This window comes from Mauremys mutica, chromosome 2, assembly GCF_020497125.1.
Source record: "Mauremys mutica isolate MM-2020 ecotype Southern chromosome 2, ASM2049712v1, whole genome shotgun sequence".
NCBI lineage: Eukaryota > Metazoa > Chordata > Testudines > Geoemydidae > Mauremys > Mauremys mutica.
The window spans coordinates 242209118-242497475 of record NC_059073.1 but is presented as its reverse complement, the minus strand read 5'-3'; the positions used below and the strand labels follow the sequence as shown (position 1 = coordinate 242497475).

General features: G+C 42.0%; 1 long non-coding RNA gene and 1 pseudogene across 2 annotated transcripts; one reads left to right on the top strand and one right to left on the bottom strand.

The window, feature by feature from the left end:
• Window positions 1-81618: 81618 nt before the first annotated feature.
• Window positions 81619-81719, bottom strand: LOC123365461 (annotated as a pseudogene).
• Window positions 81720-81992: 273 nt separating this feature from the next.
• LOC123365038 lies at window positions 81993-287896 on the top strand. 2 transcript variants are annotated; one of them, XR_006577402.1, is made up of 5 exons: window positions 81993-82035; window positions 197195-197325; window positions 262205-262339; window positions 270844-270903; window positions 286842-287896. It is a non-coding gene; the product is annotated as an uncharacterized LOC123365038 (long non-coding RNA). The 2 variants fall into 2 exon arrangements; XR_006577403.1 differs by lacking the exons at window positions 81993-82035; window positions 197195-197325 and adding exons at window positions 261055-261274; window positions 261615-261655.
• The last annotated feature ends 462 nt before the right edge of the window (window positions 287897-288358 follow it).

Here is a 288358-nt window from a genome sequence, read left to right as displayed (position 1 = left end):
ATAAGGTCTTGGACCACAGACTGAACAATGTGAAAACAAAGTACTGAACAGTTCCTAATTCATTGACCATTGTCCATCTTGTGCACTGAATGAGGCAGGGGCCCTGTGTAGTTTGTGATCAGATAGCTAAGAACTATACTTGCTCTCTCTCACTCACACACACATATATACATGGCCCATAAGCAATTTCAAGGCCTCCTCTGTGGCATTGTTGATAGCACCCAATTCACTTTTGAATCCATATTTGGAGCACTGCGTTATGATGCGTTTGATGGTTTGGATGTTCTCACAGCAGTTGCACAAAGGGGAGTCTTTGATTTTCCAATTGTGCATCAAGTAGCCGCATCTTCCATGGCTTGTTCGGATATGGTTCAGTGTGGGCCAGATTCTGTGTGGCAGGTCAAAACCAGGAGGACGTCTTGCTGGGTAAGTAACAATGCACTTGTTCGGAACCTCTGATAAGATCCAGATCCTTTGACATTCCCTGGCAGGATATAGAGACATGGGGTGGTTACATGTAATCTGTAGTGGTTGTTAGGGTATAGTGTCTATAACTTGCCGAACAGGAAGTTCTGGGTGGTCTTGGTCCATTTAAGTTCTCGTACTGTGGCTATATCTTGACAGATAGCTGGAGGTTCGATGTTTGCTGATATGGAAAGCCACGGTAGAGGAGTTCATCTTCAAGTTCCTGTGATGATTCACATGGTATGATTCAGCTGCCTACCCAAAAAACAGGTATGGCAGCTTCTTGTCCACACCAGTGCACAGTACTCTGCAACTGAGGACACCAGGTTCCAAGGCCGATATTTGTAGCACCGTAATGCATAGCACAAGAGGTACAAATAAAGGTTGCACAGGGAGCCTTAATACTAGCATTTCCTAACTTTTGAATGCTTGACTTTGCAACCTCAGAAATGTTCTTTTAATGTCGTTTTTTGTATACAATTTTATAGTTCTCCAAACTTGCTGCCAATGTGGCAACTGGCATGCACTGGGAGGCCAGTGTGCCGTGGTGTATCTCAGAGCTACAGCGACCCAAGCTGAGCAGGGAATGACAAACTAATGTTTTACTAAAAAAAAGTGTAGCTTTACTTGGGATTTTTTTTTGAGTTGCAAATAAAAGGGTTTTATATTTGACAGTTATGCTGTAATTTAGCCTAACTAAATAGGGAGATGTTTACTGCTGTTTCTGACAGCATCCTCTCAAAAGCTTGAGTCTCCAATTGCTGACCTTTTGGAAAAAGAACCCCTTGTCCATGTGTCAGCGAGGGGGTTTCATCTATATCTCTATTGAAAATATAGTTGATGGGCCAGATCTGCAGCTGGTGTAAATCACCGTAAATCCATTCACATCATTGTAGCTATGCTGACTGATTGTGGATCTGGCCCTATAGATGTTAAAAAGGAATTAATAATGCTAGGAGGAGTCACCACTGGGTATGTTCTATGTAGGAAAGGGAAAATAAACAAAACCATTGAAGTCAAAGGAGACATTAAGAGGATAGGGGTTGTAGTTTGATTGAAGAATATTTTAAATAATTTAAACCTTTTTAAATTATTCAAAATCATGTGCTCTGCAAACCTATGTAACTGCATGATTTTGTTACTGTTATCCACATCCTCTCTCCTAATTTCACTCCTGTGTTTTTTTATTCATTTATTGCTTCGTGTCTCAGTTAGGCCTCTGATCCTGCAATGAATGTCCACATGGAGTAGATTAACTCTGTTCTGGGTGGTCTGATCCAAAGCCCACTGAAGTCAGTGGAAAGGCACTTACCGATTTCAATGAGCTTGGGATCAGGCCCTGGCTTCTAAAATGAATAAGGGAGTAAGAATGAATAAGAGTGTGTTTTGCCTCCCTTGGGTGGGCTGGGGAAATTGAGTAGTGACCCAATCGCACCTGTAACATGCATCTGCTTCACCGCTGAATTGAACCCAACCCTTCGAGTTTGGGTTTATCAGATGCAATACTGCATTGTTCCAAAGCTGCATCACAAAATCATCATGTTACAGTGACAGGCCATACTGTGTCAGATGATTGGGAATTTATTAAATAGATTAACAATCAGCATCAAAGTAAGTGACTATCTGTTTTACTGAACAAATCTATGCTCAGCAGCTATATGTACTGTGACAAAGCTCCAAGCCTGTATTGGTGGGTCCCGTGCTTCCAGGTGGATTCAGTGGCCTCGGAAGCTTGCTAAGGCGCTACTGTGACCTCCCTTTCTCAGTATAGTGGCAAAGGTCACAGCTTATTGAGCTACTTTCATCACAGGCCAGTACGGGAGGTGGGAAGGTGGAATATCCACAGTCTCTGTTGCTCCTTAGAGCTCAGTAGGCGCAGTTCGGCCTCCTGCCTGGACCAAAGTCTGCTTCCCCTCTCGAGGGGATCTCTGTAGAGCATTGGGGTGGGGGGGGGGAGGAACCCAGGCCCACCCTCTACTCTGGGTTCCAGCCCAGGGATGTTGGCAGCTTCCCCTTCACCATTGATGCTGCTTTGATTCCCTGGAGCACTTCCCCGTGATCCCCTTTTCCCAGCTTCAGCCTTACCTCAGGCTTCAGCAACCCTTCCTCTCCTCCAGCTCCTTTCACCTGGGCTGCTTCAAGGGAACTGGAAGAAGAGCTTTTAAGCAGTATGAGTAGGACCTTGATTAGTTCCAGCTTTCTCCATTAACCTAACAACCTTAACTGACCTTTTGCCAGTTAATTGGAATCAGGGGCCTACATTAGCCCAATGACCTTAACTGGTTTATTTGGTGTCAGGTGACTTGATTGGCTTGGAGTAGCCTTTGTTTGGCTATCCAGGGAACAGGGACTTGCTCATCCTGAGGCTGATATATTTGCCTTCCACTGTTCTCTTATATCCTTCTGGTCGGAGTCCGTCACAGTACACAATATGAGCAGAAACTCCCCAAAGACTCTAGGTCTAGTGTAAAACATGGCATTGAGTGATTGGATGAAATATTTTTTTTTCTGATAATTCCCAACCCTGGTAAGGCCCAGAAGAGCTTAATGTCAAGGAGTGAGGGAGGGAGTTTGGATTCAGTTTAGAACTTGCTGGTGGCAGACTTCGTGGTTCGAATAAAATGTCTTTCGGCTTTTCTGCTCTATAAGCAATAAAGTAGTGGCGGGTTTCTCAACTGCTTTGAATAACTGTTCACTTGATAAAATTTGTGTTTATTTATCTGCCAAATCCCTTCAATTTAAACCAGCAATTAAGAGCCATATGTTCATTTAGGAACATAGCTTTTCTCATTCTACAGCTGCATCTCAAACTAACTACAAAGAGATATATCGGGCAACACACCAAATGTACCTAGGAGAGTGTGGCCTTTCCTGCTTCTGGGATTTCTGTCAAACTGGTATTTCTGAGGTTGCTATTCTATTTTTAGATGTATTTCTGTGGAGATGTAGTTTGGTTCTTTCACAAATAGCATGGCGGTGGGAAATAGCAACAGTTAGCACTACTTACAGGATGTCCTAGGTAACTCTAAATCTGCTTCATTGGTGTGTCTGCAATCACTGGCAGAAGTTAATGATCATGTACGTTAGCTGATATGGGCTCCCAGTCTGAAGAATCCATCCTGCCGTGGGATTTTGTTTTCTAGAAGGAGCATTCATTTACCCACTGGAATGCATGTTGGTGTAGCTTGGCTTGAAGTGAACACTTGGGGTCTGGGTCCAAACTTCTATTAGGTTTGCAAAAGGATGTCCAGATCCAAATTTTTGGTTCAGTCCATTATGGAGATGGGAGTTGACAGTGAAATTTGGTTCCGGATCATTTATTGGACTTTCCCCAAGTTTGGGCTGTTTGGAACCAGAATTCTGGTATGGGTCCATTTTTGATTACTCTTCTAGTGGAAACATTTCCAAAGAACAGTATTCAGTTGTTCTGTGCCACTTGTACCCTTAACTAACCCTTAGCTAAACACCCCCTCCCCACAATGTACCTGGATTGCTCAGAAAATATGTTCCATCTTATATGATTTAAAGTCTGACTTGAATCTTGACATGTTTTTCTTTTGTGAAAACAAACACCCAGAACCATTTGTTCTTGAAATTGTTAGGTAACTGTTCTTGAATCTCTTCCAGCTCTGAAGGGCCATTCTCAGGAATGTGTTCAATGTTTACTTGAATACAGGAATCTTAAAAATATGCTCTTTCAAAATGCTCTCTCATATTCTCATTCTTCCACAACACTTCCAAAGGAGTAAGTCACTGACATACACCGGCAGCTTTGTTACATAAGCCCAAGTTGAGCAGGTGAGCCAAGTGATCCCTTAGAGAGAGAAGAGAGCAGAAAAATATCTTTGATCTTGTTTTTCATTCTGAGAAGACAAGGCACAGAAAAGTCTCAATGTCAATTTCTGCCCGTTGGTACAAAATGTCAATCTTAGCTTTAAAAAAAAAAAAAAAAAAAGCTGAGAAGATACCTTGCATTATGGGAGAACTATATGGCTGCAGCTCTCATTGTCTTTAGTAGGAGTTCTGCCGGTGCATCTTAGGGCAGAGATTAGCCCCATTTGTATAACATTTTAAAAAGAAACATTTACCAGGGTACAGTGAAATGGAGTCTAATTACAGAAATCTCCATGGTAAAGGAAAGACTATTTTACAGACATTGTTCTCCTTTTTGTGTTTTTTTCCCAAACTATAGAAGTAAATGTGAGTGAAAGGATTATTAGCACCTAGTGCCCCCAGCCTAGACCAGAGCCTAATTGCATTGAACATGGTACACACTCATGAGAGACAGACAATCCCTACCCTGAATACCCAACAGTTTAAATAAATAAGACAGATAGAGAATAGAAAGGAAGTATTTTCTCCAATTTTACAGAAAGCACAGAGATTAAGGCCGGGCTAGATCCACAAAGGGGTTAAGACACCTAAGTACAAAATTCAGATCCTCAAACCCCTCAATCAACTTCTGCCTAACCTTGTAGGTCCCTATATTTCCAGCAATACAGTCCCCTAAATATCTGCCAGTGAGCATGCACACAGCTGCCTAAGTCCTGATGTGGGACTCCCTGCTTTTGTCTAGGCCCTGATGGGATCCTCAAAGTAGGTATTCCTCTGCCCGTCTTGCCTGCGGGGCCCTAGCTAGTAGATGTGCTCAGAGCTGACCTATCAGATCAGGCCTCACACAAAGCAGTGGTGGTAGTGGTCCCCGTATAACCTTTAGCCCTAGGGCTAGAGCACTTTCCCAAGGATATGGGTTCAAATCCCCACAGTGCCTGATCTGGAGAAGGATTTGAACCCACATCTCTCACCTTTTGGAAGAGTTCGCTAAACACTGGACCACAGGGTATTCTGAGGTGAGTCTCTGTTGGCAGCCGATATCAAGCAGAGTGCCCCAAAGGTTGGTCCTGGGGCTGGTTTTGTTCAATATCTTCTTTAATGATCTGGAGGATGGCGTGGACTGCGCTCTCAGCAAGTTTGCAGATGACACTAAGCTGAGAGGAGTGGTAGATACGCTGGAGAGTAGGGATAGGATACAGAGGGACCTAGACAAATTAGAGGATTGGCCCACAAGAAACCTGATGAGGTTCAACAAGGACAAGTGCAGAGTCCTGCACTTAGGACGGAAGAATCCCATTCACTGTTACAGACTAGGGACCAAATGGCTAGGAAGCAGTTCTGCAGAAAAGGACGTAGGGGTTACAGTGGACCTTGTTGCCAAGCAGGCTAACAGCATTTTTGGCTGTATAAGTAGGAGTATTGCCCGCAGATCAAGGGACGTGATCATTCCCCTCTATTCAACATTGGTGAGGCCTCATCTGGAGTACTATGTCCAGTTTTAGGCCCCACACTACAAGAAGGATGTGGAAAAATTGGAAAGAGTCCAGCGGAGGGCAACAAAAATGATTAGGGGGCTGGAGTACATGACTTGAGGGGGATTTAATAGCTGCTTTCAACTACCTGAAAGGCGGTTCCAAAGAGGATGTATCTAGACTGTTCTCAGTGGTACCAGATGACAGAACAAGGAGTAATGGTCTCAAGTTGCAGTGGGGGAGGTTTAGGTTGGATATTATGAAAAACTTTTTCACGAGGAGGGTGGTGAAGCACTGGAATGGGTTACCTAGGGAGGTGGTGGAATCTCCTTCCTTAGAGGTTTTTAAGGTCAGGCTTGACAAAGCCCTGGCTGGGATGATTTAGTTGGGAATTTGGTCCTGCTTTGAGCAGGGGGTTGGACTAGATGACCTCCTGAGGTCCCTTCCAACCTTGATAAAAAACCAGCTATCAAATCCCCACCCTCATTCTTCTCTTCTGCAGATTAAACAATCCCAGTTCCCTCAGCCTCTCCACATCAGTCATGTGTTCCAGCCCCCAATCATTTCTGTTGCCCTCCACTGGACTTTTTCCAATTTTTCCACATCCTTCTTGTAGTGTGGGGCTCAAAACTGGACACAGTACTCCAACCGGCTGCCAACTAGACATGGAGCCATTGGTCACTACCCATTGAGCCTGATGATCTAGCCAGCTTTCTATCCACCTTATAGTCCATTCATCCAGACCATACTTCTTTAACTTGCCAGCAAGAATACTGTGGGAGACTGTATTAAAAGCTTTGCTAAAGTCAAGGAATAACACATCCACTGCTTTCCCCTCATCCACAGAGTCAGTTATCTCCTCATAGAAGGCAATTAGGTTAGTCAGGTATGACTTGCCCTTGGTGAATCCATGCTGACTATTCCTGATCACTTTCCTCTCCTCTAAGTGCTTCAGAATTGATTCCTTGAGGACCTACTCCATGATTTTTCCAGGGACTGAAGTGAGGCTGAGTGGCCTGTAGTTCCCTGGATCCTCCTTCCCTTTTTTAAAGATGGGCACTACATTAGCCTTTTTCCAGTCATCCGAGACCTCCCCTGATCACCATGAGTTTTCAAAGATAATGGTCAATGGCTCTGCAATCACATCCGCCAACTCCTTTAGCACCCTTGGATGCAGTGCATCCGGCCCCATGGACTTGTGCTCGTCCAGCTTTTCTAAATAGTCCCGAACCACTTTTTTCTCCACAGAGGGCTGGTCACCTCCTCCCCATGCTGTGCTGCCCAGTGCAGCAGTCTGGGAGCTGACCTTGTTTGTGAAGACAGAAGCAAAAAAAGCATTGAGTACATTAGCTTTCTCCACATCCTGTGTCACTAGGTTGCCTCCCTCATTCAGTAAGGGGCCCACACTTTCTTTGACTTTCTTCTTGTTGCTAACGTACCTGAAGAAACCCTTCTTGTTATTCTTAACATCTCTTGCTAGCTGCAACTCCAAGTGTGTTTTGGCCTTACTGATTTCACTCCTGAATGCCTGAGCAATATTTTTATACTCCGCCCTGGTCATTTGTCCAGTCTTCCACTTCTTGTGAGCTTCTTTTTTGTGTTTAAGATCAGCAAGGATTACACTGTTAAGCCAAGCTGGTCATCTGCCATATTTACTATTCTTTCTACACATCGGGATGGCTTTTTCCTTCAACCTCAATAAGGATTCTTTAAAATACAGCCAGGTCTCTTGGACTCCTTTCCCCCTCATATTATTCTCCCAGGGGATCCTGCCCATCAGTTCCCTGAGGGAGTCAAAGTCTGCTTTTCTGAAGTCCAGGGTCCATATTCTGCTGCTCTCCTTTCTTCCTTGTATCAGGATCCTGAACTTGACCATCTCATGGTCACGGCCTCCCAGGTTCCCATCCACTTTTGCTTCCCCTACTAATTCTTCCCAGTTTGTGAGCAGCAGGTCTAGAAGAGCTCTGCCCCTAGTTGGTTCCTCCAGCACTTGGACCAGGAAATTGTCCCCTACACTTTCCAAAAACTTCCTGGATTGTCTGTGCACCGCTGTATTGCTCTCCCAGAGATATCAGGGTGATTGAAGTCTCCCATGAGAACCAGGGCCTGCAATCTAGTAACTTCTGCTAGTTGCTGGAAGAACACCTCGTCCACCTCATCCCCCTGGTCTGGTGGTCTATATCAGACTCCCACCACGACATCACCCTTCTAAACTTAATCCAGAGACTCCCAGGTTTTTCTGCAGTTTCATACTGGAGCTCTGAGCAGTCATACTCCTCTCTTAGATACAGTGCAACTCCCTGACCTTTTCTGCTCTGCCTGTCCTTCCTGAACAGTTTATATCCATCCATGACAGTACTCCAGTCATGTGAGTTATCCCACCAAGTCTCTGTTATTCCAATCACATCATAGTTCCTTGACTGTGCCAGGACTTCCAGTTCTCCCTGCATTTGTGTATAGGCACTTAAGATAACTCGCTGATTGTCCTGCTTTCTCAGTCTGAGACAGGCGTCCTCCCCTCTTGCACTCTCCTGCTCTTGCTTCCTCCTGGTATCCCATTTCCCCACTTACCTCAGGGCTTTGGTCTCCTTCCCCCGGTGAACCTAGTTTAAAGCCCTCCTCACTAGGTTAGCCAGCCTGCTTGCGAAGATGCTCTTCCCTCCCTTCGTTAGGTGGAGCCCATCTCTGCCTAACGAAGAGAGGGAAGAGCATCTTCGCAAGCAGGCTGGCTAACCTAGTGTGGAGAGATTTAAACTAGGTTCACCGGGAGAAGGAGACCAAAGCCTTCCCCCCGGTGAACCTAGTTAAAAGATTGTTTTGTAGCTTTTTTTAAACTCAGTTATTGTCACCCCATCAGGAATGCCAGGTGCTAAGTGCTGTTATAGTTCTGAGTATTAATTATGCAACAATTAATGTCTGTGTTGGACTCAGTATTGCAAAAATGTAATACAGCAGTCAGCACACCACAAAAAAGTCTCGTCTTTGTTATTGCATCACAGAATGCAGTAATCAGCAGAGATTATAATATTTCAGCTACAAATGTTTATTACCAGATATATTTTTTTCATTCAGTATCATGTACTCGATGAAAGCATCGGTAGCCACGTTTCCTGCCTTCTTCTGTGAGGGCCTAATAAATAGAACCCTGCATCGATACAAAATTTGTATCCACATCCGATTCACAAACATGGTCCACGGATGCAGGTATCCACGGATATAAAGTGGATATTCACAGATTTGCAGGGGTCTACTAATAAAGAGAAGACTTAGAGTTCTGTGAGTATTGTGTTGGTTACTAGTTTGTATCTGTGGTATGTATTATGAGGATTCTATAGATATTGGCACTTTTCGGTTATTTTTACATGCCAAGGGCAATGTAAGTTACTATATGAAGGGTTTTGAATTCGAATGTGGAGGAACTCTTTTTTAAAAATTTATTTAGCACTGTTACTCTTTTTATCATTGTTGATATTCTTGAACCACCAAGTAATAACAAAACTTTGCAGTTATATGGCTTTCATCTAAAGGCTTTTAAGTGTTTTACAAAGACGCCTGTGTATTATTAGCCCAGTTCTAAAGAATAGGCACAGTGAGATTAATGGACTTGCTCACGGTCACTTAACAATTGAGGGGAAGCAAGTCACTGGCATAGTTGGGAAATAGACCATAGGTCTCCAAAGGCCCTATTCTAACCAATAAACATGTTGCCATTCCAGCAAATCTTCCTCCATACAATCAGCACCGCTGCCATTTCAGGAGAGAAACAAAATAAAGGGATGCCAGCCTCCTCTAGCCATTTGTTAGCTTCTCACATGCATCTCTGTGCTTTCTTCCATGCTACCCATTACCCTGCACTTATTCATAAGGACACTTCTTGCTTCTTAAAACTCACTTCTGCTGTAATACTTACGAGTAATTGGCCAGCTAATGATTTTTGGCTAGAGAGGCTGTGGGGACATCTGGCAATTACTCTATTATATATATATATATATAAAATTGTACATCTGATCATGCACAGTTTAAGTCAATGGACAATTTTTCCTGTTGCTCCCTGCTCAATAGGAGAAGGAGTGGTGCCTTCATATGTATATATATACTTTTGATCCCTCTCCCCCACCCTTTGTATGTTGCCAAGCCTCTTTAGATTTTAAAGTCCTAGGAGTGAAGACCATGCCATGTTAGATTTGAAGAGCCCTTAGAACAATGATCCTAATTAGAACCTTTAGAAGCTACTGTGGTATACGTGTTTAATAGTGGAGGGAAAAATGAGAAAAGATACAAAAAGTAATACTACAGTTAGTTGGATGAAGAAAAGGGGAAAGACTGAGAGGAAAACTGGAAACAAGATGAGAAATAAAATGAATGAACAGAAGAGTAATGAGACAGATGAAAAAATGACATACTATAACTTCCTTACAGAGATGAACAGGCAATTTGGGAAATACTGGGCCAGAACCTCAGCTGGTGTAAATTACATAAGAACATAAGATTGGCCATACTAGGTCAGACCCATGGTCCATATAGCAGTGTATTCTTTCTTGACAGTAGCCAGTGCCAGATACTTCAAGGGAATGAAAGAACAGGGCAATTAAGTGGTCCATCCCCTGTTGTCCAATCCCAGCATTTGGCATAGTTGTCATAGCTCTGTCGAAGTCAATGGAGCTAGAACAACTGAGCATCTACCCACTTCTATCAGCTCCGGGATGGCAAAGGAGCCCTTATTTCTATTCCACCTCCTCCTCTTTTTGTCTTTGTGAGCAGCTCTATTTTCCTGCAGTAGAGTGTGTGTGTGTGTGTGTGTGTGTCTTTTCCAGATTGGTGGGAAAAGAATCAGACGAGCAAAGAGACAATGAGAAGATGGCAATGATCAGGAGAAAGAGCAGAAGAGATAAATTAGGGTGGGAGGGATAAACCAATGTCAAAGCTAAGAAGGTTGAGGGCAAATATAAATATAGGGAAAAACAAGGGGAAAACTGTCAGAAAGAAGTGGGGGGGAACAAAGTTAAGGGTTGGAGGAGGAGTGCTAGGGGAGAAATTTCCAGCAGTTTTTGATGACGGCAACAACCATAAGTGAAACCAAAATTAAAGCAATTTTCCCTTCTGCCTATTCACTTCTCTAGAGTGGCCAATCTTGAAGCACATCATTGAGCTCAGCCAAGAACTGAGATGACACATGTAAAAGACTGACTGGGGTCACACTGTATGTGTTATTTTGTGAACAAATTCTTTAATGGAATTCGACAAAAATTAGGAATCAAAGGTATCTGCTAACTGACTGCCAAAAATCTGCTTAGCGTCTATTTGTGAAAGACAAATGGTCTTAAAACAACAACATTGGTCAAAATGAAAATGCTGTAGTTGAGGTGGGAGAGGGAGAAAGCAAGCAAAGTGCAGTATTTTTTTTTCCAGAATATTGATTGTTTGAGGTGCGAGGGCCTATTTGTTAAGAGTGTTTTTATTAAGTTAGTGCACTGTGGGATCACAAGTACATTAATGCATAGTACACTGCCAAATCCTGTGGCCTTTTGTACAATTATTTCCCAGTCATTTATGTCAGATCTGTTTAAGGTGCTATGTAGTAGTCATACAAACAAGCATGATTGGGGTTAGATCAACTCTGGTCTTGGTAGCAACCATCAGCAGTACTGTCATTGCCTGAAGAGAATTTTAAAAACTAACCATATTGCAGCTTAATTTTCCTGTGAACTTTCTCTGTAGTGGATCTCCAACTACAACATCAGAAAAAATGCAGCAGTCATGTAGATCAATTATAAAGATTTATAGAAATGAGCATATTGGGCAAAGAGGGATAAGATTTGGTATTTCGTATTCTGTCAGCAACAGTCTGATACTAGCAAAGATCATTATAATTGGTGTATATATGTGAAGATGTATAAAGAGATAACAGAGACACGGTCCATTGACAGTTTAAATAGGTCACCTCCACAGTAGTCTCAGGATTTCGGAGCTGCAACTCTTCTGTAGTCAGATGTGGAAATGTTTTTGGTTTTCCCACCACCAATCCATAAGAATGATCTGGTGTTCCATCAGGGGAATAATTCACATCCCTTGTTCTACTTAAGGCTGAGTCAGCTGTTCATTAGTGAGAGAAAAATGTTTTGTTTTTAAAAACTGGATACTTGGAATGATCTATTTTATTATTTAGGCAGCTGTGTATATGCCATCAAATGCTTTGAAAGGACATTGTTTTTCTCATCACTTGCTGCTCAGAATATGCTTGTCAAATCACAGTTAACTTTCAATCCATGGTGTGTTGTGGTTTTGATCTTGAAGGAAAATACAAGTTCTATGGCACTATAGAGTCATAGCTATTTACTTTTTTGGCCTTGTGACAGAAAAGCAAATATTTTATATCATGGGGTGTGTGTGGGGGGGTACTGTTTGTTTATAATTGCACCTGCTCTTACATAATAGGAAATACAGTTTGAGCCATGCTTTCCTGGAATTGTTGTCTGACTGGCACAGTTGTTCAGTTGAATCTGATATCCATGTGTTATCTTTCAAGGGATGTTTTCCTTCTCTCTCTCTTTTTTTTTTAATTCTTTGGCATGTTCCTTTCTGCATGAGAAGCCCTATCTGTGTTTTCTGAGACACCAGTGTGGCCCAAACAGTGACATTCGCTGTCTTTAAATTTATATTTCTAGAGGTAGCTGACCCAGTGGAAAAATACATGTTTGATTATATACATCAAAACTCCAACAGGAAGTTAGTGAAGTTTTGATGTATATAAGGACCTATGAAATGGCAGTGATGATAGTGGGAGAGAGAAATTGGTCCCAGGGGAATAATTAGAGGGTGCGGGGAGGGGAATCTGTGCAACTGTTTCTTTAAGACACCTTGTCGGGTAAGGCGTGTCCTCTCTCCCCAGCCAACCAGGACAAACCCTGGGAAGGAGAGCAACATATGCTGCCTTCTCCCTCCAAAACCAAGTAGAGATTAGCAGTAAGGGAAGAGCTGCCGCCTTCTGACCTGTTGCAGCCTAGGGGAGAAAGGACTGAGCTGGTGAGTCCTGGCTTCCAAGTCACGGAGGAAGGCTGGAAGCAGAGATGGGTGAGGGTAATTTAAAGGGGCCAGTTGGGAGAAGCCAGCCTGAAGTTGAGCAGAACCCCATGAAGGAGGGCTGTGGGGATGACTTGACTAGATGGTAAAGACCCAATAGATTAGACACTGTCCCATCCTCCCTCTATGGAAATGTTGTTCTAAGTATTTTGGACTGTGGAAAGTCACTGGGAGACCTAGGAGGGTACTGAGGGCAGGGTGCCTGGAGGGACATCCCAAACCACCCGGGGGAGAATTGGGGACAATGTCCTGCCACATGATCACAGCTGAAGGAATTAATTTTCTGCTTCTGAAATCAAGATGTGTCACCTCAAGACATTCATGGTAGAGTTGGTGGGAAAACAAAATTTCCACTTTTGAGGAAAATCTGACATTTTGAAGTATGTTTTAATTCCAAATCGGAACAAAAACAATATTTTTTTCAATATTCCTCATGGAACCAACTTTTTGTAAAATTTAAATTTGGAGACGTTGTTTCGATAATGTCAAATCAAATCATTTCGTTTAGATGATGCTGAAATATATTATAATTTAAAACATTGCATCATTATAATAATATAATATAAATATAATATACATATCTTAATAAAGCAACAGGATAAAGTCAAAATGAAACATTTCTATCACATTCAAATGAAACATTTTGACATTATCAAAAGAAAGTCAAAATGGGTTGTGAAACCACAGATTGGACAAGACTCTTTCCCAGAGGGAGGAAAGGGACTGTCTCCAGCCAAACAAGACCTGCTAGTGGATGATGGAGGGAAGCATGGGATGAAGATACCAATTGAATGTATTTATTTCAAATTATTGTAAGGGGGGTGGATTTCACATCCTGGCATGAACTCTCCCAGAGCCCTGGGTGGAATTTTGGCCAAATCAGCCAGAATATGCAGGTTGGCTCCTGTTTCTGTGTTGTCTCATCAGGGGCGGCTCCAGGCCCCAGCATGCCAAGTGCGTGCTTGAGGCAGCAAGCCACGGGGGACACTCTGCCAGCGCTGCGAGGGCGGCAGGCAGGCTGCCTCCGGCGGTTTGCCTGCGGAGGGTCCGCTGGTCCCGTGGCTTCGGTGGATCTCCTGCAGGCAAACCGCCGGAGGCAGCCTGCCTGTTGTGCTTGGGGCGGCAAAATCCCTAGAGCCGCCCCTGTGTCTCATGTACCCTGTTTCCCCCAACAGGGGCTGTGACTTAAACCCACAATACAACCCAGAGTCAGTAGTGAGGCCTCTCATTGTTGGAGTCTTGCTGGGGATCTCAGGACAGCAAGAGTGCACAGAAAAAATAAAACAGAGGGCAGCAAATGGCCAACTCTAGAAAATAAATACTAGAAAAATGAAAAGCAGTTATTTCCCATAATCCCTATGAAGGTCCATAACTTATTGCAGCTACTCCCTTGGTAATTAAGGAGAAAGCAGGAAGATTCTCACCACTCACCATACAAAGATTTTTGCTTTCCTGGATCTTAAAATAGTATAACAACAAACATACTGGAGTTGGAGGTAGTTCTTTTTCAGATGAGCTTGTCTAAGATCCTAGTAAAGAATTCAAACATTAATACTATGTTAATGTGCACTAGGGAACTTTTAGTGCCTATCATCAGGGTCCACATGGACCAGTTAGCGAGTGACACCATAGAGCACAGAGAGTTTACACTCTTCTGATGAGGACTAACACATGAAGTAGACAAGCCTTTAAAGTGTAATCCTAGCCCCACTGAAGTCAATAGGAACCTAGTCACTGACTTTTAGGGGTGAAATCCTGGTTCCCTTAAATGGGCCACTGCAGTAGTTAGATGCTATAAATTATATTGTTTAGCAGGATTATAAATGTATTGTATGAAAAGTGAGAGAAGCTTTTGCAGAAAGATGGCTGCTCTTGTCTCACCTATATATATCATATTTGTTATGTAATCAGAACAGGATTAATTAGCCAAGACACTACAGAGAAGTCTGAACAAAACAGTGCTGCATTAGAAAATGAAGAAAAATATTGTGCAAAGTTAGCAGTTTAAATAACTGAGAAGCGTGAAGCATTTCGCACATGAAGAGGTGTATAATGGCAATACCTGCTTTTGCCAGCCATTGGAAAATTTCTCTGGCAACATAATACTGAGATGAAATTTAGGGATGCAGGAGTAATAACAGTGGTATTGTATAGAGCCGAGACTTGAACAAGATATAAATTAAAAGACTAGACTGTATTGACTGTGAGAACCTGGACATATCTTGTGATGGTGGGGCAAGAGCTATGGGCAAGGACAGCATGGAAGAAATGGAGTCTGAGTGCTAGTGAGAGGAAATTACCTTTCAGCCCAGGGCCAGTTAGAGCAGAAAGAGACTAGATGGGAGCCCCCTGGGTGGGGGTGGGGGTGGGGCTGGGGGGGAAGGAGGGGAGATGGAGTGGGCTGGTTGCCTACAGTACAGAAGATGTCTCCAAAGAATTTAGGAGGAGAAATTGGCCTACTAGTAAAATACCACAAAGAGCCAGGAGCAGGAGAGCGCCATCTCCCTATTGCCTTAATGTTAAGATATAACCACTGGGACCGTTAAGGTGAAAAGGGATGTTTAGGCATGTTCCAGGGTCTCTGATAAGGAAGGGTTATCTCAGCTCAAATCATCCCCTGCTGGACCCTCCAAGGACCTGTGGTGCTAGAGAAGACCAGGGGAAGGATGAGGGTTTGAATCTAAACCAGTGAAACTCCATTTTGATTGAGTTTCACTTTGTGCTGGATCTATGGCTATATTGCTGTGCTCTCATCTGTATTATTGACATCATACCTATTGTGTATTCGAAGTAAATTATTAAATGCAATGTGCTCAGACAAGCTCACCAACTCAAACTCATACTGTGGTGAAGAAAACATATACATGTGGGTTTATCAATTAGATTCACATATAGTACAATACAGTAGCAGGGCTTGCTTCACATGGCTTTTCTACATTCATGTGAATGTGGCTGGAGGGCTAACCATAACAATTCTATGTATTGCGGTAGAAATGATCTCCTTTGTCGTACTGAACTATCGACTCCTCTGTTTTCAAATGACTTTCACATGCTTTGGAAAGTACAGATTTATTTTCCATAACTGCAATATATCCTGCAGGTGACACCTTGTCATTGTAAAGCGAAAGTGATCAGAAACCAGTCGGCTTACTATATGGAACCTTATTAGTGCTGTGTGACCCAGAGTGATGGAGAAAGCATTGGAATAACTCCCATTACATTGTTCAAAAATGATTTCATTTTTAGAATGTCAGCTGTGATGGGGTCATTTGCTGAGCTTGTCAATGCCATATTTATGTATCCTGCTTGCATCTCCATGATCCTAAAATCAAGTGAGGCATGGACTTTTAAAATTAAATTCCCGTTCTTTTCAAAGCTTTCCTCTCCTTTAAGCAATTCCTGGCTTCTGACAGATTTAAAGCAGAAGAATATGTTTAAGTTGATGTTTCTTATAGTTAATGTACTGAGACTGGCAAAGCAGATCAGGAAGCATTTTATCAAGGAAAATGACTGCACGTGACATAACCAGCCATACTGACAGTCTGGATTGATCAGCAGGGGTTTTCATTAAATAGATTCCAAAGGAAGCTTTTGTGAACTGTTCTAAAAGCATTAGGATTGAGAATGAATAAATAATAATTCTTCCAAAATAGTTTAGTAGGACATTTTTATTCTTGAATCATTTTTAAAAAAAATCAAGTTCCTTTACCTGTACCTGTAAACTTGCTTCAGGTCCCACTGAAAACTTGGCTAGCACTAAACTTGTTGGGCTGAAACATCTCATGATGGGTCTAATGCTGGAATAGTATTAGTTCTAGAAAGGCCTCCTGACTCCCAGCGAAGTTCCCTATCTACTGAACCAGTTACAGGTGTGGCCAGAGCACTGCTGTCAATCTATGGCTAGCAGAATGGTACTTGTGGGTCACTGGCAACCAATGTAAGATAGAGCAAGCTGAAGGACTAGGGGGACTAGTGCTAATGGTATCTGCCAGCCGAGGATCAGGGAGTCACAAAGCTGGCTTAGTTGGAGCCACTTTCTCCAGACTTGTGGCTAGCACAGCTCTGCCAGGCCAGAGTATCTGGGCCTAAGAGACTAGTATTTTTCTTTTTGGCCATAGGAACATCACAGGGCATGTGTAAGAAGAAACATTCATTCAGTGGGAGTGGGGGAGGGGAAATCAATTCTAATGCAGATATTTTTATCTCATTTTGATACTCTTTGCAATGACAGAGTAAGTCTGAATTTAGATCAATGACTTGCAAGCATGATAGAATTATGCAGCTACTAAAAGGAAAAGCACAATTTGTAGTATTCCATTCTTTTTCACACTGCTGCTCCGTGTACTGTAATTATACATGAAATACCTCTCTCCATTGCTTCACGGGGCTTTTTACTTATGCAGCATAGCAAGTGAAAGGCCTCTGGAAGAGCTGCAGTTGGGTGCTTATCACACCTCAAATAAAGCATTGACTTGCTGTTTCTAAATGAGTGTGTAGGAGTTATAAATCTTTCAGCGACATTTTTAACAATGAAGCACCATTTTCTGTTCAAGCGAGAGATTTTTTTTACCTGCACTATTCCATGTGACTATGTCAGGATTTGAATACAATGGGTCAGTGGGCTTGCCAGAACTCATTGCAGGGTTTTCTATATTCATTTTAGAAAGTGCTAATCACTGTATTCTGATTTGAGCATGTGTAATGTTATGTTCCTTGAGTCTGTGACTGATAGTGAATGTTAGAGTCCTGTCTTGGGGTTGATCACTCCGTTCATGGAAATATTCAGAAGACGAAAGTATCCCACATGGAGGCGGCTTGTTGATTTTATGAAGAAGTACATCAAGGAGCGGGGGAGGGAGGGAAGAGAACCTCGGAGTTCCTCCTCTGCATAGAGTTAGCACAAGTTCTGCCCCCAACTTTCACATACACTCCTGAAATCTCCTTGGATCATTTTAAAACTAGTTCTGGGGTTCCCTTTCCCACCTCCCTTACTTTGCAACTCTATTGCAGCCATATTGCAACAGTTCTTTCTGGCCAGCAATGCCCCTGGAATGCCTCTCTAAATAGCACTATAGTAATTGCTGGAGACACTGGTTTTATGTGTCATCTCTACAGAAGCCCTGTTCTTCACAATCCTTAATCCCTTCCCAGCCCCTTGATAGCATGACTCCATACAAGCGGCTGGCCTTGGGACGCCTGTTACACTGAACAGTTCAGCAAGGTTCTTAGGTATTAGCTTGAAGTATGTGTGTAGTCTCTTTGACTTTAGTGGGATTGCCACATGCTGGAAGTTAAGCTAAGCACTTTGCTGGATGTAACATGTTCAGGCTGGTCCTAGTGAGAGAACAGGAGGGACCAGAAATCAAAGCTGGGTCTCATAAGAATATAAGAACAGCCGTACCGGGTCAGACCAAAAGTCCATCTAGCCCAGTATTTGTCTATCGACAGTGGCCAATGCCAGGTGCCCCAGAGGGAGTGAATAACATAGATCAGCACAGCAGATCATTAGCTAGCATCATTAGAGGCCTATAAGCTGGTGGTCGGGGCTCAACCCTCCAGCTGGCGGGAGGGGAGCCACACCGACTCGTTCCGCGTCCCCTCTAACTGGTGGGCGGCAAGAAGTCAGGGTTAGCAGCCGTCTCAGGAGTCAGGCCCTCTGGGTCAGGGGGCTGAACAACAATCAGTCTCAGCGCCTTCAGGCCCCCTAGATTAGGGGGGTTGAACAACAATCAGTCTCAGATTCTCACAGCGATCAGTCTCGTGAAGGTTCACAGGTTCAGACCCTCAGGCAGGGGCTGAACACAAGGCACACAGTCAATTAGTGTAAGCCCCGGGCCCTCAGTCAGGGTGGGGCAACAGCAGTTCAATATAAACCCCGGCCCTCTGGAGCAGGAGGCGGGGCCACAGCAGTTTATATAAGCCCAGGCCCTCTGGAGCAGGGGGCTGGGTAACAGCAGTTTATATAAGCCCAGGCCCTCTGGAACAGGGGGCTGGGCAACAGCAGTTTATATAAGCCCAGGCCCTCTGGAACAGGGGGCTGGGCAACAGCAATCCAGTTTAGGGCTCAGGTCCTTGCCTCAGGAGCTGAGCAACTACAAAGTCAGTAAGCCCAGATCCTCTGGTCAGGGCGGGGCAACAAACCATAGTCCACAGGACTCAGGTCCTGGTGTCAGGAGCTGGGCAATGACAGCAACTCAGCTTAGTGCAGGCGGCTCTGTCTGCGCTGGGGTGAGGGGAAGACTGCCACCCGTGAGTGGGGTGGCAGGGGGGACACAGGCCCACCCACTCCACTGTGTCCCAGCCCGGGGCCCTATTAGCGGCTAGCACTGCCGCTGGTCAGTGGGGTCCTGACCGAAACACACCGACATGGGCACCTCGGTGCCTATAGCCTGACAGGGGTTGGCTATCCCCGGGCTACATTCCATTTCCCCCTCTACCGGTACCTGCTCCTCGGTCGCCGTGAGTTCGGACCAGTCCATCGGCATGGGGTCTGAAGGACCAGGGCTTGGGGGCAGGTCCGGCAACTCCTGCTGGAAGTCCGGCCAGGCTGCCTCCGATGGTTCCTCCGGATAACAACAGGGCGGAAGCGGCGGCGGCGGCTCCTCCTCGTACCGGGCGGGAGGAAGTCCTAGCGGCTGCTCCGGGTTCCGATCCCGGGGAAGTTCCGCGGGTTCCTCGTCGTACCGGGCGCGGGGCAATGGGGGCCAGTCCTGATCGCCGCCTCGGATCCTGGAGGGTTCCCAGTCTGGAGCTCCCGCCGGCACGTCTGCTCGCGGCGGTGGCTGGCTCCTGACTGAGCTCTGGCGTTCTCCTTTTCTACTTCCTGCCCCGCCCCTTGACTTCTGGGGGGCGGGGACAGGACGTGATGACTCAGCCCACTTGGGCGTCTGGGAGGGAGCTCCCTCTGCTGGGCAGGAGGGGAGCCACACTGACTCGCTACAAGGCCAATAATAATACCTGACATTTCTATGGTTAAATCTATTTTCATTAACAGATTCAGACTGGGTGAACTTTAAAATAAATTCAAAAAAGTGCGTAGGGCTGCCTTTATGTTACATGAGTGTAGAAAAGCCAGCTCCAAAAAATGTGCTGATTTCAGACAGTTTTCAAATAATTCCAGCGTACAAAAGGACATGACCATATGTACACTAGCCCCTTGTGTTTTTAAAATGTATCTTTCCAAAACCACTATTAACACATAAGATTAAATGAGCCCTTTGCTTTTTTGGCTTTGCTTGTAATTGACATTACTATTTCTAAATAGGCTATCCTGGTTACAAGTCACAATGTTTTCAGTTAAACTTTTTTTGGTTCACTTGTTCATTTTAACAGTTCTGTTCTACATGTCCTGCTGCTTGCAGCCATTTCCAAAACGTTACCACTCATCTCTGATTTGTAAAAGGTTTCTTTTGAAAAATTAACAAAAAACCCATTTCATCTTTTTTAGCAGTGAGGACATGAAAGACAAACTCAGAAGGACAAATTGATTTTTACTTTTCAGATTGATTTTAAAGTTCCATTTAAATTTATATTTAAAACATAATCAGAGGCAATGCTGAAAATGTCTCTGTCTGTGGAGAAACTTCTAGCTTTTTTGTCACTTAGCTAATAAATGTATGTAATTTGCCTCCCTTATGAAATGTGAACACAAAATGCTCTTGTGTACAATAGAATATTGTAAGCCTTTGCATAACCATTCTAAACTAAATCGGTTTCATCACTTGGTTGGAGCTGATGCAAGGGTTTTTCTCTTGTAATTAATGCCAAAATTACTGTCCATTCTTATTTGGAACTAGTGATAAAATACTCACTTTTAGCTAAATCTAATTGCTATAATAACCTGAAAAAAAATTATATATGTTACAATGCTACCAAGAGTTGCATTTGAGCAATCCTGTTGAGTTCAAAGGTACTTACATGTGTAAGGGCAGGTCTATACTTACGTGCCAGGTCGATGGGTTGCGTTCGACTTCTCGGAGTTCGAACTATCGCGTCTAATCTAGACGCGATAGTTCGAACTCCGAACGCGCTCCCGTCGACTCCGGAACTCCACCACTGCGAACGGCGGTGGCGGAGTCGACGGGGGAGCCACGGACTTCGATCCCACGGCGTCAGGACGGGTAAGTCAGTCGAACTAAGGTACCTTAGTTCGACCCCCCCCCCCCACAGTGTAGACCAGGCCTCAGTGTTTGCATGGATTGGAGCCTGATGGGTAATTCAATGCTATCTGTTAAATTAACTCCTGAATTAAATATCTTCATCTTTAGTACACATTTTGTTACATTTCAAGTATTTTTTTAACACTCCATAATGTAATAATGGGCTAATTAGTAACAAATTACTCACAAGACTGCAACACTTTAATTAGTAGCAGGAAAATATTTATCACTTGTTTTTCTTCTTGGATCCTGTCAAAGGACCTAATCCTGAACTTCTTATTTAGGGACTTCTTGCCTGAGTAAGAAATGCAGGATCAGAATTTGTTACCTTTATTGGCAATGTGTCCTGCTGCACTGTCCCTTTAACCTCTTAACCTGTTCTCAATCAGGAGCTGAGGTATTACTCTCAAAACTTTGGGTTCATACCAAAAAGTAAGTGAGGTCAAGCTGCCCTTGAAGATGCCAGAGGGGGTCAAAAGCTACTAGACTGCTGTGAGCTCTTGATGCCAACTGTCAGAAGAGGTGCATAAATGTTACAAGAAGCCCCGGACTAGTATGTTCATTCTTGTTCATTTACAGGAGATAATGCTGCCCACTTCTTAATTACGATGTCACTGAAAAGTGAGAACAGACATTTGCATGGCAATGCCGTAGCTGGCACTGCAAGATATTTATGTACCAGATGCACTAAAGATTCATATGCCACTTCATGCTTCGGCCATGATTCCAGAGAACAGGCTTCCATGCTGATGACTCACGTTAAAATAATAATGCGTTAATTAAATTTCTGACTGAACTCCTTGGGGGAGAATTGTTTGCCTCCTGCTCTGTTTTACCCACATTCTGCCATATATTCCATGTTATAGCAGTCTCAGAGGATGACCCAGCACGTTGTTCATTTTAAGAACTCTTTCACTGCAAATTTGACAAAATGCAAAGAAGATACCAATGTGAAATTTCTGAAGATACCTACAGCACTTGACCCAAGATCTCAGAATCTGAAGTGCTTTCCAGAATCTGAGAGGGACGAGGTGTGGCACATGCTTTCAGAAGTCTTAAAAGAGCAGCACTTTGATGCGGAAACTACAGAACCCAAACCACCTGTAACCGGGTGCAGACTCACCCGGTGGCGCCTCCTGCTGGTCGCTCAGGGAATTAAATCGTCCAGCTTCCAGAGTGCCCTCTGTAGGCTGGTGTCCCACTGTCGCTGGCCTCTGTGTCCCTCCCGGACCCCAAGGGACCCTTTCAGTGGGTGCTGCCCCCTGGCAGTACCCCCACTGTTTCACTGAGTCTCCCCACTCAGGGGAACCCCCACCCACTACCCCCACCTCGCCTCAGTCATAGGCTACTGCCAGTCACCAACTCGCCCCCATGCCCTGGGGCAGACTGCAGTGTAAGCCTCTCATCATAGGCAAGGTTGGGTCTGGACCTGCTACCTCCACCTATTGCTGGGCTGCCCCTTTGCAACCCCAATACTTGTCTTAGGCCCTCAGCTAGGCCCATAGCCTGAGGGGTTTCCAGGCTGCAGCTCCCCAGCTCCTATAGCCTTCCCTCAGCCCTGCTCCACTCCCAGTACCCTGCTCGGCTCCCTAGCAGCCAGGCCCCTCTCTCTCTACAGTCAGAGAGAGACTAGTTGGGCTTCTGGCTAGCAGCCTCTTAGAGAGACCAGCTGGGCCTGATTGGGGCATGGCCCAGTCTTTCCTTCCCAGCCTCAGCCCTCTCCCAGGGCTGGCTTTAACCCTTCCAGGGCTGGAGCGGGTGACCAACCTGCTGCTGATGTTTAAGGGATAACTAATAAGCTGCAGTGTACTGTTCCCTTGGGAACAGGAAGACTGGTAATTCTATGAGTGTTCAGTGGATAGGGAGCTGGACACTGCCGAGAATGCTTAGAGGACTCCAGGGTTGGCGTGCCTATCATAAACCTATACAGGGGCCTGGAAGACAGTGCCTGTATTGCTAAAAGCCTGGGGTTTCAGGAACTGATCCACAGCAGGGACATACCAAGACTTCCTCCCACTAAGGGCAGGTAGTGATAAGATGTTACACAACCTTGGGAAGCATCACAATCTCTCCTTCCTAACTTCAAGAAATCACTACAGTGCACAGCGGGGAGGCCTGGCCAATTGGAGTTGAGGGGTCGTGTGGAGGGGGAGGGTCTGAGGCATCTTTCTGGGAGAGGGATAATGGTTAAACTTCTTCTGTGATGTAGGTAAATGGTCAGAGAAGCAGGCATTTATCTTGCCATTTTCCACTTTTTGACCCCATCTTGCAATGTGCGCCTTGGAGGTGGAATCCTGCATCTGTCCAGAACATGACTGGCTTGAACGGTGGGGTCCACCAGTGCAGAGCAGTTTCGCAAGATTTTCCAGCTAGATTCAAACCAGAGGTGGAAAGTGAAATCCCGCTCCAGTTGGATAGGAGTTGTCAATAGGAGTTGTGCCAGTAGGGTGACCAGATGTCCCGATTTTATAGGGACAGTCCCGATTTTTGGGTCTTTTTCTTATATAGGCTCCTATTCCCCCCACCACCACCCTCTGTTCCGATTTTTCACATTTGCTGTCTGGTCATGCTATGTGCCAGTGATGTCAATGGGGCCAGGATTGCATCAGGAAATCTTAATCAGAAGGCTTCAAAAGCTCAGAGTTTGGGGTTTATAAAAATGGACAAACTGGGGAGTTTTTAGAGCGGTGAGGTGGTGGGAGGTTCTCATTTTAATCAAACTGGCTTTCTAGCCCTAGTGAATAATGTATCTAGACTTTGAATAGGTATTCAACAAGGTTCCATCATGAGGAATGTCACAGAAAACTTGGGACAGTGTTCTTTAGCTAGGAATACTGTTCTCACTTAAAAAAAAAGTCTGTTATTAATAGTAATAGTGTATAATAGTGAGAGATGTAGAATGGGGCTCCACAGGGTTTAGTGTTAATATTTTAGACATCAGTTGTAGGCAGGAGTGCATAGCAGACTGATTAAATATACAGAAGATAGATCACTAGGAGGGAAAGCCAAAAACTATGCAAGACTGTTCCAGTATAGCAGAACTGATAAAAGTTAGAGATGTACAGAAATCAAAAGACCAACACTCAGTCAGAATAACTGGAAGGATAGCTCACTTAGGGGAGAGAGAGAATCCCATGCATATTATGTGTACGTAATGAAACAGTAAAGAAAGAGTCTAACAGAAAAAGTAAAATCTTGACCGTAGAGCAGAAAAAAAATCATATACTGGAGACATCCATGAAATATGAGGCAGACAGATGCCCCCCCCCCCAAAAAAAGCAGTACTATTTTGGCATCTATAAACAAAGATGTTACCCACTGGGACCGGGGAGGCAATTAGTTCTCTCTCTATAACACTGGTAAGCACACATATGGACTAGTGCATCTGTTTGTAGCTCTGTTCTAGACCTTTCTCAACAGACCTTCCTCAACAGAACAGGATTCAGAGGGTAACCAAAATAATACTGATTAAGAAAATGCAAGATATAAAAAGCTAAATCAACATAATTTGTACAGTCTAGCAAAGGCTTTAAAGACTGACTATAAACACATGCAGAGACTTAGAGTGAATTAGCATCAATAATCAACGCTTCAGCTAAAAGAAGTAATGCCCTAAAACTATGAAGGTGAAAATGTACCATAAATATTGTAGTAGGAAGAACTTTATAACAATGTGGCCAATAAGACAGAGTGTAATAAACTTGAAATAGAACCACATTTGAAAATTTTGGGCCCAGATGAATGCTCACATCTGAAAAATGCTCCCATTGACTTTAACAGGAGTTGGATCAGGCCCATTCAAAGTAAAAGAAAGACAAGGAATTAATGGAGACTCTATGGAAATCTGTTATCTGACTATGATTTTAGGCTTTAGGCAAGAAGATCCAGGCAGGCCCTTAGCTTCCAGCACTGATGCAGGTAACTATCCCATTTGAAAATGTGTCTTGGGAACAGAGATGATCCATACTTGCTGATAGTGGAAGCACAATTTAAAGGTTAAGCTGCTTCCAGAAAAACTTGAGTCACACACACACACACCCGGCAAACCCACCACTTAGCCTCAGTCTCCCTGCCTGGAAAGCAGCAGCAGCCCCTCCCTGCAGCTCCAAGCTGTTGCTCCTTCCTCTCCCCATGGGGTGCAGCTCACAGCTCCATGGCTCTGGCAGCTGCCGCACAAGGAGGGGGCACCATATGACTGAACATAGCCAGCAGATCCTGACAGAAATCTCACCTCTCCCCTCCCTGCACGCATCGCCTTTGCTTGGGAACCAAATAGAGTAGTTCACTATGTGAGATTCATTTTCTCTGGATCCTACATGGAACATGCAAAATTACCCTTAACTAAGCATGATCCTTGCACTAAACTTTGAATGATTAATCTTTCTATACCTTTCATTATCCCTGCATAATACTTGCACTTTTGATGATAGAGGGTAACTAGTGGTGTTCCCCAAGGGTCAGTCCTCGGACCAATCCTATTCGATTTATTCATAAACGATCTGGAGAAAGGGGTAAACAGTGAGGTGGCAAAGTTTGCAGATGATACTAAACTGCTCAAGATAGTTAAGACCAAAGCAGATTGTGAAGAACTTCAAAAAGATCTCACAAAACTAAGTGATTGGGCAACAAAATGGCAAATGAAATTTAATGTGGATAAATGTAAAGTAATGCACATTGGAAAAAATAACCCCAACTATACATACAACATGATGGGGGCTAATTTAGCTACAACGAGTCAGGAAAAAGATCTTGGCGTCATCGTGGATAGTTCTCTGAAGATGTCCACGCAGTGTGCAGAGGCGGTCAAAAAAGCAAACAGGATGTTAGGAATCATTAAAAAGGGGATAGAGAATAAGACTGAGAATATATTATTGCCCTTATATAAATCCATGGTATGCCCACATCTCGAATACTGTGTACAGATGTGGTCTCCTCACCTCAAAAAAGATATTCTAGCACTAGAAAAGGGCAACTAAAATGATTAGGGGTTTAGAGAGGGTCCTATACGAGGAAAGATTAAAGAGGCTAGGATTCTTCAGCTTGGAAAAGAGAAGACTAAGGGGGGACATGATAGAGGTATATAAAATCATGAGTGATGTTGAGAAAGTGGATAAGGAAAAGTTATTTACTTATTCCCATAATACAAGAACTAGGGGTCACCAAATGAAATTAATAGGCAGCATGTTTAAAACAAATAAAAGGAAGTTCTTCTTCATGCAGCGCACAGTCAACTTGTGGAACTCCTTACCTGAGGAGGTTGTGAAGGCTAGGACTATAACAATGTTTAAAAGGGGACGGGATAAATTCATGGTGGCTAAGTCCATAAATGGCTATTAGCCAGGATGGGTAAGAATGGTGTCCCTAGCCTCTGTTCGTCAGAGGATGGAGATGGATGGCAGGAGAGAGATCATTTGATCATTGCTTGTTAGGTTCACTCCCTCTGGGGCACCTGGCATTGGCCACTGTCGGTAGACAGATACTGGGCTAGATGGACCTTTGGTCTGACCCGGTACGGCCTTTCTTATGTTCTTATGTTAGGGTAGTTTGGCCTGAATAGATGGAGAGAAAAAGGCTCTGTCTACAGTAAGATTATAAACTGTTAACAGCTTTACCGAGAATATTATTTATACATGGCTCTTGCAGAAAGGTGAGTAACATGGTTTCAGATGGCATTGTACCCAGGGTATAGTCTGAGTTATGCTCTGTTTTGTGTCCATCTGTATATGTTCTATCCACGTGAAATGTCCAAGAGCAAACCAATTCCAGGGGATTAGCCACAGCTATGTACCTTGAATGCTTTTTAAACAGTGTACAAGTCTTCTAATGTGCAGGGGCGGGGGGGGGAGGTAATCACATCACAGTGAAGGTAGGTGTGTAAGAGTTATTTGAAAATATAATTTATATTTTTTCACACTGTCTTGTATCATAAATATTAAGCAAAACTTTATTAATTGTTTTATATTGAGGGTTTTCTTCACAGGAGTGTAATTATAACCTTATATGTAGATTAGATTTGTTTAAAAGAGCTTGGAAAAATCTGTCTGAACAATCTGATGGAAAAACAGAATCTGAAGTTAATGGTAAATTTTCTAAGAGAAGGAAAAAAGCATTTGAATGTTTGGTTTGGTCCAGTCTCACAAAATACCTCTCTTGCTTGCTGCTCTGAATTTCAGATAACACACATTACTCGATATAAACATTAAAAGCTTTTGAGCTTGCTTTTCATTCTGTGAAGCTGCTAATGGGGGGAGGGAGAGAATGAACTTTTTTTGGTCTTTTGAAGCAAGCTTTAAATAAGAATCTATAACAGGTTCAATTTTTTTGTGTGCATTATCATACATTATTCTACAGTCACTGGAACACTTATGGTACATTTTCCCTTCAACATTCATTACATAGCTCATTTTGCGTTGTTTAAAATGCAGTGACACAAAGATCCCTTGCCTCATATTTTTGTCTTCTTAAAACAAATTAGAGAAAAAGATCCTTCCTTCTATGGCACCTTCCATTCCAGGATCACAAATTCTTTTACCAGCCATTAACAAATTCAGCCTCTGAGCATCCCATAGAAATAGGCATGTACTTTTATATCCATCTTACCGATAAAGAAATTGAGGCACAGAGAAACAAGAGGCCAGACTTTTAGAAACTGGGATTTCTTTCTCCCTACCTATAGTTTGTGGGTACAAATAATTCCAGGGACAGAGTAGATCATGTGCCTATTTAAGTACCTGTTTGTATTTACAGTTTTGGGTATGATGGCTAAATGTCAGGTGCAAAAATAGAGGCCAGACTGAAAATTGGGACTGAAGTAACTCATCCAAGGTCAGAGAGGAAGAATGTGGTGGAGCTTAGAAACAGAGCTCTCAGATCATAGAATATCAGGGTTGGGAGGGACCTCAGGAGGTCATCTAGGCTAACCTCCTGCTCAAAGCAGGACCAATCCTCAGACAGATTTTTACCCCAGTTCCCTAAATGGCCCCCCTCAAAGAATTAAACTCACAGCCCTGGGGTTAGCAGGCCAATGCTCAAACCACTGAGCTATCCCTCCCCTCCCACTTCCAAGTGAAACCACAAAACTATTCTCTGGGATAAACTGCACTTGTTTTAAACTGGCCTGCAGTCTGAGTGTTACCTTTCCAATTTATAGCCATACTTTGTGAAATCTGATCACTTTTGTATTTGCACAAGGAAAAGGATCTATCATTAATAGTAACAATGTTATCTACACAAAAGATTCACACTCCCAAAGACCCTATTATTTGGTATGGAAGAGTATAAAAGATCCATAAATGGCTCAGCAATATGACTAGCAATAATGATATCACATTTTAGCAAAATGACTGTCAGTAGCTCTAGGTTCAGATATGTCACTTTCAAATACATTTCACAATGGAGACCTGGTGAGAAGCCCTGCTTGTTATGTGACCTTTCAGAGAACAATGCTGGGCAAAAAGATGTGGCAGTCTTAACAGACTTCATCCATTTGCAGTTGGCTTGCCTGTCAAAAGTTTTTATCATTTTGGATTGTTTCTAGCATCAAAGAATCTCAGTGTTGTTGTTTAAAGAAAAATGTTTTAAATTAAAGGAATTTGCAGTACTGAGGAATCTATATTGTATCGTAATTCTTGCTATTTCTCTGTACTTTCTGTAACTTCATTCTGTTTCTTTCACCAGTGAATAGGATAACCTACATTGCTGCACCAGATTAGATTTATAGCCAAAGCACACATTTATCATAGGTCTCCGACACCTTTGTCAGATATGCTGTAATGAGGATTCTTCCAAGGACAATGATTAGCTGGAGCTCTGAGACTTATAGCTCAGTTGATTCCTACCGTTTAAAATCTTGAAGTTAGGAAAATGTATTTTTCATTCTTGTGCTGCCAGCAGATGAAGTATATGAAATGGCATTGTGGCTTTAAAGACTAGCCATGATCTCAGCTTGTGTGTGTGCTGGTGCAGCAGCAACAGGGACTTTGTGCTTCTGAGAATAAAATTTCAAAGGGGTGCAGGTGCAAAGGAAGGAGGAGGCAAGAGGCGAGTTGCCCTACTTTATCACTGTTCGACGTGAACCATATAAGATATTAATACTTCACCTTCCTCCAAATCCCAGAGCTGAACTAAAAAGCAAATTTCACTGAAATTACTCAGCCTGCAAGAATTATTGATGCTGTGAGACATTAAAAGTAAAGCTGTTAACTTTTGCCTTGTGTGTTTTTTATATACATCAATGAAGGTTCCCTGCTGCCTTCATTCTTTGATATTTTAGGTACTGCAAGGAGGTTGTTACTGAGAGTCTGTAAACAAACCATGCTGATTCATATCCTACAGGGCTGATGTCATCAGAGCTCCTCGGCTAGGTCTGTGTTATTGGCTCTGTTCATTAATTATTGACTTGCGCATTGAAGTGGGAATTGCACATCTGCCACAACAATAATAAAAAAGCGAGCACAGACATGGGATGGGCACCTGTGTTCCATAAAGACCACAAACGCTGTAAGACAAGGAAGATGACAAAAAGAGGATACAGGGAGGGAAAGCTGGCTGTCTTGACATATTACTCAAGTAATATGAGTGAGAGGTACAAGAAGAGGGGCAAAAGCTAGAGTAAATGAAAAAGAACATGGTTTTGGTGAGAAGTGCATTTACAACCTGTCAGTGCTGTGTATTAAGGTGGCACAGGATGTTACAGAGAAATATTGTTTCAAAAGAATGAAAATTTCCCCCTAATTATCTGCATGCTTTAGTGAGTCTTTCACAACACACACATTTTAAGAGGACTTCCAGGACACCATTAAAACTGACAATCTAATTTTCATAGCATGGGACCAATAAAGGAAGAATACTCTTTCTCCACAGCTAGCAAGCCGTGCACTCATGTCATTATTACCACCTTTTTAGGAGTGTTTGGGACTAAATGATTAAGCTAATAAACTGACTCAACCAAAGCAGATCATGAGGGTAACTGGTTGTCGCTTATTTGGCCTTTCAGCTTGATGTTTGTGCCCTTCTGAGACGAGAGTGTGTGTTACTACTGCTGTAATTCTCCTAGGCTCCAGTATTCTTGGTGAACTTGTTAGGGTAGGTCCTAATAGAACATTGAACAATCCACAGCCACATGGGTATTCCTTTTCCCTTTAATGACTGTAGATATTATAGGCCTGACTGTAGCATCACCTACAGCTGAGTTTCCTGACACTTTCCATTGTAAACCCCTGTTTTCAGTTGTTTATAACTTTGCTAAACTTTTTAACCATTTGAGATGCAATTCTTCATGATGGGTGTTCGCCACAGACTGATTTATGATTCAGCCATTTCCAAGAATGAGTCTGTGGGGAAATAGGTTGTTTTGCCTATGTTGTTTTAAATTATTTCATTAAGAAGATTTAGCATCTCCAGGCTAGAGAAAGGACTTTATATGGCAGGAGGTTGCTGGGTATGTGCCTCTGACTACCCACATGAAAATCCACCCAAATTTGACCAAGTTATGAGTATCTGAAAAATCTCAGTTTGCACATGCCCAATAGACAGATGTTAGTTTGGCAACTATACTCTCTGAAGATTACATCTGCACTGAGCATGTTCTACTCCACAGAGCCCCTGCAAGCTGACCAGACTGTGCATTTGCCATCCTCACTGAGAAACTGAACATGCTCCAGCCCAGAGCTGCAGGGACTGAGCAGGACTTTCCCGAAAATTGCTCTTCCCAGGTGTTCTAAGCCAACGTAGCATCAGGCACTGGAACTAAGAGCAGGGTGATGGTCTCTCTTGTGCTCATGTAGAGGAGGAGGAGAAAGCATCATTATTTTAATTATTATTATTATTATTTAATTATTATTAAATTAATTATTTTAATTCTGGTATTTCCTAACTTTGAATGGTTGACTTTGCAACCTTAACCTTCTTTTAAGTTAGTGGGGTTGGTTTGTTTTTTTGCTGAAAGCAATATATAATGTCCACCAATCCAGCAGTTGGGAGGTGCCTTCCTTTTAAGCAGTAAACTTGCTCCCAATGTACCACTAGAGTAGGTCATCAGTATTTCATTTATATCACACTTTTCACTGCCCCTTTGCCACTCTTTGGTTATAAAAACTTAGAGAGAGGCCACCTTCCAAGGACAGTTACATTATTTTATGACAGCCAGAATGAGCAGCCACACCATCTACAACAACTAATAGAGCTAAAATGAATGGCTACTTTTAAAGATGCAAGAATAACTGAGGATGAGATTTGTAACTATCAATGAAGCCACTGAGATCTAACTGAGGGCAGAATTTAGCCCAAGGAGTTGTATGGAAATATGAATCAATTTAGCTATAGCTGAGAAGGGTAGCCTCATTACTCATTTGTGACTACCTTACTTGTGAGTTTTGATTAGGGACACTGAACAATTGTGGATCTAAGAAAACTGACTGGGGATAGAATGTTGTATGTGAGAATGAATGAATTCGAGCCAAATGGTGTCAGCCTTACTCACGCAGAGTAATACCTTGTTTTGAGAGGTTCCATTGCCTTCACTAGGTGTGCTCCCAGATGACCAGATTCTACTGATCTTATATTGAGTAGCATCTTACTCCAGGAGTGGCCTGAGTACAGTGGGGGCTTTTCATAGAGTCAAGTCCTATCCAACAGGAGCAAAGATGTTCTCTGATGCTCATTGTGAGTAAGGGGAGAATTGGATACTATATAAATGCTAGGTAAGAGATAATTGCTTACTTATGCATGAGAGAGATGCTGGTATAATGCCAATTAACTGGTGTCACTTTTTATTGCTTGATTTACTGTATATGTTCAGTTTTCAATGGTCTCCTCTTTGTATTTCAATTAGTATAAAGTTATTCCACACAAATTCTGACACACTATGTATTTTAACTCCATAATTCATTTAGTTCACTGGCCCTGAGACACCTATGACAATAAGTTCAACATTTCTCCTGGGCTTTTGAAGTGCTTTATGATTGGACTTAATTACCTGGGTGTGTTGCTTAATGTGCCAAACTCCAAATTGTGTTTTGTATATATGCAGTGTTGTTGTGGCTATGTTGGTCCCAGGATATTAGAGAGAAAAGGTGGGCAAGGTAAGACCTTGTATTAGACCAGCTTCTGTTGGTGAGAGAGACAAGCTTTTGAGCTTACACAGAGCTCTTCTTCAGGTCTGGGAAATGTACTCAGAGTGTCACAGCTAAATACAAGGTTGAGCAGATTGTTTAGCATAAGTAGTTAACGTGTTTCAAGGGACCATTCAAGGTGAAGCAGTCCATTATGGTTTATTAAAACAATCTGTAATCCACTAACCACCATCCCCAGCTTTCCCCACATGCTATTACTGGAGAGGTGTTAACAGGTCACTTTACCTCGAATGGTCCCTTGAAATATGTGTTAACTGCTTATGCTAAACAATCTGCTCCACCTTGTATTTAGCTGTGGCCATGGCTACCCTACCAGCTTATGTCAACTCAGGTTACTGGCATACAGCCGCCCTAGTCAGTACTTTGCTTGTGCATACTTGGCTTCTTGTATCAGTGGTGCACATACTCACCAGGAGTGCGTGTATTGATGCAGAGTGTGGTGCACCACATGGGCAGGTATCCCACTGTACAACTCACCACCCTCCAGCACACTGTCTTTTTGGGAAGTTTTGCCAGTGCATGATGGGGCCAAAATGAGTTGCACAGGCATGACTGGAAGCATGGGGTCAACTTCCCAGTTTGCAAGTGTCTCCATCTCATAGTATCATCTGTATCCCAAAATTTTTGTGCCTTTTTTTTCAAAATCCCACAAGCCCATGTGGCCCTCCTCCACCATCTCTGACAGAAGCATGGATCCGGCACAGCTCTGCACTATTGTTATGAGCATTACAAGCCCAGGGTGCAACGTGCAGGACATAGTGGAGGGATTTGCAGCAATGGGTTTCTGAAATGCAGTGGAGCAATAGACGGCACACATTTCACTATTTTGGCACCAGACCACTTTGCCTCTGAGTACATCCACAGAAAGGGCTACTTTTCTATGGAATTGCAAGCACTGGTGGATCACTGAGGATGCTTCACCAACATCAGTGTGGGCTAGTTAGGGAAGGAGCATGACACTTGCATCTTTAAGAACACAGAACTGTTCAGAAAGTTTCAAGCAGGGACTTCCTTTCCTAACTGGTGGATTACCATTGGGAATGTTGAAATGCCAGTAGTGATCCTGGGTGACCCAGCCTGCCCCTTGCCATACACCGGCCACCTTGACAGCACCAAGGAATGATTCAGCTATCAGTTCAGCACACCCTCTGGTATGTGTGCCACAGCTCCTGGCCTTTCATGCAGTGTGGCTGCTGGTCTCTGTTGTACCCCCTCTCCTGCACCCCCATAGCAATCTGCTCGTAGATGTCGATGTTTCTGTAGCTGGTTCGGAGCTGTGCCTGCACAGCCTGTTCTCCCCACAGGCCCAGGAGGTCCAAAATCACTTGTCTACTGCAGGCAGAAGTACATCTAGAGAAGGGGTTGGCAACCTGCGGCTGGCAGCCCATCAGGGTAATCTGATTGCAGGCTGTGTTTACACTGACCGTCCGCAGGCACAGCCCCCCACAGCTCCTAGTGGCCACGGTTTGCCATTTCCCCAGGGATGCGCAGAGATGTGCCAGCAGCCGGCCGCTTCTGGAGCCTGCGTGAGCCCTGCTGTGCCTGAGCCCGTACTTCGCACCCTCTCTTGCACCCCAACCCCCTGCACCAAACTCCCTCCCAGAGCCCTCACCCTCTCCTGCACCCCAAGGCTCTGCCCCAGCCTGGAGCCCCCTCCTGCACCCAAACTCCTGCCCAGAAAGAAACGAATAGAACAGCTGTTCTAAGGTAAGAAGTAGGATATTTTGAATTAAATTAACTATAGACTGAAATGTAACCACAGAATGGTTAATTAAAAGGCAAGTTTAGTATAGTGTTAATAGCCTCAATGCCATAATTGTGATTATTGTGTTTTAAATTAGGAAAAAGACTTGTATACAGGGTCCCACACAATCTAATAGCCCCGGGCCCACAGGGGAGTTAAGCTGGCCCTTATGGGCCACATGCCGAAGGTTGCCGAGCCCTGATCTGGAGCATATAGATGGCAGGGTCAGCTGGCCAATTGCACACAACAAGGGAGAGCTGCTAGGTGTGCAAGCTGGGCAATCAGGAAAAGCAATTTCAAAAATTCATGGGGCTTTATTGGGGAGGGGCTCCTGGTTTCTGTGACCCCTGGACAGTGGATCTCACAATGGTGACCAGAGCAGTCAGTGTGGGACATTGTGGGACAGCTGATGGAGCACTGTTAGGGTCAACATAACTAATGCAGTGTCTACACTTGCACTGTGTTGACCTAAGTACATCAACCATGAATCTATGCTGCTCAGGAAGATTGTGTTACTATGGTGGCACAACAGGCGCATACATTGGTAGGAGACAAATTTAAGTGTATACACATGCACAACTAGGTAAGCTGCCGTGCACTGACCTAACATTATAGTATAGACCAGGCCTGTGACACTCTGAGTACATTTCCCAGACCAAAGGAGGAGCTCTGTGAAAGCTTTCATACCCATGAAAGCTTATGCTCCAATACGTCTGTTAGTCTATAGACATGCGTCTGACAAAGTGGGCATTCACCCACGAAAGCTTATGCTCCAATACATCTGTTAGTCTATAAGGTGCCACAGGACTCTTTGTCGCTTCTCATTTTTGTGACTCTGGATTCCTACCTTGCGCAGAGCTCTCCAGTACTCAGCCCAGTTACTGGGCACTAGAGAGTAGATTTCCCATTACATGTTCATTTGTTTAAAACAAAATCTCACGAAACTGGAAAAAACTAAATCAATAGCTTCTGTTTACGCCGCCCTTGTGGGAGAGCTATGGTACATTTCTGCTACCTTATCGACTTATTTAGGTAGAGACCATATAATAAAATGGATCACCATGATTCAATCCATCTTTCAAGATATTTCTTGTAAGATCAATTTATGCCACTATTGATACATGCACATCACAGATCTCAGTTGTACTAAAACAGGGGTGAAATTGCCCTAATAATTTTGAATGTGGCAATTGTTTATGAGAGACTCAAGGTAGGTGAGGTAATATCTTTTATTGGACCGACTTCTGTTGGTGTAAGGTACAAGTGTTAGATCTATGCTGAGCTCTTCTTTGGGTCTGGGGAAGGATGCAGCGGGTCTGAGCTAAATACAAGTTCAGACAGATTGTTGAGCAGAAGCAGTAACACATGTTGGAGGCGGTCACTTGAAATGAAGTGGGAAATTGGGGGTTAGATTATTACGCATAAAAAGTTTGACGTTTCAATACTTATCCTCAGAGGGAAACCTACCCACCTTCAAAAGGTGAGCCAGGGAACTTAGGCTATGGCTACACTTGCACTTCAAAGCGCTGCCGCAGCAACGCTTTGAAGCGCTAAGTGTAATCAAAGCGCCAGTGCTGGGAGAGAGCTCTCCCAGTGCTGTCTGTACTCCACCTCCCTGTGGGGAATAACGTACAGCGCTGGGAGCCATGCTCCCAGCGCTGGGGCTTTGACCACACTGGCGCTTTGCAGCGCCACAATTTGCAGCGCTGGAGAGGGTGTGTTTTCACACCCTGCTGCAGCGCTGCAAATTTGCAAGTGTAGCCATGGCCTTAAATACATAACTCTGCTAGACACCAAATCCATAGACTTAACAGGGACACTGGTTTTATGGCTCATAATGTAATTTGTAAGACACCACAGTGCCAGCTACTCTTAACTGCCCAGTTCAAACTCTTTATGCATAACAATCTAACCCGCTATTGCCCACTTCATTTCAAGTGACTGCCTCGAGCATGTGTTACTTCTTCTGCTTAACAATCTGTCTCACTTGTGTTTAGCTCAGATACTCTGCTTCCTTCCCCAGACCTGAATAAGAGCTCTGTGTAGCTCAAAAACCTTGGAAATGGGTTGGAAATGATTTAATTGTGGGTGATGTCTTGATAGAATAGGCCAGAGAAGCGATGCCAATTTACACCAGAAGAAGAGATTGTTACACTTTCCAGAAGATGATATTTTGGGCCTTATGTTTCCCTGACTTACACCAGTGTAACTTCACAAAGGCAGCTCTCCACTGGTGTAAATGGGGTAGCTCTAGTGACCTTATACTCCTAGTTCACATTGGTGTAAGTTAGAGGTGAATAGGGCCATAGATATTTTGTACCCTATTGAGAAAGATGTGTTGGCGTACTCATGATCTGGTTTGTAGTTCACCTTCAGCCTTCTATTTCCCCTTAATAGGCACATAGTAAATTTAGTTATATTATATAATGTTGATAAAATAGCATTCCAGTAACAGCGTTATCCCCAGATTAAGAACAAAGTGTGCTGGGTAACATCATAAAGCTGAGATGATATAAAACAGATGAGAACCTAAAAGGATCACAGGGCAAAGAGCTTTTGCTGCATAAAAATAAGAGAGAAAGTTGTTCTCATTATGGTAATCCTCACGTTTTCAGGCATGCAAGGAATGTCTACAGGCTTTGTCAGATACACAGGGATGATTTAGTAAATGCCATTTGCGCTGTTGTGTAACTAAAACAAAGCCTAGTGCAGCACCCAGTGATATGTTTGGACAGAAGAATTCGATCCCCTTAGAGCCATTCGGAAATTGTTCTCAGGATAATTGCATTGTCTCACCAGTATTCAGCACCACTGCAACAGTGCAATGAAGGAATGATGATTAAACTGGAGACCAAGACATGATAACCATAGAGCAGGGAATAGAAAATAATTTTTTTCATTTTCTTGTGGCCTCTTTGTCTCTCTCCTGGCTTTCTCAATGGCCTCATCATGCTTTTTTACGAGATCATCCATATCTGTTAGGCAAGCCATGTATTGGGGACTGTAGGGAGCTCCACTGCCTTAGGGAGAACCTCAGGAGGAATTCTGCTTCAGTGAGGTACTCCTGGGCGCACAATGCTCTGAATGTCCCTGGCCTCTGTTTGCCAGAAGCTGGAAATGGGTGACAGGATGGATCACTTGATGATTCCCTGTTCTGTTCATTCCCTCTGAAGCACCTGGCATTGGCTGCTGTTGAAAGACAGGATACTGAGCTAAATGGACCATTAGTCTGACCCAGTATGGCTGTTCTTATGCATCTAGGCACAATCTGATTCTAGGTGTGGAAAAAAACACTCTGATTCCCCCAGCCAGGCAACTGTGTGGGTTTGGCTGGAGTCTGAACACCACAATTAATTCCATAACACTCAGCATCTTCAGAGGAAATCATCTGAAAGCTAGTTGGCTTTTTGTTTTCTTTTCAACTGCTACAACAGCTCTTAGTTTTTAGCCACTCATTCTGCAGGGGAGGAAGGGCCTCAGTGTTCCTAAGTAGCAAACGCTCTGTGCATTTTGTTAAGCTTAGCTGTCAGTAATGACATCATGCTGTTATTCTTGAGAGAAGGGTTGCTACTGTTTTGCCTGTTTCTGGTGACACTGAGAAAATGTTAGATGAAGGGATTGGATGACTCAGGGGATTAGTAATGGGATCGAACTTTTCACTTCTAAGACCCAGGTGCCTACTGACCAAGAGTTCTACCATCTGATGGCTGTTCAGTGGCTGATGTGAATTCGGTTGGTGGTCTCAGTCTAGTTCTAGAGGAGGTGTGTCTAAATCAGAATACTGCCACCACCACTGTTGGCATCCTTATTAACAACCCCAACAGAAAGGCCAACAACTGAACAGGCCTGGAGGCAAACCTTTCCTCTCTGCTGCTAGAAGTTCTCCCTCCACAATAGGGGTAAGGGACATTAATGAGTATGACAGCATGAAGAAGCTTGTGTGGCTGCTATTTGTGCTGTACCTTTACCGTGGCTAAACAGTGGTCTCCAAGCTCTCTTTCAGGCACCATTCAGTAGCATTATACACAGTTTTAAAACAAAACAGCTGAACAACATGATGCATCGTGGCTTTGTCTGATGATAGGTCTATGTTCCAGCTTGTCAAACAGTGAGACTATAGTAGACTGCAAAGGAACCATTGTCATTAGACTTCCTTATTTGTCTGTTTAATTATGTTAATGAAGGATCCCAGGGGGTTGTATCCCCTATTACTTGATTCTGCTAATTTAGATCAACACAGGGAAATCTCTCTATTCATTTGCTAGGCTGATGCATGTGGTTGCATCATGGGTTTGGAGCTACTATATCAGAAAGTGTTTACTTCTACCTGATCCAAGGCCTTCCAGTCAGGGTCAGTTTCCCGGTCTGGTATGCCTAACAAAAATCCACTAAATCAACTGGCAAAACATTTTCTATTGGAGCTTACACTAGAGAGCAAGGATTCATCCCCCTTTCATGCTTCTGGAGAGAATGCAGAAAAATAAAAAATGATGTGGAGAACAAAGATAAACCCTGGGTAGACAAGCTGAGGACCTGGAAAGCATAGTCTCTCGACAAAAGGGTAAATTCCTATGGACACATACAGCTGCATAATATGAAAGGATCCTCAGTATATATCATGGGTTATTTAGTTTCCCATTAAGTGATCTCATGACAGATCAAGGCAAGACAAATTATTTCATTGGGACTCATGTCATAATTCTTCTTCTTCTTATTCACTCCCTGTGGAGCATAAGGCGCCAACCACTCTCCTCCATTCATTTTGTTCTTGAGCGAGACAGCAGAGTTCATCCCACTTCATTCCCATACCTTTTCATTTCCTCTTCAATGGTCCTTCGCCACGTCCCCAATAGTCTACCTCTCCTCCTTCTTCCTTGTGGTGTCCATCGTAGGGCAATACAAGGGTGTCTATCAGCATCCATTCTCAACACATGCCCCAGCCACCTCCATCTTCGTTGTTTGGCTTCATCCACTATATTGTTGATGCCCGTTAATCGACTCACTTCAACATTGGTGATTCGCTGCGGCCAATGTATGTTAAGAATTCACCTAAGACACCTTCCTTCAAAGCCCCGAAGCCGACTTTCTATCTTCTTGTTGGTCCTCCATGTTTCCTCCGCATAGAGCAACACAGAGCGGACGTTCGACCTATAGATCTCTACCTTGGTTTTCATTTGCAAGATGGTTGACCTCCAAATATTCTGAAGTCTATAGAATGCATTTGCTGCAAGACCGATTCTGGTAGATATCTCCTTCTGAATATTGCCATCAGCCGATATGTAACTACCAAGATATTTGAAGTCGTTCACCTCCTCCAATTCTACGTCACATAACACTGTCTTCGTCGAGCTGGCTGTTTTTACTTTCATTATTTTGCTCTTACCGGCATGGTCTTATATTAAGGGAAGTCCTACGCACCTTGCTACTCTACCTACTCTATCAGTCTTCTCTTGGAGGTCCGTCTGAGAGCTCGAAATCAGGGCGATATCATCCGCAAAGTCACAGTCTTCAATATGACCAGAGGGTTCCCCATGCGATCCCTCTTGGCCTATCTTCAGTGGCTTTCCGCATCACCCAATCTATGACCACAAGAAATAGGATGGGCGAAATAACGCACCCTTGTCTAACTCCCGTTCTCACATGGAACCACTTGCTCTGCTGTCCTTCATGGCAAACACAACACTTATTGCCGGCATACATATCTTTGAAGATGTTAATCACTTTCGAAGGGAATCCATATATTTTAAGATATTCCAGAGAGATGGATGTTGGACGCTATCAAATGCCTTCTCAAAGTCGAGGTAATTAATAAACAGTGGTGAGTTCCATTCAAGAGATTGTTCCATTATCGTACGTAGTACAAATATCTGATCAACGCATCCTCTCCCACTCCTAAATCCTGTTTGTTCTTCCCTCAGGATCTCTTCTACTGCTTGTCTTATTCTCTGTAACAGAACTCTGCAGAAAACCTTCCCGAGCACTGATAGCAAGTTTATACCTCTCCAATTACCACACAAAGACAAATCACCCTTCTTTGGTAATTTCACGATGATACCTTTCTTCCTGCTTCAGGTACCTTCTCTTCTTCCCATACCTTGTTGAATAGCTCCTTTAGAATCCCGGCACTCATATTCAGGTCGGCTTTTAGCATTTCTGCGGTTATTCTATCTTCACCTGGTGCCCTGTTTGCTTTTGTCTGTCTAATAGCCTCTTCTATCTCTCGCTCTATGATAGGCCCACATTCTACCTCCATCTGAAAACTCTTTTCCTCTATTTCAGCTACCTCTTCAGGATTTGATCTAAAGTCTCTCTAAAATGCTCTGCCCATCGATTGATTGGTGTCATAATAATGCACCTAATCTTGTGGTAATGATGATGTGTCTAAAATGCATCTCACTACTCCAGGTAATGTGATTCAATAGGATTTGTATCATCATGGATAAGCTGTGCACACAATTTCAGTCTAATCAGTCTCTGGAAGGATGCTTTGAAAGATTCCAATATTGCTCAAATATAGAGTGCTGGGAGGGATTTTTTTTTAAATGTACTGAATGTGAGAATAGCAGGGAATTTTTAATGTAACTTTAGTAACAGCAAACCCTGAGGTAAAGGGGAATCGTTTATAGCATCCAAAATGTTTCCAGACACAAAACATGGAGGGAAGAGCCAGGCCTTAGAAATAAGTAGCTACATCCTGTCTGTGTAGAGAGGCTGCTGGCAAAGTCACCTTGGCTAGTGAAATGGATTGCTCAGCCAACCTTGTGATGGAGTCAGGTAAGACCGCAGCTTATATCACATTTGTATCAGGCAAAGAGTCGTACAAAACCTGATGAAGGCATGAATTCTTAATTATAAAAGACATACATGCTGTGTTAAAAATTGCAATATTTTAAAAGATGAGAAGAATATTACGTAGGAAGAAAAAAAGTGCATGACTTACTGTACTCTGAAGAGATAAGGAAAAAAGTGCATATTACTCTACGAAGATGCTTTAGCTGTCACATATGATATATTATATATTTCCCATGATTTTTTTACCTACCCACAATGGGGACTGATGCCACACAAGATTGACTGAAAAAAATCTCAAAATGCAGATTTGTAACAATGACAATAACTAATGATTTGGAATGGCTTGCTATAGTAGGTAGCTGAAACTCCATTACATAACATCTTTATCCATCCAATAATATGGAGTCTTCCTAAAAGATATGCTCTGGTTCAACCATTGACTTGATGTGGGAGTTATTAGATGAAATTCTGTGGCTGTTATGCAGGTCACACTAGATTGTCATAATGAACCTGTCTACCAGTAAAATATATGAATAAGAATCAATCACATGAGCTTTTTTCTTTCTTTTCTCTACCATGGAACTGACATAACTAGAAAGTGATATTTTATATCACTGTCAGTGATCAGGACACTCTAAAAATGAATAATGATAATTTATATTAAGGGAAATTTTTAGCTTCATCTCCCTACCATTGCATCTTTCATCTCCATATTTTGTGACAGTTACAAGCACAATGAATGCCACGATGAAAGGATCTACACTATGTAAAATACAGGTTGTGAAGTAGGCAAATTATAATATTTTGTTGTATTTACATATAGAAAAATACAACCAGACAGAAATGTTTACAACTGAAAATGTATTAAAGTATCTTTCTTTTGGCCCAAACCTTTATTGCTCTCTGCAAACACAAGGTTTTGCAAAACAATTCTGTGTAGAACATCAAAATGGTAAATCATAAGCTAAGCATTTATTTTTTTCTACCTACATTTCACTTACTTTGCTCAACCTTAGTGCTGAGCCCAACAGAACACAGCCAAGACTGTGGAATACTGCCTGTGCATCAGTTCTGCTGTACAGAATCCAAACGCTGAAGAATCAGAATTGCAATGTGGTACTGCTTGCATGACAACATCATTATGTCATGAAGTCACCCCAGAAGAATCCAGGCCCATCCAGGCCCATTTCTCCTACCCCAGGACATAATTTACTCCAAGTCAAGTCACTGGGAGCTAATCATTTCCCACAGCTGGAGAGTCGGGTCTTATGAGCCCCTGTCCTGTGCCTGTATGGAAGGAGAATGGTGTTGAGTGAAAAAGTAACTGGACAAGATGAGCTCTGTGGTCTAAGAATGAGATGAGAAGGAACCCACTGGCTACTTGCTCATACAGATGACACACTCTTGTCATCTTCCCTGTGTCTTCATTGCTAGGGCTCTACAGGGCTGGCACTATAATGCAACAATGTTTATGTTGACACATCAAGTGCTGCTGGCAAAACACACACGTCCTCATTTTGTGATATAATTTGGGTTCGGGGAAGTTTGGAGCTCTAACTCAAATCAGAAATAGAATTCACAACTCTTCTGGTTTTCTCAGCCCTACTTAGGGTCCCCCAATATTCTGCAGCCCTTCAGGGATATTCTCTCTGGCAAAAGACTTGTTAAAGTCTTTGAATGGATTTCTTAGCACTGGGAATATACAGTTGTATGCATTTCCACATCTGCACTTTCCCATCAAAGCCAAGACATTCCTGAAGCTCTGGCTTTCAGTCAGACACTTCCTGATGAAGTGCTTTAAAAGTCTGCTTAGGGATCATTTTTCTCCGATAGTACTCTTATACCTGTGCCAGCGAAGATAAGGCAATCAAGAGAGGGTGCTGGGGTTTCTCATTAAATAACATTTAAAAGGTTTTTCTGTATTTCTTAAAATCCTTTTGTTAAGCTCTCTCCTTCACCCTCTCTTGACCTCCTACATACACTTACACACCAGACACGGCCAAGGCAGTATTTGACTTGTGTATACTGTTGCTGTTAAAAAAGGCAGCATTATCCAACAATAACCACATGCTGATATGTGAGAGACCAGTTCTGTCCTGTACTTACTATAGGTAATAACTGTGCAACCATGTGGTTGGTATCTAGCAAATGTTGACTTTTAAATGGTGATTCTTGTGCCATAAATCTTCAGCTGGTATAATCTGGCATACTCTCCCTGACTTGGAGAGCTAGGCTGATTTGAATCAACTGACGATCTCGTCCTCTTTGTATGTGTTTTTAGAGTAGGAGGAAGATATTTTTGATTGTTGTTGATGTAGTTTAAAATTATTTGAATCAGTATGGTATAATTCATCAGTGAATGCTTGTAAATTGCATTAAAGTTGTACATTTTTGTGTAAGTGCTAACATTATTTACTATATCTAATGTATCACCCCTTCTGATCTCTCTCCACATACTTAGCAATCTCTGCATTCCTAGATGAAGTCTCCTTGTGGCAATCTGAGTACTTTGGTTTCTAGGTACCAGGCTCTAGGTCAGAGAAAGCATGTCTTCTGCAGATACCACACAGTGATCACAATCTAAATACCTAGAGACAGATACACAGGCATGGTTTGCAAGATACCAGAGTTGGTCTGTGGGGAATAAAAAGTTAAGAAGGTGACTGTAAAGCAGATTCAGACCCTGTTCAGCCTGCTGACCTTCCATTTATAGAATTGTTATATAGAATTATAGAATATCAGGGTTGGAAGGGACCTCAGGAGGTCATCTAGTCCAACCCCCTGCTCAAAGCAGGACCAATTCCCAACTAAATCATCCCAGCCAGGGCTTTGTCAAGCCTGACCTTAAAAACCTCTAAGGAAGGAGATTCCATCACCTCCCTAGGGTAACCCATTCCAGTGCTTCACCACCCTCCTTGTGAAAAAGTTTTTCCTAATATCCAACCTAAACCTCCCACACTGCAACTTGAGACCATTACTCCTTGTTCTGTCATCAGGTACCACTGAGAACAGTCTAGATCCATCCTCTTTGGAACCCCCTTTCAGGTAGTTGAAAGCAGCTATCAAATCCCACCTCATTCTTCTCTTCTGCAGACTAAACAATCCCAGTTCCCTCAGCCTCTCCTCATAAGTCATGTGCTCCATCCCCCTAATCATTTTTGTTGGACTCTTTCCAATTTTTCCACATCCTTCTTGTAGTGTGGGGCCCAAAACTGGACACAGTACTCCAGATGAAGCCTCACCAATGTCAAATAGAGGGGAATGATCACGACCCTCCATCTGCTAGCAATGCTCCTACTTATACAGCCCAAAATTCCATTAGCCTTCTGGCAACAAGGGCACACTGTTGACTCATATCCAGCTTCTTGTCCACTGTAACCCCTAGGTCCTTTTCTGCAGAACTGCTTCCTAGCCATTCGGTCCCTAGTCTGTAACAGTGAATGGGATTCTTCCGTCCTAAGTGCAGGCCTCTGCACTTGTCCTTGTTGAACCTCATCCGGTTTCTTGTGGGCCAATCCTCTAATTTGTCTAGGTCCCTCTGTATCCTATCCCTACCCTCCAGTGTATCTACCACTCCTCCCAGTTTAGTGTCATCTGCAAACTTGCTGAGAGTGCAGTCCACGCCATCCTCCAGATCATTAATGAAGATATTGAAGAAAACCAGCCCCAGGACTGACCCTTGGGGCACTCCGCTTGAAACCGGCTGCCAACTAGACATGGAGCCGTTGATCACTACCCATTGAGCCTGACGATGTAGCCAGCTTTCTATCCACCTTATAGTCCATTCATCCAGCCCATACTTATTTTTTGTGCAAACAAGAATACTGTGGGAGACCGTATCAAAAGCTTTGCTAAAGTCAAGGAATAAATATGCATGACTACAGCTAGGGTCTTCAGAAAACACGACTCTTTGAAAATCCACTCCAGTACGTGGATGACATGAATGTGTGATGCAAGCTCATTCAAAGCTTTAGCAGCATTTCAGCTGGCAGCATGTGAGTGTCCATTGTTTCCACAGACACAATCATTCCATGGGACCTCTGGGGGACTAGTTTGCATGACCGACATAAAAGAGATATCAATTTTCCTCATTGGTCTCTGTTTTGGTGCTCAGAACCCTGTGAGTGTGATGCAGAGAACTGATTGTCAGACTGTTTGTTGTCCATATTGTTAAGATTTCCAGGTCTTTCTGAGTTATGGCATGTGATGGCTTGTATAAACCACATGCAGGCCCAGAAAAGGTTATAGAGATCCTGAGAGTTCTATTAACCTCATCTGATATACCTGGAGGGGGCATGGTCAGGTTGAGGGAGGAACTCAAAAGAAAGGGTAGTCAGGGACAGGGTAGTCAGAGCGAGAGGAAGGTTCTCTCCTGGGAGGAGAGGCTGGACAAGGACCAGCTAAGGGGAGAAGACCAGCTACAGGAGCCAGGATTAGTTCTTGCAGTGGTCTCTGTGAAGGGGCAGGACTTGAGGGAAGCAACTCTGTAAATCAATGTCCTGAGAAAACAATGGACAGTGAGAGTGAAGAGGAAGAGACACTTAAACTTCAAACCCAGCAAGGAAGAGAGAGGTCCAGTGGTATTTATCGTTGGGACTCTATTTGTTGGAGAGTCTGGGACTGAAGGGGGGTCCCATGAGGGGCAGAAGGCTTTTTGTGGGTGGCTATGTTTGCTTTAATGCCGATGGAGGAGATTATTTAGAATTTGAAGGACATTATTGCCCGGGAAGGAGCAGGACTTTAGAGAAGTCTGACTGCATCCAGGTTCTGAATGCAAGAGACTGATGGGAAAAGCAACAAGAGGGTGCTCCAGGATGGTACAGCTGCTACATGGAGATAGTCCAAACCTTTGTCTTTCATGATCACTTATAGTTTCCCATTTCAGAGCCTGGTATCAGATATTGATGGTATTGCTGATTGTTCATCTCATTTTTAAATAGATGTTTGACCAGTCAGCTCCAAGGGTGGGGTCAGAAACAATGCCTTCATACTTGGGGAGGCTGTGGGCTTTCCCAGCGAATCAAGGCTGGAAAGAAATCAAACAGAGATTTTGATCTCTCACTTAACATGCTCAGAGCTTTGCAAGAACAAGTTTAGAGGAGCACACACAGATCTGCTGTGGCGGGAGAGTGCAAGAAAAAGGGTTAGCTATGCATTGAGGAACTTCATACATTCCTTCAGGGGCTAGTGACAGGGGAAACTCCTATAACTGTCCCTGCCTATTTCTTTCCTAATATTCACTTTCCAGACATTGTCTCTGACATCCTTATCTTAGCTCTCTAGTCCTGACTGGAGGAGTGCTTCACAGATACAGTACCATGAGTCTGTGATGCTAAGTAAATAGGTAGGTGGTGTCGGCTAACAAAAGGATTAGCAACCTCTGCAGGTCTGTTAAGTCTCCCAGTTTGCCCTAGAAACTCCCAGCTTTTGGCGTTGCTTGGCTCCTGAGCAACAGCTTCATTTTCTCAAGTGGAAGAGTTGCAGAGCTGAGGAAGAAGTATTGTAGGCAACATCTGTATAATTAGTCTCCAGTAAACACGGTCTCTCTTGTAATGTAGGGTTTCTACCCTTGGGAGGATTTCAACCATAGAGACAAAATCTAGCATAGGCATGGCTAGAGCACCACAACACAGAATAATGAAGGGTGTTGCCTTATCAGTGTCTCTATGGTATAAGCATGTCTGAGACCAGGCTCAAGAGAGGGATGGTGGGACATGGAGAACCAGACGTAAAGTGGATGTAATGTGGAGCCATATGGGGGGAGAAGTAAGAGCACAGAGGTTGATCAGGGTGAAGGGAGAAATTTTGAGCAGGGGAGTAGAGAGAAGAAAGCAATAGGGTGTGTGTGAAGGGGCAATATGGGGAACTGGAGAGAGATTCAGATGATCAGTTCAGGAGTGGGGTATGAATGAATGAAAACTAGAGGGAAGAAAGGATCGCTTTAATGAATAATTTATTGATTGAACAGTGAAGGAGCAAGAAATTGAAAGTTTTGACTGTGGGGGCATTATGGTAAATGAGGTCATGCATATTCACTTGGCATGCAAATTAGAGCATGGCATAATTTACATAACATCTCCAGCTTTCCAAAGGCACAACCTTAAAGGTATGCATTTGTGAAGGGTGGTTCGGGTGGTAGGGATCCAAAGAGCTGCCACAGATGTCTTACTGGTGTGTGTCTCTTTATGCCAAAGTAGCTAGGAAAAGAGGGGCATGTTCTCTCCTGTGGAATATAAAGCAACCAAATCGCCATTTCAAATAATAGAGTTTAATCCAGAGGTGTGCTGCTTCTTCCTAGAGTAGACATTCCTGCAGCTAGTAGTTAGCTACTGAACAGTAAGTCACTCTGCTGTAAATTCAGGCCTCACTTGAATATGTGGTGAAATCCTAACCCCATTTAAGGGTATGTCTACACTTCCAGCTGATGGTTAAGCTAGCGAGCTAAAAATAGAGTGTAGCCACAAGATTTAGACGGGTTAACTTCCCCGAGCACTCACCCATTAGAGACCATAGGCATGTACTTGGGGCCACTAACCCCATCCACTATTTGTGCCACCATGGCTACACTCTATTTTTAGAGCACTAGATTGAATTAGAGCTAGTGCAGGTATGTCTTCTCAAGCTGGGAATCACACCCCCAGCTCAAAGTGTAGATAGACCCTAAGTCAATGGCAAAAGTAACATTGTGTTCAAATAACCAGGGTTCTGTTCTCTTTAATGATTCAGGGTGATCTGGAAGATCTCCCCAACATTTTTATGGTACAAGATAAGAGCAATTGGTACTGCCAAATCTAACACTTTCACAGATACCAGGGATTCTTGCTCCCATTTTCAGATATATTCACCTGTCTTATTTAATAAAGTTGTGGCTTTTCTAACCATTTCAAATTAAACAAATCTGTCATCCCTCTAGCATGCTTTATCCATAATCCTCACAATCATTTCTGGCAGATTCCCAAACTAATATATTCATGCCAAAAAAACCCCAAACCCTACTTTCGTGTCTTTGGCTCTGCTAGATTAAATACCAGGCGTTTAATATGAGACTGAGTCAAGAATCATATTTGCTCAGGGAATTGTGGTATTCTCAAACAAGGAAGCAATGGAACATGCACAATGCTGCCCCAGAAGAAAGGAGAAGATTTAATGTCCCCTATTAACTTGCAAAGAAATGGAGGCATATTTGATTATACTAGTCTGCTGAGTTCCTGGACAAGATTAGAACAAGGAATGGAATATTAATCACCAAATGGTGGTTATTAGACAGAACCAAAGGGCAAAGCTGTAGCTACTGTGCTATATGCAAAAGAGAGACTGTCTGCAGAAGGACCTTTTCATGTGACAATGTATATGGATTGTTAATTATGTTCTGTGCAGTGTTGTAGCACAGTGATTTGCAATCTATTTTTCATTGGACCCCCAAAGAATTTCAAATGCAGGTACAGACTCCTTTGGAAATCTTAGACAGTCTGTGGACCTCCAAGGGTCTGCACACCTCAGGCTGAAAGTCACTGTTCTTTCTAGCAGATTGAGACATTGCTTATGAAAACAAATTTACTACAGTAGACAGCAGTGCTGCATAAACTTTCAAATACAAGCTTTATAAATCACCCTAAACCATTACAATCTGCTCTTAAAGAATTAAAGAAAAATGTCTAAGAGAAATAGTGAGTACATCTCCAGTTCCAAAATAACCTTCTGACTGTGTCTGTTCTCGTTTCTCTACTCTCTAACTCAAGCTGGATTTTAACTACTGTTAACTATGGCCTGATTTTTTTACTCAATATATTTGTTGAACAACTCTTTTAAAATTAGCTTCAAAGACTAGAGATGGTAAATATTATTCAATGGAAACATTCACAAACTTTGCTTTTTTTGGTCAAATAATTGGTTAGACAAACACTCAGGCAGTATTCAACCATATCTATATAGAAAGTAGTTAAATACTATTTATTGAATAGATTATCTGATCAAAACCAGCAAGATATGAGTTCTTTAAAAGGATATCTTTTTCTAGTATGAAACTAGCTCTGATACAAAAGTACACACCAGGTATAAAGCATAGTTGAAGGTAAGCCTCTGGTTTTTTTCTGTCCCTCAGTTTAAAGTTGTAGGGATTTAGTGTCCTTTGGTATCCACTGACTCCACAAATGCCAAGCAATAGCAACCAGCACTTCACTGCAACCTGCTTTCTTCTAGCCTCTGCATGCTAACATCAGAAACTGACCAAAAGTAAAGTTGTCATTACTGCTGATTTATTGCAAGTGACATTCAGTGGTGTCTCAGTATTCTAAATTATACAGATATTGTTACAAGGCAATGTAATGCCCTTCAGTCCTCACCAGGATTCTAATACTAACATCAATACTCTTTGACCAGCCCATTAAAATCTCAAATCTCATGCAAATGTAGGACCCAGCTCCCTAACCAATTGTGTACTTATTATATAAATTGGGGGGAAAAAACACTTTAACCATTTGGGCTAAAATTTTACATGCCCTGTATCTGCCTCAGGTTGATTTATTTTTTTAAAAAAAATATTTCAGCCAAAATGATTCAGATGTTTTCAAGAACAGGTTAGAGAAAATATGTTGTTTGGCCCATGTTAAAACATTCTGGCCACCTTTTCTTTGAGAAATTTGAAATTTCATCTCCAGTGGAGTCTGCCATCTTTGGACAATGTGTGAGTGAAGGGCCTGATTCCAGTGTGAAATTGCACCAACTTCTGTTGAAGTATATCAAGCTACACCTGCATTAAACTGGCATGCAATCAAAATTAGGCCCAGAGTTCACAGTTGTTGGAGAAGCTTTTAAAACCCTGAGTATTTTCTACCTTCTATTTTGATGAGAAAAATGTACACAGAGGAGACTTCAGCCACATTCCAGCTAAGAATCATTGTAAAGCAAAGATCTTTAACATCAGTAGTGCCCCACCACGATGCTCTGCATGATCCTTGGATTTTAACTATATGCTGAACCTGGGTTGTGTTATATCCTTGGGGGCAGCCGGTTTAGGAAGAAATCACTTGAGGCCAGACAGCAGACAACTAACAAAACCACCATTTTATTTACAGAATCAGAGAACTCACCCAGCCGGCTGAAGCTGGCTGAGCTATCCCCTAATAATCTAACTCAGTTACCATAGGAACCAAAAACCATGACAACCAAATACACAACATATTCCTCCCCCCCTAATAAGAACATCCCCTAAATAAAACACACACTAGACTAGAGAAGGAGGGTAGACTGCCTCCATTCCCGGCTAAACCCTGGGGATTATTTTGCCCCATAACCGTGGGTTCGCCCTAGCTAAAGATCCAGCCGATGAGGAGGCCTTCTGTCTCTAGGTGGATTACGGCGAACTTCTGGTGTTGTTGCACCCGAAAGTACCATGGGCTCAGGGTCCGCAGCACGAACGGGTGAGGAGGTGGTATCAGCTCGTGCTGGGCAAAGGGGCATCTCAGCCGCCGGCAGTAATGGAGAAGGACAGTCAGGAATAGGTGATTCGTGATTCGGTGTCTCACCAGAAGAGGTGAAGTCAGACCCCTCAATTGCAGATGTGTCCTGAGGACTGGCATGACCTGGCAACAGCTGATCTACATGTCGCCGCCAGGTAAGATTCTCTGCAGTCCGGACTGTGTAGGAAACAGGTCCTGTTTGAGTGATGACTGTGGCTGGGACCCATTTAGCTCTGGAAGTATAATTCCGAGCCAAAACTGGCTGTCCCGGGCTAAAGGTTCGGTCTTTTGCTCTGGGTGCCCGTCTGATGACTTGATATTGCTGCTGATGTTGCACAGTTTGTCTGGGTTCAGAAGGTTTCAGCAGATCAAAGCAAGTGCGCAGCTGTCGTCCCAACATTAGAAAGGCTGGGGATGCCTGGGTCGTAGCATGAGGTGTGTTTCGGTAGGAAAGTAAGAAGGTATCCAGACGCTTTTGAATGGAGTGTTGTCCCCTTGCTGATTTCAAAGAGTTTTTCATTGTCTGCACAAATCTTTCAGCTAATCCATTGGTGGATGGATGATATGGTGCTGACATGATGTGATGTATCCCATTTGCCTTCATAAAATTTTGAAACTCCTTAGAGACAAACTGTGGTCCGTTGTCGCTCACAAGTTGTTCTGGCAGACCAAAACGACTAAAGAGTCCTCGTAGTTTTTGGATAGTACTCTCTGCAGAAGTGGACTGCATTATAGAGACTTCTGGCCATTTAGAATGGGCATCTATTGCCACCAAGAACATGCTTCCTTCAAGGGGGCCAGCAAAGTCAACGTGAATACGTTGCCACGGGTTTTCAGGCCAGTCCCATGGGTGTAGGGGTGCCCACTGGGGTGCATTCCTCACACCCTGACATGACATACAAGCTTTTGCCTTCTCTTCAATAGCGCTGTCCAATCCAGGCCACCAAAAATAGCTTCGTGCAATTTCCTTCATGCGCACTATTCCACAGTGACCGGAATGTAGCTGTTCTAACATCTGTGATCTCAGTGGTGGTGGAATAATGACACGTCACCCCCACAACAAACAACCAGATTGGACCGATAACTCCGTCCGCTTGGACATGTAGGGAACAAGGTTGGATGAGACCGGAGAGGTTTGTCGAGATTTTCCATGCATCACCAGGTCCATAACTTGGGACAATACTGGATCAACGTGAGTTGCCTTCTTTATCTGAGTAGCAGTGATGGGTGCATTCTGTACCTGTTCAAAGTAGAAGATTTCCTTTTGGGCACTATCTTGATGTTTGACCGGCAAAGGCAACCTTGAGAGGCCATCTGCATTGCCGTGCAGAGTGGATTTCCGATATTTGATTTGATATGTGTGTGCTGAAAGTAACAATGCCCAACGTTGCATACGACTAGCAGCTAATGGGGGAATGCCTGTGTAGGGTCCAAAAATTGATGTCAGAGGTCGATGGTCTGTGAGAAGAGTAAAGATTCGCCCAAACAGGTACTGATGAAACTTCCGAATTCCAAAAACAATTCCTAATGCTTCACATTCGATTTGGGCGTAGTTAGTTTCTGCTTTGCTTAGAGTGCGTGAAGCAAAAGCAATAGGTCTCTCTTCTCCCGAAGGCATAATGTGTGACACGACTGCTCCCACTCCATAAGGGGAGGCATCGCAGTCCAATTGTAGGGGTAAGGATGGATCAAAGTGCGTTAGAACTTCAGAATTTAGCAATGCATCCTTAGCTTTGTTAAATGCAACATCACAGGCTTCAGTCCACTTCCAGGCCTTGTTCTGCCCAAGGAGCTCATGAAGTGGTTTTAGCAGTGTGGCTAACTGTGAGATGAACTTTCCATAGTAGTTCAGTAGTCCTAGAAACGAGTGCAGCTGGCTTACATTTTGAGGTGCGGGAGCCTCCAGAATAGCTTTAACTTTTGCAGGGGCCTTATGAAGACCTGCAGAATCAATGATGTGTCCCAAATATTCAACAGAGGGCTTGAAGAATTCACACTTGTCTTTGCGAACTCGTAGGCCATACTCTTCCAGTCTTTGTAGGGTAGCCTCTAAATTCTTTAAGTGATCCTCTTCATTTCTTCCAGTGACCAGGATATCATCCAGATAGCACTGAACTCCTGACAAGCCACACAAGATCTGGTCCATAGCCCTCTGGAACAGGGCGGGAGCAGATGTTATTCCGAAGGGTAGGCGGCAGTATCGATAAAGCCCCTTATGAGTCACAATAGTCAACAGCTCTTGGGACTTTTCATCGACGTGCATCTGTAAATATGCTTGACTCAGATCAATCTTACTGAACTTTTGTCCCCCAGCCAGGCCTGCGAAGAGGTCATCGATGCGGGGAAGCGGGTATTGCTCTGCACACAACACTGGGTTGACAGTGACTTTAAAATCACCGCAAATCCGGAGAGAGCCATCTTTCTTCACTATTGGAACGATAGGAGTGGCCCATGAGCTATGGGTAACTGGTATTAGGACTCCATTGGTGACCAGGCACTCCAGGTCTGCTTCAACTTTTGGCCTGATGGCATATGGCACAGTTCGGGCTTTCAGATATTTTGGTGGACTGTCAGGTTTAATGTTCAATGTCACAGTGATCCCCTTCATACTTCCCAAATCATCTCCAAAAACAGCAGCATGTTTCCTTAGTATAGGGGTTAGACTGGTTTCTTCTTTAGTCATCCGGTGCACTTCTGCCCAGTTCAGTTGAATCTTCCCAAGCCAAGACCTACCCATTAAGGCTGGGTAGTTACCTCTCACCACAAACAGTGGCAATTTAGCCACCTGTCCATTGAGCTCCCCCTTAACATCAATAGTGCCCAGCATAGGCACAGCTTCTCCCGTATACGTCTTCAGAACAGTTTTTGTTGCCTTAAGCGGAAGATGCTGTAGCTTTTCTTTATACACAGTCTCGGACATCAGTGAGACGGCTGCACCGGTGTCCAGTTCCATGCGTATACGTTTGCCATCCAATAACGGGGTTACCCAGTATTCATGTGAGCCCACTGTCAAAGACAAAACAGGCAGTGGCACTTTCTCTTGCGCTGAGGTGTCACCTTGATCATCCTGGGTCTGCTCTAGGGTATGCAAGGTTCCTCTTTTTGTCGGCCAGACCACAGGCCTCCTTTTCTTTTGTTTACAGGCGCACTCAATGTGTCCTTTTTTGCCACAGTGTCGACACACCAGGTCCTTACACCAGCATTCCGATGCCTGGTGACCCGGCTTACCACAGCGGTAACATTCTTGACTCTGCACCATTTTGTGGGTCAGTTCTTGTGACACTTCTTTGACCCTAGGGGATGCACCGATGTATTGCGCCTCCCTTGTAGCCAGTTCCATGGAGACAGCAATATCAACAGCCTTCTGTAAGGCAAGCTGAGCCTCTGTCAGTAGGCGCTTCCGTATAGCTTCACTGTACAGGCCACACACTAACCTGTCATGCAGGGCATCATTTAACATCTCTTTAAATTCACAGTGTTCTGCTAGCTTTTTTAAAATGGCTACAAATTGTACAACTGTTTCATCTTCCTTTTGGTCTCTTTTGTGGAACCTATATCTTTCAGTAATTACCAGTGGTTTTGGGGAGAAATGGGACCCCAGGATTTCCACAATGTCACTGTAAGATTTAGTCTCAGGCTTAACAGGGTGTAGTAAGCTGTGTAGCAGGGAGTAGGTTTTAGCCCCTACAACACTTAAGAATATTGGCACCTTCTTTGTTTCTGTAATGTCATTTGCAATACCAAAAAGCTCAAAACGCTCAGTATACACATGCCACTGCTCTATATTCTCATCAAAAGGTTCCAGTGCCCTGGTCAGAGTAGCCATGATTTTAGTTTCACTTTCACAGTCAGTGCAAACAAGCAGCTTTTTTTATTTGTTTGTTTTGTACCTTGACTTCTACTTCCTTCTGTTACTGGAGCAGCACCAGGATCCCATCCATCGTCACCACTTGTTATATCCTTGGGGGCAGCCGGTTTAGGAAGAAATCACCTGAGGCCAGACAGCAGACAGCTAACAAAACCACCATTTTATTTACAGACTCAGAGAACTCACCCAGCCGGCTGAAGCTGGCTGAGCTATCCCCTAATAATCTAACTCAGTTACCATAGGAACCAAAAACCATGACAACCAAATACACAACAGGTTGAAATAGATTTTGGTTATTTTTTTCAAGCCACCTCTAAAGCTATTTTCATCTTATGTAAACACTGTTTAGATGTCATGCAGAATTTGTTTTGCTGTCTATATTTGTATATAAACTGATAAACTCTGTCAGCAACAAGCAACAACAACTAATTACAAAATTAGACATTTAGACTCTGTCGGTTAAGATTAGGGCCATGAAATAAAACCATAATCATCACATGTGCAGTGCCTTAGGATGGTGCAAGGACACCTGAGCTGGGGCCCAATCCAACTTCCACTGGAGTCTTCCCATTGAATTAGGAGATTCTCTCAGTATGCTATCATTTACAATGTGTGTGTGTGTGTGGGGGGGGGTGATATAAGAAACTGAACAGAATTTTTAGAAAATACTGAGTTCCAACCCTCTGAAAATCAGATCTCTTTTAAAGGCTCGCAAGTGGGCACCTGAGAGTGGTATCTAAAAATACTAATTTTGATTTTGAAAATTTTGGCGAATAATATTAATATTTTGTATTTCTACATTTCCTGGCATCAGGAGATCTATAAGTGATTTTAGAAACTATGAATTTAGCCTCGCATCACCCCTGTGAAGTATTATTACCATCCCTGTTTTAGAGATTGGGAAACAGCTGTGGAGACACAAAATAACTTTTGGCCGCTATCACACAGTGAGTCTCTGACAGAGCCAGAAGTGGAACCCAAATCTGCCTCCCTCAGTTCCTTGGGCTAACAAATAGATTTATAAAGCATTTATATGGCCCCCATCACTGTAGAATCTAAATGCCTCACAATTGTTAATGTATTTATCCTCACACCATTCTGTGAGGTAGAGAAGTGCTAATATCCCCATTTTACAGATGGGAACTGAGGCACAGAGAGACTCAGTGACTCACCTAGCGTCACACAAGATGTTTTTGTGGTGAAGCAGGAATTGCACCCAAAGTCCCACAGATGAGGAGAGCATCATAAACCACTGGGCCATACTTCATCTCTTATGGAGTACAACAATAATTTGAAATATAAATGGCATTGTTTTTACCTTTGTCTGGACTCTTTCAAAGCCATGCAATAACTTTGAAAGTCTTCATGGGCATTCAAATGGGAGCTAAATTCCTTGTGTCCTCCTCTACAGCATGACAGTTACATACCTGATTGCTAGTCTAGAAAATTACACATAAGGCACCTTTTCTAAAGTGATTTTCTCTTTGTAATTTGCTGTAGTGGGGAATTTTAGAACATTGTTACATTGAGGTTTTCACTTTAATACCTCTTTTTCCTCCATGTTTTGGTGCCTGGCAGATCACTATAATATTAAACATAGGAGAACTCTGTAGTCTCTACCTCTTCTCCTAGGCCTGGTCTACACTATGAGTTTATCTCGAATTTAGCAGTGTTAAACTGAATTAAACCTGCACCCGTCCACACAACGAAGCCCTTTATTTCGATATAAAGGGCTCTTAATATCAATATCTGTACTCCACCCCGACGAGGGGAGTAGTGCTGAAATCAGTATTGCCATTTCGAATTAGGGTTAGTGTGGCCGTAATTCGATGGTATTGGCCTCCGGGAGCTATCCCACAGTGCACCATTGTGACTGCTCTGGACAGCAATCTGAACTCGGATGCACTGGCCAGGTAGACAGGAAAAGCCCCGCAAACTTTTGAATTTCATTTCCTGTTTGCCCAGCATGAAGCGCTAATCAGCACAGGTGAACATGCAGTCCCAGAATCAAAAAAGAGCTCCAGTATGGACCGTACAGGAGATACTGAATCTGATCTCTATATGGGGAGATGAATCTGTTCTATCAGAACTCCGTTCCAATAGACGAAATGGCAAAACATTTGAAAAAATCTCCAAGGCTATGATGGACAGAGGCCACAACAGGGACTCAACACAGTGCTGAAACATAAGGAGCTGAGACAAGCGTACCAGAAAGCCAAAGAATGAAATGGACGCTCACGGAGGGAGGGGCGACTGACGACTGTAGCTATCCCACAGTTCCCGCACTCTCCGAAAACCATTTGAATTCTTGGCTGAGCTCCTAAAGTCTGAAGGGTCAAAAACACTGTCGCCGGTGGTTCAGGGTATATGTCATTGCCCCCGCCCCACCCCACTCCCCATGAAAGCAAAGGGAAAAAAATCCTTTCTCGCCTTTTTTCAATGTCACCGTATGTCTACTGGATGCTGCTGGCAGACGGGGTGCTGCAGCGCTACACAGCAGCATTCCCTTCCCTTCCCTTGCGGATGGCAGATGGTACAGTAGGACTGATAGCCATCATCGTCGTCCCATGAGTGCTCCTGGCTGGCCTCGGTGAGGTCGGCCGGGGGTGCCTGGGCAAAAATGGGAATGACTCCCCAGGTCATTCCCTTCTTTAAGTTTTGTCTCCTGGAGATTCACTCCTGCCTGGAATATCATAGCAGCTGGAGGCTGCCCTCCCCTCCCCCCTTTGATCTCTGCTTGCAGAGGCAATAAAGTCAGTGTTGTTTCTTATTCATGTATTCTTTATGACTTCATCACACAAATGGGGGGATAACTGCCACGGTAGCCCAGGAGGGGTTGGGGAGGCGGGAAGCAACGGGTGGTGTTGTTGCAGGGGCACCCCCTAGAATGGCATTCAGCTCATCATTTCTGAGGGATGTCTGGGGCTCTGACCCAGAGCGGCCATTTGCCTCTCTGGTTCTTTAGTAGGCTTGCCTGATATTCTAGGCAGGACTGACTCTCCATTAGACAAATCTTAAAGAAGAGAATGACCTGGGGAATCATTCCCATTTTTGTCCAGGTGCCCCCAACCGACCTCACCGAGGCCGGCCAGGAGTACCCATGACAGCAGCAGATGGTACAGTATGACTGGTAACCGTCTCTGCTAACTTGCAAAGGCAAGGGGATGCTGCTGTGTAGTGCTGCAGTACCACGTCCATTAGCAACATCCAGTAGACATATGGTGACAGTGAAAAAAGGCTGAATGGGCTCCATGGTTGCCATGCTATGGTGTCTGCCCTGGCAATCCAGGAAAAAGGGCGCGAAATGATTGTCTGCCGTTGCTTTCACGGAGAGAGGATTGACTGATGACATTTACCCATAACCACCCGTGACAAATTTTTGGCCCCATCAGGCATTGGGATCGCTACCCAGAATTCCAATGGGCGGGGGAGACTGTGGGAACTATGGGTTAGCTACCCACAGTGCAACACTCCGGAAGTCGACGCTAGCCTCAGTACATGGACGCACACCGGCGAATTAATGTGCTTAGTGTGGCCGCATGCACTCGACTTTATACAATCTGTTTCCAAATATCAGTTTCTGTAAAATCGGAATAATCCCGTAGTGTAGACATACCCCTAATCACAAATGCTGAATTGACTTTTTGGACAATATCAGAAGCCAGTAGTCAAATTGTCAGTGGCAATTGTGCACAAGGATTTTAGAACTACCAGGTCCAGTGCTTTGGAATGGGGGGGGGACAACTATAGTGCCTTAATTCACATCAGCCATAAGCATAATGATTTTTCCCAGGTTTTAATGCTAGCTCGTTTAAATGGGGCAGCAAACCAATTTTTTTTATGTCTTTCCCCAAACAAAGTGTTTTATCAATAAAAATTTGAGAAGAAGCTAGGGAAAAAATAAATCTTTCTGCTGCGGAAACTTAACTAATAGGATTAGAATTCAGACTGCATAACCTTGTTGGTTCTTTTTTCATTAAGAGTCCATCCATTTTAATTAGTTTTAATTTAATGATTGTAAGTGCCCAGAAGCTAGGATAGGTCTAGTTTGTTGCGGGGGATAAATTTCCCAACAAATTGAATTATCAACTTTGGATAGATAGGCTAAAAGATAATCAATAACCCCCCAGGGATGTAAGCTCAGGTTTAATGGGTTTTACCAAAGAAGCATTTCTAAGTATTTATAGTTGCTCTTCACTGGATTTTTAAGAAAACATATGTGATGGCTGAAGCTTGTGATTTAATTGCAAAACAGTGAAGGACTCCAGCAATTTTATCTGCTAAGCAATGAATGATTGTGGTTTCAGTTCTCTCAAGATAATTTTCTTTTGCAGATTATACATTTTTAACTCTTTATGACATCCCACTGTGTGGTTTAAAACAAGGAGAAAGTAACTCAATCTCATTGGGAATTACTGCATGCAGCTAGGAGGCCTTGAGAATAAGGCCTGTGATCAGGCTGGATCATTCAGAAGAAAATCTGGTCAGTCGTTCTTCTATATGGTGATAATGTTAATAGGTTCCATACACATTCTTTCCACCATGTGATCTCTCCAAAATTTGTACAAGATCTTCCACTATGTGCCATGCATTTTTCCTATAAAAAGACTCTTTGCTGCCAAGAGCTCTCTTGTGAGCACTCTCTGGGTTTGAGGGTGCACCAGACCACACAGGAGTCCTCTGTACCTGACAGGATTGAGGACATACTGTAGAACTTCAGAATTATGAACACGAGAGTTATGAACTGACCGGTCAACCACATACCTCATCTGGAACCGGAAGTATGCAATCAGGCAGTTGCAGAGACAAAAACAAACGAACAAATACAAAAAGTAAATACAGTACAATACTGTGTTAAACGTAAAATACTAAAAAAAAGGGGAAAGCCGGGTTTTTCTTCTGCATAGTAAAGTTTCAAAACAGTATTAAGTCAATGTTCAGTTGTTAACTTTTGAAAGAACAAAAAGTTGAACAAAAAGTTTTGTTCAGAGCTAAGAACATTTCAGAGTTATGAGCAGCCTCCATTGCCAAGGTGTTAATAACTCTGAGGTTCTACTGTAATCACCACTCGTTGTCCATAAATCAGTAACTCTTTTTGTTTTGTTTTTTAAATCAAAGAATAAAATCACTGCAGAGTTGAGTCATAGACTCTGATCTTTCCTGCCTCATGATCCTGTCTTACAAACTCCCTTTTAGAATGTTTATGTATGTTTCATGCTTTCATGTTTTGATGCTTTCCCTTTCTATCTCAGAATCATTGCAATCACCTACAAGCTGTCTTCACTAATGTCCCAGTTTAAAGACATTACCTCTCACTATAACTTTCTGGATGAAACTGTCAGCAACCTTATTTACATCTAGTTCCCTGGTATGGTCCTGATGCACACTAAGGACAGCTACATTATTCAGTTGTGTCTGTCCCATTGATGACTAGAGAAAATTTTTAAGTCTTCTGAAGCTGGACAATGAGTGTTTCACAGTTCAGGATGATACAGACACAGTGACAAGGATTCTTATGAGTTTTCAATACTCACAGTGCTTCCAGAGTACTGCAAATGACTCCAAGATCTTTTTTTTTTTTGGATGGGTAATTTAGACCCCATCAGTTTGTATGTATAGTTGGGATTATATTTTGCCATGTGCATTACTTTGTATTTAACAATAAATTTCATCTGCCATTTTGTTGCCAAGCTACCCAGTTTTGTGAGATCCCATTGTAACGCTTTGCAGTTGGCTTTGGACTTAACTAGCTTGAGTAATTTTGTATCACCAGCAAATTTTGCCACCTTACTGTTTCCCCCTTTTCCAGATCATTTATGAATATGTTGAACAGCATTGGTCCCAGTACAGCCCCCTGGGGGACACCACTGTTTACTTCTCTCCATTCTGAAAATTGACCATTTATTCCTGCCCTTTGTTTCCTATCTTTTAACTGGAGTGCCTGATAATGCTTTCAGGATAATTTAACCATCTTTAATTTGGTTTAACGATAAGCCTTTTGTTATCTTCATCACCCTGCCTCTGTTTATAAACAAACTCCCTGCCCCAAGGGCAGAAACTAGGGTGACCAGATGTCCCGATTTTATAGGGACAGTCCCAATTTTGGGGTCTTTTTCTTATATAGGCTCCTATTACCCCCCACCCCCTGTCCCAATTTTTCACACTTGCTGTCTGGTCACCCTAGCAGAAACTGGAAGCAGCACAGAATTTATCACATTCCATATTCAAGCTCCATCTGGGACTATGGCATGGGATGTGAGCAGACCTCAGGTACGAAACTCAGGGCGGGGAGAGGGGCAGGAACCACTATGGGCTCATGTGTGCTGAGCACTCCCTATTTTATTTTTTTCCATGGGTGTTTGAGCCCTGGGTCACCCATGGAGTTGGCGCCTATATCCAGGCATATACCTGTAGGTAGGCACTTGGGATCAGAGGAGTAAGGAGGGAAAGGCAGAACAAATTCCATTCTCCCGTTTACGTTGTGGAAGCAAGGAAAGAATTAATAAGGATTTGAAGGGGATTTTAATGCATGTTAGTCAGTTAGCAAGAGTCAGGCCATACTGTGACCCTTATCACCCTGCTCAAAGCAGGACCAATCCCCAAATGGCCCCCTCAAGGATTGAACTCACAATCCTGGGTTTAGCAGGCCAATGCTCAAACCACTGAGCTATCCCTCCCCCAATGACGTGAGATTTGTAGAAGCAAGATAATGTAAGACAGAGTGAACTGTGTGAAAGTATTACGACCTTGCACGTGCTAGTGTAGCTGAACCAGCAAGCGGTATATCATAATTTTGCTGCTGATCTATGCTAAATTATTACTGCCTAGAGCCACAAGGAGGCAGCAGGAGGTTGACTGTGACTCAGAGCTGTGTTTCTCAGCTACAGTGCTTCCTGGCTGGCACTGCTTGTTCAAGGCTGTGCCGGACATCACAATCTAATCCTATACTGTTCTCTCAGAGATAAATTGGTACCTGCTAAATTTGTACCTATTCCCATAAATCCCCATAGCTGTGCACAAAAACCAGGTGTTTGTTCCTACAAATGGGTACTTACATTAAATTACCCAGATACTTACCTATGCAAATACAGTGTTGGTGTGCATGAATTTTACGGGCACAACCTAGATAGCCTTTCTCAACTCTCCTCACCCACTCAGAAAGAGTGACTAGTTTTGTAATGAGTGAGTAAAATAGGTGAAAGCCTGACCCTATTGAAATCAATGAGAATCTTGCCATTGATTTCAGCAGGGCCAAGATTTCACCCAATAAGGCTATGTCTACTCGTGGAGCTAGAGGTGTGATTTCCAGAGCAGACAGACCTACATGTGCTAACTCTCATCGAGGTAGCACACTAAACATAAGTGTAGATATAGCCTAAGCCTGTATAGTATCATCTACTATCACGATAAAGCTCAAGCAAGTAGATTTATGTCTGGGCTTGTAAATTTTCAAGAGGATTTTGCAAGACTAGCAGCATGTGACAGTGTGCCTTTCAGTACCCCTTTACCTGCAGTTTCAGCATCCTGTCACTTGCCTTTCAAAATAAAAATGCTGTAGTATTCCAGTAGTTGTGGCTCACAACAGTGAAGTTGCTGTACAGTAAAATAATGTGGTGTTTTAGTCAAGTGCTGTAGAACTTTGTTTATAAGGGTCCCTGTAGCAGGGTGGTTACCCTGCTCCTGCCCTGAAGGTCTTAAAACAGCCCTGGGGGAAGGTTGTGGCTGGAAGCTGCTAAAATGGGCTGATTGGGAAGTGACTGCAGCTGGGCCATGCCCCAATCAGGCCACAACTGGCCTGTATAAAGAGGCTGGGAGCCAGGAGCTCAGTAGTCTCCTTCTGCCTGTAAAGGGAGAAGGGCCTGGCTGCAGGGAGCCAGAGATAGGGTACCTGAGTGGAGCAGGGCTGGGGAAAGGCAGAGGAGCTTCAGCCTGGAAAGCCCCAGGCTGTGGCCTAGCCTAAGGCCATCAGGTACTGGGGGTTGCAGAGGGCAGCCCAGGGGGTAGGCCAAGGCAGCAGGTCCAAACCCAACCTTGCCTGTGATGAGTAGGCTGATACTGCAGTCTGCCCCATGGCATGGTGCTAGATGATGACTGGCAGTAGCCTTATAGTGAGGTGGGACTAGTGGGTGGGGGTTCCCCAGGGAGGGGAGACCCTAAGACTGAGGAGATTACTGCTAGGGAGCAGCACTGGGTCCAGAAGGGACACAGGGTCCAGAGGACAGGCAGATCACTGAAGAGGGCACTCTGGAGCTGGAACAAGCTAATTCCCTGAGAAACTAGCAGGAGGTGCCACAGGGGTGAGTCCACTTGTCTACAGTTCCATATTGGCCCTGAACCCCATCTGATCTCTTTTCCCTGATTACTACTTCACTCCCCTACTGTCCTGACAATTTTCTCTACCAATAGATGGATTCCTTTTTGTTCAGATGTAGCCCAGCCTGCTTGTACAGGACCTAAATATTCCTAAGAGTCCCTAGTGTAAGATGAACCTTTAAACACTCTGGTAGCACTAATTTTTACATGCATGATCATTTTACACCTAACTTCACCCTACTTTTTCAGAGCATAAGGCATTCTGAGAATACTGTCCCATGGTTCTTTTGCTTAAACTGCTCCTTGTCTCTTTTTCTGAATATTGTTCTGGTTAGTCTTGACCAAAGATGGATAGGAAGGTGGCTGGAGCAGAGAAATGGAAGAGGAAGGCAGAAGGTGACAGGAAAAGTTGAAGTTGTTTATTTTTAAATAGTAAAGTACACTGCAGGGCCTGATTCTCTTTTACACTAGGGCTCCTTTACAGCACTCTAACAGTGTAAAGTAGCCTTAATAATAATAAGCATATCTCCTTATCTCATAGAGCTGGAAGGGACCCCGAAAAGTCATCAAGTCCAGCCTCCTGGTTTCACTAACAGGACCAAGTACTGATTTTTGCCCTAGATGCCCAAGTGGCTCCTTCAAGGATTGAACTCTCAACCCTGGGTGTAGTAGACTAATGCTCATGTCAAAACTGCATACCTAAGTCTGAGGCTGTGGGACCTGGGCTTGTGGACTCAGTGTTCCCAAGCATATGCTTGAGCATCCATGTTGCATTTTAAACCTGGGTGTACAATAATAATAAAATCCCCCCTCTCAAATAATAAAGATGATTATGATAATGATAATAATTAATAAAACTCCCCCTCCCTGAATTTTACTACTTTCAATTTTTTTCTTGTTTTGACAGAAAATCCTGATTTATTTCATTTTATTTTTTGCTAACATAAAATTGGGCGAGGGAGAAAGCAAAAAAGGAGAGAGAGGAAAAACTTGAAAACGGCTGAAATTTTTGTTCTCAGTTTTGCAAAAATTCCATTTTTTTTTTTGCAGGAAATCTCTAAAAACAAAATGCAATTTTTTTCAAAATTTACCATGAAAAACAGTTGGCATTTTTGACTGGCTTTATTTATGAATATATATACAATATATACACAATGGAAATATTCACAACTATTGACCAGCTTTATATCAGAATCTGCTGCAGATCTATCAATGCTTAGTCATAGAGTGCACAGGTACAATACATTTATAATAATCAGGAACCATTGCTGTATAACAATCCAGATAAGTTGCATACTGCTAGCAGAACATGGTACTATTCAAAATGTGTATTTAATCACTTTACACACCTCATATCAACATTCCTGTATGAGTCAATCTAATGCAATATGCTTTATCTTTCTTGGTTTTCCAAAACACACCCACCATTATAAGGCACAAAGTATTGTAACCAGAACTGTATTTTATTTTGATGATCTCCGGCACCATCACTGTTCTTAAAATAGAATGGATAAAGCTATTTACAAGAGCGATGCACTTTTCAGTAACAAATTGCAGCATACCTTTGTTCAATCATTTTAATTAAATCTTTTCATAATTACCTCTTCTTATTCACAAACAATGTCTAAGTGCTAAGGGAAATTAACTCTCACATTTGTAGGTAACAGATACTGACTATTGACCTTAAATTATGGTTGAAGTTAAACTAATTTTAAGATTAAGATGGCAAGCTCTCAAAAAGCCACTACAATGTTTGAGAGGAAAAAATTACCATGCAGTTCACCAAATTCATCTATTTTCCTAAATGTAAAGCCATCATCATCTGGAAAAGTTTCAGCTTTTATGCTAACATAATTGAACTTCATATGTCAAGCTAGACTTAAACATGGCATTAGGAACTGGACTTTATCTTAGCAGATTTATCAGATTCTATAGCACTTAAAGTATTTTTAAAAGATAAAATGTGGTTTTAATAAATATTTTGCTCATTAAGTACAAGTTGTCATTTTGGTGATGAATCCATTTAGAGATATTCATGCGGTTAAATTTGAAATAATCCAATCTCCCTTCCAGAAACTTCCTGGTTAATATCTACCAGATGTAGCCCAAATAAAACCATGCAAGGTACATTCATAAAAGCATTTCTATGAGGGTAATGAATTGGGCTCATTTCCCTTGTTAATGCCCTAATCTCTGTTCTCTTTTAGCAACATAGCTGGCTCAGGGCTTGCCTACACTTACTGGAGAATTGACGCTGTGGCAATTGATGCATTGGCAGTCAATTTAGCGGGTCCAGTGAAGACACGCTAAATCGACCGCTGATCACTCTCCCGTCGACTCCTGTACTCTACCTGATCAAGAAGAGTAAGGAGAGTCGATGAGAGAGCATCTCCCCATCGACATCATGTAGTGTGGACCCCGCAGTAAGTAGATCTAAGCTACATCGATTTGAGTTACATTATTCAAGTAACTCAAATTGCATATCTTAGATCAGGGGTCTCAAACATGCGGCCCGCGGAGCTCTTCCCTGCGGCCCACGGAGCTCCCCAGGGCCGCCCAGAGGGGGGGGCAAAGGGGGCAATTTGCCCCGGGCTCCGCAGGGGCCCCCAAGAGAAAAGCGGAGGCTCCCGCCTCCGCCCCTCTCCTGGAGCCTCGGCGCATAGAGCGCCGAGTCTCCGTCCGAGCGCCTGAGCCCCGCCCCGATCCGAACCGTGTGGGGAGGGGGCGGGGCTGGGAGCTCTGGGCTGAGCGCTGCGCTTGGCGTGGAGCTCACAGCCCCGCCCCCTCACCACGCGGCTCTGAGCGGGACGAAGCTCAGGCCTCGCCGGAGACGCGCTCGGGTAAGGGGGGGGGGAAGCGGGAGCCGCCGGGGCCGGGCCGGGGCCTGGGTGGGAAGCGGGACCCGCCGGGGCCGGGGCCGGGCCGTGGGGGGGGGGGAAGGGAAGCGAGACCTGCCGGGCCGGGCCGGGCCGGGGGGGGGGGGAGGGAAGCGAGACCCGCCGGGGCCGGGCCGGGCCGGGGGGGGGAAGGGAAGCGAGACCCGCCGGGCCGGGGGTGGGGAAGGGAAGCGAGACCCGCCGGGGCTGGGCCGGGCCGGGGGGTGGGGGAGGGAAGCGAGACCCGCCGGGGCCGGGCCGGGCCGGGCCGGGGGGGGGGAAGGGAAGCGAGACTCGCCGGGCCGGGCCGGGGGTGGGGAAGGGAAGCGAGACCCGCCGGGGCCGGGCCGGGCCGGGGGGTGGGGGAGGGAAGCGGGACCGGCCGGGGTGGGGAAAAGAGGGACCCGCCGCCGCCGAAGCGCAGCCCGGTCTTCGGCGGTGGGGGGCCCCTTCTGTTCCGGGACCCGCCGCCTAAGTGCCCCGCCGCCTAAGTGCCCCGCCGCCAAGCCACCAAACAGCTGTTGGTGGCGCTTAGCACTTTCCAGGAGGGAGGGGGGAGGAGCGGGGAGCCGCGCGCTTAGGGGAGGAGGTGGAGAAGAGACAGGGCAGGGGCGGGGCCTCATGGAAGGGGTGGATTGGGGGTGGGGCCAGGGGCAGCAAGGGGGCGTGTCAGTGATGCGGCCCTCGGGCCAATGCACTAGTCCTCATGCGGCCCTCGGGGTCATTTGAGTTTGAGACCCCTGTCTTAGATCGACTTGTCCCTTTAGTATAGACAAGGCCTCAGTGAAAAGCAAAGCTAACACTGACGCTAATAACGATATCTTTAATGAATTCTAAGCATTCAATATTTCCACCTTTTTTCCTGTGAATGTTTTGTGTTAATTGAGATGAAATATTGACATGCCACTGTGCAGTATTATTAACCGTGTATGTTATGATGGCTAAGTACGGACCAGTCTAGAATGGGGCCCCACTGTGCTAGGTACTGTACAAACACAAAGTAGTAGATGTTTTTTTCCCTGAAGATCTAACAGTCTAAATAAACGAGACAGACAGCATCTCTGAAATGCTTGTAAATTGCTGCCTACGTTAATCTTACTTGTAATTTCTGTATCCCGTGCTATAAATTAATATGCAAGTTTTTCTTTATAATTGTAAAAATGCCTGCTCTGAACTTGTGAGCCTAGGCAGGAAGAACTGTTCCCTCTCCCAACTCACATCCAGAAGAACTAACAGGACTAAGTGGACCATTGTGGAACATCACAACACAAAGGCTGGATTAATGGCCCTCTTACACCCATGAAGGTGCTACATGAGAGAAAGCACGTCCTATCAGCTTGAATTCTGTAAGAGAGAAATAAGGATAGTGGACATGAAGATTTTTCATCTCTTTTCTGTTTGAACTCTTACAAGGGTTGCAGCTAAGAAACAAAAGCAGAGCTCCCAGAGTCATCCTGGAATTAGCCCTAAAAGACATTCATTGCTGACAGATTACTACATCTCAGTCACCTTTTGGATTCATAGTCTAAACTCATTTGTGTATACATGTTGCCTCCTTTAACTTGTAAATAACTCTCTCATTTCTTTTTCCTAGCTAATACATACTTAATTAGTTTACTATAGGATTGGCTACCAGCTTTGTCTATGGTGTGATCTGCAGTAAGTAACCAGTTTCTTGGGACTGGGAGCAACCTGAATATTTTGTGATTTTTGGTGTAAGTGACCATTTATCAATAAGTCCAGCTTGCCTGGGTGGCAAGATAGACTGGAGTGCCCCAGGGGACTGTCTGTGACTCCATGGTAGGACTGTTACAGTGATCCAAGATTTCACATTTCTTACTGGGTTGGTGAAATCCAGTGATAGAACATACCACCAGCTTGTGGTGTCTGCCCCACTTTTGACAGTCTGCCTTGAGGTTGGCACTCTCAGTCATGAGCCATTACAGACAGCATGACAGTATGGCAGAGAGACAATACCTGGGTTCTAGGGCCCTCAGAGTGTGTGTGTGAGTATAGGGGATCTCCCATGCAAAGTTTTGGGTCTAAGGAGGATGTGTTCTTGAACCCCATTTTACCCCCAGTTCTACATCTGCTATTATTGGCTGGAGTCTCTGGCTGGCTCCTCTCTGTAGTTTTGTTCCCAGGATCACAGAGCTGGAACTGCTTTCTAATCTAAATTCTAATTTGCTCTTAGTGAGATGAAGCCTCTCCCAGTTATGGAAAAAGTGTCTCTCTTTTGCCAATTAATAACCTAGACAGAGATCCTCAAAGGCGTTTAGGCTCCTTTGAGGATCTTGGTGCTAGACATTTTGTGTAATTAGGGCATCAAGTCTTAGATCATTAATAGACAAATTCATTTTTATTCAAGACTATTCAGTTCAGCCATTTTGTATCATTGTGAAGTTGTAACATGGCTGTGCCAGAAAAATCAGAGGCGAACAGTGGCATAGATTTTAAAATAATAGTGCACTATGTGAAAGAGGAATGCAATATATTTTGAAATATCATATTATGGCATTAAAATTCAACCGTTCAAACTCTGCCCTGACTTACACCCCCATACAAGGCTACTGAAGTGAGTAGAAGTGCCCAGGGTACAGGTTAGGCCAAAAATTGGCAGTATATGTCTACTTCAAGTCCTTTAAGCGGGAGAGAGAAGTCATGCTTTTCAACAGGTGAGCTGACTTCATCTATTTACAAACAATATAGAAATATCAGATAGGGGCTACCAGCTCTTGAACATATGAAAGCAATCTGTCTTTTCCTTTGAAATAAATTAATATCCTTATGGAAAACAAATTGGAGGTGGCTTCAATTGATGCATAAGAGAAAAGGGGAAAGTCGCAGTTTTTACAAAACAGCTTGTTGATACTGAAGGTAAAAGGAAAACAATTCACTCCTGTGACCATTGAGCAGATGCTTTATTTATACTAATTATTATTGCAGTGAGGTTGGTAAGTCTCAGTTGGAGTCCCTGAAATTCAGAGTTGTTCAGAATGGGGTTTGGGGTTTAACCCATCTTTCAGCTACTCTACAAGAGGTGCCATATTACACACAGGAGATCCAGAATTGAGCTTCATTCTAGAACATTATACATTTCCATTAATGAGGACATTAAGTGAAACACCCTATCATGGGCCAGACTGTGCTGGTGTGCAAGGGTGGGGAAAAGAAATGGGCCTTCTCCCACCCCTCTCATCCGTTGTAGCACCTACACAAGGGGGTCTGGCCACCTTTACAGTCTGTGTGATCTGAGAACAGGGACTTCTCTCCAGGGCTGCCCGGGGGGCAAGAGGGGCAATTTGTCCCGGGCCCCGCAGGGGCCCCCATGAGAGTTGAGCAGGGTCCTTCACTCTCTTCGGAGGCCCCAGAAGACTCTTGCGGGGCCCGGGCCCCTGGAGCTTCTACTCCGGGTCATCGTCGGCAATTTGGCGGCGGAGGGTCCTGAAGACCCACGGCAGGGGGTCCTTCCGGCACTTTGGCGGTGGGTCCCGGGGTGGGTCTTCGGCAGCGGGGGGTCCTTCCGCCCCGAGACCTGCCACCAAAGTGCCAGGGCTTCGTCAGCGGGAGCCCCGCCACTGAAGACCCCAGGCCCCCTGAATCCTCTGGGCGGCCCTGCTTCTGTCTCCTAGTGCTAAGCATGTGCAAGGAAGTGGAGGTAGTAGGATCATCAGTGCATTCTCCTCTGAACTTGTTGACCATGTGAAGGAGCATACGCTGCATCCCTTGTAGGCAGGCAGTTTTCCAAGTGGACAGGGGGAGCTCTGGAATGTCTTGTGTTTCCTTGAGGCACAAGGCCTCCTAGCACTCCTGCTGGTGCAGTGATCGCTCCATACTATCATCAAAGCAGGGGTGTCGCTGATTGCATCCACAGAGCTCCATATACTGTGCGGCATGTTGGAAGTGACAAAGAAGTCCGAACTCAGATTGTCCCAGAGTTGCTTGACTATGGCCTAGCAGCCATGCTTTTATTTAACCTGAAATGCTCTCAGGAGAGTCACCTATTAGTTGCAGTTACAGGAATACTGTAAGCAAGTCACCATGTGCACTATGATGGGCCAGCACAGCTGGACATGTCAGAATGAAGCATCAGGCCCTGACAATTAAAAAAAAAAACATTGCATTTGACTGAAAAATGCAGAAACAAGAGGTTTTAGCTGACTATTCATTTTTCATTTATTTCCCAGAGCCAGGTAACCCCGGCTGGTATGGCGTCCATGGGCACATATAAACTGTTTTGCTTTGGTAGCCATGGCAGAGGTCTGAAATCTCTATTGCAAAATGTATTAGTACCATGACAATGCAAATTCACTCAAACAGCCCTAGTGGTATGTCTATATTATTGGGCTGGCTCTTCAGCTGGTGTAAATTGGCATGGTTCTGGAGAAGTCAATGAGGATCCAACCCATTACATTTTCATGTATCTTTTCTTTAAGAAAATACCATGCATCTTTTCCTTCTTTCCCCATCTCTAGCAATTACCTTGTATCACTGCTTTTACTTTGCATAATCAAATAATCTGTATTTAATGTCTCATTAACTGAGGCACATTAAATAACAAATCATTAGTTCATTTTTAAATAGCAAAAGAGAATTTTTGCATGATCTTTTCCAAATGTCACAGTAATGCACAAATTACAGAATAAAGGGAAGCCAATAAATTAGCACAATTTCTTTGGAGATAATTAGACACGTTTGAGGTGTTCCTTTTTCCTTCTTATTAGAGACTATGATAAGCCTACCTAGAAACAGTTAAATTATACAGCACTATTATTATTCAATCACTTTACTTAAATTATTTTTCCACTGGCCTTCCATGCATGGTTCTCCTGATTAGCCTCAGTTCTTCTGTACTTTACAAAACCACAGTTGTTTTTGGACACATTCAAGAGTATGTTATTCTTTCTGAAAGTAGGTAAAAATGTCCATTGAAGTCAACTGAAGTTTCACACAGTTATGCCAGGGTTGAATTTGACTCATTATCTGTGAAACAAGTCACTTTAGTGCTTCTGAAAGGGTCATTATTGGCAGTCCTATAGACTAAAGCCACCTAGCTGTACAACAGGAATGGCATGATTCGCAGCTGTACGCACTTCCTCATATTTCCCAGCTATTATGTCTGAAACCTGACCTGTAAGGCTCACATCTAAGGCCTGGTCTACACTGGGTGGGGGCGGTCCATGTAAGATACGCAACTTCAGCTACGGGAATAGCATAGCTGAAGTCAACGTATCTTATTTTGACTTACCTCCCATCCTCATGGCGCGGGATCAACAGTCGTGGCTCCCCTGTTGACTCCGCTTCCGCCTCTCGCCCTGGTGGAGCTCTGGAGTCGACGGGAGTGCGTTCAGGGATCGATTTTTCGCATCTAGATGAGACGCGATAAATCGATCCCCGATAGATTGATCTTTACCCGGTGATCTGGCGGGTAGTGTGGATGTACCCTCAGGCTATGTCTCCACTCCATTCCACTCCACTGGCAGGGGTGTGTAGCATATGTGTAAATACACGCTGCTACATCCACACTGGAATGTGAAGCTACCCGTGTCATTGAAAAGCTCTGGCAGGGCTCCGGCAGCTCTGTGTGGCAGGGATAAGCTCCAGCAGCAAAGAGTTTCCAGAGCCTTTCCCCACTGCCTTCTCTGCCAAAGCCTTTCCCCACTGCTGGGCCTTTCCCTGAGGTGGAGAAAGATTCCAGCAGCAGGTAGGCAGCAGGACATTGCACTGCTGTAAATAGCAGTGTAGACGGGGGAGACGCTGCTTGGTCGTATAGAGAGCTGTGTCGAGTTCAGGCATGTCTTTACTTGCCTATCTGAGGCTGTTAACATATATTAGCTAACACTCTCCAATTCCTAGTCTTGACAAGGCCTGTGAGTCAGAGTGACAGAATCAGGACCTCAGATGTGGTTTTGTGATGTGAACATCTGTTTTTAACGAACTAATCTGAAATCACCTAGTCATTATACATAGGTCACCAAAAACTCATTAGATGGAAAATCTTTCAGTCTATACTGACCTAGGCTGAATTTGAACCAGTGGCCTATAAAGCTAGTATCTTGAACCATCCGGTCTCTGTTTCTTTTCAAATTTTGCCTGTTCTTCCATTTAAGTAGAAAATCATATTTTCTCTCTTGTGATATATAATACAAAATATTCTAAAACATATACTGTGGCTAATCAAACTGATGTACGCAAATGCCATATAATTTATATACTGAAGTCAATGGGGCTTCACACAGGTGGACCAAGTTGTCAGTTGCCCATGTAGGCTGCTGGTGTGTTGACACCACAGCCTATCATGCTGAACAATTCTGTCCTCTTGTTTCCTTGCAGTCTCCCATCAATCTGTCTGTTGTCTGTTTTACAATCTGTTTTAGATTGTAAGCCCCTTGGGGCAAGGACTGTCTTTTTGTTTTGTGTCTATACAGTGCCTTGTACAATGGATCCTGGTCCATGGTGGGCTCGCAGGTGCTATGTTGATACAAATAAATAATACATGACTGGCACTAAATTTTTCCATGTTGTTAGTGTGGGAGACAAAAGCATTTTAAAAATAGAGAAATGTCATTGAAAAAGAATAACAATTGCCAGGGAGCCTCCAGGGCAGGTGTAGTACCAGAAATTACTTTAAAATTCTTTGTTTGAAGGGCACTACATTTCTAGCTGACACTGTCCCTTTAATTTATACATAAAGATAACCTGTTGTTGACTAAATACGGACCTATTTAAAATATCTGACATCTTGCATTGTGTAGGGAACCTGCTGAAAACATTATGCTGACAACCTCCTGCCCTCAATATTTTCTTTGATTAATATCAGAATCCAAATTTCTTGTTTACAAAAATCTTATTTATACCTCAAAGTATCCTAACTTTCTTTTTAATAACCTGAGACTATTTTGGGTGCTTTTCACTCCAATTGAAGTGAACTATTTGTCAGAGAGAAGAACTACATGTACGAGCCCCTGAAAAAATTATCTAGGCCCTCCTATCTCTTTTTTGCTTGTCAGACACATTACACTTGGTTAGCAGTGGGGGAAAAATCAATCTTTCCTGTGTGATTTCTTATTAATGGTATTTATCAGGCCCCCGAGCCTTGAAACGGCTACCAGTGAAGAAAACAATATACACAGGTAATGCACAGAACCACTGCATTGTGTTCTCATTCTCAACAACAGAACGAAAGATGGAGGAAACAGGGAAAGCATATGTATTTGCTACTGAGACAAAATTAAACTGTATTATATGCCTTGATCCCGCAATGAGCTGCATGCAAGCAGACAACTGCACAGACCCTCTGTGACTTAGTTGAGGCTCCAGATGAATGCATGGGGTGCCATCGGTGTGGAGTTCACGGCAGGCTTGCGGCCATATGTTGCTATAAAGCTGTTCATGGAACACCTGTTGTCCATGTCAGATCAAGGACAACATATTGCATGGCCCTTAGGTATGTTACTTTGCCACTGAATCAGAGTATTTTCAACCTTTTGCATTTTGAGGATGTTGTTTGAGTTCTTCAATAAATGAGAATTTTTAAGGGTTTTTTTGTTTTATGTTCTTTTTAACATTTGTTCAGGTGAGAAAGAAGTTAGAGGATTTGCATCATTTTTCTGAGATAACGGATTATAAAACAAGTTGTAATGGTTACTTGCCCACACACCGGTATTTTACATCCTAAATATTTAATAAAGTTTTGTTTTAGGTTTCTTGGGCTATTGCCCCTCTCCCCCTTTTGGAATAACAACACAGTGTGTTTCAGTATTCATCTTAAAAGTTACCACTGTGGCACCAGTGCCTAGCCATATTTTCCAGTTTGAACCAAGACTGGCATTTGCTCTACAGTTGCTGCATATACAAGGAAATCTGCATCACTGCTTTACTGATCGCTGAGCAAGACTTCTTGAAAATCACATCCACGTGGAAATGTACATCCAGGTGGACATCCTGATGCCTTTGAAGTCAAGGGGAGACTTCAGTGGAGCAAGGATTTCACCTCTAGTCCACATGAATTTTGCCTTTCAGAAAACCTTTTATTTTGAGCGCTGTTTCATTTTCAGTTTTTTTTTTTTAATATCATGCAGCACCAGGCCCCGATCTTGCAATGGCTTAACTTCAAGCCCTTGAGTAGTCCCAATCTGTAGCCTGAATCTGCATCTCACTGATTCTACAAGGGCTTGATCCAAAGCCCAGTGTAATCAGTGGGCAACATTCCAATGATTTTAAATCAAGGTCCAAATGTTCAGTGGTGGAACCCAGTGGGAAATTTTAAGGACAAAGACTAGCACAGACAAGGTCTAAGGGAACATCTATACTGCGATGAATAGTAGTGAAGATGTAGTGACATGGACTTCCACATGAGCTAACAACCCAGGGTTACCAGATGGATCATAGTGGGTCAGTCAACTCATGCTGAAGTTCATGCTGCTATGTCTTCACGACTGTTTTTACCTATGCCAGTTAGATTAAAGCTAGTGCAGAGATGCATATGTGCACCACCATCACGTCTTCATTTGCAATGTAGATGTACCCTAATCAAGGTGTTAACCTAAGCCCATTCTGAAATTTTTTTCTAGTACAGGAAACTTCAGATCAACTGGGGACTGTTATTTTCTTTAAGAGACATCCTTTGCTGGGTCCCAAGGTAATCCAGACAACCAGCAAAAGTAATTTGATTCTCCTCCCCTTGTTAAACTTTCTGGGGACTGACAGATATGTAAATTACAATTGTGGGTTTGTGGCCATTTTTATTTCTTTTAGGGCTGTCAAGCAATTAAAAAAAATTAATTGTAATTAATCACACTGTTAATAATAGAATATCATTTATTTAAATATTTTTGGCTGTTTTCTACATTTTCAAATATATTGATTACAATTACAACACAGAATACAGTGTACAGTGCTCACTTTATATTTATTTTTATTACAAATATTTGCACTGTAAAAAACAAAAGAAATAGTATTTTTCAATTCACCTAATACAAATAGTGTAGTGCAATCTCTTTATCATATAAGTTGAACTTTCAAATGTAGATTTTTTTTGTTACATAACTGCATCCCATAACAAAACAATGTGAAACTTTAGAGCCTATAAGTCCTACTTCTTGTTCAGCCAATCGCTCAAACTAACAAGTTTTTTTTACATTTGCAGGAGATAATGCTGCTCACTTCCTCTTTACAATGTCATCTGAAAGTGAGAACAGGCATTTGCATGGCATTGTTGTAGCCGACGTCACAAGATATTTACATGCCAGATGCGCTAAAGATTCATATGTCCCTTCATGCTTCAACCACCATTCAAGAGGACATGCGTCCATGCTGATGACGGGTTCTGCTCGATAATGATCCAAAGCAGTGTGGACCAATGCATGTTCATTTTCATCATCTGAATCAGATGCCACCAACAGAAGGTTAATTTTCTTTTTTGGTGGTTCGGGTTCTGTAGTTTCCACATAGAAGTGTTGCTCTTTTAAGGCTTCTGAAAGCATGCTCCACACCTCGTCCCTCTCAGATTTTGGAAGGCACTTCAGATTCTTAAACCTTGGGTGGAGCGCTGTAGCTATTTTTAGAAATCTGATATTGGAACCTTCTTTGTGTTTTGTCAAATCTGCAATGAAAGTGTTCTTAAATCAAACAACATCATAACACAAAATATATAGCAGAATGTGGGTAAAACCATGGAACAGGAGACATACAATTCTCCTGCAAGGAGTTCAGTCACCAATTTAATTAATGCATTTTTTTAAACAAGTATCATCAGCATGGAAACATGTCCTTGGGAATGTTGGTCGAAGCATGAAGAGGCATATGAATGTTTAGCATATCTGGCACATATATACCTTGCACTGCTGGCTACAAAAGTGCCATGCGAATGCCTGTTCTCACTTTCAGGTGACATTGTAAATAAGAAGTGGGCAGCATTATCTCCTGTAAATGTAAACAAACTTGTTTCTCTTAGCAATTGGCTGACTAAGAAGTAAGACTGAGTGGAGTTGTAGGCTCTAAAGTTTCAAATTGTTTTGCTATGGAGTGCAGTTATATAACCAAAAAAAATCTACATTTGTAGGTTTCACTTTCATGATAAAGACATTGCACCACAGCATTAGTAAGAGGTGAATTGAAAAATACTATTTTTCGTCATTTTTACAGTGCAAATAGTTGCAATCAAAAGTAATATAAAGTGAGTACTGTACACTTTGTATTCTGTGTTGTAACTGAAATTAATATATTTGAAAATGTAGGAGAACATCCAAAGTATCTAATACATTTTGATTGGTATTCTGTTGTTTTACAGTGTGATTAAAACTGCGATTAATCAACAACCCTAATTTCTTTATAAAGAAAGAAGCTCTGAAAGTTTGTTGTTGTTTCTTAACATTAGAAATATCAAGTCTTGGGCATCATTAAGATGACCAGAGAGTTTTGGACCATTTTTGGCTGATTTTCTGCTGTTCTGAGCATTAAAAAAACAGTGAGACAGAAGGACTTCATATTCATCAATGTTTTTAACATTAATACTTGCAGCATCACTTTGATGCAAACTGCTAGCCTAATACATTTCCCAGCTGCATGTACTGACAATTATGGATTTTATTAGCACACTTGGAGAAAATAATTGCAAGCAATGATAACAAGAGCTCTTTCCCCCTTTGCCAGATGCACTGAATGACGTGCATTCCTTTTCACAGCGTATCAGCAATTTTTATTACTGACTTCATTTAGTGGCTCTCATTCACCAAACCCTTTGTGCATAGAACAGGAAGTACAGAGTTTAAAGTGTTGCTGACAGCTCATGGATCCCATATAAAAGCCAATTCTGCTGTCAGACAGCATATTTTCTGTGTATCATCCTGATGATTTTAGGGACACTTGCATAAAAGAGTGTTCTTTGTTGCTTCAGAGTTCAGCTCTTCTTGCTTCTTATTTATCATCTGATGACAAACTTCTGATAATGGCATCATAATAATCTCCACTTCAAACAATTGTGATATAACTAAAAGTGAGTTATGGGGCTTCATTCTTCAAAACTTGCATTGACTTAGTTGGAAATGGGATTGGGACCTATGTCTTCAGCAGGAGTTTCTAAACAAGCAGGGTCTGGTTTTTCCTGTAAATGTGCTAGGGTCTAGCTTTGGGAACTCTTTACTCCTCTTGGTGATCAATTATTCACACAAGAAGTCCCACTGAAGTCACCTACCTGTGTGGACAACTAACCACCAATGGGAGTAAGAGGTTAACAATCTAGCCTTTAGTAATTCAAAATAAAAGAGCAGATTGGAGGACAAAGGGCATTGCTATTGTAAACCAATGGGCACCTGCAGCTTCATGTTTCTCACTGTGCTACAACTCAGAAAGTTGTTGGGAGAACATATAGAACTCGGATCTGCTTGCTTCAGGTGTCTCCCTCTAGAGTTGCTGTCATCAGTAAGGGGTCTATGATGAGTTCTGATTTCAATCAGTGAAAGACTATGGCACATACATACTGACCAGTTCATTATACTAGTGCATAAACAAAATCAGATATGAGGAATTACAGCTATGTTCTGAGTCCAGCCAGCACCGGTGACTATAAAATTGACACACCTTGAATTGCAACTATATTCTGAGCAGCCCGGCATAAAGATTGTAGGCTCGAGGACCTAGCACCTGTGACATTAGACACTCTTTCTCCCCCAGTCCTGCAACAATTTCTCTCTTTCTCTGGTTTTTAAGTTTGGGCAACAGATCAAACCAGAGAACAACTTGAGATTAATGATCATCCACTGATCTAATGTTTTCCATCTCAAAGTACATACAAATAATACACTGATACTTCATCCAAGAAGGAAACACAACCAGCTCTGCACAGCAGTATTGAATACCTTTTCTTATAATGATTCTGAATGTTCCCTGTGTCTGACCTGGGGCAGGGGAGTATCATGTTAGAGTACCCTGAGGCCTACTCTAACTTCTGACATTTTGCCAGTGGAGGATCAGGCAAACTACCAAGCCCCTGGAACACACATAACATGCCCCTTCGCTCCCCATAAAGGGCTGGCGGGGGGTGGCAGGGGTGAGCAGCTGACAGCAAGTGGCAAAGCTGCTTTCTACTGGCAAAGTCCCCCTACACTGGACTTTCAGCTGCTTTGAAGCCACTTTGGCCTTAGTGGACTGTCAAATCTGGCCCATAATATTTATTTGCTTTTGTTTTGCTGTGAACCCCATTTGATTTAATTGTATCTTCACTGATTTGGTGTATATAAAAATCACAACAAAAAGTGCTCACAAGTTACATAAGATGACATTTGGGAACCTTTCTCAAAAAGGAAAATGAACACACACAAGCCAAAATGCAACAGAGAAGAGTATTTCACAGCATCATTTTATTTCTAATTATCTTGAGTCTGAGCAAGAACGAAAGGAAAAAAGAGACAGGAAATGTATTGAAGCTATATTGTTAGGCTCTGAAGTAGCTCAACCATTTTTAACACTTTAGATTGGGTGTGCTTGCAGAGAGCGCAAGCTCAGCAGTAGCCGTCAGCCTCCTAATTCAAAAGAGACAATTGCAAATATAAAGCAAGCATGAAAGAGATGAACATATTTCTGTAACAAAATTGTCCAGATGTGGCTAGGATAGCATCTAAATGACAGCTTTAAACAAAACCCCACGACCTAGCCAAAACCAGAGGGCTATATTTTGGCTCCAGTTGAGCACTGCGGGAGGGGAACATACTATTTGTCGCGTCATGTCATCTTCTAGTGACCAACCCATAATGGTTCCATGATGCTACATTAGCTGAAGTGGTAGAAGCCTGTCTGTGCCAAGGTTCTAGGCCCAGCTTCATCCAGTATGTGTGAGTATTCTAATAACTGTGCCTGTTGCCTGTAGCATGTCATGTTAGAGCTATGATGGAGGGAGTTAAAGTATAATACCTCCAGGAGCATGTTCAGCTACGCAGGTATAAAAAGTGCAGCATGTGCTCTCCCATTACTACCCTTCTGCCACATGCTGGTGTCTAATTGTGGGTTAGACCATTGTCACTCAGACCTGTTTCCTTGCGAACGTGCAATACTGCACTCCTGCAATCTAGGAGCACAAGCGGCCGCATGATAGGTGCTTCCTAGGGTTTACATTAGTTGAGGGGAGCAGTGGGGGCAAAAGACATAACTGGCTTCAAGATTAAGCTTGATAAGTTTATGGAGGGGATGATATGATGGGATAGCCTAATTTTGGCAATTAATTGGTCTTTGACAATTAGCGGTAAATATGCCCAATGGCCTGTGATGGGATGTTAGATGGGGTAGGATCTGAGTTACTACAGAGAATTATTTCCTTGGTGCTGGCTGGTGAGTCTTGCCTACATGCTCAGGTTTTAGCTGATCACAATATTTGGGGTCGGGAAGGAATTTTCCTCCAGGGCAGATTGGCAGAGGCCCTAGGAGGTTTTCGCCTTCCTTCGCAGCATGGGGCACGGGTCACTTGCTGGAAGATTCTCTGCACCCTGAAGTCTTTAAACCATGATTTGAAGACTTCAATGGCTCAGACATAGGTTTGTTACAGAAGTGGGTGGGTGAGATTCTGTGGCCTGCATTGTGCAGGAGGTCAGACTAGATGATCATAATGGTCCCTTCTGACCTTAAAGTCTATGAGTCTATGAGTTGGGTGAATTCCTGGAGGTTTCATTACATCACACTATCTTTAATTAAAGATTAATCTTTAATTCCTGGAGACTCCAGGACAGTCCTGGAGGACTGACAACCCAAGTGCTTCCTGGTGTGGATATTCTGGGGGAACCTCCCCTGCACACTGACTTGGGGGTAGCTTGAATCTAGCCTTTTGTGATACTTTTGGTCCATCCAATGTGCTCCTACAGCAGTGACTTCTGCCCTGTCTGGGGCTTAGAGAATAAAGCTTAGTTTGAGTCTCTCCTCCCCTGGGTAAGGCGGGATCTGTCAAAGTGCACACTGAGGTCAAAGAAAACTGAAGCCGCTCAACACCTCTCCCAGGATCAGGACCAGTCCATCTACAGGAAAACAAGGATATGACTCTTAATTATTTCAAACCACAGGGCTCCACGCAGGTGCCGGTATCTGCCCACACAGTCTGTTGCAAGATCGAGGCCTATGTGTTTTGCCATTGAGTTCAATGCGAGCAGGAACAGGCCTTAAATGGTTAGGTGGTAGCCTCAAGGGTGGTTTTACCCTTTTCCTCCCTTGCTGATTTTCTTGACCTCATTACTCTCTATTTTGTAGAAACAACAAATGTGCAAATTGGCTCATTCAGCTATAATACATAATGGGAACTAATGACCGGGCGGTCTTTCTCCACCCCCTCTCTTGAAAAGAGAACAGGCAGCTGGAAACTAGGTGAATGTTCCTCAGGGTGTGTATAATTACACAGCTGAGAAGCACTGCTAGCCCTCATGTCACTCTAACTGTCACAGCTGCATGAGCCACTAATGAAAAAAACCAAGCATACTCTCTTTCCACCATTCCCCTCTGGAATAGGAGAAGGATGTAGGATTTACTGTGAAAAATGACGACGGTGCCTTTAAAACTTTTGTTACCGTGAAACACTGATGAGCATTTGTGATCTCAAAATAGGTTCTGAAACAGAGATTTTTAATTCCATGGTTAGCATGCAAGGCCCGCCCAAGTAATTGAGTTCTTTTTACAGCATTCCTGAAATGGTTACAATCTGTGTGGCAAGAGGGGGTGGGCAGTTGCAAAAAAATTTTTTTTTGTTACAGCTCAGCCTACTTTATAGTCTGTTTGAAGTGTGCTTTACCACAAACAGACACTGCTCTGGGAGCTAATACAAAGAGATTAATTTTCGTAGTATTAAATTCAGCAGCAGATGGTGGCTATGACATGTTGTGATAGAATGCACCCCTGTATTCACACCCTACACATCGTTTAATAATCTTTGTACAAAATATGCCTTGTGAGGTATCATTGAAAATTGATAACTTGCTGGTCAATAATATCATGATAAAAAGCTTTACCTAGGAGGTGACTCTCAGGAAAATGTAATTCAAAGGGTAACTGAACTATAGAAGTGAGGGGCAAAAGCACCCCAAATTCTCTCTCCCTACCCATCTCTCTTTTCACCTAAGACGACAACAGAAACAGAAATTTGAAAGCAGATCCTGGCCCGAGACTATGTTACTGGAAACGTGGTATGGGACTTCACCTTGACCCAAGTCTATTTAGTTAAGTTTAGAAAAGGTTTTGTTTTTATTTTTCTTGTCACCATTTCTGACCTCAATGCCTCATTACTTGTATTCCCTTAAAACCTCTCTTTGTAGTTAAATAAACGTATTTTATTCTTTAATTCAAACTAATCCAGTGTTGTGAATTGTTTAGGTTACCCCATTTAAGGTAGCAGACTTTGTATGTCGATCCCCTTAGAGGGGCAATGGACCTGATATATCTGGACTGTCCAGGAAAGGGCTGGCCACTGCAAAACATGTGTTTTGCGGGGAAAATCCAGGACTGGGAGTGTGTGTGAGTGTGTGGAGGGGGTCACCCTGCAAGTAGTAACCAAGGCTGCTGGAAGTTAGGGTGTGGCTGGTGTTTGCTGACAGACTGCTGGGGTCAGAGTTGCTGGACCAGGGCTGCAGCTATACACAGACACTCAGGGTGGGGCCTGCATACTGTTTGTGAGGAGCCCAGGTTGGGAGCTACAGCAGCAAAACATTGTGAAGCACCCCAGATTGCAGGGCAGGTGGTGACACATCCCCTCACTGGTCCGGATTGCACCCCAGAGTGTCATACGTGTGCATAGGGATTTTTGCTGGTTAAGAGTTAAATGCTTAAATAGTGCAGTGGGGTATAAAATCCTAGACAGAAATTTGTATAGAAACCCACACTAGAAAAATATGCATCTTTGTCCCCCTCTTGCTCTACAGGTGAGGTTAATGAGACTCACATGGTAGAGAATAATGCTTTTAGTGCTGAATATCCTGGGCTTCAACCCCCCGGGACTGGATACCCATACGCACAAACTTGACAATCATTGTCCTGATCCACAGCCCACACCTAAAATGTTCAAGTACAGCTGCCATTTCAGAGAGCCTGTAGAACAGCCTCTCTGCAGGTTTGCAGGGAACCCAGGCTATGCGTGGCCAGCTCCTGCTGCAAATGTTGGGTTTTCTATGGGATGTATGTGCACTATGCTTCATAAGATTTGGCCTTTCATGAACTAATGAAAACAAAGCAGAGGGGGAGCAGATAGTATTCCCAAGTGCATCTGCACAATGGTTTCACCAACACTCCATGATTTGTGAAAATAATTAGCCAGCTTGAGAGAACTCCCCTCCCCGCAACTGCAAAATAACGTTATTAATCCATACACCCAATCCTGCAAAGTGCTGCTGAGTGACCTCAGCTCCCATTGCTTTCAGTGGAAATTGGGGATGCTCAGCACCTTGCCGGGCTATGCCACATATCACCATGCAACGCTTCACAAATTTGCGTGTCATTCTTGCGCAGGGGCCATGCTAATCTCTGTATCATTCCAATTTTAAGCATAGAATGCAATGGAAGTCAAAGGGCAATCTAGATTTTTATTATAAAATTATAATAGCAAAGACAAACACATTATCTCTCACACACACACCAGCTATGAAAACCCAGGATATTTGCCACTGTGGTTTCTATCCCTTGAAACCACTAGCTTAAGAACTACATACTCTGATTGCCTGATCCTCTCTGAATTTTCTACTTTAGGGTCATCCATATATAGGAACCTTTCCCAGAATGCTTTTCTGATAGACCATTTAAATTTGGGAGAGGCAAGCACCTGCAGCCCTAAGGTAGCCATTTTACATCTGACTGTTGTAGACTGCACCTTCCTCTCACCCAGTAGGTATTCTTAACTTTTATAGTCTGTTCTTGTGGTTTCTATTTATTTTGTATCTGAGGAGATATGATTCATCCTGACTTTGGTGAACTGATTCTAGATATGTGCTGTATATAGTTGGATATATTGAATGGAGAAATCTTGCTAGTTAAGTTGTTCTAATATTTGTGTAGCACCTTCAGCTGAAGCCTGGGAGATTTTGGTTGCTTCCAAACTAGGAAACAGTCTCTGGTATGGAACTCATTAGTACTGAAAGTATAAAACTATCTGAAGATTCAGCTCTGAACCCAAGGAATCTCAGAGGATTTTAATTTAAGGCTTCAGTGTTGGCTTCTCTCTCTTTTCTTCATATAGATTGCACTGCCATTTTCCTTGCTCTGATTTGCTGGAATATTTTGTCATTGTTTAAGTTTTTGTTATGATTTTTTATGCTGCTGGGTTGTCTTTATTATGTGGTTGTATAATTACTTGCCTTGACTGCTAGAGCTATTTCTATAGGTGGCTTTTTTTGTGTGTGCTATTTTTAAAATGTAAATAAGCTCACTTTTGCCAACAGTTAAAACATAGTGGTGTCTGAGATCACATTCTTCCTTAACTGTACATAGAATAGGCAATATCAGAGGTAAGAAATGGTATATGTTATCTTCTGTTGACTGTCTGTGTAGATGCAGAGAGAGGAAGATAATGGAACTGTGTATTTTTATGAAAAGTAAAAGCTGCAAAAGGATTTGAAAATTTTGACTGACAACAGGAAGAATATTTAACCAAAAGTAGAATCCCATTTAAATACTTCAAACTGTGTGATATCTTGTCATAATTCTCTGTATTCATACTGGGAAGTGTAGTCTCAGGTTACTTAAGGACACCCTTAATATCACATGTCCTCAGCTGTTCTTTAAATGGGATAAAGTGAGTCAGATTCAGACAGTTGTGTTATTGAACAAAAGAGATTTTAGCACCCAACTAGGTTGTTGGCTTTCAGCTTTATACTATAATTTTGAATCTAGGTTTCAAACAATCACTATAAATATTGCTGCACAATTTAGTCTACCTTGCAATCTTAGCAGAGAACAATTACACTACATGTGAAATTGGCCCTACGTAACTACTGATGAGTGGAATTACACCAGGGATGAATTTGGCCCAGCACTTTTCAATATAAAATGAGATGCCAATAATCCCATCATGAACTGGAGGAAAATATTCAGCCACTTTGCAACTATTTCTAAATATTCTAGGAAGGACAATCAGTTAAAAGACATACAAATGGATCAGGGGTGACAATCTATGGGACAAGTTATCCTTAGGCTTTTTGGACCCAGACATGCACCATCCCAAGGTGATATGAGGTGGGGGTTCATGAAGTACCCCCGGGAGCCAGTGGGAATTTGCTGTGCCCCTTACTCTCAGGTGTGGCTAAAGGTCACAATCTGAACATTGAGTGTTCAGCACTACTTACAATACCACACATCCTCGTTTGAGTCCATGTTTAGCTCTAAACATTGGCTGTCACATGATATACAAAATCCTGTATCTCATTCAGTTCCATCTGTTATGACAGGTCCAGGGTCTATTTTGCTTCAATCTCTTGTTCATCTCTGCAAAAATCATTGAAAAATCCAAAACCTTGTTTCTGCCCTTTACTGCTCCTAAATTGCCTCATACAACATGTGGTTTAAAAATTGCCTCATACAACATGTGGTTTCCCTGCATTTGCTTTTTTTTATTATAAATCTCAGAGCCTTAATCCCCAGTTTCTCCTGGAACATTTCAGCAACATCATCAGACTGGGACCTGAACTGCTTCTCTCCTAGCCTTCATTTGAGGGAGCAGGAGATGCTGCTCCTTTCAGACTATCTGGCATCTTTCACGCATAAATGATTTTCTAAAATAAATTAATGGTTGGGTCCACCTGTAGCAATGCTAAACCTTACCGAAACTGGAAATGAAATGAGTGTTAAGGTCAGCTGCTTGCTAATAAGAACATCCACCCTGTCCCACCTTGAATTGCCTCCTGCAATGGATAGTATAGACCTAAGTAAACTGGGACTCAGAATAGTGCTTCCCTTCAGATTGGTACAGTACTACTTCAATTTAGGGCTAACATCACTTTGCACTCTTAACTCATTGTGCTGTCTGTACAATCGAATTCCATCATTACTTTTCAGTGGGGGTGGGGGGAAGCACAAGAACATCAATTATCTGTTGACTATTGTATAATTTGACACTACTCTCAATGCTGTAATCCGAGGGAATTGTTATCCTAAAACATTGTAAACCCATTTCTAATGGGTGCTCCTGAATTTCACTAGAAATTCTATTAAAGTAGGTAGATTGAAGTGGAGAAGATGGATGGCCTAGTGGTTAGGACACTGGCCCAGGATTTAGGAATCATAGGTTTAAGTCTCTGCTCTGCTTCAGGCTTCCTATGCTGCTTTGGGGGAGTCATTAAGCCTCTCTATGCCTCAGTTTTCTTTCTGTGAAATGGAAACAATAGCACTTCCCAACCTCACAGGGACATTGTGAGGATAAAAATTGTGATGTGCTCAGATAGTATGGGCAGGGGATGGGGAGGGTAAATATAAATGCTAAGATTGATTTCCAGTATCATGACATTGCTCACCCAAAAGAGCATTGCACCAGATTGAAATCAGAGATATTACAGAGTTGAAAAGAATGTAGGTAAAGATATCCCTTGCTTTATTGGAATACTTGGTACTTTTTGTATAGTCTCCTGATGCTTAAAATGAATGGGTTGATAGGTGCCATTTAAATCTTATTTAAGCTGCTGTACCTTATTACAAAGGGATGCACATTTATACCTGATTGAAACTTTAACTTGGTCATCTGCTATGCCATCCTGTTTAGCTGAGCCTCATGGACTTTTTTGAATTATAACTTGAAACTATTCCTTTTGACTGAAGAAGGTTTCACTATCTTTAAGAACCAGGAACATTATGGAAAGAATGTATAATTAAAGTTACATTTAAAAAAAGATCCTAATTATTTCAGGCATGGAAATGAACAGTAAGGAAAGGTAGATAATTTTCAAAATATGTTTCCAGTTCATGAAATTTGTTAAATGTACATATGTAAGAATTTATTGCATAGACCAAATACCAATCTTAACTCTGCCCACTTAATCCCTCCTTGATTCAGTCTATAAACCAGAAACCTTTCATTCCAACCACTCTACATGATGTACATTTCGAATAAGATTTACAAACTCTCAGAAACAGATGATCATCAAGGCATGAATATATTACTTTACAAACTGGCTTGGAATATAGCTTGTATGACCACAGTGTTTAGTTTCATTCTAAGCTTTACCTCTAAATGCTGATAATTTAAGTCTACTATCTATTAGTGAAGGCAAAGATGTCAAGTCTCCAGTCCATTTTAAAATTAATCATCCCATTAATATATAATATAAAACTACTGGCAAGGGATGATCACACTCCTTGTGACATTTCCCTCTGAGGAAAAGATGCAAGTCTAGCAAATACAATATTTCTAGAAGTACGGTATGCTCTCTAATTAGACTTATAATAGAACTGTTTTATCCCAGTAATTCCTATCAAGCTACCCTTCTCATTTATAACAGCCTTTGTTAATTGTTCACTACAATTAGTCTTTCCTACACAATGTGTAATACCGATTTTAACATCTCAGTAGACATAATTGCTCTACCACCAGGAAAGAATTAGAGTTTGAAAATTAAAAACATGCATAGAATGAAAGTATAAACCACATTAAGTGTTCTCCTAGAGCTGTGAAACCCAAAAGAATCTAATAAAACACATTACCTTGTTGCTATTGGTCACTCATGAATAGCTCCTATAATTTATTCAACCAGCTGATTCCCATGTGTGTCCACTCTCGATATGCTTTGTCCCCCAAGTCACAAATGGCAACATTTGCAATTAGTTCTTTACCTGCATATGTGATGGGGTGTACTCCCCAGGCTGGCCCTGCAATAGCTAAATTAAGCCAAATGGGCCCAATCAGCCAAATAGATGGCAAAGGAGGGGAGAATGAGGCAGCTAATTAGAGGCATGCTCATCCGTGAGAGACAAGTGAGGCTTCTACAAAACCAGGAGTCTGGCAACAGGGTAAGGGGCTGTAGGGAACAGGGACGGCTCTAGCCATTTCTCCGCCCCAACCACAGCGGCACACCGCAGGGGGTGCTCTGCCGGTCACCAGTCCCGCAGCTCCGGTGGACCTCCCACAGGCGTGCCTGCGGATGCTCCAACGAAGCCGCAGGGAGCAGCGGACCCTCCGCACGCACACCTGCAGGAGGTCCACCGGAGCTGCCTGCCACCCTCCCAGTGACCGGCAGAGCGCTCCCCGCGGCATGCCGCCCCAAGCACGTGCTTGGCGTGCTGGGGCCTGGAGCCGCCCCTGATAGGGAAGTAGGCTGCAGTCACTTCCTGAGAGAAGAGAGGGGTGGTTGGGACAAGAGAACCAAAGTTGCCTGTGGTTGCTCCCTGGGAGGAGGGATTTGGGAGGCTGACAAACCTAGAGTGAAGGAATCCAGACAGGTAGGAAAGGCAGCAGTGTTCAGGAAGGAATAGACCTGGGCTGCTGATTAGAGGGTCCCTGAGCTGGAGTAGAGGGTGGGCCTGGGTTCCCTTACTAGCCACTGAGAGAAAGGCACCACGGGGCGGGGCAGTGAAAAGGAAGATTGCCTGAGTCTGCTGGTATGATGCACACCACACCTAAGGGGAAGCCATGTAGTGACCTGACTGGAAGACTGAGTCACGAACAGGAGGCTGCAGTTCCTGCAATGAGAGAGAGGCTGCAGGGAGAGAAAGTGAGAGAGACAGTGCTGTTGTTCTGTGCAGCGCTAATCCCTCGAGTGGCCAGGAGGGGGTACCATCCAGCGGTGAGTAGAGCACCCTGTCACAGTTGGCATCAAACCTACTGCCAGCACCACATCTGCAGCACTAGATGATTGGCTTGCAGGTGTAGGAAAGTACTTACACCGCAGCAGCATTTTTATGAGAGAGAGAAATAAACAAACTGGGTCAGTGATTCAAGCAATTGTTTGGCAAACAAAACAACTTTATTTCCCAGCATGGGTTGCTAGCTTCCAGCTATGGGCTATTAGACTGATCAGTGGATATAATTTTTAGTAACTGACAGTGTTTGTAGAGAAGACCTTACAGTGTTGGTTAGAACAGTGATTGATCAACAATGTACCAACATACTTAAAAATAGTAGTAAGCATCTAAAACACACATAAAATAGTAACAAGCTGTCATAGGGCAACCTTGCTTGGATCACCCTCTTGCGGCAAGTCACAGCACAGCAAGTGTTCCTTCCTCAATTTCCCCTCTCAGGCAATCCAGAAACTGTGTGTGCAAGGTTTATCCTTTAGTTCATCAATGTGGTTTATTAGCAGAGCATAGTTACACAGTTCAAAACAATCTATAATAAGTCTCAAAAATATAGTCAATTTCTCACCCCAGGGCAAGTAGTGACTGGAATTTAAGGTATCTCATGCCTGCTGCCCCACATACCACATGGCAGTGCCTTCAATCACACACAGACACTTTGTCAGTCCTCTCCTGTCCTTGTACAAGGACAGCAACCCCAGCCCTTTCAACGGGGGTGGCACCATGCTCTTTCCAGCAGAACCCCACACTGTCTCTCTGCTGGGGAACATCCCTACCCCGCCCTTCCCCAGGTCTCTCACAGTTCCTCTGGGTCTAGTTTTCTAGCTGTGAGAGGTCAGTGGGTGAGCCCCTTTGCTGCGCTCTGGCTTTCAACCCTCTCTTGCCCGTGGCTGCAATTTTTGGGTTTAGAACTAGCGGGCAACTCCATCTGCTACTGGTGCTGCTCCCTTCATGTCTCTCCAGCTCTTGTTGAGGGACATCAGTCAGCAAACCTCTCTTGCTGCTCTTCAGCCTTGTCCCAGGAAAAAAAACCTTCTGCTTTCTTCCAGGATATTGGTCCAGTTCAGTCCCCTGGTCTCTGGCAGTTCTCACCTGACCCTGGCAGCTCTTGCCTACCTTTTTTATAATGGAGATATCCTATCTCATAGAACTGGAAGGGACCCTGAAGGGTCATTGAGTCCAGCCCCCTGCCTTCACTAGCAGGACCAAGTAGTGATTTTGCCCCAGATCCCTAAGTGGCCCCCTCAAGGATTGAACTCACAACCTTGCATTTAGCAGGCCAAAGCTCAAACCACTGAGCTACCCTCCCCCCGTTTCTGTCTTCCTCCTCCAATATGTTCTCTGTCTCACTGGGACTCCCTCTCACCAATCTTTCTCTGATCCGTATAGCCCAGAGGTGCTTCCCTGGCCTCTTAACTGGCCAAATGGGAACACTTCTACTGGCAAAGGGGAACTGGAGCCACTCTATTTACAGGGGCCAACCACTCGGTGACATAGTGCTGTATCAACTAGGCAAGTTACTAATAACTTCAACAGGACTTTATTTTTACAGTGGAAACCTCTGTACCAAGCTGATACTGCACCCTCTGTAACTCTCACACAGCCTCCTCAACTCCTCCCCCCTCCTTCCTGTTTCCTGTCCTTTCAGACTCCCAACAGCCAGTGTTCCCAGTTCTAATAATTACAAGCACATCTAAACACCACACATAGGTAGAGTACTATGGTGCTATGTGCTTTAAATCCTCTGATGGTACAAGTGTTTATGCACTAAAACTCAATGGGAGACACTTCAACACAGGTTTGTTTCATGAGGATGCATTGACAACCAAGCCACCATGGTGCTGAAAGAATTTCTCATCTGCAGTGACTGGCTTCTGCTCACTCAAGATAGCTGATGTAACAGGGCCTCTGAGTGAAGCTCCATGCATCAAAGTTTCATTTTCTTGTATTTGTGTCCACAGCTGATATGAATTACGGAGTGGCCTAAAGCTAGGTCCATGCAATGAGTTAAGGGTGTGATTCACAACTCACACATACATACGCACATTAGCTCGATGAGAATTAGTGCGATTACAAATAGTAATACAGCCACTGATGGTATGGACGGTGGCAGCATGGTTTAGCTGCGCTGTGAACATACCCATGAGGTTCAGGTGGGTTTGTACTTGGCACGGCTTAGCCCTGCTGCTGCTGCCCATACCACCGCGGCTACACTACTACTTATGCTCGTGCTAGCTCAATGAAAGCTTGTGCAACTGAGTACATGAGCGTAGGCACCGACTTCGTGGGTGCTCCAAGGCACCCACAGGAAAAAAACGTCAGCAGCTACCAGTTGCCCTGCCGATCAGCTCCTCCCCCTCCCCCCAGTGCCTCCTGCCTGCTGGTGATCAGCTGTTCAGTGGCATGCAGGAGGCACTGGAGTGTGGGGGAGGAATGTGGGCAGGAAGAGGCATAGCAAGGGCAGGGCACACTCAGGGAAGGGGGCAGAACACGGTGGGAAGAGGTGAGGTGGAACAGGAAGAGGCGAGGCGGGGGTGGGACCTTGGGGAAAAGGGGAGAGTGGGGGCAGGGCCTGGTGCAGAGCTGAGGTCGAGCACCCCTGGGGAAATCAGAAAGTTGGTGCCTCTGTACATGAGCTGGTAATCACACTTCTATCTGGTAGCGTAGACGTAACCTAAATATCACCTACACTGTGACATTGATGGCTAAGTTTACAGTGGTTTCTCAATAGTATTTGGAAAAAATATTTGCATCATAATTTGATGCAGTGACAAAAAATATTCAGCACTTAGGGTACGTCTTCACTACCCGCCATATCGGCGGGTAGCAATCGATTTCTTGGGGATCGATATATCGCGTCTCATCTAGACGCGATATATCGATCCCCGAACGCGCTCATGTCGACTCCATAACTCCACTAACCCGAATGGCGGTAGCGGAGTCGACATGGGGAGCCACGGACATTGATCCCGCGCCGTGAGGACGGTAGGTAATTCGATATAAGATACTTCGACTTCAGCTAAGTTATTCACGTAGCTGAAGTTGCGTATCTTATATTGATTTTCCCCCGTAGTGTAGACCTGCCCTAAGAAACAAGAAAAAAAAGAAACTTCCCTTCTCCTTGTCTCCCTCTCAGAAATAGTGCTTTCAGGTTTGTGTATCATGATCAGTGGAACTAGAGTCAGAGGGCCAGTGTGCCCTGGAGGTATTGTTATTGATGGGACTGCAGCAGAATACAGAATTGAAAGGTGGATAAGAACCTGGTTAAAGGGGAGACTACGACAGATTATACTGAAAGGTGAACTGTCAGGCTGGAGGGAGGTTACTAATGGAGTTCCTCAGGGATCCATGTTGGGACCAATTTATTTAACATTTTTTATTAATGACTTTGGCCTAAAGTGGGAGTGTGCTAATGAAATTTGCCAATTACACAAAGTTGGGAGATATTGCCAGTATGGAGGATTACTGGAATATCATACAAGAAGATCTGGATGACTTTGAAAGCTGGACTAATAAAAATAGGGTGAATTGTAATAGTGCAAAGTGCAAGGTCATGCTCTACAACAAGATTTTTTGCTGTAAACTGAGTGTAAGGCCTCACAGGTCTAGATCCAAAGCCTGTACCACTACCTGGCAGCTGCAGGTTGCCACTCAGCAATGACCTCCTATAATCTGCTGTGAACACAGACCATGGGTAGTTCTGACTCAAAGGTCTGACGGACAGCAGCCCCATGGCTCCTGATTGGCTCCCTGCCTTATATAAACCCAAGGGGCATTCCAGAAAGTGTCCAGGCAAGAGTGCAGATCTTATGAAGCTGCCATGACTATTTCTGCTCCTTGCTCTATAATTCTTGGGTTGACCTCGGCTTGATTTGGACTTCGCCTCCAGACTTGGACCCTGAAACCCGACTTGGACTCTCTGACCCTTGGCATTAACCCTGGCCTGGAACTTACTATGAACTGCTCTGCTACTCCCAGTCTCAAGTTTGCTCCTGCCCTGATCCTTGGCCCTGACCACTCTTGTTGGCATCCTGACACTGGGGACTTATCACTTGGAAGCAACAGAGGAGGAGAAATACTTGGGTGTACTGGTTGATCACAGGATGACTATGAGCTGCCAATGTAATATGACCATGAAAAAGGCTAATGCAATCCTAGGATGCATCAGGAGAGGTATTTCCAGTAGAGACAGGGAAGTGTTAGTACCATTATACAAGGGCCTGATGAAACCTCATCTGGAAAACTGTGTGCATTTCTGGTCTTCCATGTTGAAAAAGATTAATTCAAACTGGAACAGGTGCAGAGAAGGGTTACTAGGAATGGAGAACCTACCTTGAGAGTTCAGACTCAGAAACTGGCTTGTTTAACCTAGCCAAAAGGAGGCTGAGGGGAGATATGAAAGCTCTCTATAAATACATCAGAGGGATAAATAGGGAGGGAGAGAAGTTATTTTACTTAAGCACCAATGTTGACACAAGAACAAATGGCTATAAACTGGCCATCAACAAGTTTAGCCTTGAAATTAGATGAAAGTTTCTAACCATCAGAGGAGTGAAGTACTGGAAGAGCCTTCCAAGGGGAGCAGTGGGGGCAAAAAATCTAACTGGCTTCTGGATGAACTTGATATGTTTATGAAAGGGATGGTATGATTGGACTGCCTACAGTGGCATGTAGTGACCAATGATGGGACACTAGATGGGGAGGGCTCTGAGTTACTACAGATAATTCCTTTCCAGATGTCTGCATGGTGGGTCTTGCCAACATGCTCAGGGTCCAACTAATCACCATATTTGGGGTCAAGAAGGAATTTTTCCCTGCGTCAGACTGGCAGAGACTCTGGGGGGGTTTCACCTTCCTCTGTAGCATGGGGCTGAGGTCACTTGCGGGTTTAAACTAGACTAACTGATGCAGTCTCTGTAACTTAAAGTCTTTAAATCATGATTTGAAGATGTGAGTAACTCAGCCAGTGGTTACATAGGTCTATTACAGGAGTAGGTGGGTAAGGTTCTGTGGCCTTGAATCTGCAGGTCAGACTAGATTATCATGATGGTCTTTTCTGGCCTTAAAGCAGTGGTTCTCAAACTTTTGTACTGGTGACCCCTTTTACATAGCAAGCCTCTGAGTGCGATCCCCCTCTATAAATTAAAAACACTTTTTGTATATTTAATACCATTATAAATGCTGGAGGCAAAGTAGGGTTTAGGGTGGAGGCTGACAGCTCGTGACCCCCCATGTAATAACCTCGTGTCCCTCTGAGGGGTCCCGACCCCCAGTTTGAGAACCCCTGCCTTAAAGTCTATGAGAACAGGGAATGTGAGTAGTTAGGCTGGATGGAACTCAGCCACACGTACAGAGCAGTGCACAGGATTTAATAAAGTCCTTCTAGTTCCATTTAGCCTGCATTCAGCTTCACTCTCTGTGAATGAAACAGTTGGTACTTCCTGAAGTGACTAGTGACTGGGATATCTGAAAAGCTTCCCAGGTTGAGTTTAGATAACCAACATGAAAGTTAGGAGACCCCTGTCCAGTTTCCAGTAGACACTGGCCCTTTTCATGCAACTCCTCTCTGTACAATCCCCTCCCTCAAAAAGCTTTCTTTCGGGGGCAGGTCTGGAACCTTCTAGATGGTAACAATTCTTCAATCAAGGCCAAAGTGACTTATGGTACTTTGTGTAGTAATGTCTCCTTGGAACTGATACCCAGGTGAGAACTGCCAGAGACCAGGGGCCTGAACTGAACAAGATGCCAGAAGAATGAAAGTTTTTTTGTGGGAGAAGTTTGAAGGCTGGAGAGCAGCAAGGGGAGGCCTGAGGCCATTGTGTGTTACGTATTGCGGCTACACTGAAATTCTGCTTACTCTGGAGCCTCGAGTTAATTTAATGGAAGGTGCTGTTGCTGCAAAAATTGTGTATGTGGAGTGATGTCTCCCCAGCAGAACATTGGATTCCCACTGCTGATTGGCCAGGCTCCCCACCAAAATAAGCATGCTCACAGGGTCAGATAGGGAGTGACTGGGATAAGGGGCAGGGAAGCCACCTGGGTTTACCTCATCTGGCTATGTGGCTTCAGAGGGAAGCCAGAAAGATGATGCCATGATGGCTGAGAGGTCTGAAAAGGAAGCCTGGAGGATGGAAGGGAGGGAAGCAGTTAATGTGTGTGCAGTTTTAAAGTTGGGAGCTTTAAAGATTAAAAAATTGATTGCAAACCCTGTGAAAAAAATGTAATGTCCTGCGTTTGGATGGTTGATGCTTTTTACTGGTCCACAAAAGACATTCCAACCTAGCTCATCCAAGTGAATATTTCCTTGGAATACTGATGAGTGTACACAGGCTGAATATGTTGGGTTCTGGAAGAGAGATGAGACAATAAGTAGTTTATCCTCCGCGTTTCTTATCAGTTCTCAGTGACAATCAATATGCTATTAAATTTTAAAATACTTGCTATTACTATTACAGCACACTCAGTTTCAGTACATTATCTCTCAGACTGAAGTGTCAATAGCTCTGGAGTTCCACTCTACTTGTTCCTTCATTTGTTTTCAGGATTTAAAAATAAAATTTCAATTATTTTTAACATTGTGAGTCATGTTTACCACCAAGCACTCACTAAACTCAGAAAGGGTTGTTGGGTTTTTTTTTACCTGGCTTACAGTCCATATAGTTGCAGTAAGCACAACAGCTGCTCATTTATAAGAGTTAATATACAAGTCTATAAAATGCCCAAATCAGACAGTGATTATTCTCTGTGGGAGTCAGGGTGTCATGCAGATGTTTGTATATGATATTGTTGGGTGGTGAGAAATTATGAAGATCAGGATTACAGCAAAACAGGCTTGCCCAGAATTTTAAACTGCCCCAGTATTATGTACATATGTTTCAGGGAATTGTATGACAATGCAATATTATTCTCTTGGTCACACTTTGAGGGATACTTTCTCAGGACTGTATTCTAAGATTCTTACCCAGTTCTAACTAAGGCAAAACTTCCAGTGGTCCAAGGGTGCATTAGTCCCCATTCCAGTTATGTAGTGCACCTTGCTGACCTGACTACTTAGAAGGATGGTCATATCAGTGGAGAAGGAAGAGGCAATGAAATGACTGCCCAACCTATGCACAGTAGGGACTCAGAGAGACTCTGAACTTCCTGACTCCTAGAATAATTTTGCAATGTTATGATCAACTCTAATTTTAATATCTATATACATCCATTCACTCACCATGGAAATAGAAGACCCCCTATGGGAGGCGAGGCTGGGACCCAGTAGTACAGTTGAAGAACAGCGTGCTGCATAAAGTGGGTAGAATTTTGAGAAAGGACACCAGAGCAAACCCTTTCTCTTGCAAACTGCTCCATGTATCCCCACAGAGCAGAAAGACCTTTTTAGTAAGGTCCCATCCAATAGAGAAGCAGCTTCCAAGAGAAATGGGCAAGGATTAAGGTGGGGAACATCTTAAGGGATGTAGTGGAATCTCTATCACCTGAAGTCTTTTAATCAAGACTGAATGTCTTTTTAAAAAATACACTGTATCTCAGCCAGAAGTTATGGGCTTGATGCAGAAATTATAGAGTGAAATTCTGTGGCCCGTATTATGCAGGAGATCAGACTAGATCATCATAATGATCACTTCTGGCCTTACATTCTATTTATTATTATGACTCTTGATGGATCATTGTAAGCATGCTCAGAGTTCAACAGACACTCAGTAAATATTTTCCTTATGAAGAGGATTTCATAATCTAATTCAGACAGAAAAAACAGGATCCCTGGGAAAACCATTCACACACAAGATGATGAGGGGATAACATTGGATTGGAGATCAACATATTCTGGATTCATAGATCTTAAGGTCACAAAGGAGACCATTAACATCTTGTCTGACCACCAGAATAACAAAGCCATGGAATCTTACTCAGTGACTCCTGGATCTAGCCCAACAATGATGGAAAGTTTCAGTGGTTTTTAAAGAGGAAACAGAAGAATCTTAGGGCTAGAGCCACAAAGGGATTTAGGTGCCTAACTGATACTTTAGGTACCCCAGTTCAATGTTTAGGCACCACTGAAATCTTCAGAACTCCCGCTCAACTGCTGCCTAACCTCGGAAGCACCTAAAGTCTCTAGGCCCCAAAGTTTCTGCTGATAAAGTAACCCAAATTTTGGGCAGTGCACATGTGCAAAGTTACTTAAGTCCTGACACTGCTGATTAGCTTGGTGCCTAAGCCCTGGAGGGATTCTCAAACTAGGCATTCCCCTGCTTATCTTGCCTGCTGGTCTCAATCTGGTAGGCGTTCTCAGAGCACATCTAGCTCACACAAAAAGTGGTGGTGGTCCCCAATAGTGCAGTGGTTAGGGCACTTGCCTGGGAACTGGAAAATCTGGGAGAGAGCCCTGAGAGACGTAGCTATACCAACTTAACCCCCAATGTAGACAGTGCTGGGTCAATAGAAGAATTCTTCCATTGGCCTAGCTACCACCTCTTGGGGAAGTGGATTACATACACCAATGGGAGAACTTCTCCCCTGTGCGTCGCTTCAGTATCTACACTGAAGCACTACAGCAGTGCAGCTGCAGCGACGCAGCTGTGCCAATGTAGCATTTCAAGTGTATACAAGCCCTTGAATGACTAACTCTTCCCATGCATTGTATAGAGAGCCTGGGCATCTAACTGGAGGCCTAAAAATTAGGCTCTGCAATGCTGAGTATTATAATGCCTAAGTCCATTTGTGGATCTAGTCCCTAGTGAACAAGAAATAACAAGCTCTTGCAAGTGCTGAGAGTAGCATGAAAGCAGCCCTCGCTGAGCGAACTTTAGAGGTGTTCTGGTTCAGTTCCATGCCCATACAGTACTAGCACTTGTATTTCAAACCCACACAAGTATCTAAAAGTTTAATAGGTTTGTTTGAATAAAATCCACCTCTGCAAGGTTACACACACACCAGTCCAGGATTGAATCTCTCTGTATTCTACTTACCTCTGCTTGAGTCACAGGACTACTTGCAGTTGTAATGATGCTGTAGTTACATGGCCTGCCATGATACCCGCAGGGAGAGGAGTGCGGGCTGGGGATCAGAATATGACTGCTTAAGGAACCTGAAGTTCACGTGCATGACCAGCCTTACAGCTGTGTAAACCAAGGATTTGGGCCTATAACAATTCAGAATAGCTTGTACGAGTACAATAGGCACCTAAGGCCTTGATTCAGCAAAGTGATATAATGATGTGCTTAACTTCAAGCATCCAAATAATCCTATCCCTGTTCAGCAAAGCACTTAAAGATGTGTTTACGTCTCATTGATGCTAGTGGGACGTAAGCACATAATTAAAGTTAAGCATCTGCTTAAAGTGTTTTGCTGAATTAGGGCCTTAAGGAGTTTATTCTCTTCTGTGAGGCACATAGGGATCATTGAATTCCATTCCATTCACGCATGTGCTTACATTTTGCTGTCAGAAAATATCTAGGGGCAGAGCCTTAGCTGGTGTTTATTCCCATAGCTCCATCTGGCCCCTAATCTTTCTAGGTTTAACAAAAAGCAGAGACATTTTAGTGATCCACAGTTAATTTGGGGTTTATAGGGGAAGAAAAACAATGAAGGAAAAATTATTACTGGTTCACTAAACACAGAGCACTCTTTGCATTTGTAATGACATCCTTAAGGGTGCTATACATGAAAATATGCTAAATGATTCATGTAGTGCTGTTAACCTTTTAGCACTAAAGATGGGTCTCTTTCCAGTTTTTGTTTATAAACAGGATCATAATTTCCCTGGTCTCTTGATTTTCAGCTGCATTCCTTCACCCCCCATCCCTCCGTTGCATCATGGAAACACAAAGAACCTATGAGGGTGCGGGGGGGTGGGGGTGGACCTAATTCTCTCGAATGACTCATGTAATATAATGCCAGACACTAGGACATCACATTATCATAAGGAACCAGAAATAGCAAGAATGGAGCCCAAAGTAACTTTAAAAAATAATTATGATGAAATGAGTCCAAAAGTGATTGTTAAAGCTGCTGGTAGCTAGCAATTTGCTGTAGTCGCTTGAAATACATAGATACCCTTGCATGTAATGTTGGCTATTATTGGTTCTATGCTGAATTAATAAGATGTTTGAACATTTGTGCAAATATACAGCTAGCATCATTGATCTAATTATGTAGCTGACCAATACATTTCCTTAATTGCATCTAATCACCCTGCTTAGAATAGCATCTCAATTTGTTACATTGTTGGTTTTCTAATTTAATAAATAAAAGCAAATTATTTTAGATGGAATTCTAAGAGGCATTCATTTCCTCAGAGCTATTGAAAGAAATGCAACTACAGTCTGCATAAAAGTTATTTTGTCAAGTCACAGGGAGAAAAATACATAGGCTATAAGCACAACTTGTATACACAAAGTAAAGCCTTTTGAAGGTCCAATCCTGCTTCTATTCAAGTCAATGGCAAAAGCCCCATTCACTTCCATAAGAGAACAGGTGCTTTGTATACAGTATGGGTCCAATCCAGCAAGATGTTGACTATCTAATGTGTAGTGCTCAGTGCCGTCAACCTCCATTAAAGTTAATGGGTGCAGGCATATTATTTGCTCAGATAGGATGATTCACTTCACTGTGAAGTCAGTGAAACAGGATCAGACTTGTGTATAGCATTCCCATAATTATGATGCAACAGCATTTCTCGTTCCAAAAGTAAAAGTGCTCAGCTTAACAATGTTTTCTCAGCAATCATCATTTCTATAGAGACTCCTCTTTGGCTGTCTATTACTTCAACTCTTGACATTTCTGACCATTGCTCCCACTGGTATCTTTCTGATACTAATAATTAAATATAGACTCAAGGCCAAAGCTGCTTGATTAGCAGCCAAAGAGAGAAGAGCTCTATATAGACAGCAGCTAGTGTATTGGAGTTGGTTTGGAGTTCTCAAAGGCGATTATTTTCTGTAAATAGAGGACACTTTTCCATTTTCATCCCAGGAATTCGTGAACTACAATGAAAACAACACCTTATTTACTAATTATTAGTGATGGGAGAATAGAGTCTATTTATTAGTATCTGCTCAGATTCAGTAAGTTGTAGTAGCAAGAAAAAATAATACCATAAGTTAAGACTGCTAATTACTTGTTCATTTAGATCTAATAGAGTTATGATGTGTTCATGAATTTGCTTATTAAAATATATGTATTGAACTCTTTGTGGGCTCAATTTTCACCTACATGTGTGTATCCTCCACTAAATCGCAGATACAGATCAGAGTAGTTGCATCTCTTATTGTTAGATTTGCACCCAGTGGTGAGCTGGAGCCGGTTCCCACCGGTTCGCAGGAACCGGTTGTTAAATTTAGAAACCCTTTTAGAACCGGTTGTAAAGGGCTTTTAAATTTGACAAAAGCTCCAGCAGCTCCCTGCCCTGCTCCAGCTCTGCCTCTGCCTCCTCCTCTGAAGGCTCCCCCTCCAGGCTTCCCGCCAATCAGCTGTTAGCGCGGGAAGCCTGGGAGGGCTGAGAAGGAAGCAGCAGCTTCCTGCAGGTGAGTTGGGGCGGGGGGCATGAGGAGGACTCTAAGAACCACGCGTCTCTGGCCCCGACCCTGGCGGGGCAGCACGGCTGCGGGCCAGCGGCCGGCCCCCAGCCCCGACTCCGGCCGGCGCAGCTCCAGGCAGCGCGGTAAGGGGGGCAGGGAGCAGGGAGGGGGTGTCGGATAGAGGGCGAGGGATGGATTAGGGTCGGAACTCAGGGTGGTCAGAGGGCAGGGAACAGGGGAATTGAATGGGTGCAAGGGTCCTGCGGGGGCAGTCAGGAAGGAGCAGGGGTTGGATGGGGCGGTGGGAGGCAGTCAGGGGCAGGGATTCCAGGGGCAGTCGGGACAGAGAGAAGGGGTGGTTGGATGGGGCAGGGGTCCCGGGGGGCCATCAGGAATAAGAGGAGGCAGGGCGCACTTAGGGGACAGGGAAGGGAGGTGGATGGGGCAGGGGTCTTGGGGGTGGGGTGTCAAGGAACGTGGGAGGTTGGATGGGGCAGGAGTCCCGGGAGGCGGGGCAGGAGTCCTGGGGGGTGGGGTGGGGGCACGACCCCCTCGTGGGGTGAGGAGGAGGGAATGGGTTGTTAATATTTTGGCAGCTCATCACTGTTTGCACCCACAATTAAGAAGAAAGAGGTGTAGCTATAGATTTCCACTCTTAGTTGCCCCACTGCAGCCAGTGGCTTTGCATAAGTGTAACTGAGGCCAGATTTTGGACCATTCTGCATATTTATGGTATTGCGTTTTTGGCCCCATGCCTAACACTCTGAGGTTAGACATTATCATAAGGAACCAGAAACAGCAAGAATGGAGCCCAAGGTAACTTTAAAAAATAATTATGATGAAATGGGTCCAAAAGTGATTGTTAAACCTGCTGGTAGCTAGCAATTTGCTGTAGTAGCTTGAAATACATAGACTCGGGCGCAATGGTAGTGATTTACCATAAGAGCAAACCTGGACTGTGCACTAGTTTTGGGGGGGGGCCGATCCAAGGCTATGGAATTAAATCCCACAAGATCTAAGAACCACCATAAACCTCACCACTTTTTGCTCCAACAGCAAGGTACTCTTCTTTGGCATTGCCTTTACTAATATAAACACACACAGCACAGTGTACATACAATTTTTTAGAAAAAACTTGCACACATAGTTTCCGCCCAAGGGAAGGATAGAGAAAACCACACAGGACAAATGCTGTTGTTATTCCTATTACAGTGGTTACTAAAGACCCCAACTAAGCCTGGTAAGAACTGAATAATGCCTGTCCTCAAGAGCTTACACACTAAATATCCAAGATATACACAGGATGTGGGAAGGTAATGACATCATACAGCAGAGTGATGGTGTACAAATGTCATGTAAGTTCCACGGTTGTTTTTTAGATGCTAATCATAGTGCCAGTCAGGGAAGTTACTCTGATTCTGAATGGAATAAAAACCATGAAAGCTATTACCATTCTAGAGCTGTTTGGTAACATGTGAAACTCAGATACTAGAGTGGCGGAGGTCATATATGTTCTAGATATAGACTATTTATCTCTTAATAGATTTGTCCATATCACACCACCACCATCATGAGTGGTGTTAATTGGTGCCCTTCCTGGCTCTGTCAGCTGAAAAGACAAGAACAAAATGACCTGAAAGTGAGCTACAGGATCCTCTCAGCTCAACAGAAGGGCCCCTCATGTCAGGATTGAAGCACAGACTGGGGAAGCTTACTGTGGAGCTACCCAATATGCACAAATTTTGTAGACAGAGTGGAAGACATTCTCCAAGATGTCCATGGAACATTGCTCATGAGAACTACATTCCTCATTTAAAAAACAAAAAAACAAAAAAAAAACCCTCTCCAATAATTAACCATTTGTAATACATAGTTTATAATTCTAACTGTGCACTACTCTTGTATGCATATTACAGAGTTGTCAGTTGTCAGCAAGTTTCTAATAAATGCTTCCTCCCAACTGTTCTGTAGCACAAAAGGAAGTAGTAGCACCTACCTATAAATAGAGAACAAGAACCACCTGCATGGGTAAAACAATGCCTGCATCATAGACTCCCAACAGGAAATACACACCCTCAGGCAACAACACAAACCACGTACAGCCCTCTTGCATTGTGGAAAGAAAAGAATTGTCAGTTGGGAGCTGGAAAGAGTCCCAGCCAAGGGTACTAGTTCTGAATTATGATGTATTTAATATAATTATTAATCATGTTTATGAGGGTAGTGTCTAAGCATCAAGCTAGAATGGGTTAGGAACTGTGTACACGCAGTGTAGCAGGCAGTGCCTGCCCTGAAGATCTTACAAGCTACATACACAAGACAGACACAGGAAAGAAGGAGGGCTAGAACACACAAACAGAGTGAACAATGTGATGGTGTCAAATAGCACATTAGTTCCCTGTTTTTTATAAAAATGTATTGGTGGGTTTAGTTAGGAGGGGATTGGCTAAATGGAAAGAAAAGAGAAGGGTGAGGGCAGAGGTGAAAGTAAGCCGGTACAGTACGGTACGGTATGGCATACCAGCAAGAGCCAGTATGCCATGCTGGACTGGACTGGCTTCCGCGGCGGTGATTTAAAGGACCTGGTGCTCCAGCCGCTGCAGGGAGCCCCGGGCCCTTTAAATCGCTGCCGGAGCTCCAGCAGCCGGGCTTGGGCGAGGATTTAAAGGGCCCGGGGGACCTGCCACTGCAGGGATCCCTGGGCCGTTTAAATCCCTGCTGGAGCTCCGGCAGCTGGGCTGCTGCGGTGATTTAAAGGGCCCGGAGCTCCCTGGCGGCCGGAGCCCTGGGCCCTTTAATTCGCTCCTGAGCCCTGGGGCTCTCAGCCGCCTCTGCAGCTGGTAGCTCTGGGGTGATTTAAAGGACCTGGGGCTCCCAGCCACAGCCGGAGCCCCAGGGCCTTTAAATCTTGAAAGGCTCCGCCTCTTCTGGTTGAGGCCACGCCCCTGCTCAGGACTCCGGCGTACCAGTAAAGTCCTTTAAGTTACTTTCACCCCTGGGTGAGGGGAACAGGTTTGGAGTGAAGCTGAGGTGAGGAGACTGGGACAGAGGCAGGAAGTGGAGGCTTGGAGCAAACAGTCAACAGCACAGGGCAGAGAAGTTCAAGTCAGAACTGTTGAAGGTGCTCCGAACGCCCAGAGGTCCCTGCTTTGGCTGCTTCTGCTCCTACTGGCTGGTGTCTGGCTGGCTCCTCTCTGCTGTTCTCCCCCAGGGCCACATGGGAGCAGGGGGATCAGAGGGACCACCTGGGTCCTAGTGCCCTCGTAATGAGGGGAGAAGGTGTCCCCTGGGTGAGGGGGCCTCAGCTTGGCCCCATTTTATCCTCTCCCCTCAGTGCATAAGAACATAAGAAAGGCCGTACCGGGTCAGACCAAAGGTCCAGCTAGCCCAGTATCTGTCTACCGACAGTGGCCAATGCCAGGTGCCCCAGAGGGAGTGAATCTAACAGGCAATGATCAAGTGATCTCTCTCCTGCCATCCATCTCCATCCTCTGATGAACAGAGGCTAGGGACACCATTCTTACCCATTCTGGCTAATAGCCATTTATGGACTTAGCCACCATGAATTTATCCAGTCCCCTTTTAAACATTGTTATAGTCCTGGCCTTCACAACCTCCTCAGGTAAGGAGTTCCACAAGTTGACTGTGCGCTGCTTGAAGAAGAACTTCCTTTTATTTGTTTTAAACCTGCTGCCTATTAATTTCATTTGGTGACCCCTAGTTCTTGTATTATGGGAATAAGTAAATAACTTTTCCTTATCCACTTTCTCAACATCACTCATGATTTTATATACCTCTATCATGTCCCCCCTTAGTCTTCTCTTTTCCAAGCTGAAGAATCCTAGCCTCTTTAATCTTTCCTCGTATGGGACCCTCTCTAAACCCCAAATCATTTTAGTTGCCCTTTTCTGAACCTTTTCTAGTGCTAGAATATCTTTTTTGAGGTGAGGAGACCACATCTGTACACAGTATTCGAGATGTGGGCGTACCATGGATTTATATAAGGGCAATAATATATTCTCAGTCTTATTCTCTATCCCCTTTTTAATGATTCCTAACATCCTGTTTGCTTTTTTGACCGCCTCTGCACACTGCGTGGACATCTTCAGAGAACTATCCACGATGACGCCAAGATCTTTTTCCTGACTCGTTGTAGCTAAATTAGCCCCCATCATGTTGTATGTATAGTTGGGGTTATTTTTTCCAATGTGCATTACTTTACATTTATCCACATTAAATTTCATTTGCCATTTTGTTGCCCAATCACTTAGTTTTGTGTGATCTTTTTGAAGTTCTTCACAATCTGCTTTGGTCTTAACTATCTTGAGAAGTTTAGTATCATCTGCAAACTTGGCCACCTCACTGTTTACCCCTTTCTCCAGATCATTTATGAATAAATTGAATAGGACTGGTCCGAGGACTGACCCTTGGGGAACACCACTAGTTACCCCTCTCCATTCTGAGAATTTACCATTAATTCCTACCCTTTGTTCCCTGTCCTTTAACCAGTTCTCAATCCATGAAAGGACCTTCCCTTTTATCCCATGACAGCTTAATTTACGTAAGAGCCTTTGGTGAGGGACCTTGTCAAAGGCTTTCTGGAAATCCAAGTACACTATGTCCACCGGATCCCCCTTGTCCACATGTTTGTTGACCCCTTCAAAGAATTCTAATAGATTAGTAAGACACGATTTCCCTTTACAGAAACCATGTTGACTATTGCTCAAGAGTTTATGTTTTTCTATGTGTCTGACAATTTTATTCTTTACTATTGTTTCAACTAATTTGCCCGGTACCGATGTTAGACTTACCGGTCTGTAATTGCCGGGATCACCCCTAGAGCCCTTTTTAAATATTGGCGTTACATTAGCTAACTTCCAGTCATTGGGTACCGAAGCCGATTTAAAGGACAGGTTACAAACCTTAGTTAATAGTTCCGCAACTTCACATTTGAGTTCTTTCAGAACTCTTGGGTGAATGCCATCTGGTCCCGGTGACTTGTTAATGTTGAGTTTATCAATTAATTCCAAAACCTCCTCTAGTGACACTTCAATCTGTGACAGTTCCTCAGATTTGTCACCTACAAAAGCCAGCTCAGGTTTGGGAATCTCCCTAACATCCTCAGCCGTGAAGACTGAAGTAAAGAATCCATTTAGTTTCTCCGCAATGACTTTATCGTCTTTAAGTGCTCCTTTTGTATTTTGATCATCAAGGGGCCCCACTGGTTGTTTAGCAGGCTTCCTGCTTCTGATGTACTTAAAAAACATTTTGTTATTACCTTTGGAGTTTTTGGCTAGCCGTTCTTCAAACTCCTCTTTGGCTTTTCTTATTACACTCTTGCACTTAAGTTGGCAGCAGGATATGCTTTGGCTATTTATAATTTGGTGGTATCTAGGACCCTCACCGGAGCTCCATAGTGCAAGGTCCTGTACTGAACACTAACAAAGAGACAGACTCTGCCCCAAAGGGCTCTCAAGCTGTGTGTCTGACAGGAAGCAACAGCTGGAGGAAACAAGCTGGATGAGAAAGGGAGCTCATAAAACAAAGTTAGCAAAAGTCACGGTGTTGTCACTTGCATAATCCAGTGCCAGAGGGGAGTGATTCGTAGCCATTGCAATGGAGGATATTCGCCCATGGCTTCATGTTACTGCTGTAGCTGGGCCTTGCTCCCTACACTTGTCCCATCTGCCCACTCCCATCAAAAAATCCCTGCATACTAAAGAAATGGAAACCTCGTAGAACATAGCTATGCAGTGTGCCAGGCCCCCGCATGGGCTCAGTGTCCTGCACTTCCGCTGTTAAAGCAAACCTATATCACATAGTTAGAGAGGACATGGATGAGAATCTCTGTGCTCCTGATACTTGATCTATTTTATTATGACTCTTAAATAAATATAATGGAAGGAATGTAGGACAAGCTTTTGTTCCCCTCCATTAGTAACATAATAGAAAGCATTAAGGCAGGCAGCACTACTATTCAGTTTCCCAAAGAGATTTTTTCCCTCAGATAATTTGAAGAGGAGAAGACAGTGATTTCTCTGAAGCGTGGGTTGCAGAGCTGCAAATATTTTAGCAAATGTTATTTTTAGATGTTAGTATGAGGGTGATAATATAATTAGTAGCCTTGGGAAATGCCATCATTGACACACGAAAATGAGAAGCCTCCCTCTTATGGGGAAAGAGTCTGCTGGGGAAAGCCTTGTGCTGTGGTGATCCTGTCAATCAAGTGATGTGTCTGCAAGTGTCACCCAAGATCGCAAATGCATCATAGTATTCCAAATGAACCACAGTGTCAAAGAGCAACAGCCCTTCCAGTTGCAGCCTGGATATGTCCACATGGGGACACTCAGGAAAGCTAAACCAAATTAACTAAAGGTGTGAATTTAAGGCAAATTAAACCCGTGGGGACACTCTCCTTCAGAAGTAAGGCTATATCTATACAACAGCCTATGACGGCAAAACTTGTCTCTCTCCAGGGTGTGAATATTCCACCCCCACTCCCCAAGTGACATAAATTAGTGTCCGTGTGCCCAGCACTATGTTGGCAGGAGAGCTTCTCCTACCGACATAGCTTATGCCACTCGCGGAGGTGGTATTTTATGCTGATGGGAGAGCTCTCTCCTGTCAGCATAGAGTCTTCACCGGATCTACTACAGTGGCACAGCTGGATGGATAGATGTGGCCTAAAGTGGCTTTAGTTTGCTTTAGCTTAATTCCCTTTGAAGGTCACTTTACTTCTGAATGAGACTGTCCACATGGGTTTAATTAACTTTAACTAATATACTTTAGAGTCACACCTTGAATTAATTACTCTTAATTTTCCTGAGTGTTCCCATGTAGATATGCCAAGTCAGAGAGCACAGGAAGAAATTGCATGCAAGGAAAATAATCTCATTCCAGTAAGGAACCTAAAAGTTCACTGAAGAAGCAAACTGTGCCAGCAATAGTCAAAAAAGAACACTTCCATTAGTGAAACACTGTTGCAGACCATTTCTTACCCCTACAACTATGGAGTTGTGTGTGTATGTATATATGTTTGAATATATATAAACAGAGAGATATACACACACATTCACTGTCCTTTCCAACAAACCGTCCCAGACCTGGTGGTATCACATGTTGTTGGCTTTTTGAAGCTGTCATGGGTCTACCCTCACTTGAAACTGGGGGGTTTCAAGGTGAGGACCCGCATGCCACCATGTCAAAGGTCTCACCCCCACTTGGAACTGTTGGGCTCCAATGTGGGGACCTGACTTGGTTTCCCTCTAAACTAAAATCCTAGTTTAGATCTAGTAAGCTGCCACCACTCAATCAGGAAATGTGGATTGAGACACAGTCCTTCCCCAAAATCCTAGGGGATTCCAAGAGCCCCAAATCCATGGAGTTCTTACACCCAGGAGAAACAAACCATTCCCCCTGCTTCCTCCCCACTCCCTTTTCCTAGGAGAGAGATACCTGATTCAAACTGCTTGAATCAAACCCAGGAGGAACTGTCTCTTCCCCCCTCACCTTCCCCTGAATTTCCACAGAAGAAGGAATTAACCAAGTCCAAAGAAAAGAAAAGAATTTATTCAGAGAACAAAAAGAAAATACAGAATCTCTATGAGCCCAAGCTGGACACTCATAGGGTATAACCTTATCAATCTCTGGAGAGAATCCCCTCTCCCCCTTTCTTTCTCAGTGAAAGCAAAGTAACAGCAAACAAGAATAAAGAATTTCCTTTAGCAAACACACAATTGCAAATATAGAAATCAAATCATAAGACTAATTCGTCTTTCTAATTAATACTCACTATTAATTAGTAGAAACTACTCCAGGAGAACTTGGAGACATGACTGGTCTCTTTTAGATTCAAAAGAGTTCTCGAGACAAACAAAGAAAACACAGACAAAAGCTTCCCTCCACAGAGATTTGAAAAAAATCTTATCTCTGATTGGTCCTCTGGTCAGGTGGTCATCAGGTACTGCATGTTAACCCTTTACAGGTAAAAGAGCCCTTAACCCTTAACTATCTGTTTATGACACGCCCCCCAAATCACCAACAGTGGGAGCACTGGCGGTGATTTCCTCCTAACCTGTAAAACCAACAGAGTAATAAACACATGCACTATTACATATACTACTAAGCATATAACATGTAAAGAACACTTTTTAGCCACTAGATTCTGGGAAACTGTCACGAGAGAGTGCATCAGCAACTTTGTTGGAAGCTCCTGAAATGTGTTGAATTTCAAAATCAAAGTCTTGGAGAGCTAAATTCCATCTGATAAGTTTTTTGTTGTTTCCCTTGTTAGTATGAAGCCACTTTAGTGCAGCATGATCGGTTTGTAGCTGGAACTGCCGTCCCCAAACGTATGGGCGTAGCTTTTCCAAGGCATACACAATGGCGTAACACTCTTTTTCACTGACGGACCAGTGGCTTTCCCTCTCAGACAGCTCCTTGCTGAGAAACACGACAGGATGGAAGTTGTGATCCGGTCCTTCCTGCATTAGTACCGCTCCTACCCCACGTTCAGATGCATCGGTGGTAACTAGGAAGGGTTTGTCAAAGTCCAGGGCCCTTAATATAGGGTCAGACATGAGCATCGCCTTAAGCTGGATAAAGGCTTCCTGACACTCATCAGTCCACTTAACTGCATTTGGCTGGGTTTTCCTGGTCAGATCAGTTAGTGGGGCAGCGATTTGGCTGTAGTGTGGTACAAATCGCCTGTAATATCCGGCCAAACCTAAGAAGGATTGGACCTGTTTCTTTGACCTTGGGACAGGCCACTGTTGGATAGCCTCCACCTTGGCCTGTAGGGGGTTGATGGTTCCTTGACCCACCTGGTGTCCTAGGTAAGTCACTCTGTTTTGGCCTATTTGACACTTTTTGGCCTTAACAGTTAGTCCTGCCTGCCTGATGCGCTCAAAAACCATTTTCAAATGTTCTAGGTGTTCGGGCCATGAATCAGAAAAAATGGCCACATCATCGAGATATGCAACTGCACAGTCTCCCAATCCTGCTAGTAGACCATCCACCAGCCTTTGGAAGGTGGCAGGTGCATTCCGCAGTCCGAACGGAAGCACATTAAACTCATACACCCCTGCATGGGTGATGAAGGCAGATTTTTCCCTGGCAGGTTCATCCAGTGGTACTTGCCAGTACCCCTTGGTTAAGTCAATGGTAGAAATGAACTGGGCACGTCCCAACTTTTCCAATAGCTCATCAGTGCGTGGCATTGGATAGTTGTCTGGACGAGTTACAGCATTTAGCTTACGGTAGTCCACACAAAAGCGTATTTCCCCATCTGGTTTGGGAACCAGAACCACTGGAGATGCCCATGCACTGGTAGAAGGGCGGATGATACCCATCTCCAACATGTTGTCAATCTCCTGTTTAATAGCAACTTTGGCATGAGGTGACACCCGGTAGGGTGGTGTTCTAATCGGGTGAGCATTACCTGTGTCAATGGAGTGGCAGGTTTGCTCAGTCCGTCCTGGGTTGGCTGAGAACAAGGGCGCGAAGTGAGTGCACAGCTCCTTGATCTGTTGCCGCTGCAGACGTTGCAGGGTTGTGGAGAGGGTCACCTCTTCCACACCACCATTTCTTTTACCTTCGTAGTAGACACCTTCAGGCCACTCGGTGTCATCTCCTTCCTGAACTGTAAAGTGACAGACCTGTAATTCTCTGGGATAAAAGGGCTTTAGAGAGTTAACATGAAACACTTTAGGCTTTAAAGAGGAATCAGGGAATGTTATGAGGTAGTTAACAGCTCCCAGGCGCTCCTGGACCATGTATGGTCCTTCCCAGGACGCTTCCATCTTATGGGCCTGTTGCGCCTTCAAGACCATGACCTGGTCTCCTACCTTGAAGGACCGCTCCTTGGCATGTCGATCATACCAGACCTTTTGCTCCGCTTGAGCATCTCTTAAGTTCTCTCGAGCAAGGGCCCAAGAGTCTCGGAGGGTGTTTTGAAGGTTGCTTACAAAGTCCAGAATGTTAGTCCCTGGAGGAGGTGTAAACCCCTCCCATTGCTGCTTTACCAGCTGTAATGGCCCCTTAACCTCATGGCCATACACCAGCTCGAATGGTGAGAATCCTAAACTGGGATGTGGAACAGCCCTGTAGGCAAACAGCAACTGTTGTAACACTAGATCCCAATTATTGGAGTGTTCATTGACGAATTTGCGGATCATGGCCCCCAATGTTCCATTAAACCTTTCCACTAGGCCATTAGTTTGGTGGTGGTACAGGGTGGCAACCAAATGATGCACCCCATGAGTTTCCCACAGGTCTTTCATGGTCCCTGATAGGAAATTTGTTCCCGAATCTGTCAGAATTTCAGAGGGCCAAAGAAAAGAAAAGAATTTATTAAGAGAACAAAAAGAAAATACAGAATCTCTATGAGCCCAAGCTGGACACTCATAGGGTATAACCTTATCAATCTCTGGAGAGAATCCCCTCTCCCCCTTTCTTTCTCAGTGAAAGCAAAGTAACAGCAAACAGGAATAAAGAATTTCCTTTAGCAAACACACAACTGCAAATATAGAAATCAAATCATAAGACTAATTCGCCTTTCTAATTAATACTCACTATTAATTAGTAGAAACTACTCCAGGAGAACTTGGAGACATGACTGGTCTCTTTTAGATTCAAAAGAGTTCTCGAGACAAACAAAGAAAACACAGACAAAAGCTTCCCTCCACAGAGATTTGAAAAAATCTTATCTCTGATTGGTCCTCTGGTCAGGTGGTCATCAGGTACTGCATGTTAACCCTTTACAGGTAAAAGAGTCCTTAACCCGTAACTATCTGTTTATGACAGAAGCCTTGTATTCTGGTTGAAGAGGATTAATTGAGTTCAGTATCAATTTTGTGTGCATAGCTTGAGCATGGCCATAGTAGGACACAGTGGTCTACAGCTGAGTTACATAGGGTGACACTAGTTGCTTAGAGTGTTTTGGGGTCAGTTCCCATTTTGTGTTAACCAGTTTTTGGAGTACACAATTCCGGGAGTTCACTTTCTTTTTCAGCTCCTGGATGTGTTCTTTGAATGTCAGCATTCAGTCTAATGTGACTTCTAGGTACACCAGATGTTCAGTGTTCAAGGATTTATCTGATGTTTTTGCTTGGCCCGACAGTGTTTCTGGCAGAAGGCACACACTTGTGTTTTCCCATCAAGGATTGATGTGCAAGTGTACTCAGTTAGAATGAACTTAATGTCCTCAAATCTTTCTGATTGGGTAGCAATGCAAAGTTCATCTGCATAAATGAATCTTCACACATTGGGGAATTCTGGTTGGTCATTTGTTTACTTATTAAGCAGCAAGGGTGATAGTACTGAATCTTGGAGCAGTCCATTCCACTGAATACACCATCACCTTTTCTGACCATCTATCTTGATAAAGAAATATTGATTCTCAATCAGGGAGGCGATAAACTAGACCATCTTGCTATTTCTTAAAATTTTTGCCAGTTTCAGTAGATGTGTATGGTGGTTCAGTGTCAAGTAGCCAAGAAATCAACAAACACAGTCCCTGTAATTTTAAAGATTTCAAAGCCATCCTTTATGTATGGAGTTAGATTTACAACTTGTCCACAGAATGAATGTCCTGGGTGAAAATGGCTTGATCATCAGTGAGCTGCCCTTCTGCAATTGGTGCTATACTACCTATTATCATTCACTCATATAGCTTTTAGGTTGAGCTAAAAACGGATATTAGGTGATTACACTTTGCAGAAATAGTCTTTATATGGTTTAAGTAGTGCAACAACTTTGGCCTGTCTCCACAGCCTGGGTACCTGCACTGTCTCCATGCAGGAATTAAAGAAGTCAAGCAGCTCTCATCCTGCAGTGTAGTAATAGTTCATTAGACATACTATCAAGTCCAGTTGCCTTTCCACATTCACAATTTTCATGGCTACTTGTCAGCTCCTCAATGCTGAGCTGCTCAGGGTGTCTTAAGGTGAAAGAGCCCCCAGATCCCATTAGCTAACTTCTTTCAGTACTTATGAAAATCCAACCTTTACACTTATCTTTAATTATGATGAGCCTTTCTGTAGCCTGGGTGGGCTCCCTCCTCTCTCACTCTATTAATTAAATGAAATTATTTTCAAACAACTCGCAATCTACCACAATCATCTTTCCATTGTCATTTATCTCACGTTTTAACATCTCTCTCGTCTTGATTCCCTTTTAGTGCCCTCCCTCTAGCCCCCTGGAATTGGTTAAGAATGTGTAAGAAAGCTCAGACATAGTAACACATGGAAATTATAAAGTTAATGATTACAGCTATTATGGGATTTATTGGCTTATGGCAGGCTGTACTGGCTTTGTACCATCAGCTGAAGTTAAATGATAAGAGCATGGAATAAAAGTTGCACTCTGCTGCTCTGACAGCATTGAATGCCAATATGAATGTAAAACAAATCCTCTCAGTACAACTTATCATTATAACAAGACTCCTTCAATATATTTTTTAAAAAAGTAGAATATATATATATTTATAGAGAGAGAGAATATATTGTAAAGTTACCATAAACAAATACCTCATTTGGGAAGAAATTGATCACTTTAGCTTAAACTCTGAGTAATGGGAATTCATATACATATTGATCTCACTGTTTGTAGGATCAGCCCTTAGCGCCCTGGCATTTGCTAAACTGTTTTGCCTAAGGAATGTGGTTGATATTCTGTGGTATTTTTTTTTAAATGTTTTAAACAATGCCACGTACATTTATCTAAAAACCCACTAACATAACAAATTTAGTTGCTTCTTTGGAACAGTTGGACAAAATGATTAGATACAATTATAAAAGGGATTTATTGATCCGCTACATCATTAAATCAGTGATAACAGAGGTATATTTCCGCAAATATACTAAACATTTTATTAATTCAGAACAGAACAAGGACACTTGTATGGATCGTTCAGTGCTATCTGTGGATCTCAAGCTACTAGGAGATACAGTAACTCAAAGAGTTAAGTTTGCTCAAAATCTCTGCAGAATTTTTGCAAGTTAGCTGCAGAATACAATACCAGCATGCGTTGCACATATGCTACATTTTTACCTCTGTGTTGCTGTTGATTTGTCACTAGCAGATGCTTTGTTCTACCACAGTGGGAGACTGGAAGCTATTAGGGACAAAGGCCTCATTCTAATTTCACATACACTATTTATATACTCCCATAACACCATTGACTTCAATGGAGTTACTCTTAATTTATAGCCATGAAAAAAAGGGAGAAGAATCAAAACCAGAAAGTCCATACCACAGTTGGGAAATGACTTTTTAAAAAATTATTATTACAGCTTCTCTTTTATTGCTGCTGCTTTTCATACTGCACTTTATTTTCTCCCTCTACCATTCTGATAGCAAAAGAATGTTTATTCCAATCCCTGGCCATACTATGAGTTATTCATTTGGGATTTGACCTACTCTTCTAAATCCAAATTTGGTGAATAATTAGTAGGTTGCCTAAGATTCTAACAGTACCTGTGATTTATACTTTTTTGTTCCTGATGTTTTAATTGTGGACAAAATTCTCATTTCCATCCCACTTCTAGTTTCTTCTCACCCGATCTGTTTGGTGTCCAGCCTCTTCCTAATAAGACCTTGTTTTACTCATTTTGTATAATGTTTGTTTGCACTTTTTAAAAAAAAATATTCCATTCTGCTCCCTTATTCCTTTTTTTACTCACACTCACAGTTACCAACTTTCATGCAGTCAGGGCCAGTGCAACCACTAGGCAAACTAGGCGGTCGCCTAGGGCGCCAAGTGGTTGGGGGCACCCAGGGCCATCCTTAGGCATAGGCAGCTGGGTAGGACACCTGAAAATGTGGGGCACCACTGGGTCTTAGTGTCCACCCTCCTGCTTTTCCTATCCCTGTTCTAGTAGTTAAAAGAGAAAAAGCCTCCAGCCTGCCAGACCTATTAGCACAATACTCAAACTGTTAAAGAGCCATTCAAGGGGTAATGAAGCCATTTAACAGGCATTTGCCAATCCCCAGGTATAGACTGTCAGTTTCTGAATGTACTGACAAAAACAGTTGTGCATGACTGTAATATTTACTCAGAACATGTTACTTTACAGGACCTTAGTTTAAAATTTGCTTTAAAAATATTTCATCAGTGAGTTGGTGAAGGTTATAAAATCACATCTCTAAAAAATCCTTGCATAGATTTTTAGATGCACAATCATCTTTAGCCTTAAATGCTTGGATCTTCAGACATATGTTTTTTTAAATAAATTATTCAAAAAACCACCCTTATCTAAAATACACATTTTAATTACTATAGTAAAAAAAACCTTACTTCCAAAGTCTTCATGTTCTTTCTGTCCATCCATTTCTCCTCTCACTGTCCCCTGCCCCCCCCCCACCACCACCATTGAAGAGAGCCCTTAAAGGGACAACAGCCCTTTGCTTCCAGATAGCTGGACAAAGAGTTTCCCTTTCTTTACTTCTGACTATCTGATGAACTAGTTTTAAGAGAACCCTCCAGCAAAATCAGTACCTTAGTAAGATATACACTCCTTTGTTATGCCTAAAATCTTTGGAAACATATTTTTTAAAGTATCAGAGGGGTAGCCGTGTTAGTCTGGATCTGTAAAAGCAGCAAAGAATCCTGTGGCACCTTATAGACTAACAGACGTTTTGGAGCATGAGCTTTCATGGGTGCATCCGACGAAGTGGGTATTCACCCATGAAAGCTCATGCTCCAAAACGTCTGTTAGTCTATAAGGTGCCACAGGATTCTTTGCTGCTTTTATATTTTTTTAAAGGTGGTGGAATTTCATAAACATGTGTATTGTTATGGAGACCACACACAGTAAATTAGTGTTCCCTTTTTCTAAAAGCAATGAATATTGTTATGAATACACTAAACCACTGTGACTGATAAATTTAAAATAATGTCTGTTTCAATGAGTTTAATATATAACAATCTGGAATGATTACTTTATGAAGGTTTAAGAGTACATTTAAAATATAAAATAACCTTAGAAATACTGATTAAGAAAATGTAAAACAGAGAAGAGCTGCATCATGTATTCCATAATATTTAATGTTGTATTCAGCAAGACAGCTTACTCGCCCTTACTACAAAGTTTTTGCAAATAAATGTCTGACAAACTTCAGGGCATATCAAAAAACCTGTGACTGACATTTTTTACTCTCAAGTTTAGTGCTTTTAATTAGGTACCTTCTGCACGTCCATTCTTCCTCAGGGAGAAGGTACAGGGGTCTCTGTGGGGACCTGTGACTCTCCGCCATAGTGAGGTGGGCCGGGTGTCTTGTTATTCTTTCTGCCTTGTCCCTCCACCCTCCATCCCCATGCTGGGCTGCAAGCTCAGGCTGCCGTGGGGCATAGGGGCACCAGTTTAATAATACTGCATAAGGCCCCATAAATCCTAAGGACGGCCCTGGGGGCGCCAAAAAGCGGTGCCCTGGCTCTGCAGGGAGGAGCCGCCTTCCAGAGGCACCAGAAAGCCAGAGCTTTGGCTTGCGGGACGGCAAGCCCCACCCATGGAGGAGCCGGCGCAGTGCAGAGGGGCAGTAGCCCAAGTGTGGCAAGTGGGGAGCCAGGGGGTGCATGGGGGCCGCTGCAGCAGCCCAAGCCCGGCAAAACCAATAAGCAGACTCGGGGTGGGGGCCGCCGGGGTGGGGAGGGGAGGGCTCGCAGGTGGGCTGTGCACCCTCCAGGCGAGTTCAAGGGGCGGAGAGGGGGGAATCTGGTCTGGGGAGCAGCCCCTGGGCATGGCTGGCTGGGGTCTATAAAAGCTCGTTGGGATTTGCCCCTCAATGAACCGATGTGCGGGGGAGGGGGGTGCAAGGTGGAAGTTTCGCCTAGGGTGCAAAATATCCTTGCACCGGCCCTGCATGCAGTAAATAAGCACCCCGGCTTTCACAATAAACCAAAAGTCAAGCTAATATAATTTCAAAACAAGACCAAAACAAGCCAATTCCTAAGAACCCCAACACTATGTGACTAGGTCCCCCCAGTGTGCAGTCTGGGACTGTGGTGGGTCCGCTGTGCACCCATGACTCTCTTCCCCCCCCCATGCCCTTTCTTTCCCCTTGCTCCTGCTTGCCCCCCCTTTTCCCTGCTTGCTGGGGGAAGATCAAAAAACCAAGCTACAAGCCAAAAACTAGCCAACAAGCAACTCACAAGCCAATTAAGCCCAAAAAACCAAGCTCAATTTCTGCATTTGTTCTCATGGGTTTGGCATGTCTGCTCACACTCCCTTTAGTATGCGCCATCAAATGCATCTATTGCTAATAGGCAGTGTCCATACAAAATAATAGTTCAATCATGGACCTATACATTTAAATACTAATAGTTGTAACCTGGAACAAGGGAAGGAGAAGAAAGAAGCTGGGAGGAGATCCCAAAGCCGCCAATGTTAGGTAGGCAGGGGGATCATATTCCTTGTAGCAATAGTAAAGCAGGAGATGCAGTACCTGTTGACCCGGGTGGCATCATAGACCTTCTGACGGAGGTGCTACAAGGCCTAGAACCACTCGCCTCTGGCAGTGATTTGATTAATTTGTGACCTTGGGCACAACCTTTATATCCCCTGTGGCTGCATTTGTCTGTTTGTAAAATGCAGCTAATATGTATGCACTTCACAGGAGTGTTGGTACGCTTAGTTCGTCATTGTTTGGAAAGCACTTTGAACGTTTTTGAATGGGAGGTGTTATAAAAGTACCCATGGTACTATTAATTACTTTAAAAATTACTGTAGCCATTTGCAAAGTCCATGTACGTTTTTGGGGCTTTTTAAAACAAATGCTTCAGTACTTTTTAGTCTAATTAGACTGAAAACACCATTAAGAATTATTAGTGAGTGGAGCTTGCTTGGAATCTTTCAACAAAATGGTTTTCCATAGGAAAATACTGATTCATCAACTCTGAAACTTTTTACCAGTTTAGACCAGTGGTTCTCAACCTATTTACCACTGTGGGCCGCATATGCAGATATTGTGTTATGTGGGCCACATCCACACAACATATATACAACCTGTACATCTAGAAAATAAAAAGGTTTATTATTTGTTATATGAGAGCAATGCAATTCAAATCGATATAGTAATTTTCATTTCAACACTGGCAAATGTCTACCAAGAGCATTTTAAACTAGAAAAAACATTAACCGTTAGAATGTATTAATTTGTTGTAAGGGTGGCATGGCATGGTGTATTGCCACCCTCACTTCCGCGCTGCTGCTGGCGGCACGGCTGGGCACCCGGAGAATGCGGCTGCCGAGCCTGCCTGCAAAGATGGGGAGCCTCCCAAGCCAGGGAATGCCCCCTCTAACCCAACGTGCCTGGGACTGTCCCCACAGTATCCAGATCCCCCCAACACTGGGCTGGCACACGGGTGCCCTGTCCAGGGCAGAACAACACCACCACCCAGGATTACCCCCTCCAGCATCCAGTCCTCCACCCAGGGACTGCTGCCATGTACCCAGCACCCCCAAGGACTGCATCCCCAGGATTCAACCCCGCCATCCAGGGTCTTCCCCAAGCCACCAGTTCCCCCACTAGAGTCTATCCCCCATGTACTGGCTGCATCCCCCGCCCCATGGCCTTAGCCCCCTGCACTCCCCTCCCCACACCTACTGGTCTCCTACCTCTTCTGCACATAGCTCAGCCTTGCAATCCACTCTGATGCGGTCCTAGTGCTGAGGAGCCTGCTCCAGCCAAGGTCACTGGGCCTACAATCCTGCAGGATGAGGGCGGAGTGGCGGGTGCTGAGCAGCCTGTCCTCCTGCTGATGCCACTGGACCTAATCTTGCTGGGGTTGGGAGTGGCCTGACACCACTGCGCCCGATTCTGCTGCGGGGAGAGCTGATGCTGGGATCAATCCTGTGCCACCCCATTTTTGCACCCCACCATTGGCTCTACACCTGGGGCAGGTGCTCCTCCAGCCCTGTCCTAGTTATGGCCCGGAGGATGTCATATGAGCCACAGCTGTGTGCTGATTGGACCGCAAGTGGCCTCTAGGCCATGGATTGGGAATCACTGGTTTAGACAAAACTATCATGAAAGTTTTCTCAGATCCAGGATGGAAGTTCTGGTTTAGAGAAACTCTCAGGACAGCCAATAGCCCAGTTACTAGGGCACTCACCTAGGATGTGAGCAAAAGCAATACATCTCCTGATTGTCCCAATGGCTCCCCACCTGGGTCTACCTACTTTCTAGGTATATTGGACAGTTCCAGGGCCCTTCTAGCAGAATGGGGTTATAAGGGGCTTGTGCTGCCAAGATATCCCCTCCAGATAGACTTGTTACTACTGAGGTCCCAGTCTGACCCTAGGAATACTGCAGAGGAGCAGCGTGTTCAGTCCAGTGGGAAAAGAGAACACCTAGTTTTTTTCACAAGTTCCGAAACTTTTAAAAAATTCTTTATATACTGTCCTTCATACCTGTTTTATGCGAGTTTGGTGACTGAGGAGGGATGAATTTGAACAGCCTGTCAAAGAGTGCAATAACAGTCTCAGATGGGAGTTCCTTCAAATAGTGAGTATCTTTGTTTGTTTTTCTGTATGTTAAATCAGCTTTATTTCATTTCATTTCATTAATTTATTTTTTAGAAAGCCATCACTGAGCGAGTCTTAATGTATGGAAATTGTTTTGCTGCATTACCTTACAGTTCTCCATCACACGGTGTGCAAGGATAAGTAGCTTGTCTCAAAAGCATTTCAGCTCTCAATGGAGCAATCATTTGTTCAGCCATTTTTTCTGTACAGAGATAAGATGTCTATTTACCTCAAAAGGAATGTACGGGGCCTTTAAATTCTACAAAAGAATGAAGCAATATATGGGCAGTATTTTTTAAGAGAGACTGGATCAAGTACAAATATGTTATTACAACTCTGGGGAATTTGTACAATGTCTGAGGGGAAGAGAGAGAGAGAAAAAGAGAAGAAGAAGAATACAAAAATGACTGCATAATGTGTTCATGTGATGGAACCAATAAATGATGCTGTTCTAGTATGCAATCAACTTTATTACATACATATACAAAATACCCTTGGCAAAAGATGTGCTGAGTAAGTGAACTCTTAGTGATCCTTTTGGGGACTGTACATTACTTTGAAATTAATTGTTTGTGCAGATCTTCCTTTTTTTAAAACAAGAAAGTTGTTTGAAATCACTTCTTGAGAGACTTCTTGAGTCTGTGCTGTTTGACTGGCTAAATGTTTTCTGTTTCTTTATCAAACAGTGTAATGACATTTAGAGGGAAAAAGCGAGAGTGAACCAGTGTTGCTCTCCCACTTCCTGTAGCCTCACGAAATGCCATTTGTATCATGCTGGGAGATATTCATATAGCAATATAAGACACTTAAATTGTTTTGACTCCTGAAGTGCTTTGAGAGAGAACTTAGTGGGGGAGGGGAAAACCCACAGGGCCATGTCCTCAGCTGGAAGTCAGTGGAGCATAACCAATATATCTGAGGATCTGGCCCATTATTTTGTTTGTTCCAACTGTAGAAAGTATTTCAGAATATAGTAAAATGTTTTTCCAAACCTTATTCCAATGGGATGTCCTCCCAGCCATTCTAGCTGTCCCTGCATTTTTTAAATTTTTGTTTTCCTCCTGCCAAAATCCTCATATTGCAGTGACCATCTCACCTCACAATGAAGGCTGTATAAAGCTTCCTTTGGGGCTCATCAACTGTATGGAAGGCTCACTGCTGAGTAACATGAGATGATCTTTCCCCTCCAAGAATTTAGTGCTTTCTCTGCACAGGTCAAAGCTCATGTCACCCTGGGGAGAAGTATTGATTTTTTTAAAATGTCAGCTTCCTCATATCCCCAGGTACGAACAGAAAACCATGGAGCTAGCCTGAACATTTGCTTTTATGTCCCTTAGGGGGTCCTTTTCATTCCCTCTCCTGCTTTCTATGAGGCTTTCCACAGAGCCTTATGTCTGGGTAATCTCATCTGCAAGCACAAATTCAACTACCATCTCTATGCGGATGATTCACAGATCTACCTCTTTACTCCAGACCTGTCTCCTTCTGCCCAAACTAAAATTTCAGCCTGTCTCTCTGACATCTCAATGTGGATGTCTAGCCATCAGGTCAAACTCAACATGGCTAAAACAGAGCTTCTAATCTCCAGTCCTTTCCCACCCCGACTGCACCGCCCACCCCTCCCCAGGCCCTGGTCACTGCAAACAACACCACCATCCTGCCTGTCACTCAGGCCTGTAACCTTTCTGTAACCTACAACCAGGACATTTCTTTAGGTCCTCACACTCTGACTGTCTCAGTATGGCAAATGCTTTCTGCATAATTTCTGTAAAATACAACCTTTCCTATCCATCCAGGCAGCTAAATCTCTCATCCAGGCTCTCATCATCTCACATCTTAACTTCTGTACCATCCTGTTCTCTGCCCTTGATAAATGCCATCTTGCACCACTCAGATCCATTCAGAATGCTGCTGCAAAGATTGTATTTCTAACCCATCACTTTGATCACATCGTCCATCTCTTTTGCATCCCTCCATTGGCTCCCCTTTCCTTAGTGTATTAAACATAACCTACTTGTCTTTCAAGGTTCCTCATGACCTATCCCTCCCCTTCAGTACTGGAAGGTCATCTGCCATCTCTTTTCAACCAATGGTGCCAGCCTCAATCACCTACTTGTTACATTTTCAAGCAAGTACTTTCATGCTCTCTCCCTTACTGTCCCTCATGCTTGGGAGGAGCTCCCCATAAATATCTGCTAAGCTAACTTCTTCTTCTTCAAAACCCTCCTTTAAAACTCTTCTGTGCCATGAAGCCTATAAAAAACTTAACAGTTCATAGAATATCAAGGGTAGAAGGGACCTCAGGAGATCATCAAGTCCAACCCCCTGCTCAAAGCAGGACCAATCCCCAGACAGATTTTTACCCCAGTTCCCTAAATGGCCCCCTCAAGGATTGAACTCTCAATCCTGGGTGTGGCAGGCCAATGCTTAAACCATTGAGCTCCTCCTGGGTTGCTGAGATTGCAGCTCATTATGCTAACTAGTGTTATCTCATTTTACTTCCCTCTGTCTCTCTGTTTCCATCTGTTGTTTCTTGTTTTATACTTAAATAGTCTCTGTCCCAAAAAGCTGACAGTCTTTTTGTTCTGTGTGTGTGTGTGTGTACGTGTACAGTGCCTAGCACTATGGGGTCCTGGTCCATGGCTGGGGGTCCTGGGCACTACAGTAATACAAATAATACAATGAACTTGTATGTTTTGCACCCCAGTTTTACAGCCAAGCCTGGAAGCCTTGTCTGATCAATGACGACTAGATGATATTTTGTTTAGAACCAGTTAACACAATGTTGCTAAAGTTACATAATAAGCTTTGTAACGTGATGTCTCCTCTCCTGTGAGGGCCAAGCAATCATGCTCCTCAGCTTTTTTTGGCTCAAAGAGCTGAGACCAGAAAAGGAAACTGAACCTGAGGCTTCCATGTGACAGCGAACCTACCAGTATATCATTCAATAGGGAAAATCAGCCTTAGACTCTCAGTCCTCACAGACATACTTCAAAGTACTGGTTCTCCAGCAACCAAAGACAGGAAGGGTGGTCCAGTAGTTAGGGTGCTAGCCTGCAACTTAGGAGACCTGGGTTTGCTTCCCTGTTCTTTCACAAACTTCCTGTGTGGCCCTGAACAAGTTACCTGCTCTCTCTATACTTCAATTACCCATCTGTAAAATGAGAATAAAAGATTATCCCTACCTTGCACTATGGGAAGGGACAGTCATGTAAGTCCCTTAGGTAGGTTTTCTGTCTCATATTTCAGAAGGCCCTTTGCTTCTAGAACCCCATATGTTTTCATCTTGCCCTTTGCCTCTGTCCCAGTCCTTTTTGTTGTAAGCAGAAGTGTCTGACCATCATTTACATATTTCTCCTCATTTTTATTATCAGAATTAGATTATTTTTGTTCAATGAAAATCTAAGCTTAAAAATAATAATCCCTTTACCCAACAGGAAGAAACTTCAGTGTTACTGCACAACAATGCTAATGTGGTGTTTTTGCAACTACAGGGCTATCCAAAAGTATCCTGCAGTGAAAGACTAGATCTGTCAATGAACAGACTTTGGAGCAGTTGTCAGACAATAAAATAATATTGCAGTGGGATTGTTCCTGGAAAACAAATTTAAATACAGTAGGCCCAGATTTAAATACAGTAGTACACTTAGGCCCAGATTTTTAAAGGCACTTAGGCATTGTGGCTCTTAGTGTTGCAAGGCATAATGGATTTAGGAGCCTAAATCTCATTTTCAGAAAGGATTTAGGCAAATGTGTACTGTTTGTTAAGAATTAGTTAATATTGTTCCGTATTACGGAACTGGAGCCCAACACCATTATCAGTAAGGAATCTGCTAAACACGTTTTAAGACTGGCTTTTCAGCAAGAGGAATGAAACATATTATTCAGGCGAGATGATATGATTGCTTCTTTGGTTCACTGCATTGTTTACACTTTAAACACTGTTATATTGACTGGTAATATTTTCTCCATTCGGTAGCTTGCATGAAATTGTCAGGTGAGTCCACAGATCAAATAAGGTGGTTAGCTCAGGCTTATTTGAAGCCTGAGTAATTTGAAATATTAAAACAGATGCTTTGCTACCAGCATGGGCATTGTCCTCAGTCTGGTGGTTTACTATGAATCTAACATGGATTTTTTTTTTGCCTGTCAATGTGTGTACATTTTTTATATCTACTCTTGGAAAGCATAATCTTAACTAGACAAAGACATACATCCTCCTGTACATCCCAGCTGTGTCATTATCTTCCTGACTGCTTAATGGAAAACAAGATAATGTGTTTGACAGCCTTATTTTTTCACTGCACTGTTCTAACCTAAGGATCACTTTTACCAGAACAACGTTTCTCCGCTCAATATTCATTGGCTCTGCTCTCTGACAATATTATTATTCTGCAGGGGAAAGTGACGAAAGCCATTCTCCAATTTACAAACGTGTTGTAATAACTCCTCATCTCCATGGTACCTCTTAACTGCTGTACCTGGTGATTTACTTATGAAAAATTAATAATGGATAACAGTGTCCTGTTTCAAAATCTATACCACACAATTTTTATAGAGACTGAAAATATATAGCCGTTGATTTCTTGCTGGAGGAATAATGATACTGTCAGAGTGAAATCCCGTCAGTCAGCACTCTGCTCCTTTGAGTTCTGTGATATTTTCAAAACCTGTGATAGCCATGGCTTTCAAGGTGGTGGAGGGGGAATAATCCACCGTAATCTGATTGTCTCGCTCCTCTAAATAAAATGCAGGAGGTAAAACATTTGTGAATGAAAAAGGCAGATATACATCTAATATGCATCCCATGCATAAACACTTAATGAAGAACAAATTGTGACAAATGCATGGTTATATAAAGATTATAGTGCCTTGTATTTTTAGCTCTGTGATGCATTACCATGCACGTGATGTGTGTCCATGCACTGGAAATTGTGTCAGCTGTAAAACAGAGCCAACACTGCGAACACTTATATTTTACACAATTAGGATGCTTTATGCGGTTAAGACTCAATTCATCTACTACAAGTCGAAGTCTTCTATTTTCCAAGCAGACAAATAGTTCTTCCCTCTGGAAAGGGAACATAAATGGTACTTACCTATATCTCTGTATTTTCTAACAATTTATGAGAAAATACACAGGATTTAAGCATTTGTTTTTCCTAAAAGGAGGAGACAAGATTTTAGAAGGTGTGGCTCAGATAGGTATAGAGGTCAGGTTGTTGGAAAAAATGATGGTACGTTTACTCAAACTCCATCCACAATCCCACTCACAAAACACAGTCCCCAAAACAAATTAAATAAGTTAAATGTCAACAAGGGTAATTATCATTAGGCTTCAGAGTCAAGTTTACGTATAGGAATGTGCATGTATAATTATGGTAATTGTGCACATTAATTAAGCAATAATTTTCATGTGCATTTTTGCAAAAATCAGCCCTTAAACCTTCAAGGCACACTGCTGTGTGTTACACAAATGAGTGTATTATTATCTTCCTTTTGCTAATGGGAAACTATACAATAGGATCGATAAGTGAATTCAAGTATATGTGAAACTCTCCCTCCCCTACCTGCCTTGGGATATGCAGCCACAGCTGAACACTGACTTGACTACCAAATCTTCATTTTATTGAAGTCAGTGGAAGCTTTGCCATTATCTTCCATGGGATCAGTATTTGGCCCACATGATACATGAGAAGCAGCAATTCTGGAACCTAGGATACCAGAACTTCATGGTTCAGGGGCTTCTCTAGCAGCTGCAACTGGAGAAGGGAAAGAATTTTCAGACTCAACAGCCTCGAGTCATCATCATAGAATTGGACGACTGGACGGGACCTCGAGAGGTCATCTAGTCAATCCTCTGTACTCATGGCAGGAATTAGTATTATCTAGACCATTCCTGACAGGTGTTTGTCTAACCTGCTCTTAAAAATCGGCAGTGATAGAGATTCCCCAACTCCCTGAGCAATTTATTCCCATTCTTAACCACCCTGTTAGTTAGGATGTTTTTCCTTATGTTCAACCTAAACCACCCTTGCTGCAATTTAAGCCCAATGCTTCTTGTCCTGTCCTCAGAGGTTAAGGAGAAAACTTTTTCTCTCTCCTCCTTGTATCAACCTTTTATGTATTTGAAAACTGTTATCATATCTCCTCTCAGTCTTCTCTTCGCCAGACTAAACAAACCCAATTTTTTCAATCTTCCCTCATAGGTCATGTTTTCTAGACCTTTAATCATTTCTGTTGCTCTTCTCTCGACTTTTTCCAATTTACCCACATCCTTTCTGGAATGTGGCACCCAGAACTGGACACAATACTCCAGTCGAGGCCTAATCAGCGTGGAGTAGAGTGGAAGAATTACTTTGTGTGTCTTGCTTACAACACTCTTGCTAGTGCATTCCAGAATGATGTTCCCTTTTTTTGCAACAGCGTTACACTGTTGATTCATATTTAGCTTGTGGTCCACTATGATCTCCAGATCCCTTTCCACAGTACTCTTTCCTAGGCAGTCATTTCCCATTTTGTATATGTGCAACTGACTGTTCTTTCCTAAATGGAGTTCTTTGCATTTTGCCGTATTGAATTTCATCCTGTTTTCTTTGGACCATTTCTCCAGTTTGTCCAGATCATTTTGAATTTTAGTCCTATCCTCCAAAGCACTTGCAACCCCTTCCAGCTTGGTATCATCTGCAAACTTTATAAGTGTACTCTGTATGCCATTATCTAAATCATTGATGAAGATATTGAACAGAACTGGATGCAGAACTGATTCCTGCAGTATCTCACTCGATATGCTCTCCCAACTTGACCATGAACCACTGATAACTACTCTTTGGGAATAGTTTTCCAACCAGTTAGGCACCTCCCCCCCTTATATAGTAGCTCCATGTAGGTTGTATTTCCCTAGTTCATTTATGAGATCATGCCAGACGGTATCAAAAGCCTTACTAAAGATATATCACATAATCTGCTTCCCCCTATCCACAAGGCTTGTTACCCTGTCAAAGAAAACGATTAGTGCCAGAATTTGTTGAGCTGGTGCTCGTGGAATTCAGCTTGCTGGTTGGATCATTAGCTTCCCTGATTGCTGTCAGGTACTGGTGGGTGGTGTGACGAGGATGCTGATCCATGGCCCTCATATATACTTTCTATACTCAATGCCCTGCAATTCCCTCCCACTTCTCAGTCTCACTCATACACTCTCACCAATGTCATCTACCTTGCTACATCCACCTCCTCCTCACCCTGGCTAAAATGGCCATTTACGCGACCAGGGAGAGGCGGTTGGCCCATGGAGACTCCTGCGACTGTGGGTCTTGTTTCCAATCCTTAGTCCGTTCACATATCCGGGCAGAGTTCCTCTGGGCGGCGTCCGCTGGCTCCCTTGACGCCTTCGAGGAGGAGCAGTGGGTGCTGTCTGGGGTTCTCTGCTCGGTGTCCCCATCAGGCTCCCTTCTTATGACCCTTTGACCGCACTCCTGTCCCTGTTCTTTTATTAGTTGTCCCCCGAAATTAGTGGGTTTCTGAGGTCCTGTAGATCCTCCCCTTAGGCTGGGTGGGGGGATCCTTTAGCATTGGGCGGGCTTCCGCCCGCCCAGTTTCCCGGAAACCCAATAGATACATCCACCTTCAACTCAGAGTCATGCCTAAACATGTTCCAGGCCCGGCTCAAAGACTCAAATCCCTCTCCTCCCACCTCCTGGCTACAAAAAATAAAACAAACAAAAAACACTCACTCACTACTAAGTATTTTTACAAAGACCTTCCTAGCCTTCCCTGAAGCAAACTCATTAAATGGGTCATCCCAATCTATCCTCCTTTGCTTCTGAATTCTGTATAGAAATTACTGAAAGATTGCTTAAACTTTCCTGCTGCATAGACATTTTTAAATAGGTCTTTATTAATTTTAGCTTATGGAAAATTCTTTCATTAGCTGTCACAGTTGCTGAAAGACAGCAAAAACTACTCAGTGCCATTTCTGTGTCAGGGAAACTCACATGTAAAGACCTTTTGTGAATGTAGCTAAGGCAATCAATAGACACCTTTGTTTCCCAATAACCTTTAAAGATTTACTTGCAAACTCTGGTGAAAACTCAATCTCATCCTCAGTTTGAGTTTAAATCCTCAACGTAGTTGCTTGCTAAGTTTCGAGCACTCTTCTTTGGGTGAGACTGCTGAGACTTTTCACTGTCACACCCATCAAAAAAACAAACCCTACTCCAGAATACCACTTCTCGCCAGAATGAAAAACAAAAGCTCTGAAATGTTTGTTTGCAAGCTGTCAGCTTCTGACTTAAATTCTGGTGCAAAATTGTGTGAAGTCTTGAGCTCATCTAAAGCATCTAAAATACCCTCAACTTGATTTTGTAGTGGATGGTTGATCATCTGTTCATCCTTTGGCATTTTCATGTATTGCTGGTGTGCTTTTTCAAAACAGCCCAATGACTTGTAGAAGCAAAAAACCAGAATATACAACCTTTGAACAACTCCAAAAAATAGAACATTCATTTTGGCATACTCACGAGCTAAAATGGAGAAAATTTGTGAGCTCAGTTTTACAGTTCACAAAAGGAAGATGAGGAATTTTGCTGCAAAAGCAAGCAAGTGAAATAGAACAAAGAGGAAAGAGGTGAACTGTACATCAACCAATATTTCTGGCTTAACTCTCCATTAGGAGTTTTGACAAAGAACCATGATTTTAATACAGGTGTTCTCAAACTGGGGGTTGGGACCCCTCACGGGGTCATGAGGTTATTACATGGGGGGTCGCGAGCTGTCAACCTCCCCCCAAACCCCACTTTGCCTCCAGCATTTATAATGGTGTTAAATATATTAAAAAGTGTGTTTAATTTATTATGGGGGTCGCACTCAGAGGCTTGCTGTGTGAAGGGAGTAACCAGTAAAAATGTTTGAGACCCACTGTTTTAATATTTGCCTTTCTTTGCATTCTCTTGGGGGCAGGGAGGGGAATCTTGTTCTAAATTAACAACGGGAAAATTTTCTACCAAAAAACAGCAAAAATAATTCATTATATGTGGCCGGTAGCTGGACCTGCCTTGTCAAAGTTAAAATTTTGCCCCACACTTTCAATAATCAAATTGCTTTCAGCATCTAATTCCATAATAATAACATTAGCACACAACAGGACTTTCTGTCCTGGACACAACAATTCACCAAGCTCTGTGAGGCAATCAGAGACTCCAGTACCCAATAAGCTTGACAAACACAAATCAACAACCTCACTTAGCCAAGGAAGGTTCAGAAGTGCAAGTAGCAAAGCCCTCCATGGATTGTTCACCAGGAACGTGGTCAGATTTCACTCATCTGAAGAAACTTTATAGATCGCTCACACTTTTCTGATCTTTTTTCATGGGCCTGAAGCAGCTTGTGCTGTTGAACACCATTCTTGTGCTTGTAAATATTCATGGGGGAAATGACAATTGACTGTAAAAATTCACCTACCCAGCTTTTTGCAAATGAATTGCTAGATTTGGACTGTCTGCGACAGCTGGTCAAACTAATATCTCTGTGAAAATCTCAGAGAAATCAGATGAAACAGAAAGCTATATTCAGGAGATGCTAGTGAATGGGGGGGGGCTGCAGACCCCCTCTCCTAATTTTTTTTTTGAAGACCGAGACGGGTTGCTGAGACCCATGCAGAGCTTCTACCAGAGATGCTGCCTTATAAAATTTTCTAGTCCAGTCCTTTTTTATCCACTCACGGGCCCATCCATCAGCACACAAGGAGCGGATGGTACTTGTGTCCATGGAGGGTGGGAGTGGAGTGAATCCTGGGCGAGGTAGACGGAGGTAGATCCTAGCGAGTAGCAATGCTAGTGGCTCTGAGGGCAGCTGGCACAGCCTAGAAGCTGGGGAAGGGCTGAGAGAAGCTACAGGGGCCTTGGACCTTCCCACATTGGCTGCTCAGCACATTGTAGGGACAGGCTCTTTGCCGGGCTAGAAGAGAGGTGGGGTGGAGCGGAGCAGGAGCGCAGAGGCTGCAGTCCAGGGGCCTCATCCATGCTATCACTGCACCCACCCCAGCCCAAAAGAGATCCCCATACTCTCCCTGCTGTTTCTGTATCCCCAAACCCACCGACTCCACACCTCACTGAATCTCACTGCACCGCCAGCCACAGAGACCCCAACTGCACTGACTCTCACTGTACTATCAGAGAGCTCCTCCAAATCCTAGACACCTCCACCCTCTGAATGTCACTGCACCCCAGCCCCACCTAGACACCCAAAATGGTAGAGAACCCCAATGCTACTGAAAAAACAAAGCCGGGGATGGGGGAGGCTTTATGGGCCCTTTTCCATTGGAACCATTTTAGACTTCATTCACATGGCCCTGCTTCAGTTCCTTCTGTACTCTCCTTTCCCCACCCATTTCAGTCTCCTCTCCCTTTCCCTCCTTTTCCCTTCTGTATTTTTTTCAGCACCACACTTTCTTCCCCTTTCATCTTCCCACCTCCCCTCCCTTCATCTACTCTCCTCTGTCAACAGCCCCCTCACCTGCCAAAATAATCCATCAGTTTCTTTTGTTCTGAACCTGTTGGATAAATTCTTATCAGACGTGTTGAAGAAACACATGTTCTTTTTGTAGCTTACCTTTATCTTGCCTTCCATGTCCTGGTAGAATTTAATCTGTTGGTTTTGGTCTAGAGAGCCCTAAATCATCTCGGACCTTCCTATATGTGTCATGTTGCTGCTATTGATTAGTTGAAGTGTCTGGACTGGAACCTTCTAGGTATGGGAGGAAGCTGCCAGCGTGACACTCCATGAGGGCCCTTTGGCTTTATAATTCCCTCCCTCACCTGTTTGTCTAAAATAGTCCTTTCAGGCATGCTGCAAAGCCCATCAGTTTGAATAGGCATTTTATGGAGATGGGAAAGTGGGGATGAGGAGGGTCTGATTTGTATTGTGTATGCTGTTATGTAATGACGGGAGGAAGACTACTGTGCGTCTGTTTTGGCTATTAATTATTTTTGTATTGTGTTTTCAGTAAGTACCAAGGAAGCCTAGAACCCTGGCTGGGTGTTCATTTCTGTTGCATCCAAATCCAAATAAATAACTCTCAGTATTCATAAAAAGCAACAATGAGTCCTGTGGAACCTTAAAGACTAACAGGTGTATTGGAACATAAGCTTTCATGGGTGAATACCCACTTCGTCAGATGCATGCTCACTCATGAAAGCTTATGCTCCAATACACCTGTTAGTCTTTAAGGTGCCACAGGACTCATAGTCTGGATCTGTAAAAAGCAACCAACACGGCTACCCCTCTGATACTCTCAGTATTCGGTAAAGCAGAAATTCTTCTTTCACGTATGTGCCACACCATGCATGGTACAGTCAGAGGTTTCATGTCCAGCACCTTACTTTGCTCAGCACACTACCCATAAGCATTATCTTGCAACATCTGTAGACTGAAACCTGTTCTTCTCTCATCATCTTGAGAAGCTCCCAAAATAAACAGATGGGAAGCTTTGCATCTCTGAGAACTGGAATAGTCTTGAATGAAAGTGTCCTGGTGGAATCCATCACAGAACAGTCTGAGTGAGAAGCCTGCATGGGGTTGCAAGATAGTTAATGGGCATTAACTATTTCAGAGGCCATTCATATCTCTCTGGCATTTGGAGTTACCTCCGCAGATTTAAAAATCAAATGAAAATAGATTCTGTGATCAAAGTTGTCAGCAAATTTCACTATACCCCAAATCTGGCCCCCACTGTCACTGCAGCAGGAAAGGGGAGATTTGGGTGGTGGAAGCTGTGCAGGTAATTTACTCAGCCCCTTTATGGAGTCCAGCTCTGAGTGGCTTCCAAACATGGCAGTGCACAGGAGAGTTAGTGAGAGTTGGGAGCAGATATTTCTTTTACGTGAGGATTCTTCCTTCCAACAACGAACTACACAGAATGTGCTATGTAGTCCAGTTAACGTGACTGTGAGAATTTCTACTTTTGCCTTGATTTCTAAGCATTTACATTTGTAACCTTAATGTTTCATTCAAGTGATTTTTTTATCCATACTGAGAGGGTAACCAACTGATCGCTTTCTACCTTTCCCATAATTTGTTTTGATGTTATGAAATAACCATTCAAATGCTTAAGTAGATTTTTTTCTCATTGCTTTTGCAATAATAGATGATCAATGATAAAATTATCCAGTGTGATTGTGTGTATAATATATATGTGTGTGATTTCATAGCATCAGTTTACTACTATTGCATACTTCTCATGCTTAATGAGTGTATCATATAAAGACCACTGAGCCATCCTCCTGCGGATTACTGCACCTCTTGGGAATACAGACAACAAAGAACAGAGAGTAAGTAGATTAGCTCTGGCCTCAGCTTTTCCTCAACTGAATGTGTCATAGATTGAACTAACTGCCACAAGACTTCAGTTTTCTCCTGGGGACTGTGTAGTAGACGCAGCTCAGGGCACACTATTAATTGCTTGTGAACTGTCCTAAGGTCAGTGTTTGTGAGGCTACTGTAGCAAATCCCATTCATTATCTCTATGGACTGGATGAGCATACAGATTCAAATGAGTCTCATTTAAGTGTGTCACTGGCTGTACCTGCAGCACTTACATGAAAGTAGTAATACTGTGCGTGATAAATGTAATGTGTTTTCAATGGCTAGCTGTTGCCTAAGAAGATAAACATTATTTCTGTGACAGTTCCTAAGCAAACTAATTTTAGATAGAAGCTCTAACAGACTGGTATTGATTTCTTCTGCATTCGGATTCAGAATCACAGAGCATGTGTTTGACAAACAGAAAGATAGATACATGCATTTTGCTGGAGTGCTCATAAGAATTCAACAGCAACAAGAAACTATTATACTGACAGCATGGGAGTCACCAGCTGCCTGCATGTTAGTGTAATTTTGCACCTGCTGCATTGGTTAGGTTCAAGTAGTGGGTCAGTGGGTTGCACAGGTGGGTAATGACTTCAGTGAGGTTATATTGCTTAAAGTGAGAGCAGAACTTAGCCCAAAAGGTTTAAATTATTTATTTATTTGTACCTATCATATTTTTGAGCTGCAGATACAGAGGTTAAATGCAAGCGATGATCAAAATGTAACAATGCAGTAGCAAAGGAGAGAGTCTTAAGTAACGTTCTCAGTCCCAAAACGGATTTCAGAGTGGCAGGTTAGCACGCTGAATCTGAATTAAAATACAAAATTAAGGTGTTAAACCAAGCAACCATTGATTCCAAGGAAACAAAAGAGGTAAAGAGATTAAATGAATAAATTAATTGAAACAGGTTATTTAGGATGCCCAGCTCTCTTCATGGGGTGGATTTAATGATATGGGGCCAGATTGCCTGTTTCAGAGGGTAAATCCAGGGAGTGATCTTCAGGGGAAGGAAACACCAGAAGGTTCTCCTGAGTTGCTGCACTTGGGTGAGATTCTCTGACCACCCACCCCGCCCCCAACTCCACTGGGGATTCTGTTCAAAGTGGAGGAGGGGCCATACAAGGGTAGTACACACGGGGACTGTATTGCTCTGTATTGCTCAATCCACATCTAAGCTGTTCAGGTCCTCTATGGTCATGCCCCCAGGCCATGTGGATACTGGGACCTGCAAAGAGCCTTCTGGGTAGAGGGAACGCTACAACAGAAGTCCCTCATCCCTGCCCCACTTTCCGCCACCACTCGCATCCCACTTCCACACATGCAGGCAGAGATCCATGTTTAGGGGTTCCTCTCTGCATGCAGATCCTGGAGACGCAACTGAGCTCACAGAAGGTGACACTTTCCAAAGTGCCTACAGTTAATTGAAAATCCTATGTATAACGTAGGCAATTTTGAAAATGTGACTTAGTCTCCTAAGCCATTTATGTGTTTTTGAAAATATAACCGTAGTGCTTAAGCATTCATTACCAGATTGGCTCACTTACTCTCTAAAAAAGAAAAAGTATGTTTTGAATGTAGTAAGAGAGATACCAGAGATGCAGACACACTGAGTGAAATTTTGGGCCCATTGAAGTCAACAGCAGAACTGTGATTTCAATGGGGATGAGATTTCACTTGAGTCTCTACCTAGAATGTTCTTGAATAAAGCTGAAGCACACATTTTTGCAAAGGGACTTTAAGGTGCATTTTTCAAAAGTGTTAAGCCAACACTTAATGTTTTGGTAAGGCTGGTCAAACTCATTTATATTTTTAAAGAAAAAAGTCTGTGAAATTTCATACACAAATTTCCGCAGGTCCACTTCTCATGTTTAAGCCCTCCATTTTGTTTGTTTCTTTCTTTGAGCATCTCAAATGTGTTTCACAGATTTAGTTGGCTCAGTTCACTCCTAGCTTAAAACATCTTGATTTTACAAGTCTACGCACTTGAAATTTTGCATGAAAGTTTCCATGGTAACAGTAGCAGTTCTCTATAAGTAAAAACGAGGAGGAGGATGATAATAATTATCTACCTTTTTAAAGTGCTCTGAGATCTGAAAAATATTATTTTAAGAGCAAAGTATTCTTTCACATTCATTCCAAATTAATGTACTTGGGTCTTAACACACATTGGAAAAGAAGTTTTGTTTTTAAACCTCGTGCCGTCCTCTTACTTCATGTTAGCACTATTTTAGTTTAAAGCAAAAAGAAAGGTGAATGAATGTAAATAGGATCATTTCCTGTGCAGTTCTTTAAAAAGAAAGTTGAAAGCATTTTTAGTTTTTTATCTGGAGCTCTAGATCTATTACTTCGTTGGTGCTATGAAAAGTATCAAAAATGGCTTGTTGCTTTTTAATGTATTTCCAGAGTTTCTCCTGTCTAAATGTATGAAGAAGAAATAGTTCTTTGAGTTAGCAAAATTAGTACAAATGCTTTCAAAAAGACTTGTAAACTATTTGCACCATTCCCAGAGAGACAGTAAAATGTATCTTTAATCTTTTATGGGTTATGCATTTTCCCACTTAAACGATAAGATACACAGTTAAAAATCCTAGTACCAATTCTCTTGGGGAATTCTTCATAAATATTCATGTCTATTTGGAATGAATGTCTGTCACAGTTTTTTACAATCTAATCTTAGCCCTCTTATTTCTTTTAAACCTCTCGTGCTTCATTCTATATGTTTACCGTATTGACAGAGTTGTGTCCTCAACACTTTTGTTTCAGTTGTTTAAACAATGTGATATCTTTGACATGTTTCACTCTTAGGCATTCATTTATATTTGTCTGTATTTTACTGAAACTCCATGGGCCCCTGAGAAGTCTTGAGTACCCATAACTCCCGTTGTGTTGAGGTGCTCAGCATTTCTCCAAATTTGACTCCATGTTATTGAGCCACATTCTATCCTGCAACCAAGCTCCAACTGGTGCCGGGGAGAAAGATGTATGACAGGTAGCTGATTAAGGCCCTCTATTCTTGAATGTTGGTCTGTGCTTGCTTTGACCCTGGGAAGAGTTAGGGCAGCCACAGGTCTGCTCTAACATATACTTCTGGCATAGTCAATCCCATGCCAGTGAAGAATAGGGCTGGTCTAGGGCTTCCTATGGAGATACTGGGGGAAAGGAGACAGTTGCAAGTCACCAGCACCCCAAATCTTCTTCTTCTTCTTCTTCTTCACTCCCTGTGGAGCATAAGGCGCCAACCACTCTCCTCCATTCATTTTGTTCTTGAGCGAGACAGCAGAGTTCATCCCACTTCATTCCCATACCTTTTCACTTCCTCTTCAATGGTCCTTCGCCACGTCCCCAATGGTCTACCTCTCCTCCTTCTTCCTTGTGGTGTCCATCGTAGGGCAATACGAGGGTGTCTATCAGCACCCATTCTCAACACATGCCCCAGCCACCTCCATCTTCGTTGTTTGGCTTCATCCACTATATTGTTGACGCCCGTTAATCGGCTCACTTCAACATTGGTGATACGCTGCGGCCAGTGTATGTTAAGAATTCGCCTAAGACACCTTCCTTCAAAGCCCCGAAGCCGACTTTCTATTTTCTTGTTGGTCCTCCATGTTTCCTCCGCATAGAGCAACACAGAGCGGACGTTCGCCCTATAGATCTCTACCTTGGTTTTCATTTGCAAGATGGTTGACCTCCAAATATTCTGAAGTCTATAGAATGCATTTGCTGCAAGACCGATTCTGGTAGATATCTCCTTCTGAATATTGCCATCAGCCGATATGTAACTACCAAGATATTTGAAGTCGTTCACCTCCTCCAATTCTGCGTCACATAACACTGTCTTCGTCGAGCTGGCTGTTTTTACTTTCATTATTTTGCTCTTACCAGCATGGATATTAAGTCCTACGCACCTTGCTACTCTACCTACTCTATCAGTCTTCTCTTGGAGGTCCGTCTGAGAGCTCGAAATCAGGGCGATATCATCTGCAAAGTCACAGTCTTCAATATGACCAGAGGGTCCCCATGCGATCCCTCTTGGCCTATCTTCAGTGGCTTTCCGCATCACCCAATCTATGACCACAAGAAATAGGATGGGCGAAATAACGCACCCTTTTCTAACTCCTGTTCTCACATGGAACCACTCGCTCTGCTGGCCTTCATGGCAAACACAACACTTATTGCCGGCATACATATCTTTGAAGATGTTAATCACTTTCGAAGGGAATCCATATATTTTTAAGATATTCCAGAGAGATGGATGGTGGAAAAGACATCTTAAATTAAAAAGAGCCAAATCATGGGGAGGAGGTATATTGTCTGTTTGGAGTGGAGCTGTAAGAATGTTCTGGGTAGTTGTCATGTTTGCACAAAGCTTTTAAATGTTTCAGATTTGCAAGAGACTGGGATTTGTAGTTGTACTTATAATGAATATGGCTCTCCTTCATTTGTTCTCCATGCTGTATTCTCTTGTATTATTTGAAAGTTGTTATCACTAAACATGCTTAAGACTAAGGGAAAACATGAATTAAATAATTTCACTCAAGATCAGTGAAAATATCTGAGAATGTGCATGTGTATGTGTGTGTACAGACATTTAATCAAATGTTTCTGATAAATATTTAATGTAGGATTAGTAAAGCATTTCACAATCACTTGTTAAATGGCAATTCAGAATTAATGCTTGTGGAAAGGTGATTTACGTCGTAGCAGATAGTTCTAATTGACAATCAAAATTACTCGGGCAGTAAGTGCATAACTACATTTTTGTTAATTTATTGCATTTAAAAACAATTAGTTAGCTAACTCTGTATAAAGTAACTAAGCCAAGATAATCAGCTATCAATAGATTATTTGATATAGCACCTAGGAATGTTCCATCATCCAGATTTCTGGAGTAACTAAGCACTCCTATAAACCTGTTATGCTTCAGAGAGTGGGGGGTGTCTAGTGCCATAGAATTAATGATTTCTATGTCTTCATTACAAAATATGTTTGAATTCTACATGGTGTAAAGGCACGAAAATGCATTTTATTTGCGGAAAGAGAGAGAGATGGAAACTGATCAACAGTGTATATAGGCCGGCCACCATTTCCATTGAACCAAGCCCCTGTATTACTCCATTTTAATACTTCCACTGTAAAGTTATGATAAGAAAATAGGTCCTGATTCAATGCCCACTGAAGTCAATAGAAGTTTTTGCGCATTGTATCAGGCCAATAAACTTTTATTTATTTCAGAGCAAACGTTGTTACATATATATTGCATTATATATCTAAGTGTTGCTCTGTAAGTGCCTCTCCCTGTATTTTTGGGTGTCTCAGTCACAGTTTATTCAGCATCTTCCCTCTTTTAGTCCTAACCACAGTGTTTCATGAGACACAAATGCAAATACCATTGGGGCATCATGCCTAAATATAACAACTGTGAGATTAAACAAGAAACTAGTGGGACCTAGGGAACTTATTTGGGGACCATCATGTATTATTTGAAATATAGTAAGAACTAAGAACCCAAATCTGGGTCCAAAACTCGAACTGAATTCCCTTTACTAAGGTTTAAAAGTTCAGGTCCCCAGATTCTGCAGTATTTGTTTAAATAAATCTCCCATTGAAGTCAATAGGGTTTTACGTTTTACCTGAATAAAGATCTTTAGGATCAAGGTCCCGATATCTATTTTTCAAGTGCAAACATCACAACTTGTACCATAATTGTCTTTTCAAATGAAAAAAAAGTGGCACTATGGAGCTTACATGGCACAGAGAACCTGGTCCACTGCAAGCTTGTGCAAATTCCATGCTAAATAAAGATAATGTACTGCTAAGTCACCTTGGAAATGTAATACCAGCTCCAGAGTTTGCCTAGATGATGTACCCAGACTTAATTCCAAAGATGTGTATTGAAAGTCATTGAATTGAACAAATGGCTAATGACTATGTCCACAGTGTTGGAATGAGACACTGCCTGATGTCCATACCTGTCTGGGATTGGGACAAAGCCTGAATGAGATGAAACTAATTTCAGTTAGTTTATATAATCAGTTAATTGGCTCCTCGGGTAAAAGGAGAAAAAAGGACAGAATTGTGAGAGGTAGAGGCTTGTCTAATAAGTAGATCTAGGACTTAAATTCTCATCGAGTATTTTCTAGAGCCCCAGGGTTTGGGGCTTCAGCCCTGTGAGAGGCGCCTGAACTCCCACGGGTTTGAACATATTTACTGGAGCTCTGTTCTGGACAGCTCCAGCTTTATGTAAGCCCTGGGTAGACATGTCTATGACAGACAGGGAGGGAGAAGTTGTTCTACGAGGAAAGATTTTCAGATATGTAAACAGTTTTGTGTACCTTAATCTTTGGGTGTACCTATCAAGCCTTTCCAAAGTATTTGACTAGGTAAGTGTATGAAAGCTAAACATTAATTTCAGGAAAAGCACAATCTGAAGTGTGTAATGACCAGAAAACAAGATTGCGAGCAAGGGGATGCTCATCTTTCTTCCCTTAATTAAAAAAAAAATGCTAAAAGGTAGCAAGTAACGGGCCAGTATGGGAGAGCTGAACAACTAAAGGTGCTAAAACATGGCTTTGTAAAGAAGTGTTTCCCTGCATCTGGGCTACAAGATTGAACCCTATTAGAGTTGTCACTTACGATACCCTTTTGGCTTAGAATTTGTCCACTGTCCGTCATTTCCTCAAAAACACTTTTGCATTTTAATGCATAAAGATTAGGGCTGTCGATTAATCGCAGTTAACTCTCACAATTAACTCAAAAAATTAACTGCAATTAAAAAAATTAATCACGATTAATCGCACTGTTAAACAGAATACCAATTGAAATTTATTAAATATTTTTGGATATTTTTCTACATTTTCAAATATATTGATTTCTATTACAACACAGGATACAAAGTGTACAGTGCTCACTTAATATTATTTTTATTACAAATATTTGCACTGTAAAAATGATAAACATAAGAAATAATATTTTTCAATTAACCTCATAAAAGTACTGTAGTGCACTCTCTTTATCATGAAAGTGTAACTTACAAATGTAGATTTTTTTTGTTACATAACTGCACTCAAAAACAAAACAATGTAAAACTTTAGAGCCTACAAGTCCACTCAGTCCTACTTCTTGTTCAGCCAATTGCTGAGACAAACAGTTTTGTTTACATTTACTGGAGATAATGCTGCCTGCTTCTTATTTACAATGTCACCTGAAATTCAGAACAGGCATTCTCATGGCACTTTTGTAGCTTACATTGCAAGGTATTTACGTGCCAGATATGCTAAACATTCATATGCTCCTTCATGCTTCTGCCACCACTCCAGAGGACATGCTTCCATGCTGATGAGGGTCACTAAAAAAAATTGTGACTGAACTCCTTGGGGGAGAATTGTATGTCTCCTGTTCTGTTTTACCCACATCCTGCCATATATTTCATGTTATAGCAGTCTTGGATGATGACCCAGCATATGTTCATTTTAAGAACACTTTCACAGCAGATTTGACAAAACGCAAAGAAGATACCACTGTGAAATTTCTAAGGATAGATTCAGCACTTGACCCAAGGTTTAAGAATCTGAAGTGCCTTCCAAAATCTGAGAGGGATGAGGTGTGGAGCATGCTTTCAGATGTCTTAAAAGAGCAACACTCCAATGCGGAAACTACAGAACCTGAACCACCAAAAAAGAAAATCAACCTTTTGCTGGTGGCATCTGACTCATGATGATGAAAATGAACATGCATCAGTCTGCTCTGCTTTGGATTGTTATCGAGCAGAACCAGTCATCAGCATGGACACGTCTTCTGGAATAGTGGTTGAAGCATGAAGGGACATATGAATCTTTAGCTCATCTGGCACATAAATATCTTGCGATGCTAGCTACAATAGTGCCATGCAAACTCCGGTTCTCACTTTCAGGTGACGTAAACAAGACTTGGGCAGCATTATCTCCTGCACATTGTAACCAAACTTGTTTGTCTGAGCGATTGGCTGAAGTAGGACTGAGTGGACTTATAGGTTCTAAAGTTTTACATTGTTTTATTTTTGAATGCAGTTATTTTTTGTACATTTGTAAGTTCAACCTTCATTGTAAAGAGATTGCACTACAGTACTTGTATTAGATGAATTGAAATATACTATTTCTTTTGTTTTTTACAGTGCAAATATTTGTAATAAAAATAAATATAAAGTGAGCACTGTACACTTTGTATTCTGTGTTGTAATTGAAATCTATATATTTGAAAATGTAGAAAACATCTAAAAATATTTAAATAAATGGTATTCTATAATTGTTTAACAGTGTGATTAATTGTGATTTTTTTTAATTGCTCGACAGCCCTAATAAAGATGCCTTCAAGAAGATGGAGGGTTGTATAATTAAGGCACTGGACTGGGACTCAGAAGGGCTATTTTCCATTTCTTGTCTCTTGTACCATCCTCTTCTGTGACCTAGTGCATTTAAATCTCTCCTTGCCTCAAGCAGAGATAATAATACTTCTCTACTACACTAGAGAAGATGAATTCATTGTTTGGGAGGTGCTCAGATAGACAAGCTATTTTAAAAAAGTAGCTTTAAAAATGTGATGTATCAACATAAATTATTCCACTGTAATGAATCATTTCCTTTCTCCTTCCATCCTGTTTTAGTTGTTAATTAATTACTCTGATAACATGCCAAACACTAAGGAACATTTTCCATATTTTTACTTCAGTTAAATCAGGAGCTTTTATTTAATTAATTGTCCCTGCTGATAGCATTAACATCCACACAGCCAGCTTGAGGGGACTTAGCCGGGTGTTGGGCTCATATAATTTATTGTAGCCAAGCTGCAGATGGAATCTTCAGAGCTGGGAGAGGATTTCTTGGAAGACTCGTCTGCCATTACTAGAAGGACAACATGTCCTGACCTGAAGGGTTAGAAGTGGGTGTGATGGGATGTCACCTGATGTACTGAGGTTTAACTAAGCCTCTCCTGCTCAGCCAGCCTGGGTTCCCTCTCCCTGCTTTGCTGAATTAGGCTCTCTGGCCTCTTGCAGGTGCACACACACCTTGCTGCAGACACAGAATGAAGTCAGCTCTGTGTGAGAGGGCTCCTCCAGCACTCTCATGCTCACCCCTTTTGGAAGACAAACCCAAAATAATAATGTCATGCACTGTACCTGTACAGTGCAAGCTCATAAAATTCGCCCTCTTCCTCAATGTGAAGAGAGATATGCATGATTTCCTCCCCCTCTGCCCCATTAGAAATTGCACAAACTGGGTTTAATAATAAACAAAACAAATTTTATTAACTATAAAAGGCTGATTTGAAGTGGTTCAAGGGATAGCAAACAGAACAAAGCAGATTACTAAGCAAATGAAACAAAAGCTGCAAACTAAGCTTGACATACTAGATAGGTAGGATACAAATTAGCAAATTCCTGAGTGATAAACAGGCTGGCAGATTCTTAAGGCACAAGTTGCCTTGGCTTTCCCAGGTTTTCATACACAGGTTTAAGATCTTAGCCTGGGACCATCACTTCTCACAGTTCATTCTTTGTTCCTCGGGTGTTTTCAGGTGTGTTTTTGTAGGGGGAGTGAGGACTTCTCATGTTGTCATTGTCCCTCTTTTATATCTTCCCCCCACTTGCTGGAAAGCTTTTTTGCTGTGACTGGGTCAAATAGTTCTCATTGTGCAGAGCTATCTCTGAGAGGTTTCTATTGCACAGTTCCTGGGGTAATCCTTATGCTTGTGTGCATTTCTTCAATAAGTCACTAATACTGTTTGGCCTCATCCAACGTAGCACATTTGGACTACAGAGACATGATCAATATTCACAGCTTCAGATACAAAAATGATGATACATGCATACAAATTGGATAATCACATTCATGAAACCATTGCTTTTCCAATTATACCTTACATGCGCCATCTTGCATAAAGTACATCTCAGTTATGTCATATGCATATCATAAGCATATTTTCATAAAGAATATGGAGTGTAATGTCACAGTGGGGCTTTGGTCTCATCTGATAATGTGGCCTATGTCTAGGACTGCAGAAGTGTACAGGAGAAACATATATAGGAGATGTGTGTGCTGTCCGCTACCCCGTTTTCTCTCTACCTGTCATTCATATTTAATTATACACAAGCAAGTGATTAACATGTTATAGGTGCAGCAAAGAATCCTGTGGCACCTTATAGACTAACAGAAGTTTTGCAGCATGAGCTTTCGTGGGTGAATACCCACTTCTTTGGATGCAAGCATCCGAAGAAGTGGGTATCACCCACGAAAGCTCATGCTGCAAAACTTCTGTTAGTCTATAAGGTGCCACAGGATTCTTTGCTGCTTCTACAGAACCAGACTAACACGGCTACCCCTCTGATACATGTTATAGGTGCTAGCAATGGAACTGCTACGATGGGACCCTAAACTTTAAAGAATGTAAATAATGGGCAAAAGGAGGGACATTCCTCAAATTAGTGATAAATCAACTTATTTATTACTTGTATTGCTGTCACACCGAGGAGCCACTGTCTTGGACCAGGACCCCATTATGCTAGGTGCTGTAAAAACAGAGAACAAAAAAGACATTCCCTGCCCTGAGGAGTTTACAATCTAAATATCAGACAAGAGACAACAGCTGGATACAGACAGATGGCACAAGCAAACAATGAGTAACACTGGTCAGCACGCTGGCCAGTATGGGAATGATGTCACCCATAGGAGACTAAATTGTGTAGGGAATGAGAAATGAGTTTCTATTTAATTTGTATGTGATGATTCCACTTCTCAAACCATGGATCTCAGGGGATCTGCCATAGGCAAAGGCAATTCAAGCAGAAGCCTATTCCCTCCATGTTACTGCCTGACCGTTGTTCCCTGGGTCCCTACCACCTCTGGACACCCTGGCTCCTTTTAGGACTCTCCCAACCTACATCTGCCCCTAAAAGTCTTCCTTGGTGCCTTGGTGACACAGTGTTTGGAAGGGGAAATGTTTATTGTACTGCAGAATGTATCTTCAATCATTTATACTGCTGTGTTCAGTGGGTTGGAAGCAGAGGGAGCTGAGATCATCAGGCACTATTTGGTTCCCCCAAACCTGGGATCCCATGGAGCCCCACAAAGGGGAATAGTACATGCAGAATTCCCACTTTGTATGGCCTTAAGCTGGTGTCTGCAGGCACAGGCTTCTTTCTGTGCACTCAGATGGAGGGTGCCTGGGGGTCTATGACTCTGACTGGCCTTGAGATCCATGCCTCAGATCCATTTTCTGTACAAATCCAGGCACTTCGCTTCCCAGGGCAATGGAAACTGATAGCATTTCAGAGGCCTCTCACCTGTTCCCCCATGAGAGGAACGTGTCAACTATTGCTTTTTGAGGCAATCCCCACCCACCAGTCCATGGAGGAATGGATACTGCAGAATGCAGAAGATTTTTGTAGCATTAACTTTAACGGAGACTATATTGGGGTGCCAGAAAGTTACCCGCAGTCATCTATGCTAAGCAGTTGTAAGCTTCAAGCTTTTGGTATAGTGGTACCCTTACTTGCAAATGTGCAGGGTAAAAAGGAGAAGGAGACTGGGCATATTTGTTACAAGGTGATTTAAGCACAGTCCTCATCATGCTAATGAGCTGCTTAGCTATGTGTTCCCTTTTGGGCCTTCTAATTAACGTTACTAAACTAGCAGCCACACAAAAGGGCTCTCATTAGTAAAATTAGGGTCCTCTTGCACTCCCGGTCCAGCCCATTGCTATTTACTATGTGCACTGTGATGTCTAAAGCCCTTGGAAGGAGTTACACATCCTGCTTCCCTTGCTGGAGGGAAGGTTGTGAAGGAAATATTCACTACACATGAACAATAAGGGTATAAATGATTTTCCAACACTAGGTTTATGCATTTTCACTGTTGCACGTGAGGCTGTGTCTGCACTTCTGTTATAATCCTCATTTTTGAGCAACTTATAAATTGTTAAAGAAACCTGTGATTGCCTCCCAAACAATGGCTGGGATGCAAGACAGTTCCCGTGTACAGTAGGGTTTTGTAGTCACATATTATTGACAGGGCTTTTTTCTCTGTAGACCTCACTTAATTAGATAATTACACAGTAAACTGCAATGGCTACTTGAATTCCAGCAGAGGAATGAGTGAGCTTTCCTGCAGAGATGGTTGCTCCAATTCAGGTTAGCAGCACATTGGCAGGACATTGCTCAGAACCTGGCTGTGCTTTCTCTTCAGTGGGTACACTTATTTGTTCCTTATTTATATCCAGGCTGTCAATCCAGCACTTTTTAGGCCAGCCTCTGAGTGACTGTTCTGAAGAAAGAGACTTCCCCTTTTTGTGCTTCTCTGCAGGAGCCGTAGTCACATTCTCTATACAGTCACAGAACCTCAAAGGGTATTAGCCCCATCCCCCCAAAAAAGGGAGAAGGTGGACAGTCAGTGCCCTTTCCCAGTAGAGCTGACTGGGTACAGAAAGGGAAACACACTGCATCATCCTATGCAGGGCTCCCTGCACACTCCAGGGAGCTCTGGGACATACTGTGCCTTCTAGCTGGTGGGGCAGCGCAATGAGGCATCTACTCCACACATGGCCTGAACAGGTACAATAGGCCAATTAACCTTATAGGCTGCACCTGGAGGAGAGCCAGGGACTGATAAGGCCTAATTAATGAAGAAGCCCAGCTGGGCAGGGGTAGGCTGATCTTGTGTAAAGCCAGTTAAGTTGAAAGCAGAAAGGGGCTGCAGGGAGGAGCTCTGTAGTCACTCCCTAGAGAGGAGCGGAGCTGGCTATGTGTAAGGAGTTCTAAGGGGAAGGTAGGCCCTGGGATCCTTCCTTGGACTACAGATGCTGGCAAGAAGCTGAGAGGGGTGAAGTAGCCATGGGTAGTGGAAGAAGCTCCAGGGGTAATTCAGAGGTGGGCCAGAAGAGAGGTAGGAAGGAGACCAGGGAAACGGAAACAGGGTCAGACCATGGTTGCTGGGCATAGGGTCCCTGGGCTGAAAGCTGGAGCAATGGGTGGGCCCACGTTCCCCTACCAGTAACTAGGAAAGTGTCACAGACTTGGAAGTGAAGAAGGTGACTGTCTGAGACTGCAGATAGACAGTTTGTCAAGTGGGACATTGATATCCCAGAAGGAGAGGACTGTAGTGACCTGGCCAGAGGACTGAGTCATGAAGAAGGAGCACCCCAAAAAGACGGACCATGAAGAGAACAACCAAAGGAGGGAGGTGCTACAGTGCTGAGTGTACTCCATTATAGGCAGTGAAACTGCACCACTTGCCAGTATGAGCCACTGCATAAATTACACAGTCTGGCTCTTTATGAGCAATAAGGTCTTGATCCAGCAAAGACTAAAGCACGTGCTTATCTTCAAGCAGTTTACTAGTCCTGTTGACACTGAAGAGAGTATTCAATGCTAGACTTTAAGCACACACTTGAATTCTTTGCTGAAGAGGGCCTAATCGATTTTTAAAAAGCATTATGTAAAGATAAGCAATAATTAAGGGTTTGGGGGCTTAACAACAATTTAAAAGATTGTTAAAACCCTTAATGTGGCAATATATAAAGCCAAATAATGTCTCGTTTTAAAAAGTAATTATGCCCTAATATCAAGATCTTGTTGCTCTAAAGGACTAAATAGAAATGGAAAAGGGAATTTTGTTCCACAATGTGGAATTCTTATTCAGAATGAGTGGAGGATGTGAAGTACAGGTATGTGTGAAAGTCTGACTTCCTTTTCCCACTTCTCTGAGACATCATTGTGTCATTAGACTATCAGTTCAATACATCGGAGTTACAGATGAAGAATTTAAGATGAACCAAACATAAAGAATTTAAGATGAACCAAACTTTAAAGCCCTGAAAGCAGTGGATTGTCATTGAGAAGCCGTCAGGTATAAGTCAGATACACAGTTCTAGGGCACCTGTCTTCAAAGCACATGATGAGCACCATGCATTTCATTGCCTCTGTTATGTCAAGTGCAAGATAGTATGTAGTGTAGTTGTAGCCATGTCGGTCCCAGGATATTAGTGAGACAAGGTGGGTGAGATAATACCTTTTTTTGGACCAGCTTCTGTAAGTCCTGAAGAAGAGCTCTGTGTGGCTCGAAAGCTTGTCTCTCTCACCAACAGAAATTGGTCCAATAAAACACATTTCCTCTCCAACTTTGTCTTTGTAAGTGCAGGACAGGTCTTTCACCAGAGGGTGGCCAACAGCGCTCAGGGCACAGAGAAATCTACAACTCAGCTGGATGAGGAAACACTTCCATCAGCCAACAGCTGCTTTTTTGTCAGTCTTCTCTCTGCATTAACTTGCGTAATAGATTTGAATTTTTGATGGAGTCCGTGGCTGAGAAAAGGGCAAGGCCTTCCTTCCCTTCTGCTGGCATTATAGGTTATCTCCTGCCAACTCAATATTTTAAGGTTTTCTTTTAATATAAAATAAACATATATCTAAGTAGGGCCTAGTGTGGGCTGTAAGCACAGTCTCCAAGAACTGAACAAACCAATCAAAAGGAAAAGCTAATAGCTGCCCCTCACTTTAAGTAGAAATAAACAAATAAATGTCTAGGATAAAAGGGTTACAGGTCAGATTATTTACTTTTTAACCACAGGTAAAACAAAAATGACTTCATGGTATTCCTTTGTTTCATTAAGGAACCCACACTTAACCTATATTAGTTTAATATAGTTAAGCATTCATGTGTGAGGGACAAAATGTATCCATAATATGCCATTGATATGCAGGAAGTAGACCACTGATTGATATATATTTTTCTTTGACAATGCCTCATTAGCAACAGTTAGAATAACAGAATTAGCCTTTGAACCTGTTACGCTTATTGCTAAATCTATGCAAGGCCTGTGGAAAGTCCATATTTGACAGTTATAGTATAGCTAGATCTCTGTTCCATTCTTTGAGATCAGAAGGCCCACAGTTCCAAAAATAGTACCTCTCTTGTGGATTAATTATCATGAAATTACTCATATGGAATTCTACACCAGAGCTTTGGTGACAGTGGCTGAGCAGAGATAAAGGTTTCCCATGAGCTTCCTTTGCACTTTGAGAGAAATGCTGCAATGGCAAAGGATGTTTTATTTATAGCAACTCAGTGGAGAGAGGAGAGCAGCTTCTAAGGCTTAGATGACTGATAATGTCTTCATTTTAACAAAGCGTTCCCATTCCATTGTATTACAGTAACGGTACTTCAGACAGACACACAAGAAGGGAAACTGCATTCAACAGTCCACAACATAGGCCTCTGCTGATTAAAAGTACTTTTTGAAATCTGGCCCAAGAGAAAGCTAGGAGGATTCTATTTTCAGAAGTGAAAGGAAATTAGGCATTTAGAGAGGGGAGCACCAATATTCAGAAATGAAACTCTTGGTATATCACAGAATCATAGAATATCGGGGTTGGAAGAGACCTCAGGAGCTTATCTAGTCCAACCCCCTGCTCAAAGCAGGACCAATCCTCAACTAAATCATCCCTGCCAGGGCTTTGTCAAGCCTGACCTTAAAAAAACTCTAATGAAGGTCCCTAGGTAACCCATTCCAGTGCTTCACCACCCTCCTAGTGAAAAAGTTTTTTCCTAATATCCAACCTAAACCTCCCCCACTGCAACTTGAGACCGTTACTCCTTGTTTTGTCATCTGGTACCACTGAGAACAACCTAGATCCATCCTCTTTGGCAGGGCCGGCTTTAGGAAGTGCGGGGCCCAATTTGAACAGTTTCAACGGGGCCCCGGCAGGGATGACTTTAAAAAAAAAAACACGTAAAAAAACACGTGGGGCTTGTACTCACCCGGCGGTGCTCCAAGTCTTTGGCGGCACTGAAGGCCCCGCCGCTGAAGTGCTGCCGAAGACCCAGAGCAGGCGAAGGACCCGCCGCTAAAGTCCCGGAGCGCCGCCAGGTGAGTAAAAATTAAAAAGGCGCCTCTAGCCAGGGAAGGGATTTTCACTGGGTGCGGGGCCCTCTTAGGCGTGGGGCCCGATTCGGGGGAATTGGTGGAATAGGCCTAAAGCCGGCCCTGCTCTTTGGAACCCCCTTTTAGGTAGCTGAAAGCAGCTATCAAATCCCCCCTCATTCTTCTCTTCTGCAGACTAAACAATCCCAGTTCCCTCAGCCTCTCTTCATAAGACATGTGCTCCAGACCCATAATCATTTTTGTTGCCCTCCACTGGACTCTTTCCAATTTTTCCATACCCTTCTTGTAGTGTGGGGCCCAAAACTGGACACAGTACTCCAGATGAGGCCTCACCAATGTCAAATAGAGGGGAATGATCACATCCCTTGATCTGCTGGCAATGCCCCTGCTTATACAGCCCAAAATGCTGTTAGCCTTCTTGGCAACAAGGGCATACTGTTGACTCATATCCAGCTTCTCATCCACTGTAACCCCTAGGTTTTTGTTTAGAATCTCAGGGTTGGAAGGAACCTCAAGAGGTCATCTAGTCCAACCCCCTGCTCAGAGCAGGGTTAATCCCCACACAGATTTTTACCCCAGATCCCTAAATGGTCCCCTCAAGGATTGAACTCACAACCCTGGGTTTATCAGGCCAATGCTCAAACCACTGAGCTATCCCTCCCCCCTAGGTCCTTTTCTGCAGAACTGCTTCCTAGCCAGTCCGTCCCTAGTCTGTAGCAGTGCCTGGGATTCTTCCATCCTAAATGCAGGACTCTGTACTTGTCTTTGTTGAACCTTATCAGATTTCTTTTGGCCCAATCCTCTAATTTGTCTAGGTCCCTCTGTATCCTATCGCTACCCTCCAGTGTATCTACCACTCCTCCCAGTTTAGTGTCATCTGCAAACTTGCTGAGAGTGCAGTCCATGCCATCCTCCAGATCATTAATGAAGATATTGAACAAAACTGGTCTCAAGACTGACCCCTGGGGCACTCTTCTTAATACCAGCTGCCAACTAGACATGGAGCTATTGATCACTACCTGTTGAGCCCAATGATCTAGCCAGCTTACTATCCACCTTATAGTCCATTCATCCAGCCCATACTTCTTTAACTTGCTGGCAAGAATACTGTGGGAGACCGTATCAAAAGCTTTGCTAAAGTCCAGGAATAACACATACACTGCTTTCCCCTCATCCACAGAGCCAGTTATGTCATCATAGAAGGCAATTAGGTTAGTCAGACATGACTTGCCCTTGGTGAATCCATGCTGACTGTTCCTGATCACTTTCCTCTCCTCTAAGTGCTTCTGAATGGATTCCTTGAGGACCTGCTCCCTAATTTTTCCAGGGACTGACGTGAGGCTGACTGGCCTGTAGTTCCCCTGATCCTCCTCCTTCCCTTTTAAAAAAAAGGGCACTACATTAGCTTTTTTCCAGTCATCCGGGACATCTTCCGATTGCCATGAGTTTTCAAAGATAATAGCCAATGGCTCTGCAATTACATCCACCAACTCCTTTAGCACCCTCGGATGCAGTGCATCTGGCCCCACAGACTTGTGCTCATCCAGCTTTTCTAAATAGTCCTGAACCACTTTTTTCTTCACAGAGGGCTGGTCACCTCCTCCCCATGCTGTGCTGCCCATTCTGGGAGCTGACCTTGTTTGTGAAGACAGAGGCAAAAAAAGCATTGAGTACACTAGCTTTTTCCACATCCTCTGTCACTAAGTTGCCTCCCTCATTCAGTAAGGAGCCCTCACTTTCCTTGACTTTCTTCTTGTTGCTAACATACCTGAAGAAACCCTTCTTGTTACTCTTAACATCTCTTGCTAGCTGCAACTCCAAGCCTTCCTGATTATACTCCGCCCTGATCATTTGTCCAAACTTCTTGTAAGCAGTTTTTTTGTGTTTAAGATCAGCAAGGATTTCACTGTTAAGCCAAACTGGTTGCCTGCCATATTTACTATTTACTATTCTTTCTACACATCGGAATGATTTCTTCCTGCAACCTCAATAAGGATTCTTTAAAATACAGCCAGCTCTCCTGGACTCCTTTCCCCCTCATGTTATTCTCCCAGGGGATCCTGCCCATCAGTTCCCTGAGGGAGTCAAAGTCTGCTTTTCTGAAGTCCAGGGTCCGTATTCTGCTGCTCTCCTTTCTTCCTTGTATCAGGATCCTGAACTTGACCATCTCATGGTCACTGCCTCCCAGGTTCCCATCCACTTTTGCTTCCCCTACTAATTCTTCCCTGTTTGTGGGCAGCAGGTCAAGAAGAGATCTTGTAGTGGCAGTCTCCAGACTACCAACCAAATTAGGGCCCATTGAAGACAACGGGAATAAATGGGCACTGGATCAGACCCTTAATGTTTAAAGTATATGTATGAGTAGGGCCCTGCCAAATTGACCGCCATGAAAAACGCCATGAAATCTGGTCTCCCTCCATGAAAGCTGGTCTTTTGTGTGCTTTTACAGGGGAGATTTCACAGGGGAGACCAGTGTTTCTCAAATTGGGGGTTCTGACTGAAAAGGGAGTTGCAGGGGGGGTCACAAGGTTATTTTAGGGGTGTCGTGGTATTGCCATCCTTACTTCTGCGCTGTCTTCAGAGCTGGGCAGCTGGAGAGCGGCAGCTGTTGCTCGAGCACTCAGCTCTGAAGGGAGTGCCCCACCAGCAGCAGCAGAGAAGTAAGGGTGGCAATACCATAACATGCCACTCTTACTTCTGCGCTGCTGCCTTCAGAGCTGGATGGCCAGAGTGTGGTGGCTGCTGACTGAGGGCCCAGCTCTGCAGGCAGCAGCACAGAAGTAAGGGTGGCAATACCATACCGTGTCATCTTTACTTCTGCGCTGCTGCTGGTGGTGGCTTTGCCTTCAGAGCTGGGCTCCTGGCCAGCAGCCGCAGCTCTACAGCTCTGAAGGCAGCACCGCCGCGAGCACCAGCGCAGAAGTAAGGGTAGCAGTATCACAACCCCTGCTAAAATAACCTTGCCACTCCACCCACACACACACACACAACTCCTTTTTGGGTCAGGACCTCTACAATTACAGCACCATAATATTTCAGATTTAAATAGCTGAAATCATGAAATTTATTATTTTTAAAATCTGATGACTGTGAAATTGACCAAAATGGGCCGTGAATTTGGTAGGGCCCTATGTAAGAGAGAATTTGGTGGGGCAGTGTATTATCATTCGAGTTACCCACCTGGTATTGATCAGACTTCAGGGTCAGGGCCCTAGTTGGAACAGAAAAGCAAAGTAGAATTTTATATTAACGTACATCATTATTATAAAGTAGTGTTAATACCTGGGTGAGACATGGTATTCCTAAATATATTGTACTATTTTCCTTAAAGAAGAAATTTAGAAGAAAGGATTGTACTGGTTCTGTGCCATAAGGAGCAGTAGAAGAACCTCCAGTTTAATTTCCATCGCTTGAGAAGAATATATAATCTATTGTTACAGCTTTAATCTGGTTAGTGCCTCCACAAAACAATAGATACAGATATGGGGGGAAATGAGGCAGAGAGGTGAAGTGACTTGCTCAAGGTCAACCAGCAGGCCAATGGAAGAGCCAGGAATAGCTCTCAGGCCACCAGAATCCCAGTCCAGTGCTCTTTCCACTAGACTGCCTTCCTCTATAAGATTAATTAGGATCTTAGAATCTTGCATTTAATGTTTCATTTAGTGAGTTTAAAGATGCTGAATTCTGGAGGGAAGGGTTCAATACAGTGACACTCAAGGTTCTTATATTGTATGTGTCAAGAAGAAAAAGAAGCATAATTTAAAATGACAGGAATGGGTGGAGATACCAGCTGAAAGGTTGCCCGGGCATTTAGACTGGAGTCTGGAAAAATAAATTTCACTTTGAGACATGGATGTGAGTCCCTGTGTATCCTAAAGAATAATGATGTAAATAATAATGATGAACTTTAGGTAAAATAAATAAGTAGCTATAGAAATGGGGCCAAGCTGCTCAAACTACAAGTAACTGAACCTAGTTAGAGCTGGATAGAAAATACAGTTCAACAGCAACATAATGTCAGAAGTACTGAGTACCTAACCCTACAAATCCTATTGAAGGCAGTGGGAGCTGCAGGTGCTTAGTGCCTTCAAAAATCATGCCATTTTTAGTTGGGATCCTAATGTGGATTTAGGAATTTCAGTTGCATCCATGTTTGAGCATGTTGGCTTAAAAGAATAAAGAAACCCCAAATGAGAAGAATGCAAACTCTCCTAGAGAAAGATAAAGTAAATGAAGAAGACTCCTCCAGGACTGCTGTAGCACTACCCAGTAACCCCAGGAGAGGACTCCTAAAGCTAAAACATAGAATCATAGAAATGTAGGGCAGGAAGGGACTTCTCCAATTTGTCCCTCTATGCTTAAGCAGGACTGATCTACCTAGACCACCCCTGACAGGTGCTTGTCTAACCTATTCTTAAAAACCTCTAGTGATGGGGATTCTACAACCTCCCCTGGAAGCCTAGTCCAGTCCTTAACTAACCTGATAGTTAGACAGTTTTTCCTAATATCCAACCTAAATCCTCCTTGCTGCAGATTAAATCATTTACTTCTTTTCCTACCTTCAGTGGACATGGACAAAACAATTGATCACCATCCTCTTTATTACATCCCTCAACATATTCGTAGACTATCAGGTCCCCTCCTAAGTCTCCTTTTCTCAAGACTAAACATGCCAGTTTTTTACACATTTCCTCATAGGTCAGATTTTCCAAACCTTTTATCATTTTTTGTTGCTTTTCTCTGGACTCTCTCCAATTTGTCCATCTGCTTCTGAAAGTGAGAGACCCAGAACTGTGCACAGTATTTCAGCTGAGGCTAAGTAGAGCAGAACAATTGCCTCCCATGTCTACATACAATGTTCCTGTTAATTCACCACAGAATATTAACCTTTTTTGCATCGCATAGATTCTGAGGCTAGTAATGGACCATTCAGGAGACAGAGGCAGAGGAAAGGATCATTGGGGCAGGGGAAGCTGCGAAACCGCCCCAGCACACACCCACTTCCACACGTAATGCAGCTGTCACAACTGCAGGTAAAGCAGTAGATAGCTCTTTGAAAGCTATCTGCTTTCCCTGCTGCTGTTGTGGCCACTATTGCAGATGACGTTGGGAGTGGTTCTCATATAAAGGGCCGCAGGATCAAGTAGTAGCTGAGTTAACTTTTTCTTTTCTGCCCCTGTGACATTCAGCTCAGCTTCCTGTGGCACTGTTTGACTTCTTACGATAAATAGCTTTCCAACAGGGGGCACTAGACTATGATTATGTTTAGGAACTTAGAGAACTTGTTTTTCCAGGAAGTGCTTGATGAGAGAGAACAGCCTATGTGGAGCAGGAATAAAGCCTGAATGTTGCACTGTCTTGGGTCTTTTTCTTTTATGCTTGAATGCTGAATAGGACTCCTCCCAACCCCTTAGCTGCATATAGGCTTCTGGGGAGCAAAATAAATGTGGAGGGGGATTGGAGCTACCAGAGAGGAGGACAGTTGGAAACACATAATTAAAAAAGCAAAGCAAAAGAGAAGCAAGAAAATTAAAAAAAAAATACTGAAAAACAATAGGGATGGCGAGGGAGGGAAGAAAGAGAAACAATAGCAATCGTGTGAGGGGACATGAGAAGGGCCATCATCTAACAATAAGTTTTAAGCAATGTGGAGTTTTCTTTAAACAGCATTGATATGCTGTAAACTGGCTACAGAGCAAGAGTGTATTATTTGTGATTTAAGTTCATTCTGCAGTTCTTCAGCAGGCAGAAATTCTAATATTTTCATATGTAGGCAGGAAGGCTGCACCATTAGCTAAGATCATCATCCTAAATACAGCTGACTTCATCCTGGAGAATAACTGCCATGTGAACACACTCAACTTTGGCTTGGAATATATTTCCATAATATCTTTGTGTTTAACCTCTCAAAGGTGCTAGATAAACTGAAGCCATATCCAAGATTCTCATGTGGTTTCTGGAGACAATGTTGTACTTCACTGATGCATTTACAATTGTCTGTCTTCACAGGAGCAAATGAAATCAACAGAGCAATTCCAGACTCTGATAGGCTTCTCTGATATCCAAGGATCCCTTGACTGAACAAACATAGTGGAGACCCATTATAATAATCTCTGTTAAATGAGTCTTCAGGAAACACTACCGTATAATGAAAGTGCAGCTGAGCACATCACAATCAACATGGCAAAGCATCAGAGGGCAGCCAACAGGGCATTCCTTTCCCAAATAATGTAACTTAGCAAAGCTAAACTTAACTACTTTGGACACCTGATGCTGTAGAGTAGCAGATGTGCTGATGAGTGAAGTTCTCTATAACATGCATAGGAACCAACATATAAATGTAATGCATTGAATAAAAGCTAGCTTGACAATATTGAGAGGCATAAAAACAATCATTTAGGGAACCAGTTACTTGTATACTATGTTTTTGGGAGAGAACATGTTTTCTGTTTGTTTGTTTAGGGTGGTAGCTTTAAATAAAAAGATCAGCCCATTTCTCCACTGCCTTGAGCCACCTTGTGGTGAGTCAGACATCCTTGGTTCTAGTGTTGGTTTGGCCCTTGACCTGCTGTGTGACTTTATGTAAGACCAGGTTTACCCTGCAGACTTATATCCGTATAACTAGTTATATCGCCCTGCTCCCCCGGTGTAGACAACGCTGTGTCGGCGGGAGAGCTGTTGACATAGCTATTGCCTCTCGCAGGTGTGGGTTAACTATGCCAGTGGGGAAGCTCTCCCATCAGTGTAAGAGCATCTGCGCTTGAGCGCCATAGTGGCGCAGATGCTCCGATACAGCGTTTTAAGTGTAGATCTGCCCTAAGTCATTCAGCTCTGACTTGTCTACTCAGCAAGGTTTTATGGATGGTGTAGGGAGAAAATCAGACTAGTTGATCATAATGCTCACTTACCCACCGGTCACTGCTTTATGCAATCAAACTAGTAGTCTGCGAGCTCCATTCAGGTGGTCTGTGGATAGTTCCCTCTAAGGTGCAAGCCTGGGCGGCCACACACAACAGAATGAAGGACCACCCACCTAATTAGTGGAGCTGCGCAGGCGTGGCTCCACTAATTAGGTGTCTGGATCCTGGAGAAGATGCACATGTAAGGTGAGGTGGTGGCCTTGGGGGGAATAGGGGGTTGGTGGGAGGGGGCAGCGGGGTGAGAAGAGGGGGTGGGGGGAATTTGGGCAGTGCAGGGCTGCGGTGGCCAAAGAGGTGACTTTCCCCATCTCCAGGGCTGCGGCTGCCGGGGAGAGGTGGCCCTCCTTCCCAGCTTCAGCTCTGTGGCTGCTGTAGCGGGGGAGAGACCCCTACTCCTTCCCAGCCCCAGCTCAGGGGCTGCTGCGGCAGGGGAGAGAGGGCACATCCATTGCATTAGAAAGGTAAGACTACTGATATTAAAATGAGTTACCTGCTTTTATTTGTAGAACAAAAAAAGTTAATTATTATTAAGTTTTTTTATGTAGCACTTTTATCCAAAGCACTTTACAGTAGTTAGCTAACGGTACAAACAACATTTGGAAAGATCATTAAGTGGTCCGCCAAGACCCGCAGCAATTTTCAGGTGGTCCGTGGGAAAAAAAATTGAGAACCACTGACATAAAGATACCACTTAGCCTTATGGGAGGTTCTGTTGCTTAGGGCTTGTTTAAACACAAGAATTGTACTAATTAACTATACTGGTATAGTTAAAACTGTACAATCACCCTGGTGTGGGTGCAATTATATGGATATAAAATGCTTTATGCAGCAATTCCTGCAAGGCAAAAGGAATACGGTATACTGGTAAAAGGCTCCTTTACACCAGTGTAACTGCATCTACGCAAGGCATGGACATAGACAACTGTGGCCTGGGGGTAGAGGGGCCCTAGCTGCCTCCAAAAAATTTTTTTTAAGATTACATTAATAAAGGAAATACTCTGTTTTTGGAACAGAAGCTCATTTCTCATTTTATTTGAAGTGGACACATTTAGTCATGCTCCAAAAGTACTCATTAAAGACATTAATAGCTATTTTATTATTTAACTCAAGGCCTCACAAATAAAAATAAGTTGTCCACACCCCTGCCAGAGGTTGTACAGGTATAACTATTGATAAAATATCATATAAAAATAATTATACTGGTACAAAAACAGTGTGTAGATCAGGCCTTGTGGTAAAGATGTTAGATGAGTTATGTTACCAGATTTATAAAAGCTGACTTCCTGCTGTAGATTTGCCTATTACATGTTAGAATCCCAATATGCTGAACAGCAGGTCAGTTTATAGCAAATTGGTGTTTGTAATAAGAATGGAATTGCAGTAGAGCTGTACTGACACCTAAAGGGAGAAAACATTACTGAACTGGGGGTTAGAAAAAAAAATATTCTGTCTCTGAAAGATATAAGCGTTGGGTTTTTTTGAAGCAGAGAGTGGGGGGCGGCGGCATTCAAGTACTAAAAGTGCAACTTGTGCAAGTTTAACAAGAATTACATTGTTTTGCTATCACTAGTATGGGGAAGCTTAGCCTGCATTGACAACAGGGAGCAATGAGTTCTAATCTTGGGAAAGTCACACCTCTATCAGCTGACAATATAGACTCACTCCACTGTTTTTTGTGGATTGAGACACAACTGTAGAAATTAGAGACAGAAAAGGCCTCTTAGTTCAGGATTATTGTCTGTATCTTATTTTCTCACAACTGCTTGGTCCAGCCTAAGTTAGAACGACTAAAGTCACAGGTCTGCTACCATTGCTGCTGGGAAACTTCTCTAGAGACATAGATTTCCCTTCTCTCTATTCATAGATAATTAAATATGCCTCAAGATGACCATGTAGGAAATCTAATTAGTCAGACTCAGTAGTGATGAGTTCAGAGAGTCAGGACTCCATCCTGTGATGGTAATCAAAGTACATAAAGAGAAATGAATAAAAACTCTTTGCAGTAAGAAAACTACAGCACAAATTAATGGATTCTTTTGTGAAAGGTAAAAAGATGATTGTAAGTTTAATTTTTTAATAAATAATACTGGATGAAACTTTTTTAGCTGGAAAAATTTGCAGATTTGGGTAAAACAGTTTGCAAATTTGTTTGAATTCACTGAGTTGTCTTGGTTAAAAAAAACAGGAAAAATCAGTTTAATTGTGACAGTTTTGCAATGAATCTTTTTTAATTCAGACACTTTTGAATTTGACTTGAATGTTGTTTAAAAATAAATAAACCCCTCAAATGAAACATATCATTTGACACAACATGAAATTCAGTGAATCAAAAAATTCATTTTTTTTTTGCCTTGGATCAAATTAACCTTCTTTTTTTGTTTAGTCAGGTAACCAAAAATTCAGTTATTTGCATAACCCTATTAATAAAATGCTAAGGAGGGCAGAATCAGAATTTGTTCCCCAAAAATATTTGCTTTTCCCACTGTAACTGGCCAGCTCTGGACACTAACTCATCTGGTGATCGATTCTCTCTGTTGGCTGTATTAATTGCTGGTTCTTAGACTTATGCATGGCTTGGCTGATTTCAGTGAGATGCAGAATTTATTTGATCGGCATCTTCATCTTTCTAGTACATGTATATAAGATCATAAATCAGCTGTGCAAATAAATCCTGAGTTTTTCTTCCTTCTTTCTCTTGCTTGACTGATGTGTGCTCTTATCCTATAGATATAATATGCCTGATTTTACAGGATCGCCTTCATTTTTAACCAAAGAAGGATGCAACTGGATTAGGATGTTTTTTAGATCTGATCTATCTTCACCTAGTACTGTATGTATTTTAAACAAAGATCTAGTGTGGAATTTTGAAGACTGTAGTGTTGTCCTAACTGCTCCCACTGAAGTCAATGGGAGCGTTACCATTGACTTTAATGAGAACAGAGTTAGTCTAATGCTTGAGTGCCTTTAAAAATTCCATGCAATTATGAGTAAATGTTCTACTTTAAATATTAATGTAATTTTAAAATGTACTAATAGGACTGGTCAAATTTAATGTCACACCCCCCCCCCACCTTTTTTTTTGTTTGCTCGTTTTCCCAGCAGAAAACTGACAAAATGAAATTTTTAATGGGAAAATATCTATTTGCTCTTCAAAAAAAATGTTTTTTTTCATTGGAAAATTTAAAAGCCTCCGTTTTTGGCAGCTAAATATTTTAAAAAATGAGGTTTTTGTTTTTTTCACACTTTCTAACCATCTCTTTGATTAATATAATAATTTCAAAGGTAGCAAAAACAAGGCAGCAATATGGTACCTGTGGATGAAAGAGTAGCCTTCATTAGAGAAATTAAGATTCTTGTGACCCAAAGTTAACAGCATTTATGGCTTAAATTTTGGAAATTAAAGAAGCGCAGTATCAGAGCCCTCTACATCAAAGATGTTACTAATGTCCATTCTAAATTAGCAGATTTGGGTGTTTATAGGGGTAAATGAACACACACCTGGACCATTTGGAAAATTGGGATTAAAGGATTAAACACTCCTGAAGCAGCAATTGTGAAACAGAAAACCACATTATGAAGAATAACACAGGGGCTTGTGGGGTATCAAGACAACATTGTATAGAGATGGGCACAAAGCAGACCCTCCAGTTTGAATCCCTTTGAATTTTGAGGTGCAGCAGCCCTCTGTATCTGAACCTAACCCCATCCTGCTTAAAACCAAAACTTTAAAGGATCTGGTGATGGGGTGTGTAGGGTTAATGTGGGCCTGAGTGGCCAGTTATGGTTCCTGTCTGCATGTGGAGGGAGAATCAGGTTAGTATAAAGCTAGGACGTTGAGAGTAGAAGAGGACTGTAGTGAGGGACTCTGCAGTCCCTTTCTGGTTGCAGAGAGGTGGGAAGAAAGGCACCCAGAGGGTGAACAAGCCCTGGGATCCTAGGCCCGAAAGAAAGGTCAATCCAGAGAAGTTATAGGGAAGAGAGCCTGAGAGAGGATGTGTAGAAGGAAGCCCAGGGAAACAGCAGCAAGGAGTAGGACTGTGCCGACCTTGGCTGCTGGTTATAGGGTTTTTGGGCTGGAACCAGTGCTTAATTTGTGCCAGGGCTGAGCCCTGGCACCTCTAGGCTTGGCAGTTCATAGCCCTGGTACCTCTGGGCTTGCTGCTTCAGTTACGAATGTAAAAAAAAAAAAAAATTACTTGAGCCCGGCATTTAATTGCTCGAACCCCAGTACCTCTTTCATGACAAATTAAGTAGTGGCTGGAACCCAGTGTAGAGGGAGGGCCTGGTTCCCCTATTAGCGACAAGGAAAGTGGCACTGGACCTAGACTTAGAACAGAAGACTGAGACAGCATATGGATAGTTTGTCTGGTGGGACTTTGTTGCCCTGGAAGGGGAGGACTGTAGCGACCTGGCTGGAGGACTGGGTCACAAAGAGGGAGCACCCGAGTCCCAGAAAGAGAGAGACCACAGAGCAAGTGACAGAAAGGGAGCACTAGACCAGATGAGAGCTGATCTCCAAACCCAGCTATAAGGAGGCACAACTGCAGTGCGTGAACCTCATTACTCACCTTGTTTCTGGTTTAAATATGAATGCAGCCAAAATCTTATGAAAACGTCCAGCTTCTTTCCTATCTGTGACTTTGCATATGTGCAAACCTCCTTCCCAGGCTGCCAAGCAAATACAAAGGTTGATGACCTATACACCTAATAGGGCCCCTATTATCACTGAAGTCCGTGTGAGTTGCTCAGATCCTGCAGGGACATGATAGGGCTCTAGGAGCTAAGCAGGGAAAGGGGCCAGAAGTAAAATATCTTTGTTGCTCACTGGCCCATAGATGCAAACCTCAACCACTGAAAGCTATGAAAAAGGAGTGGTGAAGAGAGACTGCAAGATACCAAAAGAACAGATAGTTAATCAGCAGCATTTTTATTGGAGCTGTCATAACTTGGCCGAGGAGCATGGAGTACCTATATAGAAGTGCAAGAACCTATGTAACTGCATAGTTCTAAGGCCAACACTGTCAGTGCTTCACATTTTTAATAATAACCAGATGGTAAATTGTGTGGACAGTCCTGGTAACTTCTACTGTACAACCACTAGGTGGTGAAGTTAGCTAACAAACAGTTCACAGATGGTCTATTTGCCCACAATACAGTGACAGCAGCAGAACCAATGCAATTTTCCTCTGTGTGTGTGTGTGTGGTGGGGGGAGGAAGGATTCATTCCTGTGCAGAATTTTTTGCACCATGTAAATTCAGGGCTTAAATAGAAGTTAAAGGGCGTATAGATCTTGTGGTGCAAACTCCACACTTACTGGAAATCAACAGGATCCCTCTAAATTACTATGCATAACTTGTACAAAATAGCATTTCATTAAGCAGTTATTTCTATTTCTCCTGCATTTTAACCTCTTCATAATTTTAGAAGTTCTAAACTCTGTGTACAATGAATTACAGTTGAATACAGTGGGAGAATGAAAGCTAAGACTGCGTCTAGCTTTCTCTGAAATCTCTTATTCAACTTAAATCTCTGATTTAATTCCTCATCCATTAAGAAAACCAAAAGGAAGCAAATAGAGCAAATAGGAAATGGTTAATCCCTTTTTCTTCTAAATTTCCTGCAAAAAATATTTGTTTTTTTAAAAGGAACCCCCCAACCTCACAAATAGCCATACAAAAACCTTACAACATTGCAGGGCTGGTGGGTTTTTTGTTTTTGTTTGTTTTTAAAGCCTAAAAAAAAATTACCATGAAAAGAAAACTCTGAAAAAAGATTTTGCTGCTGGAAAAGTGAGGGGTAGGAGCAGAGACAAAACACCAACACAATTTTTTTTTTCATTGGAACCCTTCAATTTTGCGGGCAAATTTTCCATCCAAATTATAATTTAAAAAAAGCCATTTTTACATCAGAAAATGTTTTTGGCAGAACAAGTAGCAGGAAAGTCTAACATGGCTAACTAGTGAGAATGTTGACAATAGGTGTGAGGCTGGGAGCATTAGTACAGTACATATGTTAACAAAATGCAGAAGCAACTCCATCTTTGAACAAGGAGTAAAATGAAAAGGAAAAAGTAGATTTTTGTATAAGAAATAAATTTAAAAAATCAGATTAATGTTATTCACCACAGTAGTCCTGCAAGGGCAGGGCTGGATTAAAAACTCTTGGGGTTGTGGGCACAGAATATGCTGAAGGGTTTCCTCCCCCAGCATAAAGTTGAAAAACTTGAAATTTTCCAATATGATTAAAAACATGCCATTTAAAGAATTAACAGAATAAGGGAACAGCTCATGCACAATAGCAAGACAAATTATAAGTAGTTTTATTCTGCAAGCTTTTAAGATAAATTACTAAAATATTAATTATTGCTCTTGATGTAGGAGCAACCAATAGTTGTAGAGATAAAGCAATTTATTTTTAATACAAACTAGAAAATACAGGAACATTTTAAACAATAGTTAATATAACTTAGTGAATGTTGTGTCTGATACTTTTTATTCACCTATTTTTGCTAAGGGCATTTTTCTGAACTTCAAAGCAATACAAAACAATTACTATCTTTTTGTGCTACTGTTTTCTTCCTAGCTTTAAGCGAACTAAAGTCAGCAATTAGGTCATCAAAGTTAATTTTTTGGACCAACTCTGGTTCTACTGCTGGGAGGAACAAAGTGTGCAAGCTGCTTTGCTGTATTGTAGATATCAGTTCATATTTTAATGTAGCCATCTTCAAAAGGACCACTCTCCTTTGCATTTGGTCATGGGTAGGGTGAAAGAAATTCATCGGGCAATGACAACATTAGGAAATATAGAGTGAAGACAACTGTGCTGTAGCATCTAATGCAATGCATCTGTCTCATTTAGCAGAAAGAACTGAAACCGGTTAAGGCCAAGTCTTAAGGATAAACAGTAGCAAGTTCTGCTGCACATCTGTGAACTTCATTGATATTCAGTGAACCGAGGTTAAACAGGACTCCAAAGCATTCATACAACACCTTGTAGGCATCCAGTCAGTGATATAGACAAACTAAGTTTGTCAATTATGACAATGTTTTAATGCAAAATTGATGACTTCCTTCAAGTCCTAGGTCTACTACTTTTCAGGTTGATCCTCAAACCCTTTTCTTTTATGAGGATGATGCAACTCACGTTGATAGTATTGAGAAGTAGCACTGCACATGTCCTTTGCACTGATTTCAAAATCCTCAAAATGATCATTCAACATTGCAACAAATGTTTCCCGAGAGGGCAGTAAATTAACAGCAGTATTAAATCTATGTCCATTTCCTGCAGCTGGAAGCTGCTCAGGTCAAACTGCTAAAGCAGCATTTCAGAAGTGTGCCATAAGAGCTGTCTCAAAATGTTCCATTTTCTTCTGAAGAGAAGTTGCATATAAACGAGTGGCGGGAGCCTGACTTGTATCTTTTGACATATCTGCCAAGGCTTGTCAAATATTGCTATAGTTTTGACACAGTCTTGATAGAATCAGCATGTCTACAGTACACCATCACATTTCTGACAGACTTTTGAGAATCAACAATCTTTGGCTAGTGTTAGCATTTGTGGAAAATAGTTTTCCATCAATATGCTGAGCAAAAAAAGTATAGTGACTGCATCTGAGCAACTGTTAATGTTGTTGACTCCAACTGAATTTAGGGAATGTGCAGCACAGGGCACATCCTGTTATACTGGGTTTTTATGTGACAGATGGGCCTGCAGACCATTGTAATGAACAGCCAAATTACTATTAGTACCATGCAATTGTCAGTGACAGTTAGATGCATTCAAATCTAGCTTATTTATCATAGCCGGTTCAGCTTCAGCCATGAATTGCTTAATTATTTGCCCCTCTGAATTAAGAAATCAGAAGATAAATGTGAGCTGGTCTACACACGCTACATCAAGCACTGAATTAACCATTACAGAGAAATACTTGGGTTGCTGTAATTGTCCTGCAGGGATATTTTAAATTTTCTTTCCCATCAATTCAATTAATTTATCTCACATAACTGAGAGCAAGTTAGGTGGTTTACCTTTCCTATTCTGTCCAAATTAGCCTGGTGCCCAGCCAAAAATAGATCAAACTGTATTTGGGGCTGTTGGAGCAAATGTCAATTTCCATTGCTTTCAGATTCTAATAATTCATCCAGGATAGGAAAGCCAAGCTTGCAGGCACTTAAAAACTATAAATGCCACCAAACACTGAAGAAATTCTGTCTCTCCAGTACTGATCTGAATTAACTTGGCATGCCAGATCAAAGTCAAACCTCTCAGATGATTTTGTACTTGTTTATCCAAGACAGCAGGCAGTTTGCGTTCTGTACCCCTCTCATGCTCGGAGAGTCACTCAGGATGTTTCCAATTGCGAAATCTTTCTGTAAAAGCATGCAAGCTACTCAGAGAAGCTTACATACAAAGCAGTAAATATTTCCAGTAGATGGAGACTAAATAAGCCAATCTTGTGCAACAACTTCATCATTGTGCAAAATAAAATAAAAAGTTATTTAGAAACATTCATTTTACCTGCACAGAAGTCAGGAATCTTTCAACATGTACCTAAACACTGGCAACTCCAAAGTGGTGTTTTTCATCAAATTTTCCTCACAGTGCAGGGTCTGTAGAAACTCAGTAGTAGATACATTTTCCTTTTCTTCTTGAACAACTTTGAATATAACAATATAGCGGTGTACTTCTACAGCCTTTTCTTCTGCTTGCAAACTTTGAATGTTACCAGATCCAGACAGGCCCCATTTCTCCCTGTCACTTTTTTTCAGCCACTTCACAACTCTCTTTTCTAGGTGTTTTGTTTTTTTAACATATTTTTCTTTCTTGTTTTCTGTTGTGGGTGTTTCCGTTTAGCACTTCCACTTGAGTAGCAGAGGGGCAGCTGGGCCACATTTGCGGTTGTAATGCCACTTGCTGACACATACCTGTCAAATGTGGAGGCTGAAATGAAGGGACAGTGAACTTCACAATGAGAGACAACACACCTTGAAATCAGGGACCCCACTTATTTTTATTCAACACACTGTTTATATATAAACAAGCATGCACAGGAAAAAGGAGAGACACAAGTCTCTTTCCAGCACCCTGACATGGAAAAAACCCAGATAAACACTCTTACTAATACTTGGATAGCACAGATCTAAGGAAAGGCAGAGGGAGGAGTACTCAGAAGAGCCTAAACAAGTTACAGGTGTCAGTTGCCTCTGGCCTCATGAATAGGTGCCCCCCCCCACCACCATGCACAGGGAACTGGGGGCTGCTGCTTCTTGCACCTAGGGTGACCAGGTGTCCAGTTTTTTACTGGAACACCCCCAGTCGAAAAGGGATCCTGGCAGCTCCTGTTAGCCCTGCTGACCTGATCGTTGACTATCCTGTTGTCGGCGCCATGCAGCGGGGCTGGCAGGCTCCTGGGAAGTAGCTGGCATGTCCCCCCTCTGGCTCCTATGTGGCTCCATTGGCTGGGGTAGCGGGGCATGGGTGGGGCCTCAGAGACAGAGTGGGGCAAGGCAGAGAGTGGGGCAAAGGTATTTGATTTTGTGTGAGTAAAAAGTTGGCAACTCTACTTGCACCGGGGTTGTGGCAGAGGGATTAAATTTCCTTCCCCCAAAAAATAAATTGCTGCCCTCCCTGCAGAGCCCCATGGGGAGAGGACTAAACTCAATCCCTGGACCCCTGGGGTCTTTCCATGCAGCTGTCTTGGGTCTGATCCCAGTGAGGGAAAAGAAATCAAACCAGCAGCAGCACTGTCCTCCCCTATTGATTAATAATGGACTGTCAACCCCCTTACTTCCCTTTGTGATTGGCCAGCTCTGTCCTGGTTTTACCGGCCCTAGCCACAGAGGGGGGGAGTTGTTTGGCAGGATAGCAAAGAGGGCGGGCCCTGCACGATATTTCCATTGACATATTTTTGTGGTTGGCGGTACGTTCCGTGTTACTGGGTAGCGAAACCACTCATTCTGTGACACGGCAATGGGCAGAGGAGGTTCAGCTTGGGAGCTTCCTGATTGGCAAAGGCAATATGATTTTGGCCTTGCCAGCCTGAACTTCTGATTGGTGGGTGAGATGAGTTGTTAGGCAGAGTAGCTGGCCCTGTGACATCTCAGTGGCAATGGGGAAGAGCAGGTGCATACAATCTTGTCAATTCTGTGATTTTTGTTGTTAGATTTAGCGACATTTTGGGTTCTCTAACACTCTAATAAGTGTCAAAGTGACTGGCAACAAATCTAGTGACTTTCACTGCCAATTACAGTGATATTCAGAGAAAGAAGTCATCAATTGCGTCAAAATCATTCACAAGCAGCTCACTAGAGTTACTAAAATCCATTCCATGCTCCTCTTACTACATTCTGTTGCACAGCAAGTCAATGTCATTACGTCTATGCAGCCTTAACTAGACGCGAAACACACTTTTGCATTTGGGGAGGCTGGGCAGGAGTACCGGAAGCTCCCTAGAAGGGGAGGGGCACCGGCGCCTGGACCATGGCCCTTCCACCAAGACCTCCCCATCCCGCCCACCACTCACCCCTCTCTGCCCCCTCCCTGAGGTGAAGAGGAGCAAGTGGCAGGTGGGGGAGCCTTGGGGACGGGGTTGCAGAGGTGGGGGTAGCTCAGGGGGAGAGGCAGGGTGGAGGATGGAAGAGGTGAAGTGAGGCGGGGCAGGGGAGGGAAGAGGCAGAGCAAGGGTGGGGCCTTGAAGAGGGGGCAAAGCACGGGCAGGGCCACCATCCAGGAGCTGGTCTTCCCCCCACATCTTCAGAGCTTCTGGCGGCAGCGCTCCAAAGGCAGCAGATCTCCAAAGGGAGGTGTGCTGCGTCCAGCATTTCTTGCCCTTTTTGGGGAGGTTTAGCCTTCCCAAGCCTCTTATACCCACTGCCCATGGCGATGTGAGTGACACGCACCTGATGATGACCGTGTACTGTTGTAGTTGCCTGAAGGCAGCAGTGGTGCTCTGGCAGTTATGAAGAAAAGGCTGGAGGGGCAGCCAAATGCCAGGTTAAGAAGTAGCAGGGACCCCAGCCCTGCCCCATATCACTAACTGTTTTTACTAAGCAGAAGATCATAACTTTTCTCCTAGGGGCAGTTGTCTCCTCCTCCCCTCATCAGATCTGTTTTTTTGTCCCTTCCCCGCCACCAAGGGGAGCTCCAGTTACTTGCTAAGCATTTATTCTGCCACCAGGAGCTCAAGTCAAACCCTTCCTCTCATTCACAGCCTCTCAGCCCAAGCCCTGGAATGCGCTTCCTTCCGACATAACATGCCCAATTATGCCCTTAAAAACTCTGTGACAAACACCTATTGGAATATGACTTACAGTCTACATATCACATAGACTGTAGACTGTATCACATACATATCATCTATATACAGTGATTAGTGTATATAGAAATTCTATAATGTATTATTTCAGTATTATCTTTGTAATAAAAAAGACAAACAATCAAGCACACAGTCAAACCGGGATGGAGGGATAGCTCAGTCGTTTGTGCATTGGCTTGCTAAACCCAGGGGGTTGTGAGTTCAATCCTTGAGGGGGCCACTTAGGGATCTGGGGCAAAAATCAGTACTTGGTCCTGCCTAGTGAAGGCAAGGGGCTGGACTCAATGACCTTCCAGTTCTAGGAGATTGGTATATCTCCAATTATTATTATTTTTATTATGATGTATCATCCTGTGTGTGTGTGTGTGTGTAGAGAGAGATCTGTTGAATTCTGTGGAAATTTTGTTTAATTTTTGTGAAATTTTTGATGCATTTTGAATGCTTAGTGACATCTAGCAACTTTTCAGGGTTTATCTGGCAACTTCCTGTTATGTGGCGGCAACACTGGCATGCGTGCGGCTGGGCTGTCCCTCCTGCACAATGCAGGGCACTTGGGAGATGTGCTAACTGCAGGGGCTTGTACGCCGCTAGTATTCTGGGGGCTCTGTGAGGGAAGCAAGGAAAGTATCGCGTATAAGATGTATTGGATTATTTCCTGTGGGGTAACAGAGCGTTTCTATTAGCTCATTTTCTGAAGTCACACAACAGTGTTAATTGCAAACTCTACTCTCTTGTCTGTCTTAAGGTACCCAATTTGCACTGCTGGATACAGGGCTTTCCAAGTGAAACTGCTTTGAGTATAATGTAAACTAACCCCCTGCCTGCCTTCTCACTGTCAAAAGTTGTACAGCCCCCTGCACTTGTGCAAAGCCAGAGACACTATCTGAGTATGTCTGTACTGCATTGTAAACGCTGGTCTGTGGACTCAGTGTTTCCTAGCTTGCACGTGAGTATCCACATTGCATTATAAACCTGGCTTTCAGTTGCTGGACCCAGGTTTCACAGATGTGCTAACACATGCATACTGTACTGTGCAGAACTTCTGACTCATGTCTGTGGCTCAAGCTGCATCCACACTGCAAAATGACAGGGTTTGGACCAAAGTGATGTCAGTGCTCAGGCCATTACCCTCCCTCCTCTCCAGCAGGACCCTAGGACCTGGGTGCTTGCTGACCTAGATCATATTGATTTGTGTGTGGATGGAAGGGAGAGTTGGTCTCAAACCTGAGTCACAGCCTGGGCTTAGTATGCATTGTAGACATACCCTCTGTGGGCACAGTGGGGAAGAGGATCAACACTGTTTTTGCAGGATTGTGGAACTTTTACTAGAATTTCTGACTTCCAGTTCTATGCTGAAACCAAAAACTCACACCTCCCAATTACACATTCACAAATTATTGTGAAGAGCAGGAATGCAGAAATAACCTATAGGATTTTTTTTTTTTACATTTGCATGTTTCAATGTTATGAATTTAAACTATTTACTCTTGAATGACAAACTTTTGTTTTGCCGCCTTCTCCCATGCTCCATGAACTGAGTACCACAGGATTTTTTTTTTCCTGTATAGAAAACATTCATCTCCCTGTCTGCATTCCAGCACATTAAGGTCTGCAGAGAGTTTGTCTCCAAAGCCTCAGTAATACTGTATTAGATATTTGGTCCTAGTTTTCAGTGAATGCTGTAGCCACTGGGTGGAGAACTTGTCTAACAAACTATCAGATGAAGCCAGGATGAAAATCAATCCAACTTCACTTTGCTGGCGAGGCAAAATTTGCTAATACAGGTCATATATTAGACTTTTCTTATTCAGTGGTCACCGTGGTTCAATTTCCAGCTAGGACATAATTTGCACAATAACCTGAAGTTGAAATTAATACTAAGAAACAAGCTGTACTGTACTTAGGAAAAATCCATTAAGCAGCCTGCATTAGAGGAAGAAGCCACCCAATGGGGTTGATGCGCATTTGTTACACTGTAAGATATGAACTGTTGAAAAAAGTTTCAGACAAATTTCACAGGAACCAGGATGACACTCCAGTGATGTAACTTTAGGTTTCATCTTAATGGCAAATATGAGTATTATGCTGATGATTTATTTGCACTGCTCTAGTGCTTAATGGCTTCAACAGATCAGGGCCACAGCAGGTATGTCTATGCAGCAAGCAGAGAGTGAGTTTCAGACCCCAGGTCTATAGACTCGGGTTTGTGCTATGGTGATAAAAACTAGCTGTGTTAGACATTGGGACTCAGGCTGTGAAGCCTACCTCCCTTCCTAGGCTTCAGAGCTGAGTTCCAGCCTGAGCCCAAACACTTGCATATCTATTTTTAGTGCCATAGCATGAGCCCTGTGAGCCTGAGTCTGTAGACCCGGACTCTGAGGTGGTTTCTGCTTGCCATGTAGACATACTTGGTTTGTAAAGTGCCTAGCCCACTGGGTAAGAGACGGGCTTACATTCTAAGTAGATAAGACAAGCAAAGAATGGGAGGGAAAAACAGAGGCACAAAAAGGTGAAGCGCGTAGCCTGAGTTGATAGTGACGTTAGTGACAAAGCCAGGGCTAGAACCCAGATTTCCTGAATCCATTAGACCATGCCACCTCTCAGTCCGAGATTGTTCTGCATGACACATTGCTAGTGAGCATATGAGCTTTTGGGGCATAAACAGGGCTCTTGAGTTTTGGCTGCAGTAAATCAGGTAACTCTACCCAAAGTTCTCCACTATCACTCTGGGATAAGACAAGCTGATTGTTTGCACACCTCTAGTTTAAAAAAAAAATCAACTAAAATAGACGTTAGAGAACTTCTGTCTCTACTAACTCTCTGTAGCAAGTGGGAAATGTATGATTTTGGGGAGCATTTTTGTTACTGTTATTGAGCAATAAACAAAAATCAGCTTTGACCAGACTAAAAAATATTCTTTACACCTCATGGAATTGTATTGTATTCTCTGTTTGCGTGTCAGAGTAGAAGTGAAGCAGAAGGTAAAGTTCAACTGACACTTGTTGCATCAAAATACTGAGCTGAATGATGCGTGTCTGATCAACAGGGCTTTCTGACACAATGCAGCAACTTTAGCAAAAGCAAGAGGATGGCTGGGGCAGGGATGGAATATGGAGAAAGTAATAAAGCTCCCAAAAAATTGCTTTTCAATTTTCATATAAGCTTTTGTAAATATATGGAATATCTGTTTTCTGGAGAGACCTTTTTATTTCATAATTGAAACCAAATTATTTCCCTAATAAAAATTGTTTTTAAAAAAATGTCATGTCAGTGAACACACTAAATTATTATTACAGGACATTTTTTGTTTGTTTATTGCATTTAAGTTGTAAAGATGTAAAGTACTCTGGGCTAAGTTCCACCATCTTAACTTATATTAAATAATAAATAACTCTGCAAGAGAATCTGTAACAGGGTAGCTTGCCCCTTAGGGATGGAAACATGGGGCCAGCCAACCATGATTACTGGAGGAGCCACCTGTGCTGTATTAGGCTCGATGGGGTCTGATGGAGGACAGCAGATTCTCCAATAAAGGGCAGCAGTAGACTGGAGAGGGCAGAAGCTCAGGAAGAGGCTGTAGAGAATGAGGAAAGGCTCCTCCAGGGAAAAACTCCTGACAGGGGAATTGTCCCTACTAGGAGGACTGAGTGTAGCTTGCTAAGGCAGGAGGATGCTGGAGCCTGAGCTGCAGTCAGGTAAAGCCTGGGAGTGGTGACAGAGTTTGGACCCAGCTCTGGGAGGGATGACTGGGAAACTCCTTCCCTAAGGGGTGGGTGGGGGATGGGGCAGGAAGAGAGACAGACAGGTGTTGAACTGGGGTTAGGGCCTGGAGAGGGTCAGACTAAATATATTCTAAGGACTAAATAAATTGGACTCCAACAGGGGAATGTTTTAAATTACCTTTAGACTGACATTCTTAAGGGGCCCTGAAGAGGGGGAAACAGAGGCAGGGTGCTGTACTGTTGCCTCTGGCCATGAGGGAGTGTTCAGGAGTTGGCTGACTCTGTTTAAAAAACAAACAAACAAAAAAACCGTGGTCAACAGGACTACTTGCGAAGTAAGGTACTATGGGAGAAATCCTGGCCCTATCAAAGTCAATGGTAGATTCTCAATAACTTGAATTTCATGCCATGTCTAAGCAGGCCTGTGTTAGTAGAGGCCCACCCCGTACTCTGGGCATTCAGATATCTGCTATGTTTTGTACAAGAGAAGGTGGGTGGGAGGAGACAGATTGGAGGTGTAGAAATAGAAAGCTCAAAGAAGATTTTAAAAAGAAAAGCTGTGTAAACGATGAAGATAAAAAGTACTGGGAAAGGGCTATATTGGACAAACGAAATGTGTTAATGCTGCCATCTCCAAGGAATGCGTTTACTTATAAGTAACAGATTGAGAAAGATCCCATAAGTGGTGAGCACTCAAGCAACAATTTCATGAATCTGAGGCCTATTTCCTGATGGAGAAGCAACATGTAAATATCCTCTCACCCTGATCCCAGTATCACCCTTTTGTAATTTCTTTATGTAAAACTTTGTGTGCTAAAATTAAAATTAGAGTTCAGAACACACAGCATTAACTAAAAGACAATAAAAGACAAAGCTCTTGACTCAACTATAATCAAGACACAAAGATATAGGAGTTGTAGTATCCACCACGGAGGACATACATTCTATAGTACTTTTCCAGTGGAATAACAGTAGATCAATTCTCATATACTGTGTGTATATCTCATATCTATCTTATCCTACCATGCACACATGACACTATCATACACATGGGCACATATATTAGTTCCAAAGGGACAGATAATTTTTTTGCCTTTATGGATTTCATCAAGCTGTGACCCATGCTTCCTGGAAGGCTCCAGCCTTAAACTTTTGCAGGTAAAGAGGAGGCAAGTTGTTTTCTGAGCTTCCTCCCCAAAATCTCAGATGTTTCCACTCAAAATCAAACCCAAGATTTTCCATCATTAAAACCCCATAATGATTATCCCTTTTTACTTGATCCTGTAATTTGTTGCATGTGACCAGACTGCTCTGCTCACATGCAATGAATTGCAGAACCAGGGCCCATATTATCAATATATAACATGGCTAAAAGGCAGGACCCCCAACTGCTGAGAGCAAAAAGACCTAATATCTTCACTTCTCCCTTTTTCAACTATACTCTGTGTAAAAACCAGACCTCAGTGCACAAAATGAACTGAAAATTACAACAGTGGACTAAATTTGAGATGTCATTTTAATCATTTTTTAACGTAAATGCTACTTTTCTGGTGTAGCTGTTACCATTCTCCTTTTTCAAGTATTTCCAAGTGCTATTGATCACTAGCGCAAGAGCCAAAACAAGAATGAGTTTACACTTTCAATGTCCAGAGTTTAAATTTAGGTATTTAAATGTGTTCTTAGGTAACTGCATACACATTTTAGATGCCCAGGTATCCATTTAAATATCCATATCTGGATTAGGGGCTGTGTTCTGCTCCCATTGAAGTGAATGCCAAAACTCCAATTGAATTCTATGTTCTAGAAGTGAAATCCTAGCCCCCTGAAAATCAATGGGAGTGTTGTCACTGGCTTCAATGAGGCTAAGATTTCATCTTCACTACCCATGTTTGAAAACTGGGCTCTGAATGAGAAAGCGAGTTCTGTCTTTCTGTGCACGCAGGTTCTCCATCCTTCCACTGTAAAGTTGTCATTATAAACATTCTGCTGAATATTTCCTCCACCTGCTTCAAAGAATTAAAAAATCATCTCTTAAAAGGAAAAGTAAATGTACCAAATGTTACTATGCCTTGGGGGGTTGAGAATGATGAAGCAAATGTTGTAATGTTTTATATTTGATCTCATGGTAAACAAATGGAATTTGTGTGTGTTATATCATAGAATCATAGAATCTCAGGGTTGGAAGGGACCTCAGGAGGTCATGTAGTCCAACCCCTTGCTCAAAGCAGGACCAATCCCCAGACACACATACATACTGTCATATAATCAATCTTCATTATTGATGCTGTAGGATAAAGGTGAGATTACAGTTCCATCATATTTTCTAAACACTCAGAACTTTCTCAATATCATTTTTTGGGGGCTGAAAATTTCTCCTGCTTATTATTCAGCCAGTGTTCAGAAGCGCATTTTCTTGGAAGGTTTCATAAAAATCCATTTGTTTTTTGAATTATTAAAAAATAAGAAAAAAATCACCAGTTGAGATTTTCCAAGATTTTGTGTGTGCTTCAACACCATACAAACAGTACAGACTTGGGATATGGACTAGAAAGATGACCGACAGCAATAAAAATGTTTAACTTCTATCATTTTATAAAGAAACTTTTGAACAACAGATTTGATCATTTTACTTTAGAGGGATTCTTGTGATATAATGCAAAAATCTGAATACATTGGGCCAGATCCACATCTGGTATAGATCAGCATAGTGCCATAGAAGTCAATGGATCCGTACTTGTTCAGCTAAATTGAGTGTCTTTTTCAGGTTGAGGGCTAAATTTTGGGAGGTGCTGAGAACCTGCATTTCCCACTGAAGTTGAGGAGTCTTGCGTTAGCACAAGGTGAAGGCCAGGTCTTGCCCTTCCACAGTGAAACTTGTGGAAGGTGATTCAAAGAGGGAAAACAAAAGTTTCCTTCAGTTTCCTCTGAAGCCTTCCTTTAGTTTGGGCATGGAGCAGACGACTTGCTTCTCTGGAAGAAGGAAGTACAGCCACCAAACAGTATGATCTGCTAAGATCACTTAGATCTTTGAGGAATCTCTTAGAGGCCAGGGCTAAGGACTGCTAGGCCTCCTGTGGCTCTTTCCTGCTCCTTGGCTCCATAGAAGACCTAAAAGCTGGTCTCTAAAATCACATTTTCTGTCATGTTAACTTTGTCCTCTCTCCCCTCAGTTCCTTTCACTGATTTTGTATACACACTTGCTGCTTCTTGTTACAGATTAGATGTTTAGCAGGTTAAGGCAGGGATTGTTATGCTCAGTGTTTTTTCAGTGCCTATCATATTAGAGCATGATTCCTGCTCAGGGTTTCTGGTATTATTGGGATAAAATAAATACTTTCTAGTGAGAGACAAACTGTTGTTAAACTCAAGTTAGCCAGAGCACGTAGAAGCAGGATGGTATTGTGTTGAAGGTACTAGTCTGTGCCTCAGGAGACAAGTTCACTTCCTGGTTCTGCTCTGAACTTCAGTGTGATCTAGAACATGTCCCTCAGTCTCTTTGTGCCTCAGTTCCCCATCTGTAAAATGGATATCTCAAAAGGTGGTTGGGAGGATAAATATATAAATGTTTGCAAGATGCTCACATACCGTGTTAATGAGGCAATATATGTACCAAGACACAACGCAAAGGGAGATGCATTCTTATATAATGGCAATGTACAGAAAATATTAATGCAATGGGCTTTCTTTTTTATCCCATACCTAGATAATTACATGTATGCTGTTGTCATTTGAATCAATAACACGTTATCCCTTTTCAGAAGAGGGCTCATTCACTAATGGAAATGAAAGAGAAAGCTAAAGTGGACTCAGCTTGCAAAACTAAAACATTCCTGTCAGTGACATTAGGCAAGCTCTCAACAGAAACCTCTTCCTTAATCTCTGTTTAGTTCCTTCTCCTGTTCCCAGAAGACATCAGGCCTCTTGCTGGGTGCTCAGTTTAAAAGCTGGCCAGTCTCTTCAGCTTTTTTTTTACCATCTCATCTCTTCAGAATGTTCAGCCAACCTGTCTGGGTTGTGTGAAGAATGTAAATAAATTAAAAGCTCATAACATTTAGACTTCATTATCAGGTAACATCCTCCTGTTGCCCTGTTCTTGACTCCTGATACCTCAAAATGTGTTGTCTGTTGCTGAAGAGTGAAAATGGGGATGTTTTGCTGCTCTTTTATGGATAGAGAATAACAGGTCTATGGGGTAAAAAGATGTCTGATTAAAGCTCTATGAGAACCAGAGGATCTCCTAAAATGGAGACTTTTCAGACCTGATCCAGCTCCCATAGAAGTAAATGGTAAGACTCCATTTAAGGAACCTGGATCAACCCCTTTTTAAGCACATAATCATTCCAGTACTCCGTATACTTTTAGTGTTACAGCTAGAACAGTGGGTCTTCCAAAACAGCAGAAAATCAGAATGGATTTTCGTACCCTTTTTCTGGCCTTCTGATGTTTCTAGCAAGTAAAGTTACAAATATTTGCTCCAACTGAAGGTCTGATCCAAAGCTCATTGAAGGCAATAAGAGTTGTACCATTGAATTCAGTGGTATTGGATCAGACCCCAGGTAAAAGTCACAAAGATACTTTTCCACTGGAACAGGAGTGGAGACGTTTAAAAGAAGGGTAAAAATCTGTAGTACCCAATGCTTTAGGATGCATTACTAAATGCACTCCAGCTTTATCCTCACAGGGTTGGCTCCATTTTCTGAAGCTTTTAAATAGCTAACAAATGGCTTTCCCATGTTGCCTGGTTTTCTATTATATTCTTTCTGGCATGTATGATATAGTGGAATGACATCATATCCATTAAATCTGTCTCTATTCTAGAAACTTGTTTAAGGTTAACTGAGGCACAAGGGTTTTGTTTCACATATCTGATGTGATTCAGACTGCACAGGTCTAATTCATAATGCCTTTAAAACAATGAAAGAATCCCCAGTAAATGGGTCACTCAGTTTGATACATGGATTCAGCACTAACAATACCCTAATTTATATATTTAATACATATATAAAAGATTGAGGGCACTTTTCATTTCCTGAACCCTTCATAGTTCCAAGGAATCCAATCCATGCTTTGCTCTCTACAACATAAGTTTGGGGTTTTAATGAAGGCTGCCAAGTTGGCAATATGTAAGTAAATTAATGTTAACACATGTGTTAACTATCTGACTGATGACAACTACAGAACTTCTCACCATTAATCTTTCATCTTAAAACAGACTATAAACTGGGTTGGAAATAATAATATAAAAAAAAATAACAAGAAGTGTAACAATAGGAGAAGAATGTTCAAGTGCGACCCCACCATAAAACCCACTGAGCATAACTCATTATAATTTTCCATATCCCCATTTATGCACTGTAAAGTAGACTAGCCAAAATCTTGAAAATTAACAGCATCATCCATCTGAAACCCTCCATAAAGAACAGTTCAGCTCTTAAAATATACTTTTAAAAAAAGATCATTATGGATCTTAAAATTAATTAGAAAATGTCAATTATAGGTCATATCATTTATGCCTCTCAGACAGGGAATTATAATAAGTCACAAGGCTGAATCGGTTCCTTTCCTAAATGTTGTCTATTGTGCAGCATTGCTATACAGTGTTAAATGGCTGACACATTCCCCCTTCCCAGAGATGGCCACATTTCAGAGGGAATTAAGTTTTTCCCTGTATACACTAGGACACGATGTCCTTGGATACCAACAGCAACTCCAATTGTAGATATCTGAGAGCAGAATTTGGCTAATAGGGCCCAATCCTAATGAAAGGAGCAAAGACTTGAGGCTACTTTATTTTACAGCATCCGCAAATGGCCCAAAGAAACCCAAACCATAGCTGGGCTCAGGGTGGCCTCCCCCCTTTTCTTCCAGATGGGTCCCAGGACTCAGGGAAAGACTTGGTTCTATCACACCATGGTATCCAGCCTGCATGAGAGCAATCCTCCCGAGGCTCGTTAAGCTATCACTGTGGCTGGATTCCAACAAGGGTGTAGCACAAAACAGCCAGATTGCACCTGACAATCTGCCCCTTTCACTGAAGACGCACTAGCTAGACCTATTCAGAAAACTTCCATCAAAGGAAAGGAAAGTTTAAAAGGTACCTTGAATTATCAATCATCTGTTTTTAATAAGTTTCACAGCTCACTGTTTCACCTTATTCCTCTGACGAGCTGGTCAGAATTTTTCATGTAAAGCTTTTTTACCTTTCTTTAAAAAAAAAAAACCATACAATTTGTAAACAAAAGTCAAAATAATCTTTTCCTTTTGCTTTGTTTTTTGTTTCTCCAATTCCCCTCTTCCTCTCCCCATTGCGGTGGCAAATGGAAACAAATCAAGAGGAAGGGGAGAAAAGAAAGGGGAATTAAAATGAGGAGTAGAGGGGCGAAAATAATCAAATAATTCTTTTGTTTTGAAAACCAAAAAATCATTAAAAATGAAAGTTTTAAAAAATCTTTTTAATGAAAAACATACTTACTATTTTCCAGCTGGCTCTTTTCCTTAGAAATAGGCATGAATCATGGTGGGTTTTTTAATAGTAGTAATCAGAAGGCTTTGCAACTGAAGCAAGTCAAATTATGGCTTCTAAATGTAGAACTTTTTTGTTATGTGGTTGATATAGTCATTCAAATGAAACATAATGTGATTCGATGGTAGCTAGTGTAGATTGAAGGTATTTTTCAATCCCCATGTTGAGTTGTTGTCTGAAATCCTTTGTTTATTTTATCCTATTTATACACACAAATGAACTCAATTTTAAACTTGTGCTATCTCTGAAATAAAGGGTACAGAGAGATCCTGTTATAATTTGCACTGCATGGGTTCTGTGTTCAATTTTGTCTTCTATATCAGTGAGATTTGCAATGAAAGCGAGTAACAGTCATTTACCCACATTCATGTATGTCTATAAGGCATATACACAGATTTCATACTGGTATATCTATGTAGGTTAGGGGTGCAACTTTTAACCAAAATTGTTTTAACCCCTAGTATTGATACTGTTATAACTTTATAAGGTGTCTTATGCTGGTATAATGTATTGCACTTCCCCATGGGAAGAGCTATACCTGCAACACTGCATCCACACAGTGGTCGGGGGGAGAAAGAAGGGGAGGGAATGCAGTACAACTTTTTGAGTATAGACAAAACCTTAGATCCCAATTTTGCCCCTAATCACAGTGTAGATACTAAAGTACAGGGTTCAAGACTTTAAAACCTGGGCACTTAAATTCTGGCTCCTACATTAAGTGACCTGATTTTCAGAAGTGCTGAACACCCACAGCTCTGACTGGAGTCAATGGGAGCTGCTAGGTGCTCAGTACTTTTGCTAAACTCTAAGTATTGAATTTAAGAGCCTGCCTTCAGGTATCCATTTAGGCAAACCTTTGTCAGGACCAGCTCCAGAGAGGTTCTGAGCACCTACCGGAATGAGCAATTGGGAGTTGCCCAGCCTTTCTGTGAATTGGCCCATAGCTTGAAAGGAAGTGAGAGCAGCTCATGAAAGGATTGATTCAACCTGAATTTATATCAGAAGGCATTCTCAGGTGAAAGGCTGAGAACTAAAATGTGAGGGGTACCATCACTTTCCTCTAGGAAAATAGAATACACAAGCATGAGAATGACATGAACTGCAAACTAAGGCCCTGGTCCTGCTTGGCTGCAGGAGTGTGCCTGCATGTTACATTGCAGTATCAGGGACCGGTATCAGTGCAAGTGTAGGGTGCTCGGTGTCTTGAAGGAGATATTCAGCACTCTGCAGAGTAGAATCTCAAATGAGACAGATGCAAATCTATCTGCTACTTCATACAAATATGAGCATGTAATTGATCCATTTAAAAAAAAACTATGCATCACATCCATCACTTATTACATAGCATAGAGTAAGCACAGACATAATAGCCAGGGGCTGAGGGGATAAAACAATTTAACAATCCTTAGATCTCTCCTAAAATCTCACTCTACCTATGATACACATGGCCTCAACCCCATAATATCGGAGTACCTCACAATCTTTGATTTATTTATCTTCCTGTAAGGTAGGGAAGTGCTATTATCCCCATTTTATATGTGGAGAATCCAGGTACAGAGAGTTAGGCCTGGCATACGCTAGGAAATTAGGTCAGTATAACTGCATTGCTCCGGGATTGAAAAATCCACACCTCTGAGCAACGCAGCTAAACCAACCTATCTGCCAGTGTAGCCAGTGCTAGGGTGACAGGAGAATTCTCCCACTGACCTAGCTACCACCTCTCTGGGAGATAGATTACCTGTGCTGATGGGAGAATACCTTCCATTAACATAGGTAGCATCTTCACCGAAGCGCAACAGTGATGCCAGTGTACTGGTTTAGGTGTAGACGAGCCCCAAGTAATTTGTCCAAGGTCACACAAGAAGCCTACAGTAGAGTAGGGGATTGAACCCAGGTATCCCAAGGTCCTAGGCGTGTGTCCTAGGTGTGTGTCCTAACCACTGACCATCCTGCCTTCTCCTGTGGTGGCAATGAGCTCATTATGCAATGTTGTTAATAATAAAAAGCAAACCCTCTCACCAAGTCTATTCTCAGTCTCTCAGTGCAGCATGTCTCTTCTGCGGGTCTTTTCAGGCCAATCCTGCAAACCTATTACTGAAAGTAATTCTTAATACCATGAATCGGCTCACTGAAATCAGTGCTCACACAAGACTGCACTATTTGACAGCATTCACAGGCTTGGATCCATGGATTGTAAACTCTTGGGGCATATGCTCTTTTATTTCTGGTGCTGAGTGCAGTGTCAACACTTAGTGCTTAATTACCCACCATTTCAGTTAATGGCAATAGGAGCTTTAGGTGCTCAATAGCTCTGAAATCAGGCCCTTGATAAGTAACATTCAAAAATGACATGTATGGCTCCTTGTTTTTCTTCAGACATACCAGTCTGTTAGCAAAAGAGAACTTAATGTAGTAGGAATTATCATTGTAGCTATTTGTAGGCAAAAAATAGGCTATTCTTTTGTACTAATGGGTTTATTTGAAATGCATAGATTATATTACATACAACTACTCACAGGCAAGGATAGGAGTACAATATATCTATGCACCACTTACCTCCCTTTCCACTCCAATCTCATTGTCAAGTTTGAGAGGGATTATATGACAGGGTTGCCTGGGATAGCACGAGACTGGACTCAGGGACCCTGGAAATCCCTTCTAGTCCTAGGTTCCCAAGTAGTGACTTGTCCATAACTCTCACTAGTTTCCATACTCCTAAATCAAAGTGGGCCCCTAATGGAAATACACCAAACATTTTATTTTGAGACACCAGACATCTTAACTTTTAAAAAGGCTCCCAGTCATCCACCTTTTCAGTGCCAATTTTGCAGCTGAATGAAAGCCCAACAAAGTTGGTTTTAAATTCTCACATGCTAACAGGAAGCCAATATAATTGTATAAAACCACGTTGTTTCTCAAGATTTAAAACATGATGGAACACATCATAAATATGCCACAACATTATTGAATTACGAATGTGATAAAGAGCTGCACCTAGATCAAATGCTTGAGAAACAAGTCATTGATACGCAACAGTTGATGCTAATTTGCTAGTACAATATGGGGCAGATTTTCAAACATGCTGTGGAACTGCATCTGGGGTCAGATTTTTCAGAAAAGCTGATCTTCCATTTAGGCACCTCAATGAATTAGCCAGATTTTCAAAGGTGCTTAGTAGCTCCCACTCTTCTCAATGGGAGCTACGGGGTGCTGAGTGCATTTAAAAAATCTGTCCCACAGCATTTAGGTGCCTGAATGAGCTGTTTTGAAAATCCAGCCCTCTTTCATCAAGTATTCTGGAGCAGCAGATAATCTATCTAGCCACATACCTGTATTGTACATTTCCCTGTCAGCCCTGTGCTAGAAAAATTGGGGAGTTCAGAGAAGATAAGGTATGACTTCTGAAATTAGAGGTGAAAAATAATGATTCTGTTAGCCATCAGTGGTGATCCCATTTGCCATCAATTACTGTTTAAACTTCAACTTCATAAATCTTTGGGGATTTTACAAGTGAAGCACATGCAGCATTGAGACTGATTTTTTTTATCTGATTATTCACAGCTTGCTAATTTGTAATTGGACTTTTACAACTTGAAAACCTCCAGATTTCAGAAAAACTAATTTATTTTTTTCTTGGGTTAATTGCAGCATTCACACTCAAAACAGTGGAGTGAGATTACTTCTAGTGGGTTGTGTGCAGTGTTCTGGAACTAATAAAAGATATTATTGATTGCCTAATGAAAAGCACCACATTCACACAAATTTACTGTGGCTAAGCATGGATAGAACAGTTACTTCTCATTCTGTTTTGAGGATCACCTGCCATTTTACGTGGGTATATTGCTGCATATGAAGTGTGCTTTTAAATTAAGTTAGGGTTGCCTACGGGGCACTATGTTGGGTGGCTCCATTAAGGTGCCCTTATACTTTTTCTTCCATGCAGTGCTACCCATGGCTTTTAATTTAGCTTAAGATCATCAAAATTAATTATGATGGAGTGTATTAAAAGTTGAAACAGCAAGTCAGAGTTTTATTCAGTTAAGTGCCCTTTACTTTTTTTGTTTGTGTTTGGTGGCTTTAGTGTGTTATTTGGCCAACCTATGCCATTCTGAAAAGAATTAGTAAAGTAGAACACAACAGTTGAATAAGACACTCATGTGCTCTCCTTTCTGATCTGGCTAAGACATGGATTTTGAGACCAGAAGGAACCATTATGGTCATCTAGTCCGATTTCCTGTGTGCATAACACAGACCAAAGAACTTCAACCGTTAATTTTTACATCAAGCCAATAGCTTCCAGTTGAACTGAGGCATATCCAGACCTGACTTAAATAAAGTGATGGAGAATCCACCGTATCCCTAGACAAGTTGTTCTAATGGTTAATTATCTTCTCTGTTAAAAAATTGTGCTTTATTTCTAGTCTGAATTTGTCTAGCTTCAGCTTCTAACCAGTGGATCTTATTATGCAGCCTTCTGCTGGACTAAAGAGTCACCTACTATCAGAAAACTTTCTTTCATGTTAGTCACCTCAAAACCTCCTCTTGGATAAACCAGATAGATTGAGCTTCTTTAATCTCTCACTGTAAGGCATGTTTGCCAGATGTCAGATCATTCCTGGAGATCTTTTCAGAGCTTTTTCCAGTTTTTCAATGTGCTTTTTGAAGTGTAGACACTAGAACTGGACACAGTATTCCAATAACAGTTTCACTGATGCTGTATTTGGAGGTAATACCACCTCTTTATACCTACCTGATATTCTCCTACTTATAAATGCCTTAAGGATCACATTCACCATCTTAGCTACAGCATCACCCGGGGAGTTCATGTTCATCCCTATGCACTGCATCTGGGAGCATGCTTCCCAGAGCAAGTAGATAGATGCACTAGCTCTGCTTGAGCTAGTGCACTAAAAATAGCAGTGTAGTTGAGGGTTGCATGGGTGGTGGCTCAGGCTAGCCACCTTGTACATACCCAGTGGATCTGGGTTGGTACTCAGGCAGGTAGCCTGAGCCGCTGCCCATGCTACCCTTATCTACACTGCTATTCTTAGTGCACTAGCTTAAGCAGAACTAGCGTGTCTGACTACCAGGGCTGGCTCCAGGCACCAGCTAAAGAAGCAGGTGCTTGGGGAGGCCAATACCAAGGGGTGGCCCTCCAGCTGCTATAGGGGAAGCCAGAGCTTCGGCAATTTGGCAGTGGGTCCCTCAGTCCCGCTCGGAGTGAAGGACGCACTGCTGAATTGCCGCCGAAGAGTAGAGAGGAGCGATCACGCTGCCGTGGCTTTTTTTTTTTTGGGGTGGCAGAAAACCTGGAGCCGGCCCTGCTGACTACTCAAGCTGAGAAGCACAATCCCAGCTACAGTGTAGGCATAACCTGAGTTCTTTACAGAGTCGTTGCTTTCCAGGATACAGTCGCTTATCTTAGAACTGTAACCTACGTTCTTTGTTCCTACATGTAAGATCTTGCATGGCTGCGTTAAAACTCATGTTCAGTTGTGAGCCCACCTTTCCAAGTGATCCTGGTCAGTCTGCATAACTGACTTGTCCCCATCATTGTTCACCACTTCACTAATAAGTCACACCTAACTCTGTGATCCATTGAAAGTGAAAGGTGATAGATATGTTTTTCTTTGTAAGTTAACTTAATGTTTGAGTGCCTCATCCAAAACATATTAGACTCAATGGGAATCTTTCTATTGACTTCAATATGCTTTACATCAGGTCTTGAGACATTTACATAGCTGTTGCTTTAAAAGTATCGTGACTTTTAAGACTGAATGAAAAGTATTGTGGGGTTTCACAAGAACCTCAAAATCCTGTCCATCAGCTTGGACTTATTCCTGTAAAAACAAACAAACAAACAAAAAAAACCTAACAGCTTTTGGTGGGCTTGGCTCAGTTTCTCAATATGTAATGTGGAAATGATACTCACCCATCTTTGTAAAGCATTTTAAATTCTAAATGAAAGTTTCTTTGCAGAGCTGGTCAAAAAACTTTCAGTGGAACAGTTTTGTTGAATGGGAGTTTTGTGGGAGCATATTTGTTTCAATAATTTTTTGATTGGGAGTGGAAAAAGTCCAAACGTTTCATTTCAACAATGTCAGCATCAACTTCAATATTATATTAAAGTATTAATGTTAATGTGTTATATTTCTGCATAATGTCTGTTTAATATTTTAATATAATATAAAGGTAAAAACAAAATGAATCAAACTAACACTATCAAAATGAAGCATTTCAGCAATACCGAAACACAACTTTTCAGTAGCTCTAAATTGAAGCTTTCAGATTTTTCATTTCACTGGAAATTCCTACATTCTGACTCGGATGAAAAATATCAAAACTTTGGAATTTCCCGTGGAACAAAAATTCCTGTTCCCGAACAGCTCCTGTTCTATGCAAAGTGCATATTGTGGTTAATACATATTCTTTAATGATTGAGGATAGTCTTGTGGTTATGACACTCATGTAAGAGGTGCCAGTTCAGTTCTTCACCTGTGCCTCAGTTCCCAATCTGTGAAGTTAAGATGTGACACTTCTTAAAGGAGACTTTACCTGTCTTGTCCTTTTATGTTGTAAACTAATCTGTGCAGGGAGTGTCTCTTACTATTTGTGTGTACGGTGGCTGGCACAATGGGGCCCAGATCTCAACTACAGCCAAGATGCTACTGTTAAAAAAAAAAAAACCCCAACAATAATCCTAATATTTTTTTAGTAGTGATCAAAGCTATTCCAAAAGTAACCATGAAGTGTTTTAAGGTTAAAATCCACAAAGGTGGCTACAAGCCAGTGCAGAAGGACTTTATGGTATGTGTTACTTTTGTTTCATATGTGAGTGCTTAGCGTTCAACCACAAAAGGATTTATTGGGATAACTTTCCAAATGATGCATTAATATGTAGAGCACACGTGTACGATTTTTATTCTTGGAATTTTACACAACAGTAAATGGATAGTTTGTGGTTATGTTCAGTCTTGTGCAGGGGACAATGTGAAATCACACCAACACAAGAGTCATGGGAGAGACTGTGACTCAGGACACAGCATGGTTCCCAGATTTTCCCACCACCATAATTATTTGGGCTGGGGGAGGAGGCTCCTAAGAACTTTTACATCAGTGCATTCTTCTATTAATATCAATAGTGGCTCCTCCCATTGATTTTTCTCCCAGTGACTGGAGACTGAGAAATTTGTTAATTTTTGCTTTACCTGTTCTGATAATGCCAAGGCTGTGCCTTTCAATATTTTGTTTTTATGAGTGCTATTTAAAATGATCCTAGAAGATGTAATGCTTCCAGTCATCGCTGCCTGAGAAGTGTGCCTCTTCTCTCTTTCCAATACACTGCTGCAGCCTAGGGGACATAATTTTGTTGAGAATATTTAAGGTCACACATTGTATCACAAATGAATGTTGTTTATTGTGTAGTTTCAGTTCTAAAACTCTCAGTCAAGATTCTAACTAGAGAGTTTGAATGCCTTCATTGAGGAGGGTGCCCAGCAAGAGACACCATAAAAGGTCCTAATTTGCAGTCAGTTCAGGCCATTTTGTTGTATCTCAAGTTGGACATGCAAAGTCACTACTTGCTCTTGAAAATCTTGGCTCTTTTTAGCATTTTAATCTTGAAAAATATTGTGTCATGCTTTGTTGGGTGAGTAATGGATTAAATATAAAGGCCAGATCTGAGGGTGCAATCCTTAGTGACTTCAGCAGCAATTGCAAGTGCTCGGCATCTTGTAGGATTGGGCTCAATGTATCTAATAATAGAGTTAGTATTTTGTTAACCTGCACATTTTACTGCAGACAAATGAACTCATATTCTTTCCCATCAATGTGTAATTATGTTGCTCTGTCTGTAAATGTGTTTGCCCTTTAGATACACTTGATTTTTCCCATTAGTCCCATGCAGTCTGTGAACACTGCTATATATAGTCCTCTTTTCCATGTTGTCTATTCTTTGCAATACTTACATCATACAGCAACAATGCTTTATTTGGATTTTTCTTAAGTGTTACCAAAATGTATTCTTTTCTAGGCTATTATTTTCTGTGAAGCTTTGAGATGTTAGAAAAGAGAAAAAATGCCACAAAACTATGTGGAAACAATTGCAGTTTGGCTGTTGTTCAAAATCCCCATAGGGGTATTTCAGCAGGTGAAACTTCATGGGAGTAAAGCAGTGAAATCAAGAAACGAACAACTTAGGCAGAATGCCAGGATCCTGTCTACGAGAAACATAAAGGTCCAATTCTGCAAACACCTTAGTATATTATTTTGGGGAAGTTCTATGGCCTGTGTTACACAGGAGGTCAGACTAGATGATCACAATGGTCCCGTCTGGCCTTGAAATCTATGAGTAACTACTGATTTGAGTAGTTCCATTGAAATCAAGGGAACTGCATACAAAAGGAAAGTAACTGCTGTGCTAAAGTGTTTGCAAGATTAGGCCCTCAGGTTATGGAATGATCTCCCTAGTGAATTTGTTGAAACCCCGTCTTTAAAACTAGACTTCACAAAATACTCCAAAATGTATTATAGGGCAGTGGTTTTCAACCTGTGGTCCACAGACCCTTTGGGGGGTCCACAAACTATGGCTAAGGGGTCCGTGAAAGGTGGTTGTTACCATAGAACAGTGGTTTTCAACCTATGGTGCGTGGACCCAGGGGGTCCACAGACTATGTCTGATTTCCAAAGGGATCCACAACTCCATTTGAATTTTTTTAGGGGTCTGCAAATGAAAAAAGGCTGAAAACCACTGTTGTAGGGAACAATCCTGCAGTGACAAAGATATGGACTGAATGATCTAATAGGTCCTTCCCATTTCTCACATCTATGATTCTGTGCAGCTGTAGTGTAGACACTTAGTACAATGACGGAAAGTGGGGTTCCGTCACTGCAGTAAATCCACCTTTCTGAGAAGTGGTAGCTAGGTCAACAGAAGAATTCTTCTATTGACTTAACAGTGTCTGCATCAGGGCTTAGGTCAGCTTAACTGTATTGCACAAGGCATGCAATTTTCCCCAGCCCTGAGCAATATAGTTAAGCTGACCTAACTATAAGACGCTTAAGGAAATTGAGGCTCAGGTGATCTTCAGTGGGATCCTACCTGTCCCTAGGGAAGGGCGCCAAAGGGGTGAGAGAATCCTGACGATTAATAGTTGGTTGAGGGAGTGGTGTTACAAGGAGGGCTTTGGGATGTATGGGCACTGGGAGGCTTTTGGGGACAGACAACTGTTCTCACGGGATGGGCTCCACCTAAGTAGGGAAGGAAGTAGACTTCTTGGAGGGAGGCTGGCTCATCTGATTAAAAGAGCTTTAAACTAGACACTGGGGGGAGACGGTTGGGAGAGGTCCTGGTGCTCTCCACGCCAAATTTATACATTGGGAGTGAGAACAAGAAGATAACAGATATAGCCTGAGGGGGACGGTTAGGTGTAAGGAAGAGGGGGGGGACGGATACTAGATCGACAGGTCATACTGGTAGTACTATGTCCCTACCGAGCGGGGTGAAAAGAGTGAGAGGAGCCCAACAGCAAAAGTTAGGATGTTTGTTCACCAATGCAAGAAGCTTAGGTAATAAAATGGAGGAACTGGAGCTCCTGGTCCGAGAATTGAAACCGGATATCGTAGGAATAACCGAAACATGGTGGAACGATAGCCATGACTGGAGTACAGGTATGGAAGGGTATGTGCTGTTTAGAAAAGACCGATGCAAAGGTAAAGGTGGGGGAGTAGCATTGTATATCAATAATGAGGTGAAATGTAATGAAATAACTAGCAATGCAATGGATAATACAGAGTCTGTGTGGGCAATGGTCACATTGGGGAAGAAAACTACCAGAGCCTCACCAGGGATAGTGATTGGGGTGTGCTATAGACCGCCGGGATCTAGCTTGGAGACGGATAGAGAGCTCTTTAATGTTTTCAAGGAGGTAAACACTAATAGGAACTGCTTGATCATGGGAGACTTTAACTTCCCAGATATAGATTGGGAAACAAATGCTAGTAATAACAATAGGGCTCAGCTTTTCCTAGACGTAATAGCTGATGAATTCCTCCATCAAGTGGTTGCTGAACCGACGAGGGGGGATGCCATTTTAGATCTGATTTTGGTGAGTAATGAGGACCTTGTTGAGGAAATAGTTGTAGGGGACAACCTTGGCTCGAGTGATCATGAGCTAATTCGTTTCAAAATTAATGAGAGGATAATCAATATTGCATCTGAGACTAGGGTTTACGATTTCAAAAGGGCTAACTTTACTAAATTAAGGCGACTAGTTAGGGAAGTGGACTGGACCAACATATTTAGGAATCTAAAGGCAGATGACGCCTGGGGTTACTTCAGGTTGAAATTGCAGGAGTTGTCAGAGGCATGTATCCCGAGAAAGAGAAAACGGCTCGTAGGTAGCAGTTTTAGACCGAGCTGGATGACCAAGCGTCTTAGAGGGGTCATTAAGAAAAAACAGAAAGCATACCAGGAGTGGAAAATGGGAGGGATCAGCAAAGAAACCTACCTTATTGAGGTCAGAGGGTGTAGGGATGCAGTGAGAAAGGCAAAGCGACGGGTGGAGATGGACCTAGCGAAGGGGATTAAAACCAATAGCAAAAGGTTTTTTAGCCATATAAATAGGAAGAAAACCAAGAAGGAAGAAGTGGGACCGCTTAAAACTTTAAACGGAGTGGAGATTAGGGATAATCTTGGAATGGCACAATATCTGAATGAATATTTTGCCTCGGTCTTTAATGAGGCTAATGAAGGGCTAAGGAATAGTGATAGAGGGACCGATGGGAATGAAGATATGGGGGTAGACATTACGGTATCTGAGGTGGAGGCCAAACTTGAACAGCTTAACGGAAGTAAATCGGGGGGCCCGGATAATCTTCATCCTAGAATACTAAGGGAATTGGCGAGTGATATTGCTAGCCCGTTAGCGATGATTTTTAATAAATCTCTAAATTCGGGGATTGTACCGTTTGACTGGAGATTAGCTAATGTAGTTCCTATATTCAAGAAGGGGAAAAAAAGTGACCCGGGTAACTACAGGCCTGTTAGTTTAACATCTGTAGTATGCAAAGTAATGGAAAAATTTTTAAAAGAGAGAGTGGTTACGGAGCAGGAGGCTGATGGCAACTGGGATAGATTACAGCATGGATTTACGAAAGGTAGATCGTGCCAAACCAATCTGATCTCCTTCTTTGAGAAAGTAACAGATTTTTTAGACAAGGGAAATGCGGTGGATCTAATATATCTGGATTTCAGTAAGGCGTTTGATATGGTACCGCATGAGGAATTATTGGTTAAATTGGAAAAGATGGGGATCGAAATGAAAATCCAGAGGTGGATAAGGAGCTGGTTAAAGGGGAGACTGCAGAGGGTAGTACTGAAAGGGGAACTGTTGGGTTGGAGGGGGGTTACCAGTGGAGTTCCTCAAGGTTCGGTTTTGGGTCCTATTTTATTCAATCTATTTATTGCTGACCTGGGAACCAAGAGTAGGAGTGGGCTGATAAAGTTTGCGGATGACACCAAGTTGGGAGGTATTGCCAATTCGGAGAAGGATCGGGATATCCTCCAGGGAGATTTGGATGACCTTGTAAACTGGAGTATTAGTAACAGGATGAAATTCAATAGTGAGAAGTGTAAGGTTATGCATTTAGGGATGACTAACAAGAATTTTAGTTATAAGCTAGGGACGCACCAGTTGGAAGTAACGGAGGAGGAGAAGGACCTAGGAGTCCTGGTTGATCGTAGGATGACTATGAGTAGGCAATGTGATGTGGCCGTTAAAAAAGCTAATGCGGTCTTGGGTTGCATTAGGCGAGGTATTTCTAGTAGGGATAAGGAAGTGCTAGTCCCGTTATATAAGGCGTTGGTGAGACCTCATTTGGAGTATTGTGTGCAGTTTTGGTCTCCCATGTTTAAGAAGGATGAGTTAAAACTGGAACGGGTACAAAGAAGGGCCACTAGAATGATCCGAGGAATGGAAGGCCTGTCGTATGAAAGGAGACTTGAGGAGCTCGGTTTGTTTTCCTTAACCAAAAGAAGGATAAGGGGAGATATGATTGCACTCTTTAAATATATCAGAGGGATAAATACCAGGGAAGGAGAGGAATTATTTCAGCTCAGTGCTAATGTAGACACGAGGACAAACGGATATAAATTGTCAGTGAGGAAATTTAGGCTTGAAATTAGACGAAGGTTTCTAACCATCAGGGGAGTGCAATACTGGAACAGCCTACCGAGGGAAACAGTAGGGGCGAAGGACCTCCATGACTTTAAGATTAAGCTAGATAAGTTTATGGAGGAGATGGTATAATAGGATAACGGGCTTAGTCAATAGGTCAATTAAGTGCCAAACTGGTAAATAGTACAATGGGTCAATGATATGATATTCTTAACCTTTTTCCAGAGGGTATGGCTGGAGAGTCTTGCCCGCATGCTCGGGGTTCAGCTGACCGCCATATTTGGGGTCGGGAAGGAATTTTCCTCCAGGGCAGATTGGCAGTGGCCCTGGAGGTTTTTCGCCTTCCTCCGAAGCATGGGGCAGGGGTCGCTTGCTAAAGGAGTGGGTAGATCGGCTTATGTGGCCTGCATCTTGCAGGAGGTCAGACTAGATGATCATAATGGTCCCTTCTGATCTTGAATTCTATGATTCTATGATTCTATGTAACTTTAGGCACAGCTTAATTTCTATTTTCCATTAATTCTGGATGAGCAGAGAGTTTTTTCCTTCGCCTTTGTATATCTGAAAAAAGTTATTGTTTCTCTTGCATTTATTACTAACCTTCACTCTACAACATGAGTACAATGTTGGAGCAGTGTTTTGATGGTAGCCTGAAAGCAACCACTAGGAGGAGCTGACTGCTTTATTGAGAAAGTCTGGGATTGATTTACTAACAGTTCTAATAAAAAGTGTTAATAAATTGCACCTAGTACTAAAAGCAGTGCTAAGCTAAGATAAAGCTGAAGTATTTATGTATTATTTACAACTGTTACATAATAACTTGTGGGATAAATGCTCTGTTTAAGACTAATGTACTTTCAGGCAGCAAAGAAAGTCAGGGGCTTGATAGAAAAAATTTGAACACTTTCCTTTCTAAATGAAAAAATCTGATTCATGTGTGTGCCTTTAAAAAAAAATCCAACCTATGTTTTATGCACCCAGGGGGGATGCAGATGAAATAGAAGATTTAAAAAGAAAAATGAAAGGACACACTTCCGTATGTGGCTGAATATCAGTGTGTGCTAGGGGTTTAGGTGAGTGCATAGATACTGCGTGGGTGAAGAGATGTGACTCTTGTCCATAAACAGGGATCTTGGAGAGTATAGCTACTCATTCTGTAATAACATAATAGCCTTTTTCCTCATTATAATATATTTGTGTATTTTATAACATAAATAAAATAGTGTCCTAGAAGAGAACTATAAATAAAACAATGGTAGAGAGGGAAAGTGCCAAAAGCCATTTTTCATACCAATTTCTTAAAGAAAAGAAAAGGTCCTTCAGTGCCATAGTGGCATACATTTAAGGGTGAATTTTGTATTCGTGCTCCCAAAGGGATGTGCTTGTGTCCAAAAAAAGCAGTTGCCAACTGCACCACTCCTAATGATTCCTATCAGTTAGGGCCTCTTTTTCCTGTTCCTTCAAAGTGAATTCAGAGCTGGTGAAAGGTGCCAGATTGATGGCACTGAAATAGCATTAATAGGAGTTTTGGAAAAGGTTGCATATTTCAGCCAGAGAGTAAGCGCTGTGAATGAGGTATGAGGTATTGTAAATTAGAGAAGAAGAGCAAGGCTTGGAATGAAGACGTGGGTTTGGCCCATGGTTATAATCAATTATCCACTGTCTAGTAAAGTATAATTCAGGGGGTGCATGGAAAATGCAAAGTAGAGTGGGGGAGTCCTTTTGCTTCTTTTAAAAAATAGGAAAGAGGAAAATATGGGCGAGGCAGGCAAATCTGAGGTAGGAGCATATTTTCTAGCTCTTTTAAGAAAAGAGCATCTTAAAGGAAGTCAGAACAGTTTCTACTTATCATAATCCCCATAGCAGCCAAAAATGTAAGAGAAGTCAATGAATGGAAATTCACCAGAGCAAGGATCATTTTAGGGACCTGAAAGGAGATTGAAGAAAGGCAATCTCAGATCCTCTAATGTCAAATGTCAATGAAAACAAGGGAAGGTTGATGTTCGAGAACAGCCAAGGAACATCCTTTGGGAAAGGGCTTTGTGTGATAAGGATAAAACAAGAGGGCATGGGGCTATCATCTATGCTGACCAAAAGGTGTGTTTTTCTTGATCAAACATGACATTCCTGTGGAAAGGACGCTTTCTTTTAATGCTACAGCAAGATGGACGAATACAGGAAACTTGCCCTATGTCTCTTCATGTGTTTTATAAATAATCAAAACACTATATAATCCTGAGTAGAAACGCAATTTCCAGACTCCAGATTTTTATGAAAAACAAAAAACTTGCTCCCTAGCCAGTGGTTAGGGAATTTACTTGGGATGTGGCAGGCACACGTACAAGTCTATGCTCTGCCTGATTCAGAGGAGAGTCTTGATCCTGGGTCTTCTACATGTGAGGTGAGGGTCCGAGCCACTATGCTACTGGCTATTGTGAAGTGACTTTCTCACATTTTTTCATGAAAACTTTCAAAAGGTCTCATTTTTGTTCCAATGCAGAATAAAAACTAATTTTGGAATCTCAAAGTTTTGTGAAACAGATTTGTTATTTTCCAGGCAGCCCTATTTATGACCCAGTGCAGGAGGTCTAACAATTTGGCGTCTGAACTGTAAACAGTCTAATGCACCTGCAGTAAAGGGGCATAAGATGCTTCCATCCATTCCTGCAAGCACTGCCAGCCCATCTGCTGCCAGACTGCTGCTCTCCTGCCCATGCAGGTGGAGGTGCAATGTACTGGTAGGATGGGAAAGTAAGGTGCATCTGGAAAAGGGTTGTTACAGCTTGATTCTCCCAGGTCAGCTTTTTGTGACATTCATCCTATGTCAACTCTGCCTTGTAAATGGACAGCTTCTCCCTGATGACAGAAAGCGTCACTGACATTCTCAAAGGAGACTGTAGAGAAAACCAAGTATTAGCAGGAACAGAGTTAAGCGATGATACTTTGCACTCCTTTTCAAACGAGGTTGCTTGATTAGCTGGATTTTGTGTCTGTTTATTTTAAACTGCTTTCCTTCAGTTGTTGATCCAGTTGTATGGATTTTCATATTTTGTTAAATACAGTTTTATTGCTTGTGACAGATGCCAGATTGTGAACTCATAGAGGTCTCCAGGGTTATTAGATTCCAATGAAGGATAGATAAATGAAAACTTCCCCTTCAATGGGCCATAACCATGGTCTGGAAGGACTTCCTGTATTGGTAAGAGAGTAACTAATTCTCCATTGAGACTGCCAATGAGTTGTAATTGTGATGGTACTTTTTTTTATCACGGATGTGGAAACTACCAGCATATTTTGCCTGAACCAAGCAAGCCATGAGATTGCCAAAAATACAGGGCAGATTCAAACTGTTCATCTAGAGGTGAAAGTTTTAATATCCCATAACCAATTCCTGGAGTCATCTAGCTCTTCATGGCTATGACGTTGAATAAACTTGTATTAAAAAGAAACATGCTTTTTGGCTTAAATCTGCACCCTATTTGAGATGAACTTTCCTCGTGCTGACAGGAAATGACAGATATCCAATTATAAATCAATTTAATCACAAAATAGTGTACTTTAGTTCCATAATAATTCAAACCAATGGTCAGGATTCACCATAATTTGGCATAGAAACATCCCCAACCTCATCTGTCTAGTGTGTGTTTTTTTTCCTACATGAGTTATTTTATTCACAAGTAAATACCTCATGTTATAGTATATGCATCCTTCCCTCTTCCTCCATTTACCCTTTGGGACACTACTGTGTAATTTAACAAGCTCTGTTGTTTTCCAAAGAAAAAGATGGTAGAGAGGCTAAAATCACAAAATTAAATCTTATTGGACTTCAGCATCAATAGCAGTTTATGTGCCTTCAGTGTAATGCAGGGCTCCTACTATTGCCAAGTCCCATTTAATATCTGTTCATGTTTTCATGGATGAAAAATAAAGTTAGTTGTTGACATCTATGATTAAAGTGCCCTGGTCTTGTGAACTTATACTGACACTCAAAGAAATAAAGCTGTAAACAAATTTAACCTTCTCATGTGAGCGCTACATATTCTGAGTATTGGTCCAAATTGCAAATTTCTTATTTGGGCAAAATCCCCATTCATCTCAAGGAGGACTGAATCAATAAGCCTAAATCCCTTTGTAGGAAAACAGCACAAACTCCCTGATAAATCCATCTGTGAGCCCATGGCCTGGGAAGTGCAAACCTCTCCCACTACTGATCCTTGACACCACAGTCAATCAGGCACTCTTTCATTTAAGAAGGGGCCCTTTAAAAGGCATAATAGACTGCATTCAAAATCTTTTAACAGTCATTCCTCTAATGGCACAATGTTTATCTGGTGCATAACAGCAGCTATTTCCAGCATATTGTTCTTTGAAGTGAACACGGGCCTAATCCAGGGGTCAGAGTTTCTCAACTAATGAGCAAGTTATGATACTGATTATTAGGTTAGGTGGAAACTGTCAAGTTTTTGTGGCTAAAAATCAGAACAATGAGTTGATTTTAAAATGTTCATTAATCAGCAGGAGCTCCATCCTGCAGCCATTATTGATGTGAAATCAGTGGAACTTTTTACAGGAGTAAGGACTGCAAGACTGGGCCCCAGCAATGCAGTGCTCCCCTTTGGCTTCGTTAAATCTGTTTTGTTCTCTCACAGGTTATCATTAGCGAGGAGTAAGTTCAGTCATCTTAACCTCTCCTTTAAGGCTTATAAGAAGGTACCAATTGGGAGAATGACACTTTGTCATCTGAATACTTGTCTAGTAGCGGAGCAGGATGACTTACTTTGCACAAAAAAGGTCGGTGGGTGGGTGGGTGTGCCAAAAAATTACTTTGAAATTTTTGTTTCCCAACATCTGCCAAAATATATTTTAATCAAATTGTAATAGAAATTTCTATCAAAATCATTATCAACATTTTTATTAAAAACCAAGTTTTCAGTACATTAAACATTTTGAGTGATTTTGATAAATTCAGTAAAATATTGGTAAAAAATAACTTGAAATAAGCAGAAAATGGGTCCATTTCAAACCCTGCATCATCTTAATTTCAAAATTTTTAAAGGAATTATTTCCCCATTTTTTCACCAGTTCTGTCTAATGGCAATTTGACTGGACTTAATTTGCAGTTACAAAAAACAGTTGTTAAAACACAGCCATTACCAAGCTAGAGTGTATGTCAACTGGGGTTTATAGTGAAAGGCTATGTGGCACATCTTTAATCCAATCTATATACCTAAAAAGGGTCAATGATGGACACTTTTAGACAGGGCCGCCTAGAGGATTCAGGGGGCCTAGGGTCTTTGGCGGTGGGGGAAGACTCGGCACTTTGGTGGCGGGTTCTGGGGAGGAAGGACCCCCCCGCCACCGAATTGCTGCCGAAGACCCGCCCCGGGACCCACCGCCGAAGTGCCAGAAGGACCCCCCGCCGCGGGTCTTCGGGGCACTTCGGCGGCAGGTCCCAAGGCGGAAGGACCCCGTGCCGCCGAATTGCCAGCAACGACCCGGAGCGGAAGCTCCGGGAGCCCGGGCCCCGCGAGAGTTTTCCAGGGCCCCTGGAGTGAGTGAAGGGCCCCGCTCCAGGGGCCCCGAAAAAATCTTGTGAGGGCCCCTGCGGGGCCCGGGGCCTGTGGCAAATTGCCCCTCTTGCCCGCCCCCCTCTGGGCGGCCCTGCTTTTAGAAGTTTTCACCATAGGTCAACCCCTGCTCCTCCTTCATGTGCATGAAATACCGTGGTTGCAGCAAAACTACTGCAGTTCCATTGCACAGTGAAAAAGGCAGGATTTGGGTAGTCTGAGGGCTCCTCCTCGCATGTAGCCAGAAGATGATGTGAGGGTGACCAATACATGACTACAGTAGGAGATGGTGCCTAGATGCCTTTGAAAATCCCAGCCTAAATGTAATTGACAGTGTGGATTTTCTCCTAGCTTTCTGTTGTGTGCAAATGGTATTTGATTGAGTCCTGAACACTAAGGATGCACTGATTCACCACTCTGAGCACATCTCAAAGGTTCACAATCATCCCTGATGTTCTGTCCAAGATGTAGATTTATTATGAAAGAATGAGGCAACTGATGTAAATGTATTGGTGAAGAACTTCAGCTTTTTTTGTTTTGGTTTGGTTTTGGTTTTTTTTGGGGGGGGGCGGGATCTGACTGCAATTAAAATGAGAGAATGCATGATGGCCATTGTCTTGGCCAATGTACCAGAGATTGATCTGAGAACATAAGTTTGAAGAGTTTGAGCTAAAAAGCTAAGCTATGTAGCTGGGGTCTGCAATTGACTCTCATCCTTTGTGGATAGGGAACAGAGAGGTACATGTAACTCAGATCTGACGTGGTTTATGAACATTATTTTTCACTGTAGAATGTTAACAAATCTGCATTGATTATATTTATATAATCACGATATGTAATATAATAACTATTATAAATGAACTACATTATTCCATTATAACAAATAATTCAGTTGCATACAGCAGAGGACAAAATGTTGATGTTTAAAAGCTTTGCTATATGAAATAAAAATAGGTATCAGACTTGTGATTCTAGAACTATTTTAAAAGATGAAAAAATCATGACAAGTCATAATCTAGCACATAGAGTTACCATAGTATTTAATTGGGACTGTCAGAAAATGTATGGGACCAAATTCCATTTTGTTTATACTAGTGTAAATCGAGTGTGACTGAGTTGACTAAGATTGTGTTACTCTGGTGTAACGTACTTCTCCATACTGTTTATGAATTAGCATGAATGTGTCATCCTCCCTTCATCTGAGTGTAAGAGAGGGTCTGAGATTCCAGGCCATACTAAGTCTCCTTTCAGAGCCTTCTGACTGGTAATTTTAATAGTTTGTGTTTCTCTGACATCAACTGCAGCTCAGCTAAGGCAAAGTAAATGTCATAAAATGTTTTCTTCTTCAGCAGCCATTGGCAAATAATTGGCATCTGTTTTCTGTTGTCTATCTGAAACCGACGTTTCCATTTCTCATCTAATTCCTTGTTGATTCAGGGCCCTTGTGGGATTGAAAAACTTTTTAAAGGGAAAATATTGAGAACATTGTCTCATGGGAAATGTGAAAAGATTCTAAGCAACTTCCATCCAATTATTGTCCGGACTAGTTGGGATCTCTGAAAACAATTCAAAACAACACTCAGGATATCCTTTCTTTTCTTTAAAAGGTGGTTGGCATAAAAACAGGAATCAGTCAACTTCATTTGAATGATTCAGTTTTCATTCATCATCAAAAGCTGGGTGACCCCAGCAAAATATTTACCAGAATAAAACATAAGATTTGTGTGTGCAGTGGGTGTACTTTTCCATGGGATCCAATTAAACATTAAATTAAAGCTTATTTAATTATGATTTGTGTTTTGTTTATGATGGGGAAAAAAGTCTCCTTGTTACTAATGTTTAAAAGCAGATAAAATGCCTCTCTGACTTCAGGAATTCTTTTGGCTGAGCATGAGGCCATTAATAGTCATTAACACTCTTTCAAATGTATTGCCAGAGTGGTAATAAAATCAACACCTTCTAATTTTTATACTGAAACTGCGCCAAAGTGCATTTGGTCTTGTCACTACACAGAAATGTGCGTGATACTTAAGATATCAACATAAACACTGAATAAAAACATAATTTCTTTATTAAGCAGAGACACATTGCAATGTCATCATAAACCAATATTATTCAAGTGTATCAGCAAAAGGCATGATAAGGAATATGAGATGGGCAACAGGTTGGCAAAAAAGGTGCAATCAGCTTTTATTTCCATGCTTGAACGTTTTCATGAGATTGTTAAACATCAGCTGCAAAATCATACCCAGAAAACTAATTCTAATGTTTGTATTTTCTATTTGCCACTCAGATGCAAGTCACAATTGGACAACACCTTGCCTAATCAACACAACAACTGATCCATTTTCACTATTTTATTTCAGAACAGACATTGGAATCTTTTTACAGCAAATTTGGTTAGAATAAAACTCAGTTTGAAGGGCTGTAGTTCCAAATTCCATCAAAGCCTTGAAATGCAATTCTAGATGCACTGAACCTCTCTGGTCCTCTGTTAATCAGGCACTAAATATCTAAAGGGATGAAAATAGGATATCAAGACTTTTGTTTCTGGGGCTCAGATCTTCCATCCTGCTCTTTGGGAACTGAAAGATCTACTCATCTGGAGTTCATTACAAGATCAGAGACTGGCTCATTGGTTTGGATTTGGCTGACAACATCAGTTTTGGCTGTTTAGTGACTTGCATGTAATGCTGGTCATCTCAGTCTTGTTCTTAGTAGACAGAAGTCGCCATCATTCTAACGATCATACTTTATTATACTATTGTTGGCAGTCTTAATAATGAGGCCAAGGATTGATTTGGACAATGAACATGAATGAACAGAGATTTTCCCATCTGGATCGAGGTTCAGAGGCCTTGACCTTTACTGGAGAAGCCCGCCCTGTTGTAGCTCATGGCTCTACCTATTCTGTGGATATATGGAAATAGCCCCATCTACAGTGCTGTAGATTAATACTAGTATTATTGGTATTATTATAGTCCTCATTGAAGGAATTCCTCCATCCTTCCAGGCTTCATATTTTGCACTGATATTTACTGATCAAGGAGGGATGGATGGGACTCCATTGCAGCCTTGAAGTTCAGTTTGTCTAAGCACCCAAAATTCTGAGGTTTCTTTTCTCTCTCTGCACTTTTTTGCCTCCCATCCTTCACCCCAACTACTCCCAGTCTTACAAATTCTACTCACTTCATTCAGCTCCTTCAATAATTCCTTCTTCTCAACCAGCCCACTGCCTCAACAAGTCATTCAGATTTCTCAGCCTCAGAAAAATCCCTGTTAGATATACCCTATAATGCATTTTGTTATTCTAAGCCAGGAACTCCAAGACTATAAAGGTTTGAGCTGGTTCCATATATTAACAAAAAGATATTCCTATCTCTTATTTGCTTCCCTATTTTCTTTATTCTTCTAGCTTATCTTTGAGAGTTTCAAGAAAAAGAGTCTTATGGAGGGAGACCAGGAGCCACAAATAAGAGCTAGGTGGTATTATAACTACTTCCACTCTTTGTTGACTTTCTCAAATTAGGTAATTTCCAAATGCAGAGAAAATGTTCTATTCCCTTGTGAGTCTAGTGGCCTGAAAACTGTTTTGCTACATACTTGGAAACTCTTGTCTATCTTAATTTTGCCTTTCAGTTGCTAGCTGTCTTTCTGAGCTATCTTATCACAGCATGAATGCATCCCATTATCATTCTGTCTGACACTCACAGAAATAGCTATAGCCAAGCCTCAGGGAAATTTTTCCTGTAGCATGGCCATTTTATTCTATAAACACACTGGTTAGTTGCAGATTCAGTTGCCTATCTTTCTGAAAGGTGTGAAATCACACTGAACAGTTACTACCTTGTGACCCAATGGCCAATTAACTACAATATGTTTAAGATGTGCACCAGCTTGCCTTATTTTCTGTTAAAGCTGAGTCCATGAAAAGGAAGCATCATGTAGTTTAGGCAGTTGGGATTGCCGCAGACTACAGTAACAGAACTCTCTTTTAATGGATTCTGAGGTTGCTATCACCTTCAGTGTATACTGAACCCTTAAGCACATAAGTAGTCTCACTGAAGCCACTTGAAAAATATTGAAGTTTAGTCAGGAATTCTCCTCTGGGAAAATTTTGATTTTGTCAAGTTAAATATTTTTGTTAGGAAAATCAAAATGAAATATTTTATGTTGGCTTGACCCAAATCAGAATATTTCATTTTTGAACTAGTCCAAAATGTTTTATATCGAATCAGTTCAATAAAACATTTCATTGCATTTCCCTATTGTGGTACATTGCCTTGTGGGAGCTGTAGTTCCAGCCCCAATTCTCTTTTATGAACCAGGCTTCCTGGAGAATTACATCTCCCATAAGGCAATGTGCTCATGTCCCTCCTATTGAGCTGTGTGGTGTATACAGGAAGTCGCACATCTCTGGGTGGATTATGGGAGATGTAGTCTGGTCAGGGAGCCTGGTCCAAAGGGAAGAATGGGCTCATCAGGCTCCCAAATTACAGCTCTCATGAGGCTTATAAATCAGTTATGGGGAAAATGTGATTTAGTGCTTCGGAACAAAGCATTTTAGGTCATTTCAATAAACCAAAATGAAACATTTCAATGTTGGGAAATCAATTTTTCTTTCAAAAATATTGATATTTTGATATTTCTGAATCAAAACTTTTTAGAATTTCTGTTCCACTGAAAATTTTGAAATTTCAAACAAATATTGAAATGTCAGAATTTCTCAGGGATAGAAATTCTAAAATTCTCTCAGCACTAATTGAAATTAGTGGGACTAGATCCCACTGGTCCAATGTTTTCAAATCAAGTTTCAATGAAAGTCTGCCACCCTACTGGGCAGGATTTCTGTCTCCCTGATTTGGAATGAAAATAATTTTGGAAATTCAAAATTTCTTGTGGGATAGAAATTCTGCTTCCTGAATAGCTGTAAATGGGCCTACTCACATCCTTAAAGTTAAGTATGTGCTTAAGTCTTTTGCTCAATTTGAAGCTCAAATCACATTTTGTATTGAAAAGGAACCAAACTGAAAGTTGTTTGACTTGAGTATATGCCCTAAACTGAAAACAAATCCAAACTCCAAGGTTCAGAGAGTCTTTTCCTTTTTCCATTTCATTTTAATTTCATTCAATGCAACCATCACAGTTGGACTAGTTTTAACTCTGCATGTGGAAATTTTAGAGGAGTGTCTGTTTCAAAAACTGAATTGTTTAACACACCTCAGTAAAAGTATTTTTATGGGCAGCATAGAAATGTGACAGTAGTTATTTAATCTACCATTTCCCCAGATTACAATCGATTACAAACAAAAGTAATTTTGTTAAGGTAAAATGTTACTTGTTGGCAAATGACAGGAGATTTTCATCTATATTTGTTTACACCAGGACTGAGAGCAGAAGTACCAAAATGCTATGAGTGTGGCTATTTGTGACCTGAGTTAAGCCTGGCATTATGTGGAAAATCTTATAAGAGAGGTTTCTATCTCCTTCTCAGACCACAGATGTTCAGGTGAACTTGGGCATGCTTTAGCCAATTGTTTGGATGATCATCAAAATTAAAATGAACCTTACAACTTGTTGACGTTTACCCATCACTGATCTGAATCTGGTTGCTTGATATATGCAGGAAGCTTCTCTATTACCATGTGAAATGAATGAATGAATATGCAACTTCAAGAGAAGATGAAATATGCTATGTGCCGAGCTGATGTCCTTTTCTTGCAGATCAGAGTTCCAATATGGCCGTTCTGTTCAAATGGAAGCACTAAATACACAGCTCATTTATCAAGCCTAAAGAGTTTAACTCTGACCTGAACACTTGCTGCTGCTTGTTACTTTAATTGAAGCTACACAAGGTAACTGACCCTTATTCTGTGATCTAGGTATCTGTCTGATAATGATCTCATTTTGTCCCAAGGTTTAACAAGTGTTTACCTTTTAACCAGTGCTCTGATTACATGATTGTTTCTCTCTCCCTTTTCCCTGACTCTCTTCTTTTATTATGTGATATAGCTTCTTAAGTCCCTGACATTTCAAGTGAGGGTCACTGTATTTATGCAGTGCCAATAACTCGGGAATGTAGTCTTATGTGTTGAGTGTGCTCTTCACCATTGTTTTGCAAATTAGTCAACATGAAACCAAATAGTGATAATGTGTTGTTATGATTAAGGTTAATAAGCTACTGATTATCTCCATAGAATAAAACTGCAGACACATTATTTAAATGGATTGCTTTGTTGAACTAATTGATAAAGGATCCAAACTTATCTCTGTGGTGTTAAAGACGATGGTGGGCGTGGTGGGAAATATTAAAGAACAAAACCAATGGGGGTTGTGTATTTGTAGTATCTGTAAGTCATAGCCCCATGCTGTGGGCAGGGCAGCCCCCCTAGGTTTTTTGTCACCCAAGGCAGAAAAAGGTTTTGATGCCCTACCCCAGCTCCTGAATGGTTCAGCCAAAAAAAACCCCAAAGATTTTGTGCCCCCAGAAGTTTGCATCCTGGGCAACCATCCTGATCCCCTACAACAAAGATCAGCCATGGTGAGGGCAGTGTGCCATGCCATACATAGCTCCAGAGCATTCTATCTAGCAGCACGTGGCATTGAGGCTACTGGGCTACCCTTGAAAATGGTAATGTCGACTCCCCTCTGCAAAATCCAGTCTTAGAGCAAGAGACATATCAGATAGCTAATCCATGGGCGGCGGGTATAATAGCCCTGGGGAGGTTAAGCCTCCCCTGGTGCAGCCGCTGCTGGACACCTGGGCCATGGTGGCCCTGTCTGTGCTCCACCTCTTCCTCTCCCTGCTTCGCCCCTTCCCCAATGCCCCCACCACATGATACTACCTGGTGAGTCCCTCCTCTCCTCCACTCCACCCTCCGGAGGTCCCCAGTGTCCCTTATTTCCTCCACATCCTTTCCCCGCAAGACCCCCCACCACCACCACATCCCTCCTCACCCCTTTCCCCCATGAGATACCTCCACTTGCTGCATCTCTCTCTCCTCCATCCTCCTGCCCCATGAGACCCCTTCTCCATCTGCCACTCATCATGCCCCTCCTTGCTGCATCCCGTCCGCAAGGGTGGGTGGGTGAACAAGGGATGTGGTGAACGGCAGGCCGGGGGGAGAGGTTCATGGGGGGAGGGGAGGGGTGCGAGAGAGGAGGGATGTGGCTAGTGGCAGGGGTCTCACGGAGGAGGGGGTAAGAGAGGAGGGCTGAAGCGAGTGGCGGCAGGAGCCGCAGCAGGGGAGGGAATGGTGTTACTGGAAAATTTAACCCCAACTGTCTTTTCAATTTAAAACCCTTTTATTCTCAATTTATCTAGTCCGATATTAAAGGTTGGGACCTGCCCTACAGATTTTCCAGAGAAAAACTGCTAACCAAGGCCAGCTAACTTTCCCCTTGAAGGACACAGATACAGCCCTCTGACCAAGAATAGGCAGCCCGCAGTACATTAATCTAAAACAAACATCATATTTATTTAGCAGTAAAATGTTACAATAAAAGAGGAGAGAGAGAGGTAAAAATAAAAATAATAAAACAGTAATAGTTACAGATTCAGTGTAAAGGAAGCAGCGTGAGAAATAAAGACAGTACTACAATTACAATTTATAACAATATAATCATTCACTTAATGCTCTATTCCGGGGTCAGCAACCCTTCAGAAGTGGTGTGCCGAGTCTTCATTTATTCACTCTACTGTAAGGTTTCGCGTGCCAGTAATACATTTTAATGTTTTTTAGAAGGTCTCTCTCTGTCTATATTATATAACTAAACTATTGTCGTATGTAAAATAAACAAGGTTTTCAAAATGTTTAAGAAGCTTCATTTAAAATTAAATTAAAATGCTGATCTTACGCCGCCGGCCCGCTCAGTCCGCTGCCGGCCTGGGGTTCCGTTCACCTAGGCCGGCAGCAGGCTGAGTGGGACCGGCAGCCGGGACCCCGGCTGGCAAGGGGCCAGCAGCCGGAACTCGGGGCCGGCGGCGGGCTGAGTGGGTCCAGTGGCCGGGACCCCAGACCAGCAGTGGGCTGAGCGGCTCAGCCCATTGCCGCTCAGCCCGCTGCCGGTCTGGGGTCCCGGCCCTGCCCACATACAGTGGGTACCTACCTTCTCCCTGGTTCTGGTCCATTCTCTTCCCCTCTCTCTCTGCACTGAGCTGAGGGTGGGAGTGCACTGAGCACAGGACTGGGGGTGAAGGAGCAGGCTGGGGGTTGGGGTGTAGGGTCTGGCCAGGAGCTAAAATGAAGGAGGGGGCTCAGGCTTGGGGCAGGAGGTTTGGGTGTGGAGCGCTTACCTGGGCAGCTCCCACTTGGTGCAAGGGGTGCAGGTGGGAATGTGGGGGGGAGGGGCAGTGCAAGAGCTCCCATTTGGTGCTCAAGGTGGGGGTGGGGATGTGGGGGGTGCAAGTGTCAGGGCATGGGGTGTGTGGGGGCTGGGTATGTGTGGGGGTGCAGGATTCAGGGCAGAGGTTGTCAGGGGTGCAGGGGTCAGGCAGGGGACTGTGTGTGTGTGTGAGGGGGTGCAGGGGTCAGGGCAGAGGGCTGGGTGTGTGTGAGGGGGATGCAGGGGTCAGGGCAGAGGGCTGGGTGTGTGTGAGGGGGATGCAGGGGTCAGGGCAGAGGGCTGGGTGTGTGTGAGGGGGATGCAGGGGTCAGGGCAGAGGGCTGGGGGTGTGTGAGGGGGATGCTGGGGTCAGGGCAGAGGGCTGGGGGTGTGTGAGGGGGATGCAGGGGTCAGGGCAGAGGGCTGGGGGTGTGTGAGGGGGATTCAGGGGACAGGGCAGAGGGCTGGGGGTGTGTGAGGGGGATGCAGGGGTCAGGGCAGAGGGCTGGGGGTGTGTGAGGGGGATGCAGGGGTCAGGGCAGAGGGCTGGGGGTGTGTGAGGGGGATGCAGGGGTCAGGGCAGAGGGCTGGGGGTGTGTGAGGGGGATGCAGGGGTCAGGGCAGAGGGCTGGGGGTGTGTGAGGGGGTGCAGGGATCAGGGCAGGGACTTAGGGGGTGTGGGGATCAGGGCAGAGGGCTGGCGGTGTGTGAGGGGGATGCAGGGGTCAGGGCAGAGGGCTGGGGGTGTGTGAGGGGGATGCAGGGGTCAGGGCAGAGGGCTGGGGGTGTGTGAGGGGGTGCAGGGATCAGGGCAGGGACTTAGGGGGTGTGGGGATCAGGGCAGGGGACTGGGTGTGTGTGAGGGGGTGCAGGGATCAGAGCAGGGACTTAGGGGGTGTGGGGATCAGGGTAGGGGACTGGGTGTGTGTGAGGGGGTGCAGGGATCAGGGCAGGGGCTTGGGGGTGTGGGGGGTAGGGTGGGGAGTGGGGTAGGAGTTGGGCTTCCTGGGCTCCAGGAAAGTGTTGGTGTCTGATGCTCGGGGGAGGAGTGCTGGGAGCGAGGACTCTGGATTCCTAGGTTTCCAGCTGGGCTCTAGTTGTTTGAGGGGGTGGGGGGCAGACAGAGACTAGGGCTCCGGACTCCTGGGTTCTGCCCTCAGTGCCTGAGGGGAGTGGGGTCCAGTGACCTGGAGTGGGGAAAGAGGCGTGACCCAGGTGTTCCCAGGGTCCAGCAGGAGGCGAGATGCAGCCCCAGGCTCCGTTTCGGGTTTGGGCTGTGGGACGCAGCCTGCCCCAGTACAGAGCCAAACTCATCCCGGCACCGGGGCTCCAACCCTGGGGCAGCCTGCCTGAGTCCAGGGAGCAGGGCTGGCTGTGCTCAGGGCGGGCGGATGCGCGGCGCAGTTGGGACCCAGGACCCTTCCCCACTTACAGGCCTTGAAGGTGCTGCAACTCCTGTGGGGCCGAGTCCCTCTTCCTGCCCCCGCCGGCGAGGCTAATCACACCCCATGGACACCAGGTAGCGCTATGGACACGCTAACCCGGAAATACAACCTCCAGCTGGAAGTGACGGAGGTCAGGAAAGCATGTGCAAATGCCAGCAGGGAGGGGTGGAGAAGAGCAAGCCGGGCCAGGCAGGATTTTTAATGGCACACTGCTGGCTGCTGGGGTCCCGGCCGCCAGTCCCGCTCAGCCCGCTGCTAGCCCGGGACCTCAGCAGCGTGCCATTAAAAATCGGCTCATGTGCCATCTTTGGCATGCATGCCGTAGGTTGCCGACCCCTGCTGTATACCTTATACCAATATCTATTACAAATTAAACACATATAACAATATATCAATTAACATTCAGTATTAAATACTTAATACTAACATCCAGTAAGTGTTGGCGTTACTTACGATCATTGAATGGATAGGGAGATCTCACTCAAACCACAGGCATTCAGCTTTATTTACACTTGAAACCTAGACACTCTAGGACAGGGGTGGGTGGCCAACCTGAGCCTGAGAAGGAGCCATCCACAGTATGCCCCTGCATGCCTGCTGAGTGACAAGGTGTATCAGCCATCTCTTAATGGGTCAGTTGTATAGCTGATGGTCCTTAATGGGCCATCAAGCAGGCTAGGCAGTGCTGATGCCAAATTGTCTGGGGTGTCACCCAGAAGCAGAGTACAAGTTTGAAATACAGACAGTATAGAGGCAAAACTTATAACTTTTACTACATGCATACAGACAGCATAATCATAACCAGCAAATCATAACTTTTTCATAGCCACCTCACTTGACCCCCTTTGTACAAAATTTGGTGCAACTATAGGACCTTGGTTGCAACTGTTGGAGAAAAACAGAGTTTTTACTTTTAGGTTGGGTGCAGCAAGTTAGATACTTTATTTTTAGCTGTTGCGTTGAGGGAGAGAGCTAAACAGTTTTTTTTTAGGTAAACAATTACAGCAAGCATTTATACCTTTTGTTACATACAATAATGAGCAACAACTGCATTTTGTTTATACATAGGTCATTGTGATATTTTATTTTTTTTACTTCTATTTAGACTATAGTTTACATTTCATACTTATTTAAGACAAGGTCGCAATACTTTTTACACAGTTTTTTTCCATTTGCCTTACACAATTCTGCTTTTACAAATTTTGCGTTATTAGGGTTACAGCTAGCCTGAGTTTTGCTTACAGAGGGGACTGTTTGCACTGTAATTTTTTAAAAATTCCTGTTAGTTTTTGCTTTACCTTCACACACACACCCTTTTTGTGCTTTTAGCACAACTAACATTTTTAAACTTTTATTTGCATTAAGCCTTGGATTTTAGATTTTACATTAAATGCTTTAACTTTAGGGGTTTTGATTGGATGCAATGACAATGCATGATTAGCATGGACATAAAAGGTATTATTATTATGTTTTTTACAACAACAATAACATAATTTTAAACTAAACAATAAAAAGCAGTAACATTTTTACAATAATAACGTGATGGGGTTGTTGTACAGTTTTAGTTACAAAGCATAATACATTATACTTGGTACATAAAGTAGACACTTTATAAGCTGTATGAAAGGAATACTTTTTATTTTGAAGCATATGAATTTCCCTTGTAATTTAGAGATTTTTTGAACCTTTGGTAACAGTGAAAGCAAATTTTGAAATTGATTAGGTACTAAACTCGTTTAATTAAAGGGTATTTGAAACCTAAGGGCAACATCTAAAATTTTATTCACAGGCCAGTAAATAATATGACTGCCTGCAGCAGTAGTGGGATTAAAATGTTTATTTTGCAACATGGTGGCTTTAACATACACACAAATATTATTAGTTTGGAAAAGTGCATACAGACAGCATAATCATAACCAGCAAAAAATAACTTTTTCATTGCCACCTTACTTGACCTCCTTTGTACAAAATTTAGTGCAACTATAGGACCTTGGTTGCAACAATGAACTATACGGTCACAGTTAATGAGAATAACGTCACCTTTGGGTTCTCAATCTAGGTGGTCATGAGTAGGTTTCAGTGGGTCATGACCACTCTTCTTCTTCTCATGGCTAGATGGGAGTGGGGTTCTGAAACTTTTTGTTGCCTTGTAATGAGTGTCACACAGTATGGAAGTGGTGAGTTACACATAGTTTCTTTGCTCTAATGTCTCTTACCTGTGTATTAATTTTAGAATCATAGAACATCAGGGTTGTAAGGGACCTCAGGAGGTCATCTATTCCAACCCCCTGCTCAAGCCAGGACCAATCCCCAACTAAATCTTCCCAGCCAGGGCTTTGTCAAGCCTGATCTTAAAAACCTTTAATGAAGGAGATTCCACCACCTCCCTAGGTAACCCATTCCAGTGCTTCACCACCCTCCTAGTGAAAACGTTTTTCATAATATCCAACCTAAACCTCCCACCACTGATCCTTGTTCTGTCATCTGGTACCACTGAGAACAGTCTAGATCCATCCTCTTTGGAACCCCCTTTCAGGTAGCTGAAAGCAGCTCCAAATGCCCCCTCATTCTTCTCTTCTGGAGACTAAAGAAGCCCAGTTCCCTCAGCCTCTCCTCATAAGTCATGTGTTCCAGCCCCCTAATCATTTTTGTTGCCCTCCGCTGGACTCTTTCCAATTTTTCCACGCTCTTCTCATAGTGTGGGGCCCAAAACTGGACCCAGTACTCCATATGAGGTCTCAACAATGCCAAATAGAGGGGAATTATCATATCCCTCAATCTGCTGGCAATGCTTCTACTAATACAGCCCAAAATGCCCTTAGCCTTTTTGGCAATGAGGGCATACTGTTCACTCATATCCAGCTTCTCGTCCACTGTAACCCGTAGGTCCTTTTCTGCAGAACTGCTGCCTAGCCATTCGGTCCCTAGTCTGTAGCAGTGCATGGGATTCTTCCATTCTAAGTGCACTTGTCCTTGTTGAACCTCATCAGATTTCTTTTGGCCCAATCCTCTAATTTGTCTAGGTCCCTCTGTATCCTATCGCTACCCTCCAGCATATCTACCATTCCTCCCAGTTTAGTGTCATCTGCAAACTTGCTGAGGGTGCAGTCCATGCCATCCAGATCATTAATGAAGATATTGAACAGAACCAGCCCCAGGACTGACCCTTGGGGCACTCCTCTTGATACCAACTGCCAACTAGACATGGAGCCATTGATCACTACTCGTTGAGCCTGATGATCTAGCTAGCTTTCTATCCACCTTATAGTCCATCCATCCAGCCCCTACTTCTTTAACTTGCTGGCAAGAATACTGTGGGAGACCGTATCAAAAGCTTTGCTGAAGTCAAGAAATAACAAGTCCACTGCTTTCCCCTCATCCACAGAGCCAGATATCTCACCATAGAAGGCAATTAGGTTAGTCAGGCATGACTTGCCCTTGGTGAATCCATGCTGACTGTTCCTGATCACTTTCCTTTCCTCTAAGTACTTCAAAATTGATTGCTTGAGGAACTGCTCCATGGTTTTTCCAGGGACTGGCCTATAGTTTTCCAGGCTGACTGGCCTATAGTTCCCTGGATCCTCCTCCTTCTGTTTTTTAAAGATGGGCACTACATTATCCTTTTTCCAGTCATCTGGGACCTGCCCCGGTTTTGGAACTCACCATGAGTTTTCAAAGATAATGGCCAATGGCTCTGCAATCATATCTACCAATTCCTTTAGCACCCTTGGATGCAGTGCATCTGGCCCCTTGGACTTGTGCTCGTCCAGCTTTTCTAAATAGTCCTGAACCATGTTTTTCTCCACAGAGGGCTGGTCACTTCCTCCCCATGCTGTGCTGCCCAGTGCAATATTCTGGGAGCTGACCTTGTTCTTGAAGACAGAAGTGAAAAAAGCATTGAGTAAATTAGCTTTTTCCACATCAGCTGTCACTAGTTTGCCTCCCCCATTCATTAAGGGGCCCACACTTTCCGTGACCACCTTCTTGTTGCTAACATACCTGTAGAAACCCTTCTTGTGACTCTTAACATCCCTTGCTAGCTGCAACTCCAAGTGTGATTTGGCCTTCCTGATTTCACTCCTGTATGCCTGAGAAATATTTTTATACTCTGCCCTGGTAATTTGTCTGGTCTTCCACTTCTTGTAAGCTGTTTTTTTGTGTTTAAGATCAGCAAGGATTACACTGTTCAACTAAGCTGGTTGCCTGCCATATTTACTATTCTTTCTACACATCGGGATGGTTTGTTCCTGCAGCCTCAATAAGGTTTCTTTAAAATACAGTCAGCTCTCCTGGACTCCTTTCCCCCTCATGTTATTCTCCCAGGGGATCCTGCCTATCAGTTCCCTGAGGGAGTCAAAGTCTGCTTTTCTGAAGTCCAGGGTCCGTATTCTGCTGCTCTCCTTTCTTCCTTGTGTCAGTAGGCCTTGTTTGCCTCTAAACTTTATGTGTGAATAACACTTCATTTTGAATACAGAAAGGATGTGCAAAAGACTTACGCTCTTATTTGCAGCATTGTTGTAGTCATGTCGGTCCCAGGGTATTAGAGAGACAAAGGTGAGTGAGGTAATATCTTTTATTGGACCATCTTCTGTTGGTGAGAGAGACAAGCTTTCGAGTTTACACAATGACCCGAAGAAGAACTCTGTGTAAGCTCAAAAGCTTGTCTCTCTCACCAATAGAAGATGGTCCAATAAAAGATATTACCTCATCCACCTTGTTTCTTTGAGCTCTTACATGCAGATGGCCCTTTCTCAAAGTATACTTGCTATCATGGTCTTTTGGTTTCCATTCCAAGCCGAATGTGTATGAGGTTATTCAAACAACAGCAAAAGGGAGCCTGATCTTTAGCTCACAAGCTGTGAGAAATATTTCTAACATAAAGGAAAACCGTCCACATGCCAATTTCATAAGAATGGGAAAAATACAAAGGAATTACTTCTTTCCTAGTACCCTTTTGCAGATATTTGTGAAAAACTGCTTTTTGCCAAATGAAATTGGAAGCTGAGTATCTCACTGCTTGGGGGTGGAAGGCGAAAGGTAAAATTCAGCTTGTATCATTTAGGCCCAAAATTTCAAATTTAGTTGCTTAAAGTTAGGCATCTAACTCCATATTTAGGCACCTAAATAAAAGTGGTTTTATTTTCATAAAATGGGCAGAAGCTCGGCATTTCTGACCACCTGGTTACTTTTATTTGATGCCTAAATATGGAGTTAGGTGCCACGTTTTAGGCACCCAAGGTTGAAAATTTTGGCCTTTGTCTTGATCCAAAACTATGGGAACAACAATGCTTGTTATGTCACTCACATTTGGGATTTAAAATTATTTAACTGAAATAAAAGATTGATTTTCTAAAAGTGTGCTCACAAATGCATATACCAGAGTTCATTGTGGAAATGGTATACAAATCTCCTCTATACTGGTACTTCTTTGAAAATGGAGCCCATCATTATTCCATTAACTACATTAGGAGAGTCACAGATTCCAAGGCCAGAAAGGACCATTGTGATAATCTAGTCTGACCTCCTGTGTAGCACAGGCCATAGAATATCTTTCCCCCACCCAATAATACTAGAGCAGATCTTTTTAAAAACCATCCAGTCTAGATTTTTAAATTGCCAGTGATTGAAAATGCACCTTGGGAAATTGTTCCAGTGGTTAATTACCTTCACTGTTAAACTGTGCTTTTATTTCCAGTTTGAATTGGTTTCGCTTCAACTTCCAGCCATAGTTTAGTGCACGGGGCGGGGTGGGGGGGGGGAGAAACCAGGCACGTTGAGATGCCATACCTGTTTGAACTAGGATCATTAGATTCAGAGTGCTGACCATGGAACCTGCTACAGGTTTAGAGGGCTGCTAAAGCCCAGGATTGAATTTATGGACCTTTAGATCTTCACTCTAATGGTCTTCCAACTGAGCTTCTTTGGCAGCTAAATTGAATCAGCCCCTTAAAATATACAGACCAATACAAGCCAATCATCTGTCTTTTTTCAGTCTAAGATCAGTATCTGTCCTCCTCTGAAAGAAGTAGAGTTGTGGATTTGGCAGGGGAAATGTGAAAAGTGGTTAAAAATCTCATATGAAGATGGCAAAGAAAACACAGGCATGTATTGTTATAATCTGGCTCTGTCACCTACGAAAACAGTAAAAGATTGTTTTATAAAAAGAGAAACAGAAATGAGGAATGGCGGTAGAAGACTAAGGAAGATAGGTATTGTGTGTTTGTTATGTCATTGTCATGTTTTATTGTTTTAGGGAGACGATATACAATATACCCTAGAACAATGGGGGAGAGGGGAAGGATGGTGACTCTTGCCATTATCATTAGTTTTCTGGTCTACTTGTGGGATGGGACAGCTACATGCTGCTCCTTGGGAAAAAATTAATAGATTTTAAGGCCAGAAGAGACCATTATAATCATCTAGTCTGATCTCCTGCACAATGCTCTCCATATAATTTCATCCAGTAAAGTTACAGACTAGCCCATTATGGTTCTGTTTATGTATCACAACTATTATCTGTGCCTTTAATAATTCCTCAGTGTAATAATAAATAACACCATACTATTCCACGTTCATAGTCATGAACACTGCAACTTACTAGAGTACTACTAGAGTGCATAGAGAACAGTGTTATTTTTTTAATACAAGTAATGAACTAGTTAACCGGGAAGAAAAATAGACAGAATCTATCAAAGGCTCCAAACTTAACATGTGTAATAGGAAATGGAGAGGGATGGGGGACACTTGGTAGCGTTATCCTCTTCCACTTTCTCCTTATTTGAGGGAAGTATCTCCATTCCCTCATGGGAGTTGGCAGAGCCCTTTGCTGAGTTAGTGCCACACGTGTATGCAAAGGGGCACTAAAGAGAAGCTGAAGTGGTAGTATCATTGTGGAATTTGAATGTAGTGGCACTTCTAATTTATTTAGTATTCAGTGTTTTGACTTTAATTAGAATTCTTTTGTCACATCATTCATCAAATGTACTTGAAAGAAATGGAAATTAACACCAAAGTTTTGGTTGCCTGCAGCATGCTTGTAATACTTTTACTCATTTTAGTTTATTGTTGTTCAGTTCAGTTTACTTGCGATGGTTCACTTAGCTGCGACTGTATTAAAAAAACAAAAGGTTAGAATGAATATACACTCTTTAAACGTGTTGTTTTGTGAGGGACTCATAGTTCTCAACACCCTCTTAATCAGCCACCGTTTCTTTTCTGGTTCTTTCGTTTGCTGTGGCATATAGAAAAATAGTACAGAAGCTTCTCCATAAGAATTAATTGTGCAGTTGTCCAGGACACACAAGCTTCATGATGCTATTGCAACACTGGGAAGTCATAGATGTTTGTGTATTGGCTGAAACTCAGTTAAAGTGTACAGAGAGTGGAATATCGCCAAGTTGTTGAAAGTTTTTGAGGTGAAACAAAATTATTTTACGAAAATATTGTCTGCAGGGTGGAAATGTCCACAGATATCACTTCAACTGCATGATTATTTACACACCAAGATGGCAATATTGCCAACCTCAACTGCTCAAAATTCATTAGTTTAGGCCCCAGAAAATCATGCAATTGGTTTAAAAATCTAAAGAGTCTTCAAAAAACCCACCAATAATAAATTGGGAGTTGTTTTAATTTGGTTTCTGACCCTTTAGGATACACTCAGAGCTTGTTTTCCAGCTTTTCTCTGGGTCAGTGGGGGCTAGATTTTTGGGGTTTTTTTAATGGAAATCAAGATTCTCTCACAATCTCATGACTCCTTATGATCAGGGGCGGCGCTAGACATTTCGCCGCCCCAAGCATGGCGGCATGCCGCGGGGGGCGCTCTGCCGGTCGCCGGTCCCGCAGCTCCGGTGGACCTCCCGCAGGCGTGCCTGCGGAGGGTCCACTGGTCCTGCGGCTTCAATGGACCTCCCGCAGGTGTGCCTGTGGAGGGTCCGCTGGTCAAGCGGCTCCACTGAAGCCGCGGGAGCAGCAGACCCTCCGCAGACATGCCGCTGAAGGCAACCTGCCTGCCGCCCTCCCGGCGACTGGCAGAGCGCCCCCCACAGCATGCCACCCCAAGCACGCGCTTGGCGTGCTGGGGCCTGGAGCCGCCCCTGCTTATGATAAATAAAGAGGGGGATAGCTCCCTTTAATGGACACCCAACCAGCCAGTTAGCTATAAAATCCCTCTTGGTAGATGCTCTTTACTTGCTTTACCTGTAAAGGGTTAAAAAGTCCCCCAGGTAAAGAAAAAAAAAGTGGGCACCTGACCAAAAGAGCCAATGGGAAGGTAGAACTTTTTAAAATTGGGAAAGAAACTTCCCCTTTGTCTGTTGTTCTCTGGGCTGCAGGGACACGGGCAGTAATGCTGTGACCAGCTTTAAGCCAGATATGATTATGAAGTTATACCTCGAACCTACTTATCTGGAGCCTCAGATATGTAAATAAAATTAGGGAATGTCTAAAAAGACGCAATCAGGGTTATTTCTTTTATTTCTTATTGGCTTGTGGACTCCTCTGTGCTAACCCCAGATGCTTTTGTTTGCTTGTAACCTTTAAGCTGAACCCCAAAGAAAGCTATTTTGGGTGCTTGATATTTGGAATTGCTCTTTTAGAATCTAGCAAAAGCCAAGGTTCCAGATGTATTTTCTTTCTTTTCGTTTGTAATAAAATGTACCTTTTTTTAAAGAACGGGGTTGGATTTTTAGTGTACTAAGAGGTTTGTGCATGTGTTGTTTGATTAGCTGGTAGCCACAGCTAATGTCCTTTGTTTTCTTTCTCATCTCTTCCCCGTGGCGGGGGTGGGGGGTGAAAGGGCTTGAGCGTACCCCCACAGGGAGGAATTCCCAAGTGCTCCTTCCTGGGTTCAAAGAGGGGTGGGGTTTTTTTGTTCGTTTTTTGCACTGGGTGGTGGCAGTGTTTACCAAGCCAAGGTCAGAGCAAAGCTGAGTTTAATACAAGCCTGGAGTGGCCAGTATTAATTTTTAAAATCCTTGCGAGCCCCACTTCTGCACTCGGAGTGACAGAGTGGGGATTCAGCCTTGACACTCCTGGAACTCAAGGTTTAAGAAAAACTTGAAATATCACAAGACTCATTATAAAATTACGAAAGCAGGCAACCTGAGTTGCACACATCTACACTGAGTAACAGGGTCCTTTCTCGCCCCATCTCCTCCCTGCTATTTGTCATCCCCCTTCACTGTGTCACACTGCAGATATACACTATAAAGTCTTCGAGGCAAGGACAGTGGCTACTTTTTGATGAAGGGCTTAGTACAACTTTGGTGGCTATAAAACATTTAATTATAATACAAGACTACATTAATCAAACTAGTTTATGCCCTGATCCAACTCCCATAGAAATCAATTAATTGATTCCTTGTGATGTCAATGAGAACTGGATCAGACCCTTAATGTCTGTTTGAACACTTATGAAGACGTAGGATGCCTTTTTACACTATAATTCAGGACCATATACTTTAAGCATCATAGTACCCTTTCTTCATGCTTACTGAATTCTGAAGTATGTCTGCTTTGCATTTTAATATAGGTACACATTTTAATAAAGTCTATATTTAAGCATGCTGTGATCAATATAATACAGTGTCAAAGCATTCACTAATGCTTTGCATCCCCTTGTTTTAATATAACAATGGTTTCAGATAACTGGCACATCTGAACAATAATAGAGTGCTCTGGTTTAATCATTATGGAAACATAGCACATAAGAAAATGCAATAGTGGCTAAAGGATCCCCATTATAGTGGTATATCACACACATACATTTTGTAGGTGCCTAATGCCAGCTCGGAGTGTAAATAAATTGCAGCTCTGGGAATATTATCTGTGCCTTGTACTTCAGAGCTGTCAGTCAGTATTTTTGATCATTAGCCATCTGTGATTATTTTAATTTTTGCCAGCAGGAGAAGGAACTCTTTTCCACCAGGGAGCTCTGCTATTACAATATAATTTATATGTAAAGAGCTCATTTCATTAGCGCAAAAAAACTTTTTACATAGTTTTGGTTTTTTTAGTTTAAAAGAAACTCCTGGCACTTTTAAAAACATCCACTGAAATATTTATTACATAGCTTATTCTTTTCTATTGATACTTTTGTACGTTCTCTCTACAGAAAAGACAATTAGCACCCTGCTGGACTGGGTGGCAGTAACCCTGCCACTGTAACACCTTTACTTGTGAGCAAGCAATATAGTACTTTTCTTTCTTCAGTTCCACTTGAAGCTACCACATTTTTAGGCTTTTTCTTCACTCAAAACCAGGTGTTAGCCAGCATATGGTAATACCCTAATGAAGACAAGGCAGGTGTTGTTTTAACACGTGTTAACAGGTTCACATAAAGGCTTTACAACTGTCTTTGTCTTTACTAGGATTTTACCATGTTAGCTGGCACATCACATTAACGAAATTGTGGTTTAAAAAAACCAAAACACTTACTTCCTAGTGTAGATGCACCCCTTAGTGAGAGACATGCGGGCATACCTCACTAACCTGCCATTGTGGAGACACTTCTTTATGCAAGTGGTTGAAATAAAAGAGTTCCATCTGCTTGATATAGCGAACTAAAACTACACTCAGCCATACAGTAAAAAAGCCTTATTTTTTATCAAGGTTATAAACTACTGACATAAATTGAGTTGGTGAAGTTCAAGTTGCTCATATAGATACTTACAGTAAAAATAATGTCTTATATTTAAAAATCATTTTGCTTATCCTGATTTTTTGTGAAAAAGCACAAACACTTGATTTTCAAAAGTGCTGAGCTACTATTGTTGCCATTGTGCTCACTGGATTTCAGGTTCTTAGTGCCTTTTAAAATCCAGATCTCCTATGTTGACCTTAAAGTCTTCATTCAACAATTTACATGGCTGAGGGATCTGCCTTTTTCTATAAACTTCATGTGTGTTTAATGCCCTAAACATGATTTGGAGTCATGTGCATACAGATAAGAGAGAAGAATAGATCTTATACTTCGATTTTGTAAGCACATCTTTTGTTTCATGCACTATAATTATAGCATAGATAATGCTAACAGTTTTTAATGTTTCTGTTCTGTAGCAAATAATGTGTAAGATACAGCACTACTTACTTTTCTCCTTCTTACACAACTCATTGTAGTTGCATTTCTTTCCATAATCCAGTTTTTATGCCACCATAGCATGTAATTTACACTAATTAATGACCGGTTGTTGATGTGTAATTCATGTCATCATGTGCCTGACTTCTGAATTTGGCCCAATGAATCATAATTTCTATTGCTGAAATATAAGGGCCAGATCTGCAGCTGGTGTAAATTACATAGATGCTTTGAATGTACATGTTTAATGAACATATGCTGATTCACAACAACTGAGATCTGGCCCTTTACTACACAATTATACACTGTACTGCACTTGCAGTGCAGTGATAGTTCCAATTACACTCATCACCATGATGTGGGGATATTGATAAGCAGTGTAGTTCTGGTGGATCCTCTCCAGTTCTGAACTCAGCACATGTCCACTTCTAGTTCAAAACCTGAATTTAATTTGATTGTTGAAGACTCAGATTTGAAAATAAACATTATGATAAAAAGGAGTAATATTGATCATATGATAGAAACCATTCCAAAGGCATGATAAGTTTTGCACAAAACCACACTAGAGCTAGGAGAAGATTGCTACAGATGGTAAACAACTTAAACAGGAAAACCTATTGTATTTAGGTTTTTAGGTCTTCCAGCAAACTGAATTAATAAATGACTGTTTCCATTTAAAAAAAAATCCTTGGGATATATTAAGTACAATTTAATTTTTACTTTTCTATTGCCAAACTTTGATTTGATTGAATCTATCTTTATCCTCATGTGGCTGCTGGAGCACTCACTTTACAGCACTCACTACCTTTCATAATTCCAGACTATCAAGACAAATCTGCAAGTAAAACACCTCACTTTTATCAGCAGGCATTCAGAGAATGACAGGTGGCAAATAAAGCACTTAGTGGATTGTTCTAATTACATTTTTCTCCTGTCTCCCAGAACTTGAGAAAGTTTCAGGAAAATCATATCAGAGAGGTGGATATATTTGCTGCTTTCTTTTCCGTCAAACACCACTTAATTTCTGTAAGGATTCATAAGAACAGTTTCAGCCCTGATGTTATACAGTCATAGAAGTTAAGACCCAAAGGGGCCACCAGATCATTTAAACTGACCTGCTATATATCACAGTCCACTAACACCACTCAGTAATTTTATTGTCTTCCATGGAGTTACTCCAAGAATGAAGCTGTCCCAACTAAGAACAAAAGAGACAATAATAAATACAAAAAAGTGAGATATTCTAAAAGAGCTAGACTCACTTGGATTTATGTAAACCTAGAGAGAAAGTGAATTTAATCCGAGATCTCTTTCACTTGAGAATTAAGAGAGAGACCATGTTAAATAGTGCTCTCAAGTTTGCTTCTAGTTCTGTGTTCCACCCTGGGGTCACTTCACTGGAGTTATTATGGATATATACCCAGTGATAATCCAGTATTACAAAAGTCATTAGGTTGAGTGCTTGTATTGACTGACTCTTCAGCTCAAATGAGAAGTTGAATTCAATGGGTGCTCAATACCTTGGAAAAACCTAGTGAAAACTTGACCATGTGAGTTAGGTACAAAATGGCTTCTGTGGGCTCACATGGTTGGTGCTGGAGTATGTTGCATTGCTTTCACCACCCCACTTCTGCAGATTGTTCTGACTCCTTTTTGCTCCCTTCTGTGCAGCACAGCTGAGGGACGAATACATACTCCAAATAATAGAGGATCATGTAAGATTGGACTGAAATGCTTTAGCAGACCTGAGTGAGCAAATCTGTAGAATACCCCAATGTGTTATCCCTATCTTCAGCCAGTGCTATTAGTGTTTCACTTCCATGAGCACCTTGTTTCATGATGACCATCTGTAATTATTTTTAAAGCCTTTGACTAATAATCTCTAGTCTGGTAGGGCCCCTCAGAAGCAGGTAGATCTGGCTACTGGAAGGTTTCCCATGTGTAGGGGATTTCTAGAGTGGTGTAAAGCTGCTGTAGTGGCTCCTACATCACCTTCATCATGATCCCTGATTCAAGGGGCATATCTAGGAGGCATCTATATAACTGGCAATTAATGGGTGCTGGGGTACCCTGCTGGGGCCATTAGCAACTGGTATAGTTCAGAAAGCTAAGCTAGCTGAGGATCAGGGGTCTGTGATTCTACTCCCAGCTCTGCAAGAAGTAACCTGGTACAACTTCTCAGCTGCCTTATGTGTAAAACGGTAGTTGCTTGGTAAGCATGTGAGGCCTTGAGCAGTAAGAATGGTTGTGAAGAGCACAGAAAAAATAACAATAGTCAGTAGAAAAGGTGAAAATGGAACTTGAGTTCTCATGGCTTCCAAGCCAGACCACGTTCCCCCAAACTAAAAAGGTACTTGGATTTGGATGATGAGTGCTCTCTTTTTCTAAAAATAAGAGTGCACCAGCATGCCTGTACAACTGTGCAGGACAATCTGCCCAATTTAGGGATCATCCCATAACAATGAGGATGGTTGGAAACCTTAATTTTTCACTTCCCCCCACAATCTATATCCATCACAGCATCAACTCAGACCATTCAGACTTTGTCATAAAGTTGGAAACAATGTAAGGGACTAAATGTGAGTGTTTTAAGCTCTATTTTAATATTACTTTTAGCGATTCCACTAAAGGACTAATCAGGGTTTGGACCCTGAAATAATAACCTTGGGAAGTCATGGAAACTCCTTCACTGAAGGTTTTCAAAAGAAGTCTGGAAGCCACCTGGCTTGGTGGTTTAGACACAACAAATCCTGCATCTTAAGAACATAAGAAAGCCATACTGGGTCAGACCAAAGATCCATCAAGCCCAGTATCCTGTCTTCCAACAGTGGCCAATGCCAGGTGCCCCAGAGGGAATGAACAGAACAGGTAATCATCAAGTGATCCATTCCCTGTCGCCCATTCCCAGCTTCTGGCACAGGTTAGACTAGATGTCCCTTGCAGTCTCTTCTGACCCTACAATTCTATGGAACACCCACCAAATAAAGCTCATCTTTTGGCAATGTCTGCACTAGAACATTCTGGATGTGTAGCAGTGCCTTATACAAATTCTGTTGAAGAATATAATCCCTGGGCTGAGTCTGGAGAGGGGCAGACCATACCCTCTTGGAGGCTCCAAAACTGAATTTCATTGTGACGTTTGCAGTAACTCAGAATAGTGAAATAATATTTAACTCAAAGAGAGAAGGGCTGTGCATGAATAGCTTTGTATTAGTATTTTCTTTATACTTCCAGGTGGGAGTGTAATTAAAAATGGAGATCTGTTTACCATGCAAAGACAAATGGATGGTCTAGGGATTAGGGCACTAGCCTGGATCTCAGGAGTTTGGGGTTCAATTCTTTGCTTTGCCAAAGACTTCTTGTGTAACCTTGGGCAAGTCACTTCTCCTCTCTTTGTGCTTCAGTGCCTCAGCTGTGAAATGGGGTTAATAGCTAATAGTGCTTTCCTGCCTCATGGGTTTACTGTGAGGATAAATCCATTAAAAATTGAGGTGTATCAATTAGAGGTATAGCATTTTAGAGTCCCTTTATGGTCTTACTCTGTAGCCTATACTTAAGCTAAATGCGTTTTGCCTGACTAAGAATGCAAGATTTGCACCCTTTGCTGATAATTTTGAAGATAGTTTGGTTCCAACCTCATGGTAAGTTTAGAAATTTAGCTACAAAGAAGACAAATAGAAGCCAAGCATACACATCAGAAGGAAAAATCTTGGCTGTTGGAAGTTTAGTTGCTTGAAAGGTGGTCTTTTTATTTTCAGCTACAGATTAATAAAACATCTTCCTCATAAATCACTTAGGTAAATACTTTCAAGTGTGCAACATGCCCTATTCCCATTGCTCACAAGAAAACCGATACAACCTACGATGTGTATGTGGTATGATTGCTCACAAGAGAACTGATACAACCAACAGTAAGCCTCAGTGTGTATGTGCCACTAGTTCTTGATGACTTGATCTAATTTGCAATAATTCTATTAATTGCTTTGCCCCCTAGCACCATCAAATCTTCACATTCTAGAAAAAATTCCCTCCCCCTGCCTTTTTGCTAATAAATTCACCTCTTTAGGGCACTGTGCAATCCCATTTCTCACAGATATGTGAGTCTCTAGATAGGAGAATAAGAATGGCATACGGTGTAGGGTTTTTTCGGGGAGAAGGCAATATATTGGGGAGGATTAGGCTTTTAAAATATCTCAGGTTGCTCCATTCTCATCATTATGAGCAACAACAAAGAAAATGTTTACTTTACAATCTATTATACATGCTTTTGCACATGTCCATTTTTCAGTGTTTCCTCAGCAAGACCACAATTCTCCAGTCAGCTTTCCTAATAGAGTCCTCCTTACTATGTTGGACAAATGTCATGTCCCCTGGCTCTCTCCATCCTGTAATGAAAATAGACCTATTGCCAGCTACACCTTGCTGATTGCTGCCTACCTGCTGTTAAGGATAATTTGTGCAGTGTAAATGAAGACTTCAGCAGTTGCTGGAGGGGGAAAAAAAGGTACAAAAAGGGACTGCTGTGCCATATCTACATAAAACAGCCCCTACAGAAACAGTTCTGATTAGTCAAAAATGTGTAAAGTGTATAAAAGATCTTTACGTTTTCACAATACTAATTACACTAGACATCATAAACAAGTGTTTCACCCTGAAAAATGAATCAGATCTGTTGTATTTTTATTTTTTAACGTGCTCAGACCTGGACCAAGCGTGCATATGTTCTTGCAGCCCTGATTTTGCACATTACTATTAGCACTTCTACTAGGTATAGTGCTTGCCACACCAAGTAAGTCTTGACCACTACACCCAGTCTTACATGATTGCAGGACCAAGCACATAAACCAGAACCAAGGCCTTTGAACAGCCGCCAGGTACCACAGTTTAGTTTGTCAACATTATTTATCTCTAAAAAGGGCTCTACAGATCCTAAACTTAACAGCGTAACAAATCAGTGGGGCTCCCTAGGAACTTTGCAGTTGCTTGCTATGCTGCACACTATGGACATTCAGGATGTCACCGTCTCAATAAATGTTGCTCTGAGCAACATTAACTGTCCTTAAACGCTATCTGACAAACCCCTTCACTCACCAGCGAGAGAATGAGTTGATGGCAGGGTGGCAAAAGAACCAGCTTGGATCTGGGATCTCAGAGGTGCACACAGTTAACTATTATGTGTGTCTGGCTTGGGATGCACGTGAGTTGCCTCACATCTACCATTAAATAGGTCACATGCCTTCTTGTTACATGCTAAGAGAACCAGATGGCACATAACTTCAGCGGTTGAAGCATTGATCTTGGTTTTTTTTTCTTTTCTGATCATTTTGATGCAGAAGGGGACCGAAGAGGCCCTGGTTGTTACAGTACCGATATTGTACTTTGTCTCCGTTTCTCTGTACACCTTGGATTCAGCTGGGAAATACTGGGACCAGGGGAGGAAATAGTGAAATACCACAAGAAAAATGATTCCCAGTATAATGCTGATCCAACTAATGAGTCTGATTTCTAGACCAAAGCAATCCAGATATGTTTAAATAATTAAGCTTTTATCTGTATACTATCTAGCTTCCTCTCACAACTTTTCCCCTTCTTCCTCTTCTGTAAATACATCACAAAAGAACTACTTAACAAATCAGCATATTTTTATATATCCTGTCTCCAGTTCTCTTTATTGTTTGCTAGCGGATCAGGGTTCTCTTCTCCCCTCCTCCCTTTGTCTATTCTGAATAATATTTGAAGAATCTGTTATCATTAGTTTAAAATATTCTTTGCAGGTTTGACAGTTAGTATCTCTTTTTGATCCTCTCTAATTATCCTTCTAAACTTGCTTCTCTTTCTTTTCACAGCTCTCGCAGTCCTTCTCAACAAATTGTAAATCCTGCTGCTTCTCACTAATACTGTGCTTTCCATCTCTCTCTCTTCTCTCTTTCCTTCTCCAATTACTTTAGCTTGTGTTGCTCTTTTCACCTCCAAAGATCCAATAATACTCTTAATGCTTTCTGTCTGTCTATTTATACAATTTAAACATAGATACACAGAAGCCCAAAAAGTGTTTCCAAACAATGAGGCTGGATTGTGAACCCTTTACTTACCTGAATATGGGGGTGGGCAACTGCTCACCAGGGTGAGTAAGGGATTCACATTATGACCCTATCTGACTAAGCCTTACAGCATTCCTATGAGGCAGCTTACAGATGGGGGGAAATGAGGCAGCAAGGGGTTTATTTGGCATCTGATCCTGTAAGGTGCTAAGCAATGCCTGGTGGTGGTCCCTTTAAGATCAATGAGGGTTCTTATGCCTATCATTTTTCAGGATTGAGCCCACACATACAGTCTGGGGCATAGGTGGGAATGGCACACAGAGCTCCTGGATCGCAGCCCCTCTGCCTTACCCACAATACCATCTTAAACCAGGCTGAGTGTAATTGTTCTGTACTTTCAGCTTCTTCTTGGTTCTTTTCAGGAAATTTTCCATGTGTGTTAGAACTCCTGTAAAGGCATTTTTAATTTTCAGATTAATCAGCTTTGTTACTATGTGTTTGAATCACCCAGAATTTGTGCTATCATGCTCCAGTGAGCAAGCTCTGCCTGAAATTTCCAATGAACAGAAAATGTTTAGGGTTTTTTGGGGTGGGGTGGGGGGAGAGGGGGATTATCTTAATTTGGGAGAAAAGCTTCAACATTTTTTGTGGGACAGAAATTCTGAAAAATTCCATTTCAGGAGAACTGAAATAGAATTTTTCAGTTTACGAGCTGCCCATCTTGGAAGGCTCTTGTCTATTTCACTTTTTTCTTGCAGGCAGAACGTGAAACTGATGAGTTGTCCAGGTGGACAGCTAGGGACCTTTCATTTTGCTTATTCATAAGATAATCAAAATTTTCCAGCAAAATTGAATTCCCACAGAAAATTTTGATTTTGCAAAAATGCCAGAAAATCATTTCTGCCAAAAAACCATTGTGGTGGAAATTTCCTGATGAGCACTAGATAATATACCTCTGTGCTGCATGTTTCTTCTGAAGCATAGGGTGCTGGCCACTACTGAAAACAAATCCTGGAGTAGATGGACCACAGGTGTTATCCATTATGGCAAATCCTATGTTCCTATGAAAAAGAATCTGGTGAGATTTGCAGTTCAATATTACAGATTTCAGAGATTCAGACAGAAGTTAGGCACTTCTCCAAATTTTCCCGAGAGTCTCATTTATAAGAGTGATTTAGGCACTTAGGTGTAAAATTCCATTAAAAGTGAATGGCACTTTGACTCTGAAGTGCCCAATGGCCAGATTTACAAAGGTATTTAGGTGCTCAAAGATGCAGATACGGAGCTTTGAAAATCCTACTAGATGCCTAAGTGGTTTAGGTGCCTAGATCCTATTGTAAGTCAATGGGAGTTATATGCCTAACTCACATAGATGTGTAGTGGGATTTACAAAATGCCTATCTGCATATTTGGGAACCTAAATTCCTTTATAAATCCGGACCTAAGTCCCTGTTGAAAAGAAAGCTTAGGCTTTTGGAAAATTTTTCCTTTTGAATAAGGCCTGAATAAGCATCCAAAATCCTTGGGGTATTTATACTTTCTGAACTGCATTTGCAAGCCTTTTCAGGCTCCGCTCTCAGTATGCACATTTTTTAAAACCTTCACCTCACTTCCACCTTATCTGCTAATTTTATATCATCACTCAAATCACATGCATCCGACGAAGCGGATATTCACCCACGAAAGCTCATGCTCCAAAACTTCCGTTAGTCTATAAGGTGCCACAGAACTCTTTGCTGCTTTTACAGATCCAGACTAACACGGCTACCCCTCTGATACTCAAATCACTGTAATTATCCACATCACCCTTTATTTTTATAAATATGGGACACTGAGTTGAAAAGATCAAAGAAAATACACAAATAAGATGGTATAATCCAGCATTGAGCACATCAGGAACCAAAATGATTTCAGGCAAAATAAAATGTAAGGTACAGTAATTCCATAATGAAGATACTGACACGGTATATTGTGGAAGAGAGATACAGAATAGGCTTCTCACCAAAGGGAGGGCAAAGGGTGTGTGATGAACAAGCATAGGATGACATAAAGGGAAGTTAGGAAAATAAAGTGAAAAGATATTGACGTATTCCCCCTCTCCCCCCAGGGCTTAGTGATCCTTCTCGTGTAAACATGTGAAAATACATTGTGGACCCATCTGCAATTAATGCTGAACAACAAGAGCTTTGAATATACAGACCCTGATTGAGGAAAGCATGTAAGCACATGCTTGCTTGAACCCCATTGATTTCAATGCAGTTTAGCATGCACTTAAGTGTTGTCTTGAATTGGGATGGACCCTCAAATGTCCCAAATAGGGATACTTTCTTGAATCAGGGCCTTGAATCAGTTTAGAAGAGGAAGAGCCAAAGGGAAAGCTCTGTAGAAATTTTGACGATAGTTTTGGAGGCAAATTTTTACCCCTGCCTTAACCAGACTTCCAGCTGTTTGCAGCTGCAATTTAGCAGATTCTCTGAAGTCAACGAAAGTTACTCCTGCAGAGAATTTGGCTCATAGACTTAGAGCGAGCTAAAAGAAGGCTGATTAAATCTGATTTTTCAGGGGCTAACCTGATTGCTGGAGCCGATTAAAAAAAAATGGTGTTGAAACATTTTCTGTGGAAAATGGCTTTTGAACAAAACTGAAGTTTTTGTGAAAAAAATTGTTTTTGTCTGAAAGTTTTTGGTTTTACACTAAAAATCTGAAAATTGATCATTTTCACTTTTTTGCAATTGTTTTTAACAAAATCCCCAAGAAGGTTAAAGAAAACATTTGACAATCATTAAAACAAAATTGAATCAAAACTTTTCATGGAGAAAAAAAATAATTTCCTGAGCAGCTTTACTGATTGGCTTTGAGAGTCAGGAAGGAATTCTTATTCTGATAAAAAGTACTTCAGAATTGACAAGGTGCGCTATATGGGATGGGGGATCATCTATATCAGGTATTGGTCACTGGGAGGTGCAAGATATTGGACCAATGGGCTGATCTAGCACAGTGTTTCTAGTGGTAATATTAGTTTAGGCTATTCTACCTCTTGTTATGATTATCTTTGAAGTACTTGAACAATATTACAAAAAGTGTCATAAAATTTAGTTGTAATAGTTACCTAAAACCATGAAATTAAATGAAATGATTCCATGTAATAATGTGATTTGTGAAAGCAGAGTAGTATTAATCGTCTGATCTGTAGTTTAGTCTAGTAGAGTTACTCCGATATGTTTAGAAAGATGGACCAATTGAAATACCTACAGAGTTATAACATATAATTAAATGGGAAGAATGTCAAAGTTGCAAAATAGAGAAGGATTGTAACCGTTTTTTTGTATATCAAAAAAGTAAAATTATATTTGTTATGCATTGTCCCATAATTCCACAGTCTTGTCCAAATTAAGTATAATTGTTATCCTAAACTAAGGACAGTGTTTAAATATTTTCCTTGTCTAATTCTCCATAGTTATCTTACCTTAACTTTATACAGAAACACTCTATAAAGACAAAACTTTATTGACATCTGCATGGTTGCATTGGATTACAATTTGAAAACAATGCGGAGAATTGTTACAACTACATTTAAATATGATTGGCTGCTTTTAATTACACCTGACTGAAAATAAATCACTCAATGCCATTGATAGTTGCAAAAGAAGCCATTGTTGTTGCTTACAAATCCAGACATGCATATTCCCTTCATGTAGTTCTATTTCTGAAAAAGGTGGAAAGTCCCAAGTTACTTGTCAGCCGCATCCTTGATTTAACTGGAGAATATCAGTGTGCAAGGAGAATTCTGTAATAAAAATGTGGTTGTTCATAATGATAAAAATATTTTAATTCTGAGCTGTCTGAAAATGTGTCCTGTCACTTTGCCAATGAATTTTTTTTTCAAATGCTAAAATAATGAAAAAGACCTGTAAGGATGAGTTCCCCACTTAAATATCTGATCTATTGCAAGTTTTTTAAGTGTAGAGCTGATGGTCTGAACCAGCAGATTCTCAATCCTCATGTGAGTAAGGGTTTTCTGAATTAGGCCCATATTTTGTACAAAAACATGCATATGTAGCCTCTCTGGTTTGCATTGATTTGCATCAGATTTGCAATTTGTAATTAAGTTTGTAGTCTTTTTCCCCCCAAGTACTTCTTAGTTTATTATTATTATTTAATATAGCCCATGGAACACTGAACACTGATTAAGTGTTGTATGCTTTCTTTTATCTCTGAAGCATAAACTATCAAGTATTGTGAATTTGGCACTGTGTAATGTAACATTTTGCTTGCTGTGCAGCACTAACAAACAACACATCAGTAGTCATGCCTGTCTCTCATTTAAATGCAACCTCACAGTCACACTGCATGTTACAAATATCTGGGAGCTGTGTGATTAGTTAACATCTTGTGCATAACCCTTAAAATTATAGCAAGTTCTCAGGAGATAATTAGCTCACTGTGTACCTCTAGTGAAATGAACTATGGCTCGGCAATGGTAAGCATTGTATGTTCTGTGACTCCGAGGAACGGTGGCAAGGAAGTGCCTTTAAAGCAGAGCTCAAGTGACTCCTACATTTAGAAGAAAATCAAATAGCTATCTGTGCCTTATCATGCCCATTATTGTCTTTGCCTGGTACAGTCTCGCAAGCATAATGCTATTTAACAGGCAGCTCCAAGCAGATAGCACATTTATTTATTGCTTGTTATCCAGTTCCACTTTGCCTCACAATTTTCTCTTTCCATTTTTGTCTTATATTCTTGTCATTTCTAGCTGTTCCACTACTGTATATAATAGGTGTCCAGTTAACACTGGGCTTCTCTCACTGGAGTCAACTCTCAGAGCCTCTTTAGAGTTTATATATCATGTTGATGTGATGTAAGTGGACAGACGAAAAGCATCACAATGGAATAATCAGTCTGTAGAAAGGATGCGTAGCAACCAAAAGGAGGCACATTAAAAAAAAAAAAAGAAAGAAAGAAATACCCCACTGCTTTAGTGTCTGGATTTGTGACTCTTTGGGAAATCCAGGCATGGTCTTTGTGCTTTCTGTTTCCGGTCAGATTGAAGTGCTATTATTATTTATTTGTTTGTTTGTTATTATTTTAATATTATTTTATTTTAGGTTTGCTATTTCCTCTATACACTAGTTTCCCTTCAAAATATAACCCCTGTTGTAAATGGATCTTGTGCACTCTGGTCTGATCTATGCAAAGTCCCTGCTGAAGATTTTTGAAGGCCCTTCTGTGTGTGACTGTAGCTAAGCTGTCTTGCTGCCCACTAGTTATCATATCATTATCAATGATAGTGTAATGCACTGTTTGAGATTAAAAAGTTATGTGATGTTTGTAACCTATTTCGTACAGGGAGATACACTTTCCCTCCAAATTAAATAAATAAGCAAGGTTTAAAATGCAAAAAACATTAAGACTTCAAACTCCAAACATGTACAAGTGGCAGTGAAGCAAGCTAAATAAATTCAAAAAGCAAAGAGAGAGCACTCAAATGAGATCTAGAAATGGAAAAGAAATAGATTTACCTTTTATGCATTTTACATGCCCTTGCTTAATACACTCTTACAAGCTATATTCATTGCACGTGTCATGTACCTTTGGCAGCCTCACCTGTACTCCGCATACTGATCTTTCTCTGCTAACTACTTAAATGTTTCTATTGACACAAAGTGGAATTACTTCAGAAATTTCATTTTACACAAAATTTCAAAATCTTTTCTTTTCATTCCAATTGAATGTTGGAATTTCCTGCAGAACAGACATTCCGAGTTTTTATCTGCTCTCTAGCCTTTCTCTGTTACAAAATATTGCACAATTGGATTGATGGGACCTGACCTTGCAAAGACCTAAGAACATGAATATCTTTACTCACATGAGGCCTTATCCGAAGCCTGCTTGTCAAAAGAAGAACTCTCGTTGGTCAGGTTGTGGCTTTGGATCAGGCCCCTGAATAGTGCCGCTCTCTTTCACAGGATGGCAAGGTCAATAATAAGCTCATGCATATCCACCTGGTTCAGTTAAACTTCAGTTAATTACCTTTTATATCCATTATTTCTTGTAAATGAGATGGCTGAAAGAGTTTTTAGAAATAATTTCAGTACTGAGGGAAGCAGCTTTATGGACAGGTTTGAGCAGAGTGCTGAAAGCACAAAGTACATCAAAGGCACAGAGGCATTTGTGAGAGATGAAGGAAAGGGTAATGAAGCTAGTAACACTGAAAGAGTGGGACTCATGTAATAAATATAAGACAAATATTGTATATACATATTGAGTACACCCAAAAAGATAGATATATAGAAGTGCAAATGTCAATGCAACATTGATTAGTGCTTCATGTGAATTCTGCTGCAATACTGTATACAGTTCTGGTGTCCACAATTCAAGAAGGATGGTGATAAATTGGAGAGGATCTAGATAAGAGTCATGAGAAGGGTTAAAGGACTAGAAAACCTGCCTTCTAGAGATAGACTCAAAGAGCTAGAACTATTTAGCTTAATAAAGAGAAGGCTGAGGAGTGAGTTGATCAGAATCTATAAGTACCTACATGGGAACAAATATTTGATAATGGGCTCTTCAGTCTATCAGGTAAATGTATAACAAGATCCAATGGTTGGATGGTGAAACCAGACTGGAAATAAGACTTTTTTTTTTTAAACAGTGAGGGTAATCAATAATAGGAACAAAGATTATGGTGGATTCTCCATCACTGGCAATTTTTAAATCAAGATTGGATGTTTTTCTAAAAGATACACTATAGGTCAGACAGGAATTATTTTGGGGAAGTTCTATGGCCTGGATTATACAGGACATCAGACTAGATGACCACAATGTCCCCTTCTAGCCTTGGAATCTATGAATCTATAAATACTCTTGTTTTTTAAAAATATACCTTGCTTTGAGCCATATTGTGACCTCAGTTTTTAAGCAGACCTCCCACTGAAATCTATAGGGAGTTCTGTTTAATTCTCAGTAGCCTAATATGGCCCACTGTATTTCCATGCACAGTAGTTGGGTTGTTCTTTGATTAGATTTTCATTGTACGGAATGTTGTTTTCCCCCATAATTGTAATACTGATGAATTGAAGACATACAGTTTTTTCAGTCCCCTCCTGTGTATAAAAAAATAGAATGCTCAAGAAGAAAAGTTATACTTAATTGACAAGCATTTAAAAAAGAGAAAGGGATTCCAAGAGATAGATCATGGTTTTACAGCTGCATCTTTCTGGTCTTGCGTGCTCTTGGTTGCTCTAGAATTCAGTCTGAACCAGCAATAATTGGAAAAGATAGACAGATGGGAAGGGATAGGGCAGCAAGGAAATTTTTCAGTACTAACTTACCTCTTTGACTTAAAAAAAAACATGATTTCACTGCTTGTTAAAGGTGCTGAATTGACAGCTCTGGAGCTGAATCTTCTGTTAGGGAAAGATGGGATTGTCCAGTGGTTAGGACACTGCCTGGGACGTGGGAGACTTAGGTTCAATTCCCTGTTCTGCCTAAGAGTTGGACAAGTCACTTAGTCTATCTGTGCTTCAGTTCCCTAATGGGGAACATGAGTATCATAGCACTTCCTTACCTCACCGGGGAGTTGTGGAGATAAAAGATCACAAGGTGCTCAGACAATATGGTAGAGTATTCCCCAGAACAAGGAATAGCAGTGAAGGCTTCAGCACAGTGCACTGCCAATATGCCTAAAATCCAGACAGCATGCCTCCAAGGCCAAGATGGTTGTTCAGTCTCCATGTTTATTCAAAATGACCTCTCTGTTGAGACTGCGAACAAGGGTACTGGTTAGAGTGGTGGGGCTTTTGGGATGTACCCAGTATCAGCTGATCTGAGATCAGCAAACCTATTTCCCATAGGCCAAGAAGGAGCCATGGAACAATGCAATTGTTTTGCTCAGTATTGGCTAGGTGACCAGATGTCCCGATTTTGTAGGGACAGTCCTGATTTTGGGGTCTTTTTCTTATATAGGCTCCTATTATCCCCTAGTATTGGTCTGGGCTGGAACTGAACTGCTAAGCTAAAGGCTCTATAGTCCATTACCATCCAGTCCTGCCTATTTTGTATTTACATATAAACACAGGGTGAAATTCACCCCTGTGCCAGAGGGCCACTGTGAAGACTGCCTCACCTAACCACCTGGGACAGAATATCAACCTAACAGAATGTACAGTGTTAACATTTAGAATATGTGACATTCTGAGCCTAGATGTCAAATATCTAGGGCCAGGTTCTTGACCCTAGCTCTGCCAGCTTTGCATTACTGAGGCAGCGCAAAGCAGACAGAAAGCTGCCTTAATGAAGCAGCTGATGATTCATTCCCCTGATAGAGATGGCAGAGTTGTAGGCAACTGGCTGCTCTGACCAAAATCACCTCTGTATTCACACCCTACACAGTATTGTTGTAATCTTTGTATAAAATATGCCTTGTGGGACATCATTTGACAACTACTGACTCACTGGTCAATAATATCGTGGTGAGATGTATGTAGCAACATTACATGTGAAGTTATTAAATCCCCCTGTGTGAGGTTGTTAGCACATGTTCAAATCCACACAGCCCTGACTGGGCAAAAGTTGTTAAACAGGTCTATCCTAAACAAAGGTAAACACATGCTTACCTCAATTTACATATGAGTAGTAAAAAGGGACCTCAAGACAGTAGGGGGAGGAGATGGCAGAGACAAAGCAAATGTGCATTTCAGCAAACGCAGAGGAGAAAGACCATGGAGCCTGCTTCACCATTAGACTCCATGTTGCCTTCTTTACTGCTTGAATAAACTTTACTTTGAGGGGTAACTCTCAGAAGAATCCATTTCAAAGGTTCACTGGCCTATAAAAGAAAGGGAAAGAGCCCCAAGTTCTCTCCTTTTACCTAAGAAGACAAAGGCATCAGCACCTTTGGGCCTCTGGGAGAGATCCTGACCAAGGAAAGGGTCAGTAACCATCTTGCTGGAAAACTGGGGGTGAGACAGGCCATCTTAAACAAAGCCTTGAACCAAAACTTGACAGATTAAATTTTAGACTTTTAGATGCGTGTTTTCACTTTTATTTGTTGGTAACCATTTCTAGCATTTGAATTCACTTAAAATCCTATCTTCTTGTGTTAATAAGCTTGTTTTATTTTTTGATCTAAACCAACCCAGTGCTGTGTTTAAACTGAACTGTTTGATAACTCCAGTTAAAGTAGCACACACTATTGAATGTTGACTCCTTATGGGAATAACGGATCTTAATAACTGAACTGCCCAGGAAAGGGCTGGACAGTGCAGAACACACATTTTTGGGAAAATTCGGGACTGGAAGTGTGTTAGGGTCACCCTTCAAGGTGTACCCAATGCTGGTGGAAGTCAGCATGTGACTGGTGCGTTGCTGACAGGGCACTGGGTTCAGAGCTGTTGGACCCGAGCTGCAGCTATACACAGGACACTCAGGATGGGATCCTCATGCTGGTAGGCTGGTTGTGAGCAAACCAGGTTGGGAGCTTCAACAGCAAAGCATTCATTGGCACCCAAGGTTGCTGGGCAGGTAGTGACACAATATAATCCACTGGTCTGGATTGAACCCCAGCATGTGACAGCTGCCCATATGGGAAAATGTGGCTGCCTGTTTGTATTTTCCCTTACTTAAAGTGTCTGGTCCGGTAAGGTACTGAGTGACTCCACTACAGTTACACTTTCAGGTGCTGAATACCTTCAGCCTGCATTAATGTCTTGACTCCAAGACAGTTGCCAACTTTCATTATATAAAAGTCAAATCACACGTTAAATCTGAAGAAGAACCCTGGTTGGATTTCTAAAGAGTCATTTTTCGAAATGAGGGGGAGTGGTGGAAACCAAAGTTTTAACAGAACTTTTAGAAACTGGGATTGATAGTTGGCTTCTGAATAGGAAGTCAGGCAGAGAGGGATGTGCCCCACTAATCTCTGTGGGAGTCCTAGTGGGACCATAGTCAGCTGGTATGGTTTAGCTTAGCCCCAAGATTGCTTTCACCAGAGCAGATCGGAAGCTGTGTCCGTCTACCTGACAACTTCTGCCTTTGCTGCTCCCATTATAAGTTTTACATGGCAGAGAATCTGCCCCATAATAAACATTCTATGGGCCAGGTTTCATTTACATGGAGGCCCCATTACACCATGCTGGCAGTGTAAAGTGTGTTTTAGTATAGTTGGTCCTTCTCTGTCTAATATTCAGTAAGTTATAAGGTAGGCATTAGTAAGCATTCTTGTGTGAGCCGGAGCTTTCAGCTGCTTAGAGACACAATGTATGACATTTTTAAACTCAAAGACCTTGCAATACGTTAAATTACAGCTTGAGTGGGCTTTTGGGATAGTTATGATTGCTACAGGGTGCCTTGTCTCACAGCAAAAAATAGTAGTGTGCCAGGTATTCCAAACCGGTCACCAGCTGCTACTCCTGAACAACACTTGTGCTGCTGCAATGAAGATGATGTTCTGGCCAATTATGTAGGAGATGATTCACTGCAAAGTAGCATTTGTAGCTAATGATCACCTGCAGGGTTAGTGTTAAAAATAAATAAATAACGGAAGAGAAAAAGAAGTTCCATGCTGGAATTAAAATCCTTTAAATCTGTTTGACTTTCAGGGATAGAAGGTTTTGTGTGTGTGTGTACACACTTTTTACTCTGGCAATTCAGAAAGCCACATGGCTGAACTGGGAACTATAATAATTGACACAGTTCAAGCTGCTAGAGGAGTTTATAAAGAAGTTCTCAAAAGTGATCTTCCCCTTGCAGATCTCAGCTGTTTGAGAATTGGGCCCCATAAGTCTTCCTTCTACAATGATTTTGTTTTTGTAAATTAATGATCTAAGTGACTTATTATTCAGTTCTTCCACTGCTGCTTTATTTCTGTTGATCTTTGTTTTTCTGCTTAATTTCTATAAATTACTGTACAGTTTCCCATAAGGTATAATTAAGCAGAATTGCTAAAGTTTTAATTATTGTGTATTATAGATGTTGAAAGCAACATTAGCACTTAGCTTTTTAAAATGTGATAGTATATTTATAAGAGAGCATTTATAAACACATTTACATATAGTTAAGATGAAAAAGGTATTTGAATTGTAGTCATTAGCATTTCTTCAAACATATGGCATACCAGCAGAGGCCATGGGCCATGCCTTCATTAACTGAACACTGTTTCATCAGTATCTCAGCTTCCTGCTGTGCTACCCTGTGGCGTACCCTTCTGTCCCTGAGGTTTCAGTGACAAGGGACAATATGTCCCCAAGGTGAAAATCTGGAAAATAACGCAGATTAGCCCTTAGAGGAGTTATTATGATTATTTAATCATATTTAGGAAAGAAATACACAGTGCCACTAAAGGATTTTTAATGTTTTTTCTATCAGCCTATTACTTTCTATATTGCTGTGCATGACAGGGTCTTCAGGGAACCATGAATGTAGCTACAGTAGAACATGACAGCTTTATGCTACGCGTTATAAGGCTGACCTGTTTCAAATTTGCTGGTGTAATGGGCAAAGCCTACATTGGAACTAATAGGTATCAGGGGTCAATTATCATTCATTGGCTATAATGTTTTTCAGATGATGGATCAAGATGAAACTTTTCTTAATGATGGTACATGTAGCCATTTAATTTTATTCCCTAATAAAAAATGGAAAAGGACTAAAAACATTGTCTTATAAATGTCATGGTCATATTTTATTTGTGCATTTCTCAGGTATATAAAGAGAGCTTAATATGACAGGCAAAGACATTTGTCTTAAGGCATTAGTCTCTCTTGTATTGTGCCTGCCGTATTCATCACTGTAATTTAAGATCCTTTGCTACAAAACATGTATTTTGAAAAAATTTAAGTGCCATGAGATATGGATTTTAAAAACAATTATCTTATTTTATCAAGATGATACTCTAGAAGGTTTTTATTTTTAGAGGTATCTTTTCAATATTTCTTGTTTAGTTTTTCATACTGTTTTGATGGGTGATGAAGTGCGGGGAAAGCCTCATCAGAAAATATTGGTGTTGTTTTGTTTTAGACAATGGGCCTGTTTGTTCTCTCACTTATATTAGTTTAAGAACAGTTAGAGCTCCACTGGTGTTACTAGAGTTATTCCTTATACCCCAGTTCAATACATGTCTAAGTAGTTGCTGAACAGAGATGGACTTAAGCATGTGCCTAAGAGCGTTGCTGAACTGGGGCCTTGCCTGGTGTGACAGTAGAATCAGGCCTTTATTTTCCATTGCTCCTTTGGAAGCAGCCACATGTGAATCTCTTATGGCAGATGTCAGTGAAATTTAAAACTAAACCATGAGCCCTACCATTCTACCAGGAAGCACTGGGTCTGATTCCATACTTATATCAATTTTGTCCTAGTATAATTACACTGGCTTCAGTGAAGTTACTGCCAGTTTAAACCAACATAAGTCAGATCAGTCCCAAAGAATCCTTCTCCAATTTCTACATTCCAGAATTTTATATCTGGTTCTGCCACTGACTTGCTACATTACCTTAGGCCAGTCACTTAAACTTCTTATGTTTCAACCATGTCTTTATAATGGGTATCATAATACTTACTTCATGAGTGTACCGTTCACTGAGAGTTGTGTATTCTCAGTGGTCAGACTCCAGCTGTGGAACTCCTTGCTGGAAGAGGTAAGACCTAGCCCATACTCGAAATCTTGGCTCCATTCAAGTCCGTGCGAGTTGTGAATTGGTTGAATGGGCCCAGGATTTCACCTAAATATTATATAGGACATTTTGAGAAAGCTTTCCCCCCAACAATAATTACTGTAAAACACACATGGTGGCACTCTCAAAGAGAGAAAGAGAGAGAGAGAGTGCATCTGTCCATCTATAAAACACACTTAAATTCACAAATCACTGCATATGAAGGAAGAGAAAGACATAACATTTTTTCTGTGGTCTTTATCAAAATTTTCATCTGCTCTTAGATGCGAAGTGACAGAAGCTGTAGAGATCCCTTGGATGGAATGGATAGATAGCCAAGTGGAGAATATTAAAAAACAAAACAAAAATCTAACTAATTTTAAGGATTGAATCCAACCCTCCTGCTATTGTAAACTCCACACATAACTAATCAGTGGTAACATGGAACACCCTCATTAACTATATCCCACAGACCCTGATATTATTCCAGTGTTTACAGTACTCATGAGCAAAGTCTAAAACCATCAACCAGGATATCTACATTTTAATAGCGTTAATGCTTTCACTTTATTGTACACAAATGTCAAATATGACAAAAATCGCTCATCTTCAGATATATACATAACAGATTTTGATACATACAGTTTTTGTTATTCTCACGCGACAGCAAAATTAAAGATGCAGAGCCAAGGGGGCCCATCCCATTTGCAATCTGTAGCATTTCAATGTATTTTCAACACTACTGTAAATATTTATGGAGTTTTAAATGGACTCTATGCTTGCTTCTGTTTGTGATGCATCGACAAGACATGGTAGGCTGTCATAGGGAGATATTTACTTTGGGGAATTCCCTTTTGGGCTTTTTTTGGGTTGAAAACTGCTTCGTGACATACAGTACTGCAAATCCCCAGAAATGCACCATGCTATTATTGCCAGCTGAGTTCTTCCAAGCAAAGATGACATCAGCCATCTGTCATGTTATACTAATCCTGAGAAGGAAAGCCAACTGTAGAGAAAATAAATACCTTTCGTATCTATTAGCCAAATATTTATGTTAGAAATGAAATGATTAAAATCTCACTAGTCAAGCTAATTATTGTAAGTGAATAGTCCTTTCCAAGTAACCTTCACACCAAAAATGTATTTGTCTTTTTACTTACCTAAAAGCAAAATATATTATGAACATGTTTAAAATTATGGGCTCCTACTACATATTGGTAGGTGATGAAATATGCCACCTAATAGTGATTTTCTTGCCTGTGGATTCTTCCCTTCTGCCCTTTGCTAGACCTATTCACAAGGGTATGCCAAGTACTATATAGTGATTATGATTTTTCAGTATCTCTGTAATGTGGTGAATGGACCCTACATGGGATCTAATAGAGAAGAAGCTACCTCCTTCCCTCTTCTCCTCATCACAGACATCTCTATACTTCACTAAGGAGAACTGGTAAATTAGCAGGAGCTTCATGAGAAAATGTTAAGAAAAGATTAATTGGCAGCAGGCACCTGATTCCCTAGAGGGCAGGGAAATAAACTAGCTTCAGTGAGTAAGGGTATGTCTACACTAAAAACACTGCAGTGGCATAGCTGCACCACTTAAGTGTAGACACTACCTATGCCTATGGGAAGCTTCTCCCATTGGCAAAAGTAATCCACCTTTCCAAGAGGCTGTAACTACGTTAGTTTCTTCCATTAACCTAGCACTGTCTACTCCAATGGTTAGGTCAGTATAGCTTGTGTGATTTTTTTTTCACACCCCTGAAAGATGTAGCTATACTGAAGTAAATTCCTAGACCAAGCCTAAGACTTTTTTATGGTAAGTCTCAGGCTGCGGGATGCCTTTAGTTTTATATGGAGATCAACCTCTGGTGTGCTATTTCTCTTTTCCTTTTGCTACCATGCCCTACGGATGCATACCCCCAGAAGTTTTTTAAATATGGTGCTGATAGGAACCATTTATAGTGTACATTCATCACAAAGCAATTAAGCACTGTACAATAGAAATCACAGAGCAAAACATTAAAAGCCAATCAAAAAGAGCCAACCAGCCTACTCCATGACAACTCAGTAACCTTGCATGTGAAAGAAAACTAATCATAGTGGCCAAAAATATTCCATGTAATAAGCAAATATTGCAAAAGAAAGTTGACAAATATACATCCATATTTTTGTCGCTCATTGCCTCCTCTGTGTTTGCTTTCTCCATATTCTAACAAATAAGTTTACTATTAAGTAGAACTGGTCAAGATTTTTTTGATGAAAAATAGCTTTTTAACAAAATGGAAATTTTTACAAGAATTTTGTTTATGAATTCTTTTGGTTTTCCAAGAAGAACAAAAAATTGAACTTTTCCAGTTTGGTTGGAAAAATCTTATTTCCTTTCACTTTCTTGCATGTTTTTACTTTCCCTATTCTTTTTTCATTTGGGGAAGAAAGGGCAGAAGGAAGTAGCAAAGAGAAGATTTTTCCAACTAAAAAAAATTAGAAATTGTTCATCAAAAATGGAAAAACTAATAAAACATTTTGAATGAAATGGAAGCTTTCCATGAAACATGCTCCTTATTTTTTTTACAAGCTGTACCACAAAATAATTTTGAATAATAAATAAGACAATCTGATCACATAATCATGAACAGAAAAAGAGGAGAAACTAAGCAAAAAAATAATTAGTTACAAATTTTGTACCCCATGCTACTAAGAAAGTCAGACCTTCCATTGATTCCAGAGGAGCTACACTGATTTACAGCCTCTGAGGAACTGATGAAAATGTTTATTTTCCTATCGCTTTGGCCTGTTTCTTTGTTTTTCAGCTTGAATGGATGTTTTGGCATATGTCTTTCAGGCGCAAGCTTAAATTTGTCACCCTTCTATCACATTTACAATTTTTATTGGACAATCAAGGTTTATATTCTCACTGAGGGCACTGTTGCCACTCTAGTATGTGTTGTAACAGCTTACCAAGTCTTAATTCCGGATTTTGTGACAATTATTTAAATATACTAGCAGCTTTGACAAACACGCTTGCAAATATGAATAGCTAAATATTTACATAAACTACATTGATTTAAATATTAAACTAGGTGAACCCATGACTATTTACTCAGAATACAAAAAGCTTTATCTACTTGTAATGGGGTTCAAAGTTACATCTAATTTTGCTTTCCTTACAGTCTACTGCAGGCAGTAGAATAATATGCATGAGTAAAACATTGGCAGTTTGGGCTCTACTTTCAGATGCTGAATCATCTGTCAACTCCCAGTTTCCAATTCAGATTTTATTATCCTGCTAAATCCCTAAACATGCTAAGATTTCTACTTGTCAGTGGATTTTTCACCAAAACCAAAGTGCTTTACCCGTCTGCACCAGGAAAAATGTACTCTACCCCTGAAATTATGAAAATATTCAGTAGAAAATTTTTGCTATCTTAGCAGCACTTTAATAATGCCACAATCAGGGATGAAATCACACAGTGCATTTCTAAAGCCTATGGTTCACTTTGTCATCACCTGTGGAATGTGAGAGGCATTCGACCTCATACCTAGATTAGTATCTATCATGAAATTTTGTTAAGCACTCTTCTTTCTGGCTCTCGAACATGGACACTATAGCAGACACTTGAAGCAACTAGAATATTTTCACATGCACTGTCTGCAACTCATCCGTAACATCAAGTGGTTGGACAGGATACCAAACACTGAAGACCTCGACTGGTGTTGCATGACTAGCATTGAATCCCTAAACATACAGGACCAACTTTGCTGGGCTGGTCACCTTGTCTTTATGGATGAAGCAAGACTCCCCAAAACCATATTTTTATGGTCAATTGAAAAAAGGAGCATGTACACTGGGACACAAATATAAGGAAACTCTCAAATCTCACCTTAAAAATGGTCAAATTGACCTGAACACATTGAAAGCTTTTGCTGCTGCTGATGGATCAGAATGGCGGCAGACATGTTGGTCTGCAGTTGAAGGCATTGAGAATAGCAGAACAGAAAAAGCCAAAGAGAAGCATGAGTGATGAAAGCAGGCTGTGGCAAAAACATGCAGCCATGTCTGTCTGATGTGTGGATGCATCTGCGGGTCGCCCATTGACTTACCTTCACACAAGAAGACACACCAAAACAAACTGTCTCTCGCACATCGACCATGATGGGAAAATCCAACAACAATAATAGATTTTTCACCATCTCTAATTTTGACTGTACAAGAGCACTTTCTTCAAGGGGGAGAATGAACACTATAAAGTTCAAATTTAATATGTTCACAATATGTATTCATAATGAGAAGTCCCCCTTCTGTTTGTTCCAAATATGTCTTTAAGTTAGATGCTGAGAGAAAAAATGCTCTTAAAAATCAAACCTCTGCTTTATTGTCTTTATAGTAAGCAAGATTCTATTCATAGTTCTGAAAGCATTTCTGCCCGTAAGGAATCCCCAGAAAGTAATGCAGCAGAGCACAGGAGACGCTTTTGAGTTCCTATGGGTGACTTCCAAGAGAGGTTTCCTCCCTCATTAACCAGAAATTAAACCTAAAAATAAAATTCTAGTGGCTTCTGCTTCTTCAAGAACCATCACAAGATCTCAGCTTTTTACAGTAACAGAATGACATTATAGAAGTTAGAAAACGTCCAGGAGGAAACGTGTGTGCATTTCCTGTTAACATGCCTTACTTTACTCATGACACGAGTAAGGCATAGGCTTGTGCCTAGGGCCCCTGTTCCCCAGGGGAGGGATAGCTCAGAGGTTTGAGCATTGGCCTGCTAAACCCAGGGGGGAGGTAGGGTTCGGTGGGGAGGGGAAAGCAGCGTTCCAGCATGCAAGGCCCCCACAGCTCAGGGTTCCAGCAAGCAGGCAACAGCCTTGTGAGGGGGCAGGGTTCCAGTGACTGTCCAGAGGGGACATGATAGCAGTTTTCAGGTATTCTTGTTCACCTTAGCCTCTAAGGATAGAACAAGAAGCAATGGGCTTAAACTGCAGCAAGGGAGGTTTAGGTTGGACATTAGGAAAAAGTTCCTAACTGTCAGGGTGGTTAAACACTGGAATAAATTGCCTAGGGAGGTTGTGGAATCTCCATCTCTGGAGATATTTAAGAGTAGGTTAGATAAATGTCTATCAGGGATGGTCTAGATAGTATTTGGTCCTGCCATGAGGGCAGGAAACTGGACTCGATGACCTTTTGAGGTCCCTTCCAGTCCTAGAATCTATGAATCTATAAAAGCATGGGGTAGGTGCCCTCAGGCGAGTGGCTGGGAGTGTCCTGTTTTTTCTTTGGGAAATATGGTAACCCTACTTATTGGTCAACAGCTTCATAGTTCTGCTGGAACTGTAGCTATTATAGGAGTTCATGGTCATGGAAACAGAGATGATCTTTCAGGGACAATCCCATGGAAGACTGACTATCAGAACAAACACTGGACTCTCTATTCATAAAGGAGCTGGTGCAGTATTTATTACTTACATTAAACCTTCTTTTCAGTATATAAGTGTCTCAGTGTCTGAGTCTTCTGATACAGAAAATCTCTACACTTCAGGCCCTACCATAACCCCTTAACAACCTTTAGAATTTTGGAGGCCTGTTTCTTTTGGCCTTGAAACCATCTCCTGTAGTTATCGGTACCCAGGAAATTAATTGTTCATCCATTTAACTAACTAAATGGGGGAAACCCAGAAAACAGCACATATCACTTTTGAAAAACCAATTAAATTCAAAGGATTATTGTAAACAACTTAGGTGAAAATTCATAAATTTAATCCAAGCTTTTGATCATTCTGCAATCAACCCTTGGGACTGGGCTTTACCAAAATATCTCTATAGTAGTTTTGTGATGTTGTAGTCATGATGCTGGAACCCTGCGCTGTGGGGGCCTTGCATGCTGGAATGCTGCTTACCCCTCCCCACTGAACCCTACCTCTCCCCTGCGGGGGGGTGGCATCTCCGCTCACCCACTCTGAACCTCCCTTTTACACACACCATTTTGACAAAAGTGGTCATTTGTCCTTTTTGCTCTTGCCAACTGATCAAGTCAGCAAGAGAAAATGGGACAAATGCCTCCTTTTGGGAGGGGAGGAGGAAGTCAGGATGGCCAGAACAGGGCTTTAAAAGGGGACTGTCCTGGCCAAAATGGGACGTATGGTCACCCTACCAATAAGGGAGGCTGCCAAGTGCTAGAGACAGTACTTTCAGACTATGCAGCTCATACAGCTCACTCCCACAAGAGCTAAGAATGACTGTGAGACTAATAATTTTCACACAGACTTATGTGGTATCCATACACAAGCACAAACATAAATAAGAGAATAAACAAAAAATTATTAATCAAGCTATTTCTCCTACAGGCTGAGAAAGAAGATAATTGTTAATATTTGTGTATGCATGAAAGCACTACAGTGACATGAAGCTTATCAGTACCTAATAGATAACAGCAAATACTAACAATAAAATCTTTGCCTGTACACACTAGGACACCCTTTGGTCCAAATTTTCACCCCAGTTATCTCACACACACAAAATCATGTCCATTTTTTTTTGTGCTGGCAACTTGAATTGTGAGCATGAATATTAGCAACTGAATAGCTTGCTACCTGATTTACACACACAATCACTTATACTACTTAGTGATGCTTCTAAGACTAAAACTTAAATTCAGCAATTTACAATCTTTTCCTAAGCAGGTTTCTCACCTATATTTGGTTCCCAGAGACTTCAACCTCTTTGTTGAAGGACCCAATGTTCTATGATTTCAAGTGTTCTGACCCCTTGAACCAACCAAGTGATGAATAACTTTTCTTCTTATAGTCCAGTAAACCTTTGAACTGTATTCTTCAAAAAAGTAGGCCCAGATCAGTCTTCACTCTCCTGCTTGGGGGTAGACACAATGCTGTCTTCCCAAACTTCATCAACTCTGCTTCAAGAGACAGGAAGGCTTTCAGGAGGTGCAGTCTCCATCTTTTGCTGATATGAATGGGGCTTCCATGATTTTGATTTCACACTGCTTAATTTACACTGGAGACAGGTAGATAGCTGCCTTCCCTCGTGTCTGGGGAAAAAAACTGTTTCTTCTTATGTTTGGTCACCGACTTTAAAGTATTATATCAGTGAATATCTATAATTCCTTGTATAGTGTTAATAAATACATTTCATAATGCTATGAATCACCAGTGTGTCACAGGCTTTCATAAAAGACTTTACTTGATACACGTTTATAATACAGTAATATTGTATATAATCAATAGATTCAATTACTTATCATTTGAGGTTCCCTTGTCTTTATAGTTAAGAGGCTACCTCCCCCACTTGCTAGTTTGATGTCTTCGTTTATCTTTTATGTAAATGTTCCTTCATTGTCTCTGCCTGATGACCAGGCTGGTCAGACAAGCAAATACACATCCCTTTGTCTAAGGCAGACTGGGCAAACAGATTTTAAGAACATAATTCTAGCACATATTTATAACTCTTTTTACACACCCTGTACATACATCTTTCAATAATATTACTGATCAGTGAGTTATTAGTCTATATTACATGGCATCTTTTGGGTATATATCATGAGAACAGTGTATTAGGTGTAATGAGTACGCCAGGCCTGATGACACACAGTAATGAACCACCAATGGGCTTCTATGTCACAGTGAGATTTTTCAAATGAGTGCAGCATTGTCCTGACTCTGCTGCCATTGAAGTCTATGGGAGTTTTGCCATTGGCTCCAATTAGAGCAAGGCTAGGCCAATGCTGAGCACTTTCAGAAATACCCGCCTGTGAAATGCACATTAAGGAGGACTGTGCGATATGTATGTCTGTTGCCAGCTTTGTTGTGCGGTGAACAATGTACTGAAGGTGAAACTGGGCAAAGGATGCACAGGAGATGATGTCCTTCATTCTGGGCTCTAAGGAGTTCCCAATAATACAGTGCCCTCTCCACCTCTATTTGTGATGTGTGTCCTTCCATGTTCATGCAGCAGGAGTTGCTGGTCAAGTGGAGTGGTCAGATATCCAGAGAGATCAGTCGTTACTGACCTATTGTCAGAGAGGTTGTTTGAGACAGAGATTGAGTTAAATATGAATGTTTGTGCGCACAGGTTCTATGTAGTTCCACTCAAAGAATGTGGTGAAGAAGGAGTTAGCTGGCCAGGGACAATTGCACTAAGGACAGATCTACACTATGGGGGAAAATCGATATAAGATACGCAACTTCAGCTACATGACTAACGTAGCTGAAGTTGAAGTATCTGATATCGAATTACTTACCGTCCTCACGGCGCAGGATCGACGTCCGCGGCTCCCCATGTCGACTCTGCTACCGCCGTTTGCGTTGGTGGAGTTACGGAGTTGACATGAGCGCGTTCGGGGATCGATATATCGCGTCTAGATGAGATGCGGCGGGTAGTGAAGACGTACCCTAAGTGTATATAGAGGCACTTGTACCTACCATATATTTACTGTTATAGGAATTGGGTGGAAAATCAGCCAATGAGAGGACAGAAAGCCTAGTCATAGGCTAACAGCCATAAGCATTTTGGCCAGAGAGTCAGAAAGAAATGATTTGATGCCATCTTCAAGGACTACAGTAGTGTCCAGGAACTTGGTAGTATCCCTTTAAATAGTTTGTGAGCCCTCCAGTGTCCCCCTCTCTCTTCTCCATTTCAGAAGCTACCAGAACCCTATTAGCAGTTGGGGAGGAGGGATAGCTCAGTGTTTTGAGCATTAGCCTCCTAAAGCCAGGGTTACAAGTTCAATCCTTGAGGGGGCCACTTAGGGATCTGGGGCAAAAATCAGTACTTGGTTCAGCTAGTGAAGGCAGGGGGCTGGACTCAATGACCTTTCAAGGTCCCTTCCAGTTCTAGGAGGATAGGTACATCTCCTATTATTTATTTAGAGCAGCAATTATGTAGTTAGGCCTTGCGTACTGTAAGTAAACACAGGCAGTTGGGCCCCACTGTGCCCACATGGATCCTTCCAGTTGCATTTGTTGTGTAGAAGAGAGCACAAAACACAAGTAAGTAGTAATAAAATTAAGAAAAATAACAATGCTTTTATTCCCTAATGTATAAATAGCATAAATTAAGAATGTCAGTGTTGAGACCTGCAGTGCGGATAGGGTGACCAGATAGCAAGTGTGAAAAATCGGGACAGAGGATGGGGGGTAATAGGAGCCTATATAAGAAAAAGCTCCAAATATCGGGACTGTCCCTATAAAATCGGGACATCTGGTCACCCTAAGTGCGGATCTGAGATCAGCATCTTGCTATGGCAGTGAAATATATTTAAAATATCCTACTTGTGAAGAGAATTTAAACAGATTTTCATCAAAGGGACATTAGTTCTGAGTGACTATATAGTTGATTATTTTTACATTAAAATGCAGCTTTTTGTTTCTTTTTAATTAATGAAATGTGTTTGTATAAGCATCCTCATGCCCTATTTAAAGTATGTTGCAACTTTAAGTATGACCTACAGCGATAAAAGTCTCAAGTATGTCCTCCTTTGTTTCACTATTCACTTTCCACTGTGCCTGACCAATTGTTTCAGATAATTATGTATCTAACTGAAAAGGCCTTTTGCACACAATCAAGTAACACTGGATAAATGTGTGATCCTCTCCCTTCCTGATCTTTAAAGATTGTCAAGGCATGAGTTGATAGATCTAAGCTGAATAAAAAAATCCTCTTTTGTGCAATTTGTAAACCAGGACATTTGGTATTAATCTGCCTTCTGCAAATGGAACCAATCCCAATTTTTGGGAAGACATCCACATTAAACATAGACCTTTTCTGTGTAAGCCACAATACATGGTTACAGCCAATTTAGGTTCAAATCCAAATGCTAAAATGCTCTTCATCCAGCTGAAAGGAGGACTTTTATTTAATTCTGGAACATTTTCTCTCTGTAATCTTCACATAAATGTAAACATAGCTGTAACTATGCCCTGATTTTATTTTAACCTGAACTCTATTTACTATACCTCAGGATAATTCACATGGAGCAAAGAGCCCTAATATTTGTATTTTAGAATAAATATTAAGAATATCTCTCTCAGGGGAAGAAAATGTTTAGATAACCTGCCTTTCACACAGAAAAGCTGGCTGCTCAACCTTCAAGCCAGCAGTTCTTTCCTGTCTTTCTAACCAAGAGACAGTACTACATATAAAAATTCAGTGCCTCCTGGCCATAGTTAAGAATCCCCTGTTTCTTTGCAAAGGGGAGAACGTATGGAAGCTGTAAATAAATTATGATTGCCAAAGATCAGAGGAATTTTTACACAAGACCAAAGCAACTTAAGCTCATACTTTGATACAGCCTGTTAATAATTCAGCTCAATAGTAATCTTTACATCCCTAGAATTCCTAACAATTGAAATGTCCTTCAGGGTATTAGCAGATGATTAACAGTTGTTTTAAATAATTACTAGCTGACCTCTCTAGAGGTTGCATAAGGTACACTGTATAATTTAAGTAGTAAATCTAACAACTATTCCTTCTTAAATAGGTTCTGCAAGTCTCCTTTGAAAACAGAGTGCCCATTTGACTACCAACACATTAGATATTTCCTTACTTAACTACTTCTCCTTCCTGTTTTTCCTAGTCACACAAAACAGCCATGCTGAGCTGTTCTTATTCTTTTGTGAAATATGCATGTTTTACAAGGAATTTTGAACCATTATTTTAAAAATGGTCTTAATTTAATTTCCTTTGCAATTTCAAGCTCAATTCTAAAGCGAAGAATCAAACAAAAGTCATTGTTGTGGTCTGTCCAGCCCTTCCTGAAGCAGGCAGACAGATCAAGCTTTGACACACTCAGGAAACTTGCATCATAATAATACCCCCACTAAAATTTTAAGCACACACAAAAATATTCTTCTGTCTTTATATAATTAGAGATTATCATATATTAATATATTTTATTTCCAGGAGAAACGTTTTTTGCATTCCATCAGTATAGTCGACAAGTATAACTTAAAGTCAAATGGTAGAAACTTCACACATGGACCTACTAACAACCCAAAATTCAAAGCATTACATGACCAAAATATGGGATCATTGAAAGTTATTGAAACTACTCCGCTATATACCAGCTGAGGATTTGGTCTATGATCATTATAGGAGCTAGTTAATTTCTCTGCAGGACAGTTATCGGGCCAGATCTTCAGTTGGTGTAAATCAGCATGGCTCCACTGAAACCAGTGGAGTACCTCTGAGCATCTGAGAATCTGGACAATTAAGTTTGCAGCACATTTGCAATGTTCAACTCCTCCCACCCCATTTTCTCCTTCATTCTAATTATTTTCTGTAAATCCTGAGCAGGGTTGGTCTTACCATGAGGCGAACTAAGGCGGCTGCCTCAGGTGCCAGATTGTGGTGGGGGTCGGGGAGGGGGCGCCACTAGGACCCAGAGTGTAGAAAATTGTATCTGCTGCTGGTGCATATGTGTTCTCTCTGCTCTAGAGGCATAGAGATGGTGGAGTGCTGTGCTGGAGGAAAGAGGGCACAAGAAACATAACGGGCAGGCAAGAGAAAAGATGAGAGGGAATAGCAGAAAACAGCAGGAGCTGTAGGGAGAGAGAGGATGAGGAGCCTCTTATGTACCTCTCTAGCACCCCCAGGAGCCTGGACTGATTAACACCAACTTCTCAAGGAGTTTCCTGTTTCCTGCTGCTTCCCTGAACCCTCTTGAGGAGAACAGGCAGTCAACTGAAGTAGTAGGAGCCAGTTAAGCCCTTAAGACGCTGATATCTTCCCTCATCAGGCCCTGCTACCAGCCTGCTTATTTGTCCCCTTCAACTGAGCGTTAAGAGCCACTATAGCTGGCACAGAACAACAGTCATGAGTGATGATCATAATGGTCTCTTCTGACCTTAAAGTCTATGAGTCTATGAAAGAAGAAAATGCCCCTCTGGGGCAGCATTCAGAAAAAGAAAGAAAGCAAAGGAAGTTTTCCTATCTAAGCAGTAAGGAGCTCTCCTGAGATACATAGATACAAATGTTCACGGTGAGCCTTCCAGCCCTAGTGAGGATGTGAGTGGTGAGGAGAGGACTGATCTTCACGTTAGTCAGAGTGCAGGTGACGTGGTAGCAACTGCAGCATCCATATCTCCATCTCAAATGGATGTAACTATGCACATTCCTGAAGAAAAGTGTAGATCAGAGAAGAGTGTGGTGGAGGGACAAGGAACAGCTGCTGCTGAGTTTAGTTCCTTAAGTCTAGTTGATCCAGGGCTGTGGACCCCCTTGAGCAGTAGCCTGAGGGACTTCCTTGTACTGCATGGGCCACAGCAAGTGAAAAACTTCACGTTCCCCAAAGACAATGAAAATAGAAGTTTCCATCCAACACATTACTGGAATGAAATCCCCAATGGTGACAAAGTGGAGAGGCCAGGGCTTATGTACTCAAAAACCCAGAATGCTGCATACTGTTTTTGTTGCAAACTCTTCCAGTCTAATGTTCCAGCCACATTGGGTTCTACAGGAACAAAGGACTGGAAAAATCTGGCTAGAAATCTGGCATGCCATGGGAAGGCAGCAAATCACCAGAGAGCATTCCATAGGTGGAAGGAGCTTGAGATGAGACTAAAGTTAAAGGCCACCATAGATGATCAGCATCAAGAGAAGATTGCATCAAAGTCTCTTTACTAGCAAAATGTTCTGAAAAGGCTCATTGCCATTGTGAGAATGCTTGCTACCCAAAACCTAGCACCTCATAGCACTTCAGATCAGCTGTATGTGCCAAACAATGGAAACTTCCTTAAAATTGTGGAGCTGATGGCTGAGTTTGATGCTGTACTCCTGGAGCATCTAAGAGTCACCACCCAAGAAAGGTACAAACACCACTACCTTGGAAAAACAATTCAAAATGAGATCAGACAGTTACTGACAACAAAAGTCAAACAGAAGATTGTGGCAGATCTGAAGTCAGCAAGATACTACTCTGGACTGCGCACCTGACATGAGGCATATGGAATAAATGGCTTTAATGATGCGTTTTGTAGCAACAACAGAACTTAGTGAAAATGTCCCTGCAATGGTGACTGTCAGAGAGCATTTTCTAGAATATATTGACATTGATGATACTACAGGAGCTGGTATGACAAATGCGCTTCTTAAAAAGCTGGAAGATATGGGAATTGCGATAGCTGACATGAGAGGTCAGGGCTAAAATAATGGTGCCAATATGAGAGGAAAGAACAGAGAAGTGCAGAAACGGATTCGAGAGTTAAACCCTTGAGCTTTTTTTGTCCCATGCAGTTCTCATTCATTGAACTTGGTGGTCAGTGATGCAGCATCAGCTTCTAGTGAGGCTGCTGAATTTTTTAATGTAATTCAAAGCATCTATGTATTTTTCTCTGCATCAATTCATCGATGGCAAATTTTGAAGCAACATCTGGGAACATCCTCTCTGACACTGAAACCACTGAGTGCCACACGATGGGAAAGGCGATCGAGTGGAGGCGATAAAGCCTATCAAACACCAAATTGGGAAGATAGATGATGCCATAGTTGCCAGTATGCAGGATAATGCTATGACAGGAACTGTTCGTGGGAGCACAGTGGCAGAGGGAAATGGAATCACCAGAAACATACATAACTTCAAACTTCTGTGTGGCTTAGTGTTGTGGCATGACATACTGTTCGAAATAAATGTTGTAAGCAAGAGACTCTAAGGTGTTGCCCTTAATATATCTGGAGCAATGGAACAACTGGACAAAGCAAAGTCATACCTACAGTCTTACCAGTCAGATGAGGGATTTCAAAACGTTCTGAAGAGTGCACAGAAGTTGGCAGAGGAACTTCACACTGAAGCTATTTTCCCACCCATTCAAGAGTACAAGAGTCACCGAAGAAGACATTTTGATTATGAGGCACAGGATAATCCCATAAGAGACTCCAAACAACAATTCAAAGTTGAATTCTTTAACCAGGTGCTAGATTGTGCAATACAGGCAGTTGAAGAACGTTTCATGCAGCTCAAGAAACACAGCAATATATTTAGGATGTTGTATGATATTCCAAAACTCCTCACTATACCCGAAGAAGACCTACACCACCAATGCACGGCACAAGAGACAGTGTTGACACATGATGACATATGCAATATTGATGCGAGTGAAAGCCCTTTCAAGATACATTTCAGCAGGCGCAACTCGAAAGGCTGTTCTGGAATATATATGCACAAATAAGATGATCACCGTCTTTCCAAATGCTTTTGTTGCTCTGCGCATACTTCAAACACTTCCTGTAACAGTTGCCAGTGAAGAATGCAGCTTCTTCAAGCTGAAGTTAATAAAAACACATCTACGCTCCACAACGACACAGAAGAGGCTGGTCGGCATTGCAACCATCTCAATAGAGCATGAGCTGGCCCAGACTGTGGACCTTTAGGAAGCAGTTCAAATCTTTGCAACCAAGAAGGCATGGAAAGCACCACTTTGACTATTCAAACTGATAAAAATGCCAGTTTTTACTATGCAGACAAGAAAAGTTACATTTGCTGTTCAGGCGTTTGAAAGTTAAGTGTTAAAATTTTTGTTAGTTCTCCTTTATTGGGGTAGGTAGCAGAGCAGTATCATGAGAGGAGTAGAACAGGAAGAAGGCAGAATTGAGACCTTTCAAAGTTTTGGCCCAATCGAGTGGGCATGAGGGCGTCATTTGAGCTCCCCGCTTCAGGTGCCAAAATGTTGTGGGCCAGCTCTGATCCTGAGTGATCAGTAGTTAAATGAAATCCCAGTTAAGTAAAAGGTGAGAGTTTTACTGAAACGGCTTACTTAAAAAAAAAGAAAAAAATAAGAGTAATTCATAAACAGAGAGAGTGAAAGTGCACTTCCAGATGTTCATTAGTTTGCATTTTCCAGGGGCAGAAGGTCAGTTAACATTTCTATTCTAGCATGTATATTCACCTTCTGAACTGCGTGGAAATTCAGCATAACGAACAACTGATCACCATTACTAATAAGCCAGTACTAATGAGGGTAAGATAGGCTCTATTATTTATTTGCTCTTTCATAACTTCATAGTGTATATTACATTTAAGTCCAAACCAGTGAGTTACATTCAAAGAAAGAAGAAAACGCTCCTTCACCCCTTTCAGTGAAAGGCTTTCACTCTCCTCACTGGTAACTAGCTTCATAAAGGAACATAGTCTATTATTCAAGGATGGTTTCCAGCATGGTTCACAAGAGGTTAATGAAAGATATCTAATATTCTTATTAGACCAATCATATTAATAACAGAGATGGGCACAAGAGGGTCATAATGCTAATTGCATAGGAGGTCCAGCCAGAAGGCATCTTTATCTTAGAATTCAAGACACACCAAGTTTGACTAATCACCCACAGTGTGTTTGCAATTAAAATAACACTGTGTTAACCCTGCCAATGTGAGGTATCAATATTTTATGTGTGGCTTGACAGGTTTAAGCTGAACATTTGTGGTGCATGTTCACTTGTAAAGAGAGAATTTCTTACTCCGGTTTAGATGTGTAAACAAGAAAGTTATAGCGGAGAAAATTTGAAGGAGAATTTTTTAAAAGAAATCTAAATTGTTCCAATTATTTTACTGAGTTCCATTAGCTACTTTAAAAAAAGAAAGGCTTTACAAAAAATCTACTTCTCTACCTATAAAATCAAAATCTGGGATGTTTGTAGAAGGTGCGGACCCTCTTCCCCAAGAAGGAAGGGCCTGATCCAAAACCTATAGTAGGCAGTGAAAAGACTCATTGATTTCAGTGATCTTTGGCTCAGACCCTAAATACAGGAAATATAAGGAATGTTTTGGTACTTTATATATATCACTAGTTTGATTGCCTGGCAGCTAAATTTGAGGCTTCTGCATAAATTAGGCTAGTTTGAATGGAAGAATATATGATTACTTACAAATAGCTTATTAGTTTTATACATGAAGCAATCCTCATCTGGTGCAGATCAGTACAGTTCCCTTGAAGTTAACAGAATTACATTCATTACACCAGATAAGACTCTAGGTCTGTGTGTGTATATTGGCTAATCACTTTGGTATCTGAGCACCTGGTTTGTATATGTATTGTGTTTCACAGTAAACACTGCTAAGGCATTACTAACTTTGTGAAACAATAGAGCACATTTTGCTTCATTCCTACCATTCTTATCGACCTTGTATAATGCATGATGGTTCTGGTTATCTGTGGATGGCAATTGTAGACCGCCTCACATGCACACACACACTGTCTCTCTGCTATACTTCTGATATGCTCCAGTGTTGCTAAACTTGTGAGAGTCCATCTGTAAGGAACACAGCTGCTGCAAAGTGTATAGACCAAACTCACTAAAATCATTGTGTATCTTTCTAGCTCCCTTTACAAGAAGCATTACATCTTAGAGCCTCTCTAGTCTAGTAAATATGTCCAAAATCAAAGTAGGAATTGCAGGACTCTTAAAAATGTATGTGGACTAGCACTTCTATATAGCTTCTTTGTTAAATCTCAGATTTATTTTTTTGTTTAATTCTAGTGAGTAATATGAACTCCTAACTCTTCTAAATATTTGTCAATTGATGGTCTATAAAAAAACAGGAACAATTCATGTCTAGGTCAGACCTTTAGATTTAGGCACAATAGCTTAGTTCTTTGTTGCTTGGACTTTTTCATGAAATAGATCTTGTAAATGCTACCAGAGAGATTCAAATATTTTCCCCTGAACTTTTGCAAATAGTTCTGTTACTAGTAAATCTTTGTTCTGCTACAGACAAAATTACAGAAAGTCCCTATTGAAACAACCTGTTGCTATTTGTGAGACTTAAATCTAGTAATGTAAATGATAAATGTGGGACTTGCCTTTTGTTTTTGTTGGGTATCTCTATTCACTTCCTTAAAATGTTTAGTAAAAATTACTGTACTTACAAATGTAATCAAGTGGGGTTTCAGCTTTTAAAACTCCAGTCCCGAGACTATACATATTGGAGTTTAGAAGCCTGATGGATCAGCAGTTATTTGATCATGCTACTATATAAATGTAAGTCCCAACTGGTGCTGGATGGAGACCGAGAATTCCATTTTGTGAAAATTTTTGAGGCCTTGAAATTTGTGCATTTTCTACAATGGCAGAAAACCTAGGCCTTTCAAAAGTGTTGTGAAATGGGATTTTAGTGAAATGTCATTTTCAGAGTGAATAGGTCAGATTTTCTATTTGGGTCTCTCTCCCTCGCATTCTCTGGAACTGACCAAAAAAGTCCATCCTAGACCTCAGGAATCTTTCCATTGAAAAAGTCATCTTAATCTGTATGTCTCCACAAAATGTTTCAGTTTCCAGGAAATTGCATTTCCCAACGAAAACCCACTTCATCTCAACAGCTCTAGTCCCAATGCACGTGTACCCAAACCTCACTGAAGTTGAGGGCGAGTTGTGGGTGCATAGTCAGCATCTTTGAATTTACATGCCTACCTCTAGGCAGCTAAGTTTGAAAATTTGGGCCTCATCATTGAGGGCCTGATCCTCATTTGCACTAAGGCCCCGCTTACAATTATTTAACAATACAAAGGAGCCTTCCATTTTTACACTGCCAGAGTGTTATAAAAGAGAATCGGCCCCAAGTATATACAAATTGTAAAAAGCTGCTCATTATTATTTTTTAAAACCCACAAAAATATTATATGCAAAGAAAGAGAGGCTGTTTCAAAATATGAACAGTACTATAAATATTAGTTATATAATCATCAAGGATTGTGTAGTCTAAATTTAGCTACTGTTTTATGAAGGATCATATGTAGATAGATATTAGTGCAGATAGATAGATATTAGTGCCATATTTGGGCCCAGTACTTATGTGAGTGCATGGTTCCGAGACAAGATGCCATTCCCATGCTACTTGTGTGCCCGTGCAGGGGCCGGACCCAATCACAAATTCTGGGTTCAGCTGAGCACAAGGACTACACAGTATTAGCACCATAGGCGGTGATAGCCATCCAAAAGTGAAAAAGGAGAAGTGGGAGGGAATGGCTCTGACTGCCAAAGCCTGCACTGACCATCAGAGCTATATCACCACATATATAGTGCAAGCTGCTGTAGCCACTTAAGAGATGGTGGAAGACTTGCACTCCCGGGAACTCTGTGAGCTGTTGAGGCTTCTTGAGGAAGAATGCTGCCTGGAGCTCCTACTTTGAAAATGGGGCTCTGCACTGCCTTCAGTGTTTAAAAGGCACAATGCCAGCAGGGCCGCCGAGAGCGGGTTCGGGCCCCAGAGAAAAAAAAATTGTCGGCCCCCCCAGCAAGGGCAGACCAGCTAAACACGGCTGACAAAGCCGGGGAAGCTGGGCCCCGGGCCCCCTTCCGGGTCCCGGTAATTTGTACCAGCTTCCCGCCCCTCTCGTCGGCCCTGAATGCCAGCCAAATAAAACACGAGTCTCCTAATGTGTACTGACACTTCAAGGAAAAATTAAGACTCAAAGAACTAGTCAGTGCAATACGCACATGCAGCTTCCATTGTCCTATGAGATAATGTATTTTCTAGATAGAGTTGTACAGTTTTTTAAAAGATTGATTCAGGGATCTGTTCATTTTTTTGATAAAAGTGTTCTGCAAAAGCCTTACAAGTTATTTAATCTCTTTAGTGGAGGACCCAGGACTAGTAGACAGTACTTAATCCTTCAGCCCATATAGCAAACTGTCAGGTACAACACCAGACAAATATAGAGCTTCTTGTTGTATCCTTGGAGTGAAAGTGTCAATGGAGGGACTAAAAGGCCCATTACTAATGTGGGAACACCCATTGTTCCCTTTAGAAGCCTATATTTAAGTTCACAAATGCACATTTTGAATACAGATCAGGTTAATTTCATGGTAGTTTTGCAGTTACATCCACTAACCCCTCCTTTTTAGTGGCTGACACTTATTGTCTGCTCATCAGGAATGCTTACCAGAATGAGGCTGGTCTGCTATTTAAAGTTATAAAGGCCTCAAAAAGGTTGGTCATCATATCTCTATTTGAAAAGCTGATAGTTGCTACTGTCACAAGCAAGCACTAAGTTCAGTATAACCAAGGAGAACAAGAGGAAAAACCTCTTTTTTCAATTTTTTTCCTTTCAATTTCCTGTTTGTTACAGGAACATACTGCTCTTGCAGCGCCTGGGGAAGGATAATGGCAGCAGCAAGCCTGCAGATGAAACTGAAAGCTAACAGGCAGCAAATGGGTACTAACCCACAGAGAAGGGAGCGGAAGTGGGCCAGATCATGTCATGATGGGGTTCTCATATTCTCCAAAAAGACTTGTCTAAAAATAAACAGGGGAGCAGAAAAACCCTTCTAATAAAAATATATATTGGGACACGCTATTTATTTGAAGGTTTCAGAGTAGCAGCCGTGTTAGTCTGTATCCGTGTTGTACTTGTGGCATCTTATTTGAAGTCTGGTGTGTCATAAAATTGAATTATTTTAAATAAGACAATGGGGGGGGGAGGAGAAGCAAATTGGCAACGTCCCTTTCAACTACCAAAGGCAGAGAGTCCTCCAAACCAATAGAGGAAGAAGTGTCTAGCGGGCAGGAAGCCAGGGGTTTGAGGTGTTTTTTACATTTCATTTATTAATATGTACTCAAGCTTCTTTAACCACAACCATCCAGGGGGGAGAGCATATGCCAGCCTTGAGCTAAAAAATTCAGTGTGTGGCTGTTGATGAGCTGATCACACTTTAAAGTGCCTGATGAATTAGGCATAAAGATCCGCATGAAGTGGAGAGTTCATTAGCATGAGCTCTCTCACCTCTGTAGATCAATACATCTACCATACACTCAAGGGGAAAAAAGGTTTCCATGGACCTGCCAACATCTCGCCAAATAGGCTGTGCTGCTGAAGAGCTGAGATCTGCTTTTTCTGTGGCCTTTTGCAGTGTAGCAGGCCGTGGATCCTTACAGATGAATTCAGCCGTCAGTATTTAACCCTATTTTTATAATCTAATGAGGTAAATCTACACTGAGGCTGAAAGGAATTGTTTATAATTAAAAGTTTGGTTGTTATGGGTTCAAAAATATTTAATGAAAATGTACTTAACCCTCTTTGGTCTGGAAACCTCACAGATCAGGATTTTGTATGTGATTTGCTGTATTTCCTATTTCACCTGGCCCGAATAAGAACAGTTTGGGGGCTTGATTCACCCTTGTTGGCAGATGGGTGCAAAGTACACTTCTTGCATCAATACCAGTGAGCCCTGGGGGAAATCAGCCCCGGAAACTCCACCAGCAAATGGCAGTTTTTCAAACTGCTGCCTTCCCTACTAGTGGAGGCAACTCAGGAGATGTTTGGACTTGGTGCATCCCTTAGGAACCATGATCACACACCCCTCTCCTTTCAGTAACACTTACTTTTAAGCTGTGCTGATTGGCTTCAAGTTCCCACCTGAACAGGGAGTGCAAAGACCTTGTGCTGCTGCAATCCCACTCCAGGAAGATAACACCATAGGGACTCTGTGCCCTAGGATAACAGAGCTTAATTCAGCTTTATTTTCCCTTTATTTTCCACTTCCACTTCAATGTCAGTCTGGAAACATTAATTGCACCTAAGCAAATACAAAGCTAAAAGTTACCCAAATGTTTTAAAACCCCAGATGTTTGGTTCAAGTTTAGACTGAAGGTCTGTGTCAGACCTTATAGCCAGGTTGGTTCGCCAATCCCGTGTTATATCATCATCGGATTCTGGCAGGGTGTTAAATATACAGGGCCTGCAACAGATGTCCTGACAGTGTAAATCAGGACTACCTCCAATGAAGGGCGGGCATAAATGAATTTATGAGAGAAGGATCAGTCTCAGAGTCCATTAGCTTATATCTGGAAATAAGCAGCTTTTCATTGTGCTATAAACACCTGGCTTTTAGAAAACTGGACAGTAAAGGAGAGAAAATTCCAAATTGAAAACACTCAAAAGGATATGTGAAATTATATGAACTATCAGAGCACATCAGCAACATATGAGAGAACTCTCAAAACAGAATACCCTGGTTACATGTGCCAAATCAGTGCTAAAATGATATAGGAAAAGGACAGACATCAAGGGCCTGGTACATCCCTGGCATATCTTCAGTGGAGTTATGCTAGCTCGGATCAATTTGGTCTCCAAATCAAATCCTCATTAAGATGATCCATTTGGATACCCTCTGAATCTGATTAGGCACATTTGTACAATTTGTATTTTTATGCTACACTCTTCCACCTCATAATATTTGGTGCTTGTCTCTCCCACTAGCTTCAAATATCAGTTGTCATTCATTGAATTGTGTAGGCCACTTTTAATCTACATTGATTTATGTTGGTTCTGTCAGGAGGAGGGATTGTTATCTGGTGGGTAGAGAAATGGACTGAGAGTTAAGACTCCTAGATTCTGTTCCCACCCTTCTGTGATGTATTGTGTACAAGCAGTCAGAAGACAGTGACTTTGGCAAATAATGTAGATTCTTCTTTGTTACACTGGTGTAAATGAGAAGTAACTCCATTGAAATCAATGGTGTAATGCAACATACCTGATATTAGTAATTAAACTTCTGATCCTAAATTCACCCATCTGTAAAATGTTTATAATTATATGATAGTGAGTCCTATATTTAGAATGCAGAACATTTTCCATTATAGAGGTTCTTGCAATCTTGTTCTGGAGCTCATCTACACAGCCCCTCAGTTCAGACTACGAGGAGTGGATTACACCCTGCACTAGTGTGCTGCACTGTAACTCCCTCATGTGGATGCTGCAGGTGCAAACTAAAAACTACCTACTTCACGTTAACATAGTCCTTTTAAAAAAGGCTTACGTTAAAATGAACTATGTACTTTTAGCTCACACCTGCAGCATCCACATGGGGGAGTTACAGCACAGCACACTAATGCATGCTGTAATTTATACCCCCGTAGCCCAAACTTAGAGATTGTCTAGATATAGCCTTTGTCTCCTAAGTACCTAAATCACTTTTGAAAATGGGATTTAGGCTACTAAGTCACTGAGGTGCTTTTGAAAATTTTACACTGAGTGTCTAATTCCCATTAATTTTCAAGGGAGTTGGGAACTTAAATACCCTTTGTGCCACTGAAAATCTTCCCCTTTGGTTTTAGTGTAAACTTAAAACACAAATGCAGTATATAAACTCCCTGCTCTGTGGGTGTTTTTTGTCACTATGACAGAGTTTATATATACTGTATTAGATTCATGTTTCCAAGAACTGTGGCCAGTTAGAGCGTCCCAAGTTATTTCATGTTGTTTACATTTGGATAGTTTTGTTCTTAGATTTATTTCAGAGCTGTTCTCTGGAGTGTAGAACATGGTTGGCTTTTTTCCCCCAATGTGAATTCAAGGCCCTGGATAGAAAAACATGAACCTTGAGATGTTCAAAGTTATTTTACAGATTAGGATTCCCAATTTCCATTCTTTTTTGGAGGGGGACATCCAAATTGCTAAGAAGCCTTTGAAAATCTCAGTCAAACAGTAAATTCCTCTGTTTATCTTCATAGCAGGTACAGTGAGGGAGCCATGCAAGCCTACCCACCTTGCCCTGCCAGTGTGCCTCATCTCTGATCTGGTGAGATCATGTCTAGAGGGTAGTAGACCTTTCTCTGTGCCCATGAAATCCTTTGTGCATCTGCTGAAACTACCCTCAAAAGTACTGAAAAGTGCCAACTCTAGAGTCAGTTTTTGTGATCTGGGCATTCATGATTTCTCAGTGAACAGACAGTGGTAACTTTGCTCACTACCAGAGCTGGGTATGAACCAGAGATCTAGTGGCTCCATTCCTTCCAGTGTCAAGGGGCAGTGGGACACTCTGGGCTGCTGTTATTGTATTTAGTAGTACTTTGTTGCTGCAAAAAGAAGAAAGTGGGAAGATGTAACAGAGTTCAGAAAGCAAGCTAAGAGATGATAGTTTCTTAGGTGAGACCAACTGAACTCTGATAAAAGTCAGGATGGTGATTTCCATTGGGAAGGTTTCTCAGGTCCACGACTGGGTGGGGAGAGACAGACCAGGTCCCAGAACAGCCTAGTGGTTAAGGCATTCATCTGGCAAATTCAGGTTCGAGTTATTGCTCTACCTGATTTGGAGCAGGGATTTGAAGCCGGGTCTCCCATATCCCAAGCCAGTGCCCTGACCACCAAAATGGAACATTTCTGAATTTTGCAGAGCAGGGGCTAGAAACTGGGTTTCCCCCACCCCCAGCTAGTGCTCTAAATAGCAGCAGTTGGCTTATCTGCTGTGTTGGATGCACACGTGCGCGCTCTCTCTCTCTCCGATTTTTGCAAAAAATGTTGAGAGGTCGCAGTTTTATTTTATTCCTCATTGGAACAAAACCAATATCTTATTGGTGAGTATGATAGGCCTCTGACGGGAAGAATGCTCTCTCAGCACTGGATTCATGCCTCAGTGGCAGAATTGACACAATATGGAATTCTCAGTGGAGGGAAAATTGTACGCAATTCCTCACATCCTTGTTTTGATTTATTTTTAATTGGCTAGCAGACAAGACAGAAAGTGCCAAATTTTTACAGAAATGATCATATCACCAACATTTCAAAGGTACGTGGATAAGAAAAGAGAGCTTTAAAAGCAGTTGGTGGAATGCAATTCCCAGGAACATTTCCAAAATGACAGCTACTGGTCATTCACTACATTGTAAACCTGCCTTTGCAAAAAACAACAAAAGTTCCTAAAAGCCATTTGCGTGTCCTAATGGAGGTGTGGGGGGGAGTCTTAAAATTGCACGAGTCTGTGCTCAGATGTGTATTTGTATAAGGAATAGAGCTTTAATTGCTTTAACGAGAAATTCCCTAGCACCCTTCTAGGCCTAAGCGATTGCAAGGTGGTAGCTATGAGCTTGTGCGGTAGGGGTATGTCTGCAACGACATTCTTAAAGTGATAGCAATTTGTGTTGTCATGAGAGCAATCTGTCACACAATGGCCATGTTCAACCAGTCCAGTTCATACAATGTCTCATAATATGTAGATGATATACAGGACCCCTCCTACACTTGAGAAAATGAATAGGGGTACAACCATAAATGTTTTTTGGTATCTTTTACAACATTCTGTGTTTGAAAAATGAGATACGGAATAAGGAACTTTGTGATTATGGAATTGTGGAAGAAAAATAAAACAGCAAATTAAATCTCTGAGTCTTTCTTTTTTATTGTACCTAATACTAGTCAGAGAAAGTGAGATATTTTTATTAAACTAAAGTAAAACAGCATTCATATATAATTCTCAGCTTAATACACTGATTTCAAAGAGCCACAAAGAGTATCTAAGTATTATTTTTGAGTTATCTCATAAAGCACGGTGTTAGTAGAGAGGTTTCTATCTGTATCTGTGTCTTAACAAGAGTAGCAGCCTGGTATGATACGTGATAACTTATTGATGCTGTCAAAATATACTCAGCAGGCATGCCTTTCTAGCAAAATTCACAACACAATATTTTTCCCTGCAATTTGTCCACTATTTTGTTTTTCTGCACTTACTTAAGACTGAAGAAGGGCAGTATTCTACTGTTATGGCCAACTACGCTACCCTGTTCAACAGTGATGCTGCAGTGCTGTGAGCAATTACTGTATTGCTGGTGTATTGTTTTTTTATAAGGGTATTTCTTATAGTTCAGCTCTGTTGCCCACAGCTCTTGAGATACGAGCCTGGACCAAACTTAATTAGAACCAGCATGGAATGACCAAATTACCACATTCTGATCTCTGTGGCACTGGGATCTGTGATCATTCTCTTCACTTTGATGGTCTTACATCAGGTGTAACTGGGATCAGAGAGTGGCCCTGTACTACTGACAGAAGTCATTAACATTTTGGCTGCTCTAGAATTCCTGGATTCTACAATACTAACAAAAGTTGCCAGAGGTCTGGGAGTGAGGACAATACTGACACTTCTTCGGCTGCTGATGAGAAAGTCAATGTCACTAGAGAACGGTTCAACAAAACCAAAGACACAACTTTGTGATTGCAGAGCCATTGGCCATTATCTTTGAAAACTCATGGTGATCGGGGCAGGTCCCAGATGACTGGAAAAGGGCTAATGTAGTGCCCATCTTTAAAAAACAGAAGGAGGAGGATCCAGGGAATTACAGGCCAGTCAGTCTCACCTCAGTCCCTGGAAAAATCATGGAGCAGGTCCTCAAGGAATCAATTCTGAAGCCCTTAGAAGAGAGGAAAGTGATCAGGAACAGTCAGCATGGATTCACCAAGGGCAAGTTATGCCTGACTAACCTGATTGCCTTCTATGATGAGATAACTGGCTCTGTGGATGAGGGGAAAGCAGTGGACGTGTTATTCCTTGACTTTAGCAAAGCTTTTGATATGGTCTCCCACAGTGTTCTTGCCGGCAAGTTAAAGAAGTAGGGGCTGGATGAATGGACTATAAGGTGGATAGAAAACTGGCTAGATCATTGGGCTCAACGGGTAGTGATCAATGGCTTTATGTCTAGTTGGCAGCCAGTATCATGCAGAGTGCCCCAAGGGTCAGTCCTGGGGCCAATTTTGTTCAATATCTTCATTAATGATCTGGAGGATCGTGTGGACTGCACCCTCAGCAAGTTTGCAGATGACACTAAACTGGGAGAAGTGGTAGATATGCTGGAGGGTAGTGATAGGATACAGAGTGACCTAGATAAATGAGAGGATTGGGCCAAAAGAAATCTGATGAGGTTCAACAAGAACAAGTGCAGAGTCCTGCACTTAGGACGGACGAATCCCATGCACTACTACAGATTAGGGACTGAATGGCTAGCAGCAGTTCTGCAGAAAAGGACCTAGGGGTTACAGTGGATGAGAAGGTGGATATGAGTCAACAGTGTGCCATTGTTGCCAAGAAGGCTAACGGCATTTTAGGCTGTATAAGTAGGGGCATTGCCAGCAGATCAAGGGACGTGATCATTCCCCTCTATTTGACATTGGTGAGGCCTCATCTGGAGTACTGTGTCCAGTTTTGAGTCCCACACTACAAGAAGGATGTGGAAAAATTGGAAAGAGTCCCGCAGAGGGCAACAAAAATGATTAGGGGGCTGGAGCACATGACTTATGAGAAGAGGCTGAGGGAACTGGGATTGTTTAATCTGCAGAAGAGAAGAATGAGGAGGGATTTGATAGCTGCTTTCAACTACGTGAAAGGGGGTTCCAAAGAGGATCTAGGCTGTTCTCAGTAGTACCAGATGACAGAACAAGGAGTAATGGTCTCAAGTTGCAGAGAGGCGGGGATTAGGTTGGATATTAGGAAAAACTTTTTCACTAGGAGGGTGGTGAAGCACTGGAATGGGTTACCTGGGGAGGTGGTGAAATCTCCTTCCTTAGAGTTTTTTAAGGTCAGGCTTGACAAAGCCCTGGCTGGGATGTTTAAGTTGGGGATTGGTCCTGCTTTGAGCAGGGGGTTGGACTAGATGACCTCCTGAGGTCCCTTCAAACCCTGATATTCTATGACTCTATGAACTTGAATTTTGCTAACTAGGCGGCCCAAGTTACCTGCCTAGCTACCCAAATTTGAATAGTGTTACTCAGTGCCACTCAGATTTGGCCTAGCCACCCCTCCGTGATGCCAGCAGGAAAAGCTTCCACTGTTATGCCACCCAGCTCCGGTGAAGGACCAAGGGGTGCAAAACACACTTCTTGAAATGTACACAATGTCATTACTTAAGCTCAGCCCGAGGCAAACAAGGTATATAGCACAATGGTTGGTACTCCCCAACATCTTCCCTCATTGAAAAAACTGTTAAGGACAAGAGCTCCTGTAAGAAACCAAAAAGATTAAAGACAGCTGCCAATCTCACATTCAGTTCTTACAACCCTCTCTCTTAGGGTTTCTTTCAGAGCCATGACCTCTACCAGGGGAGGGATGAGGGCTCTGGCTGGGGATGTGGGCTCTGGGGTGGGGCCGGGGATGAGGGGTTTGGAGTGTGGGAGGGGGCTCAGGGCTGGGGCAGAGGGTTGGGGTGCAGCAAGGTGAGGGCTCTGGCTGGGGGTGTGGGCTCTGGGGTGGGCAGGGCTGGGGATAAAGAGTTTGGGGTACAGGCAGGATGCCCTGGGGCTGGGATGAGAAAGGAGAACTCCACAGTCCCGCCAGTCCTCTCCCCACCAGCAGCAGCGAGCTCCGGGGGAGGGGCCCCCCTCTCCCTGCCAGCAGCACACTCACCCTGCACCATGACTGCATGTGCTCCTAGGGGCCGGGCCCCTCTCAGGTCCAGGAAGCCCCTTCGCTTCCCCTGTGCTGGGTGCTGGGGAGGGCGGGGGGGGGGGGGCTGCCATCACATGTGTACCACTCCTTTTTGTAGCCGGCAGCCGCCAGGGAGGGAGTGCAGCACGGTGTGGCAGGGCAGCCGCCCAGGGCACAGGCAGGGACGCTCTAGGGTAGGCGCATGGGGCAGCAGGTGGGACTGTGGGAGAGACCCAGCCCCAAACATTGGTAGAGCTGGGCCCCCATGCCCTGAATTTGCTGGAGCATGGGCACCACGGGCCCATATAACTCACCTCCCCTGATCTCTACTGCTATCCTATTTTTAAGGCATTTACTGGTCTAGCACTGCATCCGTACTTCTGATCTGAGGGTATATCTACATTTTAGCTGGGATGTGCGATTCCCAGCTTGCATAGATGTCCCGGCATTAGCTCTGCTGGAGCTAGCACATGAAAAATAGCTGTGTGGCTGGGGTAGCACAGTGGTGGCTCTGGCTAGCTGCCAGAGTGCAAACCCACCTGGACATCCAAAGTACATACTCAGGTGCTAGCCTAAGCTGCCACTCTTCCACAATGCTATTTTTAGTGTGCTAGCGTGAGCACAGCTAGTGTGGGTACATCGTGAGCTGGGAATCATACCTCCCAGCTTAGATGTAGACATAGTTGAAGCCATAGCCCCTGTTCCTAAATTCACCCATCTGTAAAATGTTTATAATTATATGATAGTGAGTTCTACATTTAGAACATTTTCCATTATAGAGGTTCTTGCAATCTTGTTCTGGAGCTCATCTACACAGCCCCTGCACTATACCCTGCACTAGTGTGCTGCACTGTAATTCCCTCGTGTGGATGCTGCAGGCACAAACTAAAAACTACCTACTTCATGTTAACATAGTCCTTCTTTTTAAAGGCATATTTTGCAAGGGAGAAAGGACCCTTCATAGCAACTGCTAGTGTGCCTCATGGAGAAACGAGAGACATGTATTCATTGACATGCGCTGGATATTGAAGTAGTTTTAGGTCGCAGTACTGTTATTTCTAATGTTTATAGATATATAACCAGAGAGAGAGGTTAAGTGACTTGGCCAATGTGGTTAAGTGACTTTGTCACACAATGTGCCAGTGGCAGAGTAGGAAATAGAGCCCAACTCACCTAACTCTCCGTTCTGAGCACTCACCACTAGACCAGTTGCTGTGCTGTTGCTTTACTTTTGAACTCCCGATGTGGTGCTTTGAAGGACCATGTTCCTGCTAACATTTTAAACAGACAATTGTTTAAGTATCAGAGGGGTAGCCGTGTTAGTCTGGATCTGTAAAAGCAGCAAAGAGTCCTGTGGCACCTTACAGACTAACAGATGTATTGGAGCATGAGCTTTCGTGGGTGAATACGTGCATCCAACGAAGTGGGTATTCACCCATGAAAGCTCATGCTCCAATATGTTTGTTAGTCTATAAGGTGCCACAGAACTCTTTGCCGCTTTTACAATTGTCTAAGTGTTCTTGACTCTGTATGGCTAGGAGAATCATTATGGTACATTCTTTTATATTCTTCTGTCTGCCATTATTTTCATCTCACCAGGATTCTCATTTCCAATTTACCCTGGATTCAAAGTTGGATGCGCAGCTGACAGGTTCTCACACATACCAGTAGCATATTATTCCACCTGCAGTCACGTTAGTTTTCAATTCAATGTTATGTCATTATTAAGGCCTGTCAACTTCCCTGCACGATTCTAAGGAGGCAAGTCCCAGGAACATTCTTGATCATTGGTTGAGTGATTCTCCGGAACTGCTTTGAGATTTGCACAAGCTGGTCTCCTTGTGCCAACAGTAAAACACTCTGCAAAGGCGTTTGCTGTCACAGCTTTTAATGCCTCCCCTTCTCAAAAATAAGCTCTTTTCTGATTCTTTACCCATATCTGCCAAAGAGACAAGCTCTTTGAAATGAAATGGGGGTGGGGGGGAATGATTTGTTTTCTCTGGCTTTTTGTGGTGAGCTTAGCCCTTGCTTTGTTTGCTTGTAATCTGATGCTTTGGCATGAAGGCTGAGTGTGCATCCAAGAAGTATATTGCGGGACTTCTTAGTGGCATATCAAAGAGAGTATCGTTTGGGCCGTCCATTAGTAAGCAGCCAAGTAATTAATAATACCACACGTGGAAGCAAATGAATGTTTTGCTTGTTGAAAGAGAATGAGAAAGTCAGACAAAGGCCTGGGATCCGTGTCCTTGCCCTCAGTAGCAGCAGAAATAATGTTATGAATAGCATTTAACTTGAATTTGTAGCAAACTGCTGCTTTTATCATAAACAATTGCCAGATGGTATACATTATCTTTCTTTTTTCTCCTTTCACAAAAGCAGCATTAATTGCAGAGCAGCCCAGGGCTCCACTCAGCTCATCAGTGTGATAACACTTCATGACCCTGATTAGCCGTCAGTCTACTCAATTAAAAAGATCATTTAGACATTCACCCAATCATTTGCCTATCGAGCCACCTGGGCCTCAACCAGGGGCTCCATTTTTAACATTCTCCTGCCCTCTCTCATCTCGCCTAGCTTTTTTACATATCTCCAAAAGACGTAATTGAATTAAATAAAGCGTCTCAGGGGCAGCTGCAACATCTGCTGTTTGTGGTATGTCAAGCCTTCAGCATTAAAAACAGTTACATATGCTCCAAATTAGCAGGTCGCAGAGATGAAACAGTCGATGATAGTGTTTTTGTGCCAGCGTGCGAAGCAGCTCACAGCTGTGTGCAATTTACAATTAAAGGCTTTATCAGAGCTCAATTGTACTAGTGAATCAAGTGGAGAGAGGTCAGTTAGTGAATTAGACCAATTAGAGCTTGTACAGTTAAATTATCTGTCTTATTACCTACTGATAAACAGCCTTGTCATATCTTCACTCAGATGATGAAGCTGGAAGTGTTTTATAAGTGATTTGGTATTTTTTGGTGTAAGGGAACTCATCAGCTCAGCAAATTTAAGGTTTAAGGCAACAAGCAGATAATAGATGACTTTTTTTCTTAAAACCCAGAGGAAAAACTTGCAGTTAGAACAGTTTAAGCAAAACTGGCTGTGATCATGAGTTAAGATTGCAAATGTTGGCTGAATTTCAGGAGGTATTTTTCTGCTCAGTAAAGTATAAAGTCATAAAGTTAACTGGGGGGAAATGTTATGCTTCTGATTCCTAAGTCTTTTTTAATTATTGTGAATTGCCCAGTGCACATTTCTCTCTCTCTCTTTCTCTCACTCTCTCTCTCTCTTTGTGAAGAGGGGGAGGAGGAAATGGGAGTAAGGGAACGGGAAGAATCTAATGAAATCAGTTCCTGATTTCATACTGTAAAGCAATGCAGAAACTGTGGGCAAGTTTAGGTAAATTAGAAAAGCCTTTTTCAACAGGGAGATGGGGAAAGATTTATGCTGTCATGATGGTTGAGTTTAATTTTAAGTATCTTACAGCTACGTGCCTTTGACTGAAGGGGAGGTTAAACTGAACAGAGGTGAGCAACTAAAGTCTGTAGTTTAGTCTTATGCTGTGCAGACTGCTTCTGTTTTCAGGTTAGGTAGCAATATGGATAGCTGGTTATCACAAGATTTAGTCATGTGGTCATTTATTATATAGCTAGCATGGTAGATGTATCTGAAGTGTGAGTTCTGCAACCCAGGTAGTTCAGGTCCCAAGCAGATCTTATTAAGCATCATGTCTGAAAAAATGAAATGAAGAAGGCCATGATTCTAGGCTTCCACCTACTAGTTCCTTTGCAGCAATTAATAGCGCTGGTTATTTTTCTTTCCAATTCAGTGTTGATGACTTGCATTTTTCTATTTTAAGCATCTCTAATCAGCATGGAAGTGACCATCATAGAAAGAGCAATTTTAACATTTCACTATTTACCTTATGTGTTTTAAACCCATTGGCAAGCTTCAACAAAGATGGTTTTGAACAGTTGAAGAGGAACTTTTGAACTTCATGGAGGTGGGGGGAAAAAGCAAGATAATATTTGTGGTGTGTGAATCAATGTGTTTTGTCTGCATTCTTGTCTTTTCAGTAATAATGGGAGTTCAAGGCATGGAAGGGAGACCAGAACACAGACTTGGATCCTACATTCCTTGCACATTTCAGAATAACTGATGAACAATCAAGCCCCTAGTCTCTCTCCTAAAACTCAGCTAGTTCTGAATAGGTAACAATATTTTTCTTCTCTCTCTCTCCTCCCAGCTTCTGATATTCAGAAGTGCTGATTTATTTAATCGTATTTTTGGCACTAATCAATAGTCTTATTCTTTTTCAAGTTGCAAGTTCCCTGCAGACCCAGTTATGTTTATATTAATTTTTCTCTTGGTGTTAGTAATATATATGAAAAGAAGGATAGTTCAGTAGCTGGGGCACTATCCTTCCTGCTCTGCCACAGGCTCCCTGTGTGGGGCAAGTCACTTAGAGTGGGATTCACAAAGGTACTTAGGCACCAAACTCTTATTGAAATCAGTGGGAGCTAGGCACTGAAATATCTTTGTGAATTTTCAAAAGAATCGGTATAACTTAGGAATCTAAGTCCCTTTGGTTTTCAGTTCGACTTTTCAAAGTAGGAATTAGGCTCCTAAGTCACATAGGTGCTTTTGTGACTTTTACTTCTAGTCTCTCTGAACCTCTGTATCAAATGGGGAAAACACATTAAAGATGGCCAAGTGCTCAGACACCATGATCATGGGGCCATAGAATCAGGTAGACATTTTTACAAAGGCAACATTAAAAATAAGTCAAACTTTGTAAGTAGCATGTAAGAAGAAGGAGCCACAATCCAGGCACCAGCACTGGTGTATGACCATCTGATTGCTGAAAGAGGAGGAGACATGAGGGTATTGTATCACCCGTCAGACTGTTTAACCTTCATTTGGCAAACCAGGCTTTTCACGGCATAACAATAATGAAGCCAACCATGGACTTGAAAATGCAATTAGAAAGGACACTGTCAGGCTAAGGATCTTTTAACTTTTGGTCCTTCCCTCTGTTACTAATAGCAGCCTAAATTATTAAAACTGAAAGAATTTTGAAACTATAATTTATTTTCCTCCGTTTACTTTTTGTACTTCATTCAGTTTGGGTAATGGAACTACACAGCTCTGTTTAGTTAGTTTCACTGAGGGTTCACAGACAAATGAGAGCAGCAGCAACCACATATAATACCTCTGTATGTAAGAATATGTAGCCATAATTGGTTATTGTACTTAACTGTTAAAAAAGATAGCTAGAGCCCCAGTGTTGAAAATTTTAAAATACTGCCTGCAAACATTTCCATTAACATTAGGTTTTGTACAACTTCCCCCCTCCCTATTTTAAATATCATTGCAGTTTAAATGGTTACTTATTTCTTGATGGGAGAGACCCTTGCAGAAAACAATTTCAGCCCCATCTTTGTGCACCTATGCAGGCCAGACACAATTTTGCTGAAAGCGTGTGTTACAGAGAAGAGACTGTTTAATGCCCTGATGGTCTTGCAAAGTTTAAGAATGTGTTTAAAGTTAAGCATGAGAATAAATCTTTGCAGGATTTGAGCCTAATACTGCCCCACAGCATTTGTCAAATAGAGTTAAATGAACCATCCAGGAAGTGTTGCTCTTATGCTTACAATAATAATCTCTGGTTTTTCAGATGCTGTGCTCCCATCCTAAATCTCTGATCAGTCGTTAGGCACAACTCCTATTGAGGTCATATGTGTGGTACTTAATTAAAAATTTGTAATAAAATACAATAAGTTATTCAAGCAATTTGGTTCTGATATGTGTATTTTTTGGCACAGTAAGGTTTGGATTTCAGATCTATTTTCTTCCACCACACTATGCCAAAGACATATCTTCATTAAACCTAGCTTAGAACGACTATTTTCTCTTGTTCTAAGCTCTGGACATTCTTACTTTTCTCCCAGTGTACATCTCTTACATTTTATACAGTAATTTTGAGCTGTCTAAGGTGCTGTAACTTAGAACAAATTCTCTTCCTCCTATCTAGCTCCCTGTTGCTCCTTTACTCATCCCAAACAACTGTTCTTTTCCCTCCTTTGTCTCTAGGATAGTCCTTCTAATTTGTAAGGGGGGGTTCCTAATCTATGGAACCATTAGCCTCTCAGAAATCTTTTTTTCTAGGCTTAGCTTGTCAGTGACGCTCATAGATTTTATTTAAGGTCAATGTAAATCCGGGGAATTTTTTAAAAAAAGTTTATAGAATTCTAAGAGGAATCAACCCATATTAATTCAGACATGGCCAGAAAGTCCCTACTGGGTCAAGAAGAGGATGATTCTATATGAAGTGGAGGTAGAGGAGACAATTTGGCCCCAGATTGTTTTAAAATATTGTAGCAATATTGTGTCTGCATTGTAATGCACTTGCCTACTGATTGTTTTACATTAATGATTCTTTCTTATTTTTGGTTACTATAGCACATGGAATAGACTGTAATACAGTTTACTTGGAAGTGTTTTCGGAGGGGAAAACAGTGGAAAATATTTTATAGTTCATAGGCTAACTTGATTCCTAGTGTAACTCCAGTGACTTTGGTGGAGTTAACTGAGGGATGAAATGGCCCCATATGATTGCAAAGTGGTTTGAAAATGAAAAGCAATCTATATATTACAAGCAGAAGTGGTGATGTTACTCTCAGTCTCTGATACTAACTCCAGCTAACGCTCTTGGAAAAGTGATACCTCAACTAGCCAGTTATTGAAAGAAACAAACAGAAAACCTCATGTCACAAAGTACAAATTGAATCTAAAGAGGATCTTTTGACTCAGAACACACCTTTGAGATCCACAGACTCCTGGATTACAATGTATCAATTACTTATACCTTGGAAAAGTCATCTCCATTTTATATCATTTGAAGCATTTAATCTTATGGCGAAATGGTTTGGAATTTCACTGTAGATTTTTCCTAATTTAATTTGCTTTAGAAGAAAATTTCTCTCTCTCTTTAGATAAATTCAGTTGTTTCTTTTGTAGGCGCAGCACCAGAGCTTCATATTGCTCATGAAAGATTAATCCTTGATCCATTATTATTTTCACTTTGTGTTAATAATGCATTAGATGTGCTTATTGCATAGCTGTGGATGTATAGATGGGCACACTTTGGTTAGACCAGTCAGAAGGGTTGCTGAGATCACCCTTACTCCAAACACATTCTAATGCTTATTGGTTTAATGTTTTAAGAAAAATGACTCAGTGCATGAAGGAGTTTTATTCAAGATGTACTTACAAATGTGTTGCCTTAGTGGAGCTTATACTTTGGATATTGATTGAACCACTCTTCCCTGGTGTACAGATGATTAATTCACTATTAACTCCTGAGATATGACTAAACCAAAGAATACATTTTAGCAAGTGGCACTATTTCCTCCAAAGTGCAAATAGAAGCCCCATATTTGAGTCAACCTCTTAAAACCCTGTGTGAGATTTGCTTACCTGTGCACGCTGTCAGGAAGTTTTTCCTGATGTTTAGAATATATTTTTCTTCTCTTAATTTAATTCCAGTGCTCCCAGTGACACCCCTTGTGCTGCACCCAATTACTTTCCGCGTATGGTGTCTATACCCTGGTTGTATTTGCAGATGGCTGTCGTGTTCCCCAAACACTCAGCACTTCGCCAAGCTATCATCCAAACCATGCGCTCAATTGTGGCATTGCCATAGGCCCTGAGGAATGGGCAATAGACAGCTGTGCTTGTTCAGGAGCCAGCCCAGAATCAGACTGTGATGCTGAGAGTCAGAGTCTGATTCCTGGTTCCCCCAACCCCACTCCTTGCTCTGGGCGGCAGGGGAAAAGAGCAAGAAGTGAGCCCTATGGCTGGCATAGAGTGCTCTCCCCCTGCACAGAAGTTCAGCTGTACTGGCTGGTATGTTGGAGGAGGGAGGCTAATGCTCTGCCCCGCCCTCTTGCCTTCCCACCTGCAAAGGAGGGTGAGTAACAACCCTGTGGAGACTTCTCTCCCTTCTTCCTTTACCTTGAGCTACTACCTAGGAGCTTGTGTGAACGTGGCCTGGGAGTTATAATCTCACCATGAATTTGTTAATTGTTCCTCTTAATTCCTTCAACCCCTTAATCATTTCAGTTTCTCTCCTCTAAACTGCCTTCAGCTTCTGTTAAGAGGTATCCAGGTTTGCAGCACTCCATGCATGCTCTCACCAGAAAGGTGAGGCAGAGGTGGGGCTGTAATCTCACTGCTTCTATGATCCCTCTATGTCAGTCCCAAAACTGCACTGGCTTTTGTTTGTGCCTGATGCTATTGAAAATGTGGATTTAATTTGCTATCCATTATCACCCTAGAGCTCTTTTGCCATTACAGATTTCTCCCTTGGACTGATAAACTGTGTTTGACAGTTTTCCTCTAGATGTAGTAGTGTGGATTTTTTTAAGAGACACATATAGTGAGTAACTTTGCTCACACGAATTTGCCCAATGCCTCCAATATAATAACTCAGGTGATTAGAATTACCCATCTGTAAATTTTTGTGGGATCAAGCTTTTAATTTCTAATCTCTCTCTGAACCCCTTGGTATTATTTCTCTGCCATTACTGTTCTTGGTAACTACCGCCGCCCCCGCCCCCCCCCCCACACACACCAGTTTATTATCTGTGAATTTCATAAACATGCTGTTAGTTCCCTCTTCCAGGCCAGATGTAAATGAGCCTGGTCCTATCACTGATTCTTGTGGCATCTCACAAGTCATGAACACACCAAACTCTAGGCAGGTGTCTGTCTCAGTCATGCCTTTTCTTAGGGACTCCTCTGGGTAGGGTTACCAGATAGCAACTTTGAAAAAACGGGACAGGGGTGGGGGATAATAGGCGCCTATATAAGAAAAAGTCCCAAAAAATGGGACTGTCCCTTTAAAAATGGAACATCTGGTCACCCTACCTCTGGGATAAGGTGTGCTAAGGCTGCAGGATTGCTTTTAAGGGGCGCTGAAAAACTGGCATACCCTCTCTCATTCACTACATAAGTAATAATCAAGATGGAACTGACATTAGCGCTGGGAAGAGTTTTTCCTTTGTATTTTAACGTTACTGAACTAAGGGTAGCAGAACAAATCTAATATCACTAGTTAAGATGCCAAAATTAAAACCAACCTCTTTTCATACATTGCTTACTACTGTCTTCTGAGTGACCTTGGATAAGTCACATCCCGCCTCTGTGCCTCAGTTTTCCCATCTCTAAAGTGGGGATGATGATACTGACCTCCTTTATAAAGCACTTTGAGCTCTACTGACTAAAAGTGCTATACAAAAGCTGTGTATTATTATTATCTAATTCTTTGGAAAGTTGCTGGAATTAATAGCTTGGAAGCTACAGCTCATTACCTGACTGGATGGCTAGAAGTCCCATTCTCTCTACAGAATATTTGTTATCCAGGAATTTAAAATGAAGTGTGTACTAGTTGTGGTAATAATTTGGACAGTATTTGTTGCCACCAGTCAGAATTCTTTTAAAATGTCAGATGTACAGTTAGGCTAGCAATTCAGAACAACTAACTTAGCCGATGAAACACCATCTTTTTTCTGTTTGTGAATTGACTACAGAGGGACTGTGATTGTCTTTCTTTTTTTTTTATTCACTATATTTTTCCAAATATTTTCTGCAAATAATTCTCAATCTGCAGATTATTTGAAAGCAGTTCATTATGAATTTTCAGTATTCAGCTTGCTCTATTTCGTGATAGGATGAGTTCAGATTTTAGAATCCGGTTTCTAGGACAGATACTTACCATTATGAATTTGAATTTAATTTTCATGAATATTCTGCAATATTTGCAAAAATATCAATTTTAAGTGAACATTCCTAACTATAAACGCATAGGCTGGAAAAGAGGTAAAAAGAGAGTCAAAGTGAGCCCTTTAAAAATGTTTGTAAGCATATGTGCAGAATAAATTTTGCAGTATTCATCCAACTTTACCCAAATTTCTCAACAATGGACTAGGCTGAGAGCGTGGGCCCTGATTCAGAAAAGCATTCCAATACAAAAAAAAAGGGGCTTAAAACACATGCTTAACTCCATCCCTATTAAAGTAAGTACTGTATGTGTTTTCCTGAATAGAAGTGAACTCAAGTAAGTGGTTTTCTAGATCAGGGCCATAGACAGTTGGAATAAGAGTTTCCTCACCTGATATACAGTAATACTTGGACAGTATTTTCTTTGACCAAAACTGATTTGTAAGTTTGAAACAGCTTAGTAAAATAAACTATGCGTTAAAATGCAAGAACATGAGTACCCATATTTATTTGGAAAACCACAGTTCCTTTAGTTGCAGAATACCTGAAGGTTGATTTATCTTTCTTTTCTATTGCTGACTTTAACTGAAGACATTGGGAATGTTTCTTTAATTTTGGTTTACTACAAAGAAGACAACTATCTTGTTGGATTTTCTTTTTAAAAAACTGCTGTTAATTTGAGTTGTATAGCAATAGTATTCTCGTATTTTATTTGACCATGGAATTGGGTACTACACTGTACGTGATGGGTCTGCACTTTGATTCAATCCAGGGAAAGGAATAAGAGTTTTTTCATTGTTGATTATTGTCTAAATGTGGAGGCTAACACAAAGCCTAATAGGTTGAGGGAAAACAAAAGCAAAGATGTAGTTTCATGGTTCTCTGCTTCAAGGAAGCTGGAGCTATAACATTTTGAGCCTGGTAACCTCAGACATTTGTCTGGTGGGAGTTCAGCCAGGGGTGTCTATCTAATCCTTTTTGTACTTACAAGATTAGTAGGGTCAGGCTGGATGAGTACTTTGATAGCAGAGAAGAGCACTAGAGAAAATCAAGGTGTGGCAGGAAATCATGTTGGTGGTTCAGCGAGTTGGATTCTCTCCTTTGAGTCAGTATTGAAATAATGCCCTCAGCACAGTGTTAGGGTTCCCGTGCCACTGTTTTAGGTGTGATCTTTTGATGAGACACAGAATCAATGTCCTAAAAACTTATAGACCATTGAAGATAGTATACCACTTTCTGCAAGTATAGCAGTGTGGACAGTGGTGGATGACTTCTGTGGGGTTCATTTGCAATAAACAAACTCCTGCAATTTTGTCTGAGGGCTCAGATTCTACATAGTCAAAGCCTCTAAAAACTCCCTCTTCTATAGTTTCACCCATGGCATTCTCTAACAAGGCCTGTAGTTGGGGGAAGTAACCTTTACTCAGGCATTTCAAGAAGACACTTTCCTTTCTAGTGCGGCTGCTGGAAGAGATGAGGGAGTCTATCAATGTATTGTTTCTTCACCCTCCAACCTCATGGCTGGAGAGGGTAGGGCTGGCCCATGAACTGCAGAGCTGGCAAGGAATGCAAAGCTCCCGTTATTTTGCCTGTGCTTAGGTGAGGTAGTGCAAAAATTCTGGAGGGGGCTGCATGTTTGCAACAATGAATGTGGGAGCTCCAGGGAAAGATTCACCATGGCAGAAGTACACAGGGGGAGGGATAAAAGAGGAAGGAGAGCTGCAGCCATGGCCCCTGCTTAGCTTATAAGCAGCATAGGGCAAGGGGAGGGGATTGATGATTACTCATTTCTTTATTCGGAAGGGAGGGGATTGATGATTACTCATTTTTGTCTTTGGCTCCTCTTTTGCTATGGCAATTTCTGGTTTTCTGGCCGTATTTTAATGATTAGTCCAAATTGCTCACAGTGAGAGAGAGAGAGTAGATTTAAAAGAGTATATAGAATTTTGATGCTATTGTTGGCTCGCTTGCTGATTTTAAGACCTAACCCCCTGTGCAATGGAGTAGTCTGCCCCCCTTAAGGGTAGTGGTGCCTAGAGGTCAGCCCACCCCCACCACATTGTATAGCCATTTTTAAGATTTTGGTAGGTCTGATATATACAAGGACATAGGAGATATTGGTAGAGAGGAAGTAGTCTTGGGAATAAATACAGTTTGGGAGGAGATCTCATTATCGTTCCTTTAAGGATCCAGTATTGGAAACCTTACAGAGTAGGTTCTCCCAGCCAGTTGTCTCAACCAAGATATCTGAGAGACATCAGCACAAAACTGCCTGCTGAATCCTCTGAGTCTGAGGGCTGACGGGGGAAAGGAGCTAGCTGAAGGAGAAGGCCCTGCAGTTGTCTGGGGACTTCTGCCTTCAGGAGAGGGACTCCCTATATCACAAGGCAGCTCTAGGATTGATGGGGAGAGTGACTGTTTAAAATACAGCTCCAGGAAGGGGGTCTGGGGAGCCTCCTGACCACGAGCAAGAAAAACCTATCAGGACCAGAGGGGACATGAACTAAGGAAGTTCATTACACGCTGAAAAAAGCATTACTATACAGACCCCTCCCCCCCACACACTCACACACATGTGAAAGTCATGGGTGGGAGATGTGTTCTGAACTACTCGGATTTGGGTAACTGACTGGGAGAGTCAGAGTGGGTGCTGTGAGCAGCATGCTTCCAGGACCAAAAGGCAGCGCTCTGAAGGTGGTCGTAACACACTGGTAAGGGAGAGGAATGCCCCACAAGCAACCCAAGAGTTTTTGTGCCTAAGGCTCAGTAAAGAGCAGAAAAAAAGAGGGCAGGAGTAAAACACGTGGCCTTTATTTTAATTGGAAAGAATGGTCACCCCATGCAGACTTCAACCCCAACCAACTGTATTCAGAATAGGTTAACTACAGAGTGGAGTTGCATCCTCTAAACTATGATTCCTTTTTCCTTCCAGGTATTGTAGCTTGGCAAAACATTTTGGATGGGTGAGCACCTCGGCAGCCATGAAGTCAAGGTAAAGTTCATCTCCCCACCCTATCAGAAGACCTGCAAAAGGCTTGTGGGCCACTTAAATCCCATTTAACTTCTCTAAATAGTCTTAATTGGGACTAAATTGGTGCATAAGTCTTGTGCTGGCTCTCTGCACGGGGTGAATGTCACCAACCACGAACCAACTGAGACATCTTTTGAAACAGTAAGATCAATTCCATACATAGCTCGGAATAATTGCTTAGTCTGTTTGTCCCTGTACAGAGCACCTCAGTGTTAAGTATAAAATAAACCAAGGCTATGATTGCTGGCAAATCAATTAAATCAAAGGATTTGTAATCTAAACCTTAATTAGCTTAACCAGCTAATAATTTAACTTTAGCATGTATTTCTTTGGAACTAATGAATCGAAGTATTATTGGCTTTGTTTTTTCCAAAGTTTCTGGATACATTACATTGTTTAAATAAAGAAGAGTAAATCTTATATTTGTTAACAGGCTGACTAGCTAGCTTTACTTTTCTGATCACATTTTATACTTTGGTTGGATTACAACATTCTCATTATTGAGCCTGTCCCATCATTTCCCTGTCTCTGAGATAAATATGTCTCGTCAACTAATCCTTCATTTCATTTTTTGGTTGGGTCACTTTAGCTCAGAGTACTGGGGATGTGTACAAGAGAAGCAATCAAAGTCAGCATTTGTCAAGGTCAGTGTTGGCCAATTGCAACCACATAGTTAACACACATCTCCTATGCTAATTATAGAGGGGATTATTGTAATCTCAGATACCACTTTGTGGAAACTCTTGGGACATGCTGATTTTAGGCCACTGAGCCCAGCTTCCTATGAAGATGGGTGGGCATCTCAGTGCTCTGGGTCCCACTTTAGAGTATGGCTGCAACAGTAGATGTAGCTGCCACCCTAGGAAAAGCAGCATCCAACCTGAGAAAGAGAAATAACAGATGGGATAGCAGTTGACAAGTCACTTCCCATAGGATTCTATGTTTGCAGGTTGAGACTAGCTACTGTCTTGTCTTAATGCCACACCTCTGCTTACAGTCAGGTCCTGGAAAAGTAGGAGCAGATGACCCTCTAGCAGGGAAAGAAGGGACTCTTTAAAAGGGAGATGATCTTTTCAAAGGGGATGATGGAAGTGAAGGCCATCTCCTACACTGTTGTTTTTGTCCTTGCATGCCCTTTGGGGAATGCTGCCTTGAATTCCTTGGCTCGGTTCAGCAAAGTGTTCCACCATCTTGTCAACTTTAAGCAGGTTCTTAAGTCCTATTGAATGGGACTTCAGTAGGACTTCGGTATTGCCTAAAATAAAATGATGTTCTCAAGTAGGGATGGACTGCTGAATCAGGGCTCTTCTGTGTAGTATATCTTTAAGACCTCTGCCCCTCTTTTCAAGAAAACCCTTCTTTATCCTGTTCTAAATATATTCAGCCAAACTTGGGACTGAGGCTTTGATTCAGCAAAGCACTTACGTTGATGCTTAAATCTCTCTGAAATCAGCAAATCATTCAAGTCAAGTGGTCGCTCCTCTAGCTAAAGAGATCACACCAGGCAGTGTTTTATGGGTTAAATCCGAGATTTAAAAATCATTGCATTGATGCACTTAGAGCCAATGCAATAGGCAGAGCATAGAGGTGATGTGATCAGATGATTTAGGCAACCAGTCTTAGAGATATGACTGAAAATGCTGAAGTGAATGCAGAGCATTTACAGGAAAGTTGGCATGAAGAACATTGCAATAATAAAGCCTGCTTGTGATGAATGCCTGGATGAAGGTCATAGCACTGTCCTGGGTAGCAGAACACCTCATCAGGGCAATAATTCTAAGGTGGTTTTCAGAAAAAGATGACCTAGTGGTTGTAGAGATGTGTTGAGTAAAAAGAAATCTTATGCTTCTGGACACCACCAAGATGCTTTATAGATTTTTCCTGGCATAACATTTACTCCTATCAAAAGGCAAATATGGGAAGCTCTTCTTATTTATTCACTTAGCCGCCAAGCAGCCTTTTCAGCAGTTAGTCACAGCCAAGTTGTATGCATGTAAGACTTTTCAAATTTTTCCAGCATCATTGACATAATGCTCCTATGCTGACTTTGTGTCCACTAGAAATTTGGTTGATCCTACCACCATTACTGATGTGAGTAGTGTCATTTACTTCAGCAAGGCTTCTCATGTAAGTAAGGATTACTCAGGAGAGTAAAAGGTGAAGGATCAGTCCCAGATTATGACTATGTGGATAACAGCTGAATGCAAAAACAAACAAACAAACAAAAAAAACAACAACCCACCAACCAACCCCCACCTCAATTAACAGACCTACTTAATAGTTCTGTGAAGCATAGTGACACAGAGAAGCGATATAGCATGAACTCCCATAAAGATAGCTGTGAACTTCACATTGCATTTCTGCAGTAGTGGAGTTTTGCTCTCCAAAAGTCACAAATTGAGGCCCTGATCCTGCAATGAGATACATACAGCATCACCTCTGTGCCTATGCACAAGAGACCATCTGTATGTATACCAAGGCCCATGGTCCAGAAATGACAAACTATCCACTATTCCAAAATAGTGAATTATGAACTTCATTTTACACTAGGGCTGACTTTGCGTAGTGACAATCCAAGATCAGACCGGAATGTATCCAGAAGTGTTTCTTAAATAAAGTCCATGCTGGTTTCCCACCACTTACTGGAAAATCTTGTGCAGAACTGGGAGACTGCCAACAAAGAGGTACTCAGACAAATAGTCTGAAATGATGAGACTTTCTTTAAAGGAATAGTCAAAACTGTTATTCCTAGAGCAGGAGAGACATAACCTCTTAATCACAAATAAACCATGAAGGTCCTGGTCAACTCACACGTGACAGGATGTAACTTCAGTCAACTCAGCCTCAGGAACAGGGGAAAAATTGTACTGATATGTTAGAAGGCAATAAAGGACCAGAAATGCCATCAGCTTTGGGATGGCATTAGAAGAAACCTGTGGTCTGAGACCATTGATCTTGTGTATAAAGGCAGCCAGAAAATGATTGCAGTTGACAGAAGCTGTGAATTTAAAAGACAAATCCTAATCCAGAAATAATGAAACTGATAGTGTCTGAACCCAATATATTGTACATATATATAACATCCTCTGATATGTGTGTGGCAGCAATACAACAACAGTTGAGTTTAAAATAAACAAGAAAATAATCCTTTATCATGTGTTAGGATGTTAGCAAGCAACATGTTCTTAATGAAATCCTTCCAAAGGAAAAAATACCCTGTGCTGCTGAATGACATCCAGATTGTTGCACATCTGGAACCTTCATTACAAATTTCACTAAAACAAATTTTAAGATGAGCCTAAACTCAACCTGTCATTTTTTTATATATACTCAGATGTGGGTACAATAATCTATGGATGCAAATGACCCAATTTAGGTATATTACTAGCAGGCTGATGGAAACAAACAGAAAGTTAGCTATCTAGGCCTGGATCCTCAGCTGATGGAAACTGACATAACTTCATTCAAGTCAATGGTGTTACACCAAAGTACACTGGCTAAGGACCAAGCCCCTAAAATTTTATCACCAGTATCCTCAGATGCTCACATCAAGGATGAGTGGCTGCCAAGGGCTATAGGCAAGAAACAGAAATGTAGACAAGGCAGCACTGGAAAATGGCAGTAATTAGTGAATCTGTGGTAATATTTTCTGAATGGAGCTTTTTAAGATATGATGAAAAAGGGGACTAATGCCTAAGCAAGTCAGATTTGAAAAGTAGACCAGAGTCGTCCTGCTCCTGCTGCCATTCACTTTAATGATGAAGGATCAGGCCCCATGTCTTACGTGCTATAATAACGTGTATGCGTGTTAAGTTTGGAATTTACAGCAATTGTGGTTATTTAGCTACAGGGAGCCAAAAATGCAACACTATATAAGGCAAAAAAGTAAAGTGGGTTGAGCATTAGCCTGCTAAACCCAGCATTGTGAGTTCAATCCTTGAGGGGGCCCTTTAGGGATCTGGGGCAAAAAATTGGTTTCAATATTTTCAAAATGACATTTCAATATTTTGGATTAAAACGACTTTTTGTTTCAAAATATCCTCCAATTGTATTTAAAAATATGCAAAATGTTTTTTAAAATGCTCAAAATTGACATTCATGTCTCATGTTAAATCAATATCATTTTGTTTCAATATTTTCAGAATGACATTTCAATATTTTGGATTAAACTTCAAGACTCCTTATGAGAAATGGAAAGAGAGATGGATATACTTTGCTGTTTTTTAAAATTAAATAGGCAGCTAAGATTTGTTGTAACGTGCGTTGTTTGCCTGGACTGCTCAAGACTTGAATGCTTGTGTAGGAGGAACTCCTTGAGTTGGCTTCTTAAATACCTTCATGCTGTTTTACATCTGATACTCCTTAATGGAACATAGGAGCCTTGTCTAATAACAGGCTTATTCAAAGTGATACAAGCTACGAGAGTGAGATCTTGGAAGAGTGTTGCCATTTTCATAATGTGATAAAAATACTATAATGATAAATAATAATTAATAATAAAGTGTGTAATAAGCATGTCATAAAAACAAATTTTATATTTCCAAGATCATGGTTTTTATAATTTATACTCAGGTAAAGGAGAAAATCCCTGGAAATATTCATTTTTAGGAGGGGTTCGCGAGATGACATTTTAGTGAAAGGGGTTCACAGGTTGTTAAAGTTCGGGAACCACTGCCTTAGTGCTTGCTGTGCACTAACTTGCCCTCAGTTTCTGTTTCTGTTATACTTCTTGGAGAGAGGGGTATTCAAACTTGGATTTAAAAACAATTAAAGGTAAAAAGATAAAATGAGCATCACTTTGCACATCAGTAAAATTACCTTACATTATAATTTTTAAGCACCTGGTGTTTAACACTCATATTATGTACTTAATATATGGTTGTTTAAAAGGAGTTCAGGACAATACTTTTCCTAAATGGGATCCAGTCACATTATATTTGTGCTTGTTCTCCCCGTTACCGCTTTGAAACATGTTCAACAAATCACCAGCCCAGTTTTATGTCAAAATGTCTGAGGTTCAGTAAATGTGGAAATAATCGAAATGTTCTAAGTGCTGCATGTTTTACTGGAGATGTATGCACTCATTAACATGTTTTCAGTAGTTCTTGTGCATGCATAAAATCTTCTCTGCAACATTCAAAAATGTATCTCAGTATCATTAGGTGAATTTTATTTTCCTAGTTATAATGTTTTACACAAATACAGTGTCAGTAGCACAAAATAGTCAGAACTGAGCCAGCAGAACAAAGTGATGCTTTAATGTAAAGTGTAACACCTACAGATTCATCACAAGGGCGTTGAAAAATGCAACATTTTAAATACTAGTTATAATCAAGTAATGCCACATTGTTATCTACTTTAGTGTTACAATAAATAAGAACAAAAATGCAGCCAAATAATGGAAAATTGAATGAAAAGTAGATCTAGAAGAAAGAGACAGAAGATTACAGAAAAATTGTATGTGGCATCAAAAGTGAGATATTTTACTAGACTAACAGATTAAAAGCTGCTACTCCAACTCATCAAGTGTTTGTCATACTAAAGAAACTTGACTGGCTTTCTGCATACAAACTTGGTATGAACTGTGGGAAATGATTGCAGAACCATTGTCAAACACTGTGCTAAAAGCTAATCAACACTGTTCAGCCTATAATCGCAAAATGGAATTTCGGGAGAGAAAATACACCACTTTGGAAATTATACAGTTGTGCTTCTTATTGAAAGTGCTGCCATGCATGGCAATAGAAATCTGGCAATACATTTGCAAAAGCAGAAAGAAAAGAGGTGTCTCTTAAAGCGAGATGTCACAACATTGTATCTGGATAAAGTTTCCTTTTCCATAATTTGGATAATGTACTGAGTGCAACTTTCCATGGTGTATGTTTGTGTTGTTTAAAAAAAAAAAAGGCAGAAAAATGAAGACATTGTTACTGAAGAAGTGGAAAAAAGGCAACTTGAGTAGTATCATGAGAAGATAATGATGTTAAATGAGCAGTCATTCTTATCTCTAAAGCTTCCTCCCTGGCTGTCCTAGCTGTCAACATGCTTAGAGAGTCTCAGAAAATTAATTCCATGGTTTGTTTTAATGGGCAAATAAAGATAGTTTTTAACTCTCAACTTCTAAAACTGACATCAGTCTTGAAATTCTACAATTTGAAAACCAATTATGGGTGTTATAACAGCCAACGATGTCATTGAAAATGAGACAGGTGTAAAGGGGATCCCTGTTCAGTGTTGAGACTAAAGCCTGACTTCTGTTTAACTTCACAGTTTACAAAGGTTCTGTTTGTTGAAAGGCAGTAGAGGGTTAATAAGAGCCTTGTACCCTTTGGTTGCCCCGCTGGCTACAAAACCAGAATATTTCCTGCTACCCTTGCCAAAATAAATGTTTTGAAAACCTTGTAGTTCCCAGCTCTGGTTGGAAGTGATGGTATGGGGAATGAGAAAAAGCTGAAGCATTAATCCAAGCGAGATCTTCCAGAAGCCATGAGACTGCTAGTGGGACAGGAGTTTTTAAATCATGATTTGAGGACTTCAGTAACTCAGCCAGAGGTTATGGGTCTATTACAGGAGTGGATGGGTGAGGTTCTGTGGCCTGCAATGTGCAGGAGGTCAGACTAGATCATGATGGTCCCTTCTGACCTTAAAGTCTGAGTCTATGTAAGAGAAACTAGTGGATTTGTGTCTTTTCTCCACTTTACATCTTGTGTTAAAACTTGCAAGGCCCTAGAGAAACTCAGAATCTCTGTCTGCTCCTAAGTACATTGAATTCAATGGATGTTTTTCCACTGATTTAATTGGGTATTGGATCACGCTCTTAATGTAGGACCCTATAGTCACCAAACCCACACCCTAAATAGGAAAAGCTTGAATTACTATGCTATTTTGCCAAAAAATATAAAAACCTTCCTCAGCAAACCAGTTGAAATGAATCTCTTTTTCCAGCAAAAATATTTGAGGCCTGATTCTGATCTCACTTCCTCCCTGTTGACTTGAATGGCATTAGTCCTGATTCTCAGACTCAGACCCTCAGCTTTTATCACCATGGTTATAAAATTTGAAAATTCCTGGATATTCTAAAATGATGTTGCCAGATACTGCTCTCAGTTACATCTGTGTAAATCCAGAGCAATTGAGATCAGACTTTGGCCTAGTCTTTAGACATACTGCAGTATACCAATGAAAGGTACTTGTAAGAGGAGTGAATGAATATGAATGAGGTTAAATTGGAAAGAAGGTATTGCTCAAATGAACTGGAGATAAGGAGGGAGAGGGGACTTTTTCATAAAGCAGAGTCCAAATCATACATAATTTGCAAGTATTAAAAACTTTTTTTAACACTCCAATTTTTTAAAATTAAAACAAACATGCCTTTAAAAACCTTCTGCAACTTCACAATCATTTCACTCCATGACCAGGACTGGAATTTATTCTCTTTCAAAGGTTTTATCTTCATACTTATTGCTCTTGTTTTCTGGGCTTTGACAGGACTTCAGTGTGCCAACAGAGGGCAATAGTCAAGTTGGATAGGCTGCATCTATCATTTTTGCGACTTCTAATGAGTTAGAAGGACACATAGAATCCTCATCTGCCTTTATGGATATTGCTGTGTAATTGCTGTGTAATTATGGCACACAACAGCTTCAGAAAATTATCTTAGAAGAAAACAGCTGGTTCTCTTTAACAAACAGATGAAATCTTGTCAATTTAAAAAAATTCCAAAGAAAAAATACTAAAAATATATACCGATAATAAACTGTCAGCAAAAAAAGAAATAACAAAAAAATTAAAATGTATAAATCAGAGCAACTGCTATGAAAATTAAGACTAAAGTATACAACTCTAGAAAATTACAATGATGTGGAGGTGCTTTCATTATATAGCTTTATATTCCAAGTCAAACAGACTGTTTCTCCTTTCACTCATGTAACATGTAAAACCCCAGTCCTGCAGCTGCTTATGCACATTCTAAATTTTGAGAAGGCAAGATGGTCACTTGATTGCAATGGGATTAGTCAAACAGTTAGGACCAGATCTCTGGCTGCTATTAATTGGCATAGTTTTGCTGAAGTCAATGGAATTACAACAGCAAAGGAAAGTATTTGGTGTTTAATATCTCGGAAGTGGAGGTAACAGAAAAGTAAATTAAAATGCTGCAATACACTTAAGGTGAGATTCACAATGAAACATAGGAATGAGAACTGCCACGCCGAACTTTTAGGAGACTAGAAAATCATTGGAATTCACAAAGTCAGAGTTAGGTTCCTAGCTAAGCATGAATGGGGAAAGAGAGGTTCCTCAGAATTGGATTTTAAAAAGCCAGCATGCATGGGATGTGAGAGTTCCCCAGTTCAAGTCCCCTCTCCACTTGAGGGGTAGAAGGGATTTGAAGTGGTATCTGCCACCTCTCAGATGAGTGCCCTCTCCCTGAACTATGGGATATTCTGAGGTGGGGTTCCTTCCGTTTCTCCTTTTGAAGTTGTTCACTGTGAATAAATAATGAAAAAAATCACTGGGCCAGAGAGAGAAAGCATGAGTGACTCTGGAGTCTCGGGGTAGGATAACTCGTGGGAGACCCTGGATCCATCCCCCTGCTTGGATGACTTTTAAAAATTATGTATCCATAGTGGAACAGCTTTAACAGGAAAGATGGGGAAACCCACCTCAGAATATCCCATAGTCCATTGAATACCATACTCTGCTGACAGGTGGCAGATCCCAGTTCAAATCCCTTCTTCCCCTCAAGTGGAGGGGGGCCCTGAACCAGGAGTCTCTTTTATCTCAAGTGGGTGCTCTAAACCAGGGCCGGCTTTAGGGCGATTCCCCCGATTCCTGGGAATCGGGCCCTGCAGCGTCTGGAAGAGGGGCCCCGCACCCTCTGCTGAAGTGCTGCCGGAAACAGTAGCAACTGATTGAGCTGCCTCCATCTTCAGCGGCATTTCGGTAGCAGCTCTTTCGAATTGGGCCCCACACATCCTAAAGCCGGCCCTGCTCTAAACACTGGGCTAAAATTTATGAGGGAGATCCTCCTCTGGCCATTCTGTGGCTCACCTTTAGGGATCTAATCCAGTAGACAAGCTCTGAGCACACTTACTAGACTGAAATTGAAATGTTTCATTTTGAAAATGTTTAAATGAACTGTTTTGACATTTCTGAATTTTTTCTTCTTTCCCTTTGACCAAAACAATTCACCAAAATTGACACAAATTCGCAAAGTGTTTTGGTCAACCCCAATCTGCATTTGTCTGTCCCAAAAAAAGTTTGGGCCAAAAAATTTTGCACCATTCTATTATGAGGTGTTACTTTCTTATGCTACTAGTTGCACAGTGGAGGAACCAAGAATTTATAAAATACATGCTAGAGAAATATATAGAAAGTGTCAGCTGTGTGCATCCTTTCTGATAACAAAAGGTAAGAGAAATATTTATTCATATAGATAAATATTTAATTTTTGCCAAGAGGACAGGAAAAATTAACCAGAATGATGGCCCTATTAAAATGCATTTGAAATGATGCACAACCGTTGTTAATATTATTTGAGATAATATAGGCAAATAGTGTAATTGAAGACAAATTGAAACTTCATAAAACAGTTCTAAAATGTTCAAGTCCAAGTCAAATTTTATTGATAAAACTAAAGCACTTTCATCGATAAATTACGTGTAGCAAATGATGCACATGTTCTAGAGTAGGGTACACTGGGTATTTGAACAGTGTTGCTTGTTACAGTGAAAACTATGAGAAATATTGGCAAACCAGTCTAAGAAATGATAATTCACTGCTGTGAATCTAGAAGAAGCTTCACTAATGGCAATGGAATTTAAAAAAAAATCATTTTTTTCTTTAAAATATGACATGTTAAAGGTGCCATGTTGATTAAATGGGATCCAGTCGCATTATATTTGTGCTTGTTCTCCCATGTTGATTATCATTATTTCTAATAATTACGTTTTTCGTGGTAGGACTTAAACACACTGGATTAGTTTCAATGAAAGAATAAAATAAGTTTATTTAACGTCAAAGAGATTTCAAGTGAGCACAAATAATAGGGCATAAACATCAGAAATGAGTACAAGAAAAATAAAGGTAAAACACTTCCTAGGGCCGAACTTAACAAAGTATACTTGATTCAAAGTATAGTCCTTGCCACATCCTTCTAACAGCATAACTGACTAAACTTTTTGGGTCCAGACCGCTCCCCCAATGTTCAACAGCTGTTTCTTTTGTCATCTTAGCTACAAAGAGGGAAGTGAACAGGGTGTTTGCCCCTCATAAAGTTCTATTCAGTTGAGCAGAAGAAGACATAGAGTCTAGTAGGAAAGAAGCTTCATGCTGTTTTCTTTGTCCCCAGATTTCCTTTGTCCCCTTTCTTTTCCCCCTCGCTGTCTGAGGATTCTGTTTACAGTTTATATGCAAATTGAGGTAACCACACAGTCCTTTGTTTAAGACCTGCTTGACCAGTTGTGCCTAATCAAGGCTTCATGAGTTTCAACATATGCCTTTAATATTATATGGGGGAATTTCATAACTTGACAACTGGGTGACTGGGCAACAAAATGGCAGATGAAATTCAGTGTTGATAAATGTAAGGTAATACACATGGAAAACATAACCCCAACTATACAAATAAAATGATGGGGTTTAAATTAGCTGTTACCACTCAAGAAAGAGATCTTGGAGTCATTGTGGATAATTCTCTGAAAACATCCACTCAATGTGCAGCAGCAGTCAGAAAAGCGAACAGAATGTTAGGAATCATTAGGAAATGGATAGATAATAAAAAACGGAAAATATCATAATGCCACTATATAAATCCATGGTACGCCCACACCTTGAATACTTATGCTTATGCTTAAATAAATTTGTTAGTCTCTAAGGTGCCACAAGTAGTCCTGTTCTTTTTGCGGATGCAGACTAACACAGCTGCTACTCTGAAACCTTGAATACTGCATGCAGTTCTCATAGAATAGTCGGACTAGAAGTGACCTTGAGAGCTCTTCTAGTCCAGTCGCCTGCACTCAGGGCAGGATAAAATTTTTAGATGGTCACCCCATCTCAAAAATATATATTTTAGAAATGGAAAAAGTATGGAGAACGGCAACAAAAAGATTAAGTGTATGGAACAGCTTCTGTACGAGGGGAGAGTTTAAAAACTGGGAAATTTCAGCTTGGAAAACAGATGACTAAGAGAGGATATGTTAGACTGGTGTGGAGAAAGTGAATAAGGAATATTTACCCCTCCACATAACACAAGAACCAGGGGTCACCCAATGAAATTAATAGGCAAAAGGCTTAAAACAAACAAGAGGAAGTACTTCTTCTCTCAATGCACAGTCAACCTGTGGAACTCATTTCCCAGGGATCTTGTGAAGGCCAAACTATAATGGGGTTCAGAAAAGAACTAGATAAATTAATTGGGGATAGGTATATCAATTGCAATTAGCCAAGATACTTAGGGATGCAATCCCATGCTCGGGGTGTCCCTAACCTCTGATTGCCAGAACCTGGGAGTGGACAACAGGGGATGGATTACTTGATGAATGCCTGTTCTGTTCATTTCCTTTGAAGTACCTAGCACTGGCTATTGGAAGATAGGATACTGGGCTAGACAGATCATTGGTCTGACCCAGTATGGCTGTTCTTATGTTCCTCTGTAATGTTAATGTTACCATGATATTATTGAATACAGGGGTGTATTTGTCACAAAAGTGAAAAGGCAAACTGCACTATCTTGCTGCCACACTGTGATTACCTGGAATGACCATCTCTGGAGGTGAGGGGTCTGGCCATGGAAACTACATGAACTTTGAGCCATTGGTCTGTCTCCAGAAACTTTCAACAAAGTTGGCAACTAATTACTGTGATGCAGCTTTTTGTTGGGGCCAGATCTAGTCCATCAACAGAAATGTGAGTGCAAGTGGACTTCAAAGGCTTTTCTCACACTTTTTTCTTCCTAGTTTGTTATTGTTTGATCATGACACATTCAGTGCAGTGGAAAACAAAAGAGATTTGTTTGGTCATAAGTGATATAGCAGCTTTTCTGTTCCCTGACTGGATGAACTTAACTCTTATAAACAGGAAATTGTTTGAAGAAGTTGCTGGATAATAGATTTATAGACGATTAGGGTTGGAAGAGAACTCAGGAGGTCATCTAGTCCAACCCCCTGCTCAAAGCAGGACCAACACCAACTAAATCATCCCAACCAGGGCTTTTCAAGCTGGGCCTTAAAAACCTCTACAGATGAAGATTCCACCACCTTCCTAGGTAACCCATTCCAGTGCTTCACCATCCTCCTAGTGAAATAGTGTTTCCTAATTTCCTAGACCTCCCCCACTGAAACTTGAGACCATTGATCCTTGTTCTGTCATCTGGCACCACTGAGAACAGCCGAGCTCCATCCTCTTTGGAACTCCCTTTCAGGTAGTTGAAGGCTATTATCAAATTCCCCCCTCACTCTTCTCTTCTGCAGACTAAACAAGCCCAGTTCCCTCAGTCTCTCGTAAGTCATTTGCCCTAGCCCCTCTGATCATTTTTGTTGCCCTCCGCTGGAGACTCTCCAATTTTTCCACATCCTTTCTGTAGTGGGGGGACCCAAAACTGGACACAATGCTCCAGATGTGTCCTCACCAGTGCCGAATAGAGGGGAATAATCACTTCCCTCGATCTGCTGGCAATACTCCTACTAATGCAGTCCAATATGCCATTAGCCTTCTTAGCAACAAGGGCACACTGCTGACTCATATCCAGCTTCTCATCCACTGTAATCTCCAGGTCCTTTTCTGCAGAACTGCTGCTTAGCCAGTCAGTCCCTAGCCTGTAGCAGTACATGGGATTCTTCAATTCTAAGTGCAGGACTCTGCACTTCTCCTTGTTGAACCTCATCAGATTTCTTTTGGCCCAATCCTCCAATTCATCTAGGTCACTCTGAACCCTATCCCTACCCTCCAGCATATCTACCTCTCCACCTCCAGCTTAGTGTCATCTGCAAACTTTCTGAGGGTGCGGTCCATCCCATCATCCAGATCATTAATAAAGATGTTGAACAAAACCAGCCCCAGGACCGACCCCTGAGGTACTCTGCTTGATACCAGCTGCCAACTAGTCATCGAATCATTGATCACTACCCATTGAGCCCAACAAAGTAGCCAGCTTTCTATCCACCTTATACTCCATTCATCCAATCCAAACTTTTTAAACTTTCTGGCAAGAATACTGTGGGAGACCATGTCAAAAGCTTTGCTAAAGTCAAGATATATCACATCCACTGCTTTCCCCGTATCCACAAAGCCAGTTATCTTATCATAGAAGGCAATCAGGTTAGTCAGGCATGACTTGCCCTTGGTGAATCCATGTTGACTGTTCCTGATCATCTGCCTCTCCTCCAAGTTCTTCAAAATGGTTTCCTTGAGGATCTGCTCCATGATTTTTCCAGGGACTGAGGTGAGGCTGACCAGTCTGTTGTTCTCCGGGTTCTCCTTCTTCCCTTTTATAAATATGGGCACTATATTTGCCTTTTTCCAATTATCTGGGACTTCCCCCCCCCCCCCGATTGCCACGAGTTTTCAAAGATAATGGCCAATGGCTCTGCAATCACATCAGCCAATTCCCTCAGCACCCTTGGATGCATTAGATCTGGACCCATAGACTTGTGCATGTCCAGCTTTTCTAAATAGTCCTTAACCTGTTCTTTCACCACTGAGAGCTGCTCATCCCTATACCATGTTGCCCAGGACAGCAGTGTGGGAGCTGACCTTGTCTGTGAAGACCGAGGCAAAAAAAGCATTGAGTACTGCAGCTTTTTCCACATCATCTATCACTAGATTGCGTCCCCCATTCATTAAGAGTCCCACACTTTCCCTGACCTTTTTCTTGTTGCTAACATACCTGTAGAAACCCTTCTTGTTACCCTTTACATATTTGAGGATCTTTGAGTATGACACAGGACTTCTGAACAACCGAAGAACAGATTAGCCCCAATTAATTCCAATTCTTATCTAAGACCCAGTACATACTAAGACAGGAACTTTGGAGAATTAGATAGTTTAGTGTCAATGCCCAGCCAAAACATGTGTTCAATACACTTTATATTTCTTTAAACAATGAGTCATTGAGTTTTAGGGTCATATTCTTCACTCAGATCAGCACAAACAACAAGCGTCCCACCCATTTATGGGATTACTCATATGTACATTGAAGGCAAAACTTGCAATGGCCGATGTGTATTATTTCCTGGCTTTTATAAACTTGTGCTACTATAAACTGAATGAAACTTTATTGCTGGTTACATGGGAATTTAAAAATTCTGACTTCTCTTTCTAGACTACTTTCACTTTTGGTATCACCAATGATAAAACTCCTGGAGCACAATGAGAACACACCTCTGGAATCACATAGATCCCCATGGGAAGGTTACTTTGAATCTAGTTTATCTGAGGGCTTTTTTCCATCATGCAGGAAGGAGGAATTGTGTATTTTTGTCTCTCGTGATGATGGGAATGTCAGGATTCTGTGGTTTGTTGTTGGCAGCTCTACTAAAATAGCTCTCAGCAGCTCTCAAATTAGTTTAAACATTGTACTAAGAATGTAGGGTTTTAAAAGCGTCCTCTTTGATTTCTGCATGGTTGTAGTAAGCTTCCAGTTCTGTAACTGTTTCTTTCATGCTTGTATATTTCAAGGTCAAATAGAAGATGGACTTTGTGTTGATCAACTGAGATAAAAAGCAGAAAAGAGTGCCCTTCTTTGAAGTCCAGACTTCTATAAATATTTAGCATAAACTTCATAAAGGTCAAACTAGTCAGTTTTTCATGCCAATACTTAACCCATAACTTTAAAATAGGATTAGCTAACATAAACAAATCTGTAATCTCAACAGTTTTGTATTTTAGTTACTTTGTTTGGTGCAGGGTAATTCCTTGGATCTTAATGATCAAAGTCTTTTCATTTTGCCATTCTAAGAACGTACATAAGTTGAATTCCTCCTTTGCTATTAATAATTGAAAAATGTCATATTTCATTTTAAAGGTAATTTTCTCCAAATTTGCAATAAACTTTCTGACTTGTTTGAATGGGTGCTGGGCAGCCTATGTTGCCTCCATATAGATTGAAGAATCAAGATTTATTCACTGTGAAGCATTTTCTTGTTACTTTGCAGATAAAATTTCTCTCACCTTTTGTGAGCTACCTGTCTCAATGGTAGCAAAGCAGTTTATGTGTGCCAGTTCAGGTGTGCTGGCGAGTGCTTTGTGGGTTGAGGCTGAAGTCAGAGCTTCTCCTGTTCTCCACCTGTGCCTGCCCACATCCTGTCAACTTGCACAGGAGAGTAAGTAATGGAAGTGTGGAAGTACAGAAAGAACTGACAGGGTTTTGTAGGGGATATTAATGCATGACAGTCTGTGTTAGCAAGAGTTAGGTTAACTGTAACCCTAATAACGCAGACTGTCATGCATTAAGATCCCCTACAAATCCCTGTCAGTTCTTTCTGTACTTCCACACCACCAAGCCACTTTCCCTCTTGTACTGTGACCCATGATGTTGGTTGTCCATACAGAGCTACAATCTTGTCCAGTGTCTTTAAATTATTTATTGCCATTGGATTCTGAAGTTAGAACAGAACAAAAACACCGAACAGTGAAAGGTTTCTGTGTTCCCAGGGAATTCTAACTAATGATAAGGACTGTACTGTAAACAGCAGATGTATGTTCTACTGCCATCTTAGAAATCACCAATAAAACTCAAAACATCACAGTTTCAAGTTACATATATGTTTCAGCTAAGCAAATCTGTGAATTTTACAATCAAAGTTTTTTTTAAATTAATCCTGGTCATTTAAGGGAACAAAATATGTATGCAGGCATTTTCAGTGTATACTTGCCACTAAACACCTCCTTCTCCAATCCAGTTTTTTAGAAGAGGAATCTACAGTTGGCCATGAGCCCTGTCTCCGAGGGATCTTCTTCACCAACATATGGCTGTGCTCAGAATGATTACCCTGGCCTTCAGTCTGCTCATTTAAGTCTAATAAGGTCCTCAAAGGTGACTGTATGACTCATACAATGAAGTCATTTTTCCAATTAGCATTCTGACAAATGCATTATAAGTAGAGCTGCTTCAATAGGTCTTCACAGCTGGGGAAGAGATCAGGTATCACAAGATTTTTCAGTTACTTTCTGCTGGTGTGGTCCAAGAAATCCTATTGATTCTGAGTCTGACTCTTTGTACAGCTGATGGATATCACATATCTTATGAGGCTGACCTGTTCTTAAAACAAGTCCTTTCTACAAGTCTAGATGGCAGTATTTATACAAGGCACAGAAAATAACTTTGTCCTTCCTTAGATGTGAGTGATATCCACTACAAAATATCTTCCCTTTAAACTGCCTTTTGGTTGTTTAAACAACTAATTTAGAATAATTTCCCTGTATATTTATGCCTCTTTGTTTTGCCATTCACGAACATTCACACAAACAGGTTTAAGTTTGCATGAATGTTGGGGGAAGAAGGAATCAGAAATCAGTGGGGTTTTTTTTAAAGTATTTGTTATTTACTATGCAGTATTTGTTATTTGCCCATCATTATTCTCCTGTTTATAAAATTGATCATCCGATGAGGAAACAGCACCAGCCTGTGACATAGGTGAATTACCATACACGTCGTATAGTGAATAGTCAAAGTGAACAGTTGGCAAAACAGCCCGGAGACTGAAATTTGGCAATAAAACTGTTCCCAGAACAATTACAAACAATGAATACATTCATAGAAATCCAAGTCCTTTACCAAATGATTTGCAAACAGGAAAAAAAGGAATATATCCTTTTAGATAATATATTCACTCAGCCAGCTCTAATTGCACATATACAATGTAAAAAAAAAATCAAGCTTGACCTTGTTTGGTAAAAGACTTGGTTGTCCGTGAACCATTTATGTGCCAAACTTCAACTTTTGTTCAGAGATACAATCTACAACACTACCAAGTATAATCTACAAAATCTGTACAGTAGCCTCTTCATAGGGAAAAATGTCTCAGTTTATTCCAAGAGACAATAAACAAGTTAACCTTCTGCTGCATTCCTTTAAAATTTATTTGGCTTTCAGCCGCGTTATGTTTGCGTTTCTGAGGACTCAAACAAAAGTCTTCTCTTTGTTTTGTTTTTTAAACTATTACATTATTTTGCCATTTCCATTTCCATGGTGGAAGTTTTGGTGTAAAGAAGACATTCAAAATAATGTAAAGAGAAAAATAATTGGAAAAAAAATTACCAAACTTCTTCAAAGCTTGAATAAATGTTGGTTCCTGTTTGGGGGAAAGGTTCATGTGACTTCTTGTTCCATTGAAACCTTTTACCATTCACAAAAATCAGTAATCAACATCTATAATTATGTGAGGTTATTATTATTATTGCTAACATGAAATAAATG